Here is a 274886-nt window from a genome sequence, read left to right as displayed (position 1 = left end):
TGCACCAGAGTACATGTGATGAGAACCAGCCCGTTGACTCCTATCATGATAGGTATACAGTATTGAGAAAAGATCAAAAACTGACTAGAGAGATACTTTCTTGTAGATGTACAAGTTGTATATGAGTGATTATCACATGGGTGAGTAATTGTATCTGTACGTGATGACAGGTTGTAAAAATTAGATGCATAACTTCATGAAATGGTGTATTTGTAAAAGAGGTATTGATTGTGAATTATACTGCAGTTCAGATTATTTTCTCCCATTTTTCTGTGTGGAGGGGAAGTTGGCTGCTCTTGACTTAATCAGGACATACACACCATTCTCCATGAACAGCTAATTGGTGCTGTAGAACTCACAGAACTCACTGTTTGGCATGTAAGCTTAGGGAAGTTTGTACATGCACATCTCTGCTATATGTGTACATCACTGGATTGGGATCACTGGTCTATGCAAGAAAAATGGAGCTTTTTTGAAACTTTTAAAAACATTTTATTTACAAATGATCATAGCTTTCATTCAAATAGAGTATCTCTGCATTTAAGTTACTGTATAGTTCATATTAACAACCTTGTACGTATCTGCAGCCTCTAAAGACTAGCAAAGTTTTAGAAGGCATATATTGCCTCAGGAAAAAGCAAAACAAAACAGTGGCTGACATCTAGAGGACATAGCACTAGTGCAAAGGTGTTTTGCTAGCTAGTTGCACTAAGTCTAGAATTTGCATTCCACACTAGTGTTGTGCAACTGCAGTACATTTGTTTTAATGGGAGCTTTTGCTAACCAGGAAAAGAGGCACCTTTCAAAGTGGTGGTTCTCTTATATTTAGCGAGGAGAGAGCAACTGGCTGTGTTCAACCCCAGCGCATCATTCCTCCAGTGGCTGTTTCTGGTGTCTTCTAGGGGTGTGCATAGACCATTTGCCATGGTTTGGTCCAAATTCGAACCAAATTCGGACTGAACTGTAGGTCCCCAAACCAGTTCAGTCGAACGCACTAGCTGGGCTGCTAGAATCAATGAACCAACTCGAAACGGTTCACAGTGGACAGGTTCATGATTGAAATCAGTGTCTTATTTGTGTTTCTTCTTAGACTGTGAGCCATTTGGGGACAGGGAACCTTCCCTTCCTCATCCTATTCTTATTCTTTTCCTGTGTAATCTGCTTTGAGAACTTTTTCATTGAAAAGCAGTATATATATATAATAGTACAATAATAGTAGTACTGCTATTCCACAATTCTGCAAATCCCCATTTTTAATGCAGTTAAGTCATCCTCTTGCACTAGTGCAACAGAATGCATTCCACATATGGTTTCTTCCTATGGATGTTGGCCAATCTTTTAAAGGCAATATTTCCATATTTGAATTGGAAATGTTGATACTGGGCAACAATTGTTCCTACAAAAACCATGTACATGTGGACAGCCATGAATAAAACATAATGTCTGAACAGGTCTAGTGTAGGAATGATTTCTTTACATAATTAGAAAAGGCTAAGCTAGCATAGTTCAGATCATTTTAAAGCCTGTCATTGTTACCTCAGTGGTAACAGTACCAATTTTTCCTAGACAGCATTATTAAATGCTATATTAAGGTTAATAAATAATAAGGATCCATCTTTATTCATAACTCCCATTGTTATGAAGTTACATAGTTTTACATTTAGATAAGAAACATTATCTAAATGTAACAAACTATTATTATGTTGTTATTATTCCTCACCTCTGAGTTTTAATATTATCAATGTTATCACATCATAATACAAGCAGATTTTCAACTTAAGATAGTTCAGCAACTCTATTAAGCAAGGTTTTATTTACAGAAGACCACCGGAATTTTTTCTATTTTTTCCAAGCTCTCCATCCAGATGCCACATCCTTTCAAGACCTTTTCATGATCAGAAATAAGAATCTGTGCTGCTTTCATTTAGTGACCTGTGAAACCTGCTTAGTTAACCCTGCTTCCTTTTTTCCTTTTAAAAAAAATCTATTGCTTTTTGCCTTACTCCACCTCAAATTTAATTTTTATAAATGTAGTACAGCCTTCACTTTCTTCATTTTAAAGAAGCACTTTGGGTTCATTTTTAAATTGGGTACATCATGTTTCTAAACAGCTGGCAGCCAGACTAACAAAGCACCAGTGCAATGGGGAAAGGATCCTTTTGGAGCTCTTTGCGGCTGTTGATACCATTGGCTATAGTATCCTGCTGGGTCGCTTGAAGCAGGTGGGAATTGGGTGGCACTGTTTTACAGTGGTTCCACTCCTTCCTCTCTGGCAGATTCCAGATGGTGTCACTTGGAGACTGTTGCTCTGAAAAGTGAGAGCTAAAGTGTGGGGTTTCACAAGGCTCCATACTATCTCCAGTGCTTTTATTTGTTTGTTTGTTTGTTTGTTTATTACATTTATAAACCGCCCTGTCCAGAGGCTCTGGGCAGTATACAACTTTTTAAGAAGACATAAAACCCACAATTCAAACACAATGCTAAAAATAATATAAAAACAATTCAAAATTGATTAAAACCATTTAAAACCAATTAAAATACTTTTAAGAAACAACAACACTTTAACATCTACATGAAACCACTGGGAGAGATCATTAGGAAGTTTTCTTTGGGATGCTGTCAATATGCTGATGACACCCGGATCTATTTCTCCATACCAACTTCATCAGGAAATGGCATGATTCCCCTAAGTGCCTGCCTGGAGGTGATATTGGGATGGATGAGGGATAACAGTCTGAGGTTGAATCCAAACAAGATGTAGGTACTGTCTGTAGGAGGTTGGGATCTGAGAGATGGTTTAGATCTGCCTGTTCTGGATGGTGCTCCACTCCCCCTAAAACATCTAGTTCTTAATCTGGGAGTGCTCCTGGATCCCAAACTCTCCCTGGTTTCTCAGGTTGAGGCTGTGGTCAGGAGTGCTTTTTATCAGCTTTGGCTGATACACCAGATACATCCATTTCTGGAGACAAATGACCTTAAAACGGTGGTACATATGCTGATAACTTCTAGGCTTGACTACTGTAATGCACTCTACATAGGGCTGCCTTTGTACGTAGTTCAGAAACTACAATTGGTACAGAAAGTGGCAGCCAGGTTGGTCTCTGGGTTTACCCAAAGGGACCATATAACACTGATTCTAAAAGATCTGTACTGGCTGCTGCTATGTTTCCAAATGAAATACAAAGTACTGGTTATTACCTATAAAGCCCTTAATGGCTTAGGTCCAGGGTTCTTAAGGGAGCACCTTCTCTGTTGTGAACCCTGTTGCCTATTAAGATCATCTGGAGAGGTCCGGTTATGTTTGCCGCCAGCTTGTTTGGTGGCAACTCAGGACCAGGTCTTCTCTGTGGCTGCCCCAGGGCTTTGGAACACACGCCATGTTGAAATAAGGGCATCTCCTTCTCTGTTTTTAGGAGACCCTGTAGATGTACCTATTTCCCCAGGTTTTTAACTGAAACCAAATTTTAAAATTTTAATGTATTTTTATCTATTATGATGTTTATTTTTTAATGAATTTTAAATGCTTTATATTTTATATTATGTTTTAATTTTGTACACTGCCTAGAGATTTCAATATTGGGTGGTATATACATTCAACAATTAATTAATTAATTAATTAATTAATTAATAATAAAAGCACCAGAGTAGCACCAATGCTTCTGAAGTATTCCAGACCAATGCTGCATGGGGGGTGGGGGGTGGGTGAATTTTGACAACCTTTCCTCCCACCAAAAGCCCTCTGTGTTACTCAAAAATACATCCCTGAGGGCTGCACAACCTTCAAGGACATATTTCCAGGTAACACAGAAGGCTGCCTAGGAAAGGGGAGGTCATCAAAATTTGACCCCTGCTGATCCAGCAGTAGAGCTGAGTTAATTGAATTTATTAGGCAGAATGACAGCCAGTGGTTTTTTAAAACTTATTTCATGTAAAATATTAAACTAATATTCATCATTCATATTGCCTAAACATTTTGAAAACACTCTGAGATTTTATGACGCCCCCCCCCGAATACTTGTAGCTATGATTGACCTAGAGCCTTTATGGGATAATGTGTTCTTAGTGCACTTAGACAAAAAGGTATTCTAAGCATAACAATTCCCCACAGAAAATCCTCCCATCTTATATTTGCTCAATGCCTTGTTATGTGTGTGTATATATATTTGTATTCAAAATAGTATGTACTATTTTTCATCTCTCAAGACTAGATGTTTGTTTGTTTGTTTGTTTGTCTATCAAATTGTACACCACCCCAAACTTTCCTCTCTGGGTGGTTTACAGTGACATAAAACACGTTAAAAGACAGAAAATAAAAACCTTAAAACAATTTAAATCTGAAGTCAGATTTTAAAAAGCTTGAGTGAAGAGGTAAGTCTTCAAGTGCTTTTTAAAAGTTGTCAGAGATGAGGAGGTTCATATTTCAGTAGGGAGCACGTTCCACAGTCCCAGGGCAGCTACAAAGAAAGCCTGTCCCCGTGTGGCAACCAGACAAGCCGGTGGCAGCTGGAGACAAACCTCTCCAGATGATCTCAATGGACGATGGGGCTCCTAATGAAGAAGACGTTCTCTTAAATATCCAGGGCCTAAACCATTTAAGGCTGTTTATAACCAGCACTTTGTATTTTGCCCAGAAACTCATTGGCAGCCAGTGTAGATTCTCACAATCTAGAAAGAGACATAAAAGATGACAGAGAGTGGAGGTAAACGGGAAGAATATGCAGTTAGCTCTTTCAGCACATGACTTATGTGATCTTTCTGAGATGACCCAGAGACCAACCTGGCTGCTGCATTCTGTGCCAACTGCAGTTTCCAGACTACATACAAAGGCAGCAAATATACTAACATATATTTACAATTGATATTTTTTAAATAAAGAAAAGTAAAAATATTTGCTAACTTTCAACTTTTTAAATGAAAAAAATAACAAAATTGTGCTACAGATGGCTTTAGTGGTTTTATCAAAGTCTGAAAAAAGCACAGCAAGCTAAATAGTTCCCTCTATAGACACTATTTTGTCATCACATCAATTTTTTCTGGTTGTCAAAAATGCTACAAGTACACTGACACATCAAATGTCACATGCATAGCAGGGAGTAGGGTCATCCACTTGGAACAGCCAGGTCTAACTTTCTGCCTGCTCCAAAATGGGATCCTTAATCAGCTGATGAAGTGCAGACTTTGTGATCTCACTTCCTCCTCCCAACCTGCCCAAGCATGTTTTTTGCACATCTGTGATTTTATTTACACAAGAAATCAATTCCACAGTCCAAGAAATTCATTTACTGTTTTTCAATTCTGTATCAAAGTTTTAATATGGTTGCAATTTTTCCATATAAGTTTAACAAATTTTACAAACTAGGAACCATAATATTACCATGCTGTGTGATTCTGTTGAAAAAGATTGTTGATTTAGCAGAGCCTGGGGAAAAACTGATCTTGGGATAATAGGCATAGCAGAAAGCCTTAATGTAACTGCAGTCCATTCTAAAGAGTCCATTCTAAAAAGTTTCACATGTGTCTCCAGAAAAGTCCAGGTCTGCCTTTTACATGTGCCAGCACCCAGTTCGCTAATGTCAAGGTTTTTGCACTGAATGTCAGCCCTTATTTGTACAAACAGAGCTGCACCTCAGTAATTTTGGAGCCTGGACCTAAAAGCCTTTGGAGGCCCCCATGCCTGCTGGAGGCCCCCCCCCTCCACCACTGGAAGTTAAGCATCATCCCCCTACACACACACACACACACACACACACACACACACCATGACACACACATGTGTCCCCACTTCCGCCTCGGTCTCTAAAGCACCCAACACAGGTCATAATCACACACAGTTGCCCAGTGCAATGCAGGCTAGTAGCGACCACACCACCCAGTATAGACTAAAGAGGATTTGGAGGCCCCCAGGGGGTATGGAGGCTCTGGACTTCGGCCCTGATGTCCAGGGGTAATAGTGCCACTGTGTACAAACAACATAATATCATACATTGAGGATAATTTTTACAAAGTGCACAATAGCACTGAACTTGCACCATGACCTAAAAGCTTAAGTTTGCATGGAGGGGAGAGAGCAAATATGGCTTCCTGGAAGGAAGCTCCCAACTAACCTCTCGGGAGTTTTCAATCCCATTTGGTCTAATTATCTTCATTATTAATATGAAGATCAGAATGTATGCAGAGCTTGGCCTCCCCCCTTCGACAGGAGGGGAGTCTGGCAAGATTCCAGGCTTGAGAAAGTCTAGAGGACTCTGGACAACCCCCCTGGGAGAGACCTTTCTGCTTCAAGCATCAGGCTGAACGGGAGAGGTTTCCACCAGCCTCGTTAAGGAAGACCTTGCTACATATATTCCTATCTACATCTTTCCTAATTAAATCTCTGAGATGTCTATGGCCGTGAGTTTGGCAGTTCTATGGCTTTTTATTGAAAGCTCTTTCTTATTTTTCACTATCTTTTATTTTGCTGGAGACCTCAGCATTCCAATGCTAACAGCTTTCAGTTCTGCCTCGAAGAATTTTTTTAAAAAATGTCTATTTTTAAAAAATGTCCAGCAATTACTTGTTTCTTAGTTTAATCTTGAACTATAAACTATAAACTATTTACAGCCTTCGTCGTCGGGGAATATCATGGTTTCTTTTTCTTTCTTTTTTTTTGCATTTTAAATTCTTGGTGAACTCCCCCTTCCCCCGTTCTGAACTTCCCAGCAGACAAGAACTTGCAATGGAGAAGAAGATAGACTTGGAGAGAAGAATGGTCTTTCCCCCCCTCTTTCCCCTTTTTTGACTCTGTTTTTCATTTTGATGTTTTGCAAAGCCACATGTCAGTTCAGCTATGTTTGTCTTACAAAGCCCTGCGTGGATAAAATTCTGTTTTCTCGTTTGCTGTGAGGATCTGATTCTAGAAGACTTGCTCTGTATTAATAGTCCCATTTACAATTCCTTTTGTTTGCATGACTGTCAGGATGTTTTATGGCTGAACAATCTCCTTCTTGCTATTAACTATCCAAGCTCTGACTGGAGAAGCGAAAGTGTTGGAGAAAGAGTTTGCTCCCTTCCTGTCGAGACCTTGACTTTATCTTGAAGAATCACCATACTTGTCTCTTGGCTGAGCTCGAACGATGAAGATTTATTATCCCTTACAACTTTTAATTCCTCATTACTTTCATTTTTACTGAATGTTGATCTTGCTAAAGACAGGGTGGGGAAATTGGTACGGGGAGTGACTGTTAAGATGTGTTTTCCTTTGAGATGAATTCAGAAGATTCTGTTAGAATGACCCTGAAAGCCTTAATTTTATTTGAAAGTTCACTTGCTTCCACTGTTTACCCTTTGCATGTAAATTAATAGAACTTCTTGGCTTTGGGAGCTACAGCTATGGAGAGGCTTACATGGAATGATTTCAACTGGAGGGATTTCTATGTGAAGAAACTTGATAACCGGGGTTTTTTCCCTCAGGCACAAAAGTTGTAGTTCCAGCATAGCTTTGGCTCTCCCCTATGTGAGAATGTCCTTGGACACTGTTTCTAAGACTTCATGTTAACCCTTTGCTATGTGAGCGAGAAAATTCTCAAAGTCTCAAACACTTTAATGCTAATTTCTCCTTTTTTCCCTACCATGTTTCTTTCCTTTTTCTTTTTGGTCTCCAGAAATATGACTAATTCAGGGTTTATCTATCTATTTATAGGTTTTAACTTTGAGTATAAATAATATTATACCTCGTAAATTGGCTCATCAATGTATTCCCTGTGCTTAATGGTTTTTCTACCAAATATTATTTAGGGAATTATATGGGATTTAATACTGACACAACCTTAATATTCAAAGTCTTGAGCTAAAGAATTAACATATATCATTAGAAAAGAAACTAGAAAATATGTGACTACTTTAGGGTAAACTTTAGGATTGTAACTTTGAGGATAACTCAATATATTACCTCATTACTTAGTCTTTTAAGGTATTCCCTGTGTTAATTGCCTTTCTTATTTTAACCATTAATATTTAGGGAGTTCTAAATATGGTCTAACATAGGTAATAATCTAATCAGGAATTAAATTGCATAATGAACCCGATGATTCTAAAGATTTAAGCAAATGTCACATATATCTGCCTTTTATTTTCCCTTTTTAATGGAAAAAATGATAATGAATTGGGAATGAATTGGGAATGGAGGACTCAGAGAAGAATTGAGAATATTCTTGTTGACTTAACTTTCAGAAACAAACTGACATAATAGCGTAAATATTATTATACATAAGGAACAAGATTACTGGCTATACCCTACTATATGACATTATTGTTTTTGAAAAGATACAAAGGACAAGTAGCTGAAGATTATATTGTTTCTCCTCTCAGCTTCAGTTTATTGTTTTCTCTGTCTTTTCCTAGGGGTTTTTGTTACTGGTTATGTACACTTTATAATAACACTGAAACTTGGCTGGATGCAAACAATTGGAAGTCAACTGTGAAAGGTTAGCTATATGTATAGAGGGGATATCTCATTGTTATAGTTCAATAGCTTATGCTCCCAGCTGTGGGGTATAAAGATCAGCTGAGGCTGAATTTAGTCCCCCTCCATTTATCTTTCCAGTCGGTTTGTTTGTCTTTCATTACATGAGGAGGGGGACTATTAAAGGTCTAGCTGATCTTTGCTAATTATTTTATTACGGTTCTTGAATACCAGTCTGTAACGAGATGGGATTTTTACATATTTGGACATGTGGCCTTGTATTTACAACACACACACACACTACTTTTGTTATGGCAGAATAACATTTTCTTATGTTCTTCTCCAATGAATAATCTTGTTTGGAATTGTTTTGCATACTAAGTTATCCAGTAGGGGGAGTGTTCTACGAGAGTTTTAAGTTCTACTTTCTCTGACGATTAGGGATAAAGTCTAGCCTATAGACATTTTCTCAGTATTGCTGGTGGGTTTTTTTGAACTTTCCATGGATTTTTTAGGAGGTAGTTGAATTGTCTTTGGAGGAGAGAGCCAGTATGAAAGGATTGGTGTGACCCAGGGTGTGACTTGGGCGCAGAGACATGCATGATCATTTTATGTCTTGCCTGAGAGATCTTTCCTTATTGTATTGAAATTATAATAATATAAACAGTATGTTGAGCTCTCACTAGTAGGATCGAATTCACCAATTTTATTTAATCTCATCTGTCATTCATAATATTGAAACTCTTCTGGAAGAGAACTGCATAGAATCTTGCTGGTGAAGTTTGCTGGTGAGGTTTTTGTTGTAAATCTATTATCTGGTTTGATAGAACAAGGACTTTAAAATTCTCTGAATTCATTTTTTGGTTTTGCTAGAAACAGGGATGTCCTTTGGTCATTTTTTGGTTTTGCTAGAAACAGGGATGTCCTTTGATCATTTTAGATTTTTTCAGTCCATCAGCTCAATATATAAGATATTACACTAAGTTTTTCATTTAATGCAGCTGGGATAGAAAAGACTAAAAGATGCAAGATCTTTCAGAATCTTCCTTTTACTTACTGGAGAGTAATACATAATAAAACATACTTTATTAATTATATATATTACAAGATTTAGTTAACTTAATGAAAGTTCTCAAACAAATATCTTTTCTTATTATTATTTATACAGGTTTCAATACAGACACACAACAGCAAGGGAACTTATATTCTCTTCTTTACAGAATACAGAATTTAATCACTAAAATCTAACTATAGTTTTTTAGCCTGGTATGTGGAGTTCACACCACAGAATATTGGGGATGTCTGTCTCTGTGCTCGAATTACTTGCATTATTTCTATTTGGTATGTCATAGTTGGATCGGTTCTCTCCTCCTTAGAGTGCCTGATAGAAGGATGATCAACTAGGTTGGGGCAGGGTTTTTTGTCTTTTGTTTTTCTCTAGGGTTAGGGTTCAAGATTATTTTATTGATAGCTTCTGATACCCAGTTAAAAATTTTCTATTAATACTACTGTATTTTTCTTATGTCTTGGTTCTGATGGATAAGACCTTGTATGAACTCATTTTGTTGGATTCTCAGAGATGTAACCTTTCTGTTTCTATATATAACACTAATAAAAGCATCTTTTAAAAAAGTTTGCATGGAGCACTAGTATTGTCTCGGAACAACTGATCAGTCATATGCCTTAATCAACCAATCTAATTAATTAATTAGTTAGTTAGTTAATTAATTAATTAATTAATGGGCGAGCCCTGTTGTCTCCATCTGATCAGAAAATAAATCTTTGTTGTTCCCAGAGTGTACCTGAACACTCCAAGGCATCTCCTATGTGTTCTTTTTCATTTTATCCCATGTACTTTTATATTGTTTTTATTATCATGACATGTGATATGTATTATCATGACATGTAATATTTCTCCCATTATTGCTAGATTTCTTGGTACATCTGATGAGTTTCATATTTATTTGCTTTATCAGATCATGACTGATTAATAATCAAAAGAGTAGCAAAATATATTTCTGCTGCTGTCTGTATTTGCTGAAAGACTGCTAAATTGTCTTTACTCTGAGCCATGTTTTAATGCTGGGGGGGGGTTGCAATTGCTTTGGGGGTTTGTTTTAATTGTGTTCTATCTTGAGTCATGTTTTTATGCTTATCTATGTTTCTTACGAGTTTTTTAAAAAAATTGTATTTATTCTGTTGGTTTATTTATCTCACTTGGAAGGCATCTTGTATTTTGCTGGTCAATAGACCATAAAAAGTCTATTCTGTTCTATTCCTGTGTGTTCTTAACATCTGGTTCCTACTCTGGACTGACTCATCTTTGCTGTTTTCTGTTTGAATGTCCTAATACACTGTAGATGAAAATAATCTGCAAACTATAATCCTGGTACTAGGAGTTTTGCCAGTGATTTATTCTGGACCAGGATTGTTCCCATAAGATTGAAACAAAAGTTCCCTTTCTCTGGAAGAAGGAAACCTTCTGTCAGAAGTAGGGAGCCTTTGGATCCAACTCATAAGGGCTGTTCACATGATTCTTATTAGGGAAGGAGATGCATCCTACCCAAGTTTAGGAGCTGTGCATGCTCCCATTTTCTGATCATCTGTGAGTAAAAAGCAAGGTAGGAGGGGGAGGAAGTGATTGCCTGCTAAGCAGCAGATGGGCTGGAGGGCTCTATCCAACTCTTTAATGAGGTAGGATGAAAAGCTCTCTTACCCACTTGCTGTTTGATCAGTTATCACTTCTTCCTCCTTCTATATTGCTTTTTACTCACAAACTATTGGAAAACAAGAGTGTGCATCGTTCCCAAACTTTGGATAGGATGTGTCTCCAACCCTAATTAGAATCGTCCAAACCAGCCTATAATCTGTAAAGATATAAAAATGAAGGTGACTAAAACGCAATGTTAATTATTGTTTAACTAGAGTCTATGGAGCAGAAGATTGCATATTCAGTGAACAGTATAGTTTTGTGCAGGAATTGTCAATATTGTTTAAAAGAACACAGTAGGAGGAAATAGGTAATTTGTTATATATAGCACCATCTATGTGCATGGTGCTTTACAAGAGGCAGGAGGACAAGTCTCTGCCCTGAGGGACTCACAATCTAGAAAGAAACATAAGAGAGGACAAGGAGGGGAGGTAAATGGGAAGAATATGCAGTTATTCCATGTACAGATTCTTAGGCTTTGTTGCAGTAGAGTATAGGGACTACTAGGGAGTTGTGTACTACACAAAAAGGTCATTTTTGCAGAGGGATTTGAAGTAAGTAAGAGAGGAGAGATTGTGCAGGTGAGCTGGGAGGGAATTTCAGGCATAAGGGGAGGAAGGGGACATCTGCTTCCCAGATGGCTGCTTCCCAGACAAGAGAGCCTACGTGGCTGTCTGTCTGCTGCCTGTCTGTCAGCCTGCCCGCTTAGTGCCTGCTGCTTGCCTCCTGACTTGTGGCGCTGTTGCTGCCCTGTGGGCAGTTTGTGCGGAATTGGGGCCCAGGGTGAGTCAGCAGTTCCTGTGTACCACCTGCCCAGACTAGCCAGCATTGGGCCTATAGAGGGATGCTGCCTGTGGTAGCAGGCCCACCACCAGTAGGGTTGCCACCAAAGGGAGTCATCCCTTTGGGGGAGCCACTTTGGGGGATAGTGAGGACAAGGGCCAGGCCTCCTGGCCCAGGAACCTACATGTGTGTGGATGGGTATTTTATATTTTGGCTTCTGTTTTAAGTCTTGGGTGAGATTGTTTTAAAACATGTCTGGAATTGTCTGGAGATGGGGAGACAAGGGGCATGTCCAGTGATCAGGAGGCTATTCTGGTGGTGGTGGGGGAATAGAAGAAGTAATGTAGGCAAGTCCACAGGCCGTTACAGAAGAAGAGAATCTCCTAGCTGTTTCCCCTTCTGGCTGTCCTGCCAGCTCTTTGACCTTGAGGAGCAGTGCCAACCACCCACAGAGCTTCACCTTATTGTTGCAATGCCTGGTCAGTCCAGAATAAATCAGAAATCATCCATGATTTGATTCTGGATGAAGGGCCTGACCTGGTAGGTATCACAGAGACATGGTTGGGGGAGGCTGGTGGCCCAGTCAGGTCCCAGTGTCTCTCTCCAGGGTACTCTGTTGAGGAGAAGGTGAGGGGACGTGGGCAAGGGGGTAGAGTGTCTGTTATCTATAATAACATCTCCCTTACCAGGATCCCTGTCGAAGTGTCTGACTATACTAAATGTATGTACTTACATTTGGGGGCCAGGGATAAACTGAGACTTCTGTTGTTGTACTGATCACCCCGATGCCCAACGGTGTCTCTAACTGAGCTGACAGACTTGGTCTCGGACTTGGTGTTGGAGTCCTGCAGGCTTGTGATGGTGAAGGACTTCAATGTTCACTTCAGGACCAATTTGTCCAGGGCAGCTCAGAAGTTCATAGCAGCCATGAACAAGTATGGGCCTATCCTAAGTTATCTCAGGACTAACACATGTTGCTGGTCACACACTTGATCTGTATTTTTACTCTGATTAGGGTGGTGTTCTGTGAGTGGGGGATCCTGTGATTTCCCCATTGTCATGGACAGACCACCATCTGGTTAAGGTTGGACTCACAATCACATCCCACCTCTGCAGAGATGAGGGGCCTGTTTGGTTGGTTCACCCAAGAAGGTTATTGGATACAAAAGGATTCCAAGAAGCCTTGGAAGGATTTGGTTCTGCTGCTGATTCTGTTGATGCTCTGGTGGAGAACTGGAACAGCCAACTCACCAGGGCCACAGACATGATCGCTTCTAAGTGTCCTTTCCGACTTGCTTCAAAATGTGCCCCTTGGTATACAGAAGAACTGCGGGAGCTGAAGGGGCAAGGTAGATGACTGGAGCGCACGTGGAGACAGACTCGACTTGAATCCGACATATTACAACACAGAGTGCATTTGAAGACCTAAACTCAGGAGATACGTGTGGCAAAGAAGCAATTCTTTTCTGCCTGTAATGCATCTGCAAGCTCACATCCAGCGTTGTTGTTTAGGGTTAGTACGGAGTTGTGAGAAGGCTAGTATGTGCCCCTCCTCCCTTGAATCAGTATTTGGAACCATCAGTTACCCACTGTGACGTTTTAATGAATGTGGACAAAATCTCTCGTATTCGGGCCGACTTAGATTCTGTTAATGAAACTGTTCCAGGGTGCTAGTTAAACACTTCAATCAGGCTTTGGGGCTAACATAGAGAATCAGTGTGACCATAAGGAACAGTTTATTACAGTATCGATTTGTGCTATGTTTTGGTCCGGAAATGATGAGAAGACAGAAATATGGTACAATTTGATTTATTTCGGGATAATCAGGTTATAGGAAAATAAGACGATTGAGAAAGGACCCAGATGTAGACTGGGAGAAAGAAGGGAGTGAGGAGAAAGAAGGGAGTGAGGAGATTTAAAGGGCTAGACAGTATTACTGGTCCCGATACATTGGTGCATTGGGTACATTAGCAGGCTGGCATGCACAGGTAGATTTTCTCGCAGGAGGGAAGTAGATAGGCAGAGTCGCCGCTTGCAAGCTAGGGAACCAGGATAGTGTTTTGTTCTAGGATAGGTCCAGTGGCATTCTGTTCTCCAGGGTCTTCCTCTGAGTTCTCTGTTGTGTATTCCCTCCTTTTTCTTCTTGTGACCATGTGTTGGAATCAGAAGTACAAATAGGCAAAATCATGCCTTGGGGCAATGCAAAAGTCAGGCGCCCTGACTGCAGGGGCTGAAACTTGCATGTAACAAAGTAGTTCATGTCTGCATGAACCAATCAAGTGGGTATGATCTTTAAGAAACAAAAGATGGAATGGTTGGTTAAGAGGTGTGCATGGAGTACTGAATGGGTGAACTCAAAAGCTTTATCTGAGACTGGGACATCTTTGCCTGAGAAAGAGATAGATTTTATTTTCCTGTTAACAGTCCTAACTCTAGGTCCTTTCCAGCTCATTAACATTGTGATAGGAGACTGGGGGTGTGCCATGCTTATCTGGGATTAATGAGGCTAATCCCATTGCGAAGGGAGTTAGCTATTTCTCTTTTGAAGGTCTCTTTGACCTGGGTCTGCTTGCTAGCTTCTGCCTTTTTGCAAGAGAGGCCATGGGGGGTCTCCATACAGCCATTTATTATTCTGGCTTTGGGCAGTGCTGCCCCATGTTTGCTTGTGCCAAGCGATCAAATTTCATAGTTCACCAAATATGAGCATGTGCAGAGTTCACGGTCCCATGAGCTCAGGTATCCAAGATGGAGGTTGCAAGCCTGAAACTCCAAATCACATAGAAGGGTGCCATTTGCAGCCCCCAAACAAGATGTTTTGGTAACAATTCAGATCCCAGTTACTGCAGTGTCTGATGTGGACGTGTCCGGAAATTCCTCTTATGTGGTTAGGCTGGACCGGTTTGTGGCTCCTGAGGATGTGGAGAATCTGCTTGGAGTGGTGCAGCCTACCACCTGTTCTCTTGACCCTTGTCCAGCATGGCTTATACTATCAGGCAGATGGGTTGTTGTGGAAGGCCTGGTAGATATTACAAATATTTCTCTGAGGGACAGCAGGATGCCTCCTTGCTTTTATTATTAGAGGCAATTATTAGGCCTCTTCTGAAGAAGCCTGCCTTGGATCCAGAGGTGCTCTTACCCCTGCAATTCTGGGAGGCACTGCTTTGCAGTGGTTCCTCTTCTACCTTTCTTCTACCAGATGGTGTCCCTTGGAGACTGTTGCTCTTCAAAAACTGAACTTTCGTATGGTGTCCCTCAGGCTCCATATTGTCTCCAAAGCTGTTTAACATCTACATGAAACTGCTGGGTGATATCATCAGGAGATTTAGTGCAGAGTTATCAGTATGCTGATGACACCCAAATCTATTTCTCCATGTCAACATCATCAGAAGTTGTAACCTCCCAAATGGTTGCCTGGAGGCGGTGATAGGGTGGATGAGGGATAACAAACAGAGACTGAATCCAGATAAGACAGAGGTACTTACTGTGTGGGGTCAGAACTCAGGAGATGATTTTGATCTGCCAGTTCTGGATGGGATCACACTTTCCCAGAATGAACAGGTGCACAGTCTGGGGGTGCCTCTGGATCCTAACCTCTCCCTGGTGTCCTGGGTTGAGGCGATGGCCAGAGGTGCTTTCTATTAGCTTCGACCGATATGCCAGTGCATCTGTTCCTTGAGACAAATGACCTCAGAACAGTGGTATATTTGCTGGTAAACTCCAGACATGACTACTGCAATGAGCTCTATGTGGGGCTGCCTTTGTACGTAGTTCGTACAGAATGCGGCAGCCAGGTTGGTCTCTGAATCATCTCAAAGAGACCATATTACTCCTGTATTGCAAGAACTATACGGGCTTCCAGTAAGTTTCCAGGCAAAATACAAGGTGCTAGTTATAACCTATAAAGCCCTAAACCATATGGCCCTGGGTATTTAAGAGGATGTCTTCTTCACCATAAACCCCACCAGCCATTGAGATCATCAGGATAGGTTCATCTGCAATTGCAGCTGGCTCCTCTAGTGGCTACTCGGGGACAGGCCTTCTCTGTTGCTGCCCTAAAGCTTTGGAATGCGCTCTCTGCTGAAATAAGAGCCTCCCCATCTCTGACAACTTTTTAAAAGGCAGTTAAGCTTGTTCACCCAGGTTTTTAATTAGATTTACAGTTGTTAACATTCCTAACATTATGTTACATTTTAATATTTTAATGTTTAACATTTTTAATTTTGTTTTAATTTGTATTGTTTTGTTGTAAACTGCCCAGAGACGCAAGTTTTGGGCAGTATACGAATGTGTTAAATAAATAAAGTAAACAAGTATGAGAGAGGTGAAACAGGGAGGGGCAAGGCTACGGTATACTTCGAAGGTAAGGATAGGAGCTAGTGCTGGACCTAGGAGTGGAAAGGAAGCCAGTTCCGGGATTTTGAGTGGTGTCTGACATTATCAGGATGACAAAAGAGGTGAATGATTTGGGAAGCAGAATGTTGGATGGAAATGAGGGGCTGAGATGAGAAAACAAAGAAGACCAGAGGAGAATGCTGCAGCAGTCAAGGGGAGAAATAACCAAGGTGTGAACTAGAGTTTTGCTAAAGTGGGGCGGGGGTGAAGGGCTATATTTCTGAAATATTGTAGAGGGAGAGTTAGCACGATTGACAGAAATTATTTGTTATGAATAGCCAGTTAACTTTTACTAAACAATCCAGTATGCATGGTGTTAATTGTAATGTAAGTATATACTCATAAAAGTATAAATAATTACAGTAATTGTATCTCATCTAGTTATAGATGTACCACAAATCATGGGAGATAATTCAAGGAGTGATCTAGATTTTGAGAGAAATTCTGCCACCTAGCGGCAAAATGTTACAAAGATGTACACAGCAGTACATCCCATTAGAAAGACATACACAGGAGTAAGTCTCATTAATTTAGAAAAGTACCAGGCACAACTAGTTTTATCTGGATCACATCATTACCATTTTTGTGGTGACTGGGGAAAAGGATGGGTTCTTCTTGGAAAGCAAGAGCTGGCAGGCAGATGGCATTGTGAAATTCGTACAATTTCCACAATTCGTGTGTGTAGAGGATAAGATCACACTAGGAAGTGTGAAGTCTGCTGTATTAGCATGTTTACAGAGAGTGTGGTTGTGCTTTGAACTTGTGCATCAGCCTTGATTATCATGCACTTTATGACCATATCTGTAAAGACTTTAAGGGAGGAGAGCTGGTCTTGTGGTAGCAAGGATGAATTATTCCCTTTGCTAAGTAGGTCCCACTTTGGTTTTCATTTGAGTGGGAGACTACATGTGTGAGTAATATAATATATTCCCTTAGGGGATGGGGCTGCCCTCGGAGGAGCACCTGCCTGTTTGCATGAAGAAGGTTCCAGTTCCCTCCCTGGCATCTCTAGTTAGGGCTGAGAGAGACTCCTGCATGAAACCTTGCAGAAGCCACTGCCAGTCTGTGTAGACACTGAGCTAGATTAACCGATGGCCCAACTTGGTATAAGCCAGCGTCTTATGTTCCTAAGCCCTGGTAAGCATTACCTCTGATTTACTAACAGAGCTCTGCATGCAGAGCTCTGGCAACTGGACCAAGGGGAGGACCCCATACACAGCATCTATTTGCATATTCAGTTCCTCATCAAATTAGGGATTCACATATGGAAGTCAGCTTCTGCATGTGCATGACTTCGAGCTGAACTGGGACAATTGTATTTATTCATGGATGTGCTGTATTGCTTTTATTCAGATTGCTTTTTCAAGTGATTTTTTAAAAATGGATTTATTATTTTATTGGGTTTACAGTGAGGAGATGGAATATATCAGTCCTCTAGAGAAATAATATAATCTTTCTTAAGCCCCTTTAAAAACTCTTTCTATATTTAAGTTCAAGGGTTAAAATGTATGTGGCATCCTGATATAAAAGTTTATCATTACAAAACAAATTCATGTTAGTTTTTCTTTCTCTTTGTCAGTTTCCATTGATTCAGTATTCATTGCTTGTGTGTAAAGGTTTCTATTTAATTTAATTTAATTTAATTTAATTTAATTGATTTATATACCGCCCTTCCAAAAATGGCTCAGGGTGGTTTCTAGCATGACTTACATAATGGCTGCATTCAGATGTAACACGAAACTGGAGTTTAGCAGGGCAGAGGTTGGAACTCCAAATATGTGCAACTGCGGTTTTGCAGCAAAAGCAACCTGTAGTTTGCTTCATCAAACTCCAGTTTGAACCCCCGGTTTGCACAAAGGTTCACCGCCAAAACCAGAGGTTTGGCCGCCACAGTATTATGTCCAAACACAGGTGGCACCATAACCTCACTCCTGTACAGTTTCTGGAACCACAATAATAGAAATGGTGGTGCAGACCCGCCCGGGATTGCACCTGCTCCATGCCTGCAGTGCTTCCCACTGGCTGCCTCTCCGAGCACTCGAACCACCCCTCCTGTCTCCTATCCAACAGAGCAGTTGCCCAGCAACAGGAATGCTACCGCATCCCAGCCCAAGCTTGTCAGCCTGTCAAATGGCAAAGTCACACAAGGGCATGTCCTCTTCCCACTCTGTCTCTTGCTCCCTGCTCTGGCAACAGGAGGGAAAAGGGACAAGATGACAGGACAGGCACAAAGTGTTTTGCTCCCAGAAAATGAAGTGACAAGTATGTATGTTCACAAGCACTCCAAGTGGCAACATGAGCAAGGCACCCCATTAGAGCACTGGGACGGAAACATATAGCTGGGTGGAGATACCTGGGGTCAGCTTTAATGGGCAGCCCCAACCAGGGAGTCTTGAATAATTAAGGACTTTTTTTTGACAATGATGTTGGGGAATGGGGGCCCAGCCCCTTCCCCTTGGGGGTACCTGTGCAGTCCCTAGGTTTACACACGAGAAGGGCCAAGCAGCAGGAACAGCACTGCCAACACTGAGAGGGGAAATTCCTCCTCAGTGATAATGATGGATGCTGAGCAGACCTCTCACTCATGAGAGTGTAAGGACTTGGGGACACACCCTCACAACTCATGAGAAGACACATCTGTGGGGACGGGGGTGTTGGGACAAATCGCTAATAAAGTGTGATGACATCCCCTTCTCCCACAGACTGTTCTCTCACGAAGGTGTCAGGCCATGGGGGCCAGATGCCAGATGCTGCCCAGCCAAGTTGTTCCATAAACGAAAGCTGCCCAACCTTTCTCCCACTCTAAAAAACCCCTGAAAGGATAATATAAGTTTGCCTATCATTCTGCCTTCTCTTGAACTACTTTGCTGGTTTTGGAGGAAGTTGTATTATTGGAAAGCTGAGCAATCTGTGTGGTCCATAATATATGATTACATTCAATTTTGTTTATTCAAAGTATTTTAAATTGAAGTAAACAAGTGAAGAGATCATTCCTGGATTTGGGATGGATTAAACAGCTGTCTGGATTAAGCAAAGATAAAATAAACTAGAGGCTCTGTACCTGGAAAGGATTAGAGAAGAAGATAAATTTCCTTCTTTTCCGTGTTTGCTTACTTTGCATATTTGGCAGCTTATTCTGTATATCCAGTATTAACCAGCTTCTCTGTAGTATCATTAGATCATTTTTAGCCTACTTTCCAGTAGGCTTATGAGATCACCCAACATTCCGTGTGTGTGTCCATGTGTGTGTGTCCATATGTCCTTCCGTGTGTGTGTGTCCCCCTCACCGCATCAACTTCACATTGCCTGGAACAATATGAACCACATCAGGTACAGTTGTAGGGACACATAGGGACACCCCAATGGCATAGTTTGTGATGATGTCTTCCGCCCCAATTCAAGATGGGAGATGTGTAAACATTTGAGGTGCAAGTGAGCTAACTTGTGAACTGTCTAAACAATTTGCACCGGATTTGATAGAGTTGTAGTGACTGACACATAGGGACACCTCAACAGTGTGGTTTGTGTTGATGCCACCCCAATTCAAGATGGCAGACATGTGAAAATTTGAGGTGCACTTGTAAACCACCTAACTGATTTGAACCAAATTTGCTACAGGTGTAGGGACACAAAAGGACAGCTCAAGGCCGTAATTTGTAATGATGTCCTCCACCCTGATGTTAGACACATGAACATTTGAGGCGCAAGTGGGAACTGATTTGGATCATATTTGGTACAGTTGTAGGGACACATAGGGTAACCTCAAATGTATAGTTTGTGATGATGTAATCCAAACTAATTCAAGATGGTGAACACATGAACGTTTGAGGCACAAGTGGGCTATCTTGTGATCTGCCTAACTGATTTGGACCAAATTTAGTCCAGTTGTAAGGGTAATGAATGGAAAGTAGGCAGATTAGTTCTTACTACAACAGGTTCTTCTGTTTAAATTGATTCTTTCACATTCATTCGTTTCTCAAAGCATGGACAAACAGGTTAGTGAAACTACCAGAAAATGGCAGTACAACGTGAAGGATGCAATGCCAGCTGGAATTAAAAATATTATCTAAAACACTTCAAGTTTCTCTTCTGAAATAGACAGTGCTTTTCAACAATGTAGGCTTAACCAGTCCCTCTTCATTTCTGCAATAAGACTCATTAAGATGACAGTATAAATCCACTTTCAGGGCCAGGACACCTGAAGGATCTCACCTTCACCCATGAGTCTGCTCGCCCACTACATTTGCCATCAGAGCCCTTGCTATGCATCCAGTTGCCATAAGAACTTCAATCTGGTTGGAATGCATGGCCTTCTCATTTGCATATTGTGGAATCCCTCCTTCATTAGGCTCACTTGGGCACCTTTATAATGGCTTTTCTAAAGGTTATGAAGGCCTGTTGCAAAGGCCAAGCTATTCATTTTTGTAAAGCAGTAGTGGCTTTGGCATGATGACTGGTTATACACTTGGTTCCCCAACTGGGCAAATAATCTGCCTGAGCTCCTGGGATTAACATTGTGGCAGGTAAGAGAAGGCAAAACAAGGCAGTTGGGGTGGGGATAGGAGGGCAGGAATGATCCCTACCTGTAGCTCATTTATCTCACCCCAGCCGATATTTGAGAACATGGGCCCGTGCCTGGAGGAGGAGGAAGAAACAGATAGGAAGCGGCCATGGTGGGCGGGATGGCAGTGGTGGGGATGTGGCCAGCGGGGTGCGATGGGCAGCAGAGAGGGGAGACCGAGGCAGGCATGGCAGCAGAGACAGTGGTGGGGATGCAGCCGGCGGGGCACAGTGCTGGTGGCAGAGAGGGGAGACCAAGGCAGGGATGGAGGCAGCAAAAACTCCTTCCATGGGCCCTCCTTCTGCCCAAATGACAGGGTGAAACATTTCCGGCCAATTTCGAGGCTCTCTACACTGCTGCAAAGAGAGCCCCAAAATGGGCCAGAAATGGCTTAACCTGCCATTTGAGTGGCAGGAGGGCCCACAGAAGGAGATTTCGCCGCCTCTGCCACCATCCCAGATGGCAGAGGGCAACTTAAGACAAGGGAAGGAGAAGATGGGGCAGGGGGCTGGATCAACCTGTTGGGGTTAGAGGCAGGGAGAACTAGCATTCAGATGCTCTGCACCGGCCCAGCTAGTAGTTATAATTCCACAACATAATGTGGGCGGTTCTGAGCTGTCCACATAGCTGGGCCGCATAGCACATAGCTGTCCACATACATGGCACATAGCTGTCCACATACAACATCTAAGGTGTTGGTAATTACTTATATTTATTTATTTGTTTGTTTGTTTATTAGATTTATATACCGCCCTTCCGATACGGCTCAGGGCGGTTCACAACATGATAAAAACAATTAAAACAAATTAACAATTAAAATCAAACTATTAAAACACAATAAAACCAATAAAACAGCTAAAAGCCCTGAAAATCAGGGCAACAATTTAAAACAGTTTAAAACAATTAATCATTTAAAACTCTGGAAGGCCAGGCCAAATAAGTACGTTTTAAGGGCTCTCTTGAAAGACAGCAATGATCTCAAATTATGAATTTCTGCCGGGAGTTCATTCCATAGCCCAGGAGCAGCTACAGAGAAGGCCCGCCTCTGCGTCGCCACCAGACGAACTGGTGGCAACTGGAGACGGACCTCCTCAGATGACCTTAACGTGCGGTGAGGATCATGTAAAAGAAGGTGCTCTCTTACATAACTCGGACCTAAGCCGTTCAAGGCTTTAAAGATAATAACCAGCACTTTGTATTTTGCCCAGAAACATATCGGCAGCCAGTGTAGCTGTTTCAAAACAGGCATAATATGGTCTCTCCAGGTTGCCCCAGAGACCAGTCTGGCTGCTAACTGAACTAACTGAAGTTTTCAGACTACGTACAAAGGCAGCCCCACGTAGAGCACATTGCAGTAGTCAAGCCGGTAGGTTACCAGCTGATGCACCACTGTTTTGAGGTCATCCTCTCCGAGGAATGGACGCAGCTGTTGAATCACCAAAGCTGATAGAAAGCACTCCTGGCCATGGCCTCCACCTGAGAGAACAGGGTGAGGCCTGGGTCCAGGAGTACTTCCAAGCTGCGCACCTGCTCCTTCTGGGGGAGTGTAACCCCATCCAGCACAGGGAAATCTAACTCATCCCTCAGATTCTGAGCCCCAGCAATGAGCACCTCTGTCTTGCTTTTATACAGCTTCCATTTGTTCTCCCTCATCCAGCCCATTACATCCTGTAGGCAGGCATTTAGAGAATAAGTGCCATTTCCTGAAGATGAAGTCGATTTGGGTGTCATCAGCATACTGATAACACCCAGCACCTAATCTCCTGATTACCTCACCCAGCGGTTTCATGTAGATATTAAAAAGCATTGGTGACAGAATGGAGCCCTGGGGGACTCCATATAAGAGCTCCCATTTTGAGGAGCAACTGTCACCAAGTTCCACCATCTGGAATCTACCTGAGAGATAGGAACGGAACCACTGCAAAGCAGTGCCTCCTATCCCCACCTCCCCTAGGCGATCCAGAAGGATACCATGGTCGATGGTATCAAACGCCGCCGAGAGATCCAGAAGAACCAGCAGAGTCATACTCCCTCTGTTGATTCCCTGGTAAAAGTCATCCATCAGGCCGACCAAGGCTGTCTCAACCCCACAGCCAGCCCTAAAGCCAGTTTGAAATGGATCTAGATAATCAGTTTCCTCCAAGACTGCCTGGAGCTGGTCAGCCACCACCCTCTCAATCACCTTGCCCAACCAAGGGAGATTGGAGATTGGCCTGTAACTGTCCATCACTAAGGGATCTGAAGAAGGCTTCTTTAGGAGTGGTCTAATCAATCCCTCCTTCAAACAAGGGGGCACCCTACCCTCCCTCAGTGATGCGTTTATGATATTAACTAGGCCATCTCCAACAATCTCCCTGCTAGATGGAAGCAGCCAAGTTGGGCAAGGATCTAGAGAACAGGTGGTAGGCCTCACAGCCACAAGCAGCTTGTCCACATCCTCAGGAGTCACAGATTGAAACTGATCAAATCTAATACTGCAAGAGAGATTGCTGGACACCTCCTCCATAGACCCTGCAAAAACAGTGGAGTCCAAGTCGGCCCGAATACAGGAGATCTTGTTTGCAAAAAACCCATTAAAGGCATCACAGCAGAACGACCCCAGGGACTGATTTGAAGTAGAATGAAACTCCTCACAACCCGGGATAGCTCTGCTGAGCGCGAACCTGCAGCCGCAATGCGCGCAGACCAAAAGCTCTTTTTCTGCCGCATGCACCACAACCGCATAACTCTTCAAATAGGTGACATGCTGTATCCTATCAGATTCGAATCGAGTTCTCCTCCACTTGCGCTCTAGTCACCTACCCAACCGCTTCAGCCCCCGCAACTCCTCAGTATACCAAGGGGCCATTTTTGCAGCAGGTCGGAAGGGACGCTTAGGAGCAATCATGTCTACTGCCCTGACGAGTTCCCTATTCCAGGTTCCCACCAGGGCATTAACAGAATCACTGGCCGCACCAACGTCAAAATCCTCCAAGGCCTTTTTAAATCTCACTGGGTCCAGCAGCCTTTTCGGATGGACCATCCTAATAGGTCCACCATCCCTGCAGGGGTGGATTGTGGCTGTGAGAACAACCTTAACCAGGTAGTGGTCCGTCCATGACAATGGGGAAACCACTGGATCCCCCACCCACAGAACACCCCCCTGATCTGAACAAAAGACCAAATCGAGTGTGTGGCCGGCAATGTGAGTTGATTCAAAAACTAATTGGGATAGGCCATAGTTGTCATGGCCGCTATGAACTCCTGAGCCGCACCAGACAAGCCAGTCCCAAAGTGGATATTGAAGTCCCCCAGCACTAAAAGTCTCGGAGACTCCAACACCAACTCCGCGACCAGCTCCGTCAGCTCAGTTAGGGAGTCAGTTGGGCAGCGGGGTGGACGGTACACCAACAGAATCCCCAATCTATCCCTAGTTCCCAGCCGCAAAAATACACACTCGATATGTCAGCTGTCTCACAGGGGCCCTGGTAAGGGAAATGGTATTCTTATGGACCACAGCCACTCCACAAACCCCCGCCCACATCCTCTAGCCTACTCCACGACAGAGTAACCTGGTGGGAGAAGCTGAGCCCATACAGGACCACTCACCTCCCCCAACTAGGTCTCAGTTATACATGCCAGGTCAGCTCCCTCATCCACGATCAAATCGTGGACAATTCCGATCTTATTCTGAACTGACCTGGCATTACAGAGGAGCAAGGCCAGACTCTGCGGGTCGTTGGGGCTGCTCCCCGAGGCCTGAGAGTTGACAGCGCAGTTGGAAGTGGAAACAGTCACTAAGTTACTAATTTCCCTTCCCCTGTAACGGCCAGCTGCTCTGCCTGTGCCAATTCTTCTATTCCCCACCACAACAGTAATAGCTGCCGCAGAAATGCTGGCCGTACTCCCAGCACCATCCCCCTCACGAGAGCCCAAACACATACAGTACTTGATAAAGGCCTGGCACAACCCAATCCCCCAGCCCTCAGTTGCACCCTCGAAGGCCCAGCCCCAAAGGCCGGCCCCCTTTGGCGGCCCGATGGCTACGCCTTTGGCGAGCCTCCCTGCTTTTAAGCCAACAAGCCCTGAGAGCCACACCTCTCACGTGGAGCTCCCAGAACAGGCTCCAGGTGGATCTCCTCAACAGTCTTGGAGCTGGCAACCAGCCAGCTAGAACTTGGCAGCAGACAAGCAGGCTGCTCCCCATCTGGGCTGGAAGCTCCACAGGAGGCAGAGGGACCGGTTGGTAAGTCCCTGCAGGCAGATGGAATGGCCTTGCAGCTCCTTTTCACCTCCCCTATCCTCCTTGTCACCTCCCCTCCCCTCTAATATCTGTATATTTAATTCTCTAAGATGTAGCCATGGCTAATCCTATGCATGGCAGCTCTTGTGAGAGTTCGGAGAGCTGCCAGATAGTCACGGGACGGGTGGGAGGGAAGAAAATGGTGGCTGCAGCGATGGTGGTGGCGGGCCGAAGAAAACGGCAGCTGGCGATTGGGCAGCAGGCCAGCGGCCGGGCAGCAGTGACTGGGTAGCAGGCGGGCGGCTGGGTGGCAGTGACTGGGCAGCAGGCGGGCAGCCACAACCGAGTGGTAGGTAGGCAGGTGGGCAGGCAGGTGGGCAGCTGCAACCAGTCGGCAGGTGGGGGCCAAGCGGCCACAGGCAGAAGATGGCAGCAGCAGGGTGGGCAGCGGAAAAGAAGAAGATGGGGGTGGCAGGCAGGGAAGAAAAAGGCGGCTGCAGGTGGGAGAGCAGGGGGAGAAGAAGACGGTGGGCAGGCAAAAAAGCGGGGGTGGGTGGGGTGGGGGGAGAAAGTGGAAGCAGTGAACTAGGGGCACAGATGCTCTGCGCCGGATCAGCTAGTAGCAGCGTATTTCAGGACAACTCACTCCCATTACAGCAGAAGTTAACAGAGTCTCAGGGGCAACAGGTTGTAATTCATGTAAGGTTAAACGAATCTACTTTATACAGAAGTCCATGATGATAGGAAAGACCTATATCTAGCACTGGCTACATGGTGGTCAGAGAGAGAGCTAGAAGCATTCTGGAAAGAAGGAAGTCACTCTCAGGAAGTTCCTGCGTACATCCTATCAATAGAGGGGTCATAGAGGCAGAGATAAACAGGAAAGAGAAGGCGATCCTAAATATATATCTCTACTCTCAATGCCCCTAGTTGTCATTAGGGTTACTGGTGCAAAAGGTCGATGCTATCTGGAGCAGGATCTCCAACATAATGAAACAACAGAGATTGCGTGCTTTCCCCCAGTTTGGTCCAGGGTACTTTCTTGAGAAGCAGGTGAGAAGATGTGGGCAGAGATATGGACTGGCTGTGGTCTATAGTAACATCTCCCTTACCAGGACTCTACTAGGACTCTGACTCTATCTGACTCTATCAAATGAGTGCACTCAGATTTGGAGACCAGGGATAGACGGGGATGTCTGTTGGTGTACGGATCACTCCGCTGCCCAACAGAGTCTTTAAATGAACTGATGGACTTGGTTGTGGGTTTGGCGTTGGAGTCTCCCAGGCTTATGGTGGTGGGGAACTTCTGTATTCGTTTGGGGACCAATCTGTCTAGGGCGACTCAGGAATTCATAGCGGCCATTGCCTTGACAACTATGGGCCTATCCCAAGTGGTCTTGGGACAGACACATGTTGCTGGTCACATGTTCAATCTGATACTTTACTCTGATCAGGGTAGTGTTCTATGGGTGAGGATGCCTGCAATTTCCCCATTGTCATGGACGACCATCATCTTGTTAAGGTTGGACTAACAAACATGGCCAGCTTCCACAGGGGTGATAGGCCTGTTAGAATGGTCTGCCTGAGAAGGTTATTGGATCCAACAGGATTCCAAGAAGCCTTGGCAGGATTTAGAGCTGGCTTTTCTAGTGATCCTGTTGATGCCCTGGTGAAAAGATGGAATAGTGAATTCACCAGGGCAGTAGATATACTGTAATCACTCCTAGGTGTCCTCTCCAACCTGCTTCAAAACTGACGCCATGTTATATGGAAGAACACAGGAGTTTAACTGGCTGGATGACTGGAGAGGCTGGTGGATGACTGGAGAACAAGTGGAGAAAGATTCGACTTGAATCTGACAGCTTGCAACATAGAGCACATTTGAATATCTATGCTCTGGCAATTCTTTTTTGTCCACATTGCATCCACAAGGTCATGTCCAGCGGAATTGTCTGGAATCTGAATTGTGAGAGGGCAGTGGAGGCAGTGATGAGCTGGATGAGGGATAACAGAGACTGAATCAAAATCATACAGAAGTACTTATTGTGTGGGATTGGAACCCAGGAGACAATTTTGATCTGCCGGTTCTGGATGGGGTTACCCTCTCACAGATGGAACAAGAATGCAGTCTGGGCATGCTTCTGAACCCAAACCTCTCTCTGGTGTCTCAGGTTGAGGCAGTGGCCAGAAGTGCTTTCTATCAGCTTTGGCTGATATGCCAGCTGCATCTGTTTGAGATAAACGGTTCAAGACAGTAGTGCACATGCTGGTAACCTCCAGACTTAATTACTGCAATGCGCTCTATGTGGGGCTGCCTTGTAGTCTGGAAACTGCAATTGGTGCAAAACGCGGCAGCCAGGTTAGTCTCTGGGTTATCTCAAAAAGACTCCTATATCACTCCATATCACTCCTATAGAATCACAATGGGTACCAATGTGTTTCTAGGCAAAATGCAAATGCTAGTTTTAAAGCCCAAAACAGCTTAGGCCCAGGGTGTTTAAGATAACATCTTCTTTGCTATGAGCCTTGCCACCCACTGAGATCACCCAGAGAGGTCCATCTGCAGTTGCCACCAGTTTATCTGGTGGCTACTCAGGAACAGGCTTTCTATGTTGCCACCCTGAGGCTTTGCAATGCACTCCCCACTGAAATAAGAGCCTCCCCATCTCTGACCACTTTTTAAAAGACTCTTAAAATGCATTTATTCACCCAAGCTTTTATTTATTATTTATTTAAAATATTTATTAAAAAGCCAAGCAAAAACCACAATCAGAATTAAAGATTTTAAAATTTCAAATTAAAAGTTATTTTAAAAAAACTAAAAACTAAGAATTCTAAAAACTAACAAACCTACCAGATATAAGCAAAAGGTGAAACATTAAAAAGCCTCTTTAAAAAGATTTGTTTTAGTTGTTTTTTAAAAAAACTCTGAGGGAGCAAGCATGGCGAAGTTCTACACGGAGGGCGTTCCAGAGCCTAGGGACTACAACCAAAAAGGTCCTGTCTCTAGTCACGGCCAACCAGATCTCTGTCTATGCACAAATGTGGTCTGACAGATACCCTGGCCCCAAGCCCAGTAGAGTTTTAAAGCTCAAAACCAGCACCTTGAATCTAGCTCGGAAGCAAACCAGTAACCAATGAAGCTGCCACAGTATGTGTCTGATACTCGTGAAATGACTTGCACCCACGAGCATCCTTGCTGAAGCTTCTGAACCATCTTTAAGGGCAGCCCCACGTAGAGTGCATTGCAGTAGTCCAATCAAATTTTAAACTAGAATTGTGGTTTTAAACTGTTCTAATGTTTTTAATTTCTGTTTTAATTTGTTTTATGTCTGTTGTAAACTACCCAAAGAATTACTTCAAGTATAGCAGAGTAACTAGAATAGTTTCTAGGACTAACCAGTGCAAGAGATGACATAAGTATTCATGTTACACAGAAGTTACAAAACTCTTCACTAGACAAAAGGAAAATTCAGAGTGTCAAAAGCTGGAGTGGGATCTTATGTAGGGTGCCTCCTTTTGTCTTGCAGGGTGTGAAAGTTCATTTGCCTGATCTAAGCAGTGGTACGTTCAGTGATAGTGACTGAGAACCTGCTGCAGGGTAGGTTTGATTGTAACACGGGGATTCTGTGACTGTAAGTGCTGGCTGATGGGCAGACATTCATCAACAGAAGTTGTTCTGAGCCTGGTGAGGAGAAAGTCTTACCTTTTCAACTTTGCCTGTTACACAGATGTTAAATGAACAAGAGCCCTGCTAGAAAAGGGGAAGAGTTTTTTAATCCATTCCTGTGCTACATTCCAAGAGCAAGCTGCTGATTTGGGTCAAAGAGTGTAAGGGCAGGAAAACACAGATGGTACCCAATCTAACAATGCCAATAACTGATCCATGCTGCAACACAGTTACATAAAATTCCCTTTTCACTCTGATTTCACTTTATCATAACAATACTGAGCCACTAGGTGGCACGGTAGCTCCACCTAATATCACCACACCTCTCCAGCCTTCATTTTGGTGCCCCTGCAAGTTAATAGTGAGGTCCAGTTTCAGTGGAAACAGAGCTGGAATGTTGCTGTTTCCAGTATACTATTTGCATATTTTGTTGTTTTGGAAATGGTTACCTGCCTTGGGCATCCATTGGATAGAAAGTTGAGATATTCATGTTTATAAAACATACACTCACTGAGGTCCCACTTAAGCTACGTGACCCTCAGGGACACATTTTTGGATGACACAGGGCACTTCTGGAGACAGGGCAAATTGTCAAATTTTTCTCCCCCTCCCACTGTGTGTGCATGAAGAAAGCTTCCTGCAGCATGGACTCATCTTCCTGGAGCGTCCACAGTGCCTTGCTCTGAGTGTCAGGCAGTGGTTTCTAGATAGAATGGTTTGAAATTAATCTGAATTGGATGTTGTAACAAAGAAATTTAGTTGCCTCAGTTGCCAGAAGCCTTGCAGGGAGGAGAGGGCTTTAACAGCTGCTTCCCAGAGACAGAGGCTGCCCAGTGGCGAGAGCCTGTGTCAGGGGTGTAACTAGGTTGGAGTGGGCCCTGAGACAAGATTCTTAAATGGGCCCCTCCTGCCGAGAAATTTTTTTTAATGACTTCAAAAGGAAGATCGGGTAGGCGCTGGGTGGGGGAGAGCCTCTGAGGCCCCCCCCAAAGGTGGACTCGCGGAGACAAACAAGAAGGAAATAGCGGGCGGCACCAGAACAAGGAGGAGAAAAGTTTTTTACATGACTTCAAAAGGAAGATCGGGTGGGGGAGAGCCTCTGAGGGGCCCCCCCAAGGCGGGGGGGCCCCGAGACAACGGCCTCCCCCTGCCTAATTGTAGTTATGCCCCTGGCCTGTGTGGTTGCTGTCTGCTGTTGTCAGCTTGCCAGCCTGTGTGCCCCCTAATGTGTGTGGCTGTGGCTGCTGCCCTGCAGATGAGTCTGTGTGGGATCGGGGCCAGAGGGAGTGGGTCAGCAGTTCCTGAGGATTAGCCATCTTTCTGGGCTTATAAAAGGGCTGCTGCCCTGTGGCGGTGGGTCCGCCATCGAAGGGGCGACACCAAAGGGAGTCACCCCTTTGGGGGAGTCACTTCAGGGGGCAATGAGGGCGAGGGCCTGGTGGTTTTGTTGTTGTTGTTTTGCTTCTGTATTTGGGGGGTCCTAGGTGTTTCAGATGTGTCTTGGTTTATCTGGGGATGGGGAGACAGTGGGTGTGTCCACTGACTGTGGGGTGGTTATTCCGCTGGTGGTGGGAAATAGAGGAAGTAAAGTTGGCCGGTCAGCACATTGTTACAGGGGAAGGGAAGTCAGAAATCTATTAGCTGTTTCCCCTTCTGGCTGGCCTGCCGGCTCTTTGACCTTGGGGATCAGTGCCAACCTCCCACAGACTCTCACCTTGCTCATCTGTAATGCCAGGTCTGTCCAGAATAAGTTGGAAACCATTTATGATCTGATTCTGGATGAAGGGGCAGACCTGGTATGTATTACAGAGACTTGGTTGCGGGAGGCTGGTGGCCCAGTCTGGTCCAAGCTTCTCCCTCCAGGATACTCTGTTGAGGAGCAGGTGCGGGGATGTGGGTGGGGACGTGGAGTGGTTGTGGTCTATAGGCATAACCTCTCCCTGACCAGGATTTCTGTTGAAGTGTCTGACCATATTGAATGCGTGTACCTAAGTTTGGGGACCAGGATAGACTGGGAATTCTGTTGGTGTACTGATCGCCTCGCTGCCCGATGGAGTCCCTAACTGAGCTGACGGACTTGGTCTCAGGTTTGGCGTTGGAGACGCCTAGGCTTGTGCTGCTGGGGGACTTCAATGTCCACTTTGGGGCCAATTTGTCTGAGGCGGCTCAGGAGTTCATAGCGGCAATGACAACTATGGGCCTATCCCAAAGGGTCTCGGGACCGATGCACATTGCAGGTCACATGCTTGATCTGATCTTTCACTCTGATCAGGGTGGTGTTCTGTGGGTGGTGACTCATGTGATTTCCCCATTGTCATGGAATGACCACCATCTGGTTAAGGTTGGACTCACAGTCACATCCAACCTTTGCAGGGGTGAGGGGCCCATTAGAATAGTCTGCCCGAGAAGGTTATTGGATCCAATAGGGTTCCAAGAAGCCTTGGAGGGATTTAGTGCTGGCTCTGCTGGTGATCCTGTCGATGCTCTGTTGGAGAACTGGAACAGCAAGCTCACCAGGGCAGTAGACATGATCACACCTAAGCATCCTCTCCGACCCACTTCAAAATTTGCCCCTTGTTATACGGAAGAACTACGGGGGCTGAAGTGGCAAGGTAGGCCTCTTTATCTTAAGGAGGCAATTATTAGACTACTACTGAAGAAGCCTGCCCTGGATTCCTCAGAGTTGAGCAACTATAGACCTGTCTCCAACCTTCCATGGTTGGGCAAGGTAATTGAGAGGGTGGTAGCCTCCCAACTCCAGGCAGTCTTGGATGAAACTGATTATCTAGAACCGTTTCAAACCATCTTTTGTGTGGGCTATGGTGTTGAGACTGCCTTAGTCGGCCTGATGGATGTCTCCAATTGGGAATTGACAGAGGAAGTGTGACTCTGTTGGTCCTTTTGGACCTCGCGGCAGCTTTCGATACTATCGACCATAGTATCCTTCTGGAGCGTCTGAGGGGGTTGGAGGTGGGAGGCGCTGCTTTGCAGTGGTTCCACTCCTACCTCACGGGCAGATTCCAGATGGTGTCCCTTGGGGACTGCTGTTCTTCAAAAACTGAACTTCGGTATGGTGTCCCTCAGGGCTCCATATAGTCTCTGATGTTGTTTAACATCTACATGAAACGGCTGGGAGAGATCATCAAGATTTGGTGCAGCATGTTATCAGTATGCTGATGACACCCAAATCTTTTTATCTAGGTCAACATCATTGGGAGAAGGCAGAACCTCCCTAAATGCCTGCCTGGAAGCAGTGATGGGCTGGATGAGAGGTAACAGGCTGAGGCTGAATCCAGATAAGACGGAGGTATTTGTTGTGCAGGGTTAGAACTTGGGAGATGATTTTGATCTGCCAGTTCTGGATGGGGTCAAGCTCCTCTGGAAGGAACAGGTACACAGTCTGGGGGTGCTTCTGGATCCGAACCTCTCCCTGGTGTCCCAGGTTGAGGCAATGGCCAGAGGTGCCTTTTATCAGCTTTAGCTGATACGCCAGCTGCATCCATTTCTTGAAATAAATGTCCTCAAGACAGTGGTACATCTGCTGGTCACCTCCAGACTTGACTACTGCAATGTGCTCTATGTGGGGCTGCCTTTGTACGTAGTCTGAAAACTGCAGTTGGTCCAGAATGCAGTGGCCAGGTTAGTCTCTAGGTCATCTTGGAGAGACCATATCACTCCTATCTTTAAAAATCTACATTGGCTGCCGATAAGTTTCTGGGCAAAGTACAAGGTTTTGGCTGTAACCTATAAAGCCCTAAATAGCTTGGGCCCTGGGTATTTAAGAGAACGTCTTCTTCACTATGAACCACACTGCCCATTGAGATCAACTGGAGAGGTTCGTCTGCAGTTGCCACTGGCTCGTCTGGTGGGTACTCGGGGACGGGCCTTCTCCATTGCTGCCCGAGGCTTTGGAACACACTTCATGCTGAAATAAGAGCCTCCACATCTCTTACAACTTTTAAAAGGGCAGTCAAGACGCATTTGTTCACCCAGGCTTTTAATTAGATATTATTTTAATTGTGTTTTAATTGTGTTTTAACATTTAAATTTTAATTGTTGAAATGTTTATATCTTTTAATTGGTTGTTTATTGTCTTCTTATAAACCGCCCAGAAAACTTGCATTTTGGGCGGTATAAAAATGTGTTGAATGAATGAATGAATAAATGAATAAATAAATGAATAAATAAATAAAATTTACAGTTCCCACTTCAAATAACTTGGTAAAATATATCATATGACTTGATGAACATTATAAACTCTGTACGAAGCATTATAGAACCTAATTGCATTTGCCACCTGTAAGTAATACAATGATGCATAGCCAGCCTTCAAGTACAGTTACAGATGTGTTTCAGATGAAGGCAACTTTGCATATTTTCCAGAGAAAAACCCAAGTCTGCCATTGCAGGACACTAGAGATGTGCACAGAACGGGGGGGGGGGGGGGTTGGGGTGCTTGAAGGTGGGGTTGGGTTTCCTTTAAGGGCAGGGGAGCATGTTCTTACTCCTCCTTCCATGTTTCCCCTGCCAGCGCTGAACTTTAAAAGGGTCCAGCCGGGTGGCAGTTGCTGCTGCCCCATTGCCTTGTCGAACCGGAAGTGACCAGAAGTACCGGAAGTGCACACGAACGTGACGTGCGCCCAATGTGTGCACACGCATCGGGTACGTCCGGCCTAACAAGGCAACAGGGCAGCAGGGAGGTTTGCTGCCACCCCACTGGTCCCCTTTAAAGTGCAGCGCCAGTGGGGTAAGCGTGGTGGGGGGGGTAAGAGCACCCTCCCCACCCTTAAAGGTATCCCCCCACCTTTGAACTGGCCGAACCGCTGGTCATTCAAACCTGTTCGAGGCTCATAAAAGGGCCTCCGAACAGGTTCGTGCACATCCCTACAGGACATCTCAACAGGGACCGACAACCAATCATCCCCTCCCTGCCCCAATAAGCATGCTTATATGGTTCAAGTGTTTGCAAACACAAACACATCAAAAACATGTTTGGTACATTCACATGTACCCTTGAAATATATGCAGTGTAAAACAAAAATATAATGTGTGAAGTGGTTGCTAGTGATAAGTTAGACAGTCTCAACTTTTAAAAGACTATGAATCATATTGTGTATAATTCTAGAAGAAGACCTGCATTAGTTTTTTGTAGCAAAAACAAAGAGACTGATGGTGCCAGACTGACTAACAAATTTATTGTGGTATCAAGTTTTTGTAGGCAAGGACCTACTTTGTCAGATGCCCCATGGCTCTTTGTTGTACTGTTAGGACAAGAGTTGGAGGAAGTGCCAGATAGGAAATTACACAGTTTAGGCCCTGGTCTTTGCTTTCTCAGGCACATTGTTCACAAAGCACTTTTCTAAGTTTAATCAAGATTATACTTTATTATGTTGGATATCACAGTGATCTGTTCCAACTCTACAATAAAGAAATGGGCAGAGACTGTTCTATTTGCAGAATAGTATAAGCAAGCTATTAGTATACTAAACTTGTATAGGCAAACTATTTCATATAATTATTACATTAATTAATAAAAAGGTGTGGTTACAGACAGTTTCAATTCAGAGCTATTTCACTATTACTAGCCAGAAATCCTATACCCATGGTGGCAAATCAGGACTCTGTTCATCCAGGGTCATACATGCCCCCAGTTTTTTGTTCATTAGTACTTGACATCCAGGTTAGATTATATCATACATTTTCTAAGCAACTTTGAATAAATTCTGATTTGAGTCAAATAAGAACCTCTTGCAAAATGTTTACATCATGTGCAAAGGAGGCATCTTTAGAGGACCTGTTATGTTATTCCTCTGTACATTATGGTGAATAAGTGTATTTAACTTACAATAAATGTGATCTTGCAAAACCACTCTTCCCCTTTTATTCCCTAAATATTCCTTTGCTGTGCTATCCAATCTCTCCCCTTCATGCTATATTCTCACTTCATCCTCCTTCACTATCCTACCCCACTAACTCTTAGAGTGAGCAAATAAATCAAGTTTTGAAACATTTTATTTTCCATCTGTAATGGACAATAAAAATAATGTAAACAGTGTTTTAAAAATTCAAAGGGATCTTGGTCCTTTGCAATAGTGCTGGGGACGCTGGGCACAAAAATGGCATATCTTCCAGATACAGATTTACCAGGTATAAATATAAAAATGTTATAATTATTGTACTCAGCAAATCCATACCATTGAAGGGTATGCACTACAGGGTCCAAATTTGCTGGTAAGATTTGAATTCATACCCATGCAGCTATGACAACCTGCCCAATGTCCCATCCCTGCTGTCACTCATCTCGTGCTTGCTACTGCTCTACACAAGAAGTAGTGCTAACACAAAGAAGAAAACAGCTCTCCAAATTCTGTTCCTCTTACACATATATCTAACCTGTGAGGCTTCTATTTCAGAGTGATATGCGTACATTCTTATTTAGTTTACCTTCTCTTCAAGAAAAAATCAGGCTACCAAATGGACTACAGAGATTGCTATAAAATCAGATATTTATTTTATGTAGGTATCAATACAGTGGTGTAGGCCTCAAGCGTCTCTCCTGGTTGCTATAGAAACTTGGGCTGCTAGCTTCCAGAAAACATAAAAGAACAGCAAGTGCAAGACCACACATTCCATCCTGCCTTGTTGATTAACCAGGCTGTCAAATGAGAGCAAAGCATCAGTACGTACGTAGATAAAAATCTACAAAGTGAAGAGCAACACAGCAAAACAGCTCAAGAGGCTACAAGTGTAAGTACTCTTTTCTGTTTCTAAACAAAAATTGAGCATTGCTGTTAGAGAAAGAGCAGGATTTTATTCCTTGTGTCTGAGAGACAAGCTGTTTCAACCATTGCAGCATTATTATTTCTCTGTCATTGGACTTCTGTTCCCTGTAGATGAGTTTCTGAATATCAGACATTGGGACTCTCCTGCTTTTGCTGTGTGTAAGTTTGTAAATTCCTTAGACAGAGACTTCTTTAATATCAGAATGCTGCATACATGCACTTCAAATTAATTTTAGAAAAATATATTATAAATATAAGGAATGAAGCTAAAGAGAAATTTTATTAAAATAGCACTTCATCTGCTCTTATAATATAAACTCTTCTAAAGTTAATCGGACTACTTTTCTGAACTATACTGACTATATAGGAAGAAGGACAGAGTCAAACTAGTAATTTTTAGTGCTGAAATCTGCCCTTAGAAAATTAGTATGACTTAAAGTTACTTGGTGATTTCCAAACTTACTGAATTGTATTACTCAGAAGTTATTCTAAAGGACTACTTCATTTCAATAGGACTACTCAGGAGTAGTTTATTTTGCATGGCAGCCACTAAGTTGATTTATTTATATTTAAAACATGTCTATGCCACTTTTCTACAACTACAAAGGGAATCACAAGAAAATAGATCATAAAAATAAGAAATCCAGTTATAATAAAAAGAAAAGCAACAAGGCAAAACCAGCTGAATAAAAATATACATTTTTTTTAAAGCTAGCCCCAAAAGGCCTGTTTAAAAACCATAACATTGGCATAATTTGTAAGATAACTATAAAATCACAAACATAATCATTATACAACCATTTAGCTCTGAAAATCTATATTGTAAAATACCTAAAATATTAGCAAATCACATTTATAATATTAAATTATCTAATCTTCAGTTTGATCATTCTGGTTGCTCCTTTTCTCTATATCTAATGAAGATGAGATGATAAAAGTATGACCAAATTAAATCACCATTTAGATGGTTTATAGGTTCCTGTTCTATAGGTTCACATATTCCAGGGCTTGGTTCCATAAACAACATCACAGTCAAATGTAACATATAACCGAAATACAAAGCAAAGTTGTTTCAGCAAATATTTTCAAAGTAGTGTACAATGGAAGATTGGAAGCAACATAACAGCAAAATAAAACAGAAATATAATCAATCTAAACACCATTTTAAAAATATATAGTAGAAACAGCAGATAACATTATATAAGAGAAAGTAAAACACCAAATGAAAGGGTATTCTAGTCACGTCCAGCCCATCCACTAAGTGGACCTAGGTGGTTGCCTAGGACACCAATTTGGTGGGGGGCACAGGCATTGCCATCCCTGCTGTGAATAGCCACCCTCTGCATGGCAACTGAGGCAGAGGTCATAGAGAGGAAGGAGATTATACCTTTTAAAATCCATGAGACTGCTGCTGCCCCCCTGCAACACTGCTGAGTCCATGCCTGCTGTGTGTCTTGCCCTCGCTTCTCACCTGGCTGGTGTACATGTGTTATAGAATTTTAACTGAATGTAGAGGGGGGCAAAGTCATAATCGGCACTTGATGCTGGCTGTGGGCGGGGGGTGATGAGGCCTGGACCCCGCAAAAACCTAGCACTGGCCTCGATACTAATCCTCGACAGCAAAGGCTGAGAAGGCCCTGCTTCTTGCAGAGACAAACCTGACCTCTGAATAAGATGGAATGTGAGCGTTGGCCTCCCCAACTGACCATAAACTTTGCGGAGGTTCATAGGGAAGCCAGCAATCCCTGAGGCACCCCAGTGCTCAGACCAGGGAATATCCTCAGACCATTCAGAATATCCAGAGGTGCTTTTATGTAATGCTTTATCGGGATAAAGCATAAAGTTACAAGACATGCAGCGGGAGGCAGGAGGGAATTGAGTAGAGACACGAGTGAAGAAAACTGCTTGTGGTTAAACATGATTGTTTGAAAAGGGGGAGTTCTGCTACATATTCATGCAGCACCAGTAATGAACTCTAGAGCATTTTGCTTTAAGTTTTCAACTATATGATATTACATGCTTCATTTTTTAAATAATTAGCTAAAAGCAGTTTTTAACAACTAGTTGAAGATGTACCCTTGTACATCATGCTTCCTCAGCAATGTAGGGAGACCAAAATGCATTCCCAGCTTGGCAAGTGTAGATCGCAACAATTTGTTTTGAAGATAATATTTTTCCTGATATGCATAACTTTAATGTTAATTTGCCTCCCGTTAATTTTGAATTCCTGTCTTTTCCAGTCTCATTAGAGAATGCTTTTTTCCAGTATCAGTAGGAACATTTAGTGGGAGTGACAGGCTGCTATGATACCACATGCTTGGATAAAACAAACATTGGCAATGAAATCATTCCACTGGCATTTGCAAGTTTATCTAAAAGGAAACTAATTCCAGGAGCTGAGACCTGTGAGATTTTTTTTAAAAGTTCCTTCTCTACAGTTTTTCTCATTTTAACAGTTCAACTATCAGTGACCGAATATAAAAAACAACATTGCTTGCATAGATATACAGACAGATCGCTTATTACAAGATCACCATGTCTCTATTTACATACACTGGAGAGCTATTTTATTAGATTAGCTCAAGCCATTGGGATTTGTCACCCATGAGGAGCCAGTGGCACCAACCATGTGCAATCCGGTATGGGCAAGAGAGGTGGAAGACTTTTCAAATAAGCGACACCATGTGAACATTCTGCATTGCTACAGTCAGGGGTATAGCTATAATTGAACAAGGTGGGACAAGTGTCTCTGAGGAAGTGGAGGGACACCACATGGATATTATTTGCGTAGGAACAAGAGAAAGGGTATGCTGGAAATATTTCATTCCACCATAAAAACAAGTCCTAACTGTGTTTATGAAGCAAAGACACTAGGTGTGTGTCGGGGGGCATCTTAACTTCTTGTTCCAGGGTCCCCTCCAACCTTGCTACACTCCTGGATACAGTCCAGTGAAGGTTGTTAAACTTGACTTTAAAAGGTATATATTTTAATATGACATCGCAGAACAAGAATATTCTTTCTGATCATACCACAAATTGATGTGATTTTGCAAGATCGTCCTTCAATGGCTTAGTCCACGGACATAACTCTAACCTATGCTCACCCTAAAAAGGGGGTGGGGTGGCAAGGGCCCCTCACCTGCTACTTGCCCTTCCCCACTTCCACGACTTGCCCCTCCTTACTCCCACCGCTTGCCATCACTCCATGCCACTGCCGTTCCTTGCTCCCACTGCTTGCTAGCCAGCTCATGCAGCGATAAGGGGCTCCATGGCCATTCAGATCCTTACTACTGGGCTTGTAAATGGAAGTGGCAAGTGCGGGGCAGCAGAGTGACAAGCAGAGGGCAACAGGACGGCCAGCGGGGGCAAGAGCGACCTGGTAAGTGACGGCAGTGGACAGGCAAGCAGGCAGGAGCTGCAAGGTGCTGTTGTAAGGGGGCTTGGTGGTGGTGGCAGCAGCAGCTACTGCCACCAAAAAATAAAATGTACAAAGTTTCTACAGGGCTTAACTGTGCTACACACAAAACTCTGTGGCATATGAGGGGAGCCATATTCCTTTTTTTTAATGGAGGATCCCTGAAATCTCATTACCCTGGTGCTCAGTTCAGATGTTTGTGAACAGTTTGCATGATTCTTCCTCGGCCTCCCTCTTCCCATTCTGTGCTTCAATTTCCTCCCGAACTTCCTGGTTAACAGCAAACCATAATTTGCCATTACATCTGGACTGGCAAACTATGGCTTATATTTGCCGTCATCCAAGTTTTCAGCTAGGGTTTGATTGTGGCTTGCAGCATAAATGTAAATTGCAGTGTGCAGAGAGAGGGTGATACAAATGTGAGAACCTGAAGTTTATTCCAGGTTTGTCCATGTAGCTTTAAACCAATTTGGCATTACATCTAAACTGAGACAATGCATATGGTATACAGGAAGACCTCAATATATGCGGATTCATGTATCTATGGCCAGGTAAAAGACACTCAACCTCAGCATACTGCGGGGTGGGGGTGGGGATAGGGAAAAAAATGTCGACCTCGCATGGCCACAGGTGGCTGGAAATGACTGGGGAGGTCATTTCCGGCTGCCATTTTGTGTTTCAGAGCCTCAAAATGGCTCCATTAAAAAATGAAAAAATGGCAATTTTCAGGCAATTTGGAGGCATTCAGAGTCACAGAGCAACTCGGGGGAGAAGCTATGATGGTAGGCAGTTTCCCCCAGCACCCTTCCCCATCTGATATTTAGACCACACACACCCCCAACCGGGAACCTAACCCCCAATTCCCTATTGTCCCAATACCTCGATATTTGCAGTTCCCATATCTGCAGTTGTACCATGGAACGGAAACCCCACTAATATCGAGGTCCTACTGTATTATAAATATAGCCCTGAAAGGTTTCTATTATATCAAATGTACTTAAAAATTTGATATTAAGCCCTTACAGATTTATGTTTTCAACAAGACATTTATTGGTCTGATGGAATTAACAATGACATGAAACATCTGTACCAATTCAACTTGAGGTTGTTACAGGCTTTTGCAGTCATAAGAGTAAATCAAGACCCAGAATTTATTTACAGAAAACTAGCTGTCTTCTTAGCTGCTGCTGCTGCTGCTGTTTTTTAAAGGATCGGGAAGCTATATCTATTCTTATTGGAATGTTATTTACTGGGTGAATAGATAAATAAAACAAGTTCCCAAGTTAATTAAATCCTTTCTAAAAGATGTAGATGTATGTTTCCCACCAGCGCAAACAATCACAGACTAAGGACCGGGTCTGATGATCAGTGAGACCCGGTTTCCTCGGGTGAGCGGGAAGAGCGGGCTAAGCCCGCTCTCCCCGCTCACGAGTGGGCAGGGAGCCCTGGGCGGCTGGATCGGCCGCCCACATGATGGCCGGCTCCGAGACGGAGACGGCTGGGGCTGGGGAGCTCAGGGGCCACGCAGCCCCCGGAAGCCTCAGTATGCCCTGCGCAAGAGTGCAGGGCATACTGGGGAGACCCCCGAATCGGGAGGCTGCTTTTAAGCCTCCTGGCTGGGGGTCTACTCACAAGTAGCCACGGTGCGGAGCCGTGGCACAGCTACTCAGGAGCAGATAGCCTGGGTTTGCGGAGCGCTCGCTCCGCAAACCCGGGCTAAGGGGTGGGCTATAGGAGCGAGTTAGCCACTCCAGAACCACTGGGCTCGGCTGCGAGCCCGGTGGTTCTTACGATTACAAAAATCGGGCTAGGAAAATCCTAGCCCGATTTTTGTGATCGTAAGAATAGCCCCTAAATGTTGTAGATAAGATTTGGGGAAGTAGTACTGTTTAAGACTACTAAATTAAACTGATATTTGAAAATTGATTTTTATTTGAATCTTTTTAAACATAAATTTCCATTCCTACAATTGTTTGTTTTTTGTCTACAAATAAGATATATATGGGTTGTTATAATCCATGATTTTGCTGGCACTGACAATGTACTGTGAAGTTTTAATTCCTTAAGACCAATGAAATGTACAATAAAATGAGAAGAAAGGTGGCTGGAATAAAGAATAGGAATTCTTACGATGAATCTGATAGGATACAACTAGTGCCCATTTGGGGGGCCTACACCATAGTGGTGATGGTCTCAACAAAGTCACATCTCTCTGCCACCACACTGTATCTACACAGGGTCATCCAGTGGAACTGAAGCACCTTTTGCAACTGAGCCTTCACGGCAAGTAGGTAAAGCCCTCAGAAACACTCTGTGACCAATCTGCGGAGGAGGAAAAAACAGCTGGAAGTGTGTTTGGGCCAGAATAACTGGTGAAAGGGTTAAGCAGCCCCTTCCCCACTGAGCCTGTGCGCAAGAACTGAGCGTGTGCTCAAGAATGAGTCCAGATTGCAGTTGCTCGCATCTGCTTTTCATTTTAAAAAAATCTGAACAAAGATTTTAAACACCGTTGGGTATTATATGTTTTGACCCTGGGTAGCAAGTCCATGTTTTACTATTGGGTGCCTGTGTACAGATTTGAACATTTGTTTAAAACTTGTTTGGAATTTGATTATGAGTGTTACTGTGGGTTTTTTTTACAGTGCTCCAACTCTTTTAAATATTCACTTTAAAAAATCCTCACCATGTCCCTAGTTGTTCTGCTGCTTTAACATGGTCATGTGAAATATACTGCACCTCTCCAGATGTACATATATTACAGAAACCTGTTTTTAAAAACCCATTTAACTTACATTGGTTTTGGTTTTTAGATGCCTGAGCTGCCGAGAACTCTCCCATTAGTTCTAATAATGATTCATAGATTGCATTAAAAAAAAAAAGTCTGTGATTGGTCATAAGAGATTCTGTTGTTGTTGCCAAACACATTTTCTGTTCTCAGTTCTTATGAAGAACAGCTTGCCAACCACTACAGGGACACTATTTTCAAAAATGCCAAATGATGCAAGCAGTAAAGTAGCTTGAGTAGGAGTCTTGTAACACACACACATCCATGCATACAACTAGTGGATCAAATATCAGTGCAATGTAGGTGGCAGAAGTTATCAGACAAGTGTGCGTAGCTCATAATAACCATTTCATAGAATGACACTTCCTGAAACACAAAGGAATTGAATATTCAGAATTCACTTAAACTAGTTTGTGTTGCAGAGACAATCAGGAAAAGGTTAGCAAGCATTTTCGTGTGTGTAACTCTTGCAAGATCTGGAGCACTACTTGTGTGGAATAACTCAGCTCAAGCACTGAAAGGCAAGCCAAATGAGAAGTGGAATTTATGCTATATCATAACAAAGCAACATTCAGGTGAGTAAACAGATGCATGAAATAATGTTTAGAATAATTGTTTTTCACTATGATTTTACAATTACATCAAGGGAGGAAAGGGAAAATCCTGTTCTGATTCATAAGGGAGGATCACCAGTCACATAGACTGCTTTTGGTAATGTCACAAGAGTCCTTTACTCCATAATTCTTAGCCATGGTGGATAGTTCTCCTGCTTCCTATTGCCATACATAATGGATTATCTCCTCCACTTTATCCAAGGCTCTCACAGTAAAAGGGGAGATAGAAGCAGTGTTTTGCCTTCACAAGGTTTTAATACCACTCATTTTGTGAGAGGGTGCACTAACAACTATATGCCTTAGGTGACATACCTTTAGCAATATTAAAAGGGCTACAAAAGGTAAAATGTTTATTATATTTTTACTGCAAAGGGAGCACTATTTGAATGTTCTGCCTTGGGCACCTGAATGGCTTGGACAGGCTCTCCTCCTCAAGCCACTAGAGCCTTCTTACTTCCCCTTCTAACTGAGCAAAGAGGCACCTTTTAAAAGTGGTGATTCTCTTTATTTAGCAGGGGGAGAGCAACTGGCCCTACCCATCCCCAGCACAGCATCCCTCCAGTGGTTTTTGCTGGTGTTTATCTTATGTTTCTTTTTTACATTGTAAACCTTTTGAAGACAGGGAGACATTTTATTTATCTATCTATCTACCTACCTACCTAAACCGCTTTTGGAACTTTTTGTTGAAAAGCGGTATATAAATATTTGTCATATTCGTATTCTTACAGATGAGTGCAAGTAATATTTAGTGAGATGAGAGCTCCACTTCACAAACTTTGTTGAGAGAAATATAGTCCCCCATATTCCCCATGAGTGATGCCCATTGTTCCTTTCACAGAAAACCCCAGTTACATTGTTCCGGCTGCCACTGTTAAAACCTTGTCTGGGAATGCTGTATGTGGCATGTTAGCTGGCAAATAAGTCAATATGTTCCATGCTCAACAACGTGTGAGTGAAATATTAGTCTATTTATAGCACAAAATTGAGATACTGTAGATGCTTTGCTTTAGCTGATTTAAAGCCTAGAAACCAAGCTTAAAATGAGCAAACTGAGAGGAATATATTGTGGGACAGTAATTGGATCTGTTTATAAATGTGCAATTGGGCTCTAAAAACATTTGTGACCAGATTTATTACTGAGGCAACTCCACTGACCTCTAAAGAGTTGCAGCTGAGATGAATGTGACCTTTGAAGTATAATATTAACTGCATTTTCTGTTGGCATCTCTGGTATGTTGCTGAAGAGATATCCATGAAGAAAGTTGATTAAATATTAGGTTTTAAAAGAAGCACTTGCTTCAATTTTTCTAAAAAAAATAATGTATGAGTGCTTCACTTAGGTGCTGGCTCATTGGTGAGAGCTTTTATTTCCTCTCCCCTCCTCAAAATATGGGTCAGTAAAGACACTACTGTCTTTAATTCAGCCATGAAAGTAATATACAAAAATAGAGGGGAAATAGAGAAAGGGGGCCACAGCTTTCTCTAGCCATGAGCATGGCTACACAACAGATCTCACCTGCAGGTGTCTTTACATTAGATAGCTCAGGAGCCGTATACAGCCATCCCTCACCAATCCCAGTTTTCCTAATCATGGATTTGAGTATCCGCAACTGGGAAATTGTGACTGGTCTCGCCAACCATGACCCAGGTATTCATAGTTTGGCAAGATTTTTTAGTGATGTGGGAGTGGGGTTCGCAATCTGGGTGAGTTCAGAGATTCAATCCACTCATTCTTCTTGCTGACCCTGACAACTCCTCATGATTTAAAGTGCCTGTTTGGGGGAGGTTCAAATGTGCCTTCAAATGATTTCGGGGGGTGGGTTTTCAAAATTTTCCAGAGGTTCAATTTGCTTACTCCTCTTGCTTATTTTTGGTGATTTTAAGAGATTACGGGTGATTTTTGGTAAATGTTTTGCCTTCGCAAGGTTTTACTACCACTCGTTTTGTGAGAGGGTGCAAAGATATTTTGAAGCAATTCACACAATTGCTCAAAATCAGGCTATGGGAGCCCAACCCAGTTTGAGCAATCACCCGGGCGGGTGAGCCCGGTGGTTCTCTGGCAGCTAGCCCACCTAAAACATCCTACCCCTAAACGAGGTTAATGGAGCGAGTGCTCCATTAACCTCGTTTATTTATTTATTAACATTTTATATCCCACTCTTCCTTCAAGGAGCCCAGAGCGGTGTAATACATACTTATGTTTCTCCTCTCAACAACCCTGTGAGGTAGGTTAGGCTGAGAGAGAAGTGACTGGCCCAGAGTCACCCAGCAAGTATCATGACTGAATGGGGATTTGAACTCAGGTATCCCCAGTCCTAGTCCAGCACTCTAACCACTACACCACGCTGGCTCCCCAACACCTTCTTTTGATTGTGTGTCTGCCATCTTATTACTGGCTCCAACTCCTCAAACAGTTATTTTTAGCTGGTAATTCTCAAGGTTCTGGTGTTTGAAAAACAAAACAAAACTCTCTGAGGCTTCAAGTCTGCCGACCCTGGTATAAACTGCACAACTTGAGTGAGCAGGAGAATTTTATATTGTTGTCATTCTAACCTCTATACAGAGAACAGCAGCCCCGTTCATGCTGGGCTGTTCCTGGATTTATCTGGTTCTGAATTGTAATGTGCTGTAGGTCTTCTGAAATGGCTACATTTTGTGCAGGGGGGCTGCATCAAACATTGCTGACATTCTGAATAACACTACATGTGTGCTTCAAGTGTACACATACAGTATTAGCCTCTAAGCTTGTCTCTGCACTTCAGAAGGCCACTTTTACAGTGCAATACACCATCCAGTCAATGCAATTTTTCTTTCCAGTTAGCTTGTGAAGTAGGTCACTATTATTCTTAATTTCATAGATAGGAGGTTACTCCTATCTATACCAGTCTGGCAACCTGGGTAGCTTTTCCTCCTACCTTGCTTCCACACAATCACTTCTACCCAGGTTTTCATCTTACCTTGCTTCCACAAAACTGAAAATTGGGAGCATACACAGCTCCCAAACCCAGGTAGAACACAGCTTTTGATTGTGTGAATGACCTGTGATTTTCAGAATCCTTATAGAACAGCAGGGATTTGAGCCTGGATTGAATCTTTCTCTCTGCTGCAAAGAGGCTAGGAAAACATACCATAAGAAGAGCTCGTAATTATTATATTTCCCAAGCCCTCACCAACCTTAGAACATAAGAACAGCCCTGCTGGATCAGGCCCATGGCCCATTTAGTCGAGCATCCTGTTTCAACAGTGGCCCACCAGATGCCACTGGAAGCCTACAGGCAGGAGTTGAGGGCATGCCCTCTCTCCTACTGTTACTCCCCTGAAACTGGTACTCAGAGGCATCCTGCCTTTGAGGCTGGAGGTGGCCTATAGCCGTCCAACTAGTAACCGTTGATAGACCTCTCCTCCATGAAATTATCCAAACCCCTCTTAAAGCCATCCAGGTTGCTGGCTGTCACCACATTTTGTGGCAGAGAATTCCACAAATTGATAATGAATTGTGTGAAAAAGTACCTCCGTTTGTTGGTCCTAAATTTCCTGGCAATCAATTTCATGGGATGACCCCTGGTTCTCGTGTTATGTGAGAGGGAGAAGAATTTCTCTCTATCCACTTTCTCCATACCACGCATGATTTTACAGACCTCTGTCATGTCTCCCTACAGTCATCTTTTTTCTAAACTAAATAGACTTGCCTAAACTTAATAGCCTTGCCTCATTAAAAAAGTGCTCTAGGCCCCTGATCATCTTGGTTGCCCTCTTCTTCATCTTTCCCAGTTCTAGAATGTCTTTTTTTAGATGTGGTGACCAGAATTGTACGTGGTACTCCAGGTGTGGCCACACCATAGTTTTGTATAAGAGTATTATAATATTAGCAGTTTCATTTTCAATCCGCTTCCTAACAATCCCTAGCATGAAATTGGCCTTTTTCACAGCTGCCACACATTGAATCGACACTTTCAATGAGCTGTCCACCTTGACCCCAAGATCCCTCTCCTGGTCAGTCACCGACAACTCAGATCCCATCATACTTGAAGTTGGGTTTTTTTGTCCCAATGTGCATCACTTTACACTTGCCAACATTGAACTGCATTTGCCATTTTGTTGCCCACTCAACCAATTTGGAAAGATCCTTTTGGAGCTCCTCACAATCTGTTTTGGATTTCACTACCCGAAAGAGTTTGGTATCATCTGCAAATCTGGCCACCTTGCTGTGTACCCCTAGTTCTAGATCATTTATGAATAATTTAAAAAGCACCAGTCCCAGCACAGATCCCTGGGGGACCCCACTTCTTCCTTCCCTCCATTATGAAAACTCTCCATTTATACCTACCCTCTGTTTCCTGTCCTTCAACCAGTTAGCCATCCACACATGTACTTGTCCCATTATTATTATTATTATTATTATTAATTCAATTTCTATACCGCCCTTCCAAAAATGGCTCAGGGCGGTTTACACAGAGAAATAACAAACAAATAAGATGGAACCCTGTCCCCAATGGAGTCACATTCTAAAAAGAAACATAAGATAGACACCAGCAACAGTCACTGGAAGTACTGTGCTGGGGGTGGATAGCGCCAGTTACTCTCCCCCTGCTAAATAAAGAGAATCACCACGGTAAAAGGTGCCTCTTTGCCCAGTTAGCAGGGGTATCCCATGACTGCTAAGTTTCCTCAGGAGTCCTTGATGAGGAACTTTGTCGAAAGCTTTTTGGGAGTCCAGGTATATTATGTCAACTGGATCACCTTGATCCACACACTTGTTGACACTCTCAAAGAACTACTCCAAAAGGTTTGTGAGGCAAGATTTACCTTTGCAGAAGCCATGCTGGTTCTCTCTTAGCAGGGCCTGTTGTTCTATGTGCTTTACAATTTTATCCTTGAGGATGCTTTCCATCAATTTGCCTGGAATGGACGTTAAGCTAACCGGCCTGTAATTTCCCGGATTGCCCCTGGATCCCTTTTTGAAACTCGGTGTTACATTTGCTACTTTCCAGTCCTCTGGTACAGAGCCTGATTGCAAGGATAAGTTATATATTTTAGCAAGGAGATTGGCAATTTCACATTTGAGTTCTTTAAGGATTCTTGGATGGATGCCATCCGTCCCTGGCGATTTGACTAGTTTTCAGTTTTTCCAGACAGTTTAGAACATCATCTCTTGTCACTTCTATCTTACTCATTTCTTTAGCCTCCATCCCCGAAAAGCCTGATTCAGGAACAGATACTGTATATGCTCAGTATCCTCTGCCATGAAGACAGACGCAAAGAACTCATTTAGTTTCTCTGCAATCTCCATATCCTCCTTAATAATCCCTTTCACTCCCTCATTGTCTAATGGTCCAACTGCCTCCCTGGCAGTTTTCCTGCATCTGATGTAATTTAAAGAAGTTTTTGTCATTCCCCTTGATACTTTTAGCTAAATGTTCCTCAGACTCTCTTTTCGCCTCCCTTATTGTCACCTTGCATTTCTTTTGCTAGAGTTTGTTTTCCTTTCTGTTCTCTTCATTTGGAAAGGCCTTCCAGTTCCAGAAGGAAGTCTTCTTCCCTTTAATGGCTTCCTTGACATTACCTGTTATCCATGCTGGCATCCTCCTGGACTTAGTGGTACATTTCCTCCTTTTGGGTATACAATCTAACTGGGCTTCTAGTATTGTGGTTTTGAGTAAACTCCATGCATGCATTCTGGAGCGAAGTGACTCTCCTGATTTTCCCTTTCAATTTGCTTTTCACCATACTCCTAATTTTGGAGAAGTTTCCTCTTCTGAAATTCAAAATGTCTGTTAGACTTCCTTGGTGATTCTCTCCCCGCCTCTATGCTGAATTTGATCGCACTATGGTCACTGTTCCCTAAAGGGTTGATGACACTGACATCAAGCAACAGGTCCTGGGTGCCACTCAGGATTAAGTCCAAAGTTGCCTTCTCTCTGGTTGGTTCCAAGAGCAACTGTTCTAGGGCACAGTCATTCAGCGTATCTAGAAATTTGACCTCTCTGTCATTTCCTGACTGTGAATTTACCCAGTCTATGTGTGGGTAATTGAAGTCACCCATTATTACTGCCCTGCCTCTCCTTGACACCTCCCTGATTTCCTTCTGCAATTCCCAGTCAGCATTTTGATCCAGAGGGTGATAGCATGTCCCCTGTAGCACGTTCCCTTTCCGACCTTGTATTATCACCCACAGGGTTTCTGTGGAGGACTCCAGTCCTCCTAGGTTTTCTACCTTGTTAGATTGTATCCCTTCTTTAACATACAGTGCTACTCCACCTCCAAGGCGCCCTTCCCTGTCCATTCTATAGAGTTTATATCCAGGGATAACAGTGTCCCACTGGTTCTTGCTGTCCCACCATGTTTCTGTTGTGCCCACTTATCTATTTCTGTGTTAGCAACCAAGCACTCCAGCTCGCCCATATTGTCTCGGAGGCTTCTGGCATTAGCATATAAGCACCTATATGCTGAATCTCTTACCGGGTGTATGCTATCTTTCTTTTGACTCTTTGACCAGCTGGCACAGCGTTCTGTCTGCTCTTTATGTGGTTCTGCTCTGTCCCCTTTTGTTTTATCTGAATTTTTACACCCTCACACCTTAGGGGATGGCATTTGCCAAACTGGATACTGCCCAGCTCCTGTCGGCTATTCCCCAGGTGTCATTTTAAAAGCTGCTCTGCAACCTTTTTGATTTAAAGCACCAGGAGTCTCATTCCATCTTGGGTTCAAGTGCAGCCCATCTCTTTTGTACAGGCCTTGCTTACTCCAAAATGTATCCCAGTGCCTAACAAATCTAAAGCCCTCCTCCTGGCACCAACATCTCATCCACGCATTGAAACCCCTCAGTTCTGCCTGTCTCACTGTACCTCTGAATGGAACAGGTAGCATTTCTGAGAATGCTACCTTGGGGGTCCTGGACTTCAGTATGCTACCTATCAGCCAAAATTTGGCTTCCAGGACCTCTTGACTACATTTCCCCAGATCATTGGTACCAACATGCACTACAACAGCTGTCTCCTCCCCAGCACTGCCTAACAGTCTATTTAGATGCTGCGTGATGTCCACAACCTTCACACCAGGCAGGCAAGTCACCGTGCAGTCAACACGCAGGTCACAAACCCATCTCTCTATACCTATAATGACTGAATTGCCCACTACAAGGTGGCCTCCACTCCCCTGGAGAAGAATCCTCTGTGCGAGAGGATATGGGTCCATCTTCCACGGAAGGGAGCATTTCCCTCTTCCTCAGATTGATGTCCTCCTTCTCCGAGACCTTCATTCTCCCTGACAGCAGAGGAGCTATCAGCCCTGGAGTGGGATGCCTCTACCACATCCCGGAAGGTCTCATCCTCATCTCATCCACATCTCGTCTGTCTCTCTGAGCTTCTCCAGATCTGCCACCTTGGTCTCAAGGTAACAAACTTCTTCCCTGAGACCCAGGAGCTCCTTGCATCGAGCACACACCCATGACTTATTCCCATTGAGCAAATAGTCATACATGTGACACTCCATGCAATACACTGGGAAGTGCCCCCTCCCCTGCTGACTTTCAATCTTCATAACTGGTTTTGTTGGCTGTTTACAGTATTTAGAGATAGTTTATTAGAAGGATAGGTCTCAGCTGTATTGATCATCTATTTAACAGTCCAAACAGCCTTTCTCAAGAATATGAGGGAGGAATCAGTACTTATATGAGGAAGGGATTTGTACTTACCTTCTCTTCTCCACTGGGCTCCTTAATATGGTCCTGTTTAGGACAGATTGTCCAAGCTTCATAAGTAGAAGCTGGTCACAGCAGGCAGCACTTCTGTGAAGTAGCAGGACAGCCAGGAAGCAGCTGGGAATCACAGTCAGAGACAACCAGCTTGGAATCACAGTCAGAGAGCCCTTCCTTTATCAACCTGGACAACTATAGACCTGTTTCTAACCTTCCCTTTCTGGGCAAGGTAATAGAGCATATGGTGGTGTCCCAGCTGCAGTGAGTCTTAGATGATACAGATTAACTAGACCCTTTTCAATCTGGCTTCCATTCTGGATATGGGACTGAAACTGCCTTGTTCACTCTAGTGGATGACCTACGCTGGGACCTTGACAGGGGGAGTCCCTGTTAGTTCTGCTGGACCTCTCAGCGGCATTAAATACTATCAGCCATGGTATCCTTCTGGACTGTCTCTCAGTTATAGGGACTGGAGGTACTGCTTTGGAGTGGCTTCAGTCCTTCCTTGGGGGGAGGGTCCGAAAGGTGGTTCTAGGGAACTACTGCTCTGCTGCTTGGCCATTGGAATATGGGGTCCCGCAGTGTTCAGTTTTGTCCCCCATGCTGTTTAACATCTACATAAAACCACTGGGAGAGGTCATCTGGGGACTTAGACTGAGTTGTCAGCAATATGCAGATGACACTCAGCTCTGTCTCTCCTTATCGCCTGATCCTAGGGAGACAGTGGATGTCCTGAATCAAGGGCTGGAGGCAGTGATGGATTGGATGTGGGCTAATAAACAGAGATCGAATCCAGGCAAGACAGAAGTGCTTTTGATCAGCAGGACAGCCAAACGGGATGAGGGGACTTGACTCATTCTGGATGGGCTTGCACTCCCCTTGAAAGAGCAGGTGCGCAGCTTGGGGATATTACCGGACTCTATCTACTGGATATTACTCTGCTTTTGGAAGCTCAGGTGGAGGCAGTGGCCAGATGTGCCCTTGCACAGCTTCAACTAGTGCACCAGTTGCGTCCCTTTCTGGAGAAGGCAGATATGGCTGCAGTTACCAATGCCTTAATCGTATCACAGCTGGATTACTATAACATGCTCTACGTGGGGCTGCCCTTGAATACGCTGAAACTGCAGATAGTGCAAAATGCAGTAGCTAGGATTTTATCTGGAGCTGCCTGCTGGGATCATATTACACCCACTTTGAAAGAGCTACATTGACCGCCAATTTGTTTCCAGGTCCAATTCAAAGTGCTTGTTTTGACCTGTAAAGCCCTTAACAGGTTGGGGCCTGGATACCTGAGGGACTGCCTGCTCCCAAGGGTTTCTGCCCACTTGACGAAGTCCACGTGCTGACAGTGAGGGAGGCTCGGTTATCATGCATGTGGGCCTTCTCAGTTATTGCCTCCACTTTGGAATGCTCTTCTTGTGGGCATCCACTCCTCAGTCTCCATCACATTTTTTAGAAAGCAAATTAAATCTTGGCTTTTTACCCAGGCCTTTATATGGGTGTTGTTTTTGTTGCTGCTGCTCTGTATTTTATGGTCCTATTATGTATGTTTTAAAAACTTTTAATTAGATCTGTATTTTTATATTCCAGTTTAATAATTTAGTTGTGTAACTGTTTTGAATGTTTCGTAAACCACCTTGAGATTGTTTTAATGAAAGGCAGTATACACTTTTAACTATGAATAACAATAAATAAACCATTGCAGCAGCAATAGCTGGCTGCAACTGAAGCCCTTAATAGGAGCAAGAAGACCTCTGGCTGCTGTCATTCATCCTCGTTTCTTCCAGCTGGGTATGTTCCTGTCTCCTCCTCCCAAGGAGATTCCTCTGCTCCTGAGACCCTTCCTGTACAAGCCTGTACAGCTGCTGTATCTGGACCAAGGCTTAGTGGTGTTGTTGTTCATGGGGACCGATATGGGTCGCCAACAGGGGCTGGGCCAGGGTGTGTGGTCCTCCGCCAGTGCCTGCTCACCTGGGTATTCCACCAAGCTGTGAGGGGAAAGGTCAGGGCAAGAAGGTGCCTCTAACTCTAGACAGGGAACTCTGCTCACTAGTTACTCCTCCAAAGAATTCCCTGTGTCCCACTCAGGGGTGAGGGGCTGGCACAGATGCATATGAACCAAAATTAGACAAGGTGGAAAATACATGGAGAAAGAAGCTTTGAAAGCCAAGTGTACTCTGTGGTAACAATGCTACTTTTCTTCTCTGTAGGTGGCAATCATTGATAGGATTCACTGATTTAAAGAAGCAAAGCTCCCAGAGATATGAACCCTGGAACAACAATGGCAGTATTAGCCCACAAGCATCATTTCTTTTTGGTTGCCTTCTTTGGCTTCTGTGTGGATAGTTTGGTACATGGACAAAAGAATAACACTCTAATTTTCACCAAGGAAAACTCAATTCGTAATTGCACATGTCCTGATAAAATTGGTGATAATGATTGTGATTATAGTCTAGCAAATCTGATCTGCAATTGTAAGACTGTCCTGCCATATACCATAGACAAAAACTACTACAACAACCTTACAATTTGGTTCACAGAAACATCCATGCTGGGAATCCTGTTAAACTTTACGGCTGTGTATAACCTGAAGCTCTCGCTCTGTGGCACTATTCCTCTGTCACCAAAATACCTGACTATTTGGGGCCTACGCAGACTACGGATAAAAAGTGGGATCAGTGGTCAGTTACAAGAGCAAAGTCTAACCATCTACAGCAGCCATGATAATGAAACACAAGACAAATTTGAGACACCATGCAAAGACAAGCATACGATTACTCATATTGCTATTTTAGACACATCACTTTTCAACAGCTACTCCCCATTGAAATCATACAGTGTCGAAAATATATTCAACATTACAGACCGCTTTCCTCGTCTGCCCAATTCAGACTCATTATTCACCACAAATAACAAAAGTTGTATTATAACGTTCATTTACTGACACAGTATGCTTTGCCATAGCACCAGTGCGGTCATAGGTCACTATCAGAAATACATATTTTGAAGCAAACCTCCTGCCATTCCCGTTTTTTAAAACATTGACGTATAAAGGATACCCTGTTCAACATTCATTCTATATTTCCTACTTCAGTAAACTATAAAAGAGGTCAATTTCCTTTCAAACGCCATCACCAACCACCTACCTTTTCTAACTCTATTACAGTTTGTCAATGGCTTGGTTAGGAACATAGGAAGCTGCCATATACTGAGTCAGACCATTGGTCTATCTAGCTCAGTATTGTCTTTACAGACTGGCAGCCGCTTCTCCAAGGTTGCAGGCAGGAATCTCTCTCAGCCCTATCTTGGAGATAGGGTTCAAACATAATGCTTAATCTTGGCTTAGCATTTCATATCAACCGGGCCAATGCCACCATGTTTGACACATACACTACATACAGCTAAGTTACTTTCTCTGAATGTTTTGTCTGATTTCAAACAACCATGCTTTCACAGAAATCAACAGTGTTATTACTAGTTCATAAATATTATCCTAGTCCAGGACAATGCCTTCAAAATATCCAAGGAGGATGTTAACTGGGTCCATGGGGGTCATGTATCCTAGAATACATGCTGCACTAATATGGATTGATTTTACCAACATCTTTAATCAGAGTATTGCTATCGGGGAATATCGGGGTTCTACATCTCCAACAGGCGTCATTTCCAATTTTATAGATTATGTTTTGAATATAGGGTATTCAGAACCAGAAATAAATAATAATAATAATAGTATTTTTCTTTATGTTCATGCAGTAAGATGCCCAAGTCTCTCCCTCTATTCCTATCAGTTATGTATAATTCACAAATGTGTTTCAGAATCTTGAGATATGCCACTGTTTTTGCTGTTGTTTTTTTAAAGCAATATTCTAGGCATCATATTTATGAAGAAAACCTTGAAGATGTGATGCTGGCAAAAATATGCACATTTGATTTAACATGCACTCAAGCAAATATCTTTCTTTGGCTTACTATTATTATTATATTATTAAAATATTTATATACTGTGTTTCAACAAAAATGTTCTCAAAGTAGTTTACATAGCAAAGGCATGAGAAAATGGTAACCTACCCCACAAGGGCTCACAATCTAAACACAGGCGCGCGCACGCACGCATACGTGCACACACACAAACACCAGCAACAGCCGTTGGAGAGATGCTATGCTGGGATAAAAAGCGACAGTTCCCTCTCTCTCTCTCTCTCTCTCTCTCTCTCTCTCTCTCTCTCTCTCTGCTAAATATAAAAGAAGCACCACTTTATAAGGTGCCTCTTTGTTCAGTTAGCAGAGATTGTGACTAAAATATTTGTATTTCATTAAATATTGTTGAGGCAACTTAAAACTTCAAAAACTTTCACCCCACTATCAATCTGAGCCTGAACCACTCCACAGAGTAGGTTTAATTTCTGGATACCACCGTGCAATACATAATAGACTTATAAGCAGCATCTTATATCGGAAACCCACTGTTACACATACCTATATATTTCCAGTTTTGCCCTCAAACACACCACATGATCCATTGTCTACAATTAGGCCTTATGATACAAGCACATTTGTTCCAGTTTATTGAACAGGGACTCATTCCTGAACAACAGGTAATCCTAAAATTACAGTTTTCACCCAAAAAATTGGAAAGGGAAAAAAAAGATAGAGAAGGGAACAGGTCCGGCGACACCTCCCTGGTCCATGTGATTAAAAGGGGGACATGCCTAGCATCATGACACCTTTCTGACATCCTCATGCCCTCCCAGTGCACCCCTTTACCGTGTTTGGAGGGCTGTTCATCCAAATGGTGGCTCTACACATGTTCCAAATGTTGGATTGTGTCTACAGCTGCCATTTGAATGAACAGTCCCACACACACAGTAAAGTGAGGCACCAGGAGGGTGTGAGAATGTTGTGAAAGATCACAGCGGCAGGCTCACGCTTGGCACCCCCCCCTTTAATTGCATGGGCTAGGGAGGTATCATCTGAACCAGCCCAAGGTTAGATTGGTGAACCTACCCCAGAACAATCTACACAAGGCAGACCCAGAAGAGAAAATAGCAGAACATCACTGGATGTCACTTACAGCATATAGCTAAAATCAATCCAATGTATCATCAGTGACCTACAGCCCATCCTTGAGAATGACACTTCTCTGTCACAAATCTTAGGAAGTAGGTGCCATGCCAATGCAGGCTCTACCTCCATATCTACACAGACAACCATTACAAAACTCAAAAATGTCAGCAAAACAATCAGGGGCTAATTCACTTGTTCAGCTTCTAGTGTGATATATGCTATTATCTGCCAGGAGTTCTTGCCTGCTGTCCCCAGAGAGCTAACAGATCAGTCTCTACATAAAAGAATAAATGGGCACAAATCTGACATGATAGCAACATAAAAGGGGGTCCCAGGGAACCACAAGGGGGTATCTGGTGTGATGAGAAACTTATGTACTCCACTGCTTTGGGCTCCTTGGAGGAAAAGCAGGATATAAAAATGTAAAATAAATAAATCTTCTTGCAGACCCACCCTTTTGTTTCAATATAGTGGCCATTCAATGTATAGACAATGAGGCGGGTCTTACGATCCGTGAGACCCGCTTTTGTTAAAACTGCGGGGAGAGCGGGCTAAGCCCGCTCTCCCCGCAGACAAGCGGGCAGGGAGCCCTGGGCGGCCGGATCGGCCTCCCACACGATGGCCAGCTCCGTGACGAAGCCGGCGGGGGAAGCAGGGGCCACGCGGCCCCCGCAAGCCCCAATATGCCCTGCACGAGTGTGCAGGGCATACTGGGGAGACCCCTGAGCTGGGAGGCAGCTACTTTTCGTCTACTCACAAGCCTAAAAAGCAGGTTTGCTGGAGCGCTCGCTCCAGCAAACCTGCTTTTTAGCAGGGGTTCTTGAGCAGGTTACCCGCTCAAGAACCACTGGGCTCGGTTGCGAGCCCAGTGGTTCTTACAACCAACAAAAATCAGGGGTAGGCTCTCCTAGCCCGATTTTTGTTGGTCGTGAGAATCACCCCAATCTGAGATACCATGTTAAAAGTGGAAAGCAGGCTCCATTAGTAATATATGCATTTGTTTGTTTCTGTATGTGTGTGTGCACGCACAAATACTTGCCTACCTAGGATTACACTTCATGCATCTGAGGAAGTGGGCTAAAGTTCACAAACCCCATACTATAATAAATGTGTCTCTCTTTAAGGTAGCACAGAACTTTGGTTTTGCTGTTACAAATAAATACAGCCACGCTCTAAGAGATCTGGAATTTTGACCTAAATTTATCAATGAGAAAAAGAAGTTTGCAAAGGCAAATTCTGCTTGATCAGTAGTTTTGAAGTGGGATAATATCCAGATAAGATGGAGGTACTTATTGCACAGGGTTAGAACTTGGGAGACGATTTTGATCTGCCGATTCTGGATGGGGTCACGCTCCTCCGGAAGGAACAGGTACACAGACTGGGGGTGCTTCTGGATCTGAACCTCTCCCTGGTGTCCCAGGTTGAGGCAGTGGCCAGAGGGGCTTTTTATCAGCTTCGGCTGATACGCCAGCTGCGTCTATTTCTTGAGATGAACAACCTCAAAATGATGGTACATATGCTGGTAACCTCTAGGCTGGATTACTGCAATGTGCTCTATGTGGGGCTGCCTTTGTACATAGTCCAGAAACTGCAGTTGGTCCAGAATGCGGTAGCCAGGTTGGTCTCTGGGTCATCTAGGAGAGACCATTTTACTCCTGTGTTGAAAAAACTATACTGGCTGCTGATATGTTTCCCAGCAAAATGCAAGGTGCTGGTATTACCTATAAAGTCCTAAACAGCTTAGGCCTTGGTTATTTAAGAGAACGTCTTCTTTGCCATGAGCCCCATTGTCTGTTAAGATCATCTGGAGAGGTTCATCTGCGGTTGCCGCCAACTCGTCTAGCAGCTACTCGGGAACGGGCCTTCTCCGTTGCTGCCCCTGGACTTTGGAATGCACTCCCTGTTGAAATAAGATCCTCCCCATCTCTGGCAACTTTTAAAAAGGCACTGAAGACACATTTATTCACCCAGGCTTTTAATTAGATTTATAATTTTAATACTTCTAATATTGGGTTCTAAATGTTTTAATGTTTTAAACAATTTTAACTGTTAACTGATTTAATGTTTTAAATGATTTTAATTGTAAACTGCCCAGAGACGCAAGTTTTGGGCAGTATAGAAATATTTTAAATAAATAATATAATATAACTAGTGTTTTCAGGCCCGTTGAAATAACGGGCGCTAGTAGGGGAGAGCCCCCCCTGCCCCACTCCCTCTCGCCTTTGCCCCCCTTGCCCGAGCAACTTGTCCCTTGTCCTTGCCCTTGTCCCCCCTCCCTCTTGCCCGAGCCCTCCTTACCCGATCCAGCCCGCGACAGTCGGGCGAAGTAAAAGCATATTTTGCGAAGAAGAGAGGAGCTCGCAAACAGAGCTCCTCTCTGTGCTAAGCCACTGCCCAAACTGCCGCTATGGACGCAAAGGACGCAATAGGCGTCCTTTGCGGCCAAAGCACCAGTTTGGGAAGAGGCTTAGCACAGAGAGGAGCTCTGTTCGCGAGCTCCTCTCTTCTTCGCAAAATATGCTTTTACTTCGCCCGACTGTTGCGGGCTGGATCGGGTAAGGAGGGCTTGGGCAGCTGGGAGGGCGGAAGGGCGGCCGGCGGCGGCCGTGGAGGCATTCTCATGGGCCATTTTGGCCCTTAATCATTTGGGGGGGGGACGGGGAATGAGAAATTGGGCAGCTGGGAGGGCGGGAGAGTGGTTGGCGGCTGCGGCCGCGGCGGGAAAGATTTGGGGCAAGGGCAATTTTGGGACCGGGCAAGGGCCCCCAAGTCTTCCAGCCGCCCGTCCTTGGCGGCGCCGCCAGGCCTCGGCGGCGGCTCCGCCACCACCTTGGCCAGCTTCCCCCGCCGTCTCTTCCTTCCGGACGGCTTCGGTGGCATGGCCAGGCCTCGGCCATGGCTCCGCTGCCGCCTCGGCCACGCTGCGTCCAATGGCTGCCGCCTCCTCGGCCAGTTTCCCCCGCCGCCTCTTTCCCGGCTTTGCGGGGCTTCACCGGCTTCTTCGGGGCAGCCGCTTCTGGCCGCCCAACATGGCTGCCAGGTGCTGGCGGTCGTGTCTCCCTCGGTCTGTTCTGGGCATGCGCTTTGCGCATGCCCAGAACAGCCCAGGGAGGCACAGACACACGCCTTGGTGTCCACGGATGGACACCAAGGCTTTTATTAGAGAGGATATATAATTTTAAAAGCATATTCACAGGGTTGACTTGAATTAAATGAAATTGATTTAAATCATGATTTAAATCACATCACATAAGGACTCAATTTTAATGATTTAAATCACAATTTAAATCACTAGTCACAAAGATTCTATTTAATCATAATTTTCTAGTGAAAATACGTTCTTGTAAGCCATATAACCTTAATACATATTCAGGGATAGATGTAGGTTTCATTTTTAGAAAGTAGATACACATTATAATAGGTGCACATATCTCATAATGCTGTTTCATTCAGGCAACCAGGCCTTGCATTTCTTTGTTGCACTGTTTGAATTTTGCACGCATGCCTATCTTATCCACAGGCAGGGGTGTAGCTAAAATTGAGCAGATGGGTTCAAATAACCCAGGGGCCCCTATTCCCAAGGGCCCCCCATCCTCACCCCGATTTTCTTCATTATCACCCTTTCTCCAAGGGGCCGCAGGGGAGAGAGACAGATATGGGCCCCCTCTCCCCAGCTACGGCCCTATCCACACGTGTAGGAACTTCATTAAAATATTCCCAAATGGCGTTATTTTATGACCTGTTGCCATGATAGGAGTCTCCTTTCTACAGTGGAGGATACACTTGGAAAACATTTCCTCAGAACTGCATGAATAGGTTCTGTCTACTTTTGGTTTCCCTTTCTGTTCCCTCTCATCCCTTGCATTTCCATTCAAACGCCTCCTCCTTGCTCAGATCTCCTCCATTCTCCCAAATCCTCTATTCATTCATCAGCCTTCTTTAGCCTGATTCAGACATTATTCTGTACAAGTGTACAGATGTATGTACACATGTTTACATGCATGACTGTACCTGTGTTCATTTTAAAAGTGACCCTGGATACAGGCCCTTTAAATGCACTGTACAGATAGGAAGTGTACTTCTATACAGCATAACATGTGAATGACCGTACCTGTGTACACTATACACTTGTTGTATGAGTGTTGAATATAACACGCAAATGGGCCTAATGTCTTTGCACTTTGAGCGGGGTGCAAGGGCTTGACTTTGTGTGTGTGTGTGTGTGTGTGTGTGTGCGTGTGAGGTGCATGTACACCGAATAGGACTGATCAGGTCTGTTATCTCTCATCCCCATATACAACTGTTAACATGTTCATAGAATATAACTAGAAGTTATCATTAACATTCATGATGATATATTTGACCTAAGTTCTTTTGATTTTTTTAAAAAAATCCAATTCAATTTTTAAATATTATATTTAAATTTTAAAAATCTGTTCTTTTTTATTTTTTAATCAATTTTTGCTATTCATAAACCTAAATCTTTGCACCCTTCTATGAAAGAACAATCAGAGACTGAGTGGGATGAATATATTTGGATTGGATTCTACTGCCCCCTGGTAAAAAATATGTTGAACTACAATAATAAGTAAGTAAATCAGTAGTAATGATAAGGTTGTAATATTTGTGAGACAATAGGAGATTGATGATACATCTATAAGAAACCATAGCTTAGAGTAAAACTCTTGCTGAATATATTAAATATAAATTCAAGTTTCCAGACTTTGTACCATAAATGAGTTTACCAAACACTGCTAAGAGGGCAGAGAGGCACCTTTTACGTGGTGGTTCTGTGGCATTCTTACCACTGGACTTTGAGGCCGAAGTTCAGGGCCTCCGCACTCTCTGGGGTCCCGGCCCCCAAATCCTCTTTAGTCTGCCCTGGGTGGTGTGGTCACCACTGGCCCACACTGTGCCAGGCAGTTGAGCTGAGTGTGATTGTGACCTGTCCCTGGTGTTTTAGAGACAGAGGGGGAGTGAAAGAAATATGAGGGATAAGAATAGGGGGATTATGCTTAACTTGGGGGGGGGGCACTCCAGCAAAGGGGTGCACCTCTGAAAATGCTTTTCAGGCTTTTACCCCTTTTAACTGTCTCTCCTTTCTGGCTACTGTTTTGTTGTTGCTTTTTGGTCTTTTTAATAATTTAATGTGGTTTTATCAATTGTTATTGTATTAAATTTTGTAAACCACCTTGAGATAAGTTTTATGAAAGGACATATATAAATCAAACCAAAAAAATTAAAAATAAAGTTCTCAAAACACAGGGGCACCCTAGGCATGTCATATACTTTCATGGACATTACTCCCATGTTTGATTACTCTTTATATTTGAATATCAGTGACTGAATGTATGAACTGATGCCATTTAAAGTGTGAGATGATGTGAAAGCTCTTTTAGTGACTGTAGATCTGAGTAGTATTGCCAGTTTTTCAAATGGCCCTTGAAGTTGTGTTTGAAAGGCCATACCAAACCTGACAGTGGCAGATTAGTGTGTTTAAATCCAGACCTGCCTAATCATGGAGCAATGTGATTTTAACAGCAAAGGAGACAGACAGCAGCTAGGATGTGCTAAAGGACTCCCTCCACCCCACACCCTTCTCCTCCGGCCCTGTTGGGAGCCTGGAAGTGAGCTCCGCATGCAGAAAGGTATGTAAGGAGAGAGGCACTGTAGAGAGAAGTGCCGGGTGCGGGGTAGCGAGATCTGCACTGCTTTTGTTGTCAAAATTGGACACACACACCCCATCTCTTCATGTAACTGTGAAGTTTCAGATTTAAATACACTGATCTGTCACTACAACCGTCTAGTGTAGCCCCAATAGCAATTTTATCTGTAAGTGAAGTTTGCACAGCGTGGAGATATAAACACAATCATTGCAGACCAAGCCCAGCCAAAGAGGCCCATCGAAAAACTGATCAGTCCTCATAGATCCGCGACAGCTCATTTACGCATGTATCAAGTCCTGACTTGATGTCGTAGCCTTCAAGCTGTGGAAAAAACCCATCGGTGAACCAGAGCCCGAAAACACAATAATCCACCGTAATTCCAGCTGTAATTTGCAGGATCCCCCTCCTGATCACGAGCGTACCATGCCTCAATGCCTTTCTCTGGCATCCCTCACGGAGATCTCCGTTTTCCCGCGTTTCGAAGATCAACCACCACGTGATGAAATTTCCTCTCCTCTCGTCACCCCCCCCCGCCACTTCTTCAGGCTCAAGATGGCAGATTCCTCTAACTACGATCCTGACAGTCATTCTTGTCGCTGTAGATGGTGACGCCATGAGGCGCTCTATCCCCGATACGGACTCTATGGTACACATTGTCGGTGTGCTGATCCGCCGTGTCCCTGCCCCTCGTGTCTGGATGGAAAGAAGAAAGGGTCCTGCTGGCGGCGCACAGTAGATGGCGCTGTGGCCACTGCTGGGTTGTGATGATGCGGCTGCGAGGCGAGCTGGGAGCGAGTGCGAGGCGACGCGCATTTCTGGGGCTGCTGCTGCGGCGGCGGCGGCGGCCACTCTCTGCTCTCCCTCGTTCTTTCCTGCTCGTTGTACCCTCCCGCGTCTGCGGCAGTTGGGCCGAGGCGGAATGTTCCGCAAGGCGCGGCGCGTGAACGTGCGGAAGCGGAACGAGTCGGAGGAGGAGGACGAAGAGCGAGACGAGGAGCCGCCTCAGCCGCTGCTGCTAGGAGGGGATGGGCCTGCGGGGGAGGCCGCTGCGCCAGCTCCGAGGCCGCCGCTCCTGCCGCTTCCGACGGGCTGCGTTCCCCTCGTCGCTCCCGGAGGCGGCGGCGGCGGCTTCGGTTTTGGCAGCGCTGAGGCGGTTGGCCGGGGAGGACCCGGCTTGACGTCCTCGCAGCTGCTGCTGCAGCCGCCGCCGCCGCCTCTTCCTCCTCCTCCTCCCCTACCGCCGCCGCCTCCCTCGCCGCAGCAGCCGGGGAACAACGGGCTCCTGTCGGCGGCTTCCAAGGCCCGGGAGCGGAGAAACAAGAGCAAGGAGGTGGCCGCGCCGCTGCCGCCGCCTCCGCCGCCACGCGGAAGCCTCAGTCTGCTCAGCTTCCAAGATGAAGAGGAGGGTAAGCGAGCAGGGCCCGCTTTGTGTCCAAATCCCGGCCTAGCTTCCACGCCGTTTCCCCAGGTCAAGCCTTTGAGTCTGCTAGGGGCTGTCAGGGTTGATAGTCCCAGCGCTCGGGGAGATCCGCCTTCTCCAGCCCCGTTTTTCCTCGCCCTGCCTCTGGCCTCTTCCATGTTTTAGACACTGTCGGTCGCTTCGCACGACCTGGAATACAACGTGTGGAGATGGACACGCGTCTGCATTGTGGCCTGCAGACACGTTTGGAATTGCCATATTTGTTTCAGCGGTAGACAGGTCATGTTGTACTCTGGTGTCGGGTAGGAATGCAGACAGATGTGAGTGGCATATGTTTTGGATATAGTTTTTTCTCTGTGAAGTGTCCAGAAGTTGAGATCGGCCCCTACTTCTGTGCCTTTTGTGGAGAAATACAAGAGATTTTAAAAACCATGTTACATGCTTAACTTATGTGGTGTGCATGTGTTTTTTTCTACTCTGGTTTCATAGAAAAGTACAAACCAAGGATGGAGAGATAGTTAGAGATGGGGCTGTAGCTCATAGCTCAGTTCTAGAGCATCTGCAGAAGGTTCCAGATTCAATCCTTGGCATCTCTAGGTAGTGTTGAGAGAGACTTCTGAATGAAACCTTGAAGAGCTGCTACCAGTTAGTGTAGACATACTGAGCTAGATGGGCCAATGGTCTTAGTATAAGGCAGTTTCCTACGGTTATGTTCCAGTGTGTTGGCAAGTGTTTTAGTATCTCACACACACAACACCCTTAGTACAAAGTATTTCAGAACGCCCAGATTCTTACATTTGAATATATAGAGACTGTGCTGGTTATTTTAAAACTTTGTTTTTCAGTTGCTCCCTTTCTCTTTAGAATATACATAAATAGGAAACCAACTTTCTCTTGATCATGTATTTTAAAGGAAAGGGTCACATGCTGAGGTACACTAAGAAGAACATGGAGGCCTAATGGATCAAATCAAAGGTCTATTCAGTTCAGCATCTTTATTTTTCATAGTGACCAGCTAGCTGCCTCTGGAATGCCTGCAAGCAGAGCATAGACAATTGTTTTGTTTGTGCTCCCTAGTAGTTGGTGTTCAGTGGCACTTGATTGATTAATTAAATGTGGTCAAGTCGGTGTCGACTCGAAGTGACCACATAGGTAGATTCTCTCCGGGATGATCTGTCTTTAACTTGGCTAAGGTCTCTCAGTGGTGCATTCATGGCTGTCAAAACTGAGTCCATCCACCTTGCTGCTGGTTGTCCTCTTTTTCTCTTTCCTTCAACTTTCCCTAGCATTATGGACTTCGCAAGGGAACTGGGTTTTCGCTTAATGTGTCCGAAGCATGATAGTTTGAGCCTGGTCATTTGTGCCTCGAGTCAGTGGCACTAAACATTTCTGGACTTTCTTATATGAATTTGTCTATTCCCCTTTTAAAGTATCTGAACTCATCATTGCATCTTGTCGCAATGAATTTCATACATTATTATATGAAGTACTTTTTTCTGTACTGAATTTTCTACTTCATTCGATAACTGAGTTATAGTGTTGAGAGAAGGAGAAAACTTGTATACTGATATAAAGCTCTGTCATGCTACTTTCAGTCTACTGCATTCTTGTGTTAAAGCCCCATGAGTAGTTTCCATTACAACATTGTTGGTCCTTGTAGAAGTTACCATGCTATTCTGCCCACTTGGTGCTTCCTCACAAACGTTATGGAATCAGTGTGGGATTGGAATTGCTATTGCTCTGCAAACAATATTTAAAAAGCACACTAGACTGTTGAATTAATTAAATATTCAGATGACCCTACATTCTGGTGCACTGTTGTGTGGGGTGCTAATCCTCTATTAATGCACACTAGGGATGTGCACAGACACATGTGTGGTGTAGTGGTTAGAGTGCTGGACTAGGACCAGGGAGACCTGAGTTCAAATCCCCATTCAGCCATGATACTAGCTGGGTGACTCTGGGCCAGTCACTTCTCTCTTAGCCTAACCTACTTCACAGGGTGGTTGTGAGGAGAAACTCAAGTATGTAGTACACCGCTCTGGGCTCCTTGGAGGAAGAGTGGGATATAAATGTAATAATAATAATATGCAGGAGACAGGGGTGTTTCTTTGAGTGTGTTTTTACCCACCAGCACCACATCTCCCCCTCTTGCGCTCTCCCCAAAATATCTGCCACGGGCTGCCACATACCTCCTTGCAGCCCTGCAGCAGTCATTTTGAGAGCGCTGGAGGGGTAAATGCGGCGGAGGAGGTAAGAGCACCCTCCCTGTGCTTCAAAGAAACACCCCTGTCTCCCGAACCGGCTCAAACGCCGGACATCAGAACCGGTTTGGCAGTCCATAGAAGGCCTGCCAAACCGATTTGTGCATATCCTTAGTGCACACAGCTGATGGCATCCAGTATAAGGCCTACACCAGCTTTGAGATCTACATTGCTGACTTCTGTGGTTGCTGAAGTGGTGGACCAGGAAGAAAGTATCCACCTTACATGTTCTGCAAGGTAAAATGGCCAAGGAACTAGAACATACTTAACTAATTTTTTTCATGTTGAGTCTTTTCCTTGAGATGATCATCTTAACTTATCCAGCTGTAAAATTAAGAAACAAGATTAATGCTGTTCCCCTCCCTGGACACCTCATTTAGTTAATAAATACTCCTTAGTTGAAAGTGCCCTTGCATTGTAATCTTTATAATTTCTGTGATATAGGGAGACTGGAATGGGTTGAAGCCTCTGTGCATGCAGGCTGTGTGGCTTTGTTTACAAGTACAGTATGTCAGATTCCCCCATTCTGACAATATTCATGTTCAAGCTGTGAACAAATGCAATTCTGTGCTACTACTACAGTTTTCAAACTTCTGTTTTTAGAATCTTGTGAGCTGAGGACCTTTGATATTGACCTAGTTTCTTGGGATGAAGATTCTAAAATTATTTTACTGAATATCTGTAAAAGATCTTTTTTTTAAAGGTGTTTTGTATTTGGGAACAATCAGTTGTGAAGGATGCAGGCATGTATGAATAATGTGTTTCCCATTAAAATAGATGCAAATATGGGGCTGACTGTTTTCCTCAGTTGTAACTGAGAAATTGAAAAGCCTACTATTTACCTTCATAAGTGGCATGATATGAAGTGTGTGTGTGTGTGTGTGCACGCGTGCGCACACATTTGACTGGAAGAAACCTTTTAAAAAGCAGTTCTGAGTCATGGTAGTAACAGTAAAGTTTCTTCAAAGGTAGTTAACCCAAAGATAACTCAGTACAACAGAACAAAGAAAGTTGGTAGAGATCTGCTAGGAAAAGGATTTGCCAAAAAGAAAGAGATAATTATTCTAATGTTCTCTTTGGGTTTGGGGCTATATATCCTAGGATTGTACAAGTTGGAAGAATTGGAAGCCCGCATCAGAATTCCCACCCCACCGCCATGGGGAGGCAGCCGATTGCAGGACAGATGCCTCAGCGGGTGGGGTGGGGTGGGGATTCTTTAAATGCGGACACAGCACTGGTGTTGGAAAAGCTGGGTGGCTGAGGAGAATCTCTGGAGCGCCCACGGGACGGGTAGTGAGTGGCTTAGGGGAGACTCAGAACGAGCCCAGGGTGGCTGGGAAGAAGCACAGAGATGCTGGGAAGAAGCACAGATGCACAGAGATGCTTCCTCACAGAGACAGTTTCTCCTTTCTTATGGAAGACACTCTGGGAGGAACTACAGCCCACAGGTATCCCTGCTCATTCCCAGCCTCCCCTGTGTCATTCCACACCCCTCCTGGATGCTCTGCAGCTGCCCAGCTTTTCCCATTCCAGTGGTGGGTTGACATTTAAAGAACCACCCCAACCCTACTGGTACTATCTGGGGCAGTTGCCACGAAAGCAGCTGACGCCTTGTGATTGGGGGAGGTGGGAATTCCGATTTGAGCTTCCAATTCTTCTGGCTTGTACAGTCCTAATAGATCCTAGTTTAACAGAAGGATCCTGACATACATTGTCACATGCCACATTTTTGCCTAATATCTGCCTTGTGATTGTTTTTAATGAAAGGCAGTTTATAAATTTAACAATAAAAAATAAAAATGTCATTAAGCAGCAGAATTGCTGGTGTGCAGTAGTGCTGGAATTTTTATGTTTAAAATCAGGGATCCACAAATTTAGGCTTTACTAATCAGGGATCCACAAATTTAGGCTTTACAAATTTAGGCTTTACTAAAGGTAAAGTAAGCCATCAAGTTGATTTCGACTCCTGGCACCCACAGAGCCCTGTGGTTTTCTTTGGTAGAATACAGGAGGAGTTTATCATTGCCTCCTCCCATGCAGTATGAGATGATGCCTTTCAACATCTTCCTATATCGCTGCTGCCTGATATAGGTGTTTCCCATAGTCTGGGAAACATACCAGTGGGGATTTAAATCAGCTTGCTAGCCAGTTGTTATTTGTGATTGCCACTTCACCCTCTTATCTCAGATTCTTTTTGGTGCGCTCAGAGTCCTTAGAGAGAGGTGAGTTTTCTGTCATTTGCACTGGGATATGGAGATGGTAAGAAACAGAGTGAGCTCGAAAAGTATTCCTGCTTTTTCTTCTCCAAAAGGACAGTGGAAATAAGACTTCCAGTGAGGAGCTCTGTGTAGTGTTGTGTTTTTCAGAGGGCTGCTTGTCAGTGGTATCCTGCTTGTTGGAGAGCTCGGGGCACTTCTCAATGTTGAGCTGGCAAGTGGATTTGTAGGTGCCTTGTAAAAATCATATGCTCATATTTAGAATCCAATTTGTGTTAATAAGCTCTTGATTCTTTTTGAAGCACAGACTCTCCCTTCAAAATAAGGGATATCACATTATCAGTGTTTTTTTTTTTAAATAAAGTGGCAGATAGTTAAAGATAAAGAAAAACAACATGAAAAGTATATGTTGCACCTTTCAGCACTATGGCTACTCCCTTGCTTAGCTTAGCTGCAGGACTTCTTGAAATCCATTCTTGGAGTGAATTAATTCTAGCTGCAAGTTATCATAGTGTTGGGGTCACAAAGGTACTGTGGTAGGAATATTGCATGGGTTAGCTATTGTGGATAACAAATCAGATCTTCAGAGATACTCTTGGCTATCAATGTTAATATGGTTCCTTGTGCTGTATGGAATATATCAAAATATTTTCACAGACTATTTTCTCATTCAATTTTTTTTAAGAAACTGAAGAAGTTTTTAAAGTGAAGAAATCAAGTTACAGTAAAAAAATAGTGAAGCTGCTGAAGAAAGAATACAAAGAAGATCTTGAAAAATCCAAGATAAAAGTAGAACCCAACTCTTCAGCAGATGGTAAGTTTCATTTGAAATTATAATGGAAAAAGTATGATTTGGTGAAGAAGTGTCATGGGGTTCAGTGTGGTTATTGAAAATAAATATTGAAGGTTGTTGCCTGTCCCTTGATGTGCACGAAATGGATTTTGCATTTTGTTTTGAGCATGAAACAAAACGTAGATGGCCAAAACATTTCATCAAAACAGCGGTTGACCTGGTTATTTTGACAGAACAAACCTTGAAACATTTCAAGTTTTTGGCCATAGGGGAAAATGGGGAAATTCAAAACACCCCATTGTTCCCCATGGGTAGCTCCTAAAGACACCAAAGTGGGTCGAGTGGTAAGGTATGTTGGGTGCTACCTACCACCCAACCCACAAAAGAAATGGGCAGGTAGGCAATTTTTAACAAATGTTTAAGCTTTTCCTAAAAACTCTATTCCTATTCCTATGGAGGTTTGGGGGAAAGGTTAAACATTTGTTAAAAACCACCTGCTTGCCCATTTCTTTTGTGGGTTGGATGGTGGGTAGCATCCATCATGCCATACCACCCAACACACTTTGGTATCCCTAGGAGCTACCCATGGGAAAAAATGGGGTGTTTTGAGTTTCCCTATGGCCAGAACAAGCTGCACTCAGAGTGCACAAGTTTTGCATTGCAGTTTGCAGTGTATTCAGCAACAGACAAACAGGCCTCCCAAATAGCACTTGAAATGTTTCAAATCGAAACAGGGTTGTTTTGTTCTGAGCTCGATACAGGCCATTTATTTAAATGGCATTTTGTTTTGAGCTCAAGACATTTTAAACGGCCCATTTTGATGTCAAAACGTTTTGCACATCCCTATTGATCTCTTTCTATATTTGCTTTTGTTTCTCCCCATGTCCACTTCTTGCATCCTCTCTGTCTTGTTCTACACACACACACACACACACACACACACACACACACACACACACACACACACCTACCTGACTGTATCTGCCTTTGGAACCCTAGACACCTAGAAATTTTAAGAGGAACCCATTCATGGTGCACAGACAGTGAGCTTGAGCCTCTCCTCCCGCATTAACCTTCCAGCAAGTTCTAAGGCTGAATTAGAGAAAGAGAGGCCTTTGTGGTACAGACCTATGTTAATTAGGGCTACACTGTTGAGGCAGGCATTTGATGGGCATTTGATCCCTAAAAACTTTCTAGTGAGGGATTCTAGTGTGTTTTCTCTCTAAGTCCTATATTAGCTCAGAAGCTCCCTCATACATCTAGCTAATATTTTGTGAGGGTTTTAGGTTAGAAATTGTTGAGTGTAGTACCTTTGTATACTGCTCTGGATTGTTATATGTATACATTGTAAAATTAAAAGAAACATAGACATAATGTTTTCCAAGAAGATACTTCATGTACAGACTTGTTTTACAGCTGAACAATCTGCAGACAAAATAGGACAGATAAAAGATGCAGTTCTAGAAGATGGGGCTGCAAATAGTGAACAAGGGGAAGAGGAGATGGAAGTTGAAAGTGAGAAGGAAGAAGAAAAGCCAAAAGTGGGAGCATTTTCAAGTGCTTTGTCATCTCTGAATGTTCTACGTCCAGGTTAGAGCATTTTGGTGATATTTGTCTTATTTGCCTTAATCATATTTTTGTCCGATCTTGCTTCTCTTGGGGATCTGATAGTGAACAAGCCTGCTTGAACTTTTTAAAATTTAGGTTCTCTAGTCCAGGGTTTTTTAACCTTGGGCCCCCAGATGATGTTGGACTACAACTCCCATCATCCTCAGCCACAAAGGCCATGTCTGGGGATGATGTTGTAGTCCAGCAATATCTGGGGGGCCAAGGTTAAGAAAGCCTTTGACAAAGCATTAACTTCAGCTATTCTTTCTGATATTCAGGGGCCTTTATATGGCAACAGAGTTGCTAGTAGTACCATAATAAGACTAATCACCTTCTGTCTTAGAGATAGTTAAATGTGGTAGCTACTCCTATTCTCTTTTTGTATAAAAACTATTCCCCATAAAAATAGTGTCCAATGTGCCATACACTATACATTACAAGCTTTCATAAGAACAACCCTGTTGAATCAGGCCTAAGGCCTATCTAGTCCAGCATCCTGTTTCACACAGTGGCCCAACAGATGTCTCTCAGAAGCCCATAGGCAAGAAGTGATGGCATGTCCTCCCTCCCACATCTTGACTCTGAGGCCGGAGGCTATAGCCATTGGACTAGTAGCAATTGATAGACCTGTCCTCCATGAATTTGTCTAAGCCCCTTTTAAAGCCATACAAGCTAGTGGCCATCACCACATCTGGTGGCAGAGAATTCCATAGATTAATTATGTGCTGTGTGAAAAGGTACTTCCTTTTGTCAGTCTTAAACTTCCTGGCAATCAGTTTCATGGAATGACCTCTGGTTCTAGTGTTGTAAGTAGGGGTGTGCATGGAACCGGCGGTTCTGCCAGTTTGAAGGCGGTGGGGGTCTGTCCCGCTTTTCATTAAAATAATCAAAGCGGTTTACAATATAATTAAAACAATGCATAACTAAAATACAGTACTACAGATAATATAACTATTAAAATAATCGCTATTAAAAAATCTAAAAACCCATTTAAAATAATATATAAAAATTGAGGAGACTGAGAAGCAGATGCCAGCTGGGAGAGCACCCAAAGCCTGGAGGCAATGACTTAGAAGGTCCTGTCCCACATGCGCAACAACCGAGTCTCTCTCACCGTTGGCACACAGAGCAAAGCCTCCTCTATTTATTTATTTAAAATATTTATACCCCACCCCTCCAGTACACTACTGCTCAGGGCAGCCCACCAATACAACAGACACAATAAAACTAATAAAATTAACCAAATTAAGTAAAGTTAAAAGTCAGGTTTAAAACCACAATAAGTATTAAGTTTCAAATTAAAAGTTTTTTTTAAAGCTAAAAATTGAGAATTATAAAAAAAACTTAAAATGAAAGAACCTACCAGAAATGCAGCGGGAGGGATAAGTGCACCCTCCCCTGCCCTTAAGGGAACATCCCCACTGCCTCCAGAACAGTTCCAGGCACATCCCTACTGGCTAACACAACTCAAAATACTGGTGCTGGTTTTTAAAGCCAGAAACCCGGGTACTTAAAGAAATGCCTGTTCCACATGTTCTCGCCTATGCACTGAAATAATCTTTGAAGGCCCTTCTCTGTGTGCTGTTGCCTTTGAGGGTGAGGTGAATGACAACTGGGGGAGAGGAATTCTCTCCCCTAACAGGTTTTTATGGCACCTTTGTCCTTCAGATACCAGACCAAGAATTTCTTTTTCTCCTAGACCTTTATAAACTATGGTTTTAGTGATAACTTAATTGCTGCGTTTAGGTTGTTTTAATTTAACTCTCATTATTTTTAATGAATGCTGCTTTGCTCTTTTTTTTTAATAGAAAAGGGGCCTAAAATATCTTTTAAGTATTCTAGTAGTTGATAATTGCATACTTCTTGTGATTGCTGCTACTATGATTTGAACACTTATGATATGGTACAATTGATGGCTTTAAAAAAAAGTTATGATTTCTTTCTAGGAGAAATCCCGGATGCTGCTTTTATTCATGCTGCTAGAAAAAAGCGCCAAATGGCACGTGAGCTTGGAGATTTTACTCCACTTGATAATGATCTTGGAAAAGGGCGTCTTGTTAGAGAAGATGAAAACGATGCCAGTGATGATGAAGATGATGACGAGAAGCGAAGAATAGTCTTTTCAGTGAAAGAGAAGTCCCAAAGGCAGAAGATTGCAGAGGAAATAGGTAAAACATCAAGATTAGCAGAAAAGCTGCAATATGTTAAGTTTTAGATATTTTAATAGCACAGGGTTCTAGTGAAACTGCATGTAACAGATGATGGTATTAATCAGCGTATTGTTTCATATACAAGTACAGGTGGCCCTTGTTATCAGCGGACAGTATATCTGCTGTTTTGCATATCCACGATTGGGTCTTAGAGATCCAGTTTCATTATCTGCAAGTAGAAAAATAGGCAAAATCTGCCTATCTGTGGCTTTGAGTGGCCCGAAATGACTTCTGGTGTCATTTTTGGCCACCATTTTACGGTACAGAGGCATTTTGTGGGTGTGCTCTCATTTTTAAAAATGCAAATATTCAGTCGTTTTCAGAGTTTGGGGGGCATTGCTGGAAAATAAGGTTCTATCCTTTTCTTGACTTTTTTTTTTACCCCCTTGCTTTTTTGACCCTTTATTGGTTAGGAACCTAACCCCCCCAATTCCCATTGACTCAAGTTTTCATTATTTGTGGTTTCTGTGTTCGTCCCTTTAGGTGAGAATAGAACCCCCGCAAATAAAGAGGGCCACCTGTTTATGCATTTGTGCTTGTTTGTAAAAGTCATAATGGCTGAGATTCTGCCATTATATTACATATAAGTTACGTATATTATAGCAGTCCTGCAAATAAGTTCACGAAGTTACTAGTCTGCCTGACTACAAATTTGTGGATTATAAGCACAGTGAAAAATATTTTAATCTCAGATTGTTAAAAATGGGAGGTAAAATCTAGCATTGTATTACTATAGGTTTTCTTTTTGAAGGAAAAATACTTCATATTTGTGCATTGATACAATTTGTGTTCTTGTCTCTCCTACTACAAAAAGAAGAAAAAGAATACATCTGAAATTGATGGCTGTGTTTTCATAGGAGCATTGAATTGCTGGCTCCTCCTCCTAATTCTAATTCGTGTTATAGCAGCATCAAATATTTATATACCAAAGTGGTTTACATAGAGAAATAAATAAATAAATAAATAAATAGGATCCCTGTCCCCAAAGAGCTCATAGTCCACAAGATAGAGGTACTGTGCTTGGGTTGGATAGGGCCAGTAACTCTCCCCCTGCTAAATAGAATCACCATGTTAAAAAGGTTCCTCTTTGCCCAGTTAGCAGAGGTAGGCCTCAGGTTTGCTGCAAAATCATAAAAGAGACTCTTTCCAGCCCAAGGCATCCAAACCATCCCTTTGAGTCGATTTCCAGGTCTGATGTAAATCACTGGAAAGGCAATATTGTTTAAGTAACTAATATATAAATAACCAAATAAATGATGCATGTGCATTGAAAGCTCAGTCAACTGTGCAGTAGCTTTTGGGGATTTTTAGTGTATAAGGGCTTAACGTGCTGAATACGACCAGAACACTTGAGGCAGGGCTCTGTGTCAGCAGATTTCCTCAGGTAACCAATAGAGTGGTTGTTTTCACACTTCATTTCTGTAGGCCAAGATGTAAAGTCATGAAACTAGTCCTGTAGGTTCAAGAAGCGGGGCTCTAGTTCTGTTCCTTGTGAGTCAGCATGACAAAACTGCTTTTGAAACTGAGGTGCACTTCAGAATATGGCATGAATGTCAACTGTTCAAGGGAAAAAAGCAAAAGATCTGGACCGTGATCCATTGATCCCATAAGGAAATGGGTTCTGCGCCTGTGCAGGCACATCGTGGGCCAACTAAGTAGCTCCTCGCGACGCCCAACCGCCACCACGTGGCTTGTGTGTCTGTTATACTCAGCGGTTGGGCGTCCCTCAGTCAGTTTCTGTTTGACCGCCATAGCGTTCAGACCTCGTTTGGGCTTCTCGGTAGCAAAGATATGGACATGGATCGACGGGAGGCGGAGCGACTAGACATGGGTCAACGTCGACATCGAAGTCGATGCAGCACGGGTCTGAGAAACTTCCGTCTAAAACCGTGCCTGCTGATGACCTATTTAAAAAGCCGAAGTCATTCAACAAGAAAAGGGTAAACACAGTAGGAAGCATCATCATAGCCCTGATGTCGATCGTCGAGAAACATTAAGCCAACAAATACCCTCTCCTTCTTCAGCTCAGGGCTCTGACGCTGTTTGGGAGACGGAGGCTTGAAGGGGTGAACCTTCGTTGATATCAACGCAGGCACCAAGATCGAAGGAACTGAAGCTGCTGAATAGCACTGACGCCTCGAAGTCGGAGGGAACTTCGACATCGAGGAAGGGTATACGATCCAGTAAAACTCCTACTGCAGCTTCTGCATCGACAACGGAACAGTCAACATCGACGGCAATGACTGAACCGTAGACATTTCATAGGCACCTGACATTATCCCCTGCACACACTCCTCAGCAATCTCCCTCTACCCCATCACATTGTGGCAAGGATATGGAAAGAGCAGGAGGCAGTTTCAACCTTAAGAGAGTTAATGGACTCTACTTCAAGCACCCCTTCAGGGTCCACTTTTCATGGGTTCCTTAGTGCTGGCTTGGATGAGGAGGAACGGGAAAAAGAGAATTTACCTATTCTTCTGCCTAAAACACCATCTATATCTCCAAGGGGGGTGTTTGGAAATTTACACCCATCGTCTTCAGCTTACACAGTGGTTCCACCAAGAGCTAGTCAGGGTCTTTCTGAATAAGGAGTGTGCCTGCCATCAACGCAACCAACTCATATGTGTGGTTTCCGTCATTCGCTCCCTGGTGATTATGCAGAATTTCTGCAATGGAAGGCAAGACAAGTGTCTCTTAGGGATGTCCAGGAGCCATCACAGCTACAAACTGTCAGTTATCGGGAATCTCCTGCCCATCAGTCTGCACTACTGCTCCACCAACCACCTGCTGAGCAACGTCAGCAGCCAAGGTTGCAAGTCACCACGTCCTGCCAGACTCAGACACCAGAGGTGACTCAAGAAAAACCAGGGGGAAAGAGAAAACGTAAATCTACTCCTCCTCCAACTCGAAGTCCATCTCCATAACGTGATTTTAGTTGTTATGGGTCTGATGATTCAGAATCTGATCGGGCTAGTCGCCACTCGGATCCAACGTCGGATGTTCCTCCTTGCCTTTCGAGGTCACCCACAGAGGAGTTAAAGGCCTACCACACCTTGATAAGGGAAACTGCAGAGGCACTAGGGATGGACTTGAATCAGCCAGAAGCTGAGATTAAGGATCCTGAATATATTATGATGGCGCAAGCTAAAACATCGCATCCAGTAGCACTGCCCATGATCCCAGTGATAGCGAAAGCTGCCAAAACAGCTTGGGAAACTTTACAGGCATCGGCCCCAACATCGAAACGCTTAGAGAACCTCTACAGGATACAAGAAGGAGATGCTACGTACCTAATCCGGCACCCTGCACCGAATTCCATGGTTGTGGACTGTGCGACATCTAAGGGAGGCCGGCGCCATACGACACCTGCAGATAGAGAAGGCAGAAAGATGGATGTTCTCGACAGAAAAATTTACACAACTTCATGTCTGGCTATACGCATAGCCAATTATGCGGCCTGCATGGCCCGTTATACTCAACCTTTATGGGACATCCTTCAAGACTCCACCTCTATGACTCCAGATGAGCTACAGGATAGGTTTAATGAGATTTATCAAAGAACCACCTCGGTGACTAGACAACAACTCAGCTCCTTCAAGCACTTGGCAGAGATGGAGTCGAGAGCAATGGTTACTGCTGTATCAATGCGCCGCTATGCTTGGCTACGATCAACAATGTTACAGACTGACATGAAGGACCAGGTAGAGAACCTGGCTTTTGATGGGAAGGGACTGTTCCATGAGGACAGTGACTTGACAGTGGAGACTTTAAAGAAGTCAAAATTTACAGCAAAGACCTTCATGGCATCGACATCCTCGGCTAACTCCTTTACTTATAATTCTCGTAATCGAAATTATAGCCAACAGAGACCATACAAATATCAAGACAGAAAGGATTTTAGAAGGCAAAATAGACCCTTCCAACGATCGAGGGGATTCAACAACAATAATAAGAACAAGAACCAGAGCAATCGTTCTAATAAGGACAATAACAAGCAATCTTTTTGATTGCTCTGTCAGCCCACTGCATTTACCAACAATTGCCAAGGCCAATGTCATCAGTCTTGTAGTTGCCGGCTCCACCATCAGACTGGCAAGCCATGCCCAAGCATGGCACAATATAACATCAAACCGCTGGGTCCTGAGAATAATAACAGGATATGCAATCGAGTTCAAGACTCTACCCCCATTCTCAGGAATGAGATTCACCAGGGCAACAGCGGTACTACAGGAAGAAATACAAGTGTTATTAGGGAAAGGGGCAATTGTGCCTGTGCAGTGGGCAAAAAGATTGTCAGGTTTCTGCTCCCGCTACTTCCAGATACCGAAGCGGGATGGAGGGATCCGAGCAATCATGGATTTGAGGGGACAACGATTTTGTCTGGGCCCGGAAATTCAGGATGACAACATTGCAGACGATAATCCCCTTCCTAGACCAGGAGGAGTGGGCGGCAACGCTGGATCTCAAGGATGCTTACTTTCATGTAGGTATCCAGGAGAATCACTGGAAATATCTCAGATTTACTGTGGGAGAGACAATTTACCAATACACAGTCTTGCCATTCGGCCTATTGACGGCGCCGAGAGTATTTACCAAAGTGGTAGCTGTAGTTGTGGCTTATTTGCGGACGCAAGGTTTGGTTGTCTATCCTTATGTAGTCGATTGGCTCTTGGTAAGGAAGGACAAAGAGCTTCTTCGCACACAGATTGTAAAGATGATACGCCTTCTTCAGGACTTAGGAATCAACATCAATTGGAAGAAATCCAATTTGGAACCCAGAAAGCACCTAAACTTCATAGGCGCAACTCTGGACATGGAACAGAAAAGGGTCTTTTTGCCATTAGATCGTTACCAACGAATCACCTCTCTGGTAAAGTTACTCCAGGGCAATCCAGTTCAGCCAGCAAAGACAATTCAGAGAATGCTAGGTTTGATGGCATCCTGCAACACGACTGTCAGATACACTCGTTTGCGTATGCGCCCCCTGCAGCGATGGTACCTGAGGAATTTCAGACCCAACATAGACAGTCAAAGATTGCGTCTAAGACTACCCCAAGCAGTTTTAAAGTCACTACATTGGTGGATGTTGAAGGACAACCTACTACAAGGAATTCCGTTCAAACCTTTAATTCCGACCAGTTGGGTCACATCAGATGCTTCCCTACGGATGGGGAGCACATTGCAACCATCACTGTGTATAGGGGCAATGGTCAAAGTCACAGAGTCAACATCATATAAACTATCTGGAACTCCTGGCTGCATTCTTAGCAATGAAAGCTTTCGAACCCCAGCTCAAGGGGACAGTAACGCAGGTTCGCCTAGACAACACGACGGCAATTGCGTACATCAACAAACAGGGGAGCACTGTGTCTCCCATGCTATGTGCCTTGTCTATGAAAATGTGGGACTGGTGCATAACGCATACCATCTATCCGGTGGCAATTCATATAAGGGGTGTCGACAATCACCTAGCCGATTCTCCCAGCCAAACCAATCAATTCGATCAGAGACACGAATGGGAGATCAAGGAGGCTTGCCTCAAGCGACTCTTCAGCAAATGGGACCATGACAGTGGACTTGTTTGCCACAGCAACCAACAAAAAATGTCTGAAGTATTGCTCATGTGCGGGCATGGGTCCCGGGTTGCTGGGCGATGCTTTTCAATACAGTTGGTGCAAGGGTCTGCTATACCTATACCCACCAATTCCACTGCTCAATCGGGTGTTAGGCCAGATTCTGAGGGACAGAACAACTTGCATACCTCTAGCCCCATGGTGGCCACGCCAGCCGTGGTTTGCACCTCTACTTCAACTATCCAGAGGAAATTTTTACAGACTACCTCCAGATCCGGACCTCCTACATAGGGAGGGGGGTCAGGTGCTACATCCCAAGAAAGAGACACTACATTTGATGGCATGGAAGCTCGGATACTAAAAAAAGATTCTTATAAATAGCAGACGGGCGTCGACTAGACGCAGTTATTTCGGAAAATGGAAGAGATTCAAGGTTTATGCTAAGGACCATGGATTCCGTCCACTCCATGGTATGCTTCGACAAGTGTTGCTTTATTTGACAAGTTTGAAGATACAAGGACTGGCAAATGTGTCGCTAAAAGTACATCTACCGGCCATATCAGCCAAACACCCAGGATGGGATGGGATGGGGTATCGTTTTTTTCACATCCAGAGAGTAAGAGATTCATGAAGGGGCTGAACAACTTGTATCCCCCACTAAGAAGACCAATTGAGCAGTGGAGTCTTTCGTTAGTGCTCTCAGCGCTCACAGAAGCACCCTTTGAACCTCTACATTCTGCAGTTCTCCACATACTCACGCTCAAGGTGGCTTTTTTGATTGCCATCACCATGGCGAAGTGGGTGGGAGAATTGACAAGCCGTACACCCAGTTCTTCCCTCACAAGGTGGTGATGAGATTGGATATGGACTTCCAGCCAAAGGCGATAACTGAATTTTACCTTAATCAAGAGGTAGTGCTACCAACGTTTTTCCAATCGCCTCAAACAAACCTTGAAAAAGCCTTACATTCCTTGGATGTACACAGGGTGCTACTTTATTATCTAAAGGTGACTAAATCAATAAGAAAGACAAAGAAACTCTTTATTTCATACAGAGGGAAACAGAAGGGACACGCAGTGTCTCGACAGCACATAGCACATAGGCTTGTGGAACTTATCCTTCTGGCGTACAAGCAACAGGGGGTGCCACCTCCAAAAACAGTGTGAGCGCATTCAACTAGAGTGTACTCGGCTTCAGCAGCTCATCTTTCAGGCATTAAAATGGATGACATTTGCACAGCGGCAACATGGTCATCTCATCAGCCATTCATTAAGCATTATGTTATTGACCTATGCATGGCACGCCAGGCAGAGTATGGGAGAAGTGTCTTGAAACGGGTGTTGCTGTAAGAACTGCCTTCTGCACTCACCACCTTGGTGGAGAAGCTAGCTGTTCACCCATTTCCTTATGGGATCAACGGATCACGGTCCAGATAAATAGGTTGCTTACCTGTAACAGGTGAGCTGGAAGTGATCTGTTGAATCCATAAGACCCACCCTGACCGTCCTCACTGCAGAAAAGCAGGGGGAAAGGAAGAACGAAGACGAGGATATCTAATATGGGCGGTCTGCACAAAACTGACTGAGGGACGCCCAACCGCTGAGTATAACAGACACACAAGCCACGTGGTGGTGGTTGGGCATCGCGAGGAGCTACTTAGTCAGCCCGCGAGGTGCCTGCGCAGGCGCAGAACACATTTCCTTATGGATTCAACGGATCACTTCCAGATCACCTGTTACAGGTAAGCAACCTGTTTATCTGGACTGTGATCCGTTGATCCCATAAGGAAATGGGTGAATAGCTAACTTCTAGCAACGGGCGCATGCGTGCACTCAACTTCCCCTTTTGCCGGGCAACAACGGGGACAGGGAGGAACGCTGCCGCCCCCAAAACTTTGCTTAAAAAGTTGAGTGCCGGAGGGGGGAAAGCGGTGGGAGGGGTAAGTACTACCCCCCCCAGCCCTTAAAGCTACATCCCCCCCCCCCCGTGCCGGACCGGCCCCAATCCGGACCGGTTCAGAGGCCTCTAACATGGCCCCAGACCGGTCCGGTGCACATCCCTACTTTATATATTATTTTAGGGGGTCACAGTATCAAAACATTTGAGAGTCTCTGGTATAACCGAAATACTCAAGATTTTTAACCATGTTGGGAGGGAGCAAATGATCCAGAGGTTCTTCCCAGGTTGAAATTTCTCTCTAGGAAATCACAAACAAGGCCATGTTTTCAGCTTTCTCACTAAAGAAAGCATCATTAATGCTATGATAAATAAATAAATACACTACCTAGAGATATACATATCAGGCGGTATAAAAATGTAGGTAATGTAGCTTCACATATTGTATTCCAATCCCATATTCTCCATTACTTAGTCTGTGTATTATTCCTCCTGTTCGTTTTGCCTTTGTCCTCAGGCATCGAGGGAAGTGATGATGATGCGCTAGTTACTGGGGAACAGGATGAAGAACTCAGCCGGTGGGAGCAAGAACAGATACGTAAAGGCATTAATATACCTCAGGCATGTATTCAAATAACTCTAAAACTGGGGTCAGCAAGTGGCAGGCCCTGTGCCACATCTAGCCTGTTAATTGTCATCTTGCCCCTGATTGCTGATGGGGAAATATAATGTGGGCAAACAGTATCTGTGGCACTGGAAATTGGCAGCTGGGTATGTGGGGCATGGGGCCTTGACTTCACATCTGCCTCTTTCTCAGGTTTGTCAAAATGACCCTCTGGCACTTGACCAAGGCTTGTAAAACACAATCGTATTATGTTAAGACTTCATAGACCAGATTTGATGTGGATGGTAGATTTTAAGGTGCAGCATGCTGTCTTAAACAGAAAAATACCATTTAAATACCAAGTGAGAGATACTGACAAGACCATCAAAGTGTATGTACTGATTTTGATTACGATTGCTGGAAAAGGTGGAGTGAACAATAGTACTATGATTGAACTTTTTCTATGAAAAACTCCCCCTCGCCCCTTTGAAATCCTATATGCATGAGATTTACTATGATTTGGAGATATGGAAAGCTTTACTGTATTAAGATGTTTCCCTGGTTGAGTTTGAATGGGACTTTTTGACATAGAAAATATACAGGTTTGTGAGCTAGATATCTATCTATTAATGAGCTATATTACTGCCTTGGATATTATCTGATAGTTTGTATTGGTTTTTCTGTGACAGAAGTTAGTAGTATACAATACTGATTCTTCAGAAGTGTACTAAGGGATCAGCAATAGATAGTCCTTGGGATAGGTCAGGCACCTGGGAGATACCTCAGAATTGGCGACTAGAGGGCCCAAAGGTAAGAGGGATATATGGAGGTGGTGGAGGTTGTAACCATGGGACTTAGCAACAGTCCACTTTAAGGATTAGTAGAGCAGTGCTCTGTCACCCTCCATCCATACTGGAAGTGAGATGTTCTACTAAAACTACTTGCTGACCAGGGGAGTAGATCATTGAAGGACCATGTTCTGTATGCAGATCCCCCCACCTCCACTTTGTTCTTAAGCTTTTTTCATTGTGAGGTAATAAGAAATACTTTGAACTGCTTCTTTCCTTGACATTTGTATTTGTGTACATGGAAAATAAAATAATTGAGCTGGTGGAATTTCAGAGGTAACTCTTTAAATTTCCTTCAGAGCTGAATTAGCTTTATGACAAATTACAGCTTGCGTGATCTCAGTTTTGTATGTATTACAAATATTTTGTTCCTGTAGGTTCAAGCAAGTCAGCCTGCTGAAGTGAATAATCTGTACTACCAGAATACTTACCAGACAATGCCTTATGGTTCATCTTATGGCATTCCTTACACATATGCTGCTTATGGATCGTTGGAGACAAAGTCTCAAAAAACAGATAATACAATACCTTTCAAAACTCCGAGTAATGAGATGACTCCTGTTACTATTGATTTGGTAAAGAAACAGCTTAAAGACAGGTAGGACAGACCAACTTTTAAAAACCATAGACCTGTCCTCTAGATTTCTGTTCATCGGGCATCTTTAGTCTGGGGGGCAGATGCAGAATTTCTTCAATGGAAGCCCACTGACTGGATTCTCAATATAAAAAAGAAGAAAACAAACTGTGTTCAAAAGGCTGCTTGGATTACTACTTTGGAAGTGAAGCTTAAATGTGACCGTTTGCTCGTGTTGAAGATTGGTGCATCTTCTGGACGCTGAAAAAACATTGTGGCAACGAAGTGAAAAGACAGTGATCTTAGCTTACCACACTTTTGTGAGAAGTAGAAATTGGTCTTTTCTGATTAGGTAAACATTGTAGACATGAGGCTTAAAATTATGTTTTTAAAAGTTTCAAATATCATATCATATTGGAAATCGGAGGTACGAAGTTTTAAGTGAGCACATGCATCATAATGTAAACAAGTATCTTGATGTTCACATGCTCTTTTGTTTTTTATGTTTTTGTAAAAAGGTGAGAGTCAATGGCAGAAAAATAATGGCACCCTTAAATCTAAGGCTGTCAGCTCAATGTTGAGCTCCAAGAAATGTGTTCAAAATATGGTGTGCCTCTAACTCTGTTGGAATTGGTACCATGTCAAGGTTATACCTGTGTATGTAATGCACAGGATGGGGAGGAGAGATATGGTATATATGCAAGAAATGGCCTGAAAGAGAATAAGCAGGAGCAGCTTCTTTTGTAGGGCTATGTGTATGTGTCCAAATCTATGGATATCATGAGTTAGCTGGGGGATGGATGGCAGGAGTAGTAAGGGTACATAAGATGCTTTGGGGTAGAGAAGTGAGGAGGATGTGCATTCTCTGCTTCTTGGGGTGGGGGAGCAGAACAGCAGGGTATTGTTACAGTAGTTTAGCTTTCAAGGGTGGGGTAGCCTCTTTGTTTGTAGTGAATGGAACTTTTAAAAGTTGGTATTAGATCTTGTAGTTCTGTTCTAAGAGAGCTAAATAATGCACCTAGTGTATTATAGGCTTTTGGATGTAAATCTATGTGTCCATTGACCCTTAGGTTGGACTCAATGAGAGAATTTCACAAAGCAAATCAGCAACAACACGAGAAGCATCAGCAAAGCCGCGATGACTCTACCAAGACAATTGAAAGATTGGAAGGGTCATCTGGAGGCATTGGCGAACGGTATAAATTTCTGCAAGAAATGCGAGGGTATGTCCAAGACTTGCTTGAGTGTTTCAGTGAAAAGGTAAGAATGCAAATTATATTCATCTTTTTCAGTAACGAAGTTTAGTCTGTGCTCAAACGTGTTCTCTTGTACATGCCAGTGAAAAGCTCAGCACCTGTTTGAAGGTTTGGTTTTAAGTATTGTGAAAGCAATGTAAGTCTCAGTGGGTGTACAACAAGAGTTAAGTTAGTGATGCCAGATTTCTTATTGTTAGTAGCATTTGCACAATGATGACCCAGATCATTGTAGATTGCATTGCCCAGTTTTTGAGGTATTGAGTGTAGAAAAGATTATGTACCACCCTGAATCCGGCCCACACAGTCTGGCCCACACATCTGTCCCTTTTAATTCCTTGGTCACTAGACTTCTAGAGCCCTAGTTCCGCAATAGTATATTGAAGTCTGAGGCTGTTCTATAGATTAGATTAACAACAGCCAGCGATCTGCAAATAGCCATCAGTTCTCCGAGAAGTTCAGTGCTTCCACAGACATGAGATTTCAGGCGGTTCTGTACTCATCTGTACTGTTTACTTGCCTTTGCAAGTGTGAAGGATGTGTAAGGAAGCATATGAAAACATTGTGAGATTGCAGTTCTATACAGACTTACCTGGGAGAGAGCCCCATGGAATACAGTGAAACTTGTTTCTGAGTAAGTGTGCATAGTGTGCTGCAGGTACAGGTTCAATTTGCTATTTCTATAATTTAGTTTAATTTTTTTAAAAAATCTACATAAAATGTAATTAGTTCATAGAAGTTTAACCCTGTTATGGAATAAATGTGCTCTTGGTTACTTTGTGTCCAAGTTAATTGAATAATAACTTCTCCTCTGGCAAAGATGTTGGAAATTAATTTGGTGAACATTTCACCTGGTGAAAGAGTACCAGAAAAAAATCCAAACTAGGATTAGAAAAAAATGGTGCACTTAGGTAAACACATTCAGTATAATCTGGGCAGGAATTTAAAAAACCAAAGGGCAGAGGTAGCCTTTATTAAAACATCCTTGACATTAACCAAGACTGAAATTAACAATATTATGACCCAGGTCGAAGTTGTATAGGTGCAGTTCAGATGTAACTGAATTGTGCAATAGCAGTCCAAAGGGGTCTCTCAGAAAAATAATCCCCCCCACCTGCTCCCCCATTTCTGTTTGAGAAAACTAACATGTGGGACACAGCTCCCCACCCAGAAATGCATTTTGCCCCTTCTGTGTTCTCCTCAGTTTCCCTCTCCACTGTGAAAACACAATGAAGACATACGCACTGCTTCCCTCTCACTTCTCACACAGGTATCTCCCTTCCTGCTCAATTTTGGAGCAAAGTATAGCTAGCATTGTGAATGTCACTGACCATGAGAGGCACCAAGCACAGTTTGCAGATCTGCTTCTGACGACGGGGCTGGTGTGTGTGGGAGATATGTTCCCTTATTAGACAGTTGAGGAGAACTACGTATTGAGCCATAGTGGGGCTACTTGTAAGGGAGGTTTCTTATGAAGAACAAGTGTGTGGAAGTAACAGTGCCAGATGAACATGTTTTGAGTAGTCAACTAATTAAAGAATGCTTATTTAATTGAATCATCTGCCTTCTAACAGAGTCAGCTGAAACAGTTTAGATAAATATATGCTTATAGCAATGCTTCAAGATGTCCTTTTGGGATAACAATGGAAATATAGCTTTTCATTCCCTATCTCAGTGATACATGAAGAACAAAATAACCTCTCAAAATAAACGAATCTCAAAATCACAATCCCACACATTAAAATTTGCCTTCATCTACTGAGATTGGTCCCTTTTGGCGTAAGATTAAACCTTGCAGCCCAAGTTTTGAGGAGTAATTTTTTAAAAAATCAAGAATGTGGTCATTGTTTCCATATGTTATCTGAACTACTGTATAGCACACTACTTATATAAATTGCAACAGTAGCATTTTTTAAAAAGTACACTCAAAACACAGCCCTAAGGAAGCTGTAAAAAACATCACATACAGAAAAACTCTAAACCCAAGTAGATTTCACATGAAATAAATTTCTTGAAGCACATAATTCAGTGGAAAGACAAGGCATTTAAAATATAGTTCATTTCCATATGTCTAAACCAAATCAAGCCAATATAGAAAGTAACTAGTAAACAATTGAGTATAGGAGTAAAGGTAAACATTAAGTGGATGTTGAGATTCCTTCCAACAAAATATCAGCAGGTCTTGATAATGTTACCACATTTTTCCTGTATGGCAATCTAAATTCAGATTTCTGTTTAGTAAAATAAATTATATGATCTGTATAATAATGGCTTTGAACTGTTCTGCCAACTAAACATTTGACGCTTTTCAGCAAATGAGAGATCACATAAAGTACAGGATAGGTAGCCTTGTTTTTCAGGGGGGTGGGGGAAATGGTGTTAAACAAGAGGAAGGACCTTAGCTCAGTGGAAGAGCATCTGCTTTGCATGCAGAAGGTTTCGAGTTCAATCCCTGACATCTCCAGGTAGGGCTGGGGAAAACTCATTTGAAACTCTGGAAAACTGCTGCTGGTTAGACATAGCATTACTGAGCTAGATGGGCTAGTGGTCTAACTCTGTATAAGGCAGCTTCCAGTGTAACCTATGTAAGACTGAAAAGGGCACAGTGAACTTGTAGCTGCCAGTAGGATTTACTGTCACTTTGAAAATGTGCATCTTTAACACCTATGCTGCATTTTGACTGCTGCAGGAGCAGTCCGATTGATCTTTCAGCAACGCAGTTGTGTTGGAGGGCTTATGAGGGACACATGAGGCAGAGCTAGATAGTTTGGCCTTGCTTGTGTTTCCTAGAATGTGACAACTACAGGAATTATACAGTTGTGCTACCTGCCTTTTGCTGTGCCCTTTTCTTATGTTTGTTTCTCCCCACCCCTCTTCCTTCTTGGAGTTGTCAAAGTTTGAATTGAGTATTGACTAAGAAAGTAAACACCTGAGTAAAGCTGGAGCTTTGAGGATGATTGTTTTCATTCCGTTGAAGCAGGCACAAGGTGCCCATTGTCTGTGGGAGGATAAAGTGTGCCTATGTAGTTATGTGCTGCTTACAACGAATGAAAGAAATGATGCAGAAATGAGAGAGGGAACCTCCAATGTACACTGGAGATGTTAATTACTATTAAGATAAATGCATTTCAAGTCACTGATTCTTCTACTGAGACCTTGGTTAAACAAAGCAGTCATCTGTGCAACATCAGAATAACTTAACAAAAGACTGCTGCATTCATTCAGTGCTCCTGAAAAAGAATCACTGACTAAATGCATTGGGCATAAATATATATATATCTAAATCCAGTACACATTATTTTGAGGTTTCCTCTCTTAGTGCTCACTTTGTGCCACTTGGTGTCCTAGTCTGCTCATTCTCGAATTGCTGACAGCAAAATGTGCATAGAGTAGCCTAAATAAATTAAGCAAAACTTGTCTCTAATGTGTATATAGTAATGTGTGTAACTAGTTTTAGACTTGTGTGAATGTAAGTGCTCTGTCTAGATCTTGCTAGTCCCTTAAGGATTTTGTTGAAAATATGCTCAGTCATTGGTTCACATGATTAATTTCTAATTGTCCCTTGAATTTTCCTCCCCTCCCACCTCATTAAATATATTGAATAAAATACTGCAAAGATAACGTTTCTGACAACAGACATGTAGATCTATTGCAACCCTTTAATACAAGCTGCTTGTTGTTGCATCTCCTTTTAGGAAGAAGTATACAAATTCAGAGGTCACTTTTCCTTTGAAATGATCTGCCTTTTCTATGTCACTTCTAGAGGAAACTATTTTGATTCTCTGTGTTAAATAAATAATTAGAATGGCTTCATGAAATGCTGAGGTAATTGGGAAGTCCCTGCTGTAAAACAGAACAATTGTGTTGTTAATGTAACAGTTAACATTGCAGCTAAAAACAAATTTGGAATTATTTGGTCAGTACTTCAGTAGAAGAAAAGAAATTGATGGTGGATTCAGATGACCAATCAGAGGGGCTGTGGCAGCTTTAAATACAGTTGTATGGAGGCTTCTTCAAATGGGGAGCTGGTTGTTTACAATGACTTACTGCACAAGATTTCCAAGTTTTCATAGCACCACTGTAAACCCAGAGCTTTTAGATGTTTGAGAGAAATGCAAAGCATTCCCTCTGATTCTGTTCCCCCTAACCCCCACATTTCTAAACTTCTGCCTTCTACTTTAGGGGCTCTTTGTTTTCAAATGAATGCCTCATCAGGCTTGTATTAATAGACTTGGTGCTAAAAGCCAGATTTTCCTTTTCACTCTTGAAACTGTAATTTAGATTTTTAGCTAGCGATATGACCGATGCTAGCTGTGGCAACAGCCTCAAACACTTCTAATTAAGTTCCTTTGAAACAAATGGTTCAAATATTATTTAAGATCAGGGTGTTGTGCTGCAGTCATGCAAGGATTGTCCTATGTACATAATTGCTTGCTTAAGAAAATTCTTAAAAACTAAACAAAATCAAAAATTTGGTAATGTTGTTAAAATGAAGGTTCAAACATTTCAAAAGCTTTTGAAATGTTTAAATGTTCGTTTTATTGCACAACACTACTAGATTAGTGGATGGTTTGCTGATTTTTGATACTCTGTTATTACTCATAGTTCATACTGGATTTACAAACTAAACCTATTCAGATGTCTGTCTTATACTGTATACATGATTTTTATTTTGAAACCATCTTTCTAAATTGCCTCTAAAAGAAATACATACTAGTGCTTGTAAATACGCTCCTCACCTGATCACCTGTGGCAAATAAGAATTGCCTCCAAGTGACCAGATAGGAAAACTTTTTGTAGAATGAAAGAGATCCTCTTATGTTTCAGGCTATTCCATTTGAAGCAATTTTGTCTGATATGGGTGTGTTGACAGACTGGCTAGTAAATGTCCCTGTAGACTAGAAACTTGTGTGGGCTTCTTTGTTGACCAACTTTTAATGCTTTCAGTCAGGTTGCTTGTCAACTTCTTTCTGCATGCTTTTGAGTTAAATAGCAGTGCTGGGGAAAAAATGTAAAAACGAAGTGGTGCATCTAAAGGTGCAAGCAGTACACTGTGGAATAGTGTGGCATCCCAGACAGTTAAGCACATGAAGACTCTTTTTATTATGAAGTATTATATTTTTACAGGTGCTCCTGATAAACGAACTCGAATCAGCAATACACCAGCTGTACAAACAGCGAGCTTCCCGCCTTGTCCAAAGACGACAAGATGATATTAAAGATGAATCTTCGGAGTTTTCAAGCCATTCAAGTCAGTCCATCTTGAAGGTTTTTATTATTCATTAAACAACCTTGTTTACTTAGTGCAGTTAATTTTAAAGTGAAACTACAACGCATGTTTGGTTGTAAGCCTGGTAGAAATAAACTTGGTTTAAGAATTGTAGCTAAACTCTAAGGTGCTTTCCCTGTTGTCTCAGTGATTGAAAATAGTAATGTTTTGCTTTGGCCCCTGTTACTAGTTAGTGTATGTGTGACTACGTACTGTCTTCATTTCATTCCCTGAAAGCATTTTGCAGAATGTTCTCTAAACCTGAAAGCCATTTAGGCTGTTTTGCCAACAGGGTTGTTACAATGATATTGGGTTCTGATGCTTAAAACAAAACAACAACAAAAAATCAAACATTGATTAAAGGTATAGTTTGTCATGCATTTTCTTACTCTAATTATTAAATACAGGGAATATAAAATCTTGTGCTAACATTCTCATTTGTTATGTATATTACACAATTTTGCTAGGACAAATTGTAAAATAAATTATGCAAAAGATGCATGAAAAGTGAGTATGTAACATTTCCCATGAAAGCCTATTCCTCTTTGATGCAGGCTGGTAGCTGATAATTAAACCACATTCATCCATCAATCCTCTCCCCCACTCCTCAAGTTCTTGTTGCTCTTAAATGCTCAGTATACAACCATTATTAGGTATCAAGTAACACCCTACTCTGATACTCATGGTTTAACACCTACTGAAAATTTGTTTGTTCCTGTTACGTATCAATGACACTCACCAGGAATAGAAATCTGACCTGTTAGAATGGTGTAAAAGGGCTATTTTCCTCCTTCTGACCTTTTTCCTTTTTTATAAATGTTGAACACTGGGACAGTTCAGATGAATATGGCCCCTACTGGCCCCCTATATACAGGAAAGACACACCAAGAATGTGCCCGCCCCAGTGTAATTCAAGGACATGCCAGCACATATTCAGCACGTCCTTTAATCATATGTGAGGGTTGTTAGTTGGAATTGCTCCTCTACACGCACTCCAAAACCCTGTTTAAACATCATTAAAGGATAGCACATCCTTTAACGGTGTTGGTGCAGGTGCATTCTTGATGTATCCCCGCCTTCATTCGTGTAGGGGGCTGGTGGGGGCCATGTTAATCTGAACTGTTCCACTAATATATATTTTCCATGTTGTACAAAAAGAAAGAAGTATTTGCTGTTTACTGAAGCGAATGATATGAAGACAGTGGCTGACATCTTGACTAATGAAGTACCAGTTCTTCTGAAAAGTTCAACTAAATCAGCTTCATTACTGGCTCAGTGATGGGGGGATATTTTTGTGACTTCCTTTTCCCCAAGAAGCACTCTGTGCCACGAGAAAATATGTCCCTGAGGGTCATGCAGGGACAAGAGGACTTCTGGGGGAAGGAGTGGTTGTTGAAATCTCACCCCCCCCCCCCAAACGCACACACACTAGCACTGGTACAGTGTGAGTCTGGAACTCTTCAAAAGCACAGTTGCTGTACTGGTGCTTCTCCTGTTGCACTGGTACTTCATTAGCAGAATGTCTGTCACTGGCTTTGCCATTATTTGGTTTGCACATAGTGGTGAAGACACTCGAGTATTGGTCCAAATTCGGAATATCTTCAGAAGGCAATTCAGTTACCATCATATTGTCTGTAGCATGGAGCTGTGACATCAAACTTACAGATGTATTGGAACTTCTTTTTAAAAGTGTTGTGATTATGTTCCTGTAACAGAATGTGAAGGATTGCTAATTTCAGTGTTTGTTCTTTAATAGGTAAAGCACTGATGGCACCAAACCTTGATTCTTTTGGACGAGACAGGACACTATATCAAGAACATGTGAAAAGGCGGACAGCAGAGAGGGAAGCTAGAAGGTATAGAACAGCACTGAGGTTTTCTCTATATGTTTTTGAATAATACTTTATTATTCCATTTGACAATAACTTCTGTAGTGTACAGTCCCGTCCCCCCCCCGTTCATATTTAAATACTTGGGTTTAAATGCACATCTAAAATACATAAAATGGATCTTCAGCCTTGTGCCTAGAACACTTCTTGGGTTTTACATAGTGGTAATGAACTAATTGCTGAAGATTGAAGCTAGCTGTTGTGTTAGGTATACGATACATAAGTGAATCCCAAACTATGGAGAAGGAAAACAGCAAAATGTTTGGGGGCTGTTTTGTTTCATTTCTCCTGGCAGTAGTGATGGGAAGTGAAATAGATATATCTTCCCTTACAAAAGTTTGAGGATCTTTTCCTAGGAGACTGGAGAAGGTCTAGGATACTTAATTAGAAAGCAACACCAACATTTTCTACTTTTCACAGAGCTCGTCGAAGACTTGCTAGAGAGCAGTCAGGGAAGATGGCTGATCACCTTGAAGGTCTTTCTAGTGATGATGAAGAAACCTCAACAGATACCACAAACTTCAATATGGAGAGAGGTTAGATTGTTCATTTTACTGAATCTGATTGATCTGGATAGTGGTTCCATACATCCATAATTAATGGGTTCTGCGCCTGCACAGATCAGCTTTGGGCAGACTTCATTAGCTCCTCGCGACGCCTGCAATCGCCAGTTGCACGTGACTGCAGTATCCTCAAGTGGCGGTTTGGCATCCCTTCATTCAGTTTATTTTTGACTGCCATAGTGATCAGTCCTTGGAGACAGTTTTGTTTTGTGTCTCCTAATACGTTATAGTTACCTATGTATCCTATAAGTAAGCAACTTTATTGGAATATCCATATTCCAAAGCTAAAACAAAAGTACTTGTTCGCTGTGGGTATATTTTCCTGGAAAGGAAGAAATAGTTTCTCACACAGTGTAGAAGTACAACCTGTCCATATTATGGGTTGTGCAGTTGCACTTGCTTCACCAATAGACAGGGTTTATGCAGATTGAGTTTCTTTCCAGGATTCAGTGGGAGCAGGACCCTTGCAACCAAGGCCAGCCAATTTTAAGTGGACAAGAGGCTTCTTCATGTCTAGCAACAGCAGTGCCTCTTCACTTCTGGCAGGGCTAACAATGGTACAGAAAGAGGGGAGGGGAGAGAGCGTGTGCCCTGAGCTGGCCTAACTGAGGCAGTGAGCCTTAAGACAGGAGGTGGATCATTATTGTGCGTGAGAGAAGTAACTGATGAATTGGGTTGATCTAGTAATATTGTGACCCTAGATAGAAGACATTGTTCTCTCTAAATCTTGATATGTTGTGGAAAAAATTTCACATGGCATTTAAAAACTATTCTGTAAATATAACTTTAAATGTATGAAATGTAGGATTACCATTATTATCTCAACTGCATGGGCAGAAGTTACAGCAGGCTACAGACCACTAGAGCTGCTCCTTTCCATCAGCATTGTACGGCAAGCTGCTGGAGGTACCCCTTACTGCACTCGTCTAGCCCTGATCTTGCTAGGTCTCTAAAGAAACAGAATATAGAAGATACAAGTGTTATAGGTGTTAACATTTTGTTTACAGTTCATCCAGTTGGACGTTTCGGTTAGTAAATTATATTAAAGCACAGAATAGCAACAGCAACAATAAAAATAGATCTGTAATATTTCCATTCTAGATCGCATTTTGAAGGAGTCCAGCAAAGTGTTTGAAGACGTATTAGAAAACTTTTACTCTATTGACTGCATTAAGTCACAGTTTGAAGCCTGGCGTTCCAAGTATTTATCTTCTTATAAGGATGCTTACATTGGCCTTTGCTTACCTAAGCTGTTCAATCCTTTAATAAGGCTACAATTACTTACTTGGAATCCTTTGGAGGTGAGCAGATGTTGAACTCTAAGAGTTTTACTTAGCACTGTGTTTTGATTTGTTAAACAGGACAGCATGTTTAAATTATAAATGTGGTTAAATATAGTGAATTAATACTAAGAAGTGACCCGGAATTAATTGGTACTAGCTGACCTGGCGCAGAGCATCTGTGCCCCTTGTTCTCCTTGTCATTCTTCCCCACTGGCCGACCCGGCAGCGGATGCCATTTTCTCTCCCCATACTCATGGCTATTTGGCAGCTGCTTGTGAACTCTCGCTAGAGCTGCCACACATAGGATTATCCATGGGTACATCTTAGATAAATATACACATCCAAATAAATCAACAAAAATATTTATATACCACTTTTCAACAAAAGTTTCCAAAGCGGTTTACAGAGAGAGAGAAGATGGCTCCCTGTCCTGAAAGGGCTCACAATCTAAAAGGAAACATAGACACCAGCAACAGTCTTTGGAAGTACTGTGCTGGGGCTGGATAGGGCCAGTTGCTCTCCCCCTACTAAATAAAAGAGAATCACCATGTTCAAAAGGGCCCTCTTTGCCCAGTTAGCAGGGCAATGCTATCTCATTTAGATTAGGCAGGCCGTATAGTATAGAGTTCAATTGATTTAGCATTTAAGCATCATGCCATCAGTCTCCCCTTAAAATATTGCCATCATTCTCTCCCTCGACTATGGGGAGACATGAAGTGTATAAAATTATGAATAGAATAGAGAGTGGACAGAGAAATGTTTCTCCCTCTCACAACGCTAGAACCAGGGTTCATTCCATGGAGATTTAGGACTGACAAAAGGAAGTACTTTTTCACACAATGCGTAATTAGTGATGGCCACTATTTTGGATGGCTTTAAAAGGGGATAAGACAAACTTATGGAGGATAGGTCTGTCAGTGGCTATACTAGCCTGGTGGCTAGGCCACCTCCAGCCTCAGAGGCAAGATGCCTCTAAATACCAGTTGTGGGGAGCAATGGCAAGAGAGACCTCTTGCCCGTGGGCTTAGAGGTATGGTGGGCCACTGTGTGAAATAAGGTGCTGGACTTGGATGAGCCTTGGGCCTGATCCAACAGGGCTATTCTTATGTTCTCAGTGCCAAAGCCAGAAATTGCCAGACAGTAGGGCTGGACCACAGGAACTAGCTGCTTTTTTTAGTCTTTTTAGAGAGTTTATTGGTGTCATTGCAGTGCAACAGACTCGGGGAGGGAGGGAATGAAGACTTGGTGCATTAGCAAGTAGTGATTGAAGAAAGCATCTTGACTGTAATACCAGTGCAGTCTCTCAAAATATTTTGTCATGCTGACATTGGAAGGTCATTCTGACAATGAGGCACACCATCTAAACCTTTGTACAGGCATAAGGGTGGCCAATTTATATAGAGTTGATGCCTTTTGTGTTAAATATGTCACTACATTGATATCTGATATAGTATTTATTTTGATAGGATAAGTGCCAAGACTTTGAGAGTATGCTGTGGTTTGAATCCTTGCTGTTTTATGGATGTGAAGAACATGATCAAGAGAAGGATGATGCTGATGTTTCACTGTTGCCTACTATTGTGGAAAGAGTGGTTCTACCTAAATTAACAGGTACTTTATAAAAATACAGTTTTAAGGTTTTTAAAGTTATTTTTTCACAACAACCAAATCTTATTGTTTAGCTTTTTAAAAAAAACTCTCACCTCTCTTTTTTTGCTAGTACTTGCTGAAAATGTATGGGACCCTTTTTCTACAACACAAACATCTAGGATGGTAGCCATTACCCAGAAATTAGTAAATGGCTATCCTTCAGTGGTGCATGCAGAAAACAAAAATACACAGGTAAAAAACTGTAATCAGTCTTGTTTAAAATATTATTGTCTGTTGTTGCTACAAACAAATCTATAGCTTGTATATTTTCATTTTGTTTCCTATTTTGCAAAGCTCGTGTGTGAAATACTTTTAGAATGAGCGTAGCAACTCTGTCTCTTGGAGGGCATGCTAAATTGCACTGTTTTACTCCAAAATTTTTTTAAAAAAAAACAACAAAATAATCGACATCCTGTTCCCTATCTGGAATTACTGTTTACTTGCTTCGGGCCTCCCACAGCAGCCAGACTGCACTGAGATTAGGGCTGCTGCCCTCTTGTCCCCTCCCCCCCCCGCCCTTGCTGCCACTTGGAGCTGCTGTGGGGAGGGACCTCTCTTACATATGTGGCCCAATAGAGGAGAAGCCCCACCACTGCAACTGTCATCTGCTAAAAGGTTCTTTCTGGGGACCATTTTCCTAGTGGGTACTTGTATCAGACATTCAGCAGCTGTATAAGCAACCAGCTGCTGCAATGAAAAATTCCCTTCCTAGTTACAGCTCCCTGAGCCCAACACTTCAGGAGATTCCCTCACCTCAGGCCTTCAACAAGAGAGTAGATCAGAAAACATCTGTTCTGAAGGGAAGAAAATGCTTATGGTTTGTCGGATCCAGCTGCTAGAGTTAGATTTGAATTCCTGTATGAAGGAGCTTCTCTTGTTTCACTACCCCAAGTCATTGTTTTGTTTTGTTTTGTTGTTTTTGCATAATCTTAAGTGACTAATGTAAAACATGAATAGATCTTTGAGGTGATCTATGTTCCCTCACAAAATGGGTTCTGCACCTGCGCAGTAACCCCTGCGAAAGAATTCCAAACTCCATGAGGTGCTCTTCAGCTCAGCTGAACCCCACACGTGGCATGACAGTTATTTTCGGCAGGAGAGCACCTTCCTGATCAGCCTTTTCCAGTGGAAAAAATAAACATTAAAATTACTCAGTATCCTGATTGACTTCTGTAAAACTAATATAAACTGGAGAAATCATCTGAATTTATGCTAAACAGTCTTTCACATTCTTGCATTGAATTTACACTATTTCAGACATTACTAAAAGCCCTCTTGCTAAGAATGAGGAGGACGCTAGATGATGATGTATTCATGCCACTGTATCCTAAAAGGTAACAATGCTTTTCTTGTTTCTACTTTGTTGTTCATGCCTACTGGATTGGATTGTAGATAACTTTTCATGTAGTATTGTGATAATGGATCTTGACAATAATATAGTTGTTTGATTATTTGGCATCAAATAGCTTTCCCCATATTTTCAGTACTCCCCATGCTGCTTCCAAGGTGGTGCTGAAATGCAGCCAGGCTCCATCCGGGCTCTTTAAGGGGCCCTCATCAGTTTGAGAACCAGGTCCCACACATTGCAAATATTCATCTGCACATGGTGTCAGCAGGGCTGGGTGCATCGTTAGGCTTCGACTATTCGAATCTGAATAATAGTACAGGCCTAGTCAACAGTACATATTTTCTCTCTCTCTTTTTTAGTGTCTTAGAAAACAAGAACTCTGGTCCTTATTTGTTTTTCCAGCGACAATTTTGGTCTTCAGTTAAGGTAAGCTAACATGGTGGCACTTCAGACGAAGCAATACCACTGAAGTATTCCTTTTGGAGATGGGTAGTTGATAAGAGTGGGTATAGAGTTAGGGAAAGCATCGAGACACCAGACTGAACACCACTGCTTTTATGGCACTGGCATTTCAGATGTTATGTAGTCTTTAATTGTAAACACAAATTCTAACTGCTGCACTGTGTGCTTTTTGCTGACAGCAGTGCTTAATATATCATGTGCTGCAGCTGGCAAGTGTTCACAGAAATTCCTTAATGGTAAAGGAAGATCATAGGGTTGTATCCTGAGTAATGTGCATGCTTATGAAAACACTGTTTTAGTCTCCCCAGCCCCCTCCTCTACTGCAGCTCCCGGAGCCCTTAAAAAAACACAACAACATTCTTGAGGGTCAGAGAATCCTCTGGATCAGTGTGTGGTGTGCTTTAAAGAAGGTTTCTCTACCTGACTTCCAGAGATTTACTCACTCCACTCCCATGCTCCATTCCACATCTTTCCCGAGCATCCTACAAGGAGCAGCTGAGCGGGAGCTTAGGAAGCTGCTGTAGAGGAGGAGGGGACAGGGAAAGTCACTTGTGAAAGCACCATTTGTGTTTGAGAACTACTTGGGATACAGCTCATGGGCACCATCCTGACAGTGTTAAGCGCTGTTCCATTTATTTCATTGAGAAAGTTAAGCATGTCCTTTTCTCTCCTTTTGAAATCCATGGGCTCTCAGTGCCTAATTTTAACTGGATTTTGTACCCGTGTGTCTCCTTCAAGACTAGCTCTAGGAAAAGGACCTGCAAATGGCTGTCTCTAATAAACAAATGGAAAATGAAAGCCTTCAGACAAATAGAAAGTTTCAGATGCTTTTTTAGCTTATTGTTTTCATGTGACCTTCAGGAAAGATTTATTATTATTATTATTATTATTATTATTATTATTATTATTATTATTATTATTATTATTATTAATTTGATTTCTATGCCGCCCTTCCAAAAATGGCTCAGGGCGGTTTACACAGAGAAATAATAAATAAATAAATAAGATGGCTCCCTGTCCCCAAAGGGCTCACATTCTAAAAAAACACATACACACCAGCAACAGTCACTGGAGGTACTGGGTTGGAGGTGGATAGGGCCTGTTACTCTCCCCCTGCTAAATAAAGAGAATCACCATGGTAAAAGGTGCCTCTTTGCCCAGTTAGCAGGGGTCATATCAGTCTTCCATAGAATTCACATGTAAATTGTTTATTTAAAACGGAAATGTTCACATTTTGTTTTATTGTATTAATCGGCAAATTGAAAAGATGTAAATCAAGTACAATAAAAAAGTTGCTTCACTTTTTATGTTCAACTTTATATGTGTGTATGTGCTTTAGTTACTGGGAAACTTTCTACAGTGGCATGGAATTCTTTCCAACAAAACCCTTCAAGAGTTATCAATAGATGGCCTGTTAAATAGATACATTCTTATGGCTTTCCAGAATTCTGAGTATGGAGATGACAGTATTAAGAAAGCTCAAAGTGTAAGTAAACACATTGCTTTAATAACCCATTTGCAAACTTTGAAATGTTTTGATCATGTTGCAACTATATTGAGGCAGTGTAGTGTAATGACTACAGTCTTGAGTTTGAATGTGGAAAAATCCCTGTTCAAATGCCCATTCAGCCATGAAGTTCACTTAATGATCTTGATCAAGTCACTCTCTTTCAGTCTAAATTATTACACAGTTGTATAAAACAAGATGATAACATATACTTACAAGTGGTAAAAGCTTGCTCTTATGCTTTTTCCACACTGTACTGCAAGGAGAGGAGAGCTGGTCTGGTGGTAGCTAGCATGACTTGTCCCCAGGGTCTACCCTGGTTGCACATGAATGGGAGACTAGAAGTGTGAGCACTGCAAGATATTCCCCTCAGGGGATGAAGCCGCTCTGGGAAGAGCAGAAGGTTTCAAGTTCCCTCCCTGGCTTCTCCAAGATAGGGCTGAGAGAGATTCCTGCCTGCAACCTTGGAGAAGCCGCTGCCAGTCTGTGAAGACAATACTGAGCTAGATAGACCAATGGTCTGACTCAGTATATGACAGCTTCCTATGTTCCTAAACATGTGAAAGTAATGTTTTGGCTCTTGCTACCTTTATGCCATGAAGGGAGTTGCTTTATTTTACACAAATAGTGCAGTAGTTTGGTGGTAGAGCACATGTGTGAAGGCCCCAGGTTCAATCCCTGGCTAGGGATGTACACGAACTGGTTTGGGGGGCCTTTTATGGGCCTCCAAACCTGTTCAAACCCTGGCTGGCTTGAAGGTTTGGGGGGGGTGGCTTTAAGGGTGGGGGAAGATGCACTCCCCCATCCTCCACTGCATTTCTCCCACCGGTGTGCAATCCCTTAAAAGCCTGTCAGGGTGACAGCATACCTCCCTGCTGCCCCGTTCCAATGTTTACCAGTTGTAACCAGAAGTAGTAGCTGCAGCTGCGCACACGTCCGGTGCGCGCAGTCACAGCTACTACTTCGGGTTAGATCCGGTGAATGGGGTGGCAGGGAAGTACACTGCCACCCCGATGGGCTTTTAGGGAATTGCGTGGTGGGGGGGAGGGATTAAGTGCTCCCCTCCCGCTGTCGAACTGGCCCCTGCTGTGCACATCCCTATCCCTGGCATCTTGCCTGGGAAGACTGAGAAGGAACCCTATCTGAAACTTTAGAGAACTGCTGCTAGTCAGTGTAGACAAAACTAACTAGATAGACCAGTGATGTGACTTATTATAAAGCTGCTTCATGTGAATAAGGCAGGGTTCATTTGTTCTCATAAGTGCATGCTAAAAAAAGCTTTCCATTCAAGCACCCGGTCAGCATAGTTTTTATTCAGTGAATTGAGGATTGATGGCAAGTATACTGAAAGTTGTTTGACACCCCAGGAAACTTAGGCATCTTCTTAATACAATGACAGGAACATTCCACTTTAGATAGTTTTGGCTCTGTTTTCACATAATATGGGTGAGTGTTGCTACTGAATAGTACCAAGCATTTATCATTTGGCAATATTTTTCAAAGGTTTGCTTTTTTTGCACTCTCTAAATAACCGGGCCTTGATTATCTGGAGTTTTAACTTTGTCGTCTTAACCATTCTCTTCTCCACCCCTTCCAATATCTAGGTAATCAGCTGTTTTCCTAAACAGTGGTTCACTAATCTTAAAGGAAATAAGACAATATCACATCTAGAAAACCTCTGTAGATACCTTGTTCATCTTGCTGATACAGTATACAGAAATAGCATTGGATGCTCTGATGTAGAAAAAAGAAATGCAAGGTAACCCATTTTACATAATATTTAGACTCTTGGAATAGATAACTCAAAAATTAAGCAGGTTTTTATTTTTATGTTTTGATATTTATATCCCATTCTTCAATTTTAGTTAAAATTCCTGATGTGATTTGATAAATATCAAATCACTGTCTTACAGTGGTTCCGTTCTTACCTTAGCAGGCGTGTCCAGTCAGTATGCATTGAGGACAGATGCTCTGACCCATGGCCACTCCTTTATGGAGTTCCCCAGGGTTCAGTTCTTGCCCCTATCCTCTTTAACATCTATATGGAGCCGCTGGGTCAGGTCATTTCCCAGTTTGGGGTGAGATTTCATCAATACTCTGATACTCAGCTGTATATTGCCATCCCAGACCATTCTGGAGATGCTGTTTCTGTGCTTACTCAATGCCTGGAAGCTGTTAAGGTCTGGATGAATCAAAATAAACTCAGACTGAATCCCACCAAGACTGAACTACTCTTACTCAGCCCTCGTACCGGCCAACAGCTGGATGTGAACCTTGTTTTAGATGGGGTTTTAGATGCCCCTGAAGGAGCTTGTACGTGACTTGGGGGTCCTTTTGGATTTGCACCTCCTGCTTGAACAGTAGGTGGAGGCTGCAGCCAAAAGTGCCTTTGCCCAGCTCCATCTGATTCGTCAATTACGCCCTTACCTTGATCAGCAAGCATTAATGACAGTGACCCATGCCCTTGTTATCTCCCGCCTAGATTATTGTAACGCCCTCTTTACCTTTGAGGACAATCGGAAAGCTACAACGGGTCCAGAATGCACCGGCTCATTTACTTATGGGTGCCAGAAAATATGACAGGGTAACACCTCTCCTGCAGTCATTGCACTGGTTGCCTATTCGCTACCAAGTTCAGTTTAAGGTCCTGGTTTTGGCCTTCAGAGCCTTGTGGGGTTTGGCACCTGTTTACCTACAGACCCGCCTCTTCCATCCAGTTACATCCTGTCCAGTCAGATGTGGTCAGATGGCCCTTTTGTCAGTCCCCGATTTCCGGGAGGTTCGGGTTGCTAGAACCCGTGAAAGGGCCTTCTCAGTTGCTGCCCCACTTCTCTGGAATTCCCTTCCCCAGCAGATTCGTTTAGCTCCTTCTTTGTCGATTTTAAAATCTTTATTGAAGACTTTTCTTTTTAGCCAGGCTTTTACCCTGTAGTTTATCTATCCCCCTCCCCCACTTTAGTTTTATTTAGAATGTAATTTTAATGCTGTCTTGTTTTGCATGTTTTTGTACACAGTCCAGAGTCTTCGGAGTGGGCAGTATATCAAATGTTTCAAATAAATGAATAAATAAATATGAGTGACCAGTATTCAAAGGCCCACGTATGACTTTCCAAGCTCTTCCTCCCTGTTGCAATCCCTCATGTCCTCAAAATTGCCATTCATGCAGGATGGAGGGGAATCGGTCTTTATTTCGGTCTTTGACCAATACCAGAACACCGAAAACAATTGTTCAGTTGAACACATCCATATTAATAACATCTGTACATTGGTTCTAACCATTAGCAAGCAGAGTACATTGCACTTGCATTGCAGAATTTCACAACTGCATGTATAATTGACAAATTCGTGTCTTGGCAAATATTTAACAAATTCATCCAATCGTCTGGGCATGTTTTGTAAAACAGGGTCAATTAGTCTTTGCCTAAGACCTATGTAAAAGACACACGTAAGGCCTACTGTGACCCAGGTTAATATTAAATTCCAAGTTCTAGCCTCTATCGAGATGACACCCAGACTGACTGCCAGTTTGAGTGGCATTAGAAATACACTTAGGGGTGATGGAGGGGAGGTAATTTGGAGTGGCTGCAGCAGAAAGGGAAGCATGTACAGAAGTATTTTAGACATGTATATGGATCTTGGTCAGTATTTTGGTGAAAATCTTTGATTTTCAAATAGCTAGAAATCTGATGTAGTATGACTTAAAGATGTTTAAGGTAAAGGTAAAGTGTGCTGTCAAGTCAGTTTCAACTCCTGGCACCCACAGAGCCCTGTGGCTTTCTTTGGTAGAATACAGGAGGGGTTTACCATTGCCACCTCCCGCACAGTTTGAGATGATGCTTTTCAGCATCTTCCTGTATCACTGCTGCCCAGTATAGGTGTTTCCCATAGTCTGGGAAACATACCAGCGGGGATTCAAACTGGCAGCCCTCTGCTAGTTAGTCAAGCATTTCCCCGCTGCGCCATTAGGTGGCTTACCTATGGCAAATGGCTGCCAGGTATTGCCCAATATAGTCCATTGTTTGTAAAAAGTGCAGTGTTTTGCATAACTTGCATAATTGTCAATGTGAATCTTTCGTTGCCTACTTTAAAACATGGCAGCTATGCAAAGAACCTTAAAAAGGATCTTTCTTGTGATTTTTTTAGTAGTGGTGCTGCTGCTGAAGTTCTGAAATAACTTCAGAATGTGTTAGAATATTAATTTCCCAATCAATTGACCTGGGAATTTCCAAATTCAAAAAAAGTCAAAAACATGCAGCATGTAAATGTGACCTTATAGAGCAATTCACAAATTGAGCCTTTGTTGGAAGAGGAAAAGCCTGTATTGTGAGAGTATTTTTTAAACCTACTCTCTTGCTTAGTGTGATCTGGCTTTCCTCACATCCGGGGAGGTCCGAGAGGAAAAGAGCTGCCACCTGTCCAACAGAAAGCAAGACTTCCAGTGCTGCCTGTCCTTTGCTACAATTTAAGTGTCATTGCAAAAAAGCTTGTGTTCCCCTAAAAGAAAACGCATATTTTAAAAAACTACAATCCAGTTATAACTGTTGAAATAGAAACATTTTAATCTGGATCGTGATCCATTGCACTCATAAGAGTGGGTTCTGCACCTGCGCAGGACTATTCGGGCAGAATTTATTAGCTCTTCAAAGTGCTTAGCCCTGCCCTTAGCCCTTGCACGTGATACGTTTCCTCAGTTTGGGCAGGCTAGCATTTTCTCCTCAGTTCCTTTCTGAACACCATTGTGTTGGCACCTTGGACAGTGAGCTCCTCGGATTGGAACAGTTTTCTGTGGAAACAAATAAAAATTATCTCAGTATCGCTTTATACTCGGACCGGACCAGACTATTCTTTCTCTTGAAGCTTACACTGTATTTGACCTTACTGTTGGACAGCTTTACTTGGCTTAGACTCAGAACGGACATTTTACTACAACTACGTGAGTATTCTTGTTTCCTTTTACTGTAGATAAGAAAAAGACCTTTAAACATTGTCTCTGCTGTAATGCCAAAATTCCCTCGGTGGATGACCACAAACATTGTCTACTTTGTTTGGGGGAGGAACATAACACCTCCACTTCTAAGATTTGTCTTACATTCTCTCACCAAACCAGGAAAAATAGAGCCCTTCGTCTGCGGGCTGCCATTTATGATGATGTGCTGTGCCCCAGCACCCCAATTCCTAGGTCTCCAGTTGGCGCTCCCGTACCTTTGACATCTGGTACAGTATTGAGGTTGACACCAAACTCTGTGTTGGTGTCAGGATCTGCTGTTGTGCAGTCTAAATCCTCAACATGAACTGCCACAACATCTACCTCTGGCATGTTTAAGGCGCCGAAGCCACCCTCTGACTCATCCCCTTATAAGAGGCACAAGTCTCGACGGGGGGTCCAATGCTGAAGGGGCTCCCCTTTCCAAGAAGCATCAGGACAAGAGTTCCAAGACTGGACGTGAAGAGCCTACCACTGCCTCGTGGGCTACGCCTTCTCCAATGACTCCCGATGACTTCTCAATCTCGTCCATCGACACCGGAGGTCGTAAAACTTGACTCTTCAATGCCCTCAACTCAATGCCCTACTTGATCTTGACGAAGACGCCGAAGTCAATACCGACCACGATCTTGACCGCTCGACAGCACGAGCACTCCCTCTCGCCCGCTACGACATCAAGACAGTCTCCGTCTCCCACCACTCTCCATGCCCAGCATGTTGTCCGCCCTTCATCTTCCCATATCTCTTTCAGTTTTGACACAGAGGATGGTGATCTGGAGACCGTCTTAGGACTTGGCAATGCTCAACACTTTTTAAATATGCTGGATTCCACTGAAAGCACCCCATCAGCATCATCTGTTTACGGCTTCTTTAGCCATGTTCTCAACACTGAAGAGGATGGAGCGGCGCTCTCAATACTGAGAACCCCTGGATCAACACCTTCTCGGGCCTGTCTCCCCACACATTCCACACCTTCGGCTTGACAGCCTTTCCAGTTGATGAGCTTGCCAACCCACATTCATGAAAAGCCCCAACAGACTATCTTGCCACAGAGGGCTTGGTGCATGCAGGCGGTTGGGGAGATGTTTTGCAGACACACTTTTGCTCCCCTGGACTTTTGCGCGATTACCTAGAGTGTGAACTCTGGAAGGCCTGTTGCCAGTTGGCTTTGATGGTGCCTATAGCCATTCAGGTGACGCCTCCACCGGAATTACCGAAACCTGCTGCTACTATGGTCTCAATGTCGACCCAGGTGACACCGCTAACAATGCCTACTGCAAACAGGATCTCAGTGTTGACCCAAGTCACGCCACCGAGAAAGGGCAGTGCTTTGGTACCGAAATGCCCAATTCAGCTTACATTTCCACACAGACTGTGGGAAGTACCTAAGCCTCATCCTCAAAAGAGTCATTCCACTCAGACAGTGCTCCTTGACAGCATGACATCTACTACTCAAACAGACTCCAAAAAGAAAGCTGCTGCTCTTTCTGTGCCATGAACCATAATCTTAATAGTTGACTATGATTCCAATTTCTTCTACTGGCACAACTTCATCTGAACACCCTGACGACCCCCTGCTCAAGGTAAGGAGACAATGTTTAAATGTTTCTCCTAATGAGGAGATGTGTTCCTATCACTGACAGATTTCAGAGATGGCTTCCACTCTTGGATTGGAGTTAAAGAAGCAGGCTGAAGAGGTAGACAACTCTTTTAATAAGTTCTTTAGTTAAATGGCTACCACTCAACCAGTAGACCTCCCTATGCTGCCTGTGATCTCCAAGGCTGCAAAGTCTGCATGGGAGACTCTTCAAACCTCGTCTCCTCTCTCCAAGCGTTTGGAAAACCTGAATAGAACTCAGGAGGAAAAAAATGATTTACTTCTAAAACATCCTCCTCCAAATTACGTCGTGGATTGCGCCTCTTCGTCTAAAACCAACAGGCGACATAAGTGTCTGAAGTTGGATGTCTTAGGGCGAAAGATCTACTCTTCTGCCTGGCTGGCTGTGAAGATTGCGAATTACACAGTGTGTTTCACGAAATATGCTCACTCCCTCTAGGATGAATTTGCTTAGGAACAGACTGACCTCTTGCCAGAAGAATTTGTGCCAAGTTCAACAACATCCATTCCAAAGTTACCCTCCTGACTAGACAGCAACTGAGTAACTCCAAGCACTTGGCAGAGACCGTGTCTCGGACATTGGTGACTGCAGTTTCTTTGCGGAGGCATGCTTGGTTATGCTCCACCGCGACATGAAAGGCCATGTGGAGAACTTGCCATTCGGGAAAGGTCTCTTCTGTGAAACCACGGACACCACCATGGAGTCCATCAAAAAATTGAAATTTACATCTGAAACCTTTTCAGCTCCTTCTCAGACCCATAACTCTAAATACCGCCAATATGGTAGATGACAGTATTCCTACTAGGAAACAGACAGGAGAGATTTCCAAAAGCAGTATCAGTGCTTCATGATGGTTCAGCCACCGTAACATACCTTTTGTTAAGCACTACGCAATGGACCTTGGCTCTGCAGCTCAGGCCAGTTTTGGGAGGGGTGTGCTGTAAAGTGTCTTACCTTAGAATACTACACCTGTCTCCAGACTGACAGCTCATTGGTCATCCACTCTTATGAATGCATCAGCTCACGATCCAGATAAACAGGTTGCTCACCTGTAACTATTGATCTGGAAATGATCCGTTGCAGTCATAAGACCCTCATGCCAGCCCTGCTGCAGTATATGAAGTGACAAACGTATATTTATAGAACATGGAGTGCTACTTAACTTGTTGAACTGTGGACTAGTTCCATACAATGATTGAATCCAGGAACTGAGGAGAAAACACTAGCCCACCCAAACTGAGGAAACGCACCACGTGGAAGGGATTGGGCTAAGCACTTCAAAGAGCTACCGTGTTTCCCCGAAAATAAGACAGTGTCTTATATTAATTTTAGGCCCAAAAAATGCACTAGGGCTTATTTTCGGGTAGGTCTTATTTTGCACACACCTCCCCCGCCACGGCAGGCAAGCACAGAACAACTTACTCCGAGGTAGTGCCCCAAGTTTCAACCCCATCTCCTGCCGTTCTCGATCCCTGCGGCCAGCGCGTGGCCGCGAACCCCCGCCTCCCGCCTAGGTCTTATTTTCGGGGGAGGGCTTACTTTCGGGGAAACACGGTAATCAATTCTGCCCAAATGGTCCCACGCAGGCACAGAATCCACTCTGACTGCAATGGATCACTTCCAGATCAATAGTTACAGGGGAGCAACCTGTCCCCCCCCCCCCCAGCATTCTTCTCATACTCATAATTGTCAGCCCAATTCTAAACCAAGCTAAGGGATTTTACCCATTATTGGAACATCCGTGGGGGGTTTCCTGCAGAATGAGAGCCAGCGTGGTGTAGTGGTTAGAGTGCTGGACTAGGACCGGGGAGACCTGAGTTCAAATCCCCATTCAGCCATAATACTATCTGGGTGACTCTGGGCCAGTCACTTCTCTCTCAGCCTAACCTACTTCACAAGGTTGTTGTGAAAGAGAGGAAGAACGGGATATAAATGTAATAATAATAATAAAATAATAACTTCATCAGTTAAATTATACACATAATGGCTTGATTGAGCATTGCCCCTGCAATTGTGCTGGAGATGAGGAAGAGATCAAGTTTAAGGTTTGAATTTGCATAGTTCTTAGCTCATCATCTTGCTGGAGAGAGGTGCATATATGTACATGGGTGTACTGGTTAACTTTAACTGCACACTGTAAGAAATGCTGATTGTTTTTTCTCTCTTTTCTCCTTAGAGAACATATAAAACAGATCATAAAACTTCTAGCAAGTATTCGCGCACTGGACCACGCTGTAACAGTTGCAAGCGATCATAACGTGAAAGAATTAAAAATTTTAATTGAAGGGAAATAAAATATCAACAGTTTAATTCCGGGCTTTAAAAATCATTCCTGAAATGTAATTTTGTATATATGTAAAGTTTTCTTAAACTGTAACGATGGATTGTTTTTAATACAAAGTACATTCTTCTATAAAGCATCTGTAACTAGTATTGATGTCTAAAAAAGTAAAAAGGCCAGGAAAAGTTTTGTCTGCATCTTGTTTACAAGAACCTTTTATACCCCAAAGTGGCTATCTATTCATTTCACTGTCCAGTAGTTAACAGGAAACCATAAAATTATTTATCAGATTATATGAAAATATGTACAGCCCTAGAGTTATGCATTTGAAATAATGGCATATTTCAAAACAAGATTTTCCATTGGAATTTGGTGATAAAATTGGTTAAATATGTAAATAAACCTAATAAGAGTAAAGAAGTTTCCAAAATACTACCCAAGGTTGTTGGCAGTATATGTACTGGTGGCAAGTAGCTGAATATTAACAACTGCATTCAGGTAATGTTACTGGCATTTTTTTTAATTTATTTTTTTTAAACCAAACAAACATCAAGTGAGCTGTAATTGCTTGCCATTGAAGGTAATGGTGGCTTTCTGCATATCCAATTTTCCCCCCAAGTGAAAGCATTTCAACCGTGCAATATGGATTCTTGTTCTGAAAGAAAAACTTCTAAATTAGTTCATTATATATATTTTTTCAATCCCTTTTTAAAATATATATGATCTCATAATATGGTAATTCAGTATATTAATGCCCCCCCAAAGCCCATGAGCTATGTCTAACCTCTGGTCAATATACTGAATATTTCAAAAAGCTACTTTCTTTGTGTCTGAGTTTGCTTGCTTATGTTGCCACGGCCTTGTCCTATTCATCCCCCTTACAACACCTCAGACGGGGTGCTGGGAGTTTCCTTGCACCCTTATCCTCCTTCCCCAAGTCTTGTTCACTCAGCTGAACTCCTCCCTGGGAGCCACAGCCATCCCCACCAACCTCTTTGTCTTTGCCTCAGTGCTGCCCTACATCCCCCTAAGTAGCTTGCTGTTTTGTGAGGCCTCCCAGCACTCTTGCAAGAGGTTTGTTGGGCCTCACGATACTACTTTGGGCTTTCCAGTAGCGTCCTGTTTGTCCTCCAGACTTCTCCTGAGTTGGCCCAACTACACCAAGTAAGCTCTGGCTGTTCATGCTTTCTTTGGAGCTTGGGTCACCTTATCATTTGTAGCTCTTGCTACATTGTTTAATTTTAAATATTTAAAGAATAAATCCTTTTACTTAGGCCATCGCTTGCCACTACTGAGATTAGAACACTGTCATTGCCACTGTTGTAGATAACTTGGTTTATCTTCAAGTGTACTCCTTTATACTTGAGAAAAGTAGAAATTAGAATATTGAATCATTGTATTTTATGATGCTCTTGTCATGTGATGTAAAGAAAATATTAAATGTACAGTATGCCTTTTGGAGACTGGATCACTTTCTGAATTCTTACAGTGATTATATTCAATTATAGGCCAAACCAGCCACAGCTCAGGCTGAAAAAGTACATGAATATTATCTTCCTCTAAGAGTTGAGTATAATTGTCTGACTGTTTCAGTGCAGTGAAAAAACTTACTTTGGGTAGGAATTGGTTCTTAGAATGTGATCTCTTTAAATTGAAGCATATGAAGAAAACTGAAGCAATACATTATACTTATTTAGAAGGTAGTAGTATTTCTCAATTGTCACTGGCTAGTCCTTGACTAAAGTATTCATGCTCAGTTCTGGTTGCCACATGTTGAGCTTTTTTTTTTTTTTAAAGCAACAATGAAGCACAGCCCATGAGGGCTGAGTTCTGTATGACTCTTCTTCTTCTTCTTCCTTTTTGCTAACCATCACAGTACTTATTTTAAAATTCTACTCTGCCATTCTCCCAGTTGACTCAGGGTGTCTTATAATACATTTTAAAACTGACATTAAAAATAAAAACATTCTAATTTTAATAAAAAATTTGTTCTATAAAATGCTTAGAACTTTACACAGAAGAGAGATGAAAGAGATACAATAAAAACTAAGAAAAAGCCAGACTAAAGAAAGCTTTCTTTGCCTAAAGCTTTCTTTGCCTAAAGGCAGAGGGCGAGATACATGGGAATGGAGCCATAACACAGTCATGGAGCATCTGCTTTGTGTGGTACCTTCCCAAGGTAGCAGGTTCAACCCCTGGCATTTACAGGTAGGACTGGGAAAGATCTGTCTGAAATCCTGGGGAGCTGCTGCCAGAGTAGACAGTATTGCACTAAATGGACCAATGGTCTGACTTGGTATAAAAGCTACATCCTCATGGAGATAGTTGCACAATGTGGTGGCAACTACAGAAAAATAGCTTTGCCGTATTTGCTTCAAGCATGCCTCTAAGGCACAAGAAGGCCGCTAAGAGGTCTTAAAGGGCAGGCAGATTTATTTGGGAGAAGGCAGTCCTTCAAGTAGCCTGGCCTCAAACAGTTTTGGGCTGTAAGTGCAGCACTTTGACTTGCTTCCAGAAACACAGTGGCAACCAGTGCAGCTATACCAGAACAGGTGTTATGCTCCAAGAACTCTACCCCAGTTTTAGCTTCCAAAAGGTATATATTATTTATTTTTTGATTTGATTTGATTTTTATACCACCCTTCCAAAATGGCTCAGGACAGCTTACAATTAAAACAAACCATTAAAACAGTAAAGAGCTAAAAAAAAAATTAAAAAACAATATAACAACAATTAAGAATTTAAAAACATTTTAAAACAACCAACAGTCACAGTAATTCAAAACCCTGAAACCAGGTTAAAATATTAAAACCGATTTAAAAACCCTGGAAAGCCAGACCAAACAGATACGTTTTAAGGGCTCTCCTGAAGGCTAATAGAGAATTCAAATTACGGATTTCCGCAGGGAGCGCATTCCACAGCCCCGGAGCAGCTATAGAGAAGGCCCACCTCTGAGTCGCCACCTCTGAGCTGGTGGTAACTGGAGACGAACCTCCTCAGATGACCTTAATGTGCGGTGGGGATCATGCAGAAGAAGGCGCTCTCTGAGGTAACTCAGGCCTAAGCCATTCAGGGCTTTAAAGGTAATAACCATCACTTTGTATTTTGCCCAGAAACATATCAGCAGCCAGTGCAATTGTTTCAAAACAGGTGTAATATGGTCTCTCCGGGTTACCCCAGAGGCCAATCTGGCAGCCGCATTCTGAACTAATTGAAGTTTCCGAACCACGTACAAAAGCAGCCCCACGTAGAGCACATTGTAGTAGTCGAGCTGGGAGGTTACCAGCTGGTGCACCACTGTTTTGAGGTCATCCTCTTCAAGGAGTGGATGCAGCTGTTGAATCAGCCAAAGCTGATAGAAAGCACTCCTGGCCATGGCCTCCACCTGAGATACCAGGGTGAGGCCTGGGTCCAGGAGTACTCCCAAGCTGCGCACCTGCTCCTTCCGGGGGGAATGTAACCCCATCCAGCACAGGAAAATCTAACACCCCTCAGATTCTGAGCCCCCACAATGAGCACCTCCGTCTTGTTTGGGTTCCGCTTCAGTTTGTTCTCCCTCATCCAGCCCATTACTGCCTGCAGGCAGGCATTTAGAGAATGAGTGCCACTTCCTGAAGATGAAAGGGAGAAGTAGATTTGGGTGTCATCAGCATACTGATAACACCCAGCACCAAATCTCCTGATGACCTCATATGCATTGCTTCTCTAGTTGGAGATGTCATAAATATACATTATCTTGGTATCAGAATATTTATATCCCACAACACCCAGTGCTGGAGAAGATTTTTGAGGATACCATGGACAGCCAGGAAAACAAACAAATGGATCATAGAACAAATCTATACAGAATTTTCACTCAAGGCACAAATGATCAGGCTCAAACTATCATACTTTGGACACACTATGAGAAGATCCAGCTCCCTTGAGAAGTCCATAATGCTGGAGAAAGTTGAAGGAAAGAGAAGATAACGACTGTCAGCAAGGTGGATAGACTTGATTACGACAGCAATGAATGCACCACTGAGAGACCTTAAAGGCCAAGTTGAAGACAGATCATCCTGGAGAGAATCTATCTATGTGGTCGCTAAGAGTCAGCACCGACTTGACAGCACTTAATCAATCCATCAATCACAACAAATCCCTAGATGATCTCTCAGCAGTTTCATGTAGATATCCAAAAGCATGGGGGACAAGACTGAATCCTGCAGAACATCTCACATCAAGCAGGTGTCTGTTAGCACCACTTTCTGGAAACATCCCTGCAGGGAGAACTGGAGCCACCATATCCTATATAATAAAAGGCTAAGTGAGTGGCCATGGCTTTGGAACGTTGGGGATCTGCGTCCCTGCCTCCCTGGGCTGTTCTGGGCCTGCGCGAAGCGCAGGCCCAGAAGAGCCCAAGGGACACAGGACTGCAGACACCAGTGTCCCACAGCCATGGGCGGCCATTAGCCGGTGTGTGGCGGCGGGGGAAAGTGGCCGAGGCGGCGGCAGAGCCGCCGCCTCGGCCATGAGCTGCGGCACGGCGAGAGGAGGCCGAGGCAACCAGAAGCGGCCGCCCTGAAAAAGGCGAGGGCAATGGCGGCGGGGGAAGACCGAGACGGGGGACAGGGAAGCTGGGCGAGGTGGCGGCGAAGCCGCCAACGAGGCCCCCGCCCGCTCACAGCCGTCGCCCCCGCCTGCTCACCCGCCCTCCCAGCTGCCCAAAATCACCTTCCCCGCTCCCCCCCAAAAAAGATTAAGGGCCAAAATGGCCCATGAGAAGGTCGCCGCCCCCGCCTATCGCCCTCCCGCCCACCCAGCTGCTGAAGACCACCTTACCCGCTCCAGCCCGAGGGAAAAGAGAGGAGCTCATGAGCAGAGCTCCTCTCTGTGCTAAGTCACTGCTCAAACTGTCGCTATGGACGCAAAGGACGCCTATTGCGTCCATTGCGACAGTATGGGCAGCAGCTTAACACAGAGAGTAGCTCTGTTCCCGAATTCCTCTCTTCTCCTTCGGGCTGGAGCGGGTAAGGTGGGCTCCGGCAGCTGGGTGCGCGGGAGGGCGATAGGCGGGGGCGGCCACCTTCTCATGGGCCATTTTGGCCGTTATTCATCCACACACACACCCCCAAAGTATAAGCAAAATAAGGAAGAACAAAAACAGAGACAACAACCAAAAAAAAGAGAGAGAGAGGGGACAAGGGGGAAAAAAAGAGACAGAAAGAGAGAGAGAGAGACAGAAAAGACGGGATAGAAAGCTAGCGCCCGTTATCATAACGGGCTTAAAAATACTAGTCACTAATAATGCTACAGGACAAACCAGAGAGATACTATTATTGGCATCTAAAGGTGCTGAGAGGTCTGATTCAAAAGGGCCATACTCCCCCTGTTAGTATCCAGTGACCACCAGAGTGACCTTCAGTCCTGAGTTCAGGGTGAAACCAGATAGGAAAGGATCCAGATTTATTTCACTTAACACATTTTTATACCACCCCATACACAAGTCCCTGAGCAGTTCAGAAACTAAAAACACAAAACAATTTAAAATACAGATAAACCTCAAAATTAAACTATAAACTAAAAAGCCTGACTTAAACAGGTATGTTTTCAGGTCTAGAGAAGGGAGGCTCTAATTTTGTTAGGAAGCATGTTCCAAAGTCCCGGGGCAAATCTCCACGAACCGAGCCAGTGGCAACTTCAACTGGACCTCCCCAGATGATCTCAATAGGAGGTGTGGTTCATGAAGAAGAAGGTGTCCTCTTAAATACCTTAGACCCAAGCAATTCAGGGCTTTATAGGTAATAATCCGCACTTGGTATTTTGCCTGGAAACTTATTGGCAGTCAGTGTAGGTCTCAAATCAGTCTAATCCAGAAATCCCTGTAGCTGAGTCAAGGGAGGGTTTCTTCCACAGAGGCCAATTGTAGACTAGATGAAAATACATCTTCTGCCTAAGAACCATTAACCACTCTCCTCCACATCTTTCATTAGCCAGACTGGATAAGGGTTGAGTGTATTGGTGGAAGACCTTATGCTCACAAAGATCCTGTCCACATCCTTTGGCAAAATGGCCTGAGATGAATTCATAACTACAGGACAAGTAAGCGTCATTGGATGCTGATAATGTGGAATCCAAGTTGTACCAGATACATGTGATTTTTATCTGCGAAGTGGTCAATCAGGCTTCGGTGGTGTTATCTAAAACATTAGACTAGATGTAAAAGCCCATAAACCATCCTAAAAAGTTCCACTGTGGATAGTTCTTTGCAGATATAGCAGTGACAGAAATGTGTTAACATTTTGCTATTGTCATTGCCATAGAATAGTCCCTAAAATAAACTTTAATGTCTTAAAATGGACAGTTTTATTCAACACAAGTTTTCTTTCACTGTCGCTCTAGCTGTCTCCTCAGTTACTTCATTGCTAGCAGCAATGGAGAGTAGCCTGGTCTGTACAGAGTTTAGTTTAAATCCCATCAGAGGAATACAGTATTCCTGTATAATGGGGGCAGATTCAAGAAAGATTCAGCACACAAATGGCTGGACGCTGTATGAACAGAATTACATGTACAGGATGTTATAGGTGACAAGGAATGCAAAAACAGGTTGCTTACCTGTATCAGATGATATGGTAGTGATCCACTGACAGTCACAAAAGTGGGTTCTGTCCCTGCACAGACCACTTCAAGAAAAATGCTTTAGCTGCTCGATGCGCCCCTCCCCCTGTGTGTGTGTGCTCCGTACCTGTTATATCCGGCAGTTGGACACCATTTCCCTCAGTTTCTATAGGCCAACAATGCCTTAATTATTTCTAGTCTTCAGGCTAATATGTAGAAGTATATCCAATCCATTTTCCGTAATGCATTTCCAGTACTTACTTCCCGATGCAGGGATGGATGGGTGGTTTTTGTGACTCAGCGGATCACTACCAGATGATCCGTTACAGGTAAGCAGCCTGTTTATCTGGATAGTGATCCAGTGACAGCCACAAAAGTGGGTGACCCGTGAGCTTCCCTTTAGCTGGTGGTAGGAGAAGCAAGCTATTGCAGCACCCTTTTTAGTACCGCCCACCTTGAAGATGCTGCCGCTGCTGAACAGAGGTCCAGTGTGTAGTGCTTCTCAAGCATCTGATCAGAGGCCCAAGTGGAAGTCATTCAAATGTCTTTACATTTAATGCCAGAGAGATATGCTGCTGATGTAGCATATGCCCTTGTTGAGTGGGCTTTGATTGAAGAAGGCGGGTCTACTTTCTGCAACTTAAAATCCAGAAAGATCATCTCAACCAGCCAATGCGCCATCCTTTGCCAAGAATGCAGCAAACCTGTCAAATACACATGCTCCCACAATAAATCAAAGCAACAACTCAAATGTGTGGGATTAGAGCTTTTACTAGCAGCAAAGTGGAAGCAAGTGTACGTAGAACAAAGTCAATGGAAATTACCACATTTGAATCATCAGTTCATAAGTCATAGTCAAATGCCAAATCCAATATGGGTCAATGCCAGGAGAGGGGTTGGTTGCTAGTTCCATAGTCTAGGGGGTTCCAAAAAGAGTCACAAGTGATAGCCAAGCACAGGATCAAGATCCCAGGAGCAAACACAAGTAAGGTACTCAAGAGCAGGGAGCTTGAACTGCAGGCCAAAGCGATCAGTTGAAACCAGCGCGGTGCAGAGTGAGTGGTCTGAATTTATACCCCTTCAAGGCTAAACGCCAGGTGAAGCCAATTAAGGCTTTACCTGCCTTTGGGGCTACAGATTCAGATGCTGTCCTGGTCAGACTTTGCAGCCAAAGCACAAAATGCTACTCCTTTCTTTGTCCACACCAACGATCTACATAGCTCACTAGTCTGCTGCTTGGTCCCAGCTCTTCCCATCTGAAGAAGGCAACGGCTCCCCGGCAGCCTCCTGCTGTTCCATAATAGGTAAGCTCTCTGTCCATGGGGCTTTCTCTTCAGCATCCTGAAGCAGGGCCATATTGGGACTGTGGGTCAGGCAGTTCCTTCCCAGAATCTTCTGAATCAGACCACTGCCTGACAGAACTTTTGGTCTTGCCCTTGTAACACACACAGAGCTTTTTTGATTTCCTGAAAATGGCAGTCCGTTTCAAATAAAACAGTAGAGCTCACTGGACATCAAGGTTATGCATCACCCTCTCCAAAGACATTGTTGGATTCCTGAAGAAAGTTGGGAGCAGAATATCCTGGTTCATGTGGAAGGCCGAAATTATTCTGGGGTGAAAATCTGGATCAAAACGCATGACTACCTTATCCTGGTAGAATTTAGTGTAAGGCTCATCAATTTGTAGCGCATTGAGCTCTCTGACCCACTTAGCAGTAGTGTTAGCTATAAGGAAACCCGTTTTCAAAATTACTAGTTTCAAAGAAGTCATAGCCATAGGCTCAAGTGGTTGCTCAGTCAAGGTAGAGAGGACTAATGGCAAGCTCCACTTATCAACTGGTCTTCTCACTGGAGGGTACAAGTTCTTTATGCCTGTTATAAATATTTTACAGGCCGGGTGGGAAAACATGGTCTTCCCATCCCAACCAGAATGACGGGCTATGAGATTGCTGCCAAGTAGACTTTATGGATACATTCACTAATCTTTCCCATTGCAATTTTGTCAAATGAAGAAGCACGTCTTGAATTGTTGCTGCTTTTGGCTGAAATTGTTTAGACTTAGTGAAGGCACAAAATCTCTTCCACTTTGCTAAATTGGTTCATCTAGTAGAAAATTTCCTATCATTCCTATCATTCCTATCATGAGCCCCTGGTGGCGCAGTGGTAAAACTGCCGCCCTGTAACCAGAAGGTTACAAGTTCGATCCTGACCAGGGGCTCAAGGTTGACTCAGCCTTCCATCCTTCCGAGGTCGGTAAAATGAGTACCCAGAATGTTGGGGGCAATATGCTAAATCATTGTAAACTGCTTAGAGAGCTCCGGCTAGAGAGCGGTATATAAATGTAAGTGCTATTGCTATTGCTATTGCTATTTATGGGGATTTCTGTCAAAAGCCTATCTTCCAGGCCAAGGTTGTTTTGGCTACTACGGCACGATCAGAATGCATCTCATTTTTTCCTGCAGCATGTTTGCCACTACTCTGTTGGGTAGAGGATATGGAGGGTACAAATAAAACAAACTGCATGTCCATTGGTATTGGAAAGCATCACCCTTGGATCACTTTCCCACACCCACTCTTGAGCAATAACTTGCACACTTGCTGTTCTCCTGTGTTGTGAACAGGTCCACTGTCAGGGCACCCCACAGTGCGAATATTCAGTTTAGGTAGCAGGAGTTCATCTTGTACTGGTGCTGTTGTAGTAGAATCTGAGACCTGCTCAAGACATCTGCTAGAGTGTTGTCCTCGCTTTTGATATATATTGCGACCATATGGTTCCTGTGGACAATACACCAGTTCTACAACTGCTGGCTCAGATGACACAGGGAACATGACACTGTCCCACCCTGTTTGTATAGATATGTCATTGCCATTGTGCTGTCCAACTACACCTGAATGATTTCCCCCTGCAATTCTGGAATGACTTCAGAGCCTGGTACACAGCAAGCAGTTCCAGGAAGTTTATACGAAGCACTGCTTGTTGAGCAGTCCATAGTCCTTCACTTTGAGGTCCAACATGTGTGCCCCCCATTCCAACAGAGAGGTATCCATTGATATTCTCTCCACATGTCCACCAGGTCAGAGACGTAAGTACCATCTCCGGGACACATAGCAACATACTATGACTGTCCACATTTGGTCAGAAAGTTGCCAGACACCACAGCTGCATTTTCTGCATCTGAAGTCTGGCTTATTGCACTGTTGAAGTGCACAAAGCCATCAGGCCCAGGAGTACTTGAATGGTCTGTGCCCACTGAAGTGGCTTTGCTTGGATCAGTCCATATCCAACACTGTCCCTGTGTACTGCAGCTGTTTGACCGGTGTCAGGTGCAACTTTTCCAATTGATTTGAATGCCTAACTCCTCTAGGAGATCTGTCACATAGTCTATTTAAGAAAGTAACTGTTCTTTTGACTTTGCTGTCATCAGCCAGCCAGTACTTCCAGTAATTCTCCTGTATGTCGATGTGAAAGTAGGTGTTCTTTAGGTCCAACATCACAATCCACTCTTTCCCATGTAAAAGTGGAAGGATTGCTTGCAATATTATCATTTGGAATTTTTTCACATTGACAGGTTGAGCCACCACAGGTTGAGCCACCATTATGGGTTGGCTCCCCCCACCCGTCCCACTTTGAGATCTCAAAGTAGCGGGAGTGGAAAGAAAAAACAAACCCGTGTCTACATGCCCATTGCACAGGAGATAGCTTCCTTCCCCAACAGCATGAGAACTTCCTCCATCAAAGCCTCTGAGGCAGGAGTGTACCTCACCCCAGTGTAAACTGGCAGCGAATTGAATTCTGTTCAAACTATCTGCAAGACCCACCGGTCTGGTGTTATGTGGTGCCATGCTTGAGCATGACTTGCCAGTCTGATGGTGTTGCTGGCTTTTGCCAGGGATATGGAATTCCCGACACTGACCGGTGGTGGTGGTGTCAGTAGGAAGTGTGATGCTGTTGATAATGCAGATTATCGTTGCACACTCTTGTTACCTGAACCTTGATTGCCTTTATTCTTGGTATTGTATGGTTTTTTGTTGTAGCACTGGAAGGGTCGCCGGTAGTCCTTCCAATCTGACTGATGATAATTGGTTTTAGGGTTGGAACCTGGTACTGGAGTATCTCTGGGTAGTGGAAGTGAAAGTCCTAGCTATATATTGGGACTTTTTCCACTTCTCCATCATGAAATCTGTTTTGTCACAAAACAGACCCTTGCCATTGAAAGGCAAAGTTTCCACCCTTTCTCTCATATCATATCCTGGTGGAACGCAACCAAGCATATCATCATAAAACAATTGTAGATGTTAGTGTGCATGATTCCAATTCAGTCAGATGCTTGGCATGACTCAGTTGTTGCTTAGTCGTGGAAGTTGTCTGCGAAAGTCTCCTCAAACCGTTTTTGGAATTCGTCAGGAGATAAGGTTGTACATTCCTCAAAAAGGTTATCCCACAGAGTATGTGCATACTTTGTTAAACATGCCATATAACTGGCAATTTTTATTGAAAAATTTTTATTCATGTTTTATTCATTTTATGTTTTATTCATTTTATTTATTTATTTATTTATTTGACATGTTTAAACCGCCCCAAACAATATAAAGTTGGTATAAAACAGTTTTAATTCCGGCCACCCAAAACGTCCAACTTGTGGCCCTCTTTATCAGCCAGTGTAGTATGCGGTCTGCTGCTATTGGAAGAAGAGGCACAATCAATAACAATAGAGTTTGGCACCAGGTGCTTCAATAGATACTTGTTATCCTCTTCCTAAACCCTATAGAGTGCTTCTAATCTTTTAGAAGTTAATGTTAGCAATACCTCTCATGCAGACCTAGCCGCTTTGGTAATTACAGGAAGCATGGGAAGATACACAGGCTGAGCCGTTGAGGTTTTCTTCATAAAATTATAAACCAGGTCGTCCAAATCTAGTTTTCTCTTTCAGATCCAGACCCAGCACAGAAACCATTTCCACCACTTGTTGATGGTAGGAGCGCATCTCTTCAATTGGAGAAATTGAAGGAGTGGTAGGCACATCCTGGTCAGGATCTGAAGTCCTCCCAGTAGACTCAGTTTCCGTGGTATCTGAGGCATAGTTGTCTTCAGAGGATACAGGTTCCTCAGACTAAGGCACAGACTTTGAGTTAGTTGCTGCAGAAGCAGCACGATGCGCCATACTCAAAGTACCAGCCTTCGAAGCTACATGCTGTTTGTCCATCTCTGAAGAACAGCCAGAAGACGTCCTAGACTTCAAGGTGTTTGTGGCAAGTATGGAACCCATCTGAGTCAAGTTTGAGGAAGGCGTAGTATGAGTATGAGTCACCATAGTAGGTGGTTGCACCACTGTCTGAGTGCCCACAGCCTGAACTGTCTGAATTGGAGTGGGGCAAGAGATTTCCATGCTTTAAATTCCTTATAATCCTCCGGCAGGACAGGTGAAGGACCTGTGGAGGCAATACCCTATCCGCCCACTGGCTTCAAACCTTGCAGAGGTGTAGCAAAAACCTGACTCATTGGAGAAAGCGAAGGCATCTTTGGAACACAATGGGTAACATCCACAACATCGTCATCGTCGTCCTCCTCATGACTTAAAATGCCTTTGAAACTGGCTGCTGACAGGGTACTTTCACCAGACTCCAACACTGATAAAATACTTTGTGCTGATTTTGGGTCGAGAGTCATTTCATCATCGACATAGAAGTTGACATTGAACACCAACGGAGATGTTGCCTGTGGTACTGATGCCACCGATATTGCTTCTGACAGTGGGCATCGAGTGGTCGATGGTGACTGACGAGGTGTCTGAGCTGGTGATAGAGAAGCAGCTTGATGTCAAGGCTCCGATGTTGAAGCGGCCTCAGTTGCGGCCGTATTCAGAGCTTCCAGTGCCAATGGAGATGAGGAATAGTGCCAAAGCCCCGTAGGAGAAGGCGTAACTCAGTGGCTCAACTTCGAGTGATGTTGAGACGTAGAGGTTGTGGCCGTCCATAAACGGGAGTTTGTCCCTGCAGCTGGTATACCTTTTAAAGGTGGTTTTCCTCCATGGGGAGGTCCCGCTCATGGGGCAAACTCCAGGTACACTATAACTTGTCCACAAATCTAAAGATTGTCCAGTTAATGCTGCCAAAATCCCAAAACCAAAATTAAACCAACACTTAAACACAGCTAGTACGAAAAGTCAAATATGAGTCCGTTAAGTGTTCCATGTTCAAATGTCCATAACATCAATCAAATACTTTACAATTAGCAGAAGAGTAGTCCAACAGTACGAGATCAAGTCCAAATATACCAAAGGTACACGAGAAAAAGCATTCAACAAGAAAAAACTTTCAACAGAAAAAACTTTCTAAGAAGCTGAAGATACCGAAGATGTGATTGCTTGGCGGTCAGAAAGAAACTGAAAGAAATGGCACCCAACTGCTGAATATAACAGGCGTGGAGCACATGCACATGGCAGGGGAGGGGCGCATCGAGGAGTTAAATAATTTATCCCAAAGTGGTCTGTGCAGCCACAGAACACACTTCTGTGGCTGTCACGGGATCACTACCAGATACATGGATCTGGATTGTGATCCGTTGGAATCCAAAATAATGGGTTCTGTGCCTGCGCGGGGACATCGCGGACGAGTGCTCTAGTTCTTCTAGGTGCTCACGCTCCACCTCACATGCTTAGCATGGATGGTAAAAAAGGTGGGCTGAACACTATTTTCCTCAGTTACATTTTGACCACTGTAGCGATCACTATAGCTCCTTGTCATTTTGGTTCTTTTCGAGAGTTATCTGTTAAATAATAATTATTACTGCTATTATCCTTTTTACCTTGGACTGGTTTCTTAACAATTCTTCTGCTAAACTGACTGGATTGGATTATTCTTGGATCTATCGGATGTTATGCAGAATGGACATGGAAAATAAATCTTTCAAACGCTGCACTGATTGTGGGGCCAAACTGCCTTCTCAAGATAAGCACAGCTCTTGTCTTATTTGTTTGAAGGAACATCATAATACAATGACTTGCAAAATATGTATGTTGTTTTCAAAACAAACTAAACATAATCGGGCCCTCAGGCTGTGCACAACTCTATAGAATGATGCCCTGAACCCATCAACACCGAGCCCAGCCACACCTTCAACATTGAATCCTCAGATGGTGTCTGCATCGACATGGGGGACTGTATATCCCAAACAGTCTAAACCCCGAAGTCTGCATAATTCAAGCAACCAAAGGGCTCTCCACCTCAACACAGGGAGAAAAAGAGGCATAGCTCTGTTGTCAACAGCCTGCCCGCCCGGCGTTGGAGTCTAGGTGGTAGGTCACGGTCGTTGGATGCTTCCTCCGACCAGGTTCCATGGAACCAGTGCAAAGCAAGAAAGTAAGGGCTCCCAGGTGGGACAATGCAGTGGAGTCTAGCTGTTCAGCATTCAAAGCAGGGCACGGCTGGAGACAGGGTTCAAGTAGGAAACCAGTGTGGGTCGCAGAGGCCAGCACACAGCTGGGAATCTCCTTTGCTCAGGCTGGGCAAACTGGTCCGTGCACGCTCCACGATAGATGTGTGTTGTTTTCCAGCATCTGGCTGCAGCCTGCAGACTTGATTTATAGCCTGGCTTGATTGCTCTCAGCTGGCTCTTATCTCCCTTTTTAAGGAGGCATTTACTTCTTCTGAGAACTTCCAGCTGTTGTTGGCATCTCGTCATTCTCCTCTGTTGTAGAGTGAAACCCGTTTAACTCTGGGTCCTGCTCTCCACTCCTCGTTGCTGCTGCCTCTGACTGCTCTGCTTGTTCTGGGACTGCAACTGGTCCTGCTTCAGCTATTTCCTGTGGATTGACAGTTGGGCTCTGCCTTTCAGGTACCCCTGCGTTGGCTGGAGGGCTGTCAGCGTCCTCTTCCTCTTCACTATCTGAGGATAGGGGCATGACACCTATGGCTGAAAATCCTTCAATACTGGCTCCAAAGAAGCACAAAAGTAACACAGGAAAGTCCAGAGAGACGCCATCCCCCTTTGGGGTTACAATCAGAACCTTTTATACCTTGGTTGGTGCTGAGCTCAAAACCATTGACACCGAGTACTTTGTATCAAGACCCTCAAAACAAATGCCATGGCATCTCATCAGCTGACATTGACTACACCACATCCGACATCGATCTTATCAGCTGTTACACCCATTCGCTCACCATCACCCTCAATGCCAAGGGATCAACATGGACAGCTGTAATCGATACCGCTCGATAGACGTGGAGAACATCAACACCAAGGGACAGAGATGCAAGTATCTTACTCGTTGCATATGCCCATCATCACGGCATCGAAGCAAGTGACCTCTCAGTGCCGAGAGACATTGCCACTGGCGGTGTTTGATTTTGAACACAAAACAGGGAAAGTTGATGCCGGTCTAGACCAGTCGATGGCCCAAACTCTTCTGTCAATTTTGGATTCTAGTAATAATACTCCCTCTTTGACTACATTTGATGGCTTTATGTCGCAAGCCACTGTTGATCCAGAGGAAGACCAGGCTGTGGTAATTGTCACAACCCTTACTGGGCAAACAACACCTCAAAATGTGATTCATTCTACAGGGAAGCAAGCTTTATCAATAAGTCAACTGATGCGGCAAATGGCTGCTTCTACACAGTGGCACTCGTAAGGGTTCGCACATAGTTCACCAGTCCCCCTTTCTTGGCTGCCTGGAAAATCTGATTTCTGTATGACTTCACTGGTTCTACCATATTATCAGGATTATATAACTTGGAAGGCTCAACAGAGCAAGCCATCACCTTCTTTTACTTTAATTAGTAGCCCACCTGACTACTTGTCAGTGTGTACATTGGCAGCAGGTGATGCTACTACAGTCATGGCCAAACACCTGACAGTCGCTGCAGTCACTCAGACTGTCTCTCCAATTTTAATTCCAGGGGGGAATTCCTTTTGGTGACCACATCTACACAAACCCATTCCATGCCTGAAGCTCCCCAGAGAACATCTATGACTCAGACTCAGGACTCCATTCAAACTCAGACTCCTGTACAGCCACAAGACTGTCCCAGTTAACAAGATCCTGCGGATCTTGAGCCTACTTCTCATCCTCCATCTTCTGCAGATGAACACATCTGATTTTGAATCTGATCCAGAAAGTGTTGAACAGAATGACCCACCACAAGATGTTCCACCGGCGACCCGCATATTATCAACAGAAGAATTGAAAGCATATCATTTGCAAGTAAAGGCCGTGGCAGAAGCTTTGGGCTTTGACCTTAAGGTTCAATTGCTTGCTACTTGCCCTGTGGTAGTGTTGGGTGGGGGCAGAAGGAGTTGGGTGTGTGTGTGTGTTCTCTTCTGTATATTTCCCTAATGCCGGTCTCCTCCCGCACCCAAGAAAGGGAAGCAGATGTTCTCCTACCCCCATCTTGAAGATGGAAAGTTGGACAGACAAGGAGAGGGAAGATGTTATTTCCTCTGCTCCCCCTTTTCACTGGTCATGCAGTTTGTTTGTATGTGTAGGTTTGACCTGTGCAGTGGAAAAAGCTCCTGGGAGGCTCCCTGCTTCCCTCCTTAGCAGCCTCTCTACACTGCCCTCCCTTGGGAGGGGAGAACATAGAGCATCTGTACCTCTCCTACCCTCCACTCAACCCTGCTCTGGTTGTAGTACTTCTGTAGGTCCAGAAGGGAAGGTAAAAAGGAGGGGAAGGGGGAAAGGTTTGAGCATTAGTTATTAATGGGTGTGTGAGTGATTAAGAGTTATGTGCACACACTGCCTTGATACTGCCGCCCAGAACAAAAGTCTTTCTGCTCACTGATTATAAAAATTAGAGGGAACACTGGTCACAATCCTCAATCATTGGGCAATGCCTTCCAGGTGGACTGGACCAGAGAGATACCTTACATGTTCCCACCACAGCCATTGATTGGCAGGGTTGTAGCAGACTGCTAGCGAAACATGTCAGGCATACTGATAACACTTTGGTGGCCCCACCAGTCCTGGTTTCTGTTGGTACTCAAACTGTCTCACTACAGGTACCATCAGCCACCACAACTCCCAGATCTCCTGTATCAGGACCAGGGACTAGTTTGCATCCAGACATAGCCATGCTGTGCCTCACAGCATGGAGGATAGGCTTCTAGATAATATCCTATTGAATAAAAGGAAGCCATCCACTAGACTCAACTATGCTAATAAGTGGAAGTGATTCAAGCAGCATGCTAAGGTCAAGGGCTTCAAACCAGCCAAAGCCTCTGTCAGAGAGATACTGAGGTCATTCACACAACCGAAAACTGTGTTCTACCCAGGTTTGGGGGCTGTGTGTACTCCCAATTTTTGATTGTGTGGAAGCAAGGTTAGAGGAAAACCTGGGTAGAAGTGATTGTGTGGAAGCAAGGTAGTAGAAAAAGTTACCCAGGTTTTCCTCTAACCTTGCTTCCACACAATCATTTCTACCCAGGTTTTCCTCTAATCTTGCTTCCACACAATCAAAAATTGGGAGTACACACAACTCACAAACCTGGGTAGAACACAGTTTTTGATTGTGTGAATGACTTCACTACTTTACTTGACTTCATTGAAATCCAGAGGTTTGGCAAATGTGTGCATCAAAGTACACCTTACTGCCCTGTCGTCAAGACACCCAAGATGGGATGGAAGGTCACTTTATACACATCTGGATTGCAAGCATTTTTTGAAAGGTCTAAACAATGTATACCGTCCAATACAACAACCAATCTCCCAGTAGGGTATATCGCTCATACTCTCCGCCTTAACTTTAGGGCCCATCAAGCCTATTAGTACAGTTTCCATTAAACTGGTGTCTTTGAAGACAGCTTTTCTTATAGCTATTTTCATGGCTCGCAGAGTGAATGAGTTGACAGCTTTTCAAATAGATGCACCATTTACGAAGTTCTTCCCAGACAAAGAACTCAAGTGAATGGACCATATGTTCCTACCCAAGGTTGTCACTGATTTCCATCTAAACCAAGATATTATTTTGCCTACCTTCTTCAGAGACCCAACAACAACTCTAGAGAAGGTGATGCATACTCTGGATGGACAAAGATCTCTCTTGTACTGCTTAGACCGCACTAAATTGTTCTAAAGTATAAGCATGCATATGTATTCAGTACTTGGTTTGGGCCCCTTTTGCAGCAATTACTGCCTCAATGCGGTGTGGCATGGATGCTATCAGCCTGTGGCACTGATGAGGTATTATGGAAGACCAGGATGCTTCATTAGCAGCCTTCAGCAATTCTGCATTGTTTGGTCTCATGTCTCTCATCCTTCTCTTGGCAATGCCCCATAGATTCTCTATGGGATCAGGTCAGGCGAGTTTGCTGGCCAATCAAGCACAGTACACTGTATACTTTTCAGAGGTCCGATATTGTTCTATTCTTCAATCCTTGTCTTATTGGTTCCATGTAATATTCTAATTTTCTGAGATTGTGGATTTGGGGTTTTCATGAGCTGTACGCCATGATCATCACAATTATAACAAATTAAGGCTTGACTTATCTCGCTTTGCATGTAATGCGTCTGTCTCATATATCAGTTTCACCTTTTAATTTGCATTACTGAAATTAATGGACTTTTGCACGATATTCTAATTTTCCGAGTTTCACCTGTACATGCATTTCCATGTCTTTTTCTGTGTTGTAGTCTGCTATTTAAAAACATGATTTGGGCCCTGAGGTGCTAACGTGAGTTGAAAGGTACTTCTGGCACAAGGGGAAAACACTCTGATTTTCATCAACTTTGTCCTTCGGCTTCAGGCCCCACATACCATATCCCACACTATTCCTGAGAGTCCCCTGAGGACCAGTTTTTCAGAAGTAGTTGGGGGCTGCGGCAGAGAGGCAAGGGTGGAAAAGCCTAATTCTATGTGGAACACAGTTAATGAGTCTCTGAATCCAACTAGATAGTTGTGAGTTAGGGCAGGTTTGAGTGAGGGATCTTACATTCAAGGAGCTTGGGTGGGGTGAGGTGGAATCTGTAAGGGGAAACTGCCCCCCTTTTATATCTATAAGGGAAACTGGAATCTGTAAGGGGAAACTGCCCCCCCCCCAATATATCTGCTGTAAAATAAAAACTAGAAATACAAAAGAGCATGCTCATGTTTCTTTTTCTTTCTTTTTTCAATTTTATTGAAACATAAGCAAAAGAAAACAGTGTCATGATACTTCTTTAAGCAAGCAGTAGAAAGAAAACATTCTGAATATATTAACAGTTCTAAGAGAGCATGCTCTTGTTTCAAAGGGACCTAACTAGTTTCAGTTAAACTGATATACATACTATGTGCAGCTTGATCCTATGCATGTTGACTTTGAAGTACATCCTACATTTGGTCTTACTCCCAAGTAAGTGCATATTGGATTGCAACCATTTTTTGTGAAGATCCTGGAAGCTAAAACTGGCCATTATACCTTGAAAAAAGTATTTCATTACAGGATTTATGTACTTAGAAGTCATGCTATACTGCTTGCATTGATGCCACTTGAAGCTTTCCAAGTTTACAAGAACTGCAAGTGGCTAAGCACAGCATACAGTTCAGCTAGAAATTTAAAGTTTGTGCTTTTTGTGGCTTATTAAAAACATACCATAAAGATCCAACTGTCAACAAAAAAGAATAACATCATATAATTTATAGGAAAGATTATGTATACATAGATGTTTCCCAAGATACAAAACTTTTACAGCAAAGCTGTGATATATGCTTTGTACAGCCAGGAAGGGAACATAACATTTTATGTTCCCTTTATAAAGCTCAGCAACATTATTTGGGTAGTTGAAAGGAAATTGTGTAATAAACTGAAACTGCTAAACTGATTAGTAAGTAAAACTTCTGGTGCCCCAAAGTTGCATAATACATATACATTCTTGGATATGTTCATTGTAAGAATTATAAGGAGGCACAGCTCTTTATTGGAATATTCCAAGAATGACACAAATTTAATGATTGGATTTATTCCCTGCTGTATGGAGTTTTCACCAGAAGGCACACTAAGCATAGACTACCTTGGTTTGCATTTGGGTGGGCACTGTAAAATATAGCCCTTATGGGATGTGGCCATAGCTCAGTAGATGAGCATCCACATGCTTGCATGCAGAGGGTCCCTAGCATCTCCAGGTAGAACTGGGAGAGACTCCTGCCTGAAATCCTGGAGAGTCACGGCCAATCAGTATAGACAATACTGAGTTAGTATAGACTAATGGTCTGACTTGGTATAAGCTAGCTTCCTATGTTTGTTTGTTTTTAAATGAAATCACAGTATTGATGCATGTGAGAAAGGTACTGATGTTTATTCTTCTGGAAGTGTTGCAATATATCTCAATACATTTAAATAAGAAGGCAACTGGAATTTGAATGTTGAAATCTGTTATATGGCATGACATCTTCTAAAATAAAAATAAACAGTTATAAAAGAAGAGAAGGGAATAAGGCTAGTGCATCAAATCTACCTCAGGCTTTCCATACTTTTTCTTACCATAAAAGTTTTATTTTTTATATTTCAGCATGTACAAAATTGTATGTAAATAAGGTTTATTATATCTGAAAATGCTGCTAAAACACAATGATTTTTTTAAAAAAAACAAAAACTTGGAACTACACAGAGACAACTGGATAAATCTAATTCTGGCACCATATCTAACCTTTGCAGTGTTAAGTAACTGATGTCATCCAAAAATAGAACAAGACAGTGTCTGCAGTCCTAAATCTCTTTGTAAGAATCATGTTGAAGAAAATGCAGTCAGCAAGAGGAAATGTCAGGCTGCAATGACTGTATGCTAAAAAGTGCAACACACAATTATAGATGATTATTTGAAACATTTGTATGCTCTTTCAATTAAATATTTTCAAGGCAGCTTACAAAAGTACTAAAACAGCAATAACAATATTAGTCAAACCAATTATAAAAATACAAAACATAGAAACAATTAGAAACACCACGATTACCATTCCTAAAAAGCATAGGTAATTAAAACCATTTTCACATAATGATTGAAACACATTAAGAGTAGGTACCACATTAATAGCCCTGGAGAAGGAGTTTGGAAGCCAGGCACTAATACCAAGAAGGTCCAAACCCTAGTCACCACACACCTAACTCCAAAGGTTGTAGGTACTGGAAGGGCCTTTCCTGTCTTACCTGTCAGGCTCATATCTGGATGCATATTATCATATGGAATATCAGTTCTTGTCAGGAACAACACTACATATACACTTAGGAATATTAGTTCTTATTAAGAATATCAGTTTTTAGGAACAACACTACCTATCATAAAAGCCAGAAGCCAACTTTGGAGTCACCCAGACATCTCCAACCCCACCCCAGTGTTTACAGCAAAAAACAAATTTGTTACATGCTGAGGTTGATGTTATCTCAGCAGAGCCCTAGTCCCAGAAAAGTGCGCAAAAGAGTGCAGCATTAAACAGGTTGTGAAAATGTATGTGAATTGGTTTAAACTAGCAAGTAATATAGCCTTGATCGAGAGCTTTAAAAATAAATAAATCCCAGTGGCTGAATATTTCAACAGCAAAACTTTTCCGCAAGAAAAATGTAAGAACATTTTCATCTCCAGTATTCAGGTGTCACACACAGAACTCTTCTATGGCAGAAAAAGCAGGGGAAATTATTTGTCGTATGCGTGCTTGAGAACGTAGACTAAAACCGACTATCATAACTAAAGAGGAAGCGCTTGTTGTGAACATGTATTAAAGCCGCCTAGGTGGGGCGTTTATTAGTCATCTTAACATCCGCATTGATTTCTGTCAGTCGTCAACACGCGGGCCCGGAACAACCACCACCACCACGTCCACTACACACCCATACTCTCCTTTTAGGCTAGTTCAGGGAATGGGGAATGGAGTGAGGCAGAAACCCCCGTCACTTTCGCGTCTGCCTGGCTAAGGGACCTTCGTGTTTCTAACAGCTTGAGCCAGGCTTATGTACTCGGATAGAAGGCCCAATGTTGCTTCCTCTCAAGCAAGCGTGCCTAGGACCATAGCCTGCGATACCGAATGGTGGGGGCAAAGAAAAGGTTTATATAAGGACTAGGAGACGAAAGGACTGCTCTCCCGCCCCGTGCCTTACGCCGCTCGCGCACGGTCCACACACCGTTCTTCGGGGCTGAGCATGAGCTCTCCCTCCCACGACTTCCGGTGTGGGGCGGTGCAATGCGGAAGCGGTGGCCCGGCCAGAGAGGAAGTGAGGCAGTCGCCTCAGGCAGCGGCAGCAAGAAGCGCCCCTGGAGGTGGCGGAGGAGCCGGTAAGAGAAACCGGACTGAGGGGGAGACCCGAGGAGACGTCCTTACATCACCCGCTGCCTCCCGGCCGTCCCTCACCCCTTCCCTGGAAGGGCTCCCCGCTCGGCTCCAGCCTAGTGCCGTGACAAGCCGGAGCCACCCTCCCTGAGCGGCTAGAGCTGTTGAGGGCAGAGGGAAAGCGGCTCCCTCGGCACAAGATGGAGGCTTTTTGAGTCGCGGCGACACCCACACGGCTCTCTGCCTCGGTCTGTCACAAGGAGGGCGGTGGGGATTTGGGTCTGCCTCGCCTGTTATCCCCCCCGCAACACGGTCTCGAATTAGCTGGTGGTACTGAGGTACCCACTGACCCACCCACCTGGCTGCCCATGGAGAAGCCGATTCGGGCAGCTTCTGTCTGTCCTGTCCCCGCTAGTCTGGGCAAACGACTAGCTTCTCCGGCTGGTGGTTGTCCCGGAGGCCGGAGGGATCGCTCCTCCGTTCCTTCCTGTCCCCGCGCGGGGAAAGGAGGGCGGCGGTGTTAACGGTAGCAGCAGCCCTGGCGGCTGCTCTTTCTGCTGGGTCTGTCTGCATGGCGAAGAGGGGAGGGAGAGCGGCCAAGCGCCGGCTTGGATCATGCAAAAGCAGCTGCCCCGCCTTGGGGAAACGGGAGAGCCCCTCTTCTGAAGGGGGAGCCAGGGGAGGGGAGCTGTCACGCAGGGGGCCTATGAGAAACGCGCGTGTGTGTGTTCATCTGCCTCTTGTGTGCTTAATATCGGTATCCAAAGGGCTCTTTTCGTTACTGGAGCTAACATTTTAAATGAATGGTCTCCGCTGTGTTTCCTTTACTACTAGTATTAGTAATCATCTGATTTGCGGTTCATTAAGCAATGGGGTGGTGCAGTGTTCAGACTTAGGTGGCCGGAGAATGCTGAAATGCGACTTTAAAACAAAAATCTTGATTGATGCCATTACATCACACTTGTATAGGAAAGCAGCTGTTTATATGTGATTTAATAACTTAAATTCGCCATTGATTGTACGTTGGGGTGCCTGAGACTATTGTATGCACGCGATATTATTGTACAATCTGCATCTTGCTTTGAAAAAAATAAGTGGGTCCCAATTAATTAATAAAAGGAAATGTGAGCTGTTGAATTTGATAATTTGTTTTCTAGCTGTAATAGGGACTTAGAAAATATGTTCCCTTGTTGGTAATTACTGCATCTTTAGAGTATATAGATTATAGTATGTGGTGTTGTATATCACTGTAGAATAGCAGTAGGACTCTGTAGAAAACTTGCTAGGGATTTGTTGTCCTGCTTTAGCAGAAGATATTGAAGCAAGTGCAGTATCGTGTTCTGCTTCACGTGTTCTGGAGCTGAGCTGTGATGATCCTCAGCTCAAGCTAAGCCCTGATTGAGTAGGCTGAATATATGTAGAATGCACATATACTGTGTTTTTCTTTAGCATGACCTGAGTTTCGCTGCAAATGAAACATTACCATTTTTGTCACCTTGGTTAGCATTAGTTCATGCCATAGCTTTTGGTTTCGTTTCTGTGCATTTGAGGGGTGGGCATACTTCACTGTTTCTGGATTTCTGATGCTGCTTTGTGAATTTGCAGTTCACATGCACAAAGAGCAGCATGGAATACTTGCTGGTAGGTGTGCTAGCCTGTCATTTCAAGGGGCAGTTTGTGCTTGCTTGCAAGTAGATATCTTTGGAGGTAGGCATACTAGTTTGAAACTTGTAAGTGGTGAACTGGAGTGTCTAAACATTAGCAGATCTACTCATAAGTAAGCATCCCGAGTTGTTTTTCCTTGTAGCAAGCTTGCCAGGGATAATGTTATTTAGTATCGGATGCAAGATTGTACAGAAGTTAATGCATTTTCAACAAGGTACTAGCTCCCCTCCTTGTTCTGAAAAACCTGTGTGTGCAGCCCTCTTGGGAGTGTCATCTAGGTGAGGTGTAGACTATATATTCTTGTCTTTAATGTCTTGGAATATAATCTAGGCAAAGTAACAAGCATTTAGGCCCCATAGAGACAGTTAACAATTTGATTAACATTTTATCCCGAGAGTTTGACTGTATGCAAATCTTGTTCTCATGAAACTGTCTTATCAAATATTAGTTGTATTAAATATTTCGATAACTCATTGCATTTTACATATACTACTTATCTGTTGCTATTCCAAATTTTATTTTCTCCCTGCTACTCATAATGTAATTTCTTGCATTCATTGGAATAGCTGCAGGAGTGTATGGTTGCTTGTGTTTTTTGTTTTTTTGTTTTTTTAAAAAACCCTAATACAGTTCTTGAGTTCATTTCAGTGGACATAACTGAATAATATTATGTTGCAGTTGTCTGTCAGTAGGATAGAAATTTAATTTCAGATTGCTTTGCATTGTGTCTCTCTGAAGATTGAAAGCCTTGACTAACCTCATTTTTTAAACTTTGTTGCACAGTTCTGCCTCTGACAAAGGAAAAATGGCATTCAGTAAAGGTTATCGTATCTATCATAAGCTGGATCCACCACCATTCAGTGTGATAGTGGAAACCAGAAGCAAGGAAGAATGCCTTATGTTTGAGTCTGGAGCTGTGGCTGTTCTCTGTAAGTAAAGGAACTGTGCAAATATAACCAGATGGCTTCCTTGATAAAACTGTTAACAGTGAAACATGGAAACAGATGAAGAACTGTTGAGTCATCATATCTGTTATGCCCTGCATTGGTTCTCCTTTGCTTAGAAGAAGCATGTTTTACTGTATTCTTCAGGTTAATACATCTTGACGTTTATTGTTCTCAAAATTTGCGATAAAACTCCCATTAGTGTAGTCGTACTTGTTGATAACATAAACAAGATGTTCTCAGACATCACATCAAACCATGGCCTGCACTAACCATAGTTCAGAACAAAAACTATATTCTGAGTTGCCAAACATATTAATAATAATAATAATAATAATAATTCAATTTCTATACCGCCCTTCCAAAAATGGCTCGGGGCAGTTTACATAGAGAAATAATAAATAAATAAGATGGATCCCTGTCCCCAAGGGGCTCACAATCTAAAAGAAACATAAGCTGGACACCAGCAACAGTCACTGGAAGTACTGTGCTGGGGGTCGATAGAGCCAGTTACTCTCCCCCTTCTAAATAAAGAGAATCACCATGGTAAAAGGTGCCTCTTTGCCAAGTTAGCAGGCAAACCTTAGCTTAAAAATGTTGGCTTTGGTTTTTTGACTGCGTAGCAGAGAGTGTTTAGTATAGGTACAGTGGACTCTGGGGCCAGAGCAATAACTGTAACTGTGATTTGTCAGGTCAGTTTTAAATAGTGGCTGGCATCCAGACTAATGTTATATACTGCAACCCCAGGGACAGAAGGCACTGTGAGCTACAGAGGAAAGGACAGAGTGGCAAAAATTGTCCCTTGCTTATTCTTCAGCACACACAATGTTAGTCTGGATGTCGGTTTGCATGAATACATCTGAATATCCTAGCAATCTATTCATCCTTGCAAATAGAAACAGATATTTTTCTGTCATAATGTATTATTAGCTTACTTTCCAGTAGGCTTATGAGATCACCCAGCATTTCATGTGTTTGTCCATACATGTGTCCATCCCCCACTATCAACTTCTCAATGCCTGGACCAATATGAACCAAATTAGATACAGTTGTAGGGACACCTTAGTGGCATAGTTTGTGGTGATGTCATCCTCCCTATTCAAGATGGCAGTCACATGAACATCTGAGGTGCAATTGGGCTAACTTGTGAACCGCTTAACCAATTTGAACCAAACTTGCTACAGCTGTAGGGACATGTAGGAATCTCTTAGTGGCATAGTCTGTGATAATGTCATACACCCCAATTTGAGTTGGTGGATGTGTAAACATTTATTTATCATATTTCTATACTGCCTGATATGTATATCTCTACCTCAACATTCAAGATGGGACTAACTTGTGGACCATCTAACAGATTTGAACAAAATTTGGTATAATTGTAGTGAGTGACACATAGGGATACCTCGATGGTGTAGTTGGTAACGATGTCATCCACCCCAATCCGAGATGGTGGATGCATGAAAGTTTGGGGTGCAAGAGGGCTAACTTGTGGCCCGCCTAACCAATTTGAACCAAATTTAGTCCAGTTGTAGGGATAGTGAAAGGAACGTAGGCAGATTAGTTCTTACTAGAACAACTTGTTTTTAAATTATGTCATCTACTTAATCATGTCAACATGCCATTGTTGGCCTGGCAGGTCAACATTTTAAAATAAGATGGCCATTTTAAAGTGTACTTGAAAAACCTTGTGACAGTAAAAACTTTTGCCCTTTTCTATGAAGTCCCTCATCCCATAGAAATTGAATAGCATGAACTACCAAGCAGTGTTCCCTCTAAGGCATGAGCGTATGCACACGCTCACACATTTTTGATGTCCACTCAGTTAATTTTAGATCCTACTCAGGTTGAATTAGGAAGCCTCCACTCTGAATGCATGCACTGCCTTGATTCTGCTGCTCAGAACAAAACTCATTCCGCACACAGATGAAAAAAAATTAGAGAGAACACTGCTACCAAGGTTTTTGTGACACAAAACCTCTAGCAACTTAGTCTTCTCAGACTCATGGGAAACTGATAAATGCAAACTGTAGATCTCTACTGGCATGCTATCAAGCACATAGGCTACAGAAAATATGTTAATACTTTCATTTTTGTAGTCTGTTAGCCATTCTGTTGGCTGAACGAGAAAAAAATTGCATTTGCCAGCAGTGGAAATGTTCAGAAGAAAGTTAATAAGGCAAATAGATTGTTTATTGACAGTTATATCAAATGAAATAAAGAACACAAAATACATGTATCAAAACAGTCACCTACAGACTTTACTAATCAGGTATGTTGGTTAACAGATCTAAGGAATGATATAATAGAAACCAGTCTCATTGTTTTTGAGTACTCTAGAGTGAGATCAAGATCACCTTTTCAATGGTTCCTGTATTTTGTTTTGTTTTTGTTCTGATTCTTGAGTATTGGAGAAGTATGCTTATGCACAAAAACAAACATTATAATAGAGGGAGTTCTCACAAATTCCATTGCCTTTACAATAGTGTTCTCTGAGCTGAGGAAATGAAAAATGAATTGTAGCAATCATTGTCTGCTTTCTCTTAGCATGGTTGACTAGGATTGTCAGCTAGGATTGCCTTGCCTGAATGTTTACTTTAAGTGATGTAAATGCTTTATGAAACAAGTAGAATATGCTCATTTTCTGTATCCATTTTCATAAGCTACTTGCCCTGTTTCCATTAACAAAATGGGATTATCATTTTAATGCATTTAAATCCCCATTGCTCTAATTCCATATTTGTGCATCAGTGTCACTAATAATGGCAGCTTAGCTAAGTAGTTAGTAAATATTTAAGGCATATTTTCTATAATTGTATGTATATTTTGGTGAATGTCAAATTGGCATATGAATATTGACAGTCATAGGAAGCTGCCATTTACTGAGTCTGACCATTGGTCTATCTAGCTCAGTATTGTCTTCACAGACTGGTAGTGGCTTCTCCAAGGTTGCAGGCAGGAATCTCTCTCAGCCCTATCTTGGAGAAGCCAGGGAGGGAACTTGAAACCTGCTCTTCCCAGAGTGGCTCCATCCCTGAGGGGAATATTTTACAGTGCTCACACTTCTAGTCTCCCATCAATATGCAACCAGGATGGACTCTGCTTAACTAAGAGGACAAGTCATGCTTGTTGTCACAAGACCAGCTCTCCTCCAGTCCCAGACAAACTTTGAGAATATCTAAACATTCAGATGAACGTTGATTGTCACTCAGATATTGATAACATTTATATAAATAGCATTATAAAATAGCATATAAAAATATAAATATATTTTTAAAGATTCATTTGGGATTCACTGTAACAAAAGAGAAGTTTTGGATTGATTCATCGTGTAAGAGTATCAAAATTGTGAGTGTTTTTCAAAACGATGCAGAATTTTGTACATACATAATGCAATATACCTTAGTTACTAGACATGTCTGAAAAGAGACCTTTATACCTCACTTCCCCAAAACTGATATTCAGTGTTCTACAAAACAGCTGAGAGATCTCGTAGGAACATAGGGAGCTGCCTTAAGAAACTTAAGAACAGCCCTGCTGGATCAGGCCCAAGGCCCATCTAGTCCAGCATCCTGTTTCGCACAGTGGCCCACCAGATGCTGCTGGAAGCCACAGACAGGAGTTGAGGGCGTGCCCTCTCTCCTGCCATTACTCCCCTGCAACTGGTACTCAGAGGCATCCTGCCTTTGAGGCTGGAGGGGGCCCACAGCCCTCCGACTAGTAGCCATTGATAGACCTCCCCTCCATGAAGTCATCCAAACCCCTCTTAAAGCCATCCAGGTTGTTGGCTGTCACCACATCCTGTGGCAGAGAGTTCCACAAGTGGATCACGCATTGTGTGAAAAAGTACTTCCGTTTGTTGGTCCTAGACCTCCTGGCAATCAATTTCATGGAGTGACCCCTGGTTCTAGTGTTGTGTGAGAGGGAAAAGGATTTCTCTCTCTCCACTTTCTCCACACCATGAATGATTTTATAGACCTCTATCATGTCTCCCCGCAGTCTTTTTTCTAAACTAAAAAGCCCCAGGTGTTGTAGTCTTGCCTCATTAAAAAGGTGCTCTAGGCCCCTGATCATCTTGGTTGCCCTCTTCTGTACCTTCTCCAGTTCAACAATGTCCTTTTTAAGATGTGGTGACCAGAATTGTACGCAGTACTCCAAGTGTGGTCGCACCATTGTTTTGTATAAGGGCATTATAATGTTAGCCGTTTTATTTTCAATCCCCTTTCTAATGATCCCTAGCATGGAATTTGCCTTTTTCACAGCTGCTGCACATTGAGTTGACACTTTCAACGAGCTGTCCACCACAACCCCAAGATCTCTCTCCTCGTCCGTCACCGACAGCTCGGATCCCATCAGCATATACTTGAAGTTGGGGTTTTTCGTCCCAATGTGCATCACTTTACATTTGCTAACATTGAACCGCATTTGCCATTTTGTCGCCCCCGCCCCCAGTTTGGAGAGATCCTTTTGGAGCGGATTTCACTACCCAGATGAGTTTGGTATCATCTGCAAATTTGGCCACATCGCTGCTTACCCATGCTTCTAGATCATTTATGAATAGATTAAAATGCACCGGTCCCAGTACAGATCCCTGGGGGACCCCACTTCTTACTTCCCTCCATTGTGAAAACTCTCCATTTATCCCTACCCTCTCTTTCCTGTCTTTCAACCAGTTAGCAATCCACACATGTACTTGTCCCCTTATCCCATGACCGCTAAGTTTCCTCAGGAGTCTTTGATGAGGAACTTTGTCAAAAGCTTTTTGGAAGTCCAGGTAGACTATGTCAACTGGTTCACCTTGATCCACACACTCGTTGACACTCTCAAAGAAGTCCAAAAGGTTGGTGAGGCAAGATTCACCTTTGCGGAAGCCATGCTGGCTCACTCCCAGCAGGGCCTGTTCTTCTAGGTGCTTTACAATTTTATCCTTGAGGATGCTTTCCATCAATTTCCCTGGAACGGATGTTAGGCTAACTGGCCTGTAATTTCCTGGATCTCCCCTGGATCCCTTCTTGAAAATCGGTGTTACACTTGCTACTCTCCAGTCCTCTGGTACAGAGCCCGATTTCAGGGATAAGTTAAATATTTTAGCAAGGAGGTTGGCAATTTCACATTTGAGTTCTTTGAGGACTCTTGGATGGATGCCATCTGGCCCTGGTGATTTGTTAGCTTTCAGTTTTTCCAGACAGTTTAGAACATCATCCCTTGTCACTTCTATCAGACTCAGCTCTCTAGCCTCTATCCCTAAAAAGCCTGGTTCAGGAACAGGTATATGCTCAGTATCCTCTACCATAAAGACAGATGCAAATAACTCATTCAGCTTCTCTGCAACCTCCATATCCTCCTTAATAATCCCTTTCACTCCCTCATTGTCTAATGGTCCAACTGCCTCCCTGGCATGTTTCCTGCTCCTGATGTACTTAAATAAGTTTTTGTTATTCCCCTTGATACTTTTGTCTAAATGTTCCTCAAACTCTCTTATTGCCTCCCTTATTGTCACCTTGCATTTCTTTTGCCAGAGTGTGTTCCTTTCTGTTCTCTTCGTTTGGACAGGCCTTCCAGTTCCAGAAGGAAGTCTTCTTCCTTCTTATGGCTTCCTTGATGGTACCCGTTAGCCATGCTGGCATCCTCCTGGACTTAGTGGTACCTTTCCTCCTTTTGGGTATACAGTGGTCCCTCGACCTACGAACTACTCGACTTACGCTGTTTTCGAGGTACGAATGACAAAAAAGACCGGAAGTCGTTGCCGTTTTAGATGCGGCTTACTCGACCTATGAATTTTTAGATGCGGCTTCCTCGACTTACGAATGTTTTCAGACCTCCGTGGATGCGCTCTTCGACTTACAAAAATTTCGACCTCCGAACGTGCGTTCGGAACGGATTAACATCGTAAGTCGAGGGACCACTGTACAATCTAACTGGGCTTCTAGTATTGTGGTTTTGAGTAAACTCCATGCACTCTGGAGTGAAGTGACTCTCCTGATTTCACCCCTCAGCTTTATTTTCACCATACTCCTCATTTTGGAGAAGTTTCCTCTTCTGAAATTCAAAATGTCTGTGTTAGACTTCCTTGCTGATTCTCTCCCCGCATGTATGCTGAATATGATGGCACTGTGGTCACTCTTCCCTAAAGGGTTGATGACACTGACGTCACGCACCAGGTCCTGGGTGTCACTCAGAATTAGATCCAAGGTCGCCTTCTCTCTGGTTAGTTCCATGACCATTTGTTCTAGGGCACAGTCATTTAGCGTGTCTAGAAATTTGACCTCTTTGTCCTGACTTGAATGTGAATTTACCCAGTCTATTTGTGGGTAATTGAAATCACCCATAATTACAGCCCTGCCTCTCCTTGACGCCTCCCTGATTTCCTCCTGCAACTCCCAGTCACTGTCGGCATTATGATCCGGAGGGCGATAGCACGTCCCCAGTAGCGCATTCCCTTTCCGGCCTTGTGTAGTCAACCACAGGGTTTCTGTGGAGGACTCCAGTCCACCTAGGTTTTCTAGCTTGTTAGATTCTATCCCTTCTTTAACATACAGTGCTACCCCTCCTCCAAGGCGCCCCTCCCTGTCCTTTCTATAGAGTTTATACCCAGGGATAACAGTGTCCCACTGGTTCTCACTGTTCCACCATGTTTCTGTTCTGCCCACTATATCTATTTCTGCGTTAGCAACCAAGCACTCCTGCTCGCCCATATTGTCTCAGAGGCTTCTGGCATTGGCATATAAGCACCTATATGCTGAATCTCTCCCCTGATGTATGCTATTCTTTTGACTCTTTGACCTGCTGGCACAGGCTCCCGTCTGCTCTTGATGTGGTTCTGCTCTGTCCCCTTCTGTTTTATCTGAATTCTTTGCAGCCTCACACTTTAAAGGATGGCTTTTGCCAAACGGGATACTGCCCAGCTCCCAGGCTGTTCCCCAGGTGTCATTTTAAAAGCTGCTCTGCAACCTTTTTGATTTTAAGCACCAGCAGTCTGGTTCCATCTTGGTTCAAGTGCAGCCCGCCCCTTTTGTACAGGCCTTGCTTGCCCCAAAATGTGTCCCAGTGCCTAACAAATCTAAACCCCTCCTCCCGGCACCAACGTCTCATCCACTCATTGAAACCCCTCAGCTCTGCCTGTCTCACTGTACTTGCGCGTGGAACAGGTAGCATTTCTGAGAATGCTACCTTGGGGGTCCAGGACTTCAAAATGCTACCTATCAGCCTAAATTTGGCTTCCAGGACCTCCCAACTGCATTTCCCCACATCACTGGTGCCGACGTGCACCACGACAGCTGTCTCCTCCCCAGCACTGCCTAGGAGCCTGTCTAGATGCTGCGTAATGTCTGCAGCCTTTGCACCAGGCAGGCAAGTCACCGTGCGGTCAACACACGGGTCACAAACCCATCTCTCTATCCCTCTAATGATCGAATCACCAACTACAAGGAGGCCCCCACTCCCCCAGAGGAGTATCCCCTGTGTGAGAGGATATGGGCTCATCATCCACGGAAGGGGTCCCTTCTAAAGGAGCATTTCCCTCTTCCTCAGACTGATGTCCTCCTTGCGCAAGACCTTTATTCTCCCTGACAGCAGAGGAGCTACCAGCCCTCGAGTGGGATGCCTCTATCGCATCCCTGAAGGTCTCGTCCACATGCCTCTCTGTCTCTCTGAGCTTCTCCAGATCCGCCACCTTGATCTCAAGGGAACGGATTTGTTCCCTGAGAGCCAGGAGCTCCTTGCACTGAGCGTACCCCCATGACTTCTGCCCATGGGGCAAATAGTCATACATGTGGCACTCTGTGCAATACACTGGGAAGTGCCCCTTCCCCTGCTGACCTTCTATCTTCATACTGTTTTTGTTGGCTGTTTTCAGTATTTAGGGAGCTTATTGTCCGTTTATTAGATAGTTTATTAGGATAGGTCTCAGCTGTAATGGTCAACTATTTAACTGTCCAAACAGCCTTTCCCAAGAATATGAAGGAAATGAGGGAGGGATATGTACTTACGTTATCTTCTCCACCAGGCTCCTTGTGGTCCTTGTGATCACAGGGGCTTGTTCCAGGCTCCCCCGCACACTTCCCGCTAAACTCCCTGCAAAACTCCTACGTCCTGTTTGCTATCCCTGTTCGCTATGCTCTGTTTGATATGCTCTCGGGCCTTCACCTCATATGTAGAGTAGCCTTCCAACTTATACTGAGTCAGACCATTGGTCCATCTAGCTCAGTACTGTCTGCACTGACTGGCAGCAATTGTTGTGTATTTTATTTTAGTGTAAACTGCCCTGAAAAGCTTTTGGAAGGGTGGTATATAGCAATAGCAATAGCACTTACATTTATATACCGCTCTATAGCCGGAGCTCTCTAAGCGGTTTACAATGATTTAGCATATTGCCCCCAACATTCTGGGTACTCTGGGTATATAACTCAAATAATAGGGATGTGCACGGTCCGGAGAAGTCCGGACCGGCACCGAAGGGGGGCCTTGTTTTTAGGGCGGGGAGGGCTTGCTTAGCCCTCCCGCCTCCTTGCCCCCGCCAGCGCCCGTATTGTACAGTATAGGGGCGCTGGAAACCAGCCGCCCCCCCCGCGGCGGCGGCGGCGAAATAACCCCTAAAACCAGCCAGCCCTCCCTCCCTCCCAGCTAGCTGCCCGCCTGCCCGCCCACCCACTCACCCAGTCGCTCACCTGGTCGCTGGATAAAAAGCGAGAGGAGCTCCGGCACAGAGCTCCTCTCGCTTGGAAGGCCTCCAGCAGAATGGTGGCTTGCGCGCGTGCGCATGCGCGCACCGCAAACCACACCGTTCTCCGGAGGCCCGGTCTACGCGCCGGGAAAGGGCCGGGTAGACCGGGCCTCCGATCGCTGGGTAGACCGGGCCTCCGGCGATCGGAGGCCCGGTCTACCCAGCGATCGGAGGCCCGGTCTACCCGGCCCTTTCCCGGCGGGTAGACCGGGCCTCCGGAGAACGGCGTGGTTTGCGGTGCGCGCATGCGCGCGCGCGCAAGCCACCATTCTGCTGGAGGCCTTCCAAGTGAGAGAAGCTCTGTGCCGGAGCTCCTCTCGCTTTTTATCCAGCGACCGGGTGAGCGACTGGGTGAGTGGGTGGGCGGGCGGGCAGCTAGCTGGGAGGGAGGGAGGGCTGGCTGGTTTTAGGGGTTATTTCGCCGCAGCGGGGGGGCGGGCGGCTGGTTTCCAGCGCCCCTATACTGTACAATACGGGCGCTGGCGGGGGCAAGGAGGCGGGAGGGCTAAGCAAGCCCTCCCCGCCCTTAAAGACATACCCCCCACCCGGACCCGAACCAGGCAGGGCCGGACCGGTCCGGCAGTTCGGCCATTCTTTGGAATGGCTGCCGGACCGGTTCGGGCACACCACTATCAAATAATATAAATCAAATCATTCTGGGTATATACATCAAATAAATAAACTCACCAAGATTTCATGGAGGAGTCTCAGCCAGCCCTACATATAGATGCCAGGAACTGAACGTGGGACCTTTCATATGGAAACCATATACTCTAGCACTGAGCTACAACCCATCCTCTATCCTGCTAGGAAGCTGAAATTCAGTACATGCATATCCCAAGACACACAACTTACTGGGAAAGTCTCAACCTGGGATGTGTTAGCATCTTAAAGATCAAAATATGGGAAATAAAGCTTTTCTTAAGAGGCTAGAACTCCTTTAAGGAGCAATCAAGCTACGTTGAAGAGAACATTAGGCAGCAGCAATAGTTAGTCTGTTCTTTGATTTTTAGATGCCCTATATGCGAAGTTGACATGAATGGGATGCATTCTTAATTAGTGACCTTTCCCATCCTGACAATGTAGAATGCGATATTGGGGTCTGCATGGGTAGGGGGGAAATTAGAATCTGGTTGGAGGTACCTTCCATGAGTTCTAGAAGGAGCTTGAACCTTGTTTCTAGGATCCCCCCACCCCCATCTGCAATTATTGACTTTCCTCTCTACTTTTAATGATATTTTACTATTGCCGATAGGTCTTTTTATTATGCATTGTTGTGTATTAATCTTCTTTGTTAGCTGCCTAGAGTCCATGGAAAAGTGTGGGATATGAAAGATAAAATTAGACTGCCTATTTGAATAAAACCACCTTGGAGTCACAGCACCTTTCTAATTTTGCTCACCAAATAATTTATCTTTACACAGTTGGCAACCCTTCAAACGATTTTAGACTTTAAAAGTATATCTAGAACCTCTGTTAATATACTTAATATCTGCAATTGTGAGGTTTAAATTATGGATGTATCCAAGTGAAAGAATAAATTCTCAAGGGTTGGTATGTGAGCATTATGGCACTAAAAGCTTTGCTCCAGCTCAGATTCAAATTTGAACTGGTGAAGAACTTGGCTTTGTGTTATTTCTAGACTCTTTGCAGTATACTTAAAAGCAGCCCACATGGGAACAAGAAAAAAACTGGGAATCACTACAGTTTATTAGTTGTAGTACTTCCATGGTTGGTGAATGAAAGCTCTCCAAATTGAGTTTTCCAAATAATTTATATATCTTTTGCAACTGTCAGCATCTACCGTATATAGGGACTTATACAAGCAAGAAGCAAGACAGAGCACTGCAATGTGCTAATTGGATGGACAGTAACACTAAAGACTGGGCAATAAAGGGCTTTTCTGCTGGCAGACCAGGAATGGGAGAAATACTAGAACTTGTAGCAAGACTCAAAATTCTTAATTTGCTTGCTCTTCAGTGCCTGATATGGGGAACTGCCTTATATTGAGTCAGGCCATTGGTCTATCTAGCTCAGTATTATCTACTTTGACTGGCAGTCATTCTCTAGGATTGCAAATGGGTGTCTTTTCCCATCTTATTTGGAAATGAACCCAGGATCTTCTGCATACAATGCATGTGTTCTGCCATTGAGCTATGAGTAGTTGCCACTAGCAAGGGAACCGTCCAGAGATATGGCTTGGTTGTTGCTTACTTGAAGCATCATAATATTATCATATAAATAAGATGCTGCAAGATTAGAGAGAGAATTACCTTTGTCTTGCCCAGATTGTTGTCCGGGTTCCTGGTGTTGCTGACCACGCAAAGGGCGTCAGCACATGCACAGATGCCATGTGCATGCTGGTGTCGTGCAGGGGTACTTGGGCAGAGCAGTGCCCCAGCAGGAAGCTGCATAGGGTAGAGGAGAGCTGGTAAGGACCTGCTCTCCTCTTAAAGCCCTTGCTCCCAAACAGTGCTCAAACTGTTCAGGCACACCCCTATTTGAAAATCCCACTAAGCCTGCCCAAGCCCTTGAGAGCTCCCTTGATAACTTGGCAAAGAGGCACCTTTTTAACATGGTGATTCTCTTTATTTAGCAGGGGGAGAGTAACTGGCCTCATCCACCCCCAGCATAGTACCTCCAGTGACTGTTGCTGGTGTCTATCTTATGTTTCTTTTTAGAATGTGAGTCCTTTGGGGACAGGGATCCATCTTATTTATTTATTATTTCTCTGTGTAAATTGCTTTGGAAACTTTTGTTGAAAAGTGGTATATAAATTGCTGTTGTTGAGAGTAAAATAGCTTTTTGGATCCTAGCTTTGATATTTTCTATGATCTAATATTGAAAACTGATAACAACGTTATGATGATTGATTAAAACCATGACACTGTATTCCGAAGCAAAGCCATCTATATTTTGCCTTTAAACTTATCATTGTACTGTCAGTTATACAAATCAAATTGCTGGTTTTGTTTCTTAAATATTTAGGTCAAAGGAACTGGAGTTCTAGAATTTATTTGTGAGTAAAATTGTTTTCCATAATTCTTAATACTATTTTGACATTTTTTTAAACAGCATCTGCAGAGAAAGAGGCAATCAAGAACATGTACTCAAAGGTAATGGATGCATATGGACTTCTAGGTGTATTGAGATTAAATCTTGGTGAGTGAATGATCTCTTTATTTTGTAAATGGCTTTCCTTCTCTTTCACTTGAGAAAAATAATGGCTATAAGACTATTTTTAAAAATAGTTCATGCTATTGTTCTGTTGGTCTCTTTGCTAGTATATAACCACCACAAACCAGAGTAATGAAAAGTTATTTCATTATTTGTACCCAGCAGAATATTTTGGTTTAGTTCTTTGGTGTTGCTGTTTGAATTTATATTTATATTTATATTTATATTTATATTTATATTTATATTTGTATAGGCTGCCCTCTACCACATAACTAACAGTCTGCTTTTTTAAAAAAAACATGTAAAAATGTTATGATACGTTAAACTCATTAAGGTCTTAAACAATAAATTGGTTAATCTTTAAAGCGTGTCTTATTATTGACACACAAGTCTTTGGGCATATATTAAATATTTGATGTGGCCTGTGCTATTGCTTTCAGCAACTTAAAATGTTTTCTTTTGCTCCTCAGTTTTATGAGAGATGCTTTTTCAGGTAGATTTTTATTAGGTTCATTTTTCTGAGCTCTGTTAATAAAGGGCCATTGAGGTTAGTGCTGATCAGCAATGATCTGGTAGTGATCCGTTGATATGCATTAGAATGGGTTCTGCGCCTGCGCGGAAGCCTCTCGGTGTTGAGTTCCACAGCTCCTCTACGGCGCCTGCGCCCCACCCCACATGACCACGTGGCTATTTAAGGTGGGAGGAAGTGCAGGCAGCTCAGTTCCTTTCCGACCGCCGTGGAGATCGGAACATTCGGTTTCTGCGGCTACTCGTACTGTTTCCTTCGTAAAATTGCTATTTCTGTAATGCTTCTACTGGTATCAACCTCGGACTGACTTGGAAAACGCTTTGGCTTTCCCTACTAACTGGCGACAGATCGGACTGATTTCTACCTATAGACCTTGGACTGCTTTCGGAAAACGCACTAGTCTTACCCCCCACTGACTGACGACTGATTGGACTGATTTTTGGCTTTGACCGTGGACTGTTCTCTGGCTCCATTTGTGAGTACTTCCTTGTCTTTTTTTTTTAAAAAAAGGACACTCCCAAATTGAAAAAGACTTTTAAACGCTGTGAGAAATGTAAAGCCAAATTGCCCTCCCAGGATGCCCATAGCTTGTGCTTGCTGTGTTTGGGTGAGGCTCATAATACCTCAGCATGTAAAATTTGCTAGTCTTTCTCCAAGCAAACTCAGAGAAACTGCGAATTGCGTTTGAGGGCTTCTATTTATGATGATGTTTTGGCTGCTCCATCTACGTTGAAGCAGTCCCCTCAACCGCATGGCTCGAGGGACCTGGAACCTAACCAGTCTAAAACCTTGATGCCCATCAGAAAAACCCTGCACGCCTTGAAGAGGCAAGGGGAGAAAATGGCTTACTCGGAAAAGCCCGCCAAAAAGACCCGGAAGCCTTCAACATCGGCTTTGACTCCGTCTCCAACTTCAGCTCAGGACGTACTCTTTGTCTCGATATCGAGACCATCGACGCTGACACGTACAGCCTCGAAGCCTGGCTCGACTTCGCCAACAGAAGACCTAAAGGCATACCATCTCCATGTTAAAAACATGGCTACAGCCTTGGGTCTCGACCTCACTTCACAGGTCAAAACAATTTATGACCCTGTGTATAATTTTATGGCCTGCTCTCAAACGGCCCAACCTGTTGCATTGCCGCCTCTTCCAATAATCTCAAACGCCACACAGTGTGCATGGGCAGTTCCTCATACTTCTACTCCCACTTCAAAGTGACTAGACTTTACCGGGTACAAGAAAAAGACTTTACAAGAAAAGTCTTTACAAAGACTTTACAAGAAAAAGACTTTACCGGGTACAAGAAAAAGACAACACCTACTACACTACGCTTCACTTGATCTTAGCCAAAAGGCCAAGAAAAGGCCACCAGCCGATGGAACAGTGGAGCATATCCTTGGTTCTTTCTGCTTTAACAGAACCTCCTTTCGAGCCAATGAAGTCAGTAAGTCTAAAACTGACATCCTTGAAGACTGCCTTCTTGGTGGCTATTACCACGGCTCGTAGGGTGAGTGAACTTACGGCTCTTCGCATAGATATTCCATACGCCTGTTTCTACCCGGACAAAGTACTCCTATGCCCTGACATCTCTTTCCTCCCGAAGGTTGTGTCAAACTTTCACATAAACCAGGACATTGTCTTACCTACTTCTTTCCAATCCCCAACTACGCCTTTGGAAAAGGCTTTGCATTCCTTGGATGTACGCAGAGCTCTGCTATTTTATCTTTCAAAAACCAAGGCACTACGAAAAACAAAGAAACTGTTTATTTCCTATAAGGGGAAGACAGTAGGCCGAGCCTTGTCACATCAAAGACTCTCCCACTGGCTGGTGGAAACGATCTCACTAGCCTACACTATACAGAAAATTCAGCCCCCCAAAGTCCATAAGGGCTCGTTCAACAAGGACATATGGGGCATCAGCAGCTCACCTATCTGGCACATCCTTCCAGGACATATGTAAAGCTGCCACCTGGTCTTCTGAACTACTATTTGTGAAACATTATGCTATTGACTTTTGGTCTGCGGCAGAGGTGAACTTTGGGAGAGGCGTTCTTAAAAGGGTGTTGCAATAATTCTACTGCTCCCTCCTCCTATACGGAGCTTACTAAACACCCATTCTAATGGATTCAACAGATCACGCCCCAGATAAACAGGTTGCTTACCTGTAACTGATGATCTGGTAGTAATCTGTTGATATCCATTAGACCCTCCCGAACCTCCCCTCCGCAGTAGTACTTACAGTTTCTTGCCAGTAGAACTTACCTGCTCATCACAATACACGACTGCTTTGGCAGTCTCCAAGGAACTGAGCTGCCTTCACTTCCTCCTGCCTTAAATAGCCACATGGTCACGTGGGGCAGGGTGCAGACACCGTAGACGAGCTGTGGAACTTGACACCAAGAGGCTTCCACGCAGGTGCAGAACCCATTCTAATGGATATCAATGGATCACTACCAGATCATCAGTTACAGGTGAGCAACCTGTTTTTTTTCTAACCTCTTTATAAGCTTTGCAGCAATTGTTGCTAAGTGTAAATCAAACCTACTCTCTAATTCTAAAAACTGATTTAGTATTAATGGGAAATTGCTGAAAAGTAATGGAACCTGAAGTAAATTTCACAGATCTAAGCAGCTGTTTTTCAGTGTAGGAATTAAGGCCTGGGTCTAGAGTAACAAGTGGAAATATGTTTGCCAAACAAGGCTTTCTTTCCTCCGCTCTTCTTCACCCCTAATGAATGCTCCAAAACGCTGCTGTGGCATGGGGGACTGCAGTGGGAGGGCAGAATTAGCAAAAAAAAAAGTGTGTGGGAACACCTTGCGACTTCTACTCATGCTGCTCTAGAAGTCTAAACAGGAAATCAGTACTGGGAAACTGGAAGATATGTGCCTTGTTAATGTTTGCCATAATTATTCATCTACACTTGTTTCTACAGGAGATACATTGCTACATTATTTAGTGCTTGTCACAGGATGTATGTCTGTGGGAAAGATTCAAGAATCTGAAGTTTTTCGTGTTACTTCTACTGATTTAATATCATTGCGAAATGACCCATCTGATGAAGAACGCATCTCTGAAGTGCGCAAAGTTTTGAATTCAGGAAACTTTTATTTTGCATGGTCTTCTGCTGGGGTCAGTTTAGATCTTAGTCTTAATGCCCATCGTAGCATGCAAGAACAAAGCACTGATAACAGGTTCTTCTGGTGAGTTCATAAGCTTTAGGAGGCCTGAGATGTTATGTGTGTGTCTGTATTTTGAGCTGTGTCAAGCTTCTCATCATTGCACGTGTTAAAAATCCATTCCTTTACAGCTCTAGTTTTTGGAAATTGCATTTGATCTGAAAATGACATTTAAGCTTTTTATGAGTGAATATGTAATATTATCAGTTATAAAAAGACAGCAACTTGAAGATTTCTGTTAATCAGAAGACCAATTTGGTGAGATCAGCCCTGCAGTGCTATACTGTGGTATAAACACTTCAGCATGCAACTTTGTAGTGTAGAAGGCAGCTGTTTAGATCATTCTTAAAATGTTAAAATGAAAACTAATTCTGGAATATTTCATTAAATATATTTAAACAAACAACTAAGATGGCTTGGGTTAAAAAACATTTTTGCATTTGGCCTTCCCATTTGTAAGGAATTTGCTGTATTCACAATAAAATAACACTTGCTGTCTGAATAAAATGAGTGAAAAGCTTTTCTACCTTGTCCACCTAGAAGTGTCCAAAGGAGAAGTAAAACTGGTAGCATTCAGTGCAAATGATAAATGGAAAAGTGAATAGATATTGGTAGTAAAAAACCAAAACCCTTTGGTGTGGTTCTATCTACAGAATTTGCAGTGTTACAGTAGTGTAAAATATTAAATTACTTATTCTATGTATACAGCTACGTGTATTTAGCAATTCTTCACAGGGGCAGAATTTGGGATTGGGCACAGAATTCAATATATAAAAATATTAGCAGCTTTTAAAAAGCATTCTTGTGGTTGCAAAGAGAGCTCCACAGTTCCATTTTCAGTCCTGAGTCAGAAGTGGAAACTAGGGATGTGCAGAACCGGTTCAATTGTGAACCAGACCACCGCAAACCAGGCCGGTTTGAGTGGTTTGATTGTGAACCACTTCAAACCAGTTCAGGTTGGTTCATCAAACCGACTGGTCCAGCCGATCGGTTCAACCGAACTGATTTACATTCCTACGGTTTGGTCTGAATCCATTCCAAATTTGGACTGAACTGTACCAGAATGGTCCACACCCCTAGTGGAAACTTCAGTGCCCTGCACAGCTCTACATTGCTCTTTTTGAGGATGATAATAAATTATTTAAAATAAGCAACCACTGTGGCTGAAAGGAGTAGATATGTTTTTAAAAGGTAAAATCCTCAAGAGTTTGAATTCTGCTACCTGTATCAGCTTCTTATACTTGTACAATAGAATAATAAAATACAGCTCCAAGAGAGATTTAGAGATTGATTAACTTCTGGAGATTCTTATAATATGCTAATCATACTGGATCTACCCAAGCTGGTGGAAGTCTCTTGAGGTTTCTGTACTTCAGGTTTGTTGAGTTCTGTTTTCAAGTTGACCTTGAACACTGCCTAAAGTTGCAATCCTATGCACATTCTCCTGAAGATAAACCCTTTCAAACACAATGAGAGCTTAAAAGAAAGCAAGCATATATATGATTGCATGTATATTGTGTTCAGAATGACTTGTGTAGGATTCCTCTTGGTTATAGGCCCTTGAACAAATACTCATCATTTAAAAGAATTAATCTGCATTCAAAGAACATGTTTCAAAAAACTGCTAAGAATGTACATAGCTACAGGATATACAGTATCTGCAGCAGTTCCAGTGGATAATAAGCTCCTCTGTGTGCAGGCATTTCCTTTCCTTTTAATTCTCTTTCTTGACTGGTGAATGCCTTGTGGAAGCAGGGGAGAAACCTTGAGGACTGACTGGTCCTGCAAACAAGGTGGTAGAAGTCAGCCTGTTCCGACAACCTCCAGAGCAGATTTGAGCCTCATAGGAACATAGGAAACTGCCATATACTGAGTCAGACCATTGGTCTATCTAGCTCAGTATTGTCTTCATAGACTGGCAGCGGCTTCTTCAAGGTTGCAGGCAGGAATCTCTCTCAGCCCTATCTTGGAGAAGCCAGGGAGGGAACTTGAAAGCTTCTGCTCTTCCCAGAGCGGCTTCATCCCCTGAGGGGAATATCTTGCTGTGCTCACACATCAAGTCTCCCATTCATATGCAACCAGGGCAGACCCTGCTTAGCTATGGGGACAAGTCATGCTTGCTACCACAAGACCAGCTCTGCTCTCCTCTCCTTGTTTAGAATAGCATTTCCAGAAGACTTGATCTTCACCTCAGTGAGGAATAGATATCTTTAACTCCAGGCCCTTTTAATGTTCCCTTGGCGTGCTGTGGTCTCTTGCTGTGATCTGGCCAACAGGTCCTCTACCCAAATATGGAGATACATCCTCCTCCATGTAGTCACAGTTTGACTTGCTGATTGGACCATAATTTACTGTGTCTGCCACAGCAAATGTGAAGCTGTCCCATGTTGGAATCAGTGGAGGAGCCCTTGTTCACATGAGAGTTTAACATGCAAGTTCATGTGATAGTTTGTATTTAATTAATTTTAAGTGCATAATGCCTTCAGTAAAGCTTATGTGAAATCTCATTTATGCTGTCTCTTTATGCTATCACTTGGCTATTGAAAGATATTTTGGCTGCGTTTTGAAACTAGATTATCTGAAATCTAATTTGCCAAATGTGTTTGTCAGTGCCTTTCCACTTAATATTTCTATAAAGTATTTATTACTTTGAAACTCATTATAAAAAATCAAATAACTTGGAAACTTTTAGCAGTTGTCTTGAGTTCCTTACAAACATGCTTCCTTAGATGTGCATGACATACTTTCACTGTGCTGTTAATTGTCTGGTATAGGCTTTATAATGGCATTCTTAAGCCTTTTAATATGCTAATTTGAATTGGTTTTTTTGTTTTGTTTTAATAGGAACCAGTCACTACACTTGCATCTTAAACATTATGGAGTGAACTGTGATGACTGGTTGTTACGTCTCATGTGTGGAGGAGTAGAGATTAGAACAATTTATGCAGCTCACAAACAGGCAAAGGCTTGCATTATTTCACGGCTAAGCTGTGAACGGGCTGGGACCAGATTTAATGTTCGAGGAACAAATGATGATGGCCATGTGGCCAATTTTGTTGAAACTGAACAGGTATGATAAGCGCACATGTTACCTCTGTTAATCTGACAAGAATATATGAAATGGATTAGACAACATGTTCAGCTAAATCCTACTTTCATTAGTATGTAAGACTAGTTTAACTTGGATATAGTTCTCTTGAACTAGGTGGATGTCAAACCTACACTTGTGCACGTAGGTTATACTGATGCTATCATCACATTCTGGAACTATAATGCTCAAAATGTGAAAAAAGAGGGCTACTTCTCATATAAGGATTTCATTTCATTGACTTGCTTCTCCAAAACAGTTAAAACATCATCCAGTGAAATAGACATAATTACAGATTATTACTTATATATGCCCTTCTCCCTAGTAAACATGAGTAACTTTCCCCCAGGTGTGACCTGCATTATACAGGTAACAGAAAATCTGTCAGGTAGATCAGCATAGTTGGGAATGTTATTTTGGAAACACAATTGAATTGGATCTTTTCATTTCTTGTTTCCCTCTAGCAATTTTTTACCACACTTAAATTTACCTACATAACTTCTTTGGAATTCCACTTACTAGGCTTGTGGAAATTGCTCTAGGGCTGTTCATGGAAACAGTGATGTACTGTCTGCTATGCAGAAACATGACACAAAAAGAATGTGTAAAATAAGCCATAAACAGCACATATCAATATTTTAATATAAACAAATATTTCTCCAACAGGTGATATTCCTAGATGAATGTGTGTCTTCCTTTATACAAATCCGCGGATCTGTTCCGTTATTTTGGGAGCAGCCTGGATTACAAGTATGAAAATTATCTCTTCTTCTGTTGCACTTTCCCTACATTAGTTTTTTTCTACCTGCATGTTCAAGAACTAAGATACAAAGATCTCAAGATAACTTTTTACAAGACACATGTTTAACAAGGATGAGTCCATGTAGGAGACTTCAAGGAAGCACTATTGCTTGCTTAAAGTTCTGGCTTTGGGTTGGAAACAAAGTTAATACAAGTTTATTTCATTTTTGTTTCAAGTGATCTTAAACTGTGGGTCAAATCTTGACTGACTTGATGTTTATAGGATTGATTTTACTCTGACTTTGATTGTAGCCATATCCAAGTATTATTTTACTTAGAAATAATCCTTAGGTAAAAGTAATTAAAACTTAAAAATAAAAATGCAAAGGAAACCATGTGCTCTTAAACAAAAACAGTGAATGCCATATAGAGTGCTAACAGCATTTCCTACACTTCCTCCTTGCTGTAGCCCTGTGATATCCCTCCCCCCAAAAGCCATTCCTGCAAATCAAAGGATTGGGGATGTGCACAAACCTGCTTAGAGGCCCTTTTAAGGGCCTCTGAACCGGTTCGAACAACCGGCTGTTCAGCCAGTTCAAAGGCAGGGGGGCGTACCTTTTAAGAGCGGGGGAGGGTGACCTTATCCCTCCGGCTTCTCCGCCTTTGAGTCACCCCTCCTGCTGTTTCCGTGCACATCCCTACAAGGGATGCTCTCAAACAGTGTCAGATGCAACTCCAGAGAGAGGGGGAAATCTCCAGGATCTAGACAGACAGTCCTTGAGCAGAGCTTCCTGTGGTCCCCTGCACCACATCCCACATCTTTGCAGAGAATCCAGTCCTCGGGAAGAGATTCTGCCTGCAACAAAGAGGAAGGAACGGGGAGAAATAGCTAGCACTCTTGTGCCAGCACTGCTCTGGATGTTATTTAATAACATTTTATGCTACAAAAACACTTACTAACAAGTCATCAGGCTTTATTTTGGTCTTTGACTAGCGTAACAACAAAATAAACAAAAACAAGACAATCTACTCCCACAAGGTAATAGGGGATCTCTATAAAATTACCTAAAACATAATATAGTGAGTAGAAGAAACTAAAAGTTAAGACTATGAACATAAAACTCTATGTAAAATTAATCACTGTATCAGAATGATACCTAGTATAATGGTGGCAAGACAGCAAAATTATGTGCCTAATACAGAACACTGTTAAATCTCATACCATATTGTATTCTATACTATGTATGGCAACAGCATATCCGACAAATAGATGCAACATACATACAGGTGGTAAAATATTTAGTTCTTATTAAACTCTAAACAATTTTTGCTAGCTATAAGGCAGAACTTGGCCACATCATAGTATCTAAAGTCATTCTGAACAAGTCAAAGTTTTTCAGAAAACAGATGAATTATTTTTCCTATTGGTGCCTTTCCTGTCCTCCTTATTGTTGGTCAGTTTTAAATTGTGAGCTCAAAGTGAGAGAATTTGGTGTTTTTAAAATGGCTGTACAATGTCTAGCAACTCAAATGATTTATAAATATAATTTTAGGTGGGGGGGGTGAGGAACCTGTAATTATTGCAAGTAAATATTAATTCAACCATGCACTTTTGTCTAAGGTGGGGTCTCATCGTGTTAGAATGTCAAGGGGATTTGAAGCAAATGCACCAGCCTTTGATAGGTAAAAAATCCACCCTTCCTTCTAGCAGCAGATATTTAGTTTGAATTCTCCAGTTGGCATTGCTCTAGGCATTGCGGGGTTTTCATATTTCTGTACAGTTCTTAAGCATAAGATCAGTCTAGTGGAAACTGAATGAGTTAATACAAGCACTTAAAGGATAACATGTATTGGTAAACGTTTGACACTTGAGAGAGCTTAAAATGAAATTGGGAGCAGCAATCTAATATTGCATTTCTGCTGAGTGTTAGAAATGAATTTTATGTCACATGTAAGTTGACTCCGGCTTAAATGACAAACTTTTTAAAAGTATGGATCTCATGTTTTCTCATTTGGCAGATTTTTGTAACTCCATCCATTTAGGTGCTCTTGGGCTTTATTTCAAGATAATGCTTCAGGCCCTGTTTGTAGGCTCCTGTGGGCCACTATAGGTAGCAGGATGCTGGACTAGATGAACTTTGGTCTGTTCTAGTAGGGCTGTTCCTTGTGGTGTTTAGTGGCTGAAGATAATGTAGATGTTCTTTTGAAAGCTGAGTGATGCTAGTCACTTACTAGTGTCAAGAATAATAGACTTTTTTTAAACCTTGCAGACATTTCCGTACTCTTAAAAATATATATGGAAAACAAATAATTGTAAATCTTCTTGGGTCAAAAGAAGGGGAGCACATGCTTAGCAAAGCCTTTCAGGTAAGAATATTTTATAAATTCTTCTTACAAGTGTCATTTTGTCATCCTTTCATTCTGTGTTAAATCAGAACAAAACAGGCACAGTTAGAAGTTGGTGACTAATGTTAGAGGGACAGTGTTGGAACATCAAGACGGATAAGCATTTACTTTAGGCTTGGTTGCTTGATTACCTGCAGGAGTAACTAAGCCTCTGAGGAAGACAAGTTTTAATCTGTTTCTTTGTAGGTAGCAAGAGGTCCTCCAGGATGACAAAGTGCAACTGCGCCATTCAGAAATAGTGAGATTAGAGATACCAGTATTATTTTTATACTTATCATCCACAAAAGAACATTGGCCAAGAACTAGAAAACTGCTTTGGTTCAAAAAAAGAGGGTTTGTACTAGCCTACTGGACAACTTTTTTGTCTTTAAACAGCAGGCCACTGTTCCATATTGCAAAACTATTTTTGAAACTCCCTTCATTTTCAAAAGCAATTTGCCATTGTGGTTACTGTTTCTGGTGGTTTGCTGTCTGAGTTAACAAGTCTGAAGTCTCCTTGGGCTCATGAAAGTAGTTCCAGTTTTTTGGTACTGATCACTGAAGTCAAACTCTTATGTTTGTAAAAAGAATTTGTAGGGTTACACCGTTATAAGCCAGTGAAGGCCATAGCTATAAAAATACAACTAGGATTCTGGTATACAAAGTTCCTCAGCTTTCTATATTGAAAAATCAAGGAGGTGCCATGAGTAATTCTGGCAGTTTGTAAGCCAGTGAACATAAATCCTATATCAAATTAGTAGGAACCATAGTTCATAATCAAGAAGTATTAGGTTAGTAAATTATCACTGTTTTTTAAAGAGAAAAACCATGCCTTACATCTGGCAAATCTTATGGCGGTGGTAGTAAATCGGCTTTTGTGGATTATCAGCTCACAAATAATTACAGGTGGACCTCGTTATCCGTGGATTTGCATATCCACACTGGGAAAAAGACACCCAAACTCGGTATATGCGGGGAGAACAGAAAACATGTGGACCTTGTGTATCTGTGGGGTGTGGAGGTGGCCAGAAATGACCGCAGAGGTCATTTCCAGCCGTCATTTTCTTCGACAGAGCCACAAAATGGCTTCCGTCTTTGGGAAAAACAATAGGGAAGGAACCCAATAATTTTCGGCCAATTTGGAGGCATAGCATGATTCAGGGGGTGCAGCAAAGCATGGTAAGAAGCTCCCCCCTGCAAAATTTGGCTGATTTTCATCTGACCAGTAACCTAACCCCTGCAATCCCATAGGCCCAATTACTCGATATTTGCAGTTTCCATATCTGTGACTGCAGCCTGGAACAGAACCCCTGTGAATATTGAGCTTCTCCTGTATTTCAAAATTCAAAGATGGTAAATTTCCTTCATGTAGCACCTTTATCTAAGAATTAGTGGGAAACAAAGTGATCATTCTCGGTTGCTGGCAGCCAGGGGCATCTCATTGGGTTATCCCTTCTAAGGAGCTCCAAGGCAGGACAGAGTTTATTGGTTAGAAAAATAAGTCCCGCCTACCCGAGCCCGAGGGGGATAACCCCACCCCAGTTCTTTCTGTCGTAGCAGCTCCAAAGGCAGCTTTTTTCTTCGCTTCTCTTGCTCCTCAGCGTTTTTTTGCTATCCTTTAACCAATTTTCTCTCTTTTCCCTTCACTTCTTCATCTTTTTACCTCTTGCTTCTGTTTCTCAAAACAAACAAAAAAAGAACCTTTAAAACTTCTTGCAGCTTCTTGCTTTCGCTTTCCACCTCTCCCTCCCCCGCTTCCCTTCTTCGCTCCTCCGTTTATGGAGCAGCTGATTGGAGGCAGAAAGGCAGTTTTGGTCCCCAGGGGGCCAGCTCAACAAAGCTTCGGTCCGGGCCGTTCCCGATCCTTCCAGGGGCCGCCTCTTCGGCCGCAAGCCTTGCCGCCAACGCCGGTCCCCACCAACGGGAAGCTGGAGCGCTCCCCCACTGAGCCACGCCTAGCCGCTCCAGCCACTTCAGAGCCTCCGGAATGCGCAGCGGCACAAACAGCAGCAGGAATCTCGGCCGCTATCTTACCGCCCGAACCCTCTGCTGCAGCTGCGTGGGCGCCGGCCGCGAATCCACCTCCCGCGCCCCACGCTGTAGAGCCCTCCGTCTGTCTCCCGCCCACAGGCCGCGAGACACGCTCGGTTGCGGCAGCCCGCAGGAGAGCAGGGACAGAGTCCCCGAAGAGACTGGAGGAGATTTGCTTCAGGAGGCGTCCGGTGGCATACCCCCCACCCACCTCAGCAGAAATCAGAGCGATCTCCCTGCGGGCACAGGAACTCCTCATGGCAGAGAGGGCATGCGAAACCGCAAGTACCTGCGGGGCGATGGGGGTGCCCAGCTATCTGCTTCCTCCAAAGAGGGGACTGTAAAAAGTGTGAAATCTGCTGCTACCTCCCCGAGCCTAGCTTCCGGGGTAGCGGCTGCCAGTCAGAGCCCAGTATGTTCTCTGCCCAGAACTATTCCACCCGAATGGCAAGCCTGGTTTAAAAACACTATAATTGATACCATACTCCAGGTTAGGCCACCCAAGAGACCTAAATCCAAGAAGTCTAAGCGCAAGTCTAGGTACAGGTCAACCAGCCCTGAACCCGTTGACAGCGCATCCATTCCACCTCCACCTAAAAAAGCTAAGACCAAGACTAAACACTTGGTACCAGGCATTGCCATTCCCCATGATACAGACCCTCACTCTTCTGAGGACTCTGACAATGAAGGGGAACCCCCGCTGGAACCCCAGCACCCTGACCCTGACTCAGATACAATCCCAGACAGGGAGGAGGGCGAATGGTCAGATGGGGAGGGGGAGGAACCTGCATCTGTGTCTCAACGACTATTTGTGGCAGAGGATTACTCCCCTCTAATGACAAAAATCATTAAGACAATTGGACTACAGGCCAAGCCCACGCAAGAGCAGGAAACAACTAAGGGGGACTTAGTTTTTCCCAGAGCAAAGGCCAAGGATTTCCTACTGCCTATGCCTGAACTATTCTCTGACGTGGTGAAAGAAGAATGGCTTCTGCCTGCTCAAAATCGCAGGCCCATGGCCATAGCCAATAAATTCAACTCTTTCCAACAAAAAGCATCTGACATGCTTAAGACGCCCAGTGCCGATGCGCCCATCGTTCAATTGGTGTCCGGTTCCTTGGTGCCAAAGGACGGTGAAACTTAAAGATCTAGGGGATAAGAGGGCTGAGCTCGCATTTAAAAGAGTACACGACAACTCAGCCTTGGTGACACGTGCCACCTCGACCACCTCTATGGCAGCCCGCGCCTCCCTGCTATGGGTGGATGAGTTACTTAGTAACCCACCTTCTGATCCAGTCCGCATGCGCCAACAACTCTTAAAAATTCAGAAAGCCCAGGCATTCATGGCGGATGCAACCTTAGATGCCATTCATTTCTCTGCCTGGATATCCACAGCCACAGTGGTGGGCAGGCGACATTTATGGCTAAAAAATTGGCAAGTGGACTCAGCATCTCGAATTAACCTCACCTCAGTACCCTATGACTCTTCTAAACTTTTTGGGGACTCTGCCTTGCAGGGCGTGTTAATTGAATCCAAAAACAAGAAGAAGGCCATGCCGACCTCCACTCCCAAGAGGACTGATTGGCCCGTGCCTCACAAGCCATTTCAATACAGGCAGCCAACTCAGTCCTTTCGAGGCTCCCGGCCATTCGGAGGATTGGACTACAGGTCACAGAGAGGCTTTTGGAACAGACCTCGCCAATCCTTCAGAGGCATGGGGTCATTCAAGAATCCCCCCCCTCTAAGTCCAGACAACCACAGCAATGACGCGAGGCCTACATGGCATGGGGGGCGTTTGTCAGTGTTTCTCCATGCATGGGAAGCTTCAACTTCAGAGGAATGGGTCCTAAGCATCATCAGGCACGGGTACAGAGTAGAGTTCATCTCTTCCCCCTCCTTCAAGTTCCTGCCAACTCTGCAGTCACGGGCATTCGAAAAGCACTCAAGGATGCTCCAGGCCATTCAGCACCTCCTGGTAATCAAGGCCATCGAGCCAGTTCCTCCTCAGGAGGAGGGCGGAGGGGTCTATTCTATTCTGTTCACCGTGCCAAAAAAGGACGGATCCACAAGGGCGGTCCTGGACTTAAAACGATTAAACAAATGGGTTCGCAAGGACCACTTCAGCATGGAGACCTTAAGGTCCATAGCAGAAGCCCTGCCCGCCACGACTTCCTGACTTCAATAGACCTGAAGGAGGCGTACCTTCACATCCCAATACACCCGGACAGCAGAAGGTATCTATATTTCAAATACACGGGCCGGCACTTCTAATATACAGCACTGCCGTTCGGACTCTCGTCCGCTCCCCGCGTCTTCACAAAGGTCCTCGCCCCACTGATGGCACGCCTGCGCATGCAAGGGATCAGGGCCTATGCGTATCTTGACGACTTGCTCCTGCAATCTCGCTCCAGGCCAGAAGCCCAGAGGGACCTAGACGCCATGCTCTCAGCCCTGGATCTCCACAGGTTCACCATCAACTTCGAAAAGAGCCACCTGACTCCATCTCAGCAAATTTGTCATCTGGGGGTCATGATAGACAGGGCAGCTGCCACCATCTCGCTGCCCACAGACCGGCGGTTAACCATCCTGTCGGGAGTGAAGCAGGTATTGGCAGCCAAAAGGACTCCTCTCAACATTCTGGCAAGACTCCTAGGCCTGATGGTGGCCACGATAGAGGTGGTGCTGTGGGCTCGCTTCCACCTTCGCCACCTTCAGTGGTTCCTCCTTCCACACCAGCAGGCGATCGTCCAGAAATCCAAACGCCTCCTCGACCTACCAGCTCCAGTCAGGTTATCCCTCAACTGGTGGCTGACTCCAGCACACCTCCTGTGCGGAAAACCGTTCCTGGACCCCCCCAGGATCATCATATCTACGGATGCCAGCGACCGGGGTTGGGGAGCCCAACTTCAGAACCTCTCCGCCCAGGGCCTCTGGTCTCCAGAGGAAAAGGCTCACAGCATCAACTGGAGGGAACTCAGAGCCGTATGGCTAGCTCTCCAGACATTCCAACCATTGGTTCAAGCAAGGCACGTGCTGATAGAAACGGACAACACGGCAACCAAGGCTTACGTCAACAAATGGAGGGACTCGATCCCGCTCCATGTTTCAGGAGGCAACTCTACTATTATCTTGTGTGGAACAACACCTGGGATCCCTGATAGCCCATCATGTGAAGGGGGAACTCAATGTGGTGTCCAACTGGCTGAGCCGTTCGGACGTCTCTCCGGGAGAATGGAGTCTCCACTCGGAAATCTTCCAGCAGATCACGGAAAGGTGGGGTACCCCAATCCTAGACCTATTTGCGTCTCCGACCAACACAAAACTACCAGCATTCGTGTCAAGGTTCCCATGCCAGGGCGCGACCGCGACCGACGCAATGTCAACTCCTTGGCCGGTAGGCCTATTATACGCCTTCCCGCTGACCCCGCTCCTGGCGAGGGTGCTACGCAGGATTTGCATCACCCGAGTGGAAGTCATTCTCGTGGCCCCATTCTGGCCCAGACGTCCTTGGTTTCCAGAATTACTGCACCTGGCAACTGCTCCACCATGGGAACTTCCTCCAGTTCCCGATCTGCTGTCACAAGGACCCGTCCTTCACCCAGATCCAGCCTGGTTGCACCTTGCCGCTTGGAGACTGAGCGGTGCCTTCTCAGGAAGAAAGGTTTCTCTGACGCGGACCTGAGCACTATGCTGGCCTCCAGACGACCTTCAGCAGAGAGGGTCTATCAATACACTTGGAGGATGTTCCTACGCTGGGCGTCTCGACATTCCATACCCAGGGGCTCAGGGTCCATCAGACATCTTCTCCAATTTCTGCAAGACGGCCTGGAGAAAGGCTTGCGCCCTAACACCCTGAAACGTCAAGCAGCATCCTTTCTCCCTCTTCTGGGGGGCATGGAATCCCAGATAGCCCAGGCACAAGCTGACCTTCATCGTTTTCTGAGGGGCGCCTCCCTCCTCTCCCTGCCTACCGTCCACAGGTTCCCATCCTGGGACCTGCATATAGTGTTTCAGGCCATCCATCTCAACCTTTTGAACCTATTTGCTCCATCCCTATACGAATACTGACTTTTAAGCTGGCCTTCCTGGTGGCCATCACCTTGGCCAGGCGAGTCTCGGAACTGAGCGCCTTATCTGTGAACAAAGTCTTCTGCATTTTCCTTGAAGATGTGGTACGACTCATCCCAGACCCCTTCAGGCGCCCAAAGGTGACATCCTCATTCCACCTCTCACAGGACATATTCCTACCATCATTCTGTCCTCGTCCAACTCATCCCACTGAGAAGAAATGGCATAAGCTGGATGTATGCCGCTGTCTCAAGGTTTACATCAGGCGCTCCGCCTCATTTAGAACCTTAGATGCCTTGTTTGTCTCCTTCCACCCACGCTCCATGGGCTCAGCAGTTTCGTCTGCGACAATTGCAAGGTGGATAAAAGCCTGCATCTCAATGGCTTATGAATCTCAGCGCATCAAACCACCGGCATCCATAGTAGCGCACTCAACGAGAGCGGTGGCAACATCGGCGGCCTTTTCCACCAACGCTTCCGTCGAGGAAATCTGCAGAGCGGCCACGTGGGCCTCCGCCTCAACATTCACCAGGCACTACAAGATTGATGAATATGCTTCAGCCAGAGCTGCCTTTGGGAGACGGGTGCTACAACAGGTCCTTCCACGATCATAAGTCAGACCGCCCCCGCCCGTATTGGCTAGCTGTGGTATGTCCCAATGAGATGCCCCAGGCTGCCAGCAACCGAGAATGGAGCGTTGGTTCCACTTACCGTGAAAGCTTCTTCTGGTTGCTGCAGCCAGGGGCATCTCGGCCCACCCAGCTATGGCGCTCTGACCTAGTATCGGACAAGGACCAGGGTGCTCAGTTTGCAAACTGCGGGGAGATTGACCTCATGACTCACTCCTAGCTGCATGTTTATCTTCTTTTTCTTTCTTAAAATTCTCCTCAGAATGCTATCCTAGTCTGCTCTCGGCCCGAAAGAACTGGGGCAGGGTTATTCCCCTCAGGCTCGGGTAGGCAGGACTTATTTTTCTGACCAATAAACTCTGTCCTGCCTTGGAGCTCCTTAGAAGGGATAACCCAATGAGATGCCCCTGGCTGCAGCAACCAGAAGAAGCTTTCACGGTAAGTGGAACCAACGCTCCGTTTTCAACTATTATGAAAGTAAAAACAGATTTAAACAATCACTGGTAGTATCACATGTTTTGATATTACTGAAGGAATATTTTAGAATGCTTATACCTATTTGTTGTTAATACTGTTTTCTCCCTTTTCTTCTACCAATTTCATTAGAGCCATTTGAAAGCATCTGAACATGTTGATGACATAAAAATGGTGAATTTTGACTATCATCAAATGGTCAGAGGTGGAAAACCAGAAAAGCTACACAGCGTTCTTAAACCACAGATCCAGAAATTTCTTGAATGTGGATTTTTTTACTTTGATGGAAAGGAAGTTCAAAGGTTTGGATAATTAGTTTATTTTACAGAATAGAATATGCTTCTCTTTTAGCTTACTCTTCCTAGAAGTGCAAAAACTAAGTCTGAAAAGGCAGACATTTAAAAATAAAAAAAATTCTATAGCTATCTTGTTCTTGGAAAATGGCCTAGAGCAGATTTAAAACTACTGATCTTTTAACATGCGCACTCCCTCTCCTGTCCTGTACAAATTTCCTTCATCCTTCCTTTGTTGGTTTGAAGCATGTGGCAGAATCTACACCAAGAACCACTGAAATTAATGGGACTTAAATTAGTTATGATTAACTTGTTTTATTGATTTCAATTGAACTTAGTCATGTGACTCACTCTGGATACTGCTCATGGTTTGATGTTGAATATACACCAAGATTAACCAGGACTTGAAGCAGTTTTGCCAATCCTAATCTAAGATGGAACTGGCTAGTTTTAACCATGGCTAGCTTGGTTTTTAGCTAGTTTTAACCATGGTACAGTTAAGCCCATGAAGGAAGGCAGAAGAGAAGGGATGGGAGTACTCCAAAGCTCTTAACTGTGGGTGACAGTTAAGTAGTGGGGATGTGCATGAAACGGATTTTGTGTTTTGTTTTGAGTTTGAAACAAAATGCAAAACGGCCAAAACGTTTTGTCAAAACATCTGTTTTGACGAAACAAACTCGAAATGTTTTGAGTATTTCAGCCATGGGGGAAATGGGGAAACTCAAAACACCCCATTGTTCCCCATAGGTAGTTCCTAGGGGCACCAAAGTGGGTTGCGTGGTAGGGCATGAGGGGTGCTACCTTCTACCTAACACACAAAATAAATGGGCAAGTGGGTGCTTTTTAACACATGTTTAACCTTTTCCTCCAAACCCCACAGAATCTTATGTGGTTTTGGGGAAAAGGTTAAACATCACCCGCTTGCCTATTTCTTTTGTGGATTGGGTGATGGGTAGCACCCATCATGCCCTACCACACACCATTTTGGTGTCCCTAGGAGCTACCCATGGGGAACAGGGTATTTTGAGTTTCCCAACTGTTCCCTATTTCCAGAACAAGCTGCACTCAAAGTACACATGCACACGTTTTGCATTGCAATTTGCAATGCATTTTGCAATCCTGCCTCGAAAAACTCTGCAGAAGCACACTGTAAAAGGGAATCTGTCTCTCACAACACAAAACACATTTCAAGCAGGCCAAAAAAGAACCCACTGCTAGCTACAGTGCCTGTACTGCGGTAACAACATTGGCTCAAGTTGCTCTCTCTCACACAGTTGTGACTCACTTCCTAGCATTGCAACAGCTGCCACAGCAGCATCCTTAGCAGCAAGCATAGCCAAATGCTTAGCTAGAGCAACTTCAGCCACATTTTGACCGAGTACAACTTGCAGTGCAAGATTTCAGAGCAGACCAGAGCAGTGAGTGAAGCACAAGTTAATCTCAAGGCCAGACATGGAGCTCATCCCAGCAATCACCAAAAAATGTCACACATACAAATAACATAGAGAGCTCCCACTGTCCATTTCTCTCCACAACACTATCTCACAAACAAAACAAACCATAACTCAAGGAGGAAGGCATCCAAGTTCTGCCTTCATCCATCTGAGGTCCAGCAAAACCAGATAGTTATAGCAACAATAGCACAGCATATTATACTCAGTGCTAAGAAAAGAAAACCACAGAATCAAGCCTGCCTTCCTCCTCTCCTGATGTATCCTCTTCTAGAAAGGCACAGCATAAGGACTCTCTGCTTCCCAGTCCCTTTGAATGCATTTTGGACTTACTTCCTTTTTGTGTCCCCTCCTCCCTTCCCCCAGCCAATGGGAGCACAGTTGCCCATGACAACACTTGATTTGTATGATAAGCCAACAAGAAGCAAGGAGATCACAAGCCAATCGGAAGCCAGTACCAGAAAAACAGTCAGCAAGGGTATTGAGTAGTATTAAGTCTGCTATGGGCCTTAGTCATCCCACAGAATTCCATAAAACCTTAGTTTCAGCAGAAGCAGAATTGTTTGCTTATTCATGTATTCGCATTTGAATTCCATTATGAAAAGTGGGATATAAAACTGTGTATATGGGTTCCCCACACAGTCTTCTGTTCAGCACCAACTAGACTTAGACTTCCTTTGTTACAAGTTAGCTACTACTACAAATATTTATATACTGCTTTTCAACAAAAGTTATGAAAGTTTACATAGGGGTAGATAAATAAATAAAGATGGATTTTTTTATCATGTGGTGTTAAACCATGCCCTGGAAAACATTCAAGGCGCTTGAGCTCCAAAATTCCATTAAAGACTTTTCAAAAACTCAAAATCTAGCTACTATCATATAATAGGGGCATTTTTCTTGAGCACTCTGTACATCTTCCATTTGCATGCAACACAATAAAATTTCTAAAATTCAGCAGTATGTCTTAATCTGTTTGAATATATGATCTGGAAGTGAACCATTGTCATCATGAGAAATGGGTTACTGCACCTGCACAGGGACCTTCCGGATGGATTAATTAGCTCCTATCTGGCGCCCCTTCCTGCCATGCATGTGCTCTGTGCCTTCCTTTTTCCAGCGGTCGAGCGCCATTTTGATTCAGTTTCTTTTCTACCGCTGATGCATTGAGACCTTCAGGTTATTACTCCTCATTATTTTGGGGGGGGGAAGTTATTGGAATTGACTTTTACTCGTTTATGACTATGGACTGCTGTACAGACCTCAATTGATCAGCCACCGTCGACCTGGATGCCAACATCGGTGCCAAGTGCTGTGGGTCAGGGCGCTTGTCTTGTCTATTGATGAGAATCGATATTGATTCGACACCCCACCCCCCCACAACAGCATCGATACCAGTTTCTATGCTGATAGAGCGTTCGCTCCCACCAGCGCCGGCGCCCCTCGCTTCCTCCACTCCATCGACGCCGACTGCAGCCATACCTTCTACCTTGCATATCCTGGTCCTTTCCACATCGACACAAGTGACCCCAAAGTACCAAGCCCCCCTGCCATCATTCGAGGACACCAATGTCGATGCAGAGGAAAATCTGCCTGCAGCGACTCGGTCTCTACTCTCCCTTTTGGACTCCTCGTCCAGCAAGTACTCGACTTTGACATTTAATGGCTTTTTACCATCTGATATTGAACCGGCACGACAGGTAGTACCTACTACTGCGACGCCTTCGGCTTTGACACTAACTGCAGCCCATCTCTGATCTCCACTTACCTGGCATAGCTGTGGTTTTAGCCACTCCGCCCTGGGGACCACCTCGCCTGCGGCACCTTATGTCTTTGAAGGTTCCTGGCCCCGGGTTACTGTGACATCTTCTACCACAAGGGATTCACACCCAGTGCCTACTTATAGTTCAACTACAACACAAACTGACACCTTGGTTGTGCTCCAGCAAGCATCCCAAACACCCTCAGTGTCTGTCCACTCTGCGTCAACTCAAACAGACCCCCTGCCGGTGTCTCCTGTTGCAACTGCAGAGACTCAAACTACCACTGCTATGAAAAGGAACATTCCTTCCCCGATCTCTCCTTCAGAGCACTATGGCTCATCTGATTTTGAATCTGACTCTGAGGAAGAAAGTACCCCTGTGGACCCACCTGTGGATGTGGCACCACCTACCCACGTCTCCCCGAATGATGAGCTAAAGGCTTACCATAAGCACATTCGAGTTAGGGCTGATGCCCTAGGCCTGAACATTTGCTCCCAACTTGCTACCGTAGATGATCCGGTGCACAACTTTATGCTGCAGTCGCAGTCAACTGCGTCTGTGACTTTACCAATGTTACCCGTGATGACAAAGGCAGCGAAGTGTGCTTGGGAAGTGTTGCACACATCCACTCCCACATCAAAGAAATTGGAAAGCCTTGATCACATTCTGGATAAAAACAATGGCTACCTACTAAAGCATCCAGCACCAAATTCCTTAGTAATTGACTGCGCCTCCTCATCAAAGAGTAGTAAACATCATGCAGTACCACCAGATGAGGAGGGAAGGAAGTTAGATATGCTGGGGAGGAAGGTTTACTCGACCTCCTGCCTGTCCATTAAAGTGGCAAATTATGCGGCCTGCACAGCAAAATATACACACGGCTTTTGGGAGCTCTTGGAGAAAGATCTCGACTTGCTCTTGCCACAAAACTTTAAAACGAAGTTCCGCAAGACTCTGGAGAGCTAACGTGCAGACAACTCAGCATTGCCAAACACTTGGCGGAAAGTGGGTTCCGGGCAATGACAGCAGCCATCATTTTACGGAGGCATGCTTGGTTAAGGTCGACCCGCCTCCAGCAAGATATGAGAGAGACAATAGCAGGGCTGCCATTTGATGGCATGGGGCTCTTCAGCGAAACCACGGATGCAACTATGGAGCAGCTGAAAAAATAAAAATTCACTGCGAAAACCTTTACGTCATATCCTTCCACTTCACAAACCTCTAAGAAGCGACCCAACTACGAGAAGTACTGACCTCCCTTCCGGGGCCAAGACTGTAGAGACTTCCAGAAGTCATATACATCCTATAATAAACGGGCCTATCAACAAAAATCTAAGGTCTCCCAGTCTCAGCGTTCAAAGACGCAGGACAACCAGAAGCGGCTTTGAAGTACAGGACTGCCCAATGACACCTCACAACTCCCCTCTCCAGCCGGCGGGGACAATGTCATCTGCCTTGACGGATCATTCCATCATTCTGTCCCCGTCTACCATCAGGCTGGCCAGCCATGCCCTCACATGGCATCATATAACATCAGACCTCTGGGTCCTAAAGATCGTAACCTCGTGATACGCCATCGAGTTCAGATCACTACCCCGGTCCACAAAGGTCAGGGTCACCCCACCATCAACGACTCTACAAGAGGAGGTGCAGGAGCTGTTGGAAAAGGGGGCAATAGCCTTGGTGTCATGGGCAAACAGGCAAGACAGATTCTACTCCCGTTATTTCCAAATCCTCAAACGGGATGGGGGCATTCGGCCCATCATGGATCTCCGTTGCCTGAACAAGTTCATCAGCGTCTGAAAATTCCGTATGATGCCGTTGCAGCAGATCTTTCCTCTAATCCGGGGGGTGGGGGAGTGGCTTGCAACGCTGGACATAAAGGACACTTATTTTCATATCAATATTCGACCATGTAATCAGAAATATCTACGCTTCACCTTCAGCTGCCAAGTGTTCCAATACAATGTATTGCCCTTCGGGCAATACAACATGCATGGTGGTGGTGGTCGCACATCTGAGAACCAGGGGTATTTCCATATACCCTTTTTTAGAGGATTGGCTTTTGACTGCAAAGGACAAAGACAAGTTACTTTTGCACACCCGTTAAGTACTGGACCTTCTGTGATGCCTGGGTATACAGGTCAATTGGAAAAAATCACATCTAGAGCCTGCACCCATAATCTCTTACATAGGGGTGATTCTGAATGCCACAGAGCAGAGAGCATTCTTACTAGAAGACACTTGCATTCTAAACCTAGTTTCACTCTTCCAAAAGCAGCCCCTGCAACCAGCCCAAAGGATACAGCGCCTGCTAGGTCTGATGGTCTCCTGCAACACGGTCATCCATTATGCACGGCTGAAAATGCAAAAGCTGCAGCTTTGGCTCCTGTCAGCTTTCCGCCCTACCAGAGATAGCCAGTGGAAGCATTTGCAGATACCTCCACAGGTCATCCACTCACTATCCTGGTGGACACAACGCAGGAACCTTCTCAGTGGAGTCCCGTTTCAACCAACTTCTCCATCTGTCTGGTTGACCATGGATGTATCCCTGCAAGCTTGGGGTGCATATTGCAACGGCCACAAGATCCAGGGGAAATGGTCCCCACGTCTGGCCCTATTGCACATCAATTTCCTGGAACTCTTAGCAGTCTTCTAAGTGATGTAGGCGTTCTTACTAATCCTACAAGGAAAGGTCCAAGTCCAACTGGACAACACGACAGCGCAGGCCTACATCAATCGGCAGGGCAGGATGGTATCTTGCAGTCTTTGTGCCCTGAGTATCCAGTTATGGCACTGGTGCATTCAACATTGGATTTCCCCACTGGCAATATACATCAAAGGCCTAGATAACACCTCGGCGGACTACCTCAGTCAAGTCTTCCTTCAGGACCAACAGCACGAATGGCAGCTTCAAACAAAAGTCTTGTCCCCAAGTTTCGACCCGTGGTTGGAACCCACCATAGACTTATTTGCGTGCTCCACAAATGCGAAACTGCCTCGCTGTTGCACCAGAGCTGGCCACGACTCTCACTCCCATTGATACCCAGAATGGGGGTGCATCTACTTACGGAACCAACCAGCGGCATCTTAGTGACGCCATGGTGGCCAAGATAAACCTGGTTTCCACAGGTACGCAAACTGTCCAGGAACTGCTGCTGGCACCTGCCTTATTGCCTAGATCTCCTCACACAAGACAGAGGCTGCATCCTCCATCCAGACGTCCCCACTCTCTGCCTGACTGCCTGGCGGATAATCTACTAAACCACATCCTACTTAACCAATGGAAAATGTCCACACAGCGTAATTATTTGAGCAAGTGACGCTGGTTCAAAGCCTATGCACGCTGAAAAGGGTTTCTGCCCAAACGGGCTTCAGTATGGGAGGTTCTACGATACCTTACAGCTCTAAAGACCAAGGGGCTGGCCAAAGTCTGCTTGAAGGTTCACCTGGCCGCCCTGTCTTCACAGTATCCTGGAAGTGAAGGAAAAACGCTGTTCTCACATCCATTGAGCAAAGCTTTCCTGAAAGGACTTTTGCACGTTTATTCTCCAGTCAAGCCTCCGATAGAACCATGGAGTTTGTCATTAGTCCTGTCTTAACCAAGGTTCCTTTGAGCCCATGGCCATGTCCTCCTTGAAGCTGGCATCTCGGAAAACAGCCCTTTTGATTCCCGTCTCTACAGCCAGACGTGTGAGCGAAATTACAGCCCTAAGAGTAGGGCCTCCATATATGACCTTCTATCCAGATAAGGTCTGTATGCTCCTGGATCCCACATTCCTTCCGAAAATAGTGTCCAAGTTTCACCTTAATCAGGACATCATTCTCCCTACTTTCTTCAGGGACCCCACTACTGCCCTGGAACGATCTCTGCATTCCATGGATGTTCGCTGGGCTCTATTATACAACATGTCATGGACTAAAGACTTTCGTTCCTTTACACAATTGTTTATATCTTACAAAAGCCCTACCAAAGGCACCCCCATCTCCTGTCAGCGGTTATTGAAATGGCTGGTTGAGCTCATACTGTTCTGTTACAAAATGCAGAACAAAAGACCACCGGAAGCAATAAAAGCCCATTCTGTTAAGGCACACGCTTCCTCAGCTGCACACCTTTCTGGGGTGTCTTTTGAGGACATCTGTAAAGCTGCTACCTGGTCCTCAGAGACTCCCTTTATAAAGCACTACGCCATAGATGTACACTCTGCTGCAGAGGCTACCTTCGGGAGACATGTTTTGAAACAGGTGTTGCTACTACTGCTCCCATCCTCCTAATGGAGCTTGCTAAACACCCATTCTTATGGGCATCGACGGATCTTGAACCAGATAAACAGGTTGCTTACCTGTAACTGATGATCTGGTAGAGATCCATCAATATCCATAAGACCCTCCTGACCTCCCCTCTGCAGTAGTGCTGCCTATGTGTGTACAGGTGTGCAAGCCCGCATCATTGGCTCTATCAATCACCATGGATGAACTCACCTGCTTACCTGGATGGTCATTCTCCACAGCAGTCGTTCAAGAACTGAGGGACTTCTCCATGGGCACGCCTTAAATAGCACGCTCTGTGTGGGGACGTGGCCTAGGCACTTCGACTAGCTTAGGCATGGCTACCGCATGGCTCCTGTGCAGGTGCAGAACCTATTCTTATGGATATCAACGGATCTCTACCAGATCATCAGTTACAGGTAAGCAACCTGTTTGTAGTTGAACTGATTTTCTTAGCATATATGTTGCAAAACCGACAATCTTCTGTGGTAGTGAAAGCACACTCTACAAGAGTATATACCATCTCAGCTGATTTCCTATCTGGTCTCTCCTGTGTGCTGCTGCCACATGGACTACACATATGCCTTTTATAAAGCATTATGCCATAGACTTATGCATGGCTGCAGAAGACAAGTTTGGAAGAGAGGTACTGAAGAGTTCTGGAGTAGTGGGTGGAATGGCTGCACCCTCCACCCTGCTAACCTGGCAAAGAGGCACCTTTTAATGTGGTGATTCTCTTTATTTAGCAGGGGGAGAGTAACTGGCCCTATCCCACCCCCAGCACAGTACTTCCAGTGACTGTTGCTGGTATCTATCTTATGTTTCTTTTTAGATTGTGAGCCCTTTGGGGACAGGGTTCCATCTTACTTGTTTGTTGTTTTTCTGTGTAAACTGCTCTGAGCCATTTTTGGAAGAGCGGTATAGAAATCGAATAAAAAGAGGAGAAAAGCTGTTTAGACGCCCGTTTATCATAACGGATCACTTCCAGATAGACAGGTTGCTTACCTGTAACTTACGATATGGAGGTGATGTGTTGTCATTCATGAGACCCACCCGTACCTCCTCACTGCAGCATTGTAAATTGGCAGATGACTTACCTGTATATGTTGATTGGACAATTCAAAGAACGTTTGAGCATCAGGTGCTCTGTAAGAAACTGAATCAAAATGGCCAGAAAAAGGAAGGCACCAAGCACGTGCACAACAGGGAGCGGCTCCAGAGAGGAGCTAATTAATCCACCCGGAAGGTCCCTGTGCAGGCACGGTAACCCATTTCTCATGAATGACAATGGATCACTTCCAGATCATAAGTTACAGGTAAGCAACCTGTCCATCCTATGTGAACAGCAAAATCATTGGTGACTGGATATCCTAACTGGATATCCTACACTAATTATGACTAGATTAATATTCACAAAGGCAAGTAATCGTTCCATTTATGTACATTGGTGAAACTGAATTGATAAACCAGGCACTTCAGTTCAGATTGAAAGTTAATGCTTGCTTGATATTATCAGGAAAGATGCCTTCCGAACACTTGGTTTTCCCTCCCAAGAAGGGATAAATAAGAGTTTGGAATCAACTTTCAGAAGAGTAAAATGAAGCTCTGTTGTAGAGATGGAGCACAGGACTCAGACAAGAAAAGAGAATTGGCCCCATATTCCACTCCTGCAATAGAATTCTATTCAAAATAAGGCTCTATTGAAAAAGCAGTAAGTTGGCCTGTTTCTTCCCTTCATTCAGCCTTGTGGTCAGCTGAAGGCTGAAGTGGGAGGACTGAATTTGTGTACTTTTCTCTCCCCACTCCCCCTACCACTGGGGCAGAGTGGAAAAAGTGTCCAACCAGACTGTCTGCAGGTGAATTACACTTCTTCCCCCTCAGCCAGCACAGCTTCAGAAAGCCTATTTCATCCTTCCAGGAGAGCTTGGCCTTAAGGAAGGCTCTAGCTGCATGTTGGGCTGGAAATCTTTCATTTCCCTAGGAAGGGGTAACAGGGAGAAGCAGAAATCCATTCTCTTCCACTGAAGTGCATATTGGGCAGAAAGAGTTTGCATCTTTTCTGAGTCTAAAGAAAACAGGGATTTGGTAAACCAGCCCTTCTACTTGCTTTGCCAATTGTCTGTCTCCGGGAACATTTCTGTCTCCCTCTCTCACGTGCACACTGCAAGCCTACATTCAGTCTCCATGGAATCCCTCATTCTTTATCCGGAAAGCTGAGCTAATATACCAGTTCCATGACTTCACTTCCCCTGCCTGCTCAGATAGTCTATTCTAGGATCCCTCTTGATTCCTAGTTTATAATGTCTCTTCTGTTGCTTTCTGCTAATTTTGGAGTACAGGTAGGTGGAACATGACTCAAACTTGGTCATATCTGTGCTTGGCCATATCTGCGGAAGAGGGTTGGTAGTAGTGTCTGTTTCTAAAGGAGCTTGTAGACAGAGTCCACACACCCTTTCTAACTGCTCCAGTGGTGAAAGAGTAGTTGACTATGTGATGCTTGGCCAGCTGCAGGGCAAAACAAGCTTGGGCAGGATCCAGGAACCTTGTGAGAGGGAAGAAGAGGGGGTTGGAGCCAAACTAACTTAAGGTACAGCTAAACTAACCAAGTGTTGGTGATCATCTGTAGCACCAATTCTGCTTTACTAAATAAACCTACATTGTAATAAAACGTGGCTCCGCGTGATGTCAGAACCAGCCCAGGGTCTTCCCTTGTTCTGGAAAAGGAGTAGTAAAATCAAGAGGACATTACCCTTGTCTGACAGTCTTTCTTGGCTTCTTTTGAAACATAATATTTCTGTTTAGAACTTTGACTGAAGACTGTATTACATCTTTCTTGCATGTACAGAACTTTCAGTTTTTTCCTTTTTTGTTATACTTGCCGCAGATATCAAAGTGGTACTATAAGAACAAACTGCTTGGACTGTCTGGATAGAACAAACAGTGTACAGGCTTTCGTTGGCTTAGAGGTAGGAATATAATGGTATTGCCCTTGATATGTTCTGGAAACAAAGTTTAGATACTGATACAGAAATAATGATATACAAAATATTAAATTACTGTAAGGTAGGATATACAGATTGCAGGTTATCATCATGCACTTTGAGGTACTAAATTGTGTTTGAGGGAATCTCCACAACTTCTTGTGACAACTTTCGTAATATTTTCCCTATGGTCTTCACCACTATTACATAATGACAGAAAACTTTCCCTTCAAGTGTTTGTGTTGTTTTTAAATGCTCACTGTTCACTGATATATTACATTTTTCTTGTACATTCAGGCATCAGTTTCAAAAAGAATAAGTGGTGCTATAGACCGTTATAACTCTTGTTACTATCTAGCACTCACTGGGGAAAACAAATGAACTTTTCTCAAAGTTCACATGCCAAACTATCTCAACAATGTTTGATTGCAGGCACGACTACTGCAGATTTCCCAAGAAACCAGATTAGACTGTTTATGTCCTATTCAGAAACTAGAAGAATTGCTGAGTTTAAACCAGGGAGTAAAATCTAAATGTGTGCCTCATCTGAGAGTTTGCAGGTGTCCACAAAGAAGCACTATGTGAAACATAGACATTTATGAACGTATTTTCACAAGTTCATCTTCCCCCCCTTTAACCCGTTCCCTTCATAAATACTTGCTGACAAAATAAATTTGAAGAGTGCTTCCTGTGGCTTAATGAATTGTGGCTAAAAAAGAAGAAAGTATTTCATCTGGATCGTGATCTGTTGCATTCATAATATAATGGGTTCTGCACCTGTGCAGAGACTTCACGGGCAGACTAACTAGCTCCTCGAGACACCCCGTCTGCCCAGCACGTTCTCTGTGCATTCGTTGAAAACGGAGGTTGGGGGTGTCATCTCTTCAGTTTCTGTTTAACCCTTAAGCGTTTATACCTCGGTGGTAGCGCCTCGGTTCAACTAGAAAGAAAAACAAAGAAAATTGGATTTATCGGACTTTGACCTACTGGAATTTCTTGACTACACTTTGCTATACGATTATACTACCAAGAATATAAACGGACTTGAGACATTTTTTATTAATCTTGCCGAACGCGAAGGTGATTTGCCCCATCCGTGTTTATCATGGAGAGGAAAACTACGTTTAAACGTTGTGTAGAGTGCCATGCTAAATTACCCTCTACTGACCATCATGACGTGTGCTTGCTGTGTCTGGGCGAACAGCACAACACTGCATCTCGTAAAACTGTTGCTCTTTTTCTAAGCAGACTTTGAAAAATAGAGTTCTGCATCTATGGGCGGCACTCTATGAAGAGGCCCTTCAGCCACCGACTCCGAGACAGAGTCACTCTTCGTCGACGTCCATCTCGGTACAGACCTCGATTACCCATGGAGCTGCCAAAGAGAAGTCTAAAACCGGGGTGTCAGAGACTGTTTTAAAAAAACCGAAGGTGTCCACAAAATCCCACAGACACAACGAAAAGAAGCGGAGACGAGAGTCGAAGCCAGAAGGTGCTTTGTTGCCTACAAAGAAGCACCGTAGTGCTGCACTTAGTGGAACACCATCACCCATGGCTATGTAGGAATGCAGTTTGATGTGGAAGTCTGACATCTCTATGTCGACATTGAGTCCGATTCAGATGGCCTTGGTGCCGAAGGCATCGGTGTCATTATCTGTACCGTAGTTATCTCTACCGATTTCAACATCGGTAGGCTTGACATTGATGGGCCCTGCATCGCTGCCCTCACCTAGGGGTATGACATCGAGACGGCATCTTCTTCTGTCACCGGTGTGAACTCCAGTGCAATCTCTTCGACCCCTCGAAGGAGCACTGCAGTCACAGGCGGCATTCGTACTGCGCACTTGTCAGCTGAATATGACCAAGATGAGGATTTCTCTCTGGAAAAGGATAAGGCAACTTTTCTACTGGATTTGCTGGACTTGACATCTAGCACGCCGTTGGGTTTGACATTCCAGGGATTCCTCATCACAGGTCTTGATGTAGAACAGGAGGTGGACAATGACCCAGGTCCACCCCCAAAGACACCCTCATTATCACCTCTGCAAGTTCCAAAGCTACATGGAGCTGAACAGCCTGCACAGGAGATATATGGATTGTTGAGACCTAGAGCGACGCTGGGTTTACCCTCGGCTTCTAGCACATCTGCTACATTTGTGCCTAGTATATCGGCTACATTTGTACCTCTTGGAACAAATTTGGAAGTCCCCTAGCTAATATACTTTTTTGCAGGGGCTTCATTTGCCAATGGCTCAACCTATACACAGAAATATCACACACTCCTGTGGTTTTAGGCATGCGTTGCCTGATGACTACACTGATCTCTGCTGGAAGGCTGAGCAGGAACCAATACACCAGACTGTTCTGGCTCACCAGGAATCAACTCACCATTCGGGACCTGTTCTTGTAGCTGCGGCTGCACAAGCTGCTGAAAGTTTCCCTGTACTTGTTAATACTGCTACACAAGCAGTTGAGGTTGTTCCTGCACCAGTGGTTTCTGTGGCTTGCCAGACTCAGCCACTAGAACCTCAGCAACCATGTGCATCTTCAGTAGTGCCATAAAAATGTTGGGAAAGTGTAGGAGGAAAACAATCCCTTCTCCAACACCACGTTTGCCTTCATCCCCTGAGCCAGAGGGATATTCTTCTGACTCTGCCTCGGACTGTGATAAGGCTAGCCGCCAATTGGATATGCCCTCAGATGTACCTCCGAAGCTGTCAACATCTCCCACTGAAGAGCTTAAAGCTTATCATGCTCTTATCAGAGAGATTGCTGAGGCCCTAGGTAAGACTGCCAGAAACTGAGCTGAAAGATCTGGGTTATATGATGGCAGCAGCTAAGTCGTCACACCCTTTAGCCCTGCCCATGATACCGATTATCAATAAAGCAGCCAAGACTGTGGGATGTTCTCCTTATATCTACACCCACTTCAAAGCGGCTTGAAAATTTATATAAGGTGCAGGAGGAGAACACTTACTTATTAAGACATCCAGTACCAAACTCCATGGTCATCGACTGTGCGTTGTCTTCAAAGGGAGGTCGCCACCATACAACACCTGCCGACAAGAAGGGAAGAAAAATACTTATTGGGTAGGAAGATACATGCGACATCCAGCTTGGCAATTCAAATTGCAAATTATGCAGCCTGCATGGCTCGCTATAACCACTTTTTGTGGGCTACCCTACTCCAGGATTCTATGTTAGTGACCACAGAGGAGTTTCAAGATAGATTCATGGAGCTGTATGAGAAGACAACCTTGGTTATGAGGCAGCAGTTCAGTGTCCTCAAACATCTTGCTGAAACAGAGTCCAGAGCTATGGTGACGGCAGTAACAATGCACCGTTTTGCTTGGCTCAAGTCCACGATTCTACAGCAGGACATGTGAGAATGCGTAGAAAATCTAGCATTTGATGGCAAGGGACTCTTCAATGAAGGCACAGATTCCACAATGAAATCTCTTAAAAAGTCAAAATATACAGCCAAGACGTTCATGGCTTCTTCATCAGTTTCGGCATCAGGCTCACGGAACCACACATTTGGTCAGAGGCCTTTTAAATACCAAGATCGAAGATAATTTAAGAGGCAGTATAGACCCTTCTAAAGAACTAAGGGGTTTGGACAGAGGAACAGAAATCAAAATGTCCGGTCTAACAAGGACAATGCAAAGCAGAGTCTTTGATTTAACAGTCAGTCCATTGCACGATCAACATCAACCAATTGCTAAAGCACCCAGCATCTGCTTTGTAGCTGCCAACAGCACCATCCGGTTGGCAAGCCATACCCAAGCGTGACAAAACATAATATCAGATCAATGGGTGCTCAGAATAATACAGACTGGGTATGTGATAGAGTTCAAGACTCTACCACCATTCTCGGGCTTGAGATACACCAAGGCCACAGAAGTGCTTCTGCAGGAGGTGCAGGTGCTCCTCGAGAAACAGGCAATTGTACCAGTGCAGTGGACGGAGTTGTTGTTGTTGTTGTTGTTGAGTTGTTGTTGTTGTTGTTAATAATTCAACTTCCATACTGCCCTTCCAAAAATGGCTCAGGGCAGTTTACACAGAGAAATAACAAATAAGATTGAACCCTGTCCCCAAAGGGCTCACATTCTAAAAAGAACATAAGATAGACACCAGCAACTGTCACTGGAAGTACTGTGCTGGGGATGGATAGGGCCAGTTACTCTCCCCCTGCTAAATAAAGAGAATCACCATGGTAAAAGGTGCCTCTTTGCCCAGTTAGCGGGGGTATACTGCTAATGATCATTATGTTGTCAGGGTTCTACTCTCGCTACTTTCAAATTCCAAAGCTGGATGGAGGAATCAGGGCAGTCATGGATCTTCAGGAGCGCAATTGGTTTGTTTGGGCCCAGAAGTTCAGAATGACGACGTTGCAGGCAATTCTACCCTTCGTAAGCAGGGAGGAGTGGGCAGCAACGTTAAATTTAAAGGATGCTTACTTTCATGTGGGAATTCAGGAGAATCACAACAAATACCTCAGATTTACAGTGGGAAATGAGGAGTACCAATATGCTGTCTTGCCCTTCGGACTGTTGATGGCCCTGCACGTTTTTACAAAGGTTATGGCTGTAAAGGCAGCCTATTTACGTACGCAGGGGCTTGCGGTCTACCCATAGCTTGACAACTGGCTGCTGGTCAGCAGCAGCAAAGAGGAGTTAGTTTCGCAGATCCAATCCATGATTCAGCTGCTGTAAGATTTAGGAATCATTATCAATTGGAAGAAGTCGAGGCTGGAGCCACAAAGATGGCTGAGCTTTATAGAGGCTATTCTGGACATGGACACAAATGGAGCATACTTACCTTTAGAGCGTTGTCAGCAGATCAAGAGCCTTCCTCAGCAGTTTATACACAATCCAAGGCAGCCTGCAGAGAGCATACAGAGGTTAATGGGTCTTATGGCAACTCGACTGTGCTATACACATGTCTACACATGAGGTCTCTGCAAAGGTGGTTTCTAAGAAATTTCCACCCGAATGTAGACAGTCAAAAGGTGCATCTGACAATTCAACACTCAGTGTTGGACTCCCTTCATTGGTGGATAATAGAGAAGAATCTTTTGGGGAGTTCCGTTTCAACTCTTAACACCAACACAATGTGTGACATCAGATGCTCTCCTAGTTGGTAGGGGAGCGCATTTCAGAAATCATATTCCGGGGAAGTGGTCCAAGCCACAAGCTCTGCCACATACAAACTACTTAGAGCTACAAGCGCTGTTTCTGGCTCTGAAGGCATTCAAGCCCATGCTGCGGAACACAGTAACGCAGGTGCAAGTGGACAATACGACAGCCATTGCCTACTTCAACAAGCAGGGTGGTACGGTGGCCATGTCGCTGTGCGCCCTAAGCATGCAAATTTGGGAATGGTGCATTGCTCGTGTGATATATCCGGTGGCCATAAGAGGTGTGGACAACATTCTGGCTGACAACCTCAGTTGGGACCGGGCAGTACGACCAACGTCAAGAGTGGGAGATCAATAACTCCTTTCTCCAGAAAGTTTTCGACATGTGGGGTCATCAGCAGAGGACATATTTGCAACTGCTGCCAAGATAAAGTGTGTGAAATTCTGCTTACGTGCAGGAATAGGCAAAGGATAGCTGGGTGATGCATTCCAACACAGGTGGAACAAGAACCTCCTATACCTTCACTCACCACAGCCCATAATCAACTGTGTTCTAGCACAGATTCTGAGAGACAACGTGACATGCATACTATTGACACCATGGTGGCAGAGACAACCGTGGTTTGCTCCACTGTTTCATCTTGCACGGGGAAACTATTACAGATTTTCTCTTGTCCCGGATCTACTGGTTTGGGAAGGAGGAAAGGTGCTGCATCCAGATGTAAGAACTCTAGGGATGACTGCATGGAAGGTCAGCTTTTAAAGAAAATACAATTGAATAGGCGTCTGTCTACACGACGCTATTATGGCAGCAAGTGGAGACGTTTTGCAAACCATGCAAAGAAAAAAGATTTCTGTCCGTTAATGGCCACGGTGAAACAAGTACTCCCATACATGATCTCCTTAAAGATGAAGGGCCTGGCAAATGTATCGTTAAAGGTTCATCTGGCAGCCATTTCTTCAAAGTACAAGAGGTGGAGTGGAACAACTGTGTTCTCTCATCCGGAGTGTAAACATTTCATGAAGGGGTTTAACAATCAATATCCCCCTATTAAACGACCAATAGAGCCTTGGAGTTTATCATTGGTGCTGTCAGCGCTAACGGAAGCTCCATTTGACCCTCTGGAGCATGCAGCCTTGAAGCTGATCACTCTTAAAGTTGCATTCTTGATAGCAATCACTACAACCAAGCGTGTGAGCGAGTTGACAGCTTTGAGGATGGACGTGCCATACACTCAGTTCTACCCTCACAAGGTTGTCATGCGGTTAGATCCTAACTTCCATCCAAAAATTATTTAGGACTTTTATTTAAACCAAGAGATTATATTACCAACCTTCTTCCAGAAACCAGAGACAGCTTTAGAGAAGGCATTGCATTCCCTAGATGTCCACTGTGCTCTCCTATACTATCTGAAGAAGACAAAGACAATAAGGAGAATGAAGAGGCTATTTGTAGCCTATAAAAGGAAGGAGTAAGGGCTTCCCTATATCCCCAAAAAGGCTGGCCCATTGGTTGGTGGAACTGATTGTATGTATGTGCCTACAAGCAGCAGAGAATTGATCCTCCATGCATCATTATGGCACATTTGACAAGGGCTTATGCTGCATCTGCAGCACATCTGTCAGGGATACATATGGCTGATATCTGCTCAGCAGCAACATGGTCACCTCAGCAGCCATTCATCAAGCATTATGCCATTGACTTGAGGATGGCAAGACAGGCTGAATTTGGGAGAAGCGTATTGAAAAGGGTGTTGCCATAGCTGAGGCTTTACTGGACCCACCACCAGAGGCCAAAGCTGGCTAATCATCCGTTGTGTTCATAAGACTCTCCCAAGCCATCCCTGCAGCAGTAAAACCTTGAAGAACTTAAAGTGGGGTTTCTTACCAGAAATGCATCAGATCATCTGCACTTGGCGGTCTGCAAGAAACTGAAGAGGTGACACCCCCAAACGCTGTTTTCAACGAATGCACGGAGCACGTGCTGGGCGGACTGGGCATCTCAAGGAGCTAGTTAGTTTGCCAGCAAGGTCCCTGCGCAGGCACAGAAATTATGAATACAACGGATCACCTCCAGATCAATAGTTACAAGTGAGCACCCTGTGTTTACTAGGATTTGTAAATTATTAAATTTTAATACATTGTTTGCAGCTCTAGCTGTAATTTTGTAAATGACTTCAATCTGTAAAGTAAATGAAAATTTAAAATTTGGAAGCATTCTGTTCATTTACTTTTAATGTTACTAATAACAGATTGTAACTAATGTTTGTCCTATTAACTACTCCATTTCAAGTCTGACCTTGAGTTTAACCAGATATGGAAAAAATGCTTCATTTTTTTACATCCCACAGCCTAATTCTTCCTATGGCTGAGACTATTAGACCACAAGCACTTACTTCATAAACCATTATTCTTGCAATTTAACTATAGCTTTCTGCTAGTGTTTGGGAGATGGAGTTGCTTCATAGCCCGTATGAATGTTTCATTTCTCCGCAGAGAAATAGCTTATTGTACAGCTTTCCATAGGAACTTCTTCCTAGTACAGGCACAGCAGCATTGATACCTATTGTAGGAAAAGTGTAGTGCTGATGTGGCATTGAGAATCTATCATGCCATGCTAAGCTTCATTAGGTTTGAGCAGCAGAGAATTAAACTGGGCTCTTTGAGTATGTGCTATAGCATACATTCTGTTTTCAAAAAGTCAGTTGAATTTATTTAGTTTTCCACTTATTTTATTCCTCTCCTTTCTGTTCCCTCTGTGTACCTTACTGGCTCAATATAGTTTAAAGGCTTGGAAATCAGTGGTGAGTTAATGCATTCCTCTGCCTTTCATGCTTGCTGCGTCATTTACACTTTGCAGTTTAGCACAACCCATAGCGTGCTACAATGTCTGAGTGAGCAAGCTAAGGTTCATGCTTGCCCTCGAATCCAGAATTAGAAATCCACTTCAAACTGTGTTTTCTGATTTGGAGGGCAAGTGCTTAGTTTGGTGAGTTGGCTGTCATGGAAAACTATGGTTGGAACTAATCTGAAAATGAAGCAGTGGGTGAAGGAGCCCACAATTCCATGACTCTAGCTGAAGGATTATCTGAATTGAGCTACTGTTGATATTTTAGATTGTCAGCTCCTTGGAGCAGGAGCTCTGTCAATTTGTTTCTATTATTCTGGAGAGTGGTCCACTCATGGTAGTAGGTCAAAACAAAATGTATAATATACAGCTTCCTATTAACCAGATAGGGAAAACTATATCTAATAATGTTAGCCAACTAAGATTTATAGAATCTTCTAGTCCACGCCCATTCTCAGTGCTGAAAACTGCTTCACAAATTTTAGGCTTCGAAAGCTTTCTGGAATAAAACAATTTGTGCCGCTTTGTTTTAAATCTGCTTTTCCCTTCCACTGTTGCAGATGCTAACAAAACAACTGGAGGCTTTAGGTTTAACTGAAAAACCTCAGTTAGCTACTCGTTTCCAGGAAGTTTTTCGGTCCATGTGGTCTGTTAATGGTGACTCAGTCAGTAAAATATATGCTGGAACTGGAGCTCTTGAAGGAAAAGCAAAGGTAAGTCATGTTTAAGTAGTAAGACATCACTCGTCCAATTGCCGTACATTAGATATTGTACAAGGTAAAGATTAAACTGGATTTCTGCTTACATCTGGTATTTACCCAATCTCTTAACTGTCTTGGTATGGTTTTCCTCATATTTCTGGCTATATTGTTACCTAGTGAGTAGGACTGTATCCATTATCCACTAGTCTTGAACTAGTGTCCACTTCGTACTCCTTTTTCTGCAGTTCTTTATTGATAAATTAATCATGTTCATATAAAATGGCTTGGCCAAGAAATATCCATTTCACTTGTTCTCCCATGTTTTGTTCAAAAACGTCTTGCTATATTTTTCAGATACAGGCTGTCTTGCAACCCAGTGTCACTTTATAGTCCTAACTTACTATTCAGTGTTGTGTTTAAGTCCAAATGACAGAAAAATTATTCTACTTGCACATAGCTTTCAATGCAGTAGTAAGCCATGTTACAAATCAAACAAGCTAATATATGAGCTACCTTTATTTGGGGTGTGTGTGTGTGAGTGTGTGAGTGTGATATCTGAGAACATAACTTGGTACCTTATTGTTAGCTACGGCTTTCTGTGTGTGGCCTTGTAGAAGCCTGCTTTTCTAAGATATAGGTGTTAAATGGGAGGAAAATAGCTTAATGGAAGCTGGCTCTACTTTTGCTCTCTGAAGGAAACTACAGATACTAGTGATCTGCCCTCAGTGTGAATATTTCATTTGTCTGCTTTCTGTATGTACTGTGTTTGTCCTTAGATGTCTACAATACTATAATGTTGTTGGGTAATTCCTCCTCACCTTTGGTAGAAGGTGTTTTTCACCTTGCAAAGTTAATGGTCAGAAAAATGTTCCCCAGGTAGCTTCTATCTCTGTGAAATAAATAGCAAGTTATATAAATATTTTCACTGCATGTTGTCGTCTGTCAGTACTTTGGGGGAGATGTCTTCTCAAAATCATCCAATTAAGATTAGATTATTTTTCAAGTTTTAACTAACCTGAAGAGAGAGAGAGAAATAACAGTGAATATTTTGAGTTTCTCAGAATTACTGTGTTCCTATTTTAACATCTTGACTAATCTCTCCTTTGCTTTCCTCTTGGTTCATTTCAATTATTTGCCTGATATGTAATTGGTGAGTGTAATTCTTGAATACCGTCAAATGTTCTATATTCATGTATTTTAAAATATTGGTCACCATCCAAATTAAAGAATAAAGATGGGTAAAGACTGGATTTGAATTGCTTGCCACAAGGAATAGTTTTTCCTTACTGAATCCAGTAATAGCGTACTTTATAGAGCTGGGTGATTTTTTTGGCTTTTAAAGCTATTGACTAGAATTTAAGACCTAGATGGGACATTCTCAAGGGCTTGGGTGTGCTTAGTGAGATTTGTGTGTCTTTCCGACACAGCTGTTGAAATTTCCCTTGATGTCAGATGTACTGTGCTATGTGGCAATGGGGAGTTTCTGTTTAAGAAATACAGGCACAAAATCCCTTTGGTTGTACGCAAATAGCTGCATGGTTCTTTGGATTCCAGCCACTGTATTCAGGAGCTGGAAGCCCCCAGTTTAAACTGCAGACTAGCCATGAGCTCTCTAAATGAATTAGGCAAACTGCTTTTTTAATGGCATCAGCCCTATATGGGGTACAAGATTGGTCCACTTTACAGGGTAGTAATGACTACAGCAAATGTATACAAGTGCTTAAGAAAAGCACTGTACAAATACTAATTACTGAGACACACAGTGAATCTGTGAAGAACAGAGTTCCTCATTTCATTCTTGAAGGAGTAGTCATTTAGCTTAGTGCATAGATGGGTAACTTGGTCTGTGCTGAGGGGCTCACCAAAAGTATCAGTGGCTGGATGGCAACAGTATACATGTTCATAGCTTTCACTTGATTTATCATTCTATGAACTTGATGTATGCTAAACATCTGGTTGATATTTTACACTCATCCCAGTAGGTGTTCAACCACGAGGCCTGGAAATTCCTTCAAAATAAAAACTGAAATTTTGAAGACTCATAAGACCCTGTAGACCAAACAAAATGTTGGAGCAGGTTGCATGCTGCCTATCCATGCTTGCAGATTTGAAGTCATGGTTTCAGTTTCATCAGCTTGCATATTTTTAAATGTGCATTTATGCAAAGACACCAGTGAATCCATATATGTGATATTTCCATATGTTTGAACCTATCTGCATTGTCTATAATCTTATTGGCAGGGGATTTGTACATCAACAATCTGCTTTGGTTTTTAGTAATAATGCAGTTTTTATGCCACTAAAGTCAGCCCTGCTTTCTCATTCTGTATGTAGACAGACATAGTAATATTCTTTGTCAAATCGTGGATTTTTGTACACAATAAATGTGCATTTCTTAAACCGTAATGCATTTAAAATATCAGAAACTGTTGTGTTAAAGCATGGGGTTCTAAATTATCTTCAGATATTGTATGTAGTGCATAGATAGATGGTGATTCGGCATTAAGTCCTTGTTCATACCTCTCTATTTTGGTAAAGGCTGTGCTTGGTGATTTCTTCCCACCACCTCTGTATGTGTGTTTAACACATACGAAGCCATTTGTGTGTGTTTTTAAGGGTATCATGAAATACACATGTCCCAATCATACAAGAAAACTCCAAATGAGATTGAAACTTTTGTAGACACCAAATAATTTTAATACCACAAAACTAGGTTGCTATTAGCAGACTACAACTTAAAATTGGATTCAAATTAGCATGTATGTAATTGCCAGTGTTCTGTAAGTAACTATAAAATATTTATACATATTCCTCCCTAACAGGCTGGGAAGCTGAAGGATGGTGCACGTTCTGTGACCAGAACAATTCAAAATAACTTTTTTGATAGCTCAAAGCAGGAAGCTATTGACGTTTTGTTGTTGGGGAATACCCTAAATAGTGATTTAGCAGACAAAGCACGGGCTCTCTTAACCACCGGCAGTTTACGTGGTATGTTTTTCTAGGTTCTTAATCTATATGGCAACTATACTAGTATTAATAAAAACTGTGGTTGGATCCAAAGGTGCTGCCCTACACACAGAAGGTGTATTCTGCACATGTAAATGTTGCCATACACCTTCTGTTGGAACATTTTGCAAGAAAAGTGAATCCAAAGATATATGGATTACATCTTAATATAGTCTCTTACAAAAGCATGATAATTACTTTAGAACCTTCCTACTATACTGCATGAACAATAGTGCTTACAGATCGGCCTCTATTTTCTTTTTGCTTGCAGTTTTTGGATCCAACCCTTTATGTTCTGTTTAAATATATTCAAGTAGAACTTCAGAATGTTGATATCTTTACAGCAAATTGTAACATGTAAAAGTGTGTTTAAAGGTGTCTCTGAAGCTTATCCTGTAGCTTGGTTCAACTGTTCAACTAATTATTTTCTTTTCTCCTTTAATGCATCCATAGTTTCAGAACAGGCATTGCAATCAGGTATAGTATAGTGTCCATAATAATGAACATCTGGTATATTTTATTCTGTTCAAATTTCTTGATATTTTTCTCATTTGGAACATGTGAAGGAGAATCTTGTATTGCAATAATCTTCTCCTGATAGCAATTAAATACATCACAAGCTCTTTAAATCAGAAGTTGCATTCTTTGTGTGAGGGAACAGGACAGATGAGTTGGCTGCTGGCAGGTCTGATCTTCTGCCCTCCAAGCTATGAAAAGGAAAAGAGGGAGAGAAGTGCAAGTAAAAAAAATAAGGTGTTCCTTCTGTTAGTGCTTTGTATTCATCCTGTCCCCTCCCCTTCCTGAGTCAGGCAATGACGTGAAAATATTAAGTGATAAGAGTTAAATAGTTGTAAGTAGAGAGAAGTCTGTCTTGCACACTCTTGAGATTTTCTCTCCCAAAATAGATCTAAGACTTGTGGAAGGGACAAAATGAGAGATGCTTAGCAATGGAGTGAAGGGGCATACTAGTAGTCTTTTCCTTCGATGGCTGGATTCAGCCTGATTGCTGGTTGCCACTCTCTAATTTGGCAGAACACTTAAGAAGCAACTATATAGCACAGCAACCAACCTTCCTTACTGCATATATTTTGGAGTTGTATCCTACATAATTCTGTACAAAAGCCCTAGTGCCTGTGGTCCAAACAGGCAGAAATGTGTACTTAAGGAAAGTAAGCTTACAAGTAGGGATGTGCCGAAATAGTTTCGGTACCTCTTTGAAGAGGAGCCAAAATGATGTGATGCCCTGCTGCCCCAACGTTTCAGTGCAGGGCAAGGGATTGCTTTAAATGGAGGCAGGCAGGTCTTACTTGCCTCTCCTTCAAGCCGCCGCTGCCCCACGCCGCCCCGTCATGGCGCTGTTGCAATCAAAGTTAGTCTGCCGCTGGCATGGACTAGCTTTGATTGCAACAGCGCTGCGATCAGGCGGCATGGCGCGGGGGTGGCTTGCCTGGAGGAGCAGGTAGGGCCTGCCTGCCTCCATTTAAAGCAACCTCTTGCCAGCCCCTGAGATGTGCCTGAAGCAATTCATTCATATCCCTACTTATGAGATCACCCAGCTGTAAGTGTGTCCATCTGTCTCCATCAACTTTGCAGTGCTTGGATCGATATGAACCAAATTGGGTACAGTTGTAGGGACACATGGGGACACCTGAATGGCATAGTTTGTGATGATGTCATCCACCCCAATTCAAGATAGCAGGCACGTAAACATTTGAGGCTCAAGTGGGCTAACATGTGAAGCACCTAACTGATTTGAACCAAATTTGGAACAGTTGTAGTGAGTGACACAGGGACACCTCTGCAGTGTAGTTTATGATGTCATCTACCCTATTCAAGATGGCAGGTGCATGAACATTTGAGGCATAACTGGGCTATGCCTAACTGACTTGAACCAAACTTGTTACTGCTGTAACAGTAACAATGGAGCACATAGGGATGGCTCAAGGTCATAGTTTGTAATGATGTCATCCACCCCAGTTTAAGATGGTGGATGCGTGAATATTTGAGGTACAAGTTGGCTAGTTTGTTGACAGCCTAGTGGATTTGGATCAGATTTGGTGCAGTTGTAGTAAGTGACACAAAGAGGCAACTCAACAGCATAGTTTGTCATCCAACCCACTTCAAGATAGCAGACGAATGAACATTTGAGGCGCAAGTGGCTACCTTGTGAACTGCCTATCTGATTTGAACCAAATTTGCTACAGGTGTAGGTGATGAAGGGAAATTCCAATATTTCCTTTCACCTAGTTGTGTTACCTATATAAGTCCTAAAGTTCACAAGGTTCTGTACCCTGCTGTTACAGGGCTCCTTTTCTTGGAAACCATACTCTGCCCCACCTGACTAGAGATAAGCACCTGTTGACCATACCTTGCTCTGCCTGACTAGAGATAAGCACAGCTAAAGCTGATTGGTGCATTATTGCTGGTTTCTGCATTGTAATGGATTCACCTTATCTACCAATGGCTAATCTTTATTCTCCTTGTATTAATATGATTGGTATATACCATGAAACTTTGGCCTCTGATAGGCTCTGTATTCAATCCTATAGCCTGCAAACAGTATAAAAGACTCTTGTCAAAAGCCTGAGGGTGTGCTCTCTTCTTGAAAGAGAGACACCCAGCATGTCGTGATCAATAAAAGCTTGAATCTGATGGATGGTGATGGCCTCTGCTCATTAAACAAACCCAAAATTTCTCCAACAAGGGACACATGAGGATGGCTCAAGTGCATAGTTTGTAATGATGTAATCCACCCCGATTCAAGATGATGGACACATGAACAGTTGAGGCACAAGTGGCTTAGTTTTTGGGTTGCCAACTTATGTGAAGCAAACTTGGTACAGTTGTAGTGAGTGATGCAAAGGGACACCTCAACAGCATAGTTTGTGATAATATCATCCACCCTAGTTCAAAATGATGGACCTATGTTGTGAAGATGGTAATTAACAATTAAGATTTTAGTGAAAGGAAAGTAGGTAGATTAGTTCTTACCAGAACCACTTGCTTAATATTGACTTCAGCATCTGAGCTTCTTCAGAATTGCAAATCTGTATTTTTACTGAGAACTAGAAGACAGAAGGGAAGGCAAAAACTGGGGGTGAAAACAGAGCAGAAAAGATTAGCAGAACCTAGAAGTGCTTCCCTTGTCCAGTCTCCCTTCTGGTTTGTGAGCTTTCAGCATGCATTTTCTGCATGCTTTCAAATCTGAAGTCTAGGTAAAAATAAATACCTTATTGCTGACAGTAATCCTAAGCAACCCTTTGCAATCAGTGGGGTCCTTTTTTGAATAAACAAGTTTTAGAATTGGGGTCACATTTAGCTCTGTATTCTACAACATGTATATAATATGTACAACTCCAGTCACTAACCTTGGTATGTAAATACTAGGCCTGTGCAGCCTACAAAATGTCAAATCTGACCCAGCCTCACAGAAAAATAGTTGCGAGCGCTGATATACCCCCCACTCCCACTGATATGTTGATTCAGAAATCCGACATTTCCTGACATTCCTGTCGGACAGAGTTGAATGGGCCATACAGTGCTTCTCAGCTGAGCAGCAGCACACAAACCATTTAACTTGGTCTGACAGGAATGTCTGGACTTTGTTGAAGTTCCATCATAACAGGAGGGATTTGAGTCAGTTCTGACTATTGATGTTCCCTTCTGTTGTGGTGGAACTCTTTCTGATTAACACCCAACAGAAGGCATGTCTGGTCAGACGTGCCTGTCAGAATGGCATAACTGCACTGTCCTAGTAAACACCAACATGCCTAGTCTATGCAAGTTAAAATCTCCTTGTAACCAGATGGGGAGTCCTTTTGTAAACTTTGACTGATTCATGCTGCTGCTAACTGGTCCAGGTATGTGTAGGTAGGTCACACTGCTGGTAATAATCACCTGTGCAGCACTTCTGCTGATTGTGTGAAGGTCATCTGATATGAATAGAGTACAGTCTGTTTCTAAGATCACAATCTAGATCACAAGTGGGGTTTTAACTGTGGAAACTGTACTGACTGTCTTTAGGGCTGATTTATAAGAGACTCCTTGTGATCAGCAGGTACATCCATAATGAAAGTAAGCTCACCCTCCTTTTCCCAGTTCCCACAACTGTAGACAGTACCAACTTGAGTGTAATTTTCCTTGGCTTCTTGTAAAAACAGACAAAATGCATATTTTGAAAACAAGATCACTTGAAATTCAAAGGAGTAGCAAAGGCCATACGTGATCTAGTCTCCCACATCCTCCATATGTGGAGGATGCCACCAGAGCCCCTGGTGGCGCAGTGGTAAAACTGCCGCCCTGTAACCAGAAGGTTACAAGTTCGATCCTGACCAGGGGCTCAAGGTTGACTCAGCCTTCCATCCTTCCGAGGTCAGTAAAATGAGTACCCAGAATTTTGGAGGCAATATGCTAAAAATCATTGTGAACCGCTTAGAGAGCTCCGGCTATAGAGCGGTATATAAATGTAAGTGCTATTGCTATTGCTATATTGGAGTTCGGTGACATTTGTAAGAAGTTGCTTAGTTGCTACCATTAGGGGATATATGAACTTGCTATTATTATTATTATTATTATTTATTTACTTACTTACTTACTTACACAGTCAGGCAGGTGTTATTGACTGGTTTGTTTTATCCAGACATCGAGTCCTTCCCAAGGACCTGGGATGGCTGAATTTTATTGTCAATGTTGTTGCTGCTGTTATTGATATCGTCGCAGAATATAGGCTGTTCCCAGTAAAGTTGCTTTTTGTAATTGGCTGGTGGTGATTTCTGTGGCCCCTATGGTGTTGAGGTGCTCTTCAAGGTCTTTTGGAACTGCACCCAGGGCTCCAATTACCACTGGGATTACTTTGGTCTTTTTCTGCCACAGCCTTTCAATTTCAATTTATAGATCTTTGTATTTTGTGATTTTTTCTATTTCTTTTTCTTCTATTCTGCTGTCCCCTGGTGGTGGTGGTGGTGGTGGTGGTGTTACTACTACTACTACTATTATTATTATTACATTTATATCCCGCTCTTCCTCCAAGGAGCCCGGAGCGGTGTACTGCTTACTTAAGTTTATCTTCACAACAACCCTGTGAGGTAGGTTAGGCTGAGAGAGAAGTAACTGGCCCAGTCACCCAGCAAGTCTCATGGCTGAATGGGGATTTGAACCTGGGTCTCCCCGGTCCTAGTCTAGCACTCTAACCACTATACCACACTGGCTCTTTTATTCTTCTATTAAAATTTTATTCTATTAAAATTGAGTAAGCTCAGATACTAGTGTAATGGTTTTCTCTGCTGCTTGTAAAACAGAGTACAGCTTGAAGTCAGTAGTTATTTGTGGAGTAGTAGTAATATAGGCTATACTAGTATTTTTCTTCTGTAATCGTCCTCTCAAATGCCACTTCTTACCCCAATACAAATGAAGATGTAAAGCAAACAATAAAGGATAACATTCTGCCTTATAACTCACACTATCAAGATATTGCAGTAACGCCAGATGTTAGTCATATTAAAAATGATAGGTTGTCATTTTGTGTGTTTAAAAAAACGACACAGCAGTTTGAGATCTAAAATTCTTGTGGCTTAATAGACAAATTGAAAGACTAGTTCATGGCATACTCTTCTTGATTTAATGAGACAAAACAATGAGAGTTCTATGCCAGATGCTAATATAAATGTCTGTATTTCTTGTAAAAAATTCAAAACTTGGGCATGGAAGAGGGAATCTGTCTCCAAAATGCTCTGCCTGTCTATATTAGGAGAAATAACTATAGAACAATGGCCAAATGCACATTTCCACATGTGATAGGCAATGTAGGGTGGGGGCAGTATTGTTTCCCTGGGATTTACCCTCACAGAGATGCTCTGATCCTACTTCAAGGTAGGCTGCAACCAGTTGATAAGTGATCTAGAGTTGCTGCCCAGAGTCAGACATGGCTTCAACAAAACTGTCTGACTTGAGAATTTCTGATACAGCACAGCCAGAATCCACAACACCCAGCCTGCCTTGTAAACAGTGACTGTTGCTGGTGTTTCTTTTTAGATTGTGAGCCCTTTGGGGACAGGGATCCATCTTCTTATTTATTTATTATTTCTCTGTGTAAACCGTCCTGAGCCATTTTTGGAAGGGTGGTATAGAAATCGAATAAATAAATAGTATATATTAAAAGTTAACTCTAAAGACAGCAGTTTTGGTATCACAAGGGCTATGCATTGCACATGGGGGCAGGGTGGGGGGGGCGGGGGCGGGCAAAGCACTTGCAAATACTTCCCTAAAACGAGACTGAAGCTACTTCTAAGTAAATGAAATTTATTAAATTTCCTAATAGGCTGGAGTGTAAGTGGATGAAGACTCAACTTAAATCTGATAAGTCACAAAGCCCGTTTGAAGGCTTATTCTGTGGCAATATGTAGAGCAAAGAAGGAATTCTGTTCTGCACATATCTCACCTTCAAGTCTGCGTCTGGCAAAGTTGTTCAAAGTTGTGAGGGGATTAACTCAGGTTCCCTCCTCTCTGAATTTAGATTTGGATTTTTCATTATCCCTCTGTGATGCTTATAACAACTTTTTTGTGGATAAAATCTCTTGCATTCGAGCCAGCTTGGACTCCATGGTTATGACAGGGTCAATTGTAGAGGTGTCCTGTAACTCCTCTGGTTCAATTAGAATGGATCAGTTCCCATTTGTGACTCCTGAGGATGTGGACAGGCTCCTTGGACTTGTTTGGCCTACCACTTGTCCTTTGGATCCATGACCAACATGGCTTTTACCATCTAGCAGGGAAGCTGTTAGAGATGGCCTAGTTGAGATCATAAATGCTTCAGAGGACAGGATGCATCTTTGTTTGAAGGCAATTATGAGCTACTTAAGAAGCCTGCCCTAGAGCCCTCAGAGATGGATAATTATAGGCCAGTCTCCAACCCCCCTTGTGTGGGCAAGGTAATTGAGAGGGTGGTGGCTGATCAACTCCAGGCAGTTTTGGAAGATATTGATTATCTAGATCCATTTCAGATTGGCTTTAGAGCAGGCTGTGGGATAGAGACAACCTTAGTTGGCCTGATGGATTATCTTTACCAAGGAATGGACAGAGGGAATGTGACTCGGTTGCTTCTTTTGGACCTCTCTGCAGCTGTCAATACTATTGACTATGGTATCCTTCTGGATCACTTGGGGGATTTGGGAATAGGCGGTACTGCTCTGCAGTGGTTACATTCCTATTCCTTAGGTAGATTCCAGATAGTGTCACAAGGAGAAAGTTGCTCTCTGAAACAAGAGCTATAGTATGGTGTCCATAAGGGCTCTATCCTATCTCCATTGCTTTTTAACATCTACATGAAACAGTTGCGTGAAACCATCAGAGGATTTGGAGCAGGGTGTTATCAATACACTGATGACACCCAAAACTAATTCTCCATGATATCATCAGGACATGGCAGTAATGGACTGGATGAGGGATAATAAATTGAAGCTGAATCCAAGCAAGACAGAGGTACTCATGGTGATGGGTCATACTTCAAGGGACATGATAGATCTTCCTGTTCTGGATGGGGTTGCACTCCCCCTGAAGGAACAGGTATGTAGATTCTGGACCCAGGCCTCATTCTGGTTTCTCAGGTTGAGGCTATGGCCAGGAGCTATATCTATCAACTTCGGTTAATATGACAGTTGCGTCCACTCCTTGAAGATTGATCTCAGAACTGTGGTGCACTCTCTGGTAACTTCTCGGCTTGACTTCCGCAATGCACTCTACATGAGGCTGCCTTTGTATGTGGTTCAGAAACTTCAATTGATTCAAAATGAGATGGCTAGATTAGTCTCCAGGGTTTCTTGAAGAGGCCATGTTATGCCTGTCTTAAAACAACTGCATTGGCTGCCATTAGGTTTCCAGACAAAATACAAAGTGCTGGTAATTACCTTTAAAGCCCTAAATGGCTTAGGACTGAGTTACCTGGGATAGCACTTCCTGCTGCATGATCCCCACTGCACATTAAGGTCATCGAGAGGTTTGTATCCAGATGCTGCCAGCTTGTCTGGTGGCAAGTCAGGAGTAGGTCTTCTTTGTAGTCACTCCTGGACTTTGGAATGTGCTCCCTATAGCTGTTCGTGATTCAACATCTACCTGCCTTTGAAAGAGCCCTTCAGCTGCATCTTTTTAGCCTGGCTTTTAGTAATCTGTGAATGTTTTAAATTGTTTTAATGGTGGGTTTTTTTTTTTACTTTTATTGTATTTACTAGGGATGTTCACAAACTGATTTTTTCAATTCAATTTGTGCCCAAATTGAATTACTCCTGATTTGTTTTGTGTCCAAATATGTCACCCCGAATCACCCCAATTTTGATTTGGATTTGATTTGATTCAGATTCTGATCAATTCAGACCACTTATAAAGGTCCTAGGGGCACCAAATTTGGGTGGTGGTAGGTCCCCATGGCCACCTACCACCCAAATTTCAAGGCAGTGGGCACTTGGCTGATGTGGGCTTTTTTTAGTTTTTACTGATTTTGTATATTTTCACCATAGGAAATAATGGGGATTCGAAGTCGCCCTATCCTAACCCTAACATGGATCCCCAGCTTTAATTTTTTTTTTAAGCTAAGCTCTAAACTTTATAGAAGTACAGTTATGGAGCAAAATGAGCAGTTGCTATTTTTGAAGTGTTTGGATTCTTTGGTGTATAATAACTTTTCCTCATAATGAATCCCTATGAGGATTCATTGCATACCTTCATTTCTTCTGCTCATCTTGACTGTAATTGGACAGTGCCAGCAGTCAACTGCCATGTGCCAACTACCCCCCCAACACCGCCCCCCCCGCAAGGCAATGGGTACTCAGTTTATTTTCTAGGAATTTTTGAAGTGTTTAGATTCTTTTGTGTCTTCTTTACACACCATTTTGACCCCAATGCTTTGTGAGTGGGGTTGGGGAATTAGTGGCATCCCGTGTGTGAACTACCCCTCAACCCACAAGCCACTGGGTACTCAGTTTATATTTAGGCATTTTTGAAGTGTTTAGACTCTTGGGTGTGTGATGAATCCTCATATGGATTCATTGAGGAAAAGTTATACACCAAAAAAATCCAAACACTTGAAAAATAGTGACTACACATTTTGTTCCATAACTCCACTTTTACAAGGGAAAAGGGAATGAAGAACTACACATAAGAATTAAGAAACTATACTGGCCAATACTGAGTTTTACCTCAAAGTGAGGTAAAATTCAGTACTGCAGAGTATATTTTCTTAAAATATACTGTTAAGCAGATCCTTAGCTGAGAAAGGTTTAAGTTCTATGGCAGGGTTTCTCAACGTGTGGGTCCTCAGATGTAATTGGACTTCAACTCCCATAATTCCCAACCAAAGGCCACTGGGGCTGATGATTATGGCAGCTGAAGTCCAATAACATCTGGGGACCCACATGTTGAGAAACCCTGCTCTATGGCATCTCCCATTCCTTGGGCACCAAGTGGAGTTGGAAAGTGGTAACAACACATCTGGATCGTGATCCATTGCATTCATAACATTGGGTTCTGCGCCTGCGCAGTGGCCTCACGGACCAATTAGCTAGCTCCTCGTGCCGCCTCCAACTGCCATGCACGAGATCGTGGACTCCTTATCCCTTGCAGTTGGGCCGTGTCTTACTCAGTTTCTGTTAGACTGCTGTTGTGTCAGCACCTCGGATTGATTAGCTCCTCGGATATTTTGGATATTTTTTGGTAAAGACTCGGAACGGTTTATGACTTACGAATGGAATTTGAACATTGGGCTGTATTTATCGGAACTTACTCACTGGAAAAACCTTATAACTGGAAAGTATAGAAACGATTCATTCCCACTGGTCAAGGGGAATGTCTGAGGCTATGTCTGCCAAGGACAAGCCTAAAACAACTTTTAAGCACTGCTCTGAATGCAAGGCAAAATTGCCGTCAACAGATACGCATGACTCCTGTTTGTTATGTCTGGGAGAACAGCATAACCCAGCGAGTTGTAAGATCTGCTCGTCTTTTTCGAAACAAACACTAAAGAACCGAGCACTGAGATTGCAGGCAGCCCTTTATGACGATGTGCTGCACCCACTAACGCCAAGGCCCTCAACCTCGAGATCAGTGATCGACTCCTCAATACTGGGCTCCGGTGTTCCTGTGGTGGACCCTGCTAGGCAGCAGTCTAAAGCTACCACGGCGCAGGAATTCAAACAGCCCGAGGAGGTGGAGAGAAGACGTCACCGGCACAAGCATCACAAGCACAAATCTTCCACGGAAGAGGGGCCAGAGAGTTCTCCGCCTTGGAAAAGGTCAAAAAAGACTCGCGTCCATAGCCAAACTCCGTCACCAACTGTGCTGCAATCAGACTATGAGGACTGGGACTCCATGAGGTCGGGCACTTCGACACTGTGGGTCACGGTATCGCTGGAGAGCCCAAGCTTGCCACCACCGTCAGGATCAATGATGACTCTGTCGGGATCGGGCGTAGTGGCGCAAACGGCTTTGGAGTTGATGTCGATGCCAGACTTGGTATCAAGGGCACAGGATTCTTCGACATCGAGGATTTTTGACGCTTTGGGATCGAAGGTGCTTCAACAGCGTTGTGGGGCGATGGAGCTTACTCCTGCGCACACCCCGCTTGTGTCACATGACTCCACGACAGGAATACCGAACGGAGGACTACCTTGATTTTGGCGAAGATGCTGCAGAGAAAGAAATATTGGCAGATTCTAGGGCGAGAACTGACTTGCTGGTTCTTCTGGACTCTACAGATAGCATACCAACTGGATCAACATTCCCATGGCACCAGACACTTGATGGTACTGAAGACACCAACCGTACAGCCAGCACCAAAGACGCCATTGATGTCACTGGTGCATCTGCCTGCTTTTCCGAGACCCATTCAACTAATTTTGGCAGCCACAAGCCCAATGCAGGTCCAGAAACCTCCAATGACGGATAGGGCGACATTGACTGGACTGTCTCCGTTATTTGTGCGCCCACATTTGCCTTATTTTGTCAGAGATAGAAAGTGGTAACAACACTTTAGACTATTTTTCTCTATTTATAGGAACTAAAAAGAGGTGAAGATTCCACACTTTTCCAGGGAAGGACAACTCTAATGTTTAGTGAGAAGGTCTGGCATTTATCTGATGCAATCCAGGTTTCCAGCCAATCTGAATTTAGAATTTTCCTTCCAAACTTTAGGATCTCTAAGGTGATCTAGGTTCCCTCACAAATGGGTCTTCGGCACCAGTGTGGTAGCTCTGCAGAGGAATCTCTAGCTCCAATAGGCCCTCTCTGGCATTCTGAGGCGTGAGGGAGCACATGGTAAAATAGGCAGGAGAGCGCCTTCAGTTCCTTCTCGTCTGCCACACAAAGATTCTTGCTCCGTTTTCCCCTCGCGGTTACTGTGGAAAAATATTGTTCTGGTTTCACTTTTGACTTGACTTTTTTTTTTATTCTTTGGATCTCCTACTAGTTCGTTGTATATTTTCCATTCTTTCTGGTTCAGATCAGCCCTCAACCTCTTGCTCGGACTGCTCCTTGGAATATACAGCTAATACCATCCCGTTTGACTTTGGACTGTTTAAGGATCCCCTCTTTGTATTTTCCCTTGGATTTGGTGACGTTCGTGAAATTCTGGTAATGACTCACCATCCCTCACTCCAGTTATGGATTCCCCCAAGACTTTTAAATGCTGCGTTCCTGCAGAGGGACCTTGCCGTTCTTGTGGCCCACATGTCTGGCATCTGTAAGGCTGCCACTTGGTTGTTGGACCTGCCCTTTGTGAGGCACTAAGCTATGGATCTGCACTCAGCACTGAGACTAACTTTGGCCGGGCAGTACTCAAGAAAGTGCTCTAAGATGCTAGCATCCTCCTTAATCACCGGAGCTAGTCAATCACTTAGTTGTGAGAGAACAAGGATCACCTTGGATATAAACAGGTTGCTTACTGTAACAGGTGATCTCTCTGGTGATCCATGTTCAGTCACAATACCCGCCTGACCGTGCCCACTGCTAGTGCTCATCCACAGTGTGTTTTCTCTTACCAGTCTTACCTGGACTTTGTCACATCTTCTTCACATCTGTCAGTCTTGACATAGCAGCTGAATTAGGAACTGAAGAGGGAGATGCTCTCCCGCCTATTTTACAGGGATGCTCCCTTGCGCCTCAGAGTGCTGGAGAGTGCCGGTTGGAGTTAGAAATTCATCTGTAGAGCTACTGCGCAGGCACAGAACACCCAGTTGTTGGTGAACATGGATCACCAGAGAGATTGCCTATTACAGGTAAGCAATCTGCTTGTCTCTGAGGTGATCTTTCTCCTTAATGGGTTTTGACATATGACTAAAGGTGTGTCTGTACCGCTTTACCTTTTTGAAAAGGGATTAAGAAAGATGGCTGAATCCACTAAATGACAAAAGAGGACTCCACAGGGAGTCAAAATCCCAGATACTTTGGTTGCCACTCTTGAGCCAAGTCTGCCATTTCTCTGCCCCTGACAGATTCCAAATAGTTTCCTTCATAGACTGGCATTGTGTTCCAAGACATTTAAAATGATTTGCATAACACTTTCAGCATTTGTATAACACTCTCAAATGTTCAAAGCACTTTACATTAATTATAATAATCCTGGAAGATAAACGAGTAGTATTGTTCCCATATTGTAGCTGGAGAACAGATGTTGAGAGGGAATGGCTTAACTCAGGCTCTTTGTGAGTTAATGGCAGAGGCAAGGTTTGACCTGGGGAAGTACTGACATTGCTCAGTCTCTTAGCTACTACTATGCTACACTGACTCTATAGATTTAGGATAGATTTTAGATTTATAGATTATAAAAGGTAGATCCTCTTTTTTACAAAAGAAACCTATAGGATAGATTTTACATTTCTTTCTCTGTCAGTGTGACTGAGGCCAAAGAAGGAAATAGATTCTCTGTAGAGCCACCAGGACACCTTTCTCCATAGCAGAGTTAGAGGCAGCTCAGAAAAATAATAGATATTTCACTTTAAAGGTAAAGTGTGCCACCGAGTCTATTTTGGCTTCTGGTGCCCACAGAGCCCTGTGGTTTTCTTTGCTAGAATACAGGAGGGGTTTTACCATTGCCTCCTTGCATGCAGTATGAGATGATGGCCTTTCAGCATCTTCCTATATTGCTGCTGCCTGATATAGTAACAGCAGGGATTCGAACCAGCAACCTTCTGCTTGTTAGTCAAGTATTTTCCTGCTGTGCTACTTAAGGTGGTTCAAGGAGGGGAGTGCTTAATCCCACAGCAAACATCACCTGCCCACAGTTCTAATTGCCTTCCCACCATATACTTGTTTTAAGATGCTAGACATCTAAGCAGACCAGCATCCCCTCTGTCCTCTATTTCCCCCTTTATTTTTTTAATAAACAGACACCCTGGCTGATTCCCTCCATAGGTCTTGGAGATCACAATACGTTTTTTGGCATTAAAAAAAATCTTTCAGTTTACAAACCTGTCATCTTCTGCATAACTAGGGAGTCCCTGAGTATGTAGAAACCATGACTTGCTTTCTGGGTGGCTTCATTTGTCACCCAAACAAGTGCTCAACCACCAGAGTTTGTTACTAGAGGGAATTGTAATACAATGACTGGATAATAAGGGTTAATGTTTCCTATTTCAAGATGCTCACATGGCCACCTTGCATTTAACCCTGCTGAATAACTTAGTTCTATTTCTGAGGCCCTTCTGAGCGTCCCACCACCATTTAACATGCAACAAATAGGCACGAGAAATTGGTTTTTTTCTTTTTGGCACCCAGAATTTGGAACAATCCTTAGATAAGCAGTGAATAATGTACTATTCCAGCAGGTGTTTTCCAGAATAGTGGTTTATTATTGAATTCTGCTTTTCATATTTGATCAGCCTGCATTTTGATCATCTTAACTGGTTATTTTGTTCTATGGTTTGTAAACTGCCTTGATTATATTCTATAGAGAGAGGTGGGATAGAAATGCTTGAAATTTGCTTGCATTTCTCGTATATGGAATGTGCACAACCAATTCTTCTCTGGATTAATTTAAAATACTAGCTGTCAGGGCGCTTGCTAGGATTTCACAGCACCCAACGATAGAAGCTTATGCTGACCTGTGGGCAGCAAATAAGACTGAAAACAATTTTTCTGCTCTACCAAACTGTAGAAGAGATTATGAATAATCACTACCAATCAGTTATTTAGATACTCAAACTACCTTTGCTACATAAGCTAAATAGTTTACCTAAAATAATACCCCAGGCTTTCCAGGACAAAACTAGATTAGGGGTAAACACGTATCCCTTTAGGCCGCTGGCCTTCCAGTCACCTCCAAAGTAACAAGTAGTGCAAAAACATCTTGAGGTCCATATGTACATATAAACTCTTGCAATAAAGCTGCTGTTCTTGAAGATTTAAAAATATTAGAGTATAACTTGTTAGAAGAGAGGTAGAAGTTAGGTATCATTAAGCAGGCAACTCAAACAATACACATCTGCTTCCTACGTATTTCAGCTGGCACTAGTTTAAGAGAGTGGATTACCACTGAATTCTATTTTGGGGGCATTAGAGTGAGCTAGAAGCTCACTTCTGGCCTCACAACATCATCCCATGCCTAGGCAGTGTTCAAACAAACAGTTTGGCTTATTCCTTAAAGCACTGGTTCCCAACCAGGGTTCCTCCAGATGTTGCTGAACTACAACTCCCAGCATCCCAAGATAAAATTTATTATGGCTAGGGGTGCTGGGAGTTGTAGTTCAGCAACATCTGGAGGAACCCTGGTTGGGAACCACTGCCTTGAAGTATTATAGGAATTGTAAAACTAAGTTATATCTAGCAAGCAGTTCTGTGTGTAAACTTATTTACAATACTCCTTTTTCCTATTTGCTAGTTTACTTTCTGTGGCTGTGCTTAGTGATGCTGCTGGTGGGTACATCCCAGATGCTTAGGGACTAAATCTTGGCTCTAAACAATGGCTATGGAGATGCCTACTAGTAGCCATTAATACTGTGGCAATGGAAAACACCCTTCTTTACCTAGGAGTCCTAGGACCTAATTTGGAGGCAGGGGACAAGTCCCTTGCTTTCTATTTCTCCTGGAGCAAGTGTTGAACTGCTTGTTTTGCTTCTGAGAGAAGCCTGAGTGCAAAAAGCACGTTTTTTTTTTCTTTAGTCATCCTCCTAGATGCCTGATGGCCCAGGTAATCCTAGAAGCAACTGGGCTGTTCAGACACCATGTAGGACAGCTTGGCTTCTGGGAACCTGACTGGTGATGTGTTGGCTAGATCAGGGGTTCCCAACCTGTGCTACTCCAGATGTTGCTGAACTACAACTCCATCATTCCATCTGTAAGAAATTGTAGCTGGGGATGATGGGAGTTGTAGTTCAGCAACATCTAGAGTAGCATAGGTTGGGAACTCCTGGGCTAGAAGAACCCTGCTACAAAGTGTTTTCTCTCACTACAGTTCTGTATAAAAGTCTTTATACAAAATAAAGTTAATGAGCTCTGGAATGTGAAAGCAAGTTAAAGTGAAAATTGCACTTAGGGAGCATTTGTGCCCCCATAATAGTTTTGAGAATTGCCTGGTAAAATTCAGGACTTAAGTTCATGACACAAGAGCAATTTCACCTTTAGTGAACGATTTAAACAGTCTGAATCTAGCTGTAATTTGCACACATGTATGTATTTTAAACATTGAAATGATTACTCTGCTAACAGAGTAAACTTACTCTGTTGTTTGAACCTCTTGAACAATATGTTAAAATTAATATCCATTCAGAGAAATAACTTTAACATTGGAAGAAATATCCTGGGGAATAACAAAAATGTTTGGAAATAATTTGTTTCATACAGAGCTTAATAGAAGACCGAAGATTTTAATGTTTTATTGATTTGTGAAGCTGTTATTGGATACTATCTCCTAAAAAGTGAACTATACTAAATAACCAATATGTACAAAAGCTTGTGAGCATGCCTACAACTTGCTATCTAATCTAGAATTCTGTTTACAAAAATATCTTCGCATGTAAGCAAATGAATCTTAATATTTTGTAGCATCAGCAAAAATACTGAAGAGCATGTGTGAGAACTTCTATAAGTATTCGAAGCCAAAAAAAATACGAGTTTGTGTTGGAACATGGAATGTCAATGGTGGGAAGCAGTTTAGAAGCATTGCCTTTAGAAACCAGACACTGACTGACTGGCTTTTAGATGCACCAAAAGTAGCTGGCATCAGTGAATTCCAAGGTGAGAGAGATAGTCATCCACTTTGCTTGGTTATTGGTTATTTTGCTGTCCTTTTGCCGTTTTGTTAATTATTTTGTTAACCAACCTTTGTATTTAACTTCACAGATCGAAGGAGCAAGCCAATTGATATTTTTGCTATTGGATTTGAAGAAATGGTAGAGCTAAATGCGGGGAATATTGTGAGTGCAAGGTAAGTATTGGAGCTGTATACAACACACAAGCAATGTAAGATTTTGTTAAATTATAAGAGGTGTTGAATTATTTCTATATTAAACAGTACAAAACCTAATCATTGAAATGCTGATACTTTCCCTCTGATACAGGACTTGATTGTTCACTATAGGGAAATAGCTCTATACAGTTTAGCTCTGCTTGCCAAGCAGGGCTTTTCCCTCCTCCCACCGCCTCCCAAAACAGCGCATCTATAATATATTGCTCCTCAAGGTAGTTTACAGGGGAAAGTTGACTACAGATTGTGTCTGTGTTTAAAAAGTCATGCTCTCTTATATGCAGAAGCAACTCATTCATGAGCGAAACTGAGGTGATGGCTGCAGATGACAAGTGAACCACAGGGAAGCCTTGCTTCGGACAGAGCACCACCTGCCTTCTCCTTTCCTTTCCCTTCCAAGGCACGCTCTGCCTGCTTCATTAGGCTATCTCCCAGACCAAAGCATGCTGTCACCAGCCTTTTTCCTCCTCTTTCCCTGTGCCTCCCTCTCCCAGGGAGCAGTCTGCCTGCCTATCTGTCATTCTGTTCCTGTAGCAGCGTCTGGTTTCAACTGCCCACAATCTCTCACCACGACCATTGTTCCAAATGCAACTGGGTCACTCACCCATCCATCCAAAGAAGAGTGCTGGTCTTGTAGTAGCAAGCACGACTTGTCCCCTTAGCTAAGCAGGGTCAGCCCTGGGTGCATATGAAAGGGAGACTAGAAGTGTGAGCACTGTAAGGTATTCCGCTTAGGAGATGGAGTCGCTCTGGGAAAAGCATCTAGGTTCCAAGTTCCTTCCTGGCAACTCCAAGATAGGGCTAAGGGAGATTCCTGCCTACAACCTTGGAGAAGCTGCTGCCAGTCTGTGTAAACAATGTTGAGCGAGATGAACCTATGGTCTGACTCAGTATATGGCAGCTTCCTATGTTCCTATCCATTGCTGCAGCTGCCTCCCCAGCATTGCACTTGACTCCTTCATTTCCTGTTATGGGAGGAGACAAAGTGGGACAAGTGCAGTGATGGGAAGGTGAGCCAGCAGTAGTGATGGCAGACCATGGGCTGATGAAACCGAATGAACAGAGGTAGGCAGAGCATGCCCCAGGAGGGATAGGCAAGGGGAAAGGGTAATAGCAGGCTATCTGCCATAAGACAAGCAGAGTTATCAATCAGCCTGATTTGTTTTCTTATGAATGACTGAGAAAATGACTAGTTCTGTGGCTCAAAAGAAATAACTTCAAATAAATTTATACCAACTTGAATCATACGCAGAAAGGTCAATATAGATATTTATTTATTTAAAATAAGTAAACAAATTCAAGGTCTGCCTTGAAAAGTTAACAAATATTTTCTAAGGCTCGTATTGTGAGATTTAAAGAATAAAGTCCTAAATTAAAGCAATTGATAATACTCTTTACTGTTGACTGATATCACTTTTCTTTGGCCTACAAATCTTTTGTATTTCAGAAAATTATTGATGCTTGCTATAGTTTGTCTTAGTCTCTTTGTAGTTAACTGCTCTTCATTGTAGTACATGATCAAAAACAGTCTTTTTTTTTTTTTTGTCTTTAGCAAAGCTTTTGAACATTTGCAATACTGTAAAAACTAAGGATCTCCGTAGGGACCCTCACAACTTGTTCTTCTGTGCCTGCGCAGGAGGCCCACAGAAGAATCTATAGCTCCGTATAGGCGCTCTCCAGCCCTTTAAGGCGTATTGATATCGGAGCCTACAAAATCAGCTGTAGAGTGCCTCCCTCTTTAGTTCCATCTCATCTGCCGCTTGTGCTGCCTTGTGAAGGAGATTTGTTCCTGTTCCCTCATTCCTGTGAGAAAGTGAATATTGTTATTTGGACTGTTTCCTTGGTTTTGTCTTGGACTCTTTTGTGACAATTCTTTATCTAACTCTCTGTGCTTTGACCTGGACTGTGTGTTTGACTATTCTTCTGTCACTCAGATTTACTGCTATTTGGATTGTTTGACCTTGGACTGTGTTTGACTGCTCTCTAGACTGTGTTTCTGGACTTGGCAATTTCTCTTTGATTAGGCTGACCTCTGATAGTTTTTTGGACTTGGCTATGTCTACCCCTAAAAGTTTTAAAAGGGGTACGACCTGCAGTGGCACTATGCCCTCCTCTGATGACCATGCTCACTGCCTCATATGTTTGGGGGTTAGTCATAATGCCAGTACCTGCAAGGTCTGTCATTTAAGAAAAAGACCTGTTTAAGCAAGAAATTACGACTGGAGACATCTTCAAGTGTGGGTTTTAAGAAGCTCTTGGAGAGACTGAGCACTCCTGGAAACATAAGCATGACTAACACCACTCGTCTACGGGAGAGCCGCACAATAAGTGTGAGAAGCATGCTTCGTCCTCGACACCGTGTTCGATGCTCTCCGCTTTGCCATAGTTGCACTTGGCCCCGAGTTCAACGCCGAAGTGGTCGACAAATCTACCATTAAGACTCCGTCGCCTTCTACAGTGCTGCTGACCACCTCATTTTCTATTTTCTATATTCTGTGCCAACTCCACCGGCATCGACTCCTACTCTTCTGGCTCTGAGGCATTTGATGTCTTCGATGCCTGTGCCTCCTCTTTCAATGTTGACATCAACTCCATTGAGCCCGAGACACCCACCATCAACGGCGTCAATGACTTTGGCATCGACGGCACCCGCAGAGGCATTGATACCACAGGCGCAGATCTCTCTCGGTGCTGAGTTGACTGCTCTTCATCTCTCGCCTGTGTGCTCGGTGCCGTCTTCGCCCATTATTTATTATTATTATTTATTTATTTTATTCGATTTTTATACTGCCCTTCTGAGCTGGCTCAGGGCGGTTTACAATTAAAAAACAGAAATCATTAAAAACAATTAAAACAAATACAAATATAAACATCAATTTAAAAACATCTTTAAAAACAATTAAACAAAACAATTAAAACCCTGAAAACCAGGTTAACATTAAAACAATTAAAACTAATTAAAAACCCTGAAAGGCCACACCAAACAGATGGGTTTTAAGGGCTCTCTTGAAGGTCAGTAAAGAATTAAGATTATGAATTTCTGCTGGGAGTGCATTCCACAGCCCAGGAGCAGCTACAGAGAAGGCCCGCCTCTGAGTCGCCACCAAACGAACCGGTGGAACATTGTCATCTCCCATGAGTTGACACTTGCCTGGTTTCCTCTCTGCCTTTCGCCATTGCAGCTTGCTACACCTTCTTTAGACTCTCCAGTACTGGCAAACCTACTTAGACAAGAACGAGTGCCTACTCAACTCTGCAAATTCAGCACCACCAGGCTCCACTTTCAAGGGTTTCACCTTGTCCCAAGTCCTTGACACTGATGAACCCAGCTCGCCTCTGCCTATTCCTAAAACTCCTACAGGTGGCCCTTCCACCTCGATGCCTGTTTGCCCATTGGCTGTGCTCTGAAGGAATGTTTCCACTTTTCTGCTTCCCATGTCCCAAGGGACCCCCTGGACTATAGCAGCTCCCCAGAAGCCCTTGACCCATTGCATTTGAGGACAAGGGAGTGTTTCCACACTCGCTCCCTTTATGGCTCCCTGGCATTGCCAGATGACGTCCAAGAATATATGCTGTGGAAATCGATGTGTCTTCTAGAGACTCTTCTAGCATCCATTACTCCAGATTTGGCTGATCCATTTAATCACCCTGCCACACCACCTGTCCTTTCGAGGCATGCTATGCCATTGCCCAGGGCTCCACCACCTACACCTGTGCTGCCCGTATCGCCTGTACCTGAGCTCCCATCTGAGCCTACGCCACATCCAGCATCTCATACAATACTGTCTGTGCCTGCACAGCCTGTTCTTCGTGCAGGACCCCGTCCAAGGACCCTGTTACCTGATGATCCTGATATTGATGGGGAGCCTTCTTATGCGTCCGACCCTGACTCTGAGGTCTCGGAAGCTCCACCGGGCATGTTGCTGGACAACAATGTAGCTGCCCAACCATCTAATTCTCCAACAGTGGATACTAAATCTTACTGTGTGCAAATATAGGAGATGGCAAAGGCCCTAGACCTGGAGGCGCCTCCTCCTGAGGATACAATCAAAGATCCTGTTTAGGCTACCTGGCTTCTACATCTGTAGCTCATCCTATGGCACTGCCAATGCTCCCAGACTTAGTCACTGCTTCTAAAGCTGCTCAGTCTGCCCCAGTGATATCCAGTCTTCCTTGTAAAAAGATGGAGCGTCTCTATCGGGTCCAAGAGGCTTCTTGTCCATTTCTGTTCAAACACGCAGCACCAATCTCACTTATGGTAGACTGTGTGCTGCAAGCAAAGTCCACATGGAAACATTCAGCACCAGTGGATAAGGAGGGCCAGAAATTGGCAAGAAGGTTCTACTCTTTTGCTTGCCTTTCCCTTAAAGTTGCCAGATACTTGGCCTGCATGGCCAAGTATCAGCAGTCTCTCTGGGACACATTAAAAGAGGATGTTGCTGATCTTCCTGAACCGTTTAAGGCCAAGTTGCTGTTGATGCTCTCCAAGTCCGTTGATCTAACGAGGCAGTACCTGAGTACAGCCAAGCACCTGGCGGAAGCGGAGTCCAAGTTGCTGGCTGGGTCCATCACTCTCTGTTGCCATGCCTGGCTCAGGTCCACCCTTTTGGAGCCAGGCATGAAGGACAACATTGAAAAAATACCATTTGATGACGAGGGGCTCCTCTCTAAGGCCACAGACAAGACAATGGAGAAATTGAAAAAGTCTTAATATACCGCTAACACTTACGCTCAATCACAAACCTCGTTCTTCCAGCACAGTTACTGCCCTAGTTAAACAATGGTACCAACCCCAGCCTTCCTAATACAGAGGAAATATCAGAGGTAGGTCAAGGCAGTACACTAGGTGCCCCTTCCAACAGAAGTCTAAGCCCCAGGACCAACCCAAGCAGTCATTTTAACAGTGAACCTGGAAGTATCTGGAAGTAACCTGGAAGTATCTATCCCCGTTCCCTCGGCCTCTATCCATCTCACCCCCCTTCTCCCTTCCTGGTGTCAAGTGACATCAGGTGCCTGGATGTTGGGCATAGTGGCCAGTGGCTATGCTGTTGAATTTGACTCTCTACCCACCCCTACAGGCATAAAATATACCCACTCAACTCCTATCCTTGAAGAAGAGGTTTCTTTACTGCTCCAAAAGGACGCCATAGAACCAGTCCCATCTTCTTCCATGCATTCCGGCTATTATTCCAGATACTTCCAGGTTCCTAAGCATGATGGTGGGATCCATCCCATCCTGGACTTAAGGGAGTTGAACAAGTTTGTCAAAACTTCCAAGTTTTGCATGATCTCCCTGTAGTCCATTCTTCCATTGTGGGAAGAGAAGTTGTTTGTGTCCCTAGACCTAAAGGACGCCTACTTCCACATCTCAATGTCATCAGTCCCTTGGCAGTGGCCGATTCAGGAACCAAAGAGGGAGGCGCTATACAGCCAGCTTTGTAGGCTCTGATATCACTATGCCTTAAAGGGCCAGAGAGCACCTATACAGAGCTATAGATTCTTCAGGTCTCCAGATCCAGTTGTGAGTGACCATGGATCCCCAAAAAGGTAATGTTACATATAAGCAACCTATTTTTCTTTTCCCCTCACACTGGCAGTACAACCAATCAAAAGTTATGGGCTGTTGAGCTGCAGAAGACTATCTCAAGAGACTACAAATATGTTCTGCTGGCTTCAGAACAGTTGGTGGGTGTCTGCCTCTTTGTATTCATCAGACCTCAACATGCACCATTTATCAGGTCAGTGAACTGACATGCCAAAACAAATTTCATATATTTCTTAAAATGAACTCGTGTTAGTGTGTGTGACTCTTTTCTTGATAACAGAGCAAAGAGGCACCTTTTAAAAGTGATATTCATTCTCTCTCTCTCTCTCTGAAAAGCAACGGGTCCTATCCATCCCCAGCACAGCATCCCTCCAATGGCTGTTGCTGGTGTCTATCTTATTTTTCTTTTTAGATTGTGAGCCCTTTGGATCACTTATTTATATCCAAATAAACTGCTTTGGGAGCTTTTGTTGATAGCAGCATATAAATATTTGTATTCTTTCAGTTACATATATTGTCAGGACCAGCCTTATTTCTAGGGAATCACAGGTGACTTTGCATAGCAGCAGGAGATGGGAAGACCTTAGTTTGCCAATGTCACCTTTTCACGTTTCCCCCCAGGACTAGTTTATTCATTCAGCAGAACAAGTGCAAAAGCTTATGTGACTGTACCCATTAAATTAGCTTATGTAAAACCTTAAGGGTTCAATCTAGCCTTCTCCTATGTATTTTGTTTAGTATTGAGCTGAAATGGAGAGTTGCATTTTGCTAACAGTTATCCCCTGTAGGGATGTACACAGACCGGTCTGGAGCCCATTCTAAGGGCCTCCGGACCTGGGGCTGGTTTGGCGGTTCGGCGCTGTGGGGGGTGGACCTTTAAGGGCGGGGGAGGGTGTACTTACTCCTCCCGCTGCTTTTCCCCTTCCAGTTTTTGAAAGCATTTGGGGCAGCAGGGTACATCCCTGCCGCCCCTTCCTCCGTTCCTCGTCAAAAGGCTTGAAAAGCCTGACTGTGTATGTGCACTTCCCTCTGCATGCATGCTGTTGCGCAAGTGGTGAAACTTCTCAACTCTACATGTTCACCGGAAGCAATCTGTAGGAAAGGAAAGACATTTGTTAGGCTCTGGTGAATGCACCACATCTCACTTACAAAACATCCTCCCCAAGGAAGCCCATCTGGGGCAGTCACAACTGCTTTTTTCAGCTCCTGATCAAAACTGGGATTATTATTATTTTATTTTTTTTGGCAGCAAGAGTGTGTGGGTGTACGTTTTTAGGTGATTGTCTTAAATTATACTACTGTACTATGGTGGTTTTACGGATAGTTGCCTTGAAGGTCAACTTTTTGAAAGGCATTATATAAACTCAGTATATTGTATATAAAGAGCTTTATTATTGTGGGGTAACGGAACATTCCCAGTCCTTAGCCTGAAGTGGTGCAGTCCAAGGAAAGCTCTAACACTTTATTCCTGTTGACTGCAAAACCTGCCCTCTCAGAAAGAAGTATACACATGGTGGACCACACCCGGGTAGGCCCTGCTAGTCGTCACAAGCTCTAAAAGCAGTTAACATAGAAAAATAAAATGGTTCTCTGCCCCAAAAGGGCTCGCATTCTAAAAAGAAACCTAAAGTAGACAGCAGCAACAGCTGCTGGGGATATTGGAGGGGTGTTGTACTGAAGCTGGATAGGAACAGTTCTACCTTCTGTGACTTGAAACATACGGGTTTGTAGCGGATACAAGAGCTCTCATCACTTGTTAATCTTTGGCAATTCATACCAGACACTTTAAAATGTGTCTTGACTCAGTTAGCAGGGGTTCTTAATATTAATATATTCATGAATATATTCACTTAATGTGTGAATATCTGATATCTTTGCTATGAAATAATCTCCAAATATTAGCTCACTTTTTTAATTGAGACTTTATAGAGCTATTTGGTCCTAGCACTGAGCTAGTTACTACTGGTATTCTGTACCAGCCCTCTGATAGCTTCAGTCCATGCCAGACTGTATGGTCCAGTTCAGATGTAACATGGAATCCATGGTTCCATACTCTCCCGTCCACATTTAGATGTTTGGGAGAGCTGCCTGTTTGCAGTCAGTGAGACTCAGGCTTGGACTGGCCCACCGGGCAGCAGGGCATTTTCCTGGTGTGCCCTGCCGCACTTGCTGGGCTCTCCCCTGCACCAGCTGCCCAGCTCCCCTTTCCCTGTCCGGAGAGCCCCAACTCCTCTCCTTATTGATCATGAAAAGCAGGCTCGGTCTGCCCTACAAGGCAACAGGGCATATTCCTGGTGCACCCTACCCACCCCACCCGGTGCATCCCACCCCTTGTGCCCTGACTCCCACCCTTAATTACCCATTCTGCTCAAAATCCGACACCCTCCCCACATACAATCCACTGCCCTCACAGTGCCCCTAGTTTGGCCCTGATGAGACTGCAGAGAGGTGGGGGAGCTGGCTGTGTGGTCTTCCTTCTTTCCTGAAGGACAGCCCACACAGCCAATTGGGGCAGAGTGAGGGAGGAGCTTGCTTCCTCAACTCTGGTTCCATGGTTCCAAACTGGTGTGCCAGCTATTCAGATGTAACACTGGCACCACAGAAATGGAGCTTGTGGCAGCCAAACTTCACTCTGACCCAAGGTTCAGAGTGGATTTTGATGAGGGAAACTGCAGGCCACAAACTCAATTTCCCGTATCCGGAAATTTGGGTTAGGAAACCAGAGGTGAAGGGATGTCCAGTTTCCTGTTACGTCTGAACCAGGCCTCCATGAACAGTCAAGTCAGCACCTCTGAGAATGGATCTGCTCATCTTCTGTAATATCTTCTGTTCAGATAACAAGAGCTCTTTGCTTTTGTGTTGTGATAGTGCTCAAAAAACTCTGGCAGGGATGACTTGAAACCTATGGATTTGCATTGGATGCATGAGCTCTAATCACCAGTTAATCTTTGGCATTTCATACCAATTGTCATGGTGAAATTACACAAAGCCAATTGAATTCAGTGCCAACAGTCTTAGGTGGTGCATTGTGTGACTACTGATCATATTTCGGCTTCTTTGTGGCTGATTTCCTATTTGCGTGTGACTAGTAAGAATCTCCTACAGCCAAACAAGTAAGCATTCATAAACTGGGGGGAAATTGGGTCTCCTTCGGACTGTCAGTGTGCTATAAATGACTGACGTAGGTATGTGGGGGGGGGGAAGGAAAAGGAGAAAAGAGAAAATGTAACTGAAGATATTAAACCATGTTGCCAAACTCTGTTTTAAAGCTCAGCTGATCTTGTTTCAATTATTTTAGGGATGTTGCAGTTGATACTGTAAAGACTGGCATGGGAGGAGCCACTGGCAATAAGGGTGCAGTAGCAATCCGGATGTTGTTTCATACTTCTAGTCTTTGCTTTGTATGCAGTCATTTTGCTGCAGGACAGTCACAAGTCAAAGAAAGAAATGAAGATTTTGTAGAAATATGTCGAAAACTGAGCTTCCCAATGGTAAGGAGGGACTGGGTCACTTATTTGAGAATGTTTTGTAAAAACACTTTTTTATTAAAGGTCTGAAGGAATGTTAGTTACTCAAAAGGTATTCTTGTACAGGTGGACTTTGCTATACATGGCACCACTGTTTATAGTTCCGTGTATCCATGGTCCAAAATTAGGTACCCGACTTCAGCATAGTTGGGTACAGAGAGGGCTAATAACAGCATATCCCTAGTTCCTAGGTGGCTGGACGTGATCTCAGAGGTCATTTATGGCTACCATTTTGTGGTTCTTCTGTTGGGGGAGAAAAAGGATTTCCATCCATGAATTTTCATGGAAAATTGGTGGTTTTGGGCTGGCATTGCCAGATGGAGATCCAAAAGGCATGATGCAGCATTTTATTTCAATTTTTGTGTGTGTGCTGGTTTTCAGTCTTCCACCCCATGCAGAAACCTAATCCCCTGGTTCCTGTTGCCTCAAAGCCTCATTATCCACAGTTTCGTTATCTATGGAAATCTGCAAGAATGGAACCCCATGGATAATGGGGTGCACCTGTATAGCAGTCAGATGGAACATTGTGTATGGAGTTCTAACACAAGATATTTTTTTGCATGAGGAAATAGAATAAATACATAATTTCCAACAGTCTGAGACATCTTACTATAATCTTGTTGAACCATATGTCAACACCCAAAATTGTTCGTTTTTTAATTCACTTAATTGATAATTGATTGTGTATTCTGTGGTGGTATTTGATAGAGGGACTTATTTGTTCTGAATGCTTATTTTAAAACCAGTATCTCCATCCATTGTGTTTCTATAGTCATATTTAAATTTCTGTTCCTGCTGATTTGCTGGTATTTCCCAAAGCAAAGTGGCTATAGACTTTGTAGATTACAGATGGTGATGCTTAGAAAAGAATCTCCAATTATGTTAACTTCAAAAAATTGCATTTCCTATATTTTCTTTTTTAAAAATTGAATTGAATTTTCCCCCATGCAGATTTCTTCACATTTGCATGATTTTTCTAAAAAACAAACAAACCAAAAACCTATACAAACTTTCCTGATGCCCTAAATAGGTTGTGATTTGATTTAGCATGTTTAATGTATTTATAAGGTTGTTGTTTTTTAATGTCATAAAACCCCTTCTTACCAATTTCCATTCACTGTATCTCGCAAGATCTGGATCGTGATCTGTTGCATTCATAATAGTGGGTGCTGTGCCTGTGAAGGACCATTCGGATAGAACTTGTTAGCTCCTAATGGCACCTACCCCGCCCCTTGCACATGGGGCACTTCCATTTATTTTGGCAGTTAGGCGCTTCTCCCCTCAGTTTCTTTCTGACCACCATTGTGTCAGTACCCTGCTGACACGTGTCAGCAACGTGCAGGGCTGGCATGATGCAGTTAAGCAAGGACTGCATAGCAGGGGGGCGCCGACAGTGGGAGAGCACCTGCTGCTGCCATCCCAACAGTGCCTTTCTCCCCATTGTTCCCTTCTTCAGCCTGCTGCTCACTTTCTCATCATTTCCCTGTTGGCTCATGCCCTGTCAGCTTCTCCAGGCACTCATTCCTTTCCTCCCTCCCTCCATTCCTCCTTTGACAGGCCCCTGATGGGCAGGAAGCAGGCAGCTGCCTGACTCGTGTCTGTGCACCTTCTTTCTGCTGCTGCTCCTGATTGCAGGGGTGGGGTGTAAACTTTGTAGGGGCAGCGTGGCTCCAGCCCTCCCCCCCACTCCCAAGTGGGGGTGGTGTGGCTCAAGGTACCTGCCCCCGGATTTCCTGGGGAGGCAGTGCCCCTGGTCTCTCTTCATCTTCACGGTGGCTGCAAGAGAAGGATATGAGGCCGCTGGATCATTCTCGGGGGAGGGAGAATTAAAGACTGCTTTGATCCTGCAAAGTGGAGAACCCTCGTCAAGATCTGGGAGAAGGTCTGCATTTTTTAGGAGGCAGGGAGGAGGTGATTCCTAGACCAAGGGACTGCATTGTCATTTGTCAGAGAAGATATGTAAAGCAAAGCTTCAAGGTGCCGCATGTTTTGTGAGACGTGCATAGGTCGGGCTGCTTAAATCTGGATTCTTTAATTGGAGAAGGGGCACCTCTGTGTGTGTACTTCAGTAAAGTCTTTGTAAGGGGGCTATATTTGGAGATGCCAGGAAAGAAACCTGGTACCGTGCTCTTTCCAGAGCGGCCCCAAACCTTAAAGGGAGTATCTTATAGTGCTCGCATGTAGTCTCCCTTTCAAATGCAAACCAGGGTGGATCCTGCTTAGCAAAGGGGAGAATTCATGCTTGCTACCACAAGACCTTTCCTCCCATGTGCCCCATGCCCACTCTCTGGAAATTGTGACATCTGTGCCCCTGCCTGATTCCTTTTCTCCCGCCCACTGCCATAGCAGGCAGCACACACCTGCGCAGTACTTTGCACGGGAGCAAGCTGGGCAGGCAGAGCGGGATTTGTGGGCGGGAAGAAGTGGATGGTCAGTCCCTCAGAGAGGCTTGGGAGCAGATGAAGTATTCTAGAGAGTGAGGGTGTGTAGGAGGTAAAAGCAAGAAGTGGTGGTGTGTGTTTGTGAGAGCTAGGCAGTGGGCTACAGCAGTACCAGGGGTGTTGGGCTTGTCATGGGGGAGATGGCCAGAGGATCTAATGAATTTAGAAAGGGTGGGGACATGGTTTCCTAGTTTTTCCTAGCTCTGTGGACGCCAGGAGTTGACACCAACTCGACAGCACAACTTTGCTTTATAATTTACCTTCCAGACAGTGTTTACTTTATCAACATAAGTATCAACAATCAAAAATATTAAATATAGGAACTTATAAATAAGCTCCCTTTTAAGTCCCTACAAATATTTACTTTGATTAAGTAAATACTGTCTGGAAGGAACATCACCTATCATACAAATGGAATAATATTGTAAAATTGTGTGTCTCACTGAAAAAACTCCCAAGTAGGAGTCAAACCCCTTTCTAAAAAGAAATCATTCTTTGCAATGTGTATGCTCCTTTTTAGGTTTAAATCTTTCAGCTTTCGCTTCTGCCTTGCTTTAATAGAATTGTAAAATATTTTTTCCCTTTCATGTCTCTGGAGTATGTGTGTGTTTGTGTGCACACACTTGTCTTATTATCTATAGTGGCACATAATAATAACCATGTGCACACACTGCCTTGATACTGCCGCCCAGAACAAAACTCATTCCACTCACAGTTTTTAAAAATAGAGGGAGGTGCCAATTTATAGGTTGCAAGGGGGCTCCAGAACCCCTAGCACTGGGCCTGGCAACATGGTTCCTCAGATTTGATCATTATCTTAAAAAAAGACATAAATTGTTGTTAAACCCTCTCAGACTTTGGACCTCTAGTCTTCACTTTCTGGACGACAATGAATGCGAACGATCTAGTTTTTCAAGTAGCCAATTTTAGAAATGTAAAAATCTGGAGTGTGATCTGTTGACTCTTTTAGAATGGGTTCTGCACCTGCGCACAAGCCTCTGTGTGGAGTTCCACAGCTCTTCTTGGCGCTTGCGCCCTGCCCCACGTGACCACATAGTTATTTAAGGTGGGAGGAAGCACCAGCACGTCAGTTCCTTTGCAGCCGCTGTAGGAATCGGTTCCTCAGTTTCTGTGGCTCCTTGTTTTGGTTCCTTGATTTATTTTATGAGTTCTACAGAGAGATTGCTTATTTTCGGTATACCTGACTTTCAGACAGCCTATGGACTAAGATTTACACTTTAACAGACTAATTGTAACGACAGATTGGATGGATACTTTGGCAAATTGACCTTGGACTGGCTTACTGGACTACGTTTGTGAGTAGTGGATGATTTTTGTTGACAGATTGGATGGGTGGTTGGTCACGAATACGGAAACATCGACATCGTCAGGGTCAGCATCGGCACTGGCGGTGTCAGAGGTCTAGATACCGACACAAAGACAACATCCCGAGCCAGGTTACCTTAGAGAGCACGTTCTTCGGTCTGATCCCCACCACACGCTAAGATCATCTGAGGAGGTCTGGCTCCAGTTGCCACCGGCTCGTCTGGTGGCAGCCCAGAGGCGGGCCTTCTCTGTAGCCACTCCTAGATTGTGGAATGCACTCCCGGCAGAAATCTGTAATTTGAATTCTTTATTGGGATTTAGGAGAGCCCTAAAGACCTACCTGTTCGGCCTGGCCTTCCAGGGTTTTAAAATTGTTTTTAAAGTTTTTTAATGTATCGGCTTTTTATAAGGTTTTGAATAGTTTTGTTTTTTGGCTGTTTTATTGTATTTTAAAATTATTATTCCTGATTATTGATTTATTTTAACTGTTTTGTGATATTTGTGAACCGCCCTGAGCTATTCTGTAAAGGCGGTCTAGAAATCGAACAAATAAATAAATAAATAAAATAACAGATTGAGAAAAGACATTTAAATGTTGCTCAAAATGCAAGGCAAAATTGCCCTCCCAGGATGGCCATGATATATACCTTATGTGTTTGGGTGAGACCCATAACACTTCAACATGTAAAATTTGCTAGTCATTTTTGAAGCATTATCCACAGGACTGACTTCTGTGCCTTCAGAGCATCAAAGATCTCAGGCCTTAACTGTGGCACAACTATCTACTGCATCCCTATGGCACACTTTCAGCTTTACCCATACTGTATCTCTGCCAGGCAGGCTGCCTTAATGGGCCAAACCTCCTCGGGTTTGGCGTATGTCTATGAAGAAGACAGAGCTTGGCAACCAAGGGGATTAGATGTTGGTTTTCCCCAAGCTAGTCCTTACACCTTACCAATCTGTACTTTGGCTGGAGGAGATGCACCTTATGTGGTGCCTGTCCGGAAAGTAAAGACAGTGTCAGCATCTACACAGATGCTACAACTACTGCTTACTAAACACACACAAACTAGAGAAAAACAAGTAGTATCGTTAGCAGTTCAAGCAGATGAGTCACCCTTGCCCGGGTCATTGCCATCTCCAAGTAGTTTCTCCTCGTACTCTTCCTCAGCAGATCCATCAAGTTAACCAACTGCTAACTTGGCAAAGAGACACCTTTTAACGTTGTGATTCTCTTTATTTAGCAGGGGTAGAAAAACTGGCCCTGTCCAACCCCAGCAGAGTACCCTCCAGTGACTGTTGCTGATGTCTATCATGCTTCTTTTTAGATTGTGAGCCCTTTGGGGACAGGGATCCATCTTTTTTATTTATTACTAGTTTTAGTACCCAGCATTGCTCAGGCTTATGGTGTGTGTTTCTTTGTTATTACATCCAATCCATATCCATTTTGTGGACATACCCGTTGTATATCCATTTGTTTGTGTGAGGTGGTTGTCGGGGTTCCTGGGTAACCTAGGGATCCATCTTTTTTATTTATTTCTTCTCTGGGTAAACTGCCCTAAGCCATTTTTGGAAGTGCAGTATAGAAATCGAATTTATGGTGGTGATGATGATGATGATCCATCAGAGGGAAGTCACCATGGATCTTCAGATTTTGAGTCACATGGAAATTACTGACCTGAATCCTTCACCCGATGTAGCCACACATTCACATGCATCCCCCAAGGAGGAACTGCAGGCATATCACTCTCAGCTTAAAGAAATGGCTGTGGCGTTGGGTCTAGACTTAGTCACAGCTCGCCATGATCGACACAGTTTATAATTTCATGGCCAGATCTCTTACAGCACAACCAGTGGCCTTGCCACTCTTACCAATTATTTTGAAGGCTGCACAATGCGCTTGGGAGGCTCTGCATACCTCCACTCCAACCTCCAAAAGGCTAGAGGGTCTCTATAGGGTACATGAACAGGATAATACTTACCTAATTAAGCATCCTGTACCCAACTCTCTAGTTATAAACTGCACAACTTCCTCGGTCTGGGATGCATCACATGACTCCTGCGGATAAAGAAGGGAGGAAGTTAGATGTATTAGGAAGAAAAGTATATTCAACTGCATGCCTTTCAGTCAAAATAGCCAAATTTTCAGCATGCATGACTAAGTACAATTACTGCCTGTGGGGAAGTTTGGAACAAGAGCTGGACACACGTTCTCTGGAAAAATTTAAAGCTCGCTTTAAAAATACACTACAAAAGGCAGGCGACAACATGTCAACAGCTTAGTACTGCGAAACACCTAGCAGAATCAGAGTCCAGAGCCATGAGTGCGTCTATCACCCTAAGACGTCATGCTTGGTTACAATCTGCAGCTTTGCAAGTAGATATGAAAGAGAAGTAGTAATCCTTCTGATTACCATTTGATGGGAAAGGACTATTCTCTGAACAAACGGATGCAACTATGGAAAAACTTTAAAAATCAAAATTTATGGCTAAGACTTTCACTTCTTCCTCTGCATCAGCTGCATATGCATCAAAGTCAAAACCATACAACCGCCCGTGGGCAACTTATAGACAACAAGACCGCAGAGATGATAGGAAGACGTATCAGCCCTTCACCAAGTGGCATTACCCACAGAAGAATAAAAACAATCAAGGCCAACATAACAAACAGGGAGAGGGCCAAAAACAGCATCTTTGAGGCCGTAGACAGCCCATCACACTCTCTAAAATCGAGGGACAACCTGCTTCTATCACCCTTCCAGAACACCTAAGGGCAACATGTGGCGGCCAGCAACATCATCTATCAGAGTTTATTAGCCAACAACACCATCAGCAAGCCACACTCAAGCATGGCACAACATAACATCAGACCGATGGGTATTGAAAATCGTCACATCAGGCTACGTGATAGAGTTCAAGCCTAGCCCACATTTCAGAGGCCTGCACTTCACCAGCATGACTCCTGCCCTACATCAAGAAGTCAAAGAACTTCTACACAAAAAAAGCAATAGTCCGGGTGCGATAGGCTCAGAGGTGGGAAGGCTTTTACTCCCACTATTTTCAAATTCCCAAGAAGGATGAGGGAATCCAACCAATAATGGACCTGAGACATCTGGACAAATAGGTCCATGTGAAGAAGTATCAGATGACAACGTTGTAGGACATCCTACCACTTCTACACCAGGAGCGGTGGCTTGCGACAGATTTAAAAGATGCTTACTTCCACATAGGGATCAGACCGTCATACCAAAAATTCCCAAGGTTCACAGTGGGGACTTCAGTCTACCAATATCAGGTTCTACCATTCAGCCTCTGCACTGCCCGTGTGTATTCACCAAATGCATGGCAGTAGTGATAGCGCATCTAAGAACAAGAGGTTTGAAGATATATCCAAATCTAGATTATTGGCTCCTGATATCAGGAGAAAGAGAAGAGTTACTTTCTTAGATACAATACTTGTTGGGCCTTCTCTGAGACCTTGGAATATAGGTCAACTGGGGGAAAAATCTCATCTGAACCCAGTAACTACCATATCCTACATAAGGGCTGTACTGGATACCCAAACATGAAGGGCATTCTTGCCAGAAGAGAGATACCAGGCCATTATGGAACTAGTGCACCAATTTCAGGTCAGTCCAAACAAGCGGGCGAGGCAAGTACAGGCCTCATGCAAAATGACAGTGCGCTATACTCGTCTGAAAATGAGAAAGCTGCAATTATGGTTAAGAAACATAAAAACAGCCCTGCTGGATCAGGCCCAAGGCCCATCTAGTCCAGCATCCTGTTTCGCACAGTGGCCCACCAGATGCCACTGGAAGCCACAGACAGGAGTTGAGGGCATGCCCTCTTACCTGCCATTACTTCCCTGCAACTGGTACTCAGAGGCATCCTGCCTTTGAGGCTGGAGGTGGCCCACAGCCCTCCGACTAGTAGCCATTGATAGACCTCTCCTCCATGAAGTCATCCAAACCCCTCTTAAAGCCATCCAGGTTGTTGGCTGTCACCACATCCTGTGGCAGAGAGTTCCACAAGTGGATCACGCGTTGTGTGAAAAAGTACTTCCGTTTGTTGGTCCTAGACCTCCTGGCAATCAATTTCATGGAGTGACCCCTGGTTCTAGTATTGTGTGAGAGGGAAAATAATTTCTCTCTCTCCACTTTCTCCACACCATGCATGATTTTATAGACCTCTATCATGTCTCCTGCAGTTGTCTTTTTCTAAACTTGCAAAGGTGTTGTAGTCTTGCCTCATAAGAAAGGTGCTCTAGGCCCCTGAAGAATTCATATCTACCTTCCACCTGAACATAGACAGCCCCCCAAAGAAGCTGACCATTCCGCCACAAATCCTTCGGTCTTTGAATTGGTAGATTCGGAGGGACAACCTTTTAAGGGAGGGTCCCTTTTCAACTGCAGACCCCATTTATATGGGTGACTACAGATGCCTCACTCAAGGGCTGAGTTTTGCAATGCCAAAGTGACTCAAGGCGAGTGGACATGGAGACAGTCAATTCCATATAAACTTCCTGGAACTATTAGCAGTTTTTCAAGTCATAAAGGCTTTTTTCGCAAAGCTCAGAGGGAGAGTAGTACAGCTGCAGTTGGACAACACAAATGTAATTGCCTACCTGAACAGGCATGGGGGGACAGTGTCCAGATCCCTGTTTGCATTGACCATACAGATTTGGCACTGGTTCATCAAGAACAGCATCACCCCATAAGCCATTTATATCAAAGGGACAGAGAATGTCCTGGTGGATGTTCTGAGTCATTCGTTTACCACAGAAGAATGGCATGAATGGGAATTGAACGACACTTATGTGCTGTCTATATTCAGGCTCTGAGGCTTCCCCAAAATAGACTTATTCGCAACTACGCACAAAGACAATCTTCTTCTACCGAAACAACAAGTTCTCTCCAGTCATTTTTATTTCCCCAATCAGAGCTTCAGATAGTTGGTAATGGGAAGATAATTGTCCAGCCATAAAACACTTTGTCAGCCATGCAAACAGAAGTAGCTCTAAATCAAGGAAGTTCTTTCAAGGTCCCACCAAGCAGATCCTCCTGAGACTCAGATAAACTAGATCTTTCCAGCTAGGACTTTATAAGTAAAACATAAGCTGGTTAAATGTGTAAATATGTGGCATTGCAAAACAATTTTTTAAAAGATCCATAAAAAAACCATTTTCTCTCCAAGCCAATCTTCTTCTCCATTCCTCTTCTCCATTGCAGATGCCGTTAGTGGTGTGCACGGACCGGTCCGGAGGCCATTTTGGAGGCCTCCGAACCAGTCCGGATCCAGACTGGTCCAGCAGGGGGGGTGGCTACCTTTAAGGGCGGGGGGTAGAACTTACCCCTCCCGCCGCTCTTCCCCCTCCGGCGCTGCTTTTAATATCCATGCACGTTGCATTGTAAGCTACTTCCGGGCAACGACGGGGGCCGGGGCGGCAGGGAAGCACTCTGCCGCCCCGAAAACTTGGATATTAAAAGCAGCACCGGAGGGGGAAGAGCGGCGGGAGGGGTAAGTTCTACACACACACCCGCCCTTAAAGGTAGCCACCACCCCCTTGCCGGTCCGGACGGATCCGGACCGATGCACACCACTAGATGCTGTACATTTCTGCTGAAAAATTCAAGGGGAGTTCTCAGAAAATATGAAATCCATAATCGTCTCCAACGAATGCTACGAGTGGATTAGAGATCAAGATAAAATAAGTAATTGCTGGAGCCTCAAACGTTTTAAAAAAATTCTTCATAGTAAAACTGAAAGCTGGTAACATTGGAATGCTGAGCTCTCTAGTGAAGTCCATAGAGAGATTCAAAAATAGGAGGTAGCAGAAAATAAGCAAAAATTAACAATTAAAAAGCCATAGATCTGACAAACTCACTGCCATAGTCATCTCAGAGATTTATTAGAGGAAAGTAGATAGGAATATATGTAGCAAGGTCATCCTTAACGAGGCTGGTGGAAACCTCTCCTATTCAGCCTGATGCTTGAAGCAGAAAGGTCTCTCCCAGGGGGGTCGTCCAGAGTCCTCCAGACTTTCTCAAGCCTGGAATCTCCCCAGACTCCCCTCCCATCAGAGGGGGGAGGCCAAGCTCTGCACGCATTCCGATCTTCATATTTATAATGAAGATAATTAGACCAAACGGGAGTGAAAACACCCGAAAGGTTAGTCGGGGGCTTCCTTCCAGGATGCCATATTTGCTCTTTCCTAAGTAAAATGTATCCTGATCACTCGGCAACCATGGTTTCCACATCTACTCAGACTATTGGCACACACGTACAAAAGACTTCCACAGTGCCAGGACCTCCTGACTCAGGAAAACGGAGGAGTACTGCACCCAGAGGTGCCCGCTCTATAGCTAACAGCATGGAAGATCGGCTTCTGAATAAAATACTGCTGAATCAAAGAAAGGCTTCCACTAGGAAGAACTATGCAAGCAAATGGAAAAGATTCACTTCCTGCGTTGTCAAGAATGGTTTCCATCCTCTTAAGGCTACTGTCCGGCAGGTTCTCCACATTGAAGACCTCACAGCTTTCAAATGTCTCCCAAAAAGTCCACTTATCAGCAATTTCCGCAAAACATCCAGGGTGGGGTGGGAAGACGTTATTCTCCCACCCCAGCGGCAAAAGTTTTCTAAAGGGCCTCACCAGCCCATACCCTCCAGTACGGCAGCCACTGGATTAGTGGAGTATTTCTCTAGTTCTATTAGCACTAACAGAGGCACCTTTTGAACCCATGAAGACTGCTAGTCTAAAGCTGACTTCCGTGAAAGCAGTCTCCTTGGTGGCTATTACTACTGCCCACAGGATGAGTGAACATACGGCTCTGAGGATGGATGTGTCTTATACTCGCTTCTACCTGGATAAGGTGCTGCAACGTCCAGACATTACTTTCCTTCCAAAGGTTATGACAGATTTTCACATAAACCAGGACATCGTGCTACCCACCTTCTTCAACTCCCCAAGCATGCCTCTGGAAAACGCCCTTCACTCCTTGGATGTCTAGAGGGCCCTTTTGTTCTGCCTATCAAAGACAAAAGCAATCAGAAAGTATTAAAAAAACTATTCATATTTTACAAGGGAATAGAGGCTGTCCCATTGGCTTGTAGAGTAAATCCTAATGACGTATAACCTAAGTCTATCAGGGCACATTCAACTAGAGCTTATGGTGCCTCTGCAGCTCATCTATCTGGCATATCTTTGGGGGGCATTTGTAGGGTAGCTACCTGGACCTCTGAACAGCCTTTCGTGAGACATTATGCCATTGACTTGCTGCGTTTTGTAGCGGAAGTGAATTTTGGGAGAGGTGTTCTCAAAAGGGTGTTACAGTAAAACTATTGCTTCCTCCTCCTAAAAGGAGCTTACTAAACACCCATTGTAATGGATTCAACAGATCATGCGCCAGATAAACAGGTTGCTCAGCTGTAACTGATGATCTGGTAGTGATCCGTTGACATCCATTAGACCCTCCCAGGCCTCCCCTCCGCAGTAGTGCTTAAGTCTACGTAGTAGGACTTACCTAATGCTCCAAAGATGCTTGACTGCTCCGGCAGTCTCCAAGGAACTGAAGTGCTGGCGCTTCCTCCCGCCTTTAATAGCCATGTGGTCACGTGGGGCAGGGCGCAAGCGCTGAGAGGAGCTGTGGAACTCCACACTAAGAGGCTTCCGCGCAGGTGCAAGAACCCATTCTAATGGATGTCAACAGATCACTACCAGATCATCAGTTACAGATGAGCAACTTGTTTTTTCCATAGAAGAAAAATTATGGGAAATGTTTCCATTTTGGGAATTTTCCATCTCTGCATTTATTTCACAATTCTGGTCAGTAGTTAAGCTCGTTCCCTTCCATGTACAATATCAGTACAATATTTTATTTTTGTTCCTGTGATATAATAGTGGCGTTCCCTTTAATTTGATATCAAAGTAGGGTAGTACAAACACTTCCTGTCCACATCCATTGTTAAATGCATTTTTGTATGCAGAATTTCTTAAACATCCTTACAATTTTGAGGCAGAATGCAAATTTGATCACATACATCAGTATGAGTTTTTAAATGAATTGTTCTATTAAAGTTCCCCTTATCTAAGCTACTATATATATAACACATAAAGTTCTACTAAGAGTAGGGAGCACCCAAGATAAGTTAGCCATGATTAATTTATTGATTTCAATGGTGCTTAGTTATAATTAACTCATCTGGATGCTGCCTATGGATTTTACTCAATTTTACAAAAAGGAATACATTCGGGGTACGTTAATGGCTAACAAACACTCTGGGTTCAAATTCAACTTTACTTTTTCTTTCTTTCTGTTTTCCCAGGGAAGATTGCTGTTCTCCCATGACTATGTATTCTGGTGTGGTGACTTTAATTATCGCATTGATCTTCCTAATGAGGAAGTAAAGGACCTAATTCGGCAGCAGAATTGGGATGCTCTTATTGCAGGAGATCAACTGATTAATCAGAAAAATGCTGGGCAGGTAACATCTCTGGCTTCCTTTACAGATGTGATGTTTTGCTTTTTGTGGTGTTGGCTACTTATGTTGACAGGTTTTATAAGTCTCTGCATTAGGACTGGAGTACTGTAAGTCTGCATGTTCAGAAATCTAGTGCAGAATTAAACAGACTGGCACCTCAGTCCTATTTCTGGTTGGAGCTATTGAGGTGCATGCACTGTGCCACAGCTACTACAGTGGTATCCTGTAATGCAAGCCAGAACCAAAAGCTTTGTCCTACTGTAGTGGTATCAGAGCAAATGAGTATTTAGCCCATATCATGACAGAAATCAGTACACAGCTGGTCACATATTTAAACAATTTGCTGGTTTTGCAATACAAAAGGAGAAGGTGTTTGAAGACAAGATATAAAAATCATATAGCTTTATCCTTTTTTTAAAATATCTTGATCTCTTGCATAACTAGATCTCTGCTTCATTTGGTCAATGTTACCATTTTTACTGAACTTAAATTGGGTTTTGTGACATTTGCAGCACTTGTGTTTGGGTTATTACTCAATAAGGAAAACAGAATCAAGCCCATTTTTTCACTAAAGTAATTATAAAATTGAATTGCCAAATTTGTAAGAGACTTCTCAAAACAAATTTTAGTTGGCAAAACTTTAGAACTTCTTAAACCAAGTTTCACTGGTTTAAGAATATTTAATCTATATCTATTTAAGAATCTGTATAACCATTGAAAATGACTGCTTTTTATCTGTGTACAGGTTTAGACCATTACTACTATATCTGTCTTTATTTATTGAAGTTTTAAGCCAACTTGGTGGTTTCATGACAGATTTGTATAAAAGCTACATTTTCCACCTTAAAGAGAAAATTTGCAGCTCTCCTGATGCTCTAACTTCTTTCCTACAGATATTTAGACACTTTTTAGAGGGGAAAATAGTCTTTGCCCCTACATACAAATATGACTTATTTTCGGATGACTACGATACCAGTGAAAAATGTCGTACACCAGCCTGGACAGATCGAGTACTGTGGAGAAGAAGAAAATGGCCTTTTGACAGATCAGGTCAGATAATATAATTGAGTTTTTAGCAGGGTGAAAGTAGTACAAGTGCTTCCAGTAAGATAGTATAATGCATATGGAATCATGGTCTAGGTTACTCTTGTACTATTGGAAGACTGATTTTCATTCATTTATCACTCTCTTTGCTGCCTCCTGTTGTATACTTCCTGTCCTGGAAAGTTCCCCAATCCTTAGGAGTGGATTTTTGAGGGGTGGGCTGCAGAGAGAAGTGGGAAAGCCCTGTTCCGTAAGTTTGGCTCTACTCAGGAAAGTTAGGGTCCAAACTTGACTTTTCTTTTTAATACTGAAGCAATTTATTAAATAACTTGACCAGTTTATTTTGGAATATATAGTTTCCCCCCCTCATTATCACAGTATGCATAGTTGTAGCCAGAGATATACAAAAGATTAACTTTCTATGGAATTCATCACCAATTCTCAGTTTATGTCTGTGCATGGTTATACATGCCCAAGTTTCTGAAAAGTATGTGAAGTACTTTGATCTCTTGAAATGTGCAATTTAAATGCAAAGTGGCATTAGGTACTGTGTACACATGCAGCTTCTATACTTGCTGAGCCACCTTGGTCGAATTACCTTCAGGTCTCTGAAAACTCCAAAGCTAGGGCCTGACACAAACCTTAACTCTACATGTATCCTTCTCAGTTTCCCTTCAGACATGCTCTTTTGCACTGTAGGCTTTTAATCTGAACACAGTATTTTAAGGCATATTAATATATTTTCTTGTATGAATTCTTAGCGGAAGATATGGATCTTCTGAATTCCAGTTTTCATGATGAAAGTAAACTTCTTTACACATGGAATCCTGGAACTTTGTTGTATTATGGAAGGGCAGAACTGAAAACATCTGATCATAGGTTTGAATTTGGCATTTTTATAATGTCTACTCTTTTGAAAGACTATTGTGCTCATATTTCTCAGCCACTGATTATTTTCCAATGTTTTACTTGTATTATTTCAGGCCTGTTGTTGCACTGGTTGATATAGACATCTTTGAAGTTGATGCAGAAGAGCGACAGAAAATATACAAGGAAGTAATTGCAGTGCAGGGACCACCCGATGGTACTATAATGGTCTCTATAAAAGGGTCATCTGCAGAAGAAAACTATTTTGATGACAGTTTGATTGATGAACTCCTTCAAAAGTTTGCTACTTACGGTGAAGTGATACTCATAAGGTTAGGGCAACCTTATTTCAAGGATATTTTTCTGACATGTCAGTTCTGTTCATTGCCCTTCAAATGGAAGCATCCTTATATATCTAAAATAGCTGTAGGAGGCTATCAAAAGCAGCACTGTGTAGGAGTAATACTTAGTAATTTAATATATTTAATATTAAATAAGGGGTTGCCTACAAACTTAATATATTTGTAGGTGTTGTGAACTACACCTGATTTTGCGCACTGTACATGCTCAGAGGGAAAGAGGCAAGGTCACATCATACACAAACTGAATTGGTTCTTGGAGATGGTGACCATGTAGGATCTGGGCGCGCAAACAGAGAAAGAGAGAGACACACTCAGAAAGTTCAATGGGCTTTATTATGAACAGTTGCTCATCAGGATAAAATAATCCACATTAAAAACTTGTTTCCGATTCAAGGTGTAGTGTAATGTGCCTAACTAACACATGTGTGTGCAATCAGTAATTACAGATATCTAATAATCTAACAAATCCTAAATAGAGCATTTAGAGAGAAGCAGAGAGAGGAGGAGGAGGAAGGGGCTTAGGAAGGGGGTAGCAGTGATTAGTAAGGAGGAGGAAAGTAGGGATCCAAGGCTTGTGAAGGCAGCATACTACCAGGATCAGAAGCTTGAGAACGGTGGATCTTTCAGCTGAAGGAGAGAAGCTTTTGGCTGGAGACAGGAGCTTTTAGATCAAGCATGCAGTTTGCTCAGAGCACGGCTGAGAGTCAGAGCACCATGGCTGGGGAAGTCTTGACTTCTCACTTCGCAGCAGAAGTCACAAACAGTCCCTTCTCCCATGGGAAGAGTTCCTGCCTCTAGCCCCACGGCTTGGGCAGCAAACCCTTGGATTGCTCGTGAGCAGATCTTGCTTGTAGGCACAAGATTGCTTGTAGGCACAAGACTGCCTATCTGCCATGTCCAGAGACTCCTTCTTATAGTGGTTCCATCCTTTGGTGTTCATTTGAGTCTTCTGGATCACAAAAGGCGTGTCTATTCCTGCTATCCTCTGAATATTGTCTTTTAATTACCAAAATTAGCTCAGGATATTTGGTCAGTCCAGGGTAAACAGGGTCTCTCCTGTTAGCAGAGTATTGTTCTATTGTCATTCCCCAAAACAAATCTACATCTTCTCCTGCCTTGTCCCAAGAATGTTAAAAGTCAGGAGTTAGTGAAAGAGTTAGTTCTATTTGTGTGAGACAGCAATTAAATTACTTCTTGTGTACCTCTGTCTAGTGTGTAATTATAACAAAAGAATATTTAAAGTAACATCAAAAGGGGTACATGTGTGAGGCAAGTTAATCAACACATTTGACTAAGGCAGAAGCATCCTGTCAGTGAGGTAAGGGGATTACTGGACAGCAGGTTAATTTCAGCAGTGTGAGACTGGTAGTTAAGCCTGACCCATTGTGTCTCTTGTGAGTTCCACAAACACTGATAAACAATGCTAGATTACCCCTGCCTCTACAACTCATTTATCAGGCACTACTCAGGCAGATCTGGGTGTCAATTCACCCTCAAGTTCAGGCATTTAATTGAACTCTTAATATAAAATGAAATCAGACACAGGCCTGGATTCCATATACTTCTGGGTTGGTACCTCTGGGTTGAAAGTTGGGGTCAAAGGGGGGGGTCCCCAACATAGGCAGCCCCTTTACACAAGAGTGTGCAAGGAATAGTAACAAACTTCTCTACTGTCAATTGTCAATTATTAATAATATGTAAGTGTGGTTGCTTGGATCCATATCCAGCCCTGCTCCTCCGTGTGGCACTGAAGTTCAAAAGATACATATAAATGTGTCTAGAATAATGTTTTGATGTATGACAACAACAAATACTTATATACCACTTTTCAACAAAAGGTTCCAAAGCAGTTTATATAGAGAAGTCTGTCTGTCTGTATAACTCAATGTCTGTTTGTCTGTTCCCTATACATTCCCACACCCTTTGTGCTATTGGGACCAAACTTTGCAAAGTGACTACTTAGGACCCTACAAGTAACATAAGTTAACCAGGAACCCCGACAACCACCTCACACAGACAGATGGATATACAACGGGTATATCCACAAAATGGATATGGATTGGATGTAATAACAAAGAAACACACACCATAAGCCTGAGCAATGCTGGGTACTAAAACTAGTAATAAATAAAAAAGATGGATCCCTGTCCCCAAAGTGCTCACAATCTAAAAAGAAGCATGATAGACATCAGCAACAGTCACTGGAGGGTACTCTGCTGGGGTTGGACAGGGCCAGTTATTCTCCCCCTGCTAAATAAAGAGAATCACCATGTTAAAAGGTGCCTCTTTGCCCAGGTAGCACAGTGGTTAAGATATTTAGCTTTAGACACAATGTATATGTTCCTAGGTCTCCTAGGTATTTAAGGCTGCTTGCTTGTCATCCACACGTTACACATCTGGTGTAGGAAGCACTGGTGCACGTACAGTAAAAATGACTGTGCATGAAGTGTGGAACATAGGAAACTGCCTTATACCAACCAGACCTTTGGTCCATCTAGCTCATTATTGTCTCCACAGACTGGCAGCAGCTTCTCCAAGGTTGTAGGCAGGAGTTTCTCTCAGACCTATCTTGGAAGAAGCTAGGGAGGGAACTTGAAACCTTCTTGGAGATGACAGGGAGGGAACTTTGAACCTTGTGCATGCAAGCATGCAGATACTCTTCCCAGAGCAACCCCATCCCAGAGGTGAATATCTTACAGTGCTCGCATGTCTCCCATTCAAATGCAAGCCAGGGTGGACCCCACTTAGCAAAAGGGACAATTCATGCTTGCTACCACAATAAATTTTTTGTAACTTTGATGCTTGTTATATTTACAGATTTGTAGAAGATAAAATGTGGGTGACATTTTTGGAAGGGAGTTCTGCTTTGAATGTTCTGAATCTAGATAACATTGAGGTAACAGATTTCTAAACCTATTTGGTAGCCTGCTAAGTATACATTTAGAATGACCCTTGTGTTTAGTATTCTGTCGTGTTCATGGGGTATACATTTCCAATGAATTGTTCATATATAGTTTGTGAATTGAAGGCTAAATTTTAGCTGAGGCCTGCTGAATACTAGCCCCAGTGGACCATGATTTAAGTATATAAAGCAGGCAGGCATCTTTCTATTAAATTGCCTTCTAGCCCTGCAAGTCTAGATATTTGGATGAAATATTCTGGTGGTTCCATTTAGCAGTCGTGCAAGCCCAGCAGCCTGCCTATTGAGAAATAGCAAATAATGCCCTTTGAATTCCCACAGAGATAACAGTTACTTTGCTGATAATAAAATGAGATCAAATTGGCCACTGGTGGTTTATGTGTAAAATATACTGTCTCAAACTGAGTCAAACCATTGTTCCCACTTAAATTAGTATCGACTAACTGGCAGTATCTTTCCAGACAGTGCCCTTCCCAGCCCTACCTGGAGGTGTCAGAGATTGAACCTTGGACCTTCTGCATGTGCTCTTCAACTGTTGGTTCCTTAGGTTGACAGATATTAATGTTCTTAACCTCTGGAATCCCCTCCATTTTGTTCCTGAAATATGTAGCCTTTAAGGTTACTTTGAATTACTGCATCTTCTAGGCTCTCGTAGGAGTTGTTAATAGGGATCCTCCTATTAGATGGTGAGGGACAAACCTCACTCCCATCTTCATTGTTTTACTTTTATTGCTTATGTTTATTTGCATTAGCTTTGTAAAACTTGTACGTTTTCTTTCATCTAATTCATATTCAGCTTCTTGGTCGAACAGTCAACATTAACTTGAAAAGCCCAGATTGGATTAAGACTTTAGAAGAAGAGATGAGTCTAGAGAGAGTTAATTTTGGCTTACCATCATCAACAAGTTCTACTTTGCTTTGTGAAGATGCAGAAGTTTCTGCAGACTACGATATGGAAGGTTTGCTGAACTAAGAATTGACAGCATCTGTAGTATAGATTCTATTACTGCTTGAGTCACACATTGAAATGAAACATGTGTCAATTTACATCTATATTCTGTATAGCCAAGATGAATAAGACTAAAGCAATCAAAATAATTCAAACTGCCTAGTGTATAATGCCACAGTTTTGTTGGCTATTGAACTTGAGCTTACATGATTGTTGACCAACAGAATCTAAACATATAGGGTTTTTTTTACTTTGCATTCTTAATCTTTGTCAGTAGTACAGCAACACTAGTTTATTAAATAATTGGTTCTTATTTGCTTTGAAATTTTGCTTAAAGATGAACTAGAATTTTCGTGTTCCTAAATCAATTAGAACCTCAGCTCTCATTTGTGGTCAGATTTAATCCACTTTGCATATATCCGACCTATATTTAATCTTGATTATGGAGATTGAGTAGGGAAGTGATGTAGCTCTGTTAACAGGTTTTTTAAAGCTGGATTTGCTATATGAATTGTAGTACATTTGGATGGATATTCTTCTTAATTGAGAATAGTTTACTGTTGGGATTTGCTATAGCATTGTCTCTGTTCTTTGTATAGGATGTGCTTGTCTATTTGAATGTATCATGTGTACCAGCTTTGGGGAGGAGTCTTTCTGCATAAGAGACTGTTAGGCTAAGAAAACAATAGAGACTATGTTTTAATTAGTAACAAATATCAGACTCTTGTTTCTCAGTTAAATTTGCTTCCTGTACAATTACTTCTAGAGGATAAGTAATTTCTCTGCAACATTTTCTTCATTTCTAGGTGATATTGACGACTATAGTGCTGAAGTAGAAGAAATTCTTCCTCAGCATCTACAGCTAGCAGCAAGTTCTGGTTTTGGAGTCTCACCTGGCTCTTCGCCTCGTTCAAGCCCCTGCCAATCACCTACATTCTCAGATGGGCCACCTCCAACCCTGCCAACAAGACCAAGCAGAACACCTAACAAGACTCCTGGACCACCTGTATCTTCTCAAGGTGTTACTACATCTTGTCAAATCTTGCTCTACTTATGCAGGCATTTGATATTGGGGTGTGGGGGCGGGGCAGTACATACTTGCATATTCCAGCCTCATATGTATACAATCAAGTTTGAAAGAAAGCTTAGTAAGCGGGAAATGAGAAGACACGATGTCTCACATTAGTTTGAATGGCAAATAGCTTCACAGGCACAGGCACATGGGCTATCCTTATAACAGCACAGGTACTCTAAACTTTCTCACTCAAGTGCCCAACACTGGCTCAAGCAAAGTGCTTCAACAACATAAAAGCATCATTGTTTTTATTTATTTTTTATTTTATTTTATTTCTACACCTCCCTTCCAAAAATGGCACAAGGTAGCTTACATTAAAACAAAACAATTAAAACCAATTAACAATTAAAAACAGAGGCCATAAAACACCATAAAACAATTAACAGTTTTAAAACAGTTTAAAAACCCTGGAAAACCAGGTTACAGCAAGTTAAAAACATTTACAACAAATTAAAAACCCTGGAAGGCCAGGCCAAACAGGTTTTGAGGGCTACCACTGCTAACTGGTCAAAGAGGCACCTTTTACCGTGGTGATTCTCTTTATTTAGCAGGGGGAGAGTAACTGGCCCTATCCACCCCCAGCACAGTACTTCCAGTGACTGTAGCTGGGGCCTGTCTTATGTTTCTTTTTAGAATGTGAGCCCTTTGGGGACAGGGTTCCATCTTATTTGTTTATTTCTCTTTGTAAACCGTCCTGAGCCATTTTTGGAAGGGCGGTATAGAAATCAAATTATTATTATTATTGTTGTTGTTGTTGTTGTTGTTGTTGTTATTGTTATTGTTATTATATCCTGAAGGCCAATAATAAATTAAAATTACAGATCTCTGCATGGAGTGCATTCCACAGCCCAGGAGCAGCTAGAGAGAAGGCCTGCCTCTGAGTCACCACCAGATGTACAGGTGGTAACTGGAGATGGACCTTTTCAGATGACCTTAATGTGCGGTAGGGATCATGCAGAAGAAGGCGCTCTCTAAGGGGTTCAGATCCCCATTCAGTCATAATACTTGCTGGGTGACTCTGGGCCAGTCACTTCTCTCTCAACCTAACCTATTTCACAGGGTTGTTGTGAGGAGAAACTTAGCTATATATACCACTCTGGGGTCCTTGAAGGAAGAGCGGAATATTTAAAAAAACAAAACAACAACCAAAAAACCAGCACTTTGTATTTTGCCCGGAAACATATCGGCAACCAGTGCAACTGTTTCAAAACAGACATAATATGGTCTCTCCAAGCTGGCTGCCTCATTTTAAATGAAGTTTCTGAACTACGTACGAAGGCAGCCCCACATAGAGTGTATTGCAGTAGTCAAGCCTGGAGGTTACCAGCTGGTGCACCACTGTTTTGAGGTTGTCGTCTTCAAGGAATGGATGCAGCTGTGGAATCAGCTGAAGTTGAAAGAAAGCACTCCTGGCCATAGCCTCCACCTGAGATACCAGGGTGAAGCCTGGGTTCAGGAGTACTCCCAAGCTGTGCACCTGCTCCTTCCTGGGGAGTGTAACCCCATCCAGCACAGGAAGATCTAGCTCATCCTTCAGATTCTGAACCCCTACAATGAGCACCTCTGTCTTGCTTGTATTCAGCTTCAATTTGTTACCCCTCACCCAACCCATTACTACCTGTAGGCAGCCATTTAGGGAATGAATGCCAGTTCATGATGATAAAGATGAAATGGAGAAATAGATTTGGGTGTTGTCAGCATACTGATAACACCCAGCACCAAACCTCCTGATGACCTCACCCAGCAGTTTCATGTAGATATTAAAAAGCAATGGTGCAGAATGGAGCCCTGAGGCACTCCATTGAACAGCTCCCGTTTGAGAAACAGCTGTCACCAAGCTCCACCATCTGGAATCTGCCTGAGAGATAGGAGCGGAACCTCAAAGTGGTGCCCCCTATCTCCAACTCCTCGAGGCGATCCAGAAGGATACCATGGTTGATGGTATTGAATGTTGCCAAAAGAGTCACACTGCCTCTGTCAATTCCCCAGTAGAGGTCATCCATCAGACCAACCAAGGCTGTCTCAACCCCATAGCCTGCTCTAAAGCCAGTTTGAAATGGGTCTAGATAATCAGTTGGGTCCAAAACTGCCGGGAGCTGGTCGGCCACCACCTTCCCAATCACCTTGCCCAACCAAGTGATTTTGGAGATTGGCCTATAACTATCTATTGCCAAGGGATCCAGGGAAGGCTTCTTAAGCGATCTAACCATTGTCTCCTTCAAACATGGAGACACCCTTTTCTCCCTCAGCGATGCATTTATGATATTGACTAGGCCACCTCCAACAATCTCCCTGCTAGATAGAAGCAGCCAAGTCAAGCAAGGATCCAGAAAACAAGTGGTAGGCAAGCCTGAGGCATGACCGGCGTGCTGCCTGAAGGGGGCTGGCCTTTGGGGTGGGACTGAGGGCTGGGGGGAAGTTATACTGCAGGTGGTGGATGTTTTTTGTGTGCGTGTGTGTGTTTTGTTTTTTTTAAATATTCCGCTCTTCCTTCAAGGACCCCAGAGTGGTGTATATAGTTAAGTTTCTCCTCACAACAACCCTGTGAAGTAGGTTAGGTTGAGAGAGAAGTGACTGGCCCAGAGTCACCCAGCAAGTATCATGGCTGAATGGGGATTTGAACACCTTAGAGAGAGCCTTCTTCTGCATGATCCCTACCGCACATTAAGGTCATCTGAGAAGGCCCATCTCCAGTTTTTTGCTTTTGGGAGGGTATAGGAACCGAACCCCCACAATCCCATAGACTCAATGCCTCATTATCCATGGTTTCATTAAAGGCAACTCTGCACCAAACTTTTTTCTGGAACATTCTTCAAATATATTGTATACCACCAGTAAGAGAAAAAAGCTCTTAAATCTCAATCTTATACTTATGTTGGAATGCAAGAGTAGAATGAGTACTGGCACTCTTGCATGAAGGCGTATTGAAGAGCTTAAAATTATTAATGAATGCAGGAGAGTATCAGAGTTGAGCATTGACTTAAGTTGCTACTGAGCTCTTGTCTGTGGTAGGCTTGTCTGAAAGAAAAGGAATTGTGAGAGAAATATATGCACATTTATGCTGTGAAATCAGTAAAGTGCTGCATTAAAAGAACCAAGTGAGCCAAGATATGTGCTAAAAGGGAGAGCATGAGAAGTGCCTACAAGTCTCAGTAAGTCTGTAGGGATTCAAATACTGAAATAGCTGACCTAGGGAGGGCCATCTCTAAATTAGCCTGTAGGTTTTTGGCACCTCTGTAAGGTATTGTTGTTATGACTAGCTTTTAACATTTTTTTAATGACTCTTGTGCAAAATTTCAAATCAGATGTCTTGACTCTTAAATGTATTAAACTGATTTCGTGTAGAGCTTTATTGGATCTGTGTGCTTTGAAGGGGATATTTTGATAAAATGGGCCATATTTAAATGCAAGATTTTTTTTGGTTTTGAAATCTCTCATTTAAATTATAATTTTTAGGTTCTCCAATTGACTTCCAGCCAGTTACTCAGCTAAGAGAGTCCACTCAAAGCTTGGAACCCAAACGTCCACCTCCACCTCGCCCAGTTGCACCTCCTGCTCGTCCTGCTCCACCACAGCGACCACCTCCACCATCAGGTAAGGCAACAAAATATACACATGCAAATAGTTGAATGTAAGTAAACTTAGATCTATGTGGCAAGTTTTAGTTGTATAATAAGCTGTTATAACTCAGTAACATGACTGAGCTAGGACTAGTAACTTTTTTCTGCAGCTGCTTTTCTGTGTTTAGTTGTGCCAGATTTTGTCATTGTGTGAGCATCAGGTCCTCGTGGACTGTACAATAGACAATGCATTTATTAACAATGTTTGAACTTATTTTAATACTCCTTTCTATTGACATTCTTTCTTTACTGCTGCATTCTTTTTCGCTCTTGAGGGGGTAAAAGTCCTGCACCTACTAGAAAAGAACTTGGAGGTAATGAATGTGTTCAAATACAACTTAATGAACAAAACATTTGTAGCAATTAAAGTAGCACTGTATTGTTCTTGAGAATGTGTTGATATTTGGAAATTTGGATGACCTTTTCTAGAACATAATGGGTGTATCCACAATTTCCTTTACTTTGGAGAAAGCTTTGGAATGAAGACAACTATCTTTCCCTAAAAGTAGTATAGTGTCACCTAGTGCCTCTAAAAGAATCACAGGTGGCATCAGGAGCAAAGTAATATGGCTTACAAATGTAATTGAAATGATGTTGGGGTAGACTTTGATTCACATACAGCTCAGTTTTCTAGTAGCTTGCATAAATATTTAAATACTACTTTTTAAAGGAAGAGAGGAAAATATTTGAAGTATTTTGCTTATTCTATGAATGTGTCTTCCCTGTTTATCCGCCATGACTGAATCCTCTATAACTTGGCCAGATTGTCTTCCGTTAGCTTCAGAGCAGCTTACTTGAATTACTGTCAAGTAAAAGACAGTGAGACTAATACTTCAGATGTGAACCAAGAACTATGTCTATGAGCAACTTGGAATTTTTCTTCTTTTCAGCTAAGCAGTTCCATTCAGTGATTCCTTCTGCAGCCTGCAAGAAGCATGAGTTCCTAAACTTATGTTTTGTTTGCCTTTATAGAATAAATCTTCATAAAAAGAGAGATCCTTTCACTGAAATGTAAAACAAACGCTTTCTAAAAATCTTTCTAATTGCAAACTCTGCTTGCTTATTTTTCACACTGCAATGCATACTTTGTTCAAAAAAAAAATCCTTGCAGATTTAAGTTCTGTTTGTCCTATTGTGTCTGCTATACTACATACTGCTTTTCTGCTTTTCTCTGATAAGGTCTTGGTGCTCCTCCCAGCCCTGTTGTAGCTAGGAAAGAAGAAGGTAAAAGCTTTTGTAATGTCACACTGCATTTTTAAATTGTATGTGCAAATATTCATGAACCGCTATGTTCTAACTTTCATGTAGTGTTTTTTTAGATTCCCAACTACTTGTACCTGAGGATCTTAGTGATCTGGTATCCTTCACAACATGGTCATTGCACCTGTGCGATAGTCCCTATGGAAGGATTTCATGTTCCTCATAGCGCTCTGGTGCTCTACCCTTTGCACGCAGAGCACACTTGGTATCTACAGTTGCAGAGGATTTCTGTAGTGTCCAGTCTCCCCTCCCTCTAAAGCAGGAATTCTCAAACTTGGGTCCTCAGGTGTTATTGGACTTCAACTCCCATAATCCCCAACCAAAGGCCACTGAGGCTGGGGATTATGGGAGTTGAAGTCCAATAACACCTGAGGACCCAAGTTTGAGAATCCCTGCTCTAAAGAGTTAACAGGAAGTGAACCTTTGTCTTGACTGACAGGCTGGCAAACTCCAAGGCACAACCAATCAGTATGCCAGGTGGGTGGGACCTAGAGAGCTGTTGCTGGGAATTCTGGGAAGAAAGGAAGTCTGTGCTGGAGGAGCAATACTTTATCCCAACCTACTGCTGATACTTCACTTAAACATTCCCGGGACCTGCCTCCCTGCCAGCACAACTGCCTGTACCATGGCCTACAGAACCAGCTACTCCACCTTCCCCTATTGAGATACCTACTCCTCCTGCAGGCTCTGGAGGGACCACTCCTTTACCAGAACAGCGCATGCAACTACTTTTGCCACAAACGGTATTGGGTTCCCTTCTATGGTGGATGCTATCAGAAAGCCTCATAAGAGGTATCCAGTCCCATCCCCCAAATCGCTACTCTGACTCTTACAACAGATGCTTCTCTGAAAAGATGGGGTGCATATTGTGGAGGGCTTCAGGCACAGAGTTGCTGGAACCATCAGTCACTCTTTCATATAAACTTGCTAGAACTGTGGGCCATCCAGCTGGCCCTGAAGTCCTTCCTGCTGTTACTAAATGGAAACACTCAAATTCTACTGGACAACACAATCACTATAATGTACATAAACAGACAGGGTGGCACAGCTTCCAAATCTCTTTGCAACCTGTCCATCCAACTCTGGGACTGGTGCATGGAACATCACATTTACCCACTAGCCCTTCACATCAAGGGCACCGACAATACATTGGCATACAATCTCAGCAGAGAAACAGACTTAACCTGCCAACATGAATGGGAGATCGACAACATCCCTTCTGTCAGTGGGGGACTCCCCAAGTGGACCTCTTCACAACCCAATTCAACAAGAAGTGCCCTCTCTTCTGCTTGAGAGTGTCAATAGGAAAGGAATATCTGGGGGATGCCTTCCAGATCCCTGGAACATGCATCTATTATACCTCTTCCCACCCCTTCCTCTGCTATCATATGTTGTGAGCAAAATCTTACAGCTAAAGACAAATTGCATAATACTCATACTGTGGTGGCTGAGACAGCCGGGCTTCCTCCTCCTCCTCTTGCGACTGTCCAAAGGCAACCATCACTGCCTTCACCAGAGTCTGAACCTCCTCTCACAGAACAGTGACAAGGTCCATCTCGCAGCCTCCAAACGTTGAACATGTGTGCCTGGAGGGTGAACTCTTCTACCAGATCTTGCTCCATGAGATGAAAGCTTCCATCAGACGTAACTACCCCTGTAAGTGGAGAAGGTTTGTGAGCTCTGCAAGGTCTAGGGCTTCGAACCAATTACTGACTCCATACTATATGTGACCTTAAAGAACTCATGTTTTTCTATTCATCCATCAAAGTCCATATATCAGCCCTGTCTGCAGGTTGGAACTCCAAGACCTCGTTCTCCCACCCTGACTACAGAAGGTTTCTCAAAGAGCTGGGCAATCTTTATTCACCAATAAAAAAGCCAGTAGGACCCTGGATCCTCTCCCTCGTGCTCTACACTTATGGAGGTTCCTTTTGAACCATTATCTGCAGCCTCTCTTAATCTTTTCTCCTTAAAGACAGCTTTCCTAATTGCGATTACCACTGCTAGAAGAGTAAGGAAACTGGCCACCCTAAGAGCCGACGTTCCTTTTATGGTGTTCTTTCCAAATAAAGTAGTTATGTGGACTGACCCTGCTTTCCTACCTACAGTTGTCTGACTTCCATATTAACCAAGATATTATCCTCCCTGCATTTTTCATAAAGCCTGTCACGCCCCTGGAACATTCAGGACCAAGGACTTTAGAATACCCAACAGACTCTTTGTCGCCTTTTGAAGGCGCAAACAGAGGCCAGCCTATCTCTCGACAAAGACTTTTGGAATGGCTGGTCCAATTGGCCTCCCCGCTCTTTGGATGTACCTACCTACCTTCCTCACTTGGAGAAGTCCTTTTTTCTAACAGCGGCCATTTGGGAACTGAGCTGGGAAGCACTCTGCCACCAAATAAACTGAGCACACTCTTTGCACGAAGGGAGGAGCACCAGAGCATTATAAGGAGCTTGAAATCCTTCCGTGGCAACTATTGCTCAGGCATAAAGCCCAAGTTGTGAATGATACTAGATCACCAAAAGATCAAAAGTTACAGATGAGCAACCTATTTTCCATAACTACTTGTACTTGAGGATTTTCACTGTTAATATTTTGATCCTATACATGCTTATTTTGGTTCTTATGCACCGCCCAGAGCCTCTGGATAGGGTGGTATAAAAATGTAATCATTAAATATAATATCTGGGAGTAAGCCTCGCTGAACACAGTGGGATTATTTCTGGGTAGGATTTCAGTGCTCAATACTTCTTGTTGTGACAAATTGAATCATTGTTTTTCCAGAAGGAATGATTCTATCAAAGGATATAATTTTTTAAAATTCTAAAAGCAATCAGTGCATTCCAGGGCAAATGTGTTTTCTCATAGTTTGAACAAATCGACCCTTCAGGACTGAAATTGTTCTGAAGGGCTAAATTGTGTGAGAAATATTTCTAAGGCAGTGTTCTGACAAAAGTAGTCACAGGAAATTTGCGAATAAGTTTTTTTTTGTTTTTGCTAAACTATGACACATTTTTCAGCTGGGGAAATAGCAAACTGCATAATTGGGCACTGAAATAGCACATTGGTCTCTGTATAAATTTCACTTGAAATTATTTCAACAGGTTGAGAAAATTTGAAGTCAATAGGCATTTTACTAGAACCACTGACAAGCCTCATTGTTCAGTCCAGATGTGTTTTGCAGATGTGAATTTTTGTGGCCATCTATAAGGCACCTTTGATGTAGCTAAATAACTAGGAACATTTCACACTTCAGCCCATTGCTGGCTATTCCATGCTAGCTTGTAAGTGCATAGAATAGAGCAGTGATTACCAATCTGTGTACCTCCAAAGGAACTTGAGGGCTTTCCATTGGGTATGGCCAACCTCTCTCTCTCTCGCTCTCTTTCTGTTCCATGTAAAATGAAAACAAAACATTTTTATTCTTTAGACTTGCAGTTATGCGAGAAGGGGTACACTATCCATCAGAATTTCGTAACCACTCAAATAGAGCACAGAAATTGTTATACCAATGCAGCTATAGCAAATCACAATTTAGTACTCATTTACCAAAAAATGATAACATTATAGTAGAAAGATACAGCAGTTAACCTTCAGAGTTGGAGTGTTTGCAACATCTTATTCAAAATGTCTTTTATGTATATGTAACTAAATTGTCAGATGGCTGTAAACTGATTTTTTTTTCTTCCTGTGTCAAAGCTCAAAAAAGCCCTGGACCACAAAGAAAAGAGATAGGTACTTGCATAGTTTAAATATTTCCTGGATTGCAGAGAACCTGAACTTTAGAAAATATTCTAATTTTGTAATATATTGTCTTTTTTCCCCTCCCCAGTTCATAGTCAGTCACCACTTCCAACTGGATTAACAAGCACAGCAACTTCTGGTTACAGTACATGCAGACCGGTAGGCATTCAGATTGCAACATAGTTCTATATTGATTGTGTAGTAGTTGTGTATTGAACTTTAAAATTCCACTGTTTGTTCCATATTCAGTTTGTAACTAAAAATAAACATTACAACCCCAGTCCCCACAAAAGGATACCAATATAGCAATGTATTTTAAAACAAACATTATATGAAAGATGTATGTCAAGGACTCGTCAGTTAATATCCATAAATCCTTATTGTTTTTCCAAAAGATTACAAAATTAAGTTGACACACACTTATTCTTAATATTTGAAGGAAGTTAGCAGAAACTATCTGATCTGGATCGTGATCCGTTGAGTTCATAAGGAAATGGGTTCTGCGCCTGCACAGGCACCTCACAGGTCGACTAAGTAGCTCCTCGTGACGCCCAGCCGCCTGCACATGTCCTCGGAGTACGTTATATTCAGCAGTTGGATGTCTTTCTGTCAGTTTGTTTGACCGCCATAGCGTTCAGACCTCGTTTGGGCTCCTCGGTATAACATAAATTTTTGGCTAGTTAAAGGATTAATTTATGACTACGGACTACTTATCGGACTTGGATTAGACTTTGGAATAAACTGGTGAATAGAATTGACTGGCTACATGGTTAAATTGAACTTCAGACTGATTAATGGATTTGGCTTGGCTTTTGGACACAACTTGTTGAAAGACTGGACTGCCTACTCGGTTTGACTCAGAAAGCCCCTGGACTGGCTTTTGATTACTGTTTACTGCTCCAAATATGGAAGTAAAGAAGACTTTTAAGTGCTGTATTAAATGTCGTGCGAAATTACAGTCGACCAATCTCCACGATGCCTGCCTGCTGTGCCTTGGAGAGGAGCAGAACGCATGTAAGATATGCTGTGCCTTCTCAAAACAGACCAGGATGAATAGAGCCCTGCATCTGAGAGCAGCATTATATGATGAGGCGCTCCGCCCGCCTTCACCAAGGCCGAGCCCTCCATCGACATCAGCGGATGCACCGACACCGACTTCTAAGTTGGGGCAGCACACATCTGTACAACAGCAGTCAAAAACAGTGTGCAGATGAGCTATTTAAAAAATACAAAGGAAGTTTCCTCAAAGGGGCACAGAGAGAGGAAACGTCATCATGACTCAGGAGGCGCTGATCGGGATGAAGCACATAGCATGAAGAAACAGCTAACACGCTCGCCGTCCTCAAACCAGGGATCTGACACAGACTGGGACTCTGAGGTCAATGTGGTAAAATCGGCAGCACCACCTCTTTCATTGTCAACAGAGACAAAGCCATCGATATCGAGGGCAGAGAAGCCTTCGATATTGACCAAGAAGACACCAACTGTGGAAATCGTGGTGGGGGACAATAGCTCAATGGACTCGACATTGAGATCCATATTGACAGCTGAGCCATCAATGGCAGGAATTATTGCAGTGCAGAGACACCTATCCTTGTCCCCAGCACACACTCCACAACAGTCTCCTTCAACTCCGATACAAATAAAAACAAAACCTCATGATGACAAGCAAATGCAGACTTTATCAGATCGGGATGGAGCCACGACCCTAATGGACTTTTTGGACTCGGCATTGAGCACTTCTTCTGGCTGCACTTTCCAGGGCTTCTTGAGCGCTGGCCTGGATGAAGACCAGGAAGATTAGGATTTCCTGATACAGCCTCCAAAGACACCTTCAATCTCACCTAGAGGGGCATCAGAGAGCCAGCGTGGTGTAGTGGTTAGAGTGCTGGACTAGGACCGGGGAGGCCCGAGTTCAAATCCCCATTCAGCCATGATACTAGCTGGGTGACTCTGGGCCAGTCACTTCTCTCTCAGCCTAGCCTACTTCACAGGGTTGTTGTGAAAGAGAAACTTAAGTATGTAGTACACCCCTCTGGGCTCCTTGGAGGAAGAGCGGGATATAAATGTAATAATAATAGTAATAATAATAATCAGGAAATGTGCTGCCACCGGCTACAAACCTTGTCGCACCAACAGCTGTGTCTGGCCAGTACCTCTTTGGCCAGGGTATCCACCTGCCATCAACACAGCCAACACATTCCTGTAGTTTCCACCACTCACTCCCTGAGGATTATGGGGAATACCTAAGGTGGAAGGCACAGCAGGTGCCTGTGACTCAGACACAAGTGCCATTGTAGCAACATGTCGTGTCATATCGGAAGCCAGATTCCCACTTGGATGCAGCTCCACAGCAGTCCCTTTTGACTCAGCAGCAGCAGCCTGCCCCCCAAACCAACACAACCACAGCTGCTGACCTCTGCATCGTGCCAGACACAGACACCTACGGTGTTCTAAGAAGGGACGAGGACAAAAGGAAAAGGAAGACATGTTCTCCTCCTACACAGCATTTGCCTTCATCCCCTGAACAGGAGGCTGACTTTACAGATTCTGAAGAGTCTGACTTGGATCTAGCAAGTCGTCGGTTGGAACCACCTTCCGACGTCCCTCCCCACCTTTCAAGATCCCCCACAGAGGAATTGAAAGCGTATCACTCTTTGATAAGGGAAATAGCCGAAGCGCTAGGAATGGACATTAACCTACCTGAGACCGAGATAGGTGACCCAGTATATAACATGGTGTGTACCAAGTCATCACACCCAGTGGCTCTGCCAATGATCCCAGTAATAAGTAAGCCTTCCAAGACAGCATGGGAAGTACCACAGACCTCTACCCCGACATTCAAATGGCTTGAAAATCTGTATAGGGTGCAGGAGGAAGAAAACACCTACCTTTTGCGTCACCCAGTACCTAATTCCATGGTGGTGGATTGTGCTTTGCTGTCAAAGGACTGCGGTGTCATACAACACCAGCAGACAAGATGGATGTCCTAGGCAGAAAGATCTACGCCACATCCAGCCTAGCTGATTATGGAAGGAGTGTCTTGAAAAGGGTGTTGCCATAGAGTTCTGCCTACTGCACCCCCCCACCAGGGTGGGAAGCTGGCTAATCACCCATTTCCTTATGAACTCAACAGATCACGATCCAAATAAACAGGTTGCTTACCTGTAACTATTGATCTGGAAGTGATTCGTTGAATTCATAAGACCCTCCCGAGCTATCGGAAGCAGCAACATCAACAACAACTAAAACAGATCGTGAAGTAATGGCGGTCTGCACAGAACTGACAGGAAGAGGTCCAACCACTGAATGTAACTAACTCAGAGGACACAGTGCAGGCGGTTGGGCATCGTGATGAGCTACTTAGTCGGCTTGCAAGGTGCCAGCACAGGTGCAGAACCCATTTCCTTATGAATTCAACAGATCACTTCCAGATCAATAGTTACAGGCAAGCAACCTGTTTTTCTGGAGACAGGAATTTTTGTTCCTGATCACTGATTGATTTTAACTGTTTTATGATATTTGTGTACTGCCCTGAGCTATTCTGTAAGGGCAGTCTAAAAATTGAACAAATAAATAATAATAAAGAGAGGAAACATTTTTCCCCAATACTTAAACTGATAAAAGCCAAACTATGTCCCTCGTTACTATTAGGAACTGAAATATGGAGCCACTACAATAAAGCAGAATTGGAGGGACTCACAGTTCATAGAGAGTTTTTTTGGGGGGTGGGGTTGGATGCCCCCAAATGTACTCAGTAAAACAGGGCTGATGGGAGTGTTTCCCTGTATTTTCAATTACTGGCTTAAGATTAAATCAGTGAAAGGGAGGAGGTTGTCTCAAACTTTGTTTCCAGATGAGTTCTGTAGGCTTGCAAAAGGAATATTTTGGCTTCACAAAAGAATTAAAACATCTAATTCAATAATTACTTTTTCTCATAACATTTCATAGATGACCATTTGTAGCAGCAACAGTGTTTTGGTACAGTTTGACTTATCCTTGATCTCAGAGGTTAAAACAGTCCCCTTGTATTGCATTATGTAACTCTTATAGTCATGATTAAATTTATCTAAGGGATCTCATGGATTTTCATTCAGAACAGCATGTTCTCTTCTAAGGTTTCAGCAGATGCCTTCTGCTGTTCTGGGTGACCTCTGAATGAAATATTTCTATAATCTGAGCCTAAGCACTTGTGGGAAGGATGTGGCTGAAGATTTATCTCACTACTTGTTGATGTGTCCATTTTGATGTATCCAGGTGGTAGGATGCCAGTATTTTTTATTCCATCCTTGGAAAATTGCTCAGTGGTCACTCTAACAAAGAATGTAATTTCTCCTAATAGTAATAGGCAAATAATTGAAAGTGGCTATGGAGAAGAGGTTTCCAGTTGAGATGGGCTGTTAAAGGGTTAATCTCCTTTCCTCTGAAAAACCTTCTGTAGAAGTAATGATTAGTTTAGCAAGATCATATGTCCAAGGTATAAGTTGGCATTTGTGATTGACAACCAGCAGGCACTTGGGGGACTCGTCTGCCAAGAAATTCTCACTCCCTACTGGTTAAGAACATAAGTACAGTCCTGCTGGATCAGGCCCAAGGCCTATCTAGTCCAGCATCCTGTTTCACATAGTGGCCCACCAGATGCTTCTGAGAAACCCATAGGCAAGAGGTGAGCAGTGTTTGCTCTAATTTCCACTATCAGTGAGTGGAAAGATTTCTGTTCTGGGTGGCAGTATCCATTCAGTGTGTGCACATCACAGCAACACACACAGATACAGAAATTTAAGCTATGTAGCACACATATCATGCAGCGCAAAAAAAATTTATCCCCTCCCACTCAACATTCTGCACCAGGGGAGCCACTGCCGCCTCCCATTGTCCTCCCCTGCTCCATCAGGGTTGTCCCTAGTGGGGGTGCAAGGCTGGGGGTGAATCAGCATTGCAGGGCCCCCTTAGCATTTCAAATAAATAAATAAAATTGATTTTTAAAATAATAATTTAAATAATATTTATGCTTTTATGTAAAACCAAGTCACAAACATGCACAGTTTAACAGCAGAGATGAACCTACGTGAATTTACCAAACTCCCCAATACACTCATTTCCTTACCACCCCACCGTTTTCTTTACCACCCCACACTAAATGGATCAAATAGCAAATATTCACCACAAGGAATCTACAATGATAATATGATAATAATGTCCATCCTGTTGCATACACAAGGTATTTCCAATATTTCAAATACATATAAATCGCACAAAGATGATTCCAGGATACAAATGAGAAGTAAGTCCTTGATCTGGATTGTGATCCATTGTAGCCATAAGGATTGGGGTTCTGTGCCTGCGCAGGGACCTCGCGGGCTGATTGAGTAGCTCCTCTTGACACCCCGCCCCACCTGCACGTGCCATGCCGAGTTCGTTAAGAGTGGCAGTTGGGGCATCTCTCCTTCAGTTTCTCTTTGACCACCTTAGCGATCATACCTCATAGCTGTTGCTCCTCGGATTTAGAATAATACACTTGGATTTGAACTAGGATTTGGACTGGATTACGATTTACTCTTTATTGAACTAAAATTGGTGAAGGATCGCTAGTCTTTGTTATTTGACCTTGGAACGGATATTGGACTGAATTTGTGTGACGGACTAACTGATTTGGTGAAAGATCATTTGCCTTCGTTGGCCAGCTACTGGGCAATGGAGGTGAAAAAAACCTTTAAAAGATGTGTTAAATGCCGCACCAAACTTCCATCGACGGATTACCACGACACTTGTTTAATGTGTCTAGGAGAAGAGCACAATACTGCAAAGTGTAAAGTTTGTTGCTCTTTCTCTAAACAAACGAGGCAGAATAGAGCGCTGCGCCTTCGGGCGGCTTTATATTTATTTATTTTATTTTTTATTTATTGTTACATTTATATACCGCCTTTCGTTAAGACAACCCCAAGGCGGTTTACAAAAGTTAAAACATACAATAAAAAGGCAATAAAAACATCAGGCTTAAAAATATATAAAAAACAGGCATAAAAACAATACAACAAGTAAAAACACACAGAAGCAGCAGTAAAAACGATTATGTAAAAGCCTGGGTAAAAAGCCAAGTTTTAACAAGCTTTCTAAAAGCCGTGATGGAGTCCGAGGAGCGAATGGCCACTGGGAGAGCATTCCAAAGTCTGGGAGCAGCAACAGAGAAGGCCCTGTCCCGAGTGCACGACAGCCGGGCCTCTCTCATTGTCGGCACCCGGAGCAGGGCCCCCACAGATGTCCTCGTTAAGTGGGCAGCAACCCTTGGGAGCAGGCGGTCCCTCAAATACCCCAGGCCCAAACCGTTAAGGGCTTTAAAGGTCAAAACCAGCACCTTGAATTGGACCCGGAAACAAACCGGCAACTCTTTCAGAATGGGGGTGATGTGCTCCCAACGGGCAGCTCCGGATAAAACCCTCGCTGCCGCGTTTTGCTCTAGCTGCAGTTTCCGGATATTCTTCAAGGGCAGCCCCACGTAGAGCGCGTTACAATAATCCAGCCGCGATGTGACTAAGGCATGGGTAACTGTGGCCAGATCTGCCTTCTTGAGAAAGGGACGCAGCTGGCGCACTAGCCAAAGCCGTGCAAAGGCACCCCTGGCCACCGCCTCCACCTGAGCTTCCAAAAGCAGAGCCGGGTCCAGTAGTAACCCCATATGATGAGACACTCCGCGGTCCTACACCTCGGCCAAGTGTTTCACCAGACTCCCCAATGATATAGAACGCCTGGTCGACATTGAGCACTTCGGGCTCCCCAACTGCAGAGATGGAGTCAAATGTCCACGGAACTGCACAAAAGCAGTCTAAAACCGCGTTGACGGGTGCGACAAAGACTGCAGAGGGTGTTTTTAAGAAACCCAAGAACGTATCTAAAAAGGTAAAACACAGACATCGTGAGCGCCAGCCAAAAGGAAATGCCAAGGGTTTGGAAGCGCCAGTACTAAAAGCACATCGTACCCCTTCCACTGTATCTGCACAGGCTTTTGAGGGTGACTCGGATGAGTCTGCCTCGACATCAGCAGGACAGCTTCCTATCTCGACCTCTAGAACAATACCGGACCCATGCATGCTGTTGGCTGCGCAGGTCCACTGCACATCCTTAACATCAACCACGACATAAACGGCTTGGCTTCCAAACTCAACATTGACCACGACATCGATGGTTCAGCTTCCATCGACATCAACATTGACCATGACAGAACTGGCCCTAGCTCATAGTGGCCCATTGACATCAGCACCAATTTTGACTGCAGCTGCGGGAAGGACCCTTCATCTGCTGTCTCCTGCACGGACCCCATTTCAATTCCCTTCGGCGCCTAGAACACCAGGCTTGGAAACGCAGTATGGAGTGGGTTGTGCGGAGTTACGTGACCTGTTAGACTCAGCTTCAAGTACTCCGTCGGAGTCTACCTTCCGTGGGTTCCTGAGCACAGGGCTCGATGACGACTGTGATGAAGATAAACCCGTTCGACTGCCCAGGACCCCTTCCTATTCACCTTTACTTATGCAGATATTGGAGATACGTGTGCCTGCTTCGATATTGTTGCATTCTACAGGACAACCTTCGACATCGATACAGCATTTAGAACATCAGAGTGTGCCTTCAGTGCAACCAACCCACAGCTGCTGTTTCCGCCATACATTGCCGGGAGACTATGCTGATTACCTGCATTGGAAATCTCTGCAGGTACCTCTGCTCCACAACCAATGGTACAGCCACAGGGGCCTGATCTTCAATTACGGGCAGAAGCACCACCTCAGCTTCAACCACCGGCCAGACAACCTCCAGAGAAACCAAGTGGCAAGAGGAAGTGGAAGTCAACCCCTCTGCCCTTGGAGCCACCTTCCTCACCAGGTGACTGACAGCGGGGATGACTCTGATGCGAGTTCAGATTCTGATAACGTAAGTTGGAGGTCAGATCCCCCTTCAGATGTGCCACCTAGGCTTTCAACTTCGCCAATGGAAGAATTAAAGGCATATCACGCCCTTATAAGAGATATCGCAGAGGCTTTGGGAATTGATCTAAAATCCCCAGATGTGGATGTTGCGTACCCTGTGTACAATATGATGGGAAGGTCTAGGTCTTCACATCCAGTTGCACTCACTATGATTCCAGCAATCAGTAAGGCTGCTAAAACAGCATGGGAAGTCTTACATGTCACAACTCCAGCTTCCAAACGCCTGGAAAATCTGTACAGAGTCAGTGAAGAAGACAACACTTACCTGCTACGCCATCCGGTATCCAACTCATTAGTCATGGACTGCGCCTCGATGTCCAAGGGTGGCCGACGCCATACAACACCTGCGGATAAGGAGGGGTGGGGTGGAAGATAGATGTCATGGGAAGGAAAATTTATAGTACTGCTAGTCTTGCAATTCGGATTGCTAACTATGCAGCCTGCATGGCCCGATATAACCACTTGTTATGGGATGCCCTTTTGCAGGACTCAACATGTATGACGCCAGAAGATTTCCAGTGGAAATTCAATGAAACCTATTAAAAAACAATGGCAGTAACAAAGCAGCAATTGAGCGCCCTAAGCATTTGGCGGAGACAGAATCTCGCATGATGGTTACAGCAGTAAGCATGCGCAGATATGCCTGGCTCCGTTCCACCTCCCTCCAGCAAGATATGAAGGACAGGGTGGAATCTTTGGCGTTTGATGGGAAAGGGCTTTTCCATGAGGAAACAGACACGTCAGTGGAGACATTGAAGAAATCAAAGTTTACTGCGCGTACCTTTGTGACATCCTCGGGTGCAGCCGATACTACGTCAAAGGGCCGCTCTTATTCTCGTCAGAGGCCCAATAGGTTCCAAGACAGGAAGGATTTCAAGAGGCAATACCGGCCCTATCAACGATCTAACCGGTATAACCAAAAAACAAGGAAATATGTTGATGATGTTGTTGTTGTTGTTGTTGTTAGTTCGATTTCTATACCGCCCTTCCAAAAATGGCTCAGGGCGGTTTACACAGAGAAATAATAAATAAATAAGATGGATGGATCCCTGTCCCCAACGGGCTCACAATCTAAAAGAAACATAAGATAGACACCAGCAACAGTCACTGGAAGTACTGTGCTGGGGGTGGATAGGGCCAGTTACTCTAGTACATCAGAATAAAGACACTCCTAAACAAAGCTTTTGATGGGATTGTTCGTCCACTGCACACACTTCCACATACATTCACTCACAACATTGGCCATTTACCACCTGCGGCAGCCAATCTATCTGGGACCCCTACCATCGGTCCTGTAGTTGTCAGAAATACCATCAAACTGGCAAGCTATGCCCAAGCATGGCACAACATAACATCAGATTGGTGGGTCTTGCGTATAGTGCAAACGGGATATGCGTTGTAGTTCGAAACCAGAAGTTCACAGCAGCCACGAAAATACTACAGGAGGAAGTCAGTGTTGCTAGAAAAGCAAGCAATTGCTCCAGTGCAGTGGGCGAATAGACTAGTGGGTTATTATTCCCGGTATTTCCAGTTTCCGAAGAGAGATGGCAGAATCCAGGCCATTATGGACCTAAGGGGTCTCATCTGTTACATTTTGACCAAGAAATTCAGAATGATGACACTGCATTCTATCCTGCCCTTCTTGGTCCAGGGGACATTGGCAGCAACATTAGATCTGAAAGATGCCTACTTCCATGTAGAACTATCGCAAATATCTCAGGTTCACGGTGGGCAGTCAAATATACCAATATATGGTTCTCCCGTTCGTCCTCTCAACAGCGCCGAGGGTCTTTACCAAGGTTGTGGCGGTGGTAGTAGCCTACCTAGGACGCAAGGGATGATGGTCTATCCATACTTAGATGATTGGCTCCTGGTCAGTCACAGCAAGGAACTCTTGAACCAACAGATTCAACGGGTCATTGACCCGTTAGGAGACCTTGGGATCACCATCAACTAGAAAAAAATCTAATTTCACTCCAATGAAACGAATACACTTCATTGGTGCGGTGCTATACTTAGAGGAGAAACAGGCGTATTTGCCACTAAAATGCATTTGCCAGATGCAGTCACTCATTCAACAATTTGTGGACACTATGCGGCAACCTGCAGTGCAGATTCAGAAACAGCTAGGCCTAATGGCCTCCTGTACCACAGCTGTTTAGTATACGAGACTACACATGCTCACGCTACAACAGTTGTACCTCTGCAACTTTCGCCCCAATGTGGACAGTCAGAACATGTGCTTGACCCTGCCACAGGTAGTTTTAAACAGTTTGCGCTGGTGGATGGAGGAGCACAATCTGACACAAGGTGTTCTGTTCATGCCGTTATCCCCCACCCGTTGGGTGACGACAGATGCATCATTAATGGGTTGGGGGGCGCATTGCATGGACCACTGCATCCAGGGCGCATGGACGCAACCCCAAACTCAAAAGCATATCAACTACTTAGAATTGATGGCAGTATTCCTAGCCCTGAGGGCATTCGAGCCGCTTCTCAGAGGGGCAAATGTGCAAGTACAAATGGACAATACGATGGCGATTGCCTACATCAACCACCAGAGGGGAACAATGTCTCTGTCACTGTGTCTATTCGCCCAAAAAAATGGGATTGGTGCATACAGCATTCTGTCTATCCAATAGCACTCCACATAAAGCACTTCTAAAGAAATCTCATGAATAACAATTGTAGTTTTTGTTGGGGGAGGAGTATCTACAGCAAAATTCAAGTCTTCGTAATGGTGTAGCCAGGATTTTCAAGATTCTACTAAATAGCTCCCAAATTATAACCATAATTGAATTTCTGCACTGATGCATTTCAGACGATTCCTCCCCGAGCTGGAGTCATCAGTGCACCACTAAGCCAAGTCCGCCCTGCTGTGGGAAGACATACACCTGAACTCCAAGCTAAACCAGCAGAACTGCCAAAAGGTAAACAGTTAACCTTTTTTTAAAAAAAATTAGAAATGTAAATATTGTTTATCAGTGTAAACAATTGCAATTATGTGTTTTAAATGGGGCCACCTCAATAGCCCAGACTTTCACCTTCCCAAGTTGGCAGAAAGACGTATTTCCACCATGCTCTATGCAGATGCTACTGCAATCCTTTCAAGGACCCCCAGTGGTCTCAGAAGAGCTCTGGCAGCTTTAGCTCAATACTGCAAGAATGACCAGCTTGAAATTAACCATCAAAAAACTAAAGGCATTGCTTTCACTAGAAGACCCAAGTCCTGTGTCTTCTAGCAGAAAGCAAAAGGCCATAAAATCGAACAGGTCATCAGTTTCAAATACCTGGGGTGGTCCTACATGCCTCTGGCTCAAGAAAGGCCCACAGCTACTACGTCGCCCTCACTCCTCAGTGCTTTGTTCACTCACTGACTGGGTTAGTTAGTTATAAGTTTATTTGGTCTTTGACCAGCAAATCACTGACTGGGTGTGTGCTTTCTTTCTCTCACTCACTCACTCAGAGCACAGTAGAGGAAGAAAGCCCCCGGCTGGTGAACAATTTGCCAGTTGGGTGCTGCTGAGGGGTCGCATGCCCTCCTTCCTACTGCTATTCACACCCCCTACATCTGATGTCAGATGCACAGCAACGCAGAGGCAGTGGGGGGAGAGTGGGGGCAGCAGCTTGTCCCTGGGCTGCTGCTGCTGGCAAGCCCCCTATGCTCCTGAGAGTGGTGGTATTACACATCAAGGAGAATGCCAGGAGTCTGTGGTATTTAGACATGTATCTGCTGCTACTTCATGAACCCCACTTCTTATTAAGATCATCGGGGAAGGTCCAGTTGCGGTTGTCACTGGCTCGCTTGGTGGTGACCCAAAACCGGGCCTGAGTTGCTCCGAGGCTCTGGAACAGACTCCCAAATGGAATTAGAATCTCCCCATGTCTGGCTGTTTTTAAATAACGTTTGAAAACACACCTGTTTCATCGGGCTTTTCGTGTTTGATTATTTAAAGTTTCCAGTAATTTTAATCTGTTTTTATGATTTTTATGTTTTAGCTACTGTTTGGATTGTAAACTGCCCTGGGATTTTATATAGGGCGATATATAAATGTGTTAAATACAATGTGAAGAATTCCTGGCCAAGAGCCAAAGAACCATAATATTAGTTCAGTGGAATCAAGGAGATCTTAAATCATGTTTTCTTGAGAAGTAGTTCTCTACACTGAATGGCAAACTGCAGGGGGTTTTAAAAACAGTTTGTGATATCTCATGAGGACTGGCTGTTCAAAGAAGACAAATCCACACTTCTAGGCTTGTGCAAAGCCATTTGATTCTCTGGATCCGGATTCTTGCGGGTCGTTTCTGAGCGCTCATCCTAAATTCATTTGTGTACAAATAGAAATGTTTATTTGACAGTTACACAATTTGGAACTATTACTTTGTGGGGTGGGCAGGGGGAAGAGGAGAAATAGGGGAGATCAGGTGGCTCCACAGGGGAGATATAACTGGAGCTTTAAACATCATGCATGGTGTAGAGAAAGTGAGCAGAGAGGTTTTTCTCCCTCTTCCATAATAGAACCAGGGTCATACAGTGAAACTGGCTTATGGGAGATTTAGCATGGACAAAGTACTTAATTCTGCTTGTGCATAATTAAACTATGGAATTCACTGGCACCAGATGTGATAGCCATTAGCTTGGATGGCTTCAAAAGGGAATTAGACAAATCCATGGAGGACAAGTCTATCAATGGCTACATGCTGTCAATATTCAGAGGAAGTATATTTCTGAATTCCAGTTGCAGGAGAGCAACAATGGGAGTGGGGGAAGTATATTCACATCTCCTGCTTATAGACGTCTCAGGTGGGTTACTGTGGGAAATAGGATGCTGGACTAGATGGGCCTTTGCCTTTTTCAGCCGGTCTCTCTTTATGTTGTTAACCTAAAACATATAATTGTCCCGGCTTGTCATCATTTAGTACTTCAGACAAGATGGCACAAGCAGGGAGAAATAAATGTTTTCGATGAATGTTAGGAGAACCCTGCTGGATGCACTCAGGAAGATTTCATTGTGTTTCTGTTTACTGAGAATCTAATTGCATGTATTTGTAGGATCCCCTGTGCTTCCTGAACCACTTAAGCCACAGATGGCGGGTCCTGTTCAATCCGCCACTCAGCCCCCTGTCCTAAAAATGCAGGAACCTCTTATACCCATGACAGCAACATCTCAGACAGCTTCTCCACAAAATCTGGAAACACCACCACAGCCTCCACCTCGTAGCAGATCATCCCAAAGTTTGCCTTCTGAACCTGTTCCTTCACAGAAACCAGTAAGTATGCAGTGTCTTTTTAATCCTTTTGTTTTGGAGCAATCCATCAAGCATTGCGCCTGCACAAGTCTACTTATTTTTAATGGGGATTACTCAAGAGCAACACTTGTATATGTCTAACTATCTTTTTGCATTAAGTCTATAGTGTAGAACTGTGGAGAAAAATTCAAAGGGAACCTATTAAACCAACTCATCAAAGTTAGGTTATAAATAATTTGTTTTCCTCTTTGTGGCCTAAGCATTTTTTATGTATTTATAAATACATGTATATATTTATGTATTTCATGTATTTATAAATACATACAGATAGGGAGGGAGGGAGAAGTGATGAGAGAGCTTCCATGCTTTATTTTATTTTTTTGAGGTGGGGAGGGGCCAAGTCCACAACTGTGCCCCAGATGAGGAGCGTGGCTCTAAAGAACAAACTTTGTTCTGTGGTCACTTGCCATGTTAGGCAGACTAGCTAAATCCTCACATGGAGGTTGAGGTTGAATTGATCAATCCTGGCCAATGCATTTGACAAGCCAGTTAGTAGCATGAAGTAGTAAGTAACTGTCATAGCCATATCACAGTGAATTGGTGGGCAGGGGTGGGTATTTTATACTATAGCCCCATGTATATTAATGGAATTCATCTGGAGCCAGGGATTTGAAGATCCTGAAAATAACAGAACATTACCATCTTGTAACAAAGCTGGGGATCCAGCCAGTTCTTGGAATACTTATTGCAACACACATGCTTTTAGTATCAGTATAGGTGTGGGTAAAGGTCATGTTAGGTTACATACACTGGGCTGCACTGAAATTGCAGAGAAATGTAGTTGTTTTACTTTTGAGCTGTCAACCAGGTGTTGCTGCGCTGAAGTCTTAAAAGTATTCATTTTAATTTATAAAGAGTTAAAATGCTTAACATTTTAGTAAAATGTTTTCCCTGTATGTTCATCCTTTTGCTTCAATTGCTGTCTTCTACCACAGAAATGATAAACCAGAAAAATTTAAAGAGAGCCTTTACTACTAGTTGGCATGGTTTGGTTTGTTCCTGAAGCAGTTACAAATTCAATCCTGAACATGTTTACTTGAAATTAAGTCCCAGTGCATTCAGTGGGGTTTAATCATTTATCAAGACACTGATTTAAATGTTTCCCATTTTGTGATTCATGTATTTTATGAACAGATTTAATACTACATGAAACAGATTTAACTGCTACAGCAGTTAAAATCTTTTGGTTCACAACTAAATGGGGCTGTTACAATACTAAGGAGCATAAGCCCTATGGCAATTCAGCCTATGAACCTTTTGCACTACACTATTAATATCTGATTAGAGCTCGTTGGGGAAGAAACTTTCAGATAATATTGTTTCTCAGTACTTATGCAATGGCTTACTTTGGAGACTGTGGCACATCTGGGAGTACTACTGAACTGACTGGTACTTACTTCCAAATCAACATGCATTGGATTGGGCTATATGTATCCAGAATAAAGGCCTGGTAGTTACTGTGCAGAACAGGGTGGTTGTTTGTTTGTAAAGCATGGCAAGAATACCCTATTATGCAAAGTAATTTTGCATACTATATGGTTATGTCATACATATTCAGAATTTGATAACTGATCAGTTTGCAGAGCTAAGGTAGTTATGGGGATTAAAACCAGTTATGAAATCAGACTAGTTGGTTCAAATTCCAGAGTGGTAGGTATGTCACTGTTACAGCAAATGCAAAAAAGAATTTTGTGTTACATACAACCCCTGCTAACTGGGCAAAGAGGCACCTTTTGATGTGGTGATTCTCTTTATTTAGCAGGGGAAGAGTAACTGGCCCTATCCACCCCCAGCACAGTACCTCCAGTGACTGTTGCTGGTGACTATTTTATGTTTCTTTTTAGATTGTGAGCCCTTTGGGGGCAGGGATCCATCTTATTTATTTGTTTTTTCTCTGTGTAAACTGCCCTGAGCCATTTTTGGAAGGGCGATATAGAAATTGAATAAATACATACAATACATAGCATTGCAGAATTTGTTCAGTGCTGTCAGTGAATATGGATTCTGAAATTTTATTTTCAGAGCTCCTCTATTAGATGCTGTGGAGGGCAGTGTTAAAAAGTTAGATACCTTAAGTATAATCTGTTAGTCTATGGTGGGTATCAACTTTTGTCTAAAGAGAACTTTAAACTTCTGTCAATATTTTGATTTACCATCCTTCTAAACAATGGAAACAATAGATGACTTTTGCTGCTTATACTTATTTGCTTTTATTTTATACAATTTATACCCCACTTTTCAAAATATATCTTCACAAGGAGGCTACCAACACTTAAAATCATAATAAAACTACAGTTTAAGAAACAGAGCTAAAAATACATTCATATTAAAATTGCAAGGCATAGCAATTACAATTACAACTGGCAAGATCAAAGGCCTTCACCAAAGGCCCTGTGAAAAAACAGGATCTTCAGCTATTTCCTAAACATTTGCAGAAGTGGAGTTAGATGGGTATCCTGAGAATTTCACAAGAATCCCTGATCCCTGCCAAATGCACCTCAGTCAGTGATGGGCCCTAGAGCAACACTCCTGAGGTTAATTTTAAGGTTCTGGTAGAGGTATATGGTCAAATGCAGTCCCTATGATAACGTTGTCCCAGGGCATTTAGGGCTTTAAAGATCAGTATCAGCACTGTACAGTGAGATCAGAAACAATTTGGTAACCAGTGCAGATAATGCAGTATTGGTGTAGTGTATATCACCTTATGTCACCTTAAGTGGCACAGCAGGGAAATGCTTGACTAACAAGCAGAAGGTTGCCAGTTTGAATCCCCACTGGTACTATATCGGGCAGTGGCGATATAGGAAGATGCTGAAAGGCATCCTCTCATACTGCATGGGAAAAGGCAAAGGTAAACTCCTCCTGTATTCTACCAAAGAAAACCACAGGGCTCTGTAGGCGCCAAGAGTCAAAATCGACTTGATGGCACACTTTACCTTTACTTTATATAGCTTTATGCACCCTTCCTCACAGTCTGACAACTGTATTTTGAACCTATTGTAGTTCTCAGACTGCCTTCAAAAGCAACCACATGTGTATTGCCATTGCAGTAATCCAACCTGGAATGTGGCCAGCATGTAGGTAATAGTGCAGCTAGGACTGCAGCTGGTGCATCAGCTGAAACTAACAAAAGGTACTCCTGGCACCCATGATCAACCGCAGATCCAACAATGGCCCTAGACTATGTACCTGTTGCCTTAGGGGAGTGCAACTGAAACAGGCTGTATGCCTCCATTTGAATTGGCAGATATAGGTATATCAGCAGTACCTCCAGCTTGTTTGGATTAAGTTTCAGCTTATTCATTCTCATCCAGAACTGATTCTGGACATCTATTACTTCTCTAGGATTTTCAGATGAAAACTAGAGAGCAAGAGCTGAGTATCATTTTCACATTGATGATATTTCAGCCCAAACCTCCATGTGACCCCTTGTATAGGTTTCATATAGATACTAAAATGTGTGGAGAACAGGATGGAACTCTGAGAAACTACAAACACCAAGAGGTGGAAAAGTAGCCCCCCAGCACAACCTTCTGGAAAACACCTCAAAGAAGGACCAGGATTTCTCTATCACCATGCCACAGTCTCATTCCAGAGAGGTGCTCCGGAAGGATACTATGGTATATGGTTTCAAAAGCTGCAGAGGTCCAAGAGAATCAACAGGGTTACACTTCCCATTTCTGTCTCCCAGTGGAAAGCTATCCACTAGGGTAACCAAAGTGGGCTCTGTCTCAGGCCATAACTAGGGTGAAAACCAGACTGGAAAGAATCTAAATAAGCAGTGTCATCCAGGACTATCTGGAACTGAAACATTACAACATGCTCCAACATTTGCCTAAGAATGGCAAATTTGAGACTGGTTGATAGTTCAAATCCTCTGAGTTCAGGCGGAATTCTTCAAGTGGGGCCACACCACTGCCAGCTTTGGAAAAGGAGGGCTAGTCCCCTCCTTCAAAGAAGTGTTTGCCACATTGGACACCTAGCATGGGACACAGTCTTGGGCAGCTTTAACCCCCCACACAAGGGACTGGCGTGGCCTGGTTTTCAAGTAGCCTGACCACATCCTCAGGCACATCAAGCTGGAATAGATCTAGAGTAGATGACACATCTGATTCCACTTGCTGAAGCAGAAGGCAGTTGTACAATGTCCTCCATTCACTTTGCCCCAAATAGCCTATTAAAGCATAAAAGAGTAGAGCTAGATACATTTTGCTAAAACATGTATGAACATGTAATCTGACAGTGTAGGTTTGTTTTGATCAAATCTAATAGGTAGCTTTTGTGACTTGAGGCCCATTCAGTTGAATCACTTCAAATCAGTCTGTGGTTGTCAGAGTGCAAAATCCAGGCCTTTCAGACTGCTGTACTTGCTAGTCACAGAAGTACAGACTACTGTACTTGCTAGTTGTACTACCAGCTCAGATCTTAAAATCAGGTTGAAGTGGTCATATGAATAGACACTTGATCACTCCAGACTCTCTTCTTTTTCAAGATAAATAAACACTTAAGGCACTTGTAAGAGAAACTGGCTGATATTTGCTCCCAGGAATGCCAGCACTAGGGACCCACTGCGGCTGTTGCAACATGAAAGGCAGCCCTGACAGTATAGTGTGAAGGGAAGTTGTGCAATGACTTAGAACAGCTTATGGATGGTGATGCTTCCATTGGTCGTTGTGCAACTGCCCTGTTGGTGCAACACCAGGGTTGCCTTTAATGATACTGAGCATTTGTATAGCATGCTTCGTATGAATTATCTTGCTATCCTTACAACAACCTTGTAAGGTGGTATTATCTCCATATTGCAGATAGGGAGTGAAGGTTAAAAGGAGGTAGCTTGCCAAAGGCCCACCTAGTGAGCTTGTGGTAGAGTGAGATTCAAACGAGGAAAGTTCTGATGTATAGCTCTGGCCACTACATTAGTAGTCTACAGTGTTTCTGCATGTGTGTGATCAAAGTAACCGCTAACATTGAAAAAACTGGATCAATATATTGGTAAGTTACTGTCTGACAGTTAAAATGTTTCAAAAGTGTCTCAAGAATTTGTACAGAAAAAATGCATGACTTGCAGAATGTGTGTGTGTCCTCACTATAAAATTTTGTATATATTCTTATCAAATGTACTAGTTTTGAAACCTTTTACCTTGAATTCCCTCCTAATACTTTCCTTTTGATGTCTGTCTTTCTCACAAGCAGGATCAACCATCAGGGTAAAAGGTACCTGACTATTTACTGGTCTTATATGTGATCTCCATCCATTCTTTGTTCTCCATACATTCTAGCAGAAAAGATGTATGAATAAGTTGGTTCCATACATCTGTACTTGTATTAAAATCACATGCCTACATAAGTAGGCAGGCATACCCTAGTTTTCTTTATTGTTGCAACGTATTATTGACATAATGCACCTTACTTAGCTTTGTATGCAATGGCTCAGTAGAGCAAGAGTTCTCAAACTGTATCCTGTAAGCTTCTCCCGCAGCCAAGAAATCAATACAGTTTCTAAAATAAATGGCTTGGTTAGCAATGACTACTTTGTGCAGGGAGCAGGAGCAAAAGGCCTGGAAAACATTGCCCTAACAGTCCAAGAGAGGAGGGCACAGAGCTCCCTGCAGCTCCACTGGTGGAGGAAAAGGCATGCAAACTGTGTGGGGGAGGGGGTTACTGTTTCAAAGCTTAGTGAATACTAGGGAAAGAATCTGAAGCCTCACTTGCACTGCTCTAGGGTGGCCTGCTTCATACTTTGAGAACTGTTGCTGTAGAGAATACTTGATTTCACCATCTCTCTCAAACTGTTTAACCCTGGTAGTTTAAGATTACGTTGCAGAAATAAAATGGACGCTGGAAAACATTTGTTTCAAATTCTCTTCATGTGAATCAACTGTTCTCTTACAAGTAGATCAAGCAAAAGTTGACATTTTAGTTAAAAGGACATTCTGTCTACTTCTTGTTTTAATATGAAACTAGTCTTGCATCAGTGAACAAATGATTGCTTTGCTTTTGAAGCCAATGTAACAAACTTGTTCAGTTAAACCTTATAAATGTAGTGATGCTGCTGTTCTTGGACTTGGTAACTTTAAATTATGCCATAAACTCAGCATGTCTATTACACTATGCCAGACTGGATTTGATTTATATGTAAGCTTCACTGCAGCTTCAGCATCACTTTTTAAAACAGCAAGTTGTTTATGCATCTTATGAGATGCATAAACAACTTGCTTTTTAAAAGTGATGTTGAGATTAATCTTCAGATTTAAAACATGCTGGTAGATTTGTTGTACATAAAACTTGGTATTGGATCAGCGTATCTAATATAGATTTGTTGAATAATCATACACTTTCATAAGAGTGAGCATATTTACTCAGAACTAAGGCCTACTAACTTTATTGAGGCTTACTCTAAGGAAATGTGTTTAGGACTGTAGCCTGTGCAGGGAATGTATAGGACTGTAGATGAGATGGAAATTGTAGGGTATGTCTCCTGCACTTGGGCAGGGGCCAGCTTCTACTTCCTGCTGGCAGTTGCAACACATCTGCCTCTAGCCAGCCTTCGGGGCCAGCCAGAGCAAGCACTGAGCTTGCTCCACCCTTTGGGCCCGTGTATGCAGTAACACTGAAGAGGCATCTTCAGCCCTGTGAACTGGGATTGAAGCCTGTGCTTGTCTTGGTTCTCACATTTTAAACTAGTTCCAGTCATTGTGAGGTATACTTCCAAGTATGCTTAGAATTGGTCTGGAAGTTGAATAGTGTATGATGTGTTTCAGCTTCGTTATGAACTTTTAACCAGTCAATATAATAATTCATTCTTCAAAATATTCTTTTATGAGAAATAGAGGTCATATAACTTTTTTTAAAAATGCTACTAACTTTTTTCTTTCATTGTGATAAGTACTTAATAACATCATCCTTTTCTGCATGAAAAAGTGACTACATTTAATTTTTTTCTTTAGTATTTAGTTCTTCAGTAGTAAAGTGCAATATATTTTACCCAACAGTGATACATTGTTCAGAAAGCTGTACAAAACTTTATAGTCATAGCAATCAATAGAAGGTATTTCAATACAGCTCAGCCTATGTGTATTTTGCCAGTGAAAAGGCAATGAAAATTGTAAAACTTGTTTTGTATAGAAAGAAACTCTGAGAAGAATGTCTTATAAAACATGAAGTTAATTATGATAGGCAGAAGTCCAGAGCTGTTTGTTCTTCCATACACAATGAAAAAGTAAGACCCTTTAGCAGCAAAGTGACATGTTTGAGCACTGTATTTATTTTTCAGATTAAAACAAATGGATTTCATGCTGTTCCGCTCGAAACACAACTAAACAATTATCCTTTTGAAGATCTGTCCCTTCAGCTGCTTTCTGCACCCAAAATTCAGTCATCAGTTCAAATGTCACCAGTTGTACCTTTAAACCAAAAGATGCTGACAAAGTTGCCTTCTGCAACAGACAATTTTAATAATTTGAGTTACGTGAATTGCATGCCAGCAATGCCACCTATTCCAGTGTATAGTAAATGTGAAGAACATATTCGCAGTTCTCCAAATCCATTTGCTACTAGACAAAACAGCACAAATCCATTCACTGAAAAAAATAATGCTGGAAATCCATTTAGAACATACGCCCAAGAATCTGGAGTGACTTCAGATTGCTCAACAGAAGGATCTGCTGCTTATCCTTTTCCACCTCTAAAGCCTCCCAGTCACCATAAAGGCAAGACTGCATTTTATGTTGATCCATTTGAAGACTGTTTTAGTTTGCAAAGTGAATCTTCTGTAGGTAACAATAGAAAACCAAAAAGATGGGTAACTTTTGAAGAAGAGGAATTTATGTTGAAGCAAAGGTCACTGAACAATTCCACAGAATTAAAGAGAGCTAGTTCCATGCAAGCAACTTGCTTTCCAAGTACAGTGGGCCCTGAACAACATATCTTTGGCTCCAACTCTGCCAATCACAGTGACTGGAACAGAAGCTCTGATTCTTTCCATCCACCTCCAGCAGGACCACCTCCTGTACCATCCAGGTCAACCAGCACCAAATCTGCTACAGATCCTCTTACTTCCCTTGAACCTAACGCTTTATCGGCACATTTTACTGAAAGATAATTTCTTTAAAACTGAATGTTAAGTTACTTGCTTAAAAGTATCCAATATAATTGGGCATTGTGATGTACTTCTATGTGCAATAATTATTTTGTCTGCTGCACTGAATCTTAAATATCAAATCTCTGTGTACAAACTTTAAATATATGTATATATGGTAATATACAGTTAACCACACTTTATCTCATTCTGCCACTTCTAATAAGCAGGGAAGGTTATGTATACACGAGTTCTAAAGACTTCAGTGGACTTCAAGTACAAAAGTAGGTGTTTCCTCCCATTTGGTTGTCAGTAGCACACAGAAGCATTGCTTTCTCTAGAGAGTGCACATAGTTCTTAACACTTCTGTTTCTTACAGAAGGAATTAAATACCGTTTTAAGTACCCTCGTGACTGGTAGAACATACAATAATTTCTAGTACCTGATAACTGGTATATTTGTAAGTATTAAACAAAGAACTGCCAGAGATTTATTCAAATAATGATTTTTTTGAGGGGTAATGTTGGGGAAATAAGTTATACCAGAGATTTATGAAAATTTGTAAAGGTAGTGCCATGCTGCTTAAGGTTTTTCTTATGATTTGGTTAGCAGCACATACTAATAGTTTGTTTGCCATTGTAAATGTGGTGTTTTTGCGCACACAAAAACAAATATGAAAGTTCCATTAAATTTTAGTTTTGGACATGATTCATATTAAGGAACTTTCCTGCTCTAACTTCTCTAATACTTTTCCTTGGGAATTATGAACCTCATAATTGCGGGATGAGGGGGTAACTTTTGATATGAAGGTCTGGGAAGTAATCTGATATCTGGTCCATCTATTTCAATTTTGTTCAGGAATTTTGTTCAATTTTGTTCAGGCTCCTAGCAAGAGCCCTTGCTAGGAGTATAGTGCTATATCTCAAATGAGAGTCTTCAACAGAACAAACTTCTGCCAACAGTTTCTGTACTGTTCTGTCAACATTTTAATCACTTATCCTTGCAGACAGAGCCTGACAATGCTGCTAAATCTGTCACAATTTGCACAATGCTTTATAAACCTCCAAATGGCCCTATCATAATGACTTTTGAAATGAATGACATTTAATAAATGTAGTATTTTGGCGTCATGAAGGAAACTCACAAGTTTTTCAGCAATACTTTGCTAGGCAAGTTCATTCACAGTATAACAGCTATTATATTGCTTGCTTTTTAAAAACACATTCAATATCTCTTGAGAAGGGCCTTGCTGAATATGCCTGCTCTTGTTGATATTAGCAATCTGCTCTTATTTACTCTGTTAGCAAAGTCTGCCTCTTGTTGCATTTGTGAATGAATCACAGCATACTAGCATTTAACTGAGCAGCAGTAGTCAAATTAATTTTCTAAATTCTATCCCAGTGTATTTACATGAATCCTCCCATCTAACGGTGCACAACCATTAATTGCAGTTGACTAGAGAAATAAAGTGACTTCTGTATTGTACTTTTACAGTTCATTTAAAAGTACTTGTTCTTTTTAAAACAGCAGTGATGCTAAAAACTTTGTGCTTAAGTATGTGACTTAACTAGTTAAAACTCTGATTAACATCTTTGTGATTGTGCTTTTGGTATTATGTTGGCAAAACAATTGTGTTCTGGAAAGTTAGTGCAAATTACAGTTCAGTGATATGTAGTCCTTGTTGAAATATTTAATTTCAGTTACAGATTTTCTATAAGATATTTAAAATGTAGGCCCCCAATACCTTCACTGGATTACAAAATTTGGCAGCAAAGTACGCAAAAATGCAACAAAGCACCTATGAGCATAGGATGGATTGTAATGTATAGTTACCATCATAATGTATATTGTTAAAGTTTAATTACTAGCAGTGTCAAAATTACCAACTAGTTTTAAAATGCTGTGTTTCCATGGAGTGTGTTCCCTGTGGCAAATTGCTTTGTTAATGTGTAGCAGCTTATTACTTGTGGTACACAATATTATTTGACTGTATTCATTACAAAACTACAGTATTAACCCAGTGCTCTACAATATTCCATACATATCCTGTGAAGTTTGGTGTTGCTTTAATGAAATAAATATACCCATCTTTCAGAGGATTATTGATGCTGTTCAAGGATTTGGCTTATTTTCATTGTGTTACGTTTCCAGGCTTTCAACTTTCAAATAATTAACCTCTTCTGAAAAGGACACGGACTTCAGATTCTAAACTAAAAACTTCTGTTTTTATTCAGATCGCATAACTAGACATTACAATATGAAGCTATCACCACTTCATGTGTTTCATGTATAATTTTACACTAACTGTGTTTCCCTGCCCCCATCTCAGGTAGACTGCTCGGGCAGGAAAATACACAGACGATGTTTCTGCACATGTTACGTAAAACTAGACCTTACCTGAAGGATACTGTATCTTGAGGACATTGTAAAACTGGGAAAGGTGCAGAAAAGGGCAACCAAGATTATCGGGGTTGGAGTATCTGCCTTATGAGGCAAGGAAGCATCTGGGCCTCCTTCGTTTGGAAAAGAGGCAACTAAGGGAAGAGATGATAGAGGTGTATAATATTCTGTATGGAGTAAAGAGAATGGACAGAGAAATGTTTCTCCCCTTCTCACAACACTAGAACCGGGGCTCATCCCATGAAGCTGAAGACCAGGAACTTTATAACCAACAAACGGAAGTAATTTTTCACACAATGCATAATCTGGGTGTCTCTGCACCACCCAGAGACGTAGGTTTTGGGCGGTAGATACATATGTAAATCTATGGAATTATCTGCCACAGGATGTGGGGATAACCAGTAGGTTAGATGGCTTTAAAAGGGGCTTAGACAAATTTATGGAGGACAGGTCTTTCTATGGCTAGTAGTCTGGTAGCTATAGGCCATCTCCAGCCTCAGAGGCAAGATGCCTCTAAATACCAGTTGCAGGGGAGCAACAGTAAGAGAGGGCATGCCCTCACTTCTTGCCTATGGGCTTCTCAGAAGCATCTGGGGGATTGCTGTGTGAAACTGGATGCTGGACTAGTTAGGCCTTGAGCCTGATCCAGCAGGGCTGTTCTTGCGTTCTTATATTAAGCTATTCTCAAAAGGACTCCAGCCTCAAAGGCAAAATGCTTCTGAGTACCAGTTGTGGGGGAGTAACAGCAGGAGCGAGGGCACTCCCCTCAACTCCTGCCTGTGGCTTCCATCCACCTGGTGGGCCACTGTGCAAAACAGGATGCTGGACTAGATGGGCCTTGGGCCTGATCCAGCAAGGCTGTTCTTATGTTCTTAACTGTTTGGACATATGTCTTTTGTTAATGCTTTTTAGAGTGAGAAAAGATGGGGAAGCTTCAAATATTCTTGAGTTATAATAGAATAAAGAAATAGGGATATTTCTTAACCACTGGGTATGTGGGAACCTCTAATCACTGCTGGGATGACTCCTTATGGATAGAAGAGGGTTAGTTGAAGGTGAGTCAGTAAATGGCAGATAATGTTGAATTGGTTTGTGTGATGGAGACCTGACTGGACAAAGCAGGAGTAAAGCTCTCCCAGCTCTGTGCTCCTCTTGTTGCAAGCACACATTGAGCATTGAGGTTGCAGGGATTATTGTGAGAGTGTGTCCCCCTTTCCATCAGGCAATCCCAGCATTTTGAGTGTTTCTGTCTGATGGCAAGCCTCTGTGGCTGGACAGTGATTCTGCTGACATACCTCACTGTTCATCACAGTCTGAGCTAATGAGGTGATGTTGGATTTTCTTAGGCGTATTATCTTGAGGAACTTCAACATTCAAGCAGAGCCCTCCCACTTGGCAGAAGTGCTTTTAAAACTTTATGGTTGCCAATGACAACCATGGTCCTTTCTGTTAGTATTGGTCCCTCCCCATGTGGCTGGTAAAATTCTTGATTTTTATTTTTTTTTAACACAGGATGTAAGCTATCTCAGGTAGGGAATTTGCTATAATTCCCTTGTCATGGAGAGATCACTATCTGATAGGGTTATAAAGTTTTCTGCATACTCAAATTTCTGCAAGGTGGGCAAGTCTCTAAGAAGACACAACCCAGAAGCCTATGGAACTGTTTGCTTTTCAGACAGACATTGGGGATTTTTGCCAGGCCAGGAATTATTTCAAAGCCCTGATGAGTCTCTAGTAGGTGCTCCAGTGGTTGACTCAATCACTCCTGAGTGCCCTTTCAGTCTTGGTGGAATCTGTTCAGCAGCTTTGTTTACCTCAGAGTTGTGGATGATGAAATAATTCAGATGATAGCTAGGACAACATTGGGAGAATCAAAGGACAGGTTCACTTGAGGCTTCTGCAACTGCCCTTCCTGTGCCCACATGAATGCCCACTTCCTTTTGAAGGCTGTAATATGCCAAGATTTGTTTTGATGTCTCAACTCAGTAGCCCACTGACTAGTTGGCATGTTACTTAAAAAGAAAACAGGACCCCGTATCCATTTTGTCTTAGATGGCAGTTATTGTAGTATATGGGGACTTGCTTTAAGCACTGTCCACTCTTGTATTTGGATACATTTCAGTGTGTGTGGCCTGAGGCTGTGGATAAGATTCTCAGTAGAACGAAGGCAGCCCCAAGTGTTCTTGATCTTGCTTTTACTTGGCTAGTAAAAGCTGCCAAGGGAGAAATAGCCAAGTAGTTGGATGTGATTATTATGCTTTACAAGCTGAACCTACACAGAGCATCTATGTGCTACTACATTCGGCCTTCCCTACCCCAGAGACTTGGCGGGGTGGCAGAAGGCACCCTCACTCAGCCTCCCACTCCCTGGAAACTTCACTCAGCCATTCCTCCACTCCCCTCTTGCCCTTTGCCCCTCACCCTCTGCTCCCCCCCCGCTTGCCCCTCGCCCTTTGCTCTCTCTACCATTGCCTCCTAACCCTTTGCTTCCCCCACCCCACTCAGAGGCCTCATTCGGCCCCGATGTGGCCCGACCTGTCATTTGGCCAGCAGGCAGGCCTGAAGGAGAAGGCTGTGCTGCCCTCTTGGCTGGTCTACTTGTGAGGAGAACAGCCATGGTCAGGCTGCCTGCCCACCGTTTTCTCTCTCTGCCTGGCCAGTCACCTCCTTCTCCCCCCCACCCCCGGCAGCTCACTCACAAACTGTCATGAGAGCTGCCACGCATGGGATTAGAGACAGGTATGTCTTAGAGAATTATATAGATAGAATATAGAGGGAGGGGAAGAAGCCCACTTCTCCATGCAGGAGAAGGATGGTGCTTACAGAAGACTAACATGGTCTAAAATGTGATGGAACAAAATGCAATGTATATACAGTCTGTCACCATCTGTCTTGTAGGCTACAGCATTCCCTTCTGGGGAGAGTAAAAATGTACAGACCAGGATCTGGGTTTGGTTTTGGCAGAGCAGAAGTTATTTTGGCTGGGTTATTTGAGTTGGCTGGCAAAAGGCAAGCTCCCTTCACAAGCCCTGATCATTCACCTGGGAGAGAATGATCTCTGCCAAATCACAGGCTTGAACCTGATTGCCTGAATTGCTAGGGATTTGGTGTATATCACAAAGCTCTTCCTAAAGGTGAAAGTTTGTTGGGAGGACATGTTGCCCAGATGCTGTTAGCCTGGGGACTAGATCCCCTTTGGCCATTCGTCAGGCAATAAATAAGCAACAGGGATACTAGCAAGATTATGAGGCAGTGGGGAAGTACAGGTTTGTCAGCACTGCGTTGCAGGCAACCACCAGAAGGTATGTTGGAATCTGGAGTCAGGACTGGGCAGGATCAGCAAAGGAACCAGGAACAAGAGGCAGTTTGGAGCTGGGAATTAACATCAAATTCATGGGTCAAAAGCTAATTGCACAACATGATCCAAGAGCAGAAGATAAGCCAAAAGTCAGAGCCAACAGCTGAGCAGGATCCAAAAAGACAAAGACCTTGAAAGTGAGCCAAAGCCTGAGCCCAGGCAGAATATCCAATAAATAGTAGGGCTGGGCAGTGGTCAGACTGGCGTGTGAGATCTCCATATTCTAGCAAGGCTGGTGTAGTTTAGTTGGTTGCCATAAAGGGCAACAGTGTGCACGTTCTCAAATTCTCAGCTTCAACAAAAATAACTCCTGACAAAGCTTCCCACAATATCATATTCTGAGCTGACAGATTTGTACAGAGGGAATGGAATACACCTGTTGGAGGGGTTACAGGGGTATTGTATTTAGTACTTGCTAAACCTCAAGTGGAATAAGAGTGTTGAGCACCATGGGATGTCAGAGGAGGCAAATTAGGATAGCCTATCAGTAGTTAGATTAAGAGGCCTCAGGGACCTCTGTCAGATGGTGACAGACTGTATATACATTGCATTTTGTTCCATCACATTTTAGACCATGTTAGTCTTCTGTAAGCACCATCCTCAGGCAGAGAGGGAAAGTGGGTTAGAAGATGATGGCCACTCATGAGATTGAGTGGGCTCAGATCCATAGAGGGGAGAGGGAATTATCCTGCTGGACAGCTGCTGCTTGGTTTTGACCTTTCCTCTTTGGCTTGCTAACTTGGGCAAGTTTTTCATTTAGAATTTGACCTATAAGGTATTTGGAGACAGATACAGAAGGGAATGTCCTGCCCGTCACCCAATGGCATTTTAGCTGACATTTGGGCACGCCACCCTGATTCCTGCAAGAAACAGGCTGTTGGGGCTATTGTTGATGGGTCTTACAAATGAAAACACTTCTGATGGCAAATTTTTAATTTAAAAAGAAATTATTTGGAACACAGAGATGCTTTTATGCTCGTGAACTTTTTACCAGAACAGGTTCTGTGATCTGCCAAAATTGGAACAGCAAAAAATAAGACTTCCTAGAAAGAGTTCCCTTGAATTGCTTGTTGTAGTCAAACAAGAAAAAGCACAAACCCAAGCACCACACTTCGTTCTCTTTAATGATCTGCTTTTGTTGTGGTTGTCTTCTCCCCCGACAACCACAGAGCCCTCTGGTTGTCTTCTCCCCCCAAACAAGGAAGTCCTAGATTCAGAGACCCTAGTCGCTTCCCTAAAGTACGGCTTTAGTAGCCAAAAGGAGGGGCAGAAAAGTCTCAGATTAACATCTAGTGCCCCCGTTTATCCTGAACTGCTTTTTCTACCTACACAACTGTGCAAAGTGGTCTCAGATCCACAGACCATCCGTTTGTTTTCTGAAGAACTGCAAAGTCCTAGATTCATAGCCCCAGCATCTTGACAAGCTGTATTTTGTAACAACAACAAAAAAGAGCAACGATGTCTCCAGCATCCTACCGCCCCCCGCCCCGAACTGCTTTTGCAGCAAAAAACCATACCAAACCACCAAAGAGGTCTTAATTTTTCACAGAGCCCAACTTCCCCTTAGGGAAACTGCTTTTTGCAACTGCAAAAGATAGAATTAAAGGCTTCAGCGTCACACCCTAAGCTTTCCCCAGAAACCTTTTTAAGTTACACAAGCAAGCCCCCGCCCCCAATGCCTCTAGTCTGTCTCCTTCTCGAAGAATGTTACTTGTTCTTCCAACATTACAATGTTTAGTAAGTTACTATATAAGTCTCGCGAGACATCCGGGCTTTGATCCGATTCTTTCTCCCTTCCGTTGCGTAATGACGACAGTGTGGGCAAGTGAAGCAAGAACGGTGCTGTCATTGGCTGGGAAAGACGCGGTGGGACAAGGGGAAGCTGTCGCCGAAGGGTCTCGGTAAGTCCTTGGCTTATTGCCTTTCCTCCGTGGCTTCACGGCAGCGACGGAAGGAAGTACGGGATCCGCGGAGCTGTCAGGTGGAAAGGAGCAAGTAATAGCCGGTGGTGACTTGGAAGAGCCATCATGTTGCGAGGCACCGCCGTTTGGCCACGTAAAATGTTTGCCGTCGCCAATAGCAACCAGGCGCGTGGTTATGGGCAAGTCTTCCGCTCCGCCACAAGATGAAGCCCTTTCTCCAGAGCGGGGGGTGGCGGAGTCTGAGCAGGTGGACTTAGATTTGAAGGGCCAAGTTTAATAGGATGTAACTTCAGAAGTAAGGCAAACATACCTTGTAAATACTCCGAGAGGAACGTCTTTGTTACACTGGTGTCAGCTCTAGAGCAGGCCTGCACAACACGCGGACTCTTTTGCTAGCCCCAGGGATGGGCCCAAAGTTTGGTGGTGTCTGAAGTGAGGTGGAAAAATGCTGACTTGCCCCCATGGTCTTGGTGGGGGTCGGCCCCTTTCAAAATTAAGCTTCGAAAGTGCATGAGGGGCAGGGTGGAAGAGAGGTTGCTCCTATTCTCTCCTCATGCTGTGATTAATTAATAATTGCTTTCATTAATATTTTAATGAGTAATTAATAATTGCTCTCATTTATATTTAATAATTAATTTTAATGTAACCATTAATGTGCTGAACTTTTACCTTGGCCCCCACACGCCACTGGGCTATTTGAGTTGTACACCCCTGCTCTAGAATGACTGAGATAATATTGGAGGTATACACACACACAATTAAAATTGACATCTGGTTTGTGATAATGCCAGAACATCACAGCTGCACACAATGTCCTGCAGCCAGAGGTGCACCTTGGTAATTTTGGATCCTGGACCTAAAAGCCTTTGGAGGCCCTACCTACCCTGCAAATTAAGCATCATCATGCTCCACCGAGGAACCACAACACCTGGGACAGACTAAAGAGGATTGGGGGCAGGGGGGGCAGGTGTTGTAAAGGCCCTGGACTTTGGCCCCAATGTCTGGGAATAAGGGTGTCTCTGCCTGTAGCCTTCAAAGTGGGACAGAGCTTGTATGTTTTGTCCTGTGTGCACTGCTTAGTTGCAGTAGTTATTTTAAACACAAATAATAATCACAACCACCACATCAACCTACATCCCAGATGTGTGGAACAGGGCAGTGGATGTTGGACTTGTGGAGGGGGAGTATAAAGTTGCAGGAAGAGACAACATTCTGAGGCAGGTAGAGCCTTCATCCTCCTCCAAGACTTCACTGGGTTGAATGCCCAATAGCAGATGATCTGTTATTTTTGAAAAAATGATCTAAGTTAGCACAGTTCTCTGTTATTTGCAAGAAGAGGATGCTGGTTATTTTGCATATTTTATGCACATTCCTAAAAAGGACAAGGGAAATGAAGAAAAAAGATCTTTTTTGACAACCGTGTAGAGTCCATGTTAACCACTGCTTTGTTTGCTTGCTTGCTTGCTCTCTCATACACACATTTGTATCTTTTTCCAGCCTCCAGTGAGTCCTGGACATTTTAGCCCTTCTTTGTGAGCTGGGTGCTGTTTTTATTGCTTTGAAAACTGATAGGCCTGTCTCCATTGTTGGGTGATATCTGGTGAGTCTCCTGTCAGTAATGTGTTTTCAGTTGTAGTACTAAAAGCATTTTGTAGTTTTTCAGTTCTTTTAGCTGCTTGTAGCTTTGCTGCCTTATACTGTTACTCAATTGGGAGAGAAAGAAACCTTAGCTTCCCACTCCTATATATGTGACCTTGAAGGTTCCTTAGTGCGGTAAAAGTAAAGTATGCCATCGCCTGGTGACCACAGAGTCCTGTGGTTGTTTTTGGTAGACTACAGGAGGGGTTTACCATTGCCAGCTCCTGTGCAGTATGAGATGATACCTTTCAGCATCTTCCTATATCGCTGCTGCCCGATATCAGTGTTTCCCATAGTCTGAGAAAAATACCAGTGGGGATTCAAACAGCGGGGATTAGCAACCTCTGGCTTGCTAATCAAGTCATTTCCACACTGTGCCATTAGATGGCTCCTTAGTAAGGTAGGATTTATTAAATAAATTAATTACTCTGTATGTCTGGATCTATTATTTATATATTAATTAAAAGATTTAATATACTGCCCAATCAACAGGGTGGTGTACAAAGCAAAAACAGCATCCCTGACTTTTTAAAAAAATTAAAGGGCAAACACCTGGCAGAAAAAAAATGTCTTCAATTAAGATTTAAAGGCTGAAAGGGAGGAGGCAGATTGAATCTGGGGGGGTGGGGCGAGAGAGAGTTCCAGAGTGAAGGGACAGCAGCAGAGAAAGCCCTTCCACTTGCTCTAGTACCATGGACCTCTCTAAGCCCAGGGACTGAAAGAAGGGCAACTGAGAAGACCTCACAGGATGGGACAGGACTGGCTGGGAGAGGTGGTCCTGAAGGTGGTCCTAAATGGCCTTTCATGGGCAGTTTCTTGAGACTTTGGTTGTTTTGAATGCTAAATGCTTACGCATTTTTCCCCTGTCTGTTAAATAATAACTTCTATATTAAACCTAAGCTGTCCTTGCATTCCTGCTTTTACAGAAATGGTTCTGCTCCATGTGAAACATGGTGATGAGAGCCAGTTCCTGCTAGAGACACTGGGCTCCACTTCCATAGAGGATTTAACACAAGAAGTGACCAAGATCTACAATGGAAGGCTCAAAGTTCATCGTATTTGTGCAGGTGCCAAATTTATCTATATTAAGATGTATTTCCTCGTCCCTTGCCAACCTTCCTGAGGAAAAAAAGCATTTTGCTTCTTTCTCAATTCCACATGTTCCCTTCTGAATATAGAACTGCTGCCTCTTGCCCCTTATGTTGATAGGTAATACATTTTTCTTATGGCTCACTCATATGGGCCAGCACACCAAGACAACAGATCATACTATTCTGGATAAGGATTCTTCTGAATACTGCTGATTGTTTTTCCCATTGTGCTGACTATTGTAATCAGTTGTAACCTTGGTGCAGTTATTTCCTTGCATGGCAGTGTTTCCTTCCTAGTCTCTGGGCCCAGTTGTGCCCTGCAAGGCTTAATGTACTGCTCAGGCAGGAGTATGAAAGAGAGAGCTCCTGCCTTCATGGCCCTCCCACCGAATTCTAGGGCCATTTTGGCATATAGAAACTGTAGACACTTAGTACAGATGTGCACCATTCTTCCTTAATTAGTAAGGGCTTCTTATACTGTCCCTAAACAAGGTTGTGTTTAGCAGTACAAGGCATTGTTGTGCCACTAAATCTTAGGTGATCCATAAAATCAAGGTGACTGATGGGCTACAGTGTTATACCAATAGTTTGGATTATTTTTTTTCACTGCTTAACTGATTTTTCTTTTCTTTTTCAAATGAAAACTCTTTTTGATGGTTCTTGAATATCCCATGTAGGATTTAAGTATGCAGGGATAGTAATCTTTTTAAACATGATTCTGTGATTGTGTTCTTCTAGTATTTAGAAATCTCTCCTGAATAGCCTGTTAAAAGCTATCATGTAATTTCATTCTCTGATCTTTTAAAAGAAATTGATACGCTGGCAGAACACGGCATTTTTTTACCTCCTAACATGCAAGGCCTGACTGATGAGCAAATTGAAGAGCTGAAGCTGAAGGATGAATGGGCAGAAAAATGTATTCCAAGTGGTGGAAGTGTCTTTAAAAAAGATGATGTGGGACGAAGAAATGGCCATGGTAAATATAACTTAAGCATGCGCACCTTTGGGGGAATAAATACTCAGTACAGGACTTAATGGGGGTGGGGAGTATTCTGAAGATTGTATACTTTTGCATCTTGAATATTTTTTTAAATTTATTTATTTATTTAAAGAAATATTAAAAGAACAGCCAATAAACAACAACAAAGAAAGGAAAGAAAGGGAGAAAGAAAGAAACATATATGACATCTCATGATTATCTAATACATCAACTTGGATTCTACTTCCCTATCATATCACCTCCTGTCATTTCATTCTGACCCAGTGACAGCTGAATAACATATCTATGCATCAATACAAACATCAAAATTAAAGATATAAAACGTATGGCTTTGTTTACAAAAAAAAAATCTAAATTTTGGATGTGGCATTAAACCATGAACCAAATTATAATGTATAAAAGGTTCCCATGTTGAAACAAATTTATCCTCTGATTTCTTCTTTATGTATGAAGTAATCTTAGCCATTGATGCATATTCCCAATGTTTTAAGTTGCCAGTCTTCTAATGATGAAATTAAATTAACTCTACAGTATATAGCATAGAGAATTCTATCAGCAATTATCATATATAAAGAAAGTTCAGTATATTTTACATGTATATAAGGTTTTGTGATATTTAACAAAAAAAAATCTTGTAATAAGGGAAAGTCAAGATTTGTAGCATCTTAGAATGAATTGTCTTTCAAAATTGCTGAGCTTTACTGCATCTCCACCACATATGATAAAAAGTCCCTGCCTGATTCATACATTTCCAGCATTTACCAGAAGATTTATTGTCTATCTTTGCAATCATCATGGGAGTAAGATACCAGCGAAAGTACATTTTATACCAGTTTTCTCTTAATGTGCTATTCACTGTAAATTTAATATTCACCTTCCATTGATACTCCCATTGTTGCATATCAGTTGAAGTTTTGCATCCATTTTATCATGTAGTCTTTTACCTGTTCCGATTCTGAATCATACTTCAGTAACAACTTGTATATAAGTCCTAGTAAGTGCTCTGAATTTTGTATTATTCATATTTCAAAATCCGTCAGTTCTCTAAGTTCCCCCCCACCCACCCGTTTTTCTATGTCTTTCTGAACTATGCTGTTTATCTTGAATATTGAATGTAAGTTACAGAAATTATACCAGTCAAATTATCTTCCTCATTGGGCTTGTATCTTTTCATGTATATAAGAGAATATATCCTGGACCTTTCTTCACAATCAGAAAAAGTGACTCTCAGCTGATTTTTATGTTTAGCCCTGTACACTGACAACATGCTGCCAAGTGCCAGTAGCCCAATATATCTGCTGCCCAAAATGACTGGGAAGAGGCCTATAACCATTCTGCTGTTCAGTGTGTAGCATCCAGAGTAAGTTGCATGTCCACTCATGCAGCACAAAGAAGGGCAATTTTCAGCATTTCTCCCTTCAGACACACACACGCACGCACGCCCTTTATGTTCCTGAGGGCTAGGAGGCTTTGTCTTTAATTTCACTCCCTAATTTGCGGGATTCAGTTTAGAACAGAGCAGCACAACCTTGGCCCTCTAACATATGCTGGACTACAACTCCCATCATCCCATTCTATTAACTGCTGGGGCTGATGGAAGTTGCAATCCAGCAATAGCTGGAGGGCTGAAGTTGTGCAGCCCTGATTTGGAATAATACCAGCTTTGAGTATGTCTGAATTTTTACTTAGGAGGTTTTTCAGTGGCGTTTTTAAAGTGAAATATGTAATTCTGTTTGTTTTACAAAGCCTGCCTGTTTATTTAATGACACGACTTGTATCATTTCAAGCTCCAAGTGAAAAAATGAAACAAGTTTTAAAAGCAACAGTCGAAGAAGCGAAGGCACTAATAAGTAAGGTAAGATACTATAAGAATATTGGTATGAAATATGAGACATTTAAGTGACATTCTTTCAACTTTGGAAATAATATTTTATATTCAGAAATATCTGATTGAGGGGTAGTATACTTATTAAAAAGAACCATTTAAGGTTGCAATGGCTGCTGCACTGTAGTAACTAGTAGTGTGGCACTGTAATCTGTTCCTGGTTACTGTCTCATGGCTTAGCAATATGGTGATTATCCAGAAACATCCTTAGTAGCACAAGCCCTTCACAGAACATCTAGTTTACTTTATTAAGCCCTGCATATTTTAACAGTGCAGTCCTATGCACTCAGTGGGGGGAACGGCAAACAGTTAAATACTGGTCCTTCATAAATCCAGAAAAAGTGAGGAATTCTTTGTCACATGGCTTCACTTAAATGTTCTAATTTACCTTGAAGATTGAATGGAAAAAGTTCTTTCACTTTGTGTTTTGTTAGTTTATTAAATGGCCTCTGTTTGTGTTGCAGAAACAAGTTCAAGCTAATATGTGTGTTAATATGGGTATGGTGAAAGATGCACTGGACCAACTCCGAGGAGCTGTCATGATTGTTTATCCAATGGGACTTCCTCCATATGACCCGATTAGAATGGAGTTTGAAGATAAAGAAGACTTGTCAGGAACTCATGTAATGTTTCACTTTGGTTACATAGCAATAGCAATAGCAATAGCACTTACATTTATATACCGCTTTATAGCTGGAGCTCTCTAAGCGGTTTACAATGATTTAGCATATTGCCCCCAACATTCTGGGTACATGACTTCTAGTTCTAAAGAGCTTTCTCTTCCTGGAATGAAGAAACTGATGCTTACCATGCATTATACAGAACCAACTATAAAGTTAGCAAAAATACAGTGAGTAGATTCCAGACTAGTCATGGCTCCATACTGAAATCAATGAGACAAGTTAATCATGACTGACTTAGTCTGGATGCTACCTAGTGAATGTGCTAACATTGGTTTCCCACCACAATAAAATCTGAGTACCCTAAAATCTCACTATTTGTCATCTTATAGAATTAGTAATCTGATAAGAAAAGATTACCCCAATGGATAACTGGAGAGTTTAGTATGGTAATGTAGCCCATTACTCTTAAGTATTTTAATAGATCTAAGGGTCTGTAAAGACATGTGCTTCTGAAGGTAATAATGTGTTACTAATAAGATATACTGGCTGTGGAAGATACTACCTTCTTCCTTCAGAAAACCAGTTTTGCCAGCACTCAACTGGCAACTGAGGTTAAATCCAAATAAGACAGAGGTACTGACTGTGGGGGGGCAGGACCCGAGAGATGGCTTAGATTTGCCTGTTCTGGATAGGGATATACTTCCCCTGAAAGATCAGGTATGTAGCTTGGGAGCACTCCTGGACCCAAAGCTATCCCTAATTCCTCAGGTTGAGGCAGTGGCCAGGAGCTCTTTTCATCAGCTTAGGTTGATGCGTCGGCTGCGTTCATTTCTAGAGATGAATGACCTTAAAACAGTGGTACATGTCCTGGTAACCTCCAGGCATGAGTGCTGTAATGTGCTCTATGTGGGGCTGCCAGATTGATCTCTGGAACAACATGAAGGGACCACATAACACCGGTTCTAAAAGAACTGAACTGGCTGCCAATATGTTGCCGGGTGAAATACAAAGTGCTGGTTATTACCTATAAAGCCCTTAACGGCTTGGGTGCAGGCTATTTGAGAGAGCGCCTTCTTTGTCATAATCCCGGCCACCAGTTACGATCTTCTGGAGAGGTCCGGTTACGATTACCGACAGCTCTTTTGGTGGCGACCCGGAACCGGCTTTCTCTGTGGCTGCCCCATGGCTTTGGAATAGGCTTCCTGCTGAAATAAGAGCATCTCCTTCTCTGTTTTCAGGAAGATGCTCAAGACCCTCCTGTCCTCTCAGGCTTTTAATTAGAATTAATTTTAATAATTTTAAAAACTTTTTTAAAAATTGGTTTTATTGTCATGTATTTTAATTTGTGACTTTTAAATATTTTAAATTTTGTGCACCGCCTAGAGATAAACATATCAGGCAGTATACAAATATGATCAATAAATAGATTTGTGGCTTTAAGCAAAACTCTCCCCTTCCTAACACTGCCAGCATTTGTGACATAGTAAGGTTACTGTGATATGTTACAGGCACACAAAGACAGTGCCTGTGATACAATACCAAACCTTGTCAGTCTCACCCACCCAAGCGATGCAGTTTTATTATATGTTAAAGGCTCTTTCATTAGGAGAGGGTGCTATAAAGAGTAATACTTAACCATCTGTAACAAATAAGCACTTGCTTTTTAAGTGGGGGGAAAGTAAGGTAACTCCCTTTCAACCATAGAAGCACTCCAACCATATTTGAATGTGCCTTCACCCCTTTGAAGGGTGTGTGCGCCCCTTTGCCAGCCCTGCAGTGTGCATCTCTGGTAGTGCTCATTCTACATTATTATTTTTTAAAGGGGACAAAGAGGCTTCCCTGCACTGCTTCTTCCCATTCCGTGTTTTCAGCTGAAGCACTTGCTGATAGGGAACGCATTATGCTATATGCAGGCTATTCCTAATACCCCCTGAAAAGAAACTGCAGAAATCCTAATTTGTCTTTGCTGTTAAAAAAAATCTCACGCATTCTTTGTTTTAATCTGTCACAGGCTGCACTTGAGGTTATTGAGGAACCAGATGCACAATTGTGGTGGGCAGCAAAGGAGCTGAAAAGAACAAACAAGCTTTCTGACTACGTGGGCAAAAATGAGAAAACCAAAATTATTGTCAAGATACAGAAAGTAAGTACAAATCCTAGGCTTTTGACATTGTTTTACACTGGTTTTCTAAGGTTGTGTCCAGACCAGTCCTCTTGCCTTATTTATTTATTGCCCCAGATCAAATCTTCACCTATTTCCTCTACCTGTTGGATCAAAAATAGCTGTTTTTCTTCTAACTTGAGAGCACAGTGCAAGAGTTGCATCTTTATTATACAATAATTGACATTCTTTTAGGCACATGCAACAGTTTGGGGGAGAGCTGCACACTTTTTTCTTTTCTTTTTTGTAACTGCAGCTCCTTATGCTGCATCTGAAGTTGCTTTTGAAATGTCCATGGGTTTTAGAGCAGCTTAAAACAGAAAATAATCAGAATGAAGCTGTTAAACTGCGTTTGGAAAGGTGTGTTTTTGTTGGGGGGGGGTGTTACATTTTATATCCCGCTTTTCCACCAAGGAGCCCAGAGCAGTGTACTACAGGTGAAACTCGGAAAATTAGAATATCGTGCAAAAGTCCATTAATTTCAGTAATGCAAATTAAAAGGTGAAACTGATATATGAGACAGATGCATTACATGCAAAGCAAGATAAGTCAAGCCTTAATTTGTTATAATTGTGATGATCATGGCGTACAGCTCATGAAAACCCCAAAACCACAATCTCAGAAAATTAGAATATTACATGGAACCAAGAAGACAAGGATTGAAGAATAGAACAATATCGGACCTCTGAAAAGTATACAGTGTACTGTGCTTGATTGGCCAGCAAACTCGCCTGACCTGACCCCATAGAGAATCTATGGGGCATTGCCAAGAGAAGGATGAGAGACATGAGACCAAACAATGCAGAATTGCTGAAGGCCGCTAATTAAGCATCCTGGTCTTCCATAATACCTCATCAGTGCCACAGGCTGATAGCATCCATGCCACGCCGCATTGAGGCAGTAATTGCTGCAAAAGGGGCCCAAACCAAGTACTGAATACATATGCATGCTTATACTTTTCAGAGGTCCGATATTGTTCTATTCTACAATCCTTGTCTTCTTGGTTCCATGTGATATTCTAATTTTCTGAGATTGTGGATTTGGGGTTTTCATGAGCTGTACGCCATGATCATCACAATTATAACAAATTAAGGCTTGACTTATCTCGCTTTGCATGTAATGCGTCTGTCTCATATATCAGTTTCACCTTTTAATTTGCATTACTGAAATTAATGGACTTTTGCACGATATTCTAATTTTCCGAGTTTCACCTGTACATATTTGAGTTTCTCTTTCACAACAACCCTGTGAAGTTGGTTAGGCTGAGAGAGAAGTGACTGGCCCAGAGTCATCCAGCAAGTATCATGGCTGAATGGGGATTTGAACTTGGGTCTCCCCAGTCCTAGTCCAGCACTCTAACCACTACACCACGCTGGCTCTTCTGCATGTACAAGATACTGTAGTTTATAGTCGACACAGCTTTAAAACAGCTTGTGCATCCACCCACACAACCGCGTGAATGTTTCTCCCTCTACCTTCTGCTTCTGACCTCCTGGATCTTGAGTTAACTCATACTAGCAAAATGCCTGTCATTGTCATGGATGAGGTGTATGTGGAGAGATGGTTTGTACATAGCACAGTTTCTGGAGTCCTTTTGCACAAAGACTTGAAGACATTTTTGCATTGCATTTTGACACTGCTCTTTCTCCAAGGAGCTCAAGGTGGTATGCATGTTGCACCCTGCTGTGAGACCTCTGTCCATTAGGGCCTGGGCACCCAGCACTGGGATGGAGGGTTCTCTCAGAACAACCTTGTCCCCAAGTACAGCACTTACTTCATCATTCATTCCTATGGGAAAAGAATTCATTTACATAGTAGCAAATAAGAGGATGCTCTATGGGACACTATTTTATAGTGGGGCTTAATCCTAGTACTCTTTGCCTTGAGTGGTGCCAGCTATTGAGAACTGAGTCTGCAACTAATAATCTGCATAATACCATCCCAGATTTTTTACAGTTAGTGTAGAGCATGTTGAAATGTCAGGAATGTGTGATGTTTATCGAGCTTGTTTTAGCATTATTCTGTTGCCAAGAATCATAGCTGAGTAAAACTTTATCAATTTCTTCTTTTATTTTTCCAGAAAGGACAGGGAGCCCCCGCACGGGAGCCTATCATAAGCAACGAAGAGCACAAACAAATGATGCTTTTTTATCACAGAAGGCAAGAAGAACTCAAGGTATCTGGTGTTGTTGCAATAATTATGGTGTTACAGACAATACAACCAAATGTTTTTGAAATGTGTAACACATTTTCTTTCTTTTTTCTAGAAATTAGAAGAAAATGATGATGATTCATGTTTAGACTCTGAATGGGCTGACAGTCATGCCTTGAAAAGACAGTTTCATGGTGTTAAGGACATTAAATGGAGACCAAGATGAAGCACCTTATACAAATGTTTCTCTTTGTGCACTATAAATTTAACTGCTGAGAAAACTGATGCAAAATTTCTGCATTATAATTTGCATGAAATAGTACATTTTCGTTCTCTAGTAGCAATTTGTTATTAACTTAAGTTTGGGCGCAAAATATCTTCAAATTCTTGTGCACAGGCTACCCTTTAGCAGTAGAAGACCAAGGGTTGGTTGGTTGGTTGGGTGTGTGTGTGTTGTAATTCTGTTTTAATAGATTTACAGATCAAATGTTTATCTTTTAAACTAGTTCATGGATGACTATAATATTAAATAGATCTTTTATTCTACAGTTGTCCTCCTGTTTTCTTTATTGTAAGCATAGTTATTCAAAAGGGTGTAATATAATTAGAAGCCAAAAGATATATTCGCTCGTGGCCCACATGTGCATTTATTCGATTGCCTGGACCATGAGGGAATTCAAATTTAGTTGAGTGCACGTAACAAAGTATGTTATCTAGTATCTAGTCCTACTCTCCAAGTTACAGTGCTGGAGTTGAACAGTCATTTGCCCTATGGTGGGTCTGGCCATGTAGAAAATAGATCATCATTAGAGTTCAGCCATTCATTTTTTTCGTAGACATTAATAAAAATATAACTGGAAG

The 274886-nt window shown here is 43.2% G+C and overlaps 4 protein-coding genes and 1 long non-coding RNA gene across 21 annotated transcripts; 4 read left to right on the top strand and 1 right to left on the bottom strand.

The window, feature by feature from the left end:
* The first annotated feature begins 35111 nt into the window (after positions 1–35111).
* On the top strand, positions 35112–54079 carry C3H21orf62 (chromosome 3 C21orf62 homolog). 5 transcript variants are annotated; one of them, XM_053308166.1, is made up of 4 exons: positions 40876–42335; positions 43213–43322; positions 43912–44022; positions 52281–54079. In XM_053308166.1, exon 4 carries the CDS (start codon positions 52334–52336, stop codon positions 53012–53014), a length of 681 nt encoding a protein of 226 aa, XP_053164141.1. In that variant the 5' UTR covers positions 40876–42335; positions 43213–43322; positions 43912–44022; positions 52281–52333; the 3' UTR covers positions 53015–54079. The 5 variants fall into 5 exon arrangements, with proteins under 5 accessions (XP_053164139.1, XP_053164141.1, XP_053164143.1 ...); XM_053308164.1 differs by lacking the exons at positions 43213–43322; positions 43912–44022 and adding an exon at positions 35112–35525 and having other exon boundaries at positions 42183–42335; XM_053308168.1 differs by lacking the exon at positions 43213–43322.
* Positions 54080–61510: 7431 nt separating this feature from the next.
* Positions 61511–106378, top strand: PAXBP1 (PAX3 and PAX7 binding protein 1). Its single transcript, XM_053308162.1, has 18 exons — positions 61511–62209; positions 67389–67517; positions 68913–69086; positions 71051–71272; positions 79301–79404; positions 80613–80833; positions 81880–82069; positions 87190–87313; positions 89088–89187; positions 89641–89756; positions 90885–91084; positions 92533–92677; positions 92787–92908; positions 93974–94050; positions 94424–94490; positions 95866–96012; positions 97638–97792; positions 104813–106378. The coding sequence occupies exons 1-18, from the start codon at positions 61540–61542 to the stop codon at positions 104928–104930; spliced, it is 3081 nt and encodes a 1026-aa protein (XP_053164137.1). The 5' UTR covers positions 61511–61539; the 3' UTR covers positions 104931–106378.
* An 18383-nt stretch (positions 106379–124761) lies between these two features.
* LOC128350232 (uncharacterized) lies at positions 124762–126648 on the bottom strand. The gene is made up of 3 exons (XR_008319205.1): positions 126576–126648; positions 125134–125268; positions 124762–124878 (listed from the first exon to the last, which is right to left on the bottom strand). It is a non-coding gene; the product is annotated as an uncharacterized LOC128350232 (long non-coding RNA).
* On the top strand, positions 126568–257894 carry SYNJ1 (synaptojanin 1). Of its 11 annotated transcripts, none has more exons than XM_053308160.1 (33): positions 127316–128688; positions 129194–129339; positions 141149–141235; positions 144712–144979; positions 147800–148025; positions 148710–148793; positions 150406–150467; positions 151055–151151; positions 158505–158674; positions 169033–169114; positions 177678–177830; positions 180641–180806; positions 181278–181301; positions 196845–197036; positions 197142–197226; positions 202863–203003; positions 206109–206301; positions 218430–218588; positions 219479–219635; positions 220391–220508; positions 220613–220828; positions 223676–223754; positions 224575–224737; positions 225534–225746; positions 229259–229396; positions 229698–229736; positions 230602–230646; positions 234385–234420; positions 234518–234588; positions 245230–245338; positions 247462–247679; positions 252909–252932; positions 254992–255127. In XM_053308160.1, the coding sequence occupies exons 1-32, from the start codon at positions 128570–128572 to the stop codon at positions 252927–252929; spliced, it is 4077 nt and encodes a 1358-aa protein (XP_053164135.1). In that variant the 5' UTR covers positions 127316–128569; the 3' UTR covers positions 252930–252932; positions 254992–255127. The 11 variants fall into 11 exon arrangements, with proteins under 11 accessions (XP_053164128.1, XP_053164134.1, XP_053164135.1 ...); XM_053308161.1 differs by having other exon boundaries at positions 127317–128688; positions 252912–252932; XM_053308153.1 differs by lacking the exons at positions 127316–128688; positions 252909–252932 and adding an exon at positions 126568–126750 and having other exon boundaries at positions 254992–257894.
* Positions 257895–263306: 5412 nt separating this feature from the next.
* Positions 263307–274571, top strand: CFAP298 (cilia and flagella associated protein 298). Of its 3 annotated transcripts, none has more exons than XM_053312970.1 (9): positions 263307–263454; positions 264973–265075; positions 266040–266180; positions 267013–267180; positions 268992–269059; positions 269554–269712; positions 271724–271855; positions 273954–274049; positions 274141–274571. In XM_053312970.1, the coding sequence occupies exons 3-9, from the start codon at positions 266042–266044 to the stop codon at positions 274249–274251; spliced, it is 873 nt and encodes a 290-aa protein (XP_053168945.1). In that variant the 5' UTR covers positions 263307–263454; positions 264973–265075; positions 266040–266041; the 3' UTR covers positions 274252–274571. The 3 variants fall into 3 exon arrangements, with proteins under 3 accessions (XP_053168945.1, XP_053168947.1, XP_053168946.1); XM_053312972.1 differs by lacking the exon at positions 263307–263454 and adding an exon at positions 263589–263608; XM_053312971.1 differs by lacking the exon at positions 263307–263454 and adding an exon at positions 263633–263770.
* The last annotated feature ends 315 nt before the right edge of the window (positions 274572–274886 follow it).

Source organism: Hemicordylus capensis, chromosome 3, assembly GCF_027244095.1.
Source record: "Hemicordylus capensis ecotype Gifberg chromosome 3, rHemCap1.1.pri, whole genome shotgun sequence".
Lineage (NCBI taxonomy): Eukaryota > Metazoa > Chordata > Lepidosauria > Squamata > Cordylidae > Hemicordylus > Hemicordylus capensis.
Note: the sequence above shows the minus strand (reverse complement) of the source record. Positions and strands in the feature narration are given on the sequence as shown.

What these genes read in the sequence shown, in the direction of transcription:
- C3H21orf62 (XM_053308164.1), top strand. Translation starts at nt 52,334, where the DNA reads ATGAACCCTGGAACAACAATGGCAGTATTAGCCCACAAGCATCATTTC.
- CFAP298 (XM_053312970.1), top strand. Translation starts at nt 266,042, where the DNA reads ATGGTTCTGCTCCATGTGAAACATGGTGATGAGAGCCAGTTCCTGCTA. An exon ending in AAGACTTGTCAGGAACTCAT is followed by an intron (nt 269,713 to 271,723) that starts GTAATGTTTCAC and finishes AATCTGTCACAG; the next exon opens with GCTGCACTTGAGGTTATTGA. An exon ending in TTATTGTCAAGATACAGAAA is followed by an intron (nt 271,856 to 273,953) that starts GTAAGTACAAAT and finishes TTATTTTTCCAG; the next exon opens with AAAGGACAGGGAGCCCCCGC.
- PAXBP1 (XM_053308162.1), top strand. Translation starts at nt 61,540, where the DNA reads ATGGCGCTGTGGCCACTGCTGGGTTGTGATGATGCGGCTGCGAGGCGA. An exon ending in AAGAAACAGCTTAAAGACAG is followed by an intron (nt 80,834 to 81,879) that starts GTAGGACAGACC and finishes ATTGACCCTTAG; the next exon opens with GTTGGACTCAATGAGAGAAT. An exon ending in AATTTTGGTCTTCAGTTAAG is followed by an intron (nt 94,491 to 95,865) that starts GTAAGCTAACAT and finishes TATGTGCTTTAG; the next exon opens with TTACTGGGAAACTTTCTACA.
- SYNJ1 (XM_053308150.1), top strand. Translation starts at nt 128,570, where the DNA reads ATGTTATTTAGTATCGGATGCAAGATTGTACAGAAGTTAATGCATTTT. An exon ending in CTCTTGAAGGAAAAGCAAAG is followed by an intron (nt 177,831 to 180,640) that starts GTAAGTCATGTT and finishes CCTCCCTAACAG; the next exon opens with GCTGGGAAGCTGAAGGATGG. An exon ending in TACTAGAAAAGAACTTGGAG is followed by an intron (nt 229,737 to 230,601) that starts GTAATGAATGTG and finishes TTCTCTGATAAG; the next exon opens with GTCTTGGTGCTCCTCCCAGC.